General features: G+C 42.2%; 4 protein-coding genes, 3 long non-coding RNA genes, 1 other non-coding gene and 1 pseudogene across 25 annotated transcripts; 3 read left to right on the top strand and 6 right to left on the bottom strand.

Moving 5' to 3' along the window:
• Window positions 1-69,898: 69,898 nt before the first annotated feature.
• Window positions 69,899-73,260, bottom strand: LOC120095651 (uncharacterized). Its single transcript, XR_015633743.1, has 3 exons — window positions 73,211-73,260; window positions 72,762-72,918; window positions 69,899-70,357 (listed from the first exon to the last, which is right to left on the bottom strand). It is a non-coding gene; the product is annotated as an uncharacterized LOC120095651 (long non-coding RNA).
• Window positions 73,261-93,341: 20,081 nt separating this feature from the next.
• LOC108352329 (uncharacterized) lies at window positions 93,342-93,953 on the bottom strand. 2 transcript variants are annotated; one of them, XR_015633044.1, is made up of 2 exons: window positions 93,881-93,953; window positions 93,342-93,631 (listed from the first exon to the last, which is right to left on the bottom strand). It is a non-coding gene; the product is annotated as an uncharacterized LOC108352329 (long non-coding RNA). The 2 variants fall into 2 exon arrangements; XR_015633045.1 differs by lacking the exon at window positions 93,881-93,953 and adding an exon at window positions 93,768-93,875.
• A 17,999-nt stretch (window positions 93,954-111,952) lies between these two features.
• Window positions 111,953-112,054, bottom strand: LOC120095713 (U6 spliceosomal RNA). Its single transcript, XR_015633841.1, has one exon. It is a non-coding gene; the product is annotated as a U6 spliceosomal RNA (small nuclear RNA).
• Window positions 112,055-153,413: 41,359 nt separating this feature from the next.
• Nfkbiz (NFKB inhibitor zeta) lies at window positions 153,414-181,513 on the bottom strand. Of its 4 annotated transcripts, NM_001401430.1 has the most exon segments (14): window positions 153,414-154,787; window positions 156,145-156,312; window positions 156,440-156,550; window positions 157,799-157,968; window positions 158,208-158,271; window positions 158,464-158,610; window positions 158,981-159,086; window positions 159,877-160,703; window positions 160,932-161,035; window positions 161,163-161,193; window positions 161,687-161,826; window positions 163,877-164,224; window positions 179,228-179,298; window positions 181,061-181,456. In NM_001401430.1, coding segments are annotated over 12 exon segments (2,208 nt in total). In that variant the 5' UTR covers window positions 164,163-164,224; window positions 179,228-179,298; window positions 181,061-181,456; the 3' UTR covers window positions 153,414-154,733.
• A 4,917-nt stretch (window positions 181,514-186,430) lies between these two features.
• Nxpe3 (neurexophilin and PC-esterase domain family, member 3) lies at window positions 186,431-237,476 on the bottom strand. Of its 7 annotated transcripts, none has more exon segments than NM_001109435.1 (6): window positions 186,431-187,953; window positions 191,753-191,959; window positions 200,664-200,737; window positions 206,368-207,122; window positions 232,699-232,924; window positions 236,998-237,349. In NM_001109435.1, coding segments are annotated over 5 exon segments (1,680 nt in total). In that variant the 5' UTR covers window positions 232,792-232,924; window positions 236,998-237,349; the 3' UTR covers window positions 186,431-187,402.
• Ap3s1-ps1 (adaptor related protein complex 3 subunit sigma 1, pseudogene 1) lies at window positions 209,989-210,641 on the top strand (annotated as a pseudogene).
• Window positions 237,477-237,547: 71 nt separating the features above from the next.
• On the top strand, window positions 237,548-242,521 carry LOC148002580 (uncharacterized). The gene is made up of 2 exons (XR_015633424.1): window positions 237,548-237,821; window positions 242,204-242,521. It is a non-coding gene; the product is annotated as an uncharacterized LOC148002580 (long non-coding RNA).
• Window positions 242,522-245,881: 3,360 nt separating this feature from the next.
• Window positions 245,882-249,642, top strand: LOC148002579 (uncharacterized). Its single transcript, XM_087577315.1, has 2 exons — window positions 245,882-249,025; window positions 249,197-249,642. The coding sequence occupies exons 1-2, from the start codon at window positions 248,881-248,883 to the stop codon at window positions 249,640-249,642; spliced, it is 591 nt and encodes a 196-aa protein (XP_087433441.1). The 5' UTR covers window positions 245,882-248,880.
• Window positions 249,643-252,653: 3,011 nt separating this feature from the next.
• Cep97 (centrosomal protein 97) lies at window positions 252,654-280,614 on the bottom strand. Of its 8 annotated transcripts, none has more exons than XR_015632778.1 (13): window positions 280,511-280,614; window positions 276,683-276,825; window positions 273,395-273,572; window positions 271,357-271,458; window positions 269,488-269,601; window positions 268,627-268,793; window positions 265,459-265,623; window positions 264,614-264,738; window positions 260,976-261,729; window positions 259,885-260,244; window positions 257,956-258,088; window positions 257,371-257,446; window positions 252,661-253,561 (listed from the first exon to the last, which is right to left on the bottom strand). XR_015632778.1 is itself a non-coding variant. In NM_001107096.1 (11 exon segments), coding segments are annotated over 11 exon segments (2,538 nt in total). In that variant the 5' UTR covers window positions 280,554-280,614; the 3' UTR covers window positions 252,654-252,871.
• Between the last annotated feature and the right edge of the window lie 470 nt (window positions 280,615-281,084).

Below are 281,084 nucleotides of genomic sequence, written 5' to 3'. Positions count from 1 at the left end.
CTCCTTCAAGCTCTTCCAGTTCTTTCTCTGATTCCTTCAACGGGGGTCCCGTTCTAAGTTCAGTGGTTTACTGCTGGCATTCGCCTCTGTATTTGCTGTATTCTGGCTGTGTCTCTCAGGAGCGATCTACATCCGGTTCCTGTCGGCCTGCACTTCTTCGCTTCAGCCATCTTGTCTAATTGGGTGGCTGTATATGCATGGGCCACATGTGGGGCAGGCTCTGAATGGGTGTTCCTTCAGTCTCTGTTTTAATCTTTGCCTCTCTCTTCCTTGCCAAGGGTATTCTTGTTCCCCTTTTAAAGAAGGAGTGAAGCATTCACATTTTGATCATCCGTCTTGAGTTTCATTTGTTCTAGGCATCTAGGGTAATTCAAGCATTTGGGCTAATAGCCACTTATCAATGAGTGCATACCATGTGTGTTTTTCTGTGATTGGGTTACCTCACTCAGGATGATATTTTACAGTTCCAACTATTTGCCTACGAATTTCATAAAGTCATTGTTTTTGATAGCTGAGTAATATTCCATTGTGTAGATGTACCACATTTTCTGTATCCATTCCTCTGTTGAAGGGCATCTGGGTTCTTTCCAGCTTCCGGCTATTATAAATAAGGATGCGATGAAAATAGTGGAGCACGTGTCTTTTTATATGTTGGGGCATCTTTTGGGTATATGCCCAAGAGAGGTATAGCTGGATCCTCAGGCAGTTCAATGTCCAATTTTCTGAGGAACCTCCAGACTGATTTCCAGAATGGTTGTACCAGTCTGCAATCCCACCAACAATGGAGGAGTGTTCCTCTTTCTCTACATCCTTGCCAGCATTTGCTTGTCACCTGAGTTTTTGATCTTAGCCATTCTCACTGGAGTGAGGTGAAATGTCAGGGCTGTTTTGATTTGCATTTCCCTTACGACTAAAGATGTTGAACATTTCTTTAGGTGTTTCTCAGCCATTCGGCATTCCTCAGCTGTGAATTCTTTGTTTAGCTCTGAACCCCATTTTTTAATAGGGTTATTTGTCTCCCTGCAGTCTAACTTCTTGAGTTCTTTGTATATTTTGGATATAAGGCCTCTATCTGTTGTAGGATTGGTAAAGATCTTTTCCCAATCTCTTGGTTGTCATTTTGTCCTAACCACAGTGTCCTTTGCCTTACAGAAGCTTTCCAGTTTTATGAGATCCCATTTGTCGATTCTTGATCTTAGAGCATAAGCCATTGGTGTTTTGTTCAGGAAATTTTTTCCAGTGCCCATGTGTTCCAGATGATTCCCTATATTTTCTTCTATTAGCTTGAGTGTGTCTGGTTTGATGTGGAGGTCCTTGATCCACTTGGACTTAAGCTTTGTACAGGGTGATAAGGATGGATCGATCTGCATTCTTCTACATGTTGACCTCCAGTTGGACCAGCACCATTTGCGGAAAATGGTATCTTTTTTCCATTGGATGGTTTTGGCTCCTTTGTCAAAAATCAAGTGACCATAGGTATGTGGGTTCATTTCTGGGTCTTCAATTCTATTCCATTGGTCTATCTGTCTGTCTCTCTACCAATACCATGCAGTTCTTATCACTATTGCTCTGTAATACTGCTTGAGTTCAGGGATAGTGATTCCCCCTGAAGTCCTTTTATTGTTGAGGATAGTTTTAGCTATCCTGGGTTTTTTGTTATTCCAGATGAATTTGCAAATTGTTCTGTCTAACTCTTTGAAGAATTGGATTGGTATTTTGATGGGGATTGCATTGAATCTGTAGATTGCTTTTGGTAGAATGGCCATTTTTACTATATTAATCCTGCCAATCCATGAGCATGGGAGATCTTTCCATCTTCTGAGGTCTTCTTCAATTTCTTTCTTCAGAGTCTTGAAGTTCTTATTGTACAGATCTTCTACTTGCTTGGTTAAAGTCACACCGAGGTATTTTATATTATTTGGGTCTATTATGAAGGGTGTCGTTTCCCTAATTTCTTTCTCGGCTTGTTTCTCTTTTGTGTAGAGGAAGGCTACTGATTTATTTGAGTTAATTTTATACCCAGCCACTGTGCTGAAGTTGTTTATCAGCTTTAGTAGTTCTCTGGTGGAACTTTTGGGATCATTTAAATATACAATCATATCATCTGCAAATAGTGATATTTTGACTTCTTCTTTTCCGATCTGTATCCCCTTGACCTCCTTTTGTTGTCTGATTGCTCTGGCTAGAACTTCAAGAACTATATTGAATAAGTAGGGAGAGAGTGGGCAGCCTTGTCTAGTCCCTGATTTTAGTGGGATTGCTTCATGTTTCTCTCCATTTAGTTTAATGTTAGCAACTGGTTTGCTGTATATGGCTTTTACTATGTTCAGGTATGGGCCCTGAATTCCTATTCTTTCCAGGACGTTTATCATGAAGGGGTGTTGAATTTTGTCAAATGCTTTCTCAGCATCTAATGAAATGATCATGTGGTTCTGTTCTTTCAGTTTGTTTATATAATGGATCACGTTGATGCTTTTCCGTATATTAAACCATCCCTGCATGCCTGGGATGAAGCCTACTTGATCATGGTGGATGATTGTTTTGATGTGCTCTTGGATTCGGTTTGCCAGAATTTTATTGAGTATTTTTGCGTCGATATTCATAAGGGAAATTGGTCTGAAGTTCTCTTTCTTTGTTGTGTCTTTGTGTGGTTTAGGTATAAGGGTAATTGTGGCTTCATAGAAGGAATTCGGTAGTGTTCCATCTGTTTCAATTTTGTGGAATAGTTGGATAATATTGGTATGAGGTCTTCTATGAAGTTCTGATAGAATTCTGCACTAAACCCGTCTGGACCTGGGCTCTTTTTGTTTCTGTACCTGGGAGACCTTTAATGACTGCTTCTATTTCCTTAGGAGTTATGGGGTTGTTTAGATGGTTTATTTGTTCCTGATTTAACTTCGGTACCTGGTATCTGTCTAGGAAATTGTCCATTTCCTGAAGATTTTCAAGTTTTGTTGAATATAGGCTTTTATAGTAAGATCTGATGTTTTTTGAATTTCCTCTGAATCTGTAGTTATGTCTCCCTTTTCATTTCTGATTTTGTTAATTTGGACACACTCTCTGTGTCGTCTCATTAGTCTGGCTAAGTTGATTTTCTCAAAGAACCACCTTTTGGTTCTGTTGATTCTTTGTATAGTCCTTTTTGTTTCTACTTGGTTGATTTCAGCATTGAGTTTGATTATTTCCTGCCTTCTACTCCTCCTGGGTGTATTTGCTTCTTTTTGTTCTAGAGCTTTTAGGTCTGTTGTCAAGATGGTGACACATGCTCTTTCCTGTTTCTTTCTGCATGCACTCAGCGCTATGACTTTTGCCCTTAGCACAGCTTTCATTGTGTCCCGTAAGTTTGGGTATGTTGTACCTTCATTTTCATTAAATTCCAAGAAGTCTTTAATTTCTTTCTTTATTTCTTCCTTGACCGGGTTATCATTGAGTAGAGCATTGTTCAACTTCCATGTATATGTGGACATTCTTCCCTTATTATTATTGAAGACCAGCTTTAACCCATGGTGGTCTGATAGCACGCATGGGATTATTTCTATCTTTCTGTACCTGTTGAGGCCTGTTTTTTGACCAATTATATGGTCAATTTTGGAGAAAGTACCATGAGGAGCTGAGAAGAAGGTATATCCTTTTGCTTTAGGATAGAATGTTCTATAAATATCTGTTAAGTCCATTTGGCTCATGACTTCTCTTAGTCTGTCTACGTCTCTGTTTAATTTCTATTTCCATGATCTGTCCATTGATAAGAGTGGGGTGTTGAAATCTCCTACTATTATTGTGTGAGGTGCAATGTGTGTTTTGAGCTTTAGTAAGGTTTCTTTTACGTATGTAGGTGCCCTTGTATTTGGGGCATAGATATTTAGGATTGAGAGTTCATCTTGGTGGATTTTTCCTTTGATGAATATGAAGTGTCCTTCCTTTTCTTTTTTGATGACTTTTAGTTGAAAATTGATTTTATTTGATATTAGAATGGCAACTCCAGCTTGCTTCTTCCGACCATTTGCTTGGAAAGTTGTTTTCCAGCCTTTCACTCTGAGGTAGTGTCTGTCTTTGTCTCTGAGGTGTGTTTCCTGTAGGCAGCAGAATGCAGGGTCCTCGTTGCGTATCCAGTTTGTTAATCTATGTCTCTTTATTGGGGAGTTGAGGCCATTGATGTTGAGAGATATTAAGGAATAGTGATTATTGCTTCCTGTCATATTCATATTTGGATGTGAGGTTATGTTTGTGTGCTTTTCTTCTCTTTGTTTTGTTGCCAAGACGATTAGTTTCTTGCTTCCTCTAGGGTATAGCTTGCCTCCTTATGTTGGGCTTTACCATTTATTATCCTTTGTAGTGCTGGATTTGTAGAAAGATATTGTGTAAATTTGGTTTTGTCATGGAATATCTTGGTTTCTCCATCTATGTTAATTGAGAGTTTTGCAGGATACAGTAACCTGGGCTGGCATTTGTGTTCTCTTAGGGTCTGTATGACATCTGTCCAGGATCTTCTGGCCTTCATAGTTTCTGGCGAAAAGTCTGGTGTGATTCTGATAGGTCTGCCTTTATATGTTACTTGACTTTTTCCCTTACTGCTTTTAATATCCTTTCTTTATTTTGTGCATTTGGTGTTTTGACTATTATGTGACGGGAGGTGTTTCTTTTCTGGTCCAATCTATTTGGAGTTCTGTAGGCTTCTTGTATGCTTATGGGTATCTCTTTGTTTAGGTTAGGGAAGTTTTCTTCTATGATTTTGTTGAAGATATTTACTGGTCCTTTGAGCTGGGAGTCTTCACTCTCTTCTATACCTATTATCCTTAGGTTTGATCTTCTCATTGAGTCCTGGATTTCCTGTATGTTTTGGACCAGCAGCTTTTTCCGCTTTACATTATCTTTGACAGTTGAGTCAATGATTTCTATGGAATCTTCTGCCCCTGAGATTCTCTCTTCCATCTCTTGTATTCTGTTGGTGAAGCTCGTATCTACAGCTCCTTGTCTCTTCTTTTGGTTTTCTATATCCAAGGTTCCATGTGTTCTTTCTTGATTGCTTCTATTTCCATTTTTAATTCCTTCAACTGTTTGATTGTGTTTTCCTGGAATTCTTTCAGGGGTTTTTGTGACTCCTCTCTATGGGCTTCTACTTGTTTATTTATGATTTCCTGGAATTCTTTCAGGGATTTTTGCGATTCCTCTCTGTAGGCTTCTACTTGTTCTCTAAGGGAGTTCCTCACGTCTTTCTTGAAGTCCTCCAGCATCATGATCAAATATGATTTTGAAACTAGATCTTGCTTTTCTGGTGTGTTTGGATATTCCGTGTTTGCTTTGGTGGGAGAATTGGGCTCCGATGATGCCATGCAGTCTTGCTTTCTGTTGCTTGGGTTCCTGTGCTTGCCTCTCGCCATCAGATTATCTCTAGTGTTACTTTGTTCTGCTATTTCTGAAAGTGACTAGACTGTCCTATAAGCCTGTGTTTCAGGAGTGCTGTAGACCTGTTTTCCTGTTTCCTTTCAGCCAGTTATGGGGACAGAGTGTTCTGCTTTCGGGCGTGTAGTTTTTCCTATCTACAGGTCTTCAGCTGTTCCTGTGGGCCTGTGTCTTGAGTTCACCAGGCAGGTCACTTGGCAGCAGAAAAGTTTGTCTTACCTGTGGTCCCGAGGCTCAAGTTTGCTCACGGGGTGCTGCCTACCAGCTCTCCGTGGCGGCAGCAACCAGGAAGATCTGCGCCGCCCTTTCTGGGAGCTTCCGTGCACCAGGGTTCCAGATGGCGTTTGGTGTTTTCCTCTGGAGTCAGAGATGTGTGCAGAGTGCAGTCTCTTCTGGTTTCCCAGGCATGTCTGCCTCTCTGAAGGTTTAGCTCTCCCTCCCACGGGATTTAGTTGCAGAGAACTGTTTATCCGGTTAGTCCCTTCATGTTCCGGTGGTGTCTCAGACGCAGTGGACCTGCTGCTCCAAGATTTCTTTTTTATGCACTCATTTGTGCTCTGTAAATCTTCATTGACATGTCAGTTCAACCTTTTCCCCATTTATCATTGGGAATTTTAGGAGCGGTGTGTGTGTGTGTGTGTGTGTGTGTGTGTGTGTGTGTGTGTGTGTGTAAATTTTAAGCATTCCATAAACATTATAATACAAGTTACCATTAGGTGTTACCTGCAAATATTTATGTCAGAGTTGTGGTTTATTTATTCATTACATTAACAGTGTCTTTCAGATTATTAATTTTTAAAATTTATTATTAAAAAATAAATAATAAATTTATAATCAAAAATTAAATATTTTCAATAAAATTTAATTTTTATTCTTTGAAAATTTTATATACCTATTCAATGTATTTTTTTTCTTATCTACCCCTACTACCTCCTTCCTATTCCCCCAGGAATCCACCAACCCATCTGCCTCCTAACTCCATGTCTTCTTTTTAAATTATTAATAATATCTCACTAGTCCAGTTAATACTATACATGTATTAATAAGTATAATGTCATCCACTATGACTTCAGTGACCTCCCAGTGACAAACCCCTAAAGAAAAATGACTCTGCACCCTTCAGCATCTATCAGCCCTGGGAACCCCTTCCCCCTGCACTTTTGGAAAACTGACTAACTTGATACTGTGTATGCAGCCTGCAGACAACCACAGCTGCTATGAGCTGATGTATGCACTAGTCACATTATGTCCAGAAATCAGCTTTTCGCCGTTCTCCTCCCCATCGTCTACCTCCTGCGTTCTTTCTGTACACTTATCCAAGATGTCTCCTGAGACATTCAAGAGGGAAGTTTGATGCCAACCTCTCCACAGGTGAGCTCTCCCATCACTTATTCTCAGCTCTTTTACACTCACAATTCCCCTGTAACTACTACTCATTGTACAAAGAAGCTTTTCTGACCTACACTGAGAGCAACATAAATCTAGAGGTGTAAACATAAATGTTTTAGTTTGACAACATAACCATGTCAAAACACCAGTAGGCTCCTGACTAGGACCTTGTTCATCTGTAAAAGAGGAAGAATGGAGAAGGGATTTTCTCTCCTGGACTGTTTGTGACCTCAGGAATGGACTTTGACCATATTACACTACCAGACATGAAATCCCTCCTATGGAGCAGGCCTCAAATTCAACCTGAAAGTCACTCCAAGAGCCAGAGTACCACTATTGTCCCAGTGGGTATTATCCCAGGTCAGTATTGTAGCTTGTGTATGAATTTCTTCATGTTTAGTTCATCTATTTGGGTGTGTAGCCCATTTTGAATCAACCTTGCACATCAGTGTCAAACACGAACTAAAGTTCTTTATTTTGCTTATGAATATCTAATTATTATAGGACCCTTCAGGACTCTATGTGAGTTTGTGGTATATGCATGGTTCTATTGTGTGAATATAGATGTGCGTGCCAATGTAAGCTCCTGCAGAGACCAGAGGAGGATGTTGGCTTCATCTAACATTCTCCACACTACTCATTGAGATACAATCCCTGAAGCTCAGTGTTTGGCTAGGCTGCTGGTCCATGAGCACTCAGGATCTGTGCTGGGCTACCAGACTCACTTGTATATAAATGGTGGACATCTGGACTCATATCCTCACACTTACACAGCAGGGCTCTACCCACTGAGCCATCACTCCAGCCTTATCTTCTTACTCTCAATCTCATTGTATCTTCATACTGAGGATGCCCGCACATATCTTCTTTCTTACAAAATATCAATGTTTTTTGCCCTTTAATAAGAATGTTTAGCTTATTTGAAATGAATGTTACTATTGATATGATTAAATTTAAACTTATCACCTTAATAACTTTTTCTACTTGCCCTATATATTTTTGTTCCTTTTTGTATTTTCTACCTTTTTCTGAATTAAATTCAGTTTTTATGATTTCATTTTAATCCCTTGCGACTATTTAATAAATGCAACTATTTGTTGTTCTACTGTTAGTACTAGTATTGATACTATATATGCACTATACATAAGGTTCATCCTTCCAACGTAATGGTCTATATACACATAATATTATGTCACTTTATAGATGGCATATGGGCTTATATGCAACATAAAAGTATTTGACAGCATACTTTTAGTTTGTGAGCATGTGGAAGGTCAGAGAACAATTTCCGGGGTCCCTTCTCTCCCTTCTCTATTCGGTTCCCTGGAATTGAACTCACTTCATGGGGCTTGGCAATCATCACATTTAACCCTAGGCCATCTGCCAGACTAGCCAATCAATTTTCTACATGGTTCTCCACACAATTACTATTTACTTAATGCCTTAACACAACACTCCATTATTTCAAATGCTTATGTTGGAGGCATAGGGTGACTGGCTGCCTTTTCTTCCCATGGGATTGAGATGACATTACTAGCTAGCTGTCATTGCATCTGAAGCATGAGATCTTCTGAGCTTCTTTCTGTCAATGACAGAACTCGGTGTCACATGGCTTTAGGACTCACGCCCTTATTTCCTAGTTGACTATTTGCCAAGGGGCATTCCAGCTCCTGGAAGTCATGTCTCGATCTTTGCTTTGAATTCCTTTAACTATGCTCTCAGCTTTTCTGCTTTTCTCTTTTGCTACCAAATGGAGAAGTGCCTCTGCATCTTAAATAGCAAAAAACAAAAGTAATAGTATCTAACTTAAAATGGAGATACACATATATTTTTCAAACAACATAGGTAAAAATGACCACCAAATACATTTTTATTTTTTACTTTTATTGAAAATAGATTCTTCTCTCAAACAATACATCCCAACCACACGCTCCTCTCCCTCCAAACATTTTTTAAATCCTCAGCATCATTACTCACAGAGTAAAATGCCAACTGTTAGCTTTGTGCTGACTGAACAGTTTTGTTCTTTGATACAGGTCCAAACATCCCACATTACCCTCAACCTCTGGATGTAACAAAGGATAATCTGGAACCTGTGATCCTCCTGCCTCTCCCTCCAAAATCCTGAGATTATGCCCAGTTTATGATGGTGCTGGGGACCAAACCAAGAATTTTGTGCACAAAAGGTAAGCAATCTACCAACAAGAGGAAAGACACATGTCCAGGCTGTTGTTGCCTGGTCTCTTCATACTCACAGAGATATGAAGGAAATGGCCTTCAACTTACTGTGGAGCTTGACATCACTTTTGCACTAACAAAGGAACCCTAAACAAGTTCCCTTCTACTTGTAGGAATGAAATAATAATCTGTATGATTCCCATATTTACTTACTGTCTTTAACTACAGAAAACTGTCACAATGGTTTTCAATTTTCCACCAGAGGAACACCCTGAAACACACAGAATTGTTTAGCCTGGAAATTCTAGTGGTTTCAGAGTCAGCAATGCTGCTTAGAATTATTTGCTGTTTGTTTTTTTTCTTTTCAACTACAGTAAAGGATAAATGAGTTCCCCCAGCCCAACCTCTAAACTAACACATAAATGATGAAGTAGTACCCTCAAGTGATTTTTTTTCCTTTGTCCATCCGTCAAAGAGGAAGAATGGAGAAGGGGTTTTCTCTCCTGGACTGTTTGTGACCTCAGAAACTTGAGACTACAATTCTATTATTCTCAAATGAAACTGCTGACAGCTTTCTTTCTGTTCCTATCAACTTCCTTTGTTGTTTCATCATTTCCTCTTTAGAAGGCATGGACTATTCATAGCAAGCCATCTCCCTCATAGTTGTGCTTGTTGAAGGTGGCACCAAATGACCCTGTCAGAAGATCAGTGTCACCTACAGCTGGAAAGTGTGGCAGCTACATAGCAGAGCAGAGTTTCTGTCAGCTCCCATTCACCACCATGTCTTCCTCGAGAACAAAGATTTCTCTGGACAGCGATATCTTAGCAAAATGAATACCAAAGAGGAACGAGTAGGAGGAGAGCAATACAGTCAGGGAATACCCACCTAAGTCTTATTGGGTTCTTCCAAGTGGCACGGGATGATTCTTTCAGAATTTGAGCCAGCAAAAATCCTGGAACTGCTGTAGTAAAATGTCTTCAGCATACACTCTCAAACAATTTCTAAAATCCCCAAAACTGGAATTCCTGCCAATCTCCAGTGTGTCCTCATAGACTTGCCTCCACTTAGAGGGCGAGGGGGTTGTTGATAGCTTTATAAATTGACTTTTTCTCTCTCTGCTTCTTAATGATTTATTACAGCCTACCATTCTATCTATTGCACTATTTACCTCTTGATTAGAGTTTTTGTCTCTTTGAGTCTCTGAGTTGTGTCTTCAAAAATGGTGAGTGACATTTCAGTTTCAGGGGTTAGAGCCCATGACCACGGGAGCAAGGAGAATGGCAGCACAAAAGCAGGCATGAAGCAAGAAGAGTCAGCAGCTGAAGCCTCATACATGAAGACTCAGCCACGAGACGCCTCTATTTTTAGGAATTTTAGATTGAGACATAACATATTAATGGTTTCTCTCAGGGGCCCGTAGGAATAAGTTTTAGCAACGTATGCCAAGCTTGCCGTGCTTGATGACATGAATGACTTTAGAACACTAGAGGTGCTATTATTAAAATTCTCCAGCTTATCATATTACATAGTTTTAAATTCCATGGTAATCTCTGGGTCAACTGAACCAACGCAAGAAAAAGGTTGGTTTTCATGGTTCATTTAGTCTTTAAACAGAAAATGTCAATCATGATGTAAGGTTTTAAAGAAGAAATTAGGTCACTAAGTTATAAAAGTAGACTCTGCAAGGACAGAACAAATTAAATAATAATACTTGTTCTCAATGACTTATGGGGGATGAAATGTAAGTAAAGAATAAGTAACTTGGCACACATTGTGGCTGTTTAGATTTCATCTTCTTGTAATGAGTTTTTCTTATGGAAGAAGCAATTACCACAGAAAGCGAGCGTGAGGCTGTAGATGTCTCCCAATGCCTTAGCATAGTGCTTGGTAACATGTGATAAATCTAAGGCCTGGGAAGGAGAGACCTGAGGTACAGGAGGAAACAGTGTAAGAAAAAGACAAACAAGGAGAGGTAGAGAAAATAAGAAAAATAGTAAAAGAAAAAAATCAAAGAGTAAAAATTAGGATGGCATAAAGGAGTTTTCTTAAACTATTTCAGATCATTTAAATCCCACAGTGTTTATTGAAGTTTAATAATCCAGGGAAATATCCTTTCTGCATCATGCAGAAGGGAGATTTTTGCTGGGAGAATTAGCATGAGCAATCTAAGGCATAAGGCACATCAGAAGGGAAGTTGCAATCTACCAAGCAACTGCAGCCGTTACTGCCCACCCCACTCCAGTGCCACAACCAGGCCTCACCCTCAGGCGGAAGAGTGGATGAAGAGAGAGACAGCCAAGAAAAGAGCGTGTAGACTGAATCTGGGGGCTTACCCAGAAGCTGTTTGCCTCTGAGCATCCTACAGAACATCACTGGAGGATAGGTCCCTCGTAAATTAAAAGAATATCCCAACCTGGTTTTTAGCACTTTGCTCTTAAATCTGAGTGGGAATGAGAATGATCAGTCATCTACTGAAAATGTCATCCTGAAAGAAACTAAAGGAACCAAGCTAGAAACACAGCGATACAGGATCAGAAGCACAGCTGTCTTTCAGGAATGAGTGCAGTCTAAGATATGTGATACTATGCAGACTATCCTGTAAAATGGGACAGCCAGAGAACAAGAAGGGTTCTGGGAAGTTAATCACTTAAAGTAATAATGCAATTCAGTAGAAGAGTCAAATGGCTAAGTGAAGAGCCCTTAGAAGGGCAGAAGGAGAGGAATGGACAGTAAGGAAGGAACTAAGATAATTAGAGGCATACATAAAGAACCCAAATAGCTAAAAGTGATCTAGAACATGAAAACAGAATTTTTTTTCCAGAGGGAAGTATTATCAGTTTAATTTAAGATCTCAAGTAAAAAAGAATATGGAACTATATGTCTTCTGTGACGTATTAATTTCTTTGATTCTCTTAGGGAACATGAACAAAAATGAATAGGCTCACATTTTCTTATAAAAATATAAAACACAATGAAATAAAAGAAACTTAGTGTGAAATTGCACGTCCAGAATGAAATTATCATCCAGAAACTTCTCAGTTTCCTTCAGATCTATTTTCCGGCTCATGGGATGTTTGAAATCTTCACAATGTTAGAATGCAGTGAGCATTCTGATGAGAGCATCAGATTTCTCTTGCAGAATGGATATTCTGCTAGATTGGGCTTTTAATCGTCACTCGGCTTTAGGCAGGCGAATTCAACTACTTGAACCCTCATTCCTTTTCCAGTTCTTCATGGGGCACATGGATAACCACAGGATCAAAATCACGCAGGAGGTCCTGTAGTGCTTGCAACAAATCTTTTTGTTTTCATTTTTGCCTTCATACCTTTTTGGCTTCTATAAACAACTGACATTCTTTTAGGATAGATAAAAAAATCACCAAAAATGTCTTTAAAACATCTATAAACTCTCTGCACCCAAATCCCGGGGGGGGGGGGAGAGCTAAACCTTCAGAGAGGCAGACACGCCTGGGAAACCAGAAGAGACTGCACTCTGCACCCATTACTGATTCCAGAGGAAAACACCAAACGCCATCTGGAACCCTGGTGCACGGAAGCTCCCGGAAAGGGCGGTGCAGATCTTCTTGGTTGCTGCGGCCGTGGAGAGCTCATAAGCAACACCCCATGAGCAAACTTGAGCCTCGGGACCACAGATAAGACAAACTTTCCTACTCCAAGCGACCTGCCTAGTAAACTCAGGACACAGGCCCACAGGAACACCTGAAGGCCTGTAGATAGGAAAAACTACATGCCCGAAAGCAGAACACTCTGTTCCCATAACTGGCTAAAGAAAACAGGAAAACAGGTCTACAGCACCCCTGACACACAGGCTTATAGGACAGTCTAGCCACTGTCAGAAATAGCAGAACAAAGTAACACTAGAGATAATCGGATGGCGAGAGGCAAACGCAGGAATCCAAGCAACAGAAACCAAGACTACATGGCATCATCGGAGCCCAATTCTCCCACCAAAGCAAACACTGAATATCCAAACACACCAGAAAAGCAAGATCTAGTTTCAAAATCATATTTGATCATGATGCTGGAGGACTTCAAGAAAGACGTGAAGAACTCCCTTAGAGAAACACAGGAAAACATAATAATTGTGTTTTCCTGGAATTCTAAGAAAACAGAATTTGATGGAATTGATTACATAGGAACACTCCCTCAAACGGAATATCGGTTGCCATAATGAAGCACCACTTAGAATGAGAAGTAGAAAAGGCACATTCTTGCCTTACAATGGGAAGAAACAGGGTATGTTGGAAAGGATGCCTTTTTTTCTTTACATTTTATTCATTTATATTTCAAATGATATCCCCCCTTCCTGGTTACCCCTCCATCAACCCCCATCACACCCCCCTCTCTCCCCTCCTCTTTGCCTCTATGAGGGTGCTCCTCCACCATTCACCCACTCCTGCCTCACCCCTCTAGCATCCCCCTACACTGGGGCATCAAGCCTCCCTCCTCTCGCATTGATGTCAGATAAGGCCATCCTCTGCTACATATGTATCTGGGGTCCTGGGTCCCTCCATGTATGCTCTTTGGTTGGTTGTTCAGTCCTTGGGAGCTCTAGGTGGCCCACTTAGTTGATATTGTTCTTCTTATGGGGTTGCAATCCACTTCCGCTCCTTCACTCCTTTTAAATCCATCCAAATTTTAAGGATAAAAAATTTTAAAGATGCCAATGAACTAATGCTCAAGAACGAGTCCCTCTGTAACTAGTTAGTCAACCTGAGATTCATTCAGTCTTTTCTAGAAGGATACTATGAATCAAACAACAAAAATAATAGAAAGCAATTGGGGAGGAACTCAACATGACCCTTCTAATATTCTTGTGGAAGAGATAAGTGGCGGCCAAGTAAACAGAATAATTATACTAATTGGAAACAAGTTCCTAACTGAGAAATAACCTTAAAATGAAAATATTCATATCCTTGTTTAATACTTAGATATTAAAATAAGCCTACAATTTATGGACTGTAAGCCAGGGTTCCTTAGAAATGTCACATAAGCCAGAATATAAAATAGAAACATCATACACTGAATCTGGGAAAGAAGACATAAGAGCCACCCTCTACATCTTTGGCCTTGATCTACTTGTCTTTGAGTCTCTTCCTTAACTAAATATTTGAAATAATAAGCAAAATGTGATAGCAGCTATGGTATCTTCTTTATAGTAAGCTTAATTTGACAGAGAAAGTGCTTTGTTTTGGCTCATACTATTAGGAAAGAACAAGAAAACTGCTGTGTACAACAGGCTAGCTGTCCCTAAAGCTTCCAGGAATTCTTCTGACTTTACATCTCATCTTACATAGGAGCAGTGAGATCACAGACATATGTTATCATAACACCGGATGGGTACCCAAGTGGATTCTGGGTATTTCTCACATCTGTTCAGTAAGCCCACCTCCAGTATTGTATTTTCCTTGTGTCATGCTCAAGTAGGATTCATCTCCGAAAAACAAAGTTGACATCATGTATCATACAAAGATTGAACTCAGTATAATAGAGGGAGTTACAGTGTCTCTGACTGAACAATGAAGAAAATGTTTATTACTCAGGAAAAGACAAAATATGAGCAAAATTCAAATGTGCTATTAAGAGAAAGGAACCTTCTGAGCAACCTAGGGATGTGCGGGTGAATATCTACTGCTAATGTTTGCTGACTACTTATTCCTAACACTATCTTTCACTGTCTATGACTCAAACTTCCTTTTTTTTCTTCTTTTAAGACAGGAATAGAGGTGAACACTTGTAATCCCAGCACTTGGGTAGTAGAAACACAAGAATCAAGAATTCAAGGTCACCCTAAACTACAGAATGAATCCCAGGTCAGTCTGGGCTACTTGGGACCCTGTCTCAATAACAACAATAATAAATCTTTTCACTTTTCACTTTTATTTAGTTATATTCTCTAATCAATGTTGAAAAATCCATAAATTAAGTTGATTCTCAAAAGTCACAGCCTGACTTTGTTCTGTGGAATTTTACAAACTCATACCAAAGAGTTTATGGACTAATACAACAAAAAAAAGTTCTTAACAAAAAATAAATAAATATGCAAATGATGTGACAAAAACACACCTTACCATGTGTCAAGGAGTAAAATAATACTAGAGAAAATTGAGAATTATTGTCCTGGACCCAAAATAGGCAAACTGATGTGTGCAATAAACAAGGTTTCAAATCAGACTCACGAACACATAAAACAACACTCTGTAAATGGTAGCTGGACCACTGACCAGCCAAATGGATTTGTTCCCTACTAGGTATGGGAAATAAATGGGTCAGAGGCTTCTCATTTGCCTAGAAATGCCCAACAGTGGATACTGACCAGATAACCACTTCCCTGGATCACCTGACCATCCCTCAGAACACCAGAGGGGAGATAATAAAACCTGTCACATCATTTCATTTTCTAGAGATAGAGCCTGGCATGGCAGTGTATGCCTATAAGCCAGAGCACTCAAAATAACACTGAGATGGGCAGATTGAGGGCATAAGGGCAGCCTGGGAAAATAAAATTCTCTTTCTTTTCAATTTAGAGAACTGGTGAGGAGAACATCACGTCTGAAGTTAAGGACTAATTACTATACTCTGCACCTCCCACCAAAAAGAAACACTTGTACTTGGCTTATCTCAGCAGAAGAGATGGCCTATTCCATACCTAGAACACTGCTTCCATGCATTAACAAGGACACCTGAAGGGCTTCTGCTTCGAGTTGCAGTTCACATATAGGTCCCATGAAGATTTAAACAGAAGTAACTGTCACAGTTACTTTGAACACAATTTGACATATTGACGTGTGTGTGTGTGTGTGTGTGTGTGTGTGTGTGTGTGTGTGTGTGTGTGTGTGTGTGTGTGATGCATGTTTGGTTCACCATCATGAGAAACTGTTTGTTCTGTCTGTACGCTCATATAACAGTACCTCCAGTGCAGGAGTGACTTCTAGCAATAGGATTCAAGAAACAACTACATGCTATGGAATCCAGGATGGCATACATGGTCAAGTTCCTGAGTAAAGGAAGCTTGGAAGTTTAGAGCTAAAAAGAACCTATGTTGGAATCATGTGAACGTACATGTGGACATGGGTCTAATGTCTCAAGGATCCATGCATATGGTCCCTAGCAGAAAATGCATACCACCGAAAAGTCTATATTCAGATTGACATCAGTAAGCTTGTGTCACTTGAAAATTATTTTCATTTTTACTTCATAACTGTAATTTTGCTGCCATTATGCTTCGTAATGTAAATATTTGATATGCAGAATATCTGATGTAGGTTTAAGGGTCTCGTGCCTGCTCCACCACAGGGCTCAGCACTCAGGGAGGCAGGACTCGTGGGAAGTTTGACCGCGTTTGCCCCAAGCCATTGCCTGACAGGTGTTGGTAGGAAAACCACAGGACACTGCTCTGGGCATGAGGAAGCGCAGTCTGAGGCGTGGGACACAGCTGGAACTGGCTCAGGGGCATCACTAGGCCTGCAAGGAGGCCAGGGCCATCTGGTTCTCAGGCTCTAGGGTATCCAGGCGCTGCTGGAAGCCATGGACAAGCTGAGAACCGAGTGGGTGCCTGCGGGCTGGATCTAGCCCGGAACCAAGGAGGAAGTGAGGGGGAGCTCCAGCTGCTCCTGTGAGGAGGGGGGTTTGTGGGGAAGGTGGGTTATGGGGAGGGAATCCTTGGCTTGAGGGTGGCCGGCTGCAGGCAGGTAGTGTCTGTGGCTGGGAACACAGGAAGGCCTTCTACAGGAGATTAGCTGGTGGCTCTGTAGCCAAAGGCTTTCTCTATAGCTCCCCACAGCAGATCCCGATAAAAAGAGACAGTCCATAATTTTAAGACATTTATTGTCATGGAGGGAAGTGGATGAATAAAACTGTACCCCACTTCTGAGGCTGGGCCTGAGATTAAATACCTTTTGCAGGAAGGAGTGTCTGGGAAGGAAGTGTTATTGGCTAAGCCTCCAGGCCTTAAGGTAGCTCATTAAAATGGAGATCTGTCTTGAACCTATGTGACCTGTGGTCACATCTTTTACCTGTGGAGGGACTTGGGTGTTGCCCTTACGTGACTGATGGCCACAAATCTATGGAGGGCTGTGACTAGTGATGGGGCCTGTTTTCCTGGGGAGTCAGATAAACCACCTACCATCCCTTAGGGTCACCAGAGTTTCTAGCCTTTGCTCAACTGAGAATCAGGTTGTCTTTCACCATCCCACAATCTGCTAGGCAACCCTGTGAAAGTGTCATTCAACCCCCCAAAGGGGTCACACCCCGCAGGCTGAGAACCACTGCTTTAGAATATAACTCTTTGGACCATGTATTTTTATACAATACTGGATACTCAAAAGGCCAAAGACACTGGATAAGGAGCAAGAAGTGAAAGCAGACATGGATCTACTTAAATAATTTCTAACCTTTTGTATTAGCCTCCTGTTGAAACCCAAGTGGGTTTTTTTGAGGAGGCTAATTTTTAAGATTCTTTTTGTTAAGAATCTTAGTCTCAAAGCAATAGCAATGTTACAGGAGACAGTTGTGTGGCAGACTTCTCCTGGGGTGGACAAAAGACACACATCTACTCACTCCAAGTAAGGAGCCCATGTCAGAGACCATAGTATGAACATCACCAAATCCAGCTTGATAGACAAGTTTTATTTAAGGAATGTGGATGAGGGGTTACTTACAAAATTTCTCAGAAATTACTCAAAGACTGCTTTATCACCAAAGCTCACCCCAGCACACAAAAGTTGGAAACCTAGGGCTCACTGTACAGCCTACAGACAGCTCAGCAGTTTGGAGTGTCTTTTCCAGGTATCTCAGTTGGCTTAAGTCACCTCCAGGCAGCTCAACTGGTCTCTACTTCTTCCAAACAGTAATATAAGAGTTTTCTTTACTGCTTGGCTAACTTAAAAGTGACTCTCAGCAGTCTTTCTGCTTACTCTTGGGAATGGAGGGAACTATTGAATATAGTCAGTTTCAGGGATTTCCTGAAACTTTTTCCTTTCTGTCTTGAAGAGCTTCCCTGTAAGGATAGAATGTTTCAATCCTTAGGAAACTGTTACAAATAGAGACCCAGGGAAAGTCCTATCAGTCTTTGTGGTACCCCTGCCTCCTATGCTCTTCAGCAATTAATTTCGAGCTCTCAGCAAGTTTGGAGTAACTTTGTGTTTGCCACAGCAGAAGAGATGTGGCTTTTGAGAGATCCCTAAGACAGCTGGCTAGGGAGGGCCAAATGCTGACAGCAAGCTCAGAGGCCAAGGGGAATGTCTCTCCTGTAAGAGAATCACATCAAAGTGTCCCATTTCTAATCACTTCACACTTTATTTGAGTGAACTAGGGAGGACCTTCTGTTCTGTAAGCAGATAACTGTACCAAGCTTGATAAAACTCCTGGAGTTGTTAAAAATAAACCAAAGGGCACTCATTTGGACTTCATTGTGGAAACTGAAAAAACTTGGTGAAATTAAAGCTTTTCAACCAACCAAAAGGCAGAAGAGCCCAGAAACAAACCTAGCCAGACAAAATTTACCACAGATTGACAAAGAAGCACTGTGCATGAGTAGAGAATAGCTACTTTAGTCAATAATGCTGTATTATTGAATTTCTGTTATGCAATGGTTAATTTATGTATCACCCTGAATGAGGTAAGGGATTCCTAAACAGCTGGTGAAACACTGCTGCATGTGTCTCTGAAGGTAACGTTGAATTGGTAGACTGTGTACAGAAGATGGCCATCAACAACGTGAATGGATATCATCCAACTAAAGTCCAAAAAAGGCCACCTGAGGGCTCCTGGCATCCTCAGGCTTTTGAGCTGGAGCTGAGATTTAGATTGTAGCAGCAAGAGACTTTTCCTCACTGGCCTTTCTAGTGCTTACTCTTTACCCTACACCTCTATGTTCTTTTTCCCACAATTGACGAATACTGAGAAAACTGACACCATCAGAGAAAACTCATAACTTCTACCAAGTCAACAAACTCATCTGTATTTATACCCAAGTTCTCCATCTTCTCTTATTAAGTTCTGCTTCTGTCTTACTAAAGATAGAGAGATGATAGATGATAGATAGATAGATAGATTGATAGATAGATAGATAGATAGATAGATAGACAGACATTCAGATGGACAGATGAGAGATAGATAGACAGACAGACAGATGGTCAGATGGACAGATGAGAGAGAGATAGACAGACAGACAGATGGTCAGATAGATAGATGAGAGAGATAGATAGATAGATAGATAGATAGATAGATAGATAGATAGATAGATGATAGAAAGACAGATGGACAGATGGACAGATGATAGATAGATAGATAGATAGATAGATAGATAGATAGATAGATAGATAGATGGATGGATGGATGGATAGATAGATAGATAGATAGATAGATAGATAGATAGGAAGATAGATAGATAGATAGATAGATAGATAGATAGATAGATAGATAGATAGATAGATAGATAGATTTTATCTATGCCAAAGTTGTCGTGTAGCTCCAGCATGAAAATTTCAGTTAACATAGCAGAAAGGTGGGAAGAATTCTGACTTTTTCCATGCTATATGAAATTCCAGTTCATGTGTATGAAACTTCAGTGTTCATGCAACGATTTCTTCACAGGTGAGGTAGGATACAGTTACATTGCACATCTTGTCCACAGCGCCTCAGGCTGTGGTGGCTGCCCTCCTAACCTTACTATTTCTCTTACTCTCTGCTTACACATGCCACTGGCTCTTCCTATGGTCAGCTACTCGTCTGCTCCTAGTGTCTCATTCTCACATTCTCTCTACACTTCCACTCTGCAACATCAATCATGTGCGTTCTGCAGATACAAGCAAACAGATGTGGGATAGCAGTGTGGTCAACAGACAAGAGAAAAAAACAATTAGAAATAATGACATCTCACTACTTGGCAACCAGTCACTTCCCTGAATATACTCAAAACATTTTCAGTTTTTCTCCTGTTGCTATAGGTTCTGATGCAGTAACTGCTGTATGATCCTTTCAAAAAGTATTCCAAGTTTTCAAAAAAATCATATGAAACATGCAAAGTAGATTCATCTTATCAAATAAAATATTTGATTGAATGCTTACAGAAAATAAATACAGTTTTCAAGCTCACAAACTCTTTTTTTTTCTTTTATTTGACTTTTTGTTTACATTTTAAATGTTATCACCAATCCCAGTTTTCCCTCCAGAAATCTGGTATCCCATTTCCCCTCCCCAAGCTCCTATGAGGGTGCTTCCCCACCCACCCACTCATCACACATCCCCAACCTGGCATCCCCTTACACTGAGGCATGGAACCTTGATAGAACCAAGAGCCTCTCCTCCCACTGATACCCAACAAGACCATCCTCTGCTACATAGGCAAATGGGGTCATAGGCCCACCCTGTGTACTCTTTGGATGGTGGTTTAGTCCCTGGGAGCTCTGGAGGTCTGGTTGGTTGATATTGCTGTTCTTCTTATGGGGTTGCAAACATCTTCAGCTATTTCAGTCTTTTCCCTAACTCCTCCATTGAGGAACCCATTCTCAAATCAATGGTTGACTGCAAGCATCCACCTCTGTATTTGTCAGGTTCTGGCAGAGCCTCTCAGGAGACAGCTCTATCAGGCTCCTATCAGCATGCACTTCTTGGCATCCACAATAATGTCTGGGTGTGGTGGCTGTATATGGAATGGATCCCCCAGAAGGGGCAGTCTCTGGATGGCTTTTCCTTCAGTCTCTGTTCCACACTTTGTCTCCATATTTTCTCCTGTGAGTATTTTTGTTATCCCTTTGAAGAAAGTATGAAGCATCCACACTTTGGTCTTTCTTCTTCTTGAGCGTCATGTGGTTTGGAAATTAGATCTTGAGTATTCCAAGCTTTTGAGCTAACATCTATTTATCATTGAGTTCATACCATGTGTGTTCTTCTGTGGTTGGGTTACCTCACTCAGGATGATATTTTCTAGTTCCATCCATTTGCCTATGACTTTCATGAAATCATTGTTTTTAATAGTTGAGTAGTATTCCATTTTGTAAATGTACCACATTTTATGTGTCCATTCCTCTGTTGAAGGACATCTGGCTTCTTTCTAGCTTTTGATTGTTATAAATAAGGCATAGAGGAGCATGTGTCTTTGTTATATATTGGAGCATCATTTGGGTATATGCCTCAGGTAGTACTGTGTCCAGGTTTCTGAGGAGCCACCAGAATGACTTCCACAGTGTACCAGCTTGCAGTTCTGCCACCAGTGGAGGAGAGTTTGCCTTTCTCCACATCCTTGCCAGCATCTATTGTCATCTGACCTTAACCATTATGATTTGTGTGATGTGAAATATCAGAGTTGTTTTGATTTGCATTTCCCTGATGACTAAGGATGTTGAACATTTCTTTAGGTACTCCATGGCCATTCAATATTCCTCAGTTGAGAATTGTTTAGGTCTGTAGCACATTTTTTAAAAAGGTTATTTGATTCTCTGGAGTCTAACTTCTTGAGTTTTTAGTATATATAGAATATTAGCCCTCTATCAAATGGTAGGATTAGTAAAGATCTTTTCCCAATCTGTTGGTTGCCATTTTGTCCTAATAACAGTATCCTTTCCCTTACAGAAGCTTTGCAGTTTTATGAGGTCCTGTTTCTTGATCTTAGAGCATAAGCCATTGGTATTCTGTTCAGGAAATTTTCCCTTGTGCCCATGTGTTCAAGGCTCTTGCCCACTTCCTCTTCTATTAGTTTCAGTGTATCTGGTTTTATGTGGAGGTCCAAGATCCACTTGGACTGGGGCTTTGCACAAGGTGATAAGAATGGATCTATTTGCATTCTCCTACATGCTGACCTCCAGTTGAACCAGCACCATTTGTTAAAAATCCTATCTTTTTTCCACTGGATGGTTTTAGCTTACTTATCAAAGATCAATTGTCCATAGGTGTGTGGGTTCTCTTCTGGGTCTTCAATTCTATTCCAACGATCTACCTGCCTGTCTCTGTACCAATACCATACAGTTTTTATCACTATTGCTCTGTAATACTGCTTGAGGTCAGGGACGGTGATTCCCCCAGAAGTTCTTTAATCGTTGAGGATAGTTTTCAATATCCTGGGTTTTTTATTATCCCAACAGAATTTGTAAATTGCTCTTTCTAACTCTATGAAGAATTCACTTGGGATTCTGATGGGGATTGCATTGAATCTGTAGAGCGCTTTCAACAAGATGGCCATTTTTACTATATTAATCCTTCCAATCCATGAGCATGGGAGATCTTTCCATCTTCTGAGATCTTCAATTCCTTTCACCAGAGACTTGAAGTTCTTGTCATATAGATCTTTCACTTGCTTGATTAGAGTCACCCCAAGGTGTTTTATATTATTTGTGACTATTGTGAAGGGTGTTGTGTCCTTGATTTATCGTTTAGCCTTCTCAGCCTGTTTATCGTTTGAGTAGAGAAAGGCTACTGATTTATTTGAGTTGATAATATACCCAACCACTTTACTAAAGTTGTTTATCAGCTGTCGGAGATTTCTGGTGGAACTTTTGGAGTCACTTAAGTATACTATGATATCATCTGCAAATAGTGATATTTTGACTTCTGCTTTTCCAACTTGTATCTCTTTGATCTCTATTTGTTTTCTAATTGCTCTGGCTAGGATTTCAAGTACTATATTAAATAGGTAGGTAGAGAGTGGGCAGCCTAGTCTAGTTCATAATTTCACTGAAATTGCTTCAACTTTCTCTCCATTTAGTTTGATGTTGGCTACTGGTTTGCTGTATGTTGCTTTTACTATGTTTAAGTATGGGCCTTGAAGTCTTGATCTATCCAAAACTTTTATCATGAAGGGGTGTTGAATTTTGTCAAATGCTTTCTCAGCATCTAATGAGATAATCATGTGGGTTTTTTTCCTTTGAGATTGTTCATATAGTAGATTACATTGATATATACAGGAGTTCCATATATTGCAACCCTGGGATGAAACCTACTTGATCATGATGGATGATCATTTTGATGTGTTCTTGGATTCGGTTTGCAAGAATTTTATTGACCATTTTGGCATCCATATTCATAATGAAAATTGGTCTGAAGTTCTCTTTCTTTTTTGGGTCTTTGTGTGGTTTAGGTATAAGTATAATTGTGGTTTTATAGAATGAATTGGGTAGTGTTCTTTGACATTCTAATAGAATTCTGCACTAAACCCATCTGGACATGGGCTTTTCTTGGTTGGGAGACTTTTAATGACTGCTTCTATTTCTTTAGGGGTTATGGGACTGTTTAGATGGTTTATCTGATACTGATTTAACTTTGGTACCTGGTATCTGTCTAGAAAATTGTCCATCTCATCCAGATTTTTCAGTTCTGTTGAGTATAGGCTTTTGTAGTAGAATCTGATGATTTTTTTAATTGCCTCAGTTTCTGTTGTTATGTCTCTGTTTTCATGTCTGAATTTGTTAATTTGGATACTCTTTCTGTGCCCTCTGGTTAGTCTGGCTAAGGGTTTATCTACCTTGTTGATTTTCTCAGAGAACCAGCTTTTGGTTCTGTTGATTCTTTGCATAGTCCTTTTTGTTTCTACTTGGTTGATTTCAGCTCTGAGTTTGATTATTTCCTGCCTTCTACTCCTTCTGGGTGTGTTTGCTTCTTTTTGTTTTAGAGATTTTAGGTGTGCTGCCAAACTGCTAATGTATGCTTTCTCCAGTTTCTTTTTGGAGGCACTCAGAGCTATGTATTTTCCTCTTAGCACTGCTTTCATTGTGTCCCATAAGTTTGGATTTGTTGCGCCTTCATTTTCATTAAATTATAAAAAGTCTTTCATTTCTTTCTTTATTTCTTCCTTGACCAAGTTATCATTGAGTAGAGTGTTGTTTAGCTTCCATGTGTATTGGGATTTCTGTCATTTTTGTTGTCATTATTGAAGACCAGCCTTAACCTGTGGTGATCTGATTGGGTGCATGGGATTATTTCAAACTTCTTGTATCTGTTGAGGCCTGCTTTGTGACCGATTATATGGTCAATTTTGGAGAAGGTACCATGAGGTGCTGAAGGTATAATATAAGAAAGTATATTATTTTGTTTTAGGATGAAATGTTCTATAAATATCTGTTAAATCCATTTGGTTCATAACTTCTGTTAATTTCTCTATGTTTCTAGTTTCTCTAAACTTCTGTTTAGTTTCTGTTTCCATGATCTGTCCATTGATGAGAGTGGGGTGTTGAAGGCTCCCACTATTATTGTGTGAGGTGCAAAAGCCCTTGCTTTTGGAGCATAGATAATCAGAATTGAGAGTTCATCTTGGTAGATTTTTCTTTTGATAAATATGGAGTGTCCTGCCTTATCCTTTTTTGATAACTTTTGGTTGAAAGGCTATTATATTCAATATTAGAATGGCTACTCCAGCATGTTTCTTGAGACCCTTTGCTTGGAAAATTTTTCCTCAGCCTTTTACTCTGAGGAAGTGTCTGTCTTTGTTACTGAGGTGTGTTTCCTGTATGCAGCAAAATGCTGGGTCCTCTTTACATATCCAGTCCATTAGTCTATGTCTTTCTATTGAAGAATTGATTCCATTGATGTTGAGAGATATTTGAAACCAATGATTGCTGTTTCATGTTGTTTTTGTTGTTAGATGTCAAATTATGTTTGTGTGGCTACCTTCTTTGGGTTAGTTGAAATTAGATTACTTTCTTGCTTTTTCTAAGGTGTAGCTTCCCTCATTGTGTTGGAATTTTCCATCTATTATCCTTTGTAGGTCTGGATTTGAATAAAGGTATTGTATAAATTTGGTTTTGTCATAGAATATCTTGGTTTCTTCATCTATGTTAATTGAGAGTTTTGCTGGATATAGTAGCCTGGTCTGGCATTTGTGTTCTATTAGGATCTGTATGACATCTGCCCAGGATCTTCTAGCTTTCATAGTCTCTGTTGAGAAGTCTGGTACAATTCTGATAGGTCTGCCTTTATATGTTACTTGACCTTTTTCCTTTGCTACTTTTAATATTTTTTCTTTGTTTTGTGCATTTGGTGTTTTGACTATTGTGTGATGGAAGAAATTTCTTTTCTGGTCCAATCTATTTGGAGTTCTATAGGCTTCTCATGTGTTTTTGGGCATGTCTTTCTTTAGGTTACAGAAGTTTTCTTCTCTAATTTTGTTGAAGATATTTACTGACCCTTTAAGTTGGGAATCTTTACTCTCTTCTATACCTATTATCCTGATGTTTTATCTTCTCATTGAGTCCTGGATTTCTTAGATGTTTTGGGTTAGGAGTTTTTTTATGTTTTGAACTTTCTTTGACTGTTGTGTCAATGTTTTCTATGGTATCTTCTGCCCCTAAGATTCTCTCTTCTATCTCTTGTAGTCTGTTAATGATGCTTGCATCTGTGACTCCTGATCTTTTTCCTAGGTTTTTTATCTCCAGGGCTGTCTCCCTTTGTGGTTTCTTTATTGTTTCTATTTCCTTTTTAGATCCTTGATTGTTTTTCAATTCCTTCACCTGTTTGGTTATGTTTTCCTGTAATTCTTTAAGGGATTTTTCTGTTTCCTCTTTAAGGGCATCTACCTGTTTACCTGTTTTATCCTGTATCTATTTAAGGGAGTTATGTATGCCCTCCTTAAAGTCCTTTAGCATCTTCATAAGATGTGAATTTAAATCAGAATCTTGCTTTTCCAGTGCGTTGGAGTATCCAGGACTTGCTGTGGTGGGAAAACTGGAGTCTGATCATGCCAGGGGGCCTTGGTTTCTGTTGCTTATGTTCTTGCACTTGCCTCATGCCATCTGGTTATCTCTGGTGTTAGCTGCTCTTGCTGTCTCTGACCATGTCTTGACTCTCCTGGAAGTCTGTGTGTCAGCACTCCTAGGAGACCAGCTCTCTCCCTGTGGGATCTGGGTACTAATCTGTGGCACAGGGTCAGCTCCAGGTACAGACAGAAACTGGAAGATTCCTGTCACAGACTGCTCTTTGGTTCCTGTGTCCTGAGGGCTCTGGGCGGGTCCCTCTGAGATGTGGTGGTCTCACCTGTGCTTCCTGGTATGTCAGCAGTCCTGGGAGACCAGCTCTCTCCCAGCAGGATCCAGGCACATAGAACTGTGGAACAGGGTCAGCTCCAGGGGCAGATGGAAACCAGAAGGCACAAACTCTTTTTGTTGTTAGTAGATACTTTTTTCTTTCTTTGCCTTAGATGTTCTATTGATAGACTAACTAACAATAGAAAATAAAGGGGAGAAACTCTTAGGGAATTATTGTAAGTATTCTTTGTCCAGGCACTTGCCTGAGCAGAGGTATCTTTGATAATTAGGAAGTAAGTAGCTTCTTGAGAGATAATCAAAGATAGTCTGCCTACACCCTTAAGATCAATAATGTCTCAAGAAATAATTTATTGCAATGGCTAGGTGGCTTCTCTCAATTTTGCCTGCATCCTTGCATTCTAGGCTGAATTATTCATTTAAGAAAAGCAATAACAGGGAGCCAACAAACATAACTCTTTTCTGATATTCATCATCTCCAAAAGAACAAACCTAAAACTGATACTATGGGGTCCCTGTCTTACCTGAGCAGCTATCTCCTGTTCTTATCAACACCTCTCCAACCATATCATAAGGACTCATTACATGGAACTCTCATAATTCCAAGATCATCAACCTTAATCACATTTCAAATCCCCTTTGACTTGTTAATGGATTCCAGGGAGTAGAGCATGAAGCACTTAGATTTTTCCTCAGTCCATCAAAAATGTTTCTCAGTCAACTAGCACCATGCTGTAGTATCAAGCAAATATATTCTTTGCCCCTTAGATCTTTCTCCTCTGCCGTAAATTCTGTGTCAACCATGCTAGCTTCGGGAAAGAAATCCTGCAAAGCTGTCAAAATATCACCCTCATGCCCTTTGCCCTAATAAAACTTAATCTGGAGTTAGTCATGGCTTTCATAAGAATTACCTAACTGTTTCTATCCAGGTGTGTAAAGCTGACACATTTTTCTTTATCAATGAGACAAAAAAAGAAAGAAAGAAAAGAGAAAAGAAAATCACTAACTACATGCATCTACTATACCGAGAACTGAAAATATGTAAATTAGCCCTCCAAAGAAACTCTTTCATTTCATGCTCCATCAAAATGGTTTCTTTCCACAGCTAAAGGTCATTTGTCAGTCTAGTTTTGTTATAAAGATTTGTTTCTCATTAGTTATAGTTACCTTTTTTTCACTTCTACATTATGCTTTTCTGTTTTTGAGTAGTGCAGAATGGGCTGCTAGCACATTTTGTCTGACTTCCATGGTTAGTAGAGACTGATTCTCCAGTCCCCACATTCCTTTGAGTAAGTTCATCTTCCTCCTGAATTTAATCTGGTATATCCAAGTCTTCCTCAGCTTCTTTTCATCCACGGCTCCTGCTCTCATGGGATTGCATTCAGAAAACATTGCATAGCTGTTCCGAGAGCTGTCCACCATCAATATGCCCCCAGTGGATGGCCCCACACCCATGTTCATTTAAACAGCATTAGTTGGACTCAGTAGGTGAGGGAGACATAAAGTTGGAGACTGGAATTGGAAGTGGATTACATATCTCACACGATGAGACAGGACACCTGAGTGAGAAGAAACCAGTTTTAATTTTTCATAGTCTCGAAAGTACTCACTTGAAGAGTACTGGAGTATCCATAGGACAGTGTTAATCCTTCTGAGAGCAATATCCCTAGTGTCCTAATAGCCTTGAATCAAGTCCATCACTTAAGCACATCAGACACCGCTCAGTATCACCACACAGAGGACCACACTATTACATGAACCCAGGAAGACACTCAAACCACAGCATACCCTCAGATGTTCTCTTCCTGACCATGTGATATTTGAACATAGAAATAAAGAAAAAGATCCCATCCATTTCTCCAAATGATGTCCACACATATGCTTACTGCAGCTCAACCATCAGTGAACCCAGTCCTTAAGGAACTGTTGTTTTTAGGGTGAAAGAGAATCACAAATCCAGAAAAAAAAAAAACCATCAAACCACCAGATTAGCAATCCTAATCCTTCAAAATAGTCACCATGATGAAATACTTCAAGTTAGAAATTTCAATTTCCCACACACTGGGTACCATTAAAAATAGGGGACAATTCCACTACCCCGGAGCTTTACTAACAGAGTTGTACTTGAATGTTATCACGTAAGTCAAACACTAAATGATAAATCTGTGTATTGATGCTACAACTTTCTGAGTAACTTAAGTCCATAAACCCACTTTCCATAGCTACAACTGGTAATCCATTCCTCCCCTCAGACAGGTATGTCCTGGAGACTCCTGCTCTCTGCTTCCTGGAATTCAGAGCAAATAATATCTTCAGTCTCTTCCCATGAATGCCTTAGCTTTGTTTTTACTGGAGAGTTGACTCACCCTTTCTATACAGCACCCACTTGTACAGAAAACATTAACTCTCTCCCTCTCTCTAACTCTCTCTCTCTCTCTCTCTCTCTCTCTCTCTCTCTCTCTCTCTCTCTCTCTCTCATTTTGATAGTTCTCTCTCTCCTTCTCCCTTTCTCCCGCCATCTCTTTATCCCTCTTCCTCTCTACCATTCTGACAGTTTCATGCATGTATATAATGAACATTAGCTGTTCTCCCTCCCCATTACTCCTTCCCTCTGACATCCTAGCAAGTTTCCCCCTCCTACTTTCACGTCTCCTTTTGTGTGTGACCCACTGAATGTAATCAGGGTTGCTTGCATTAGCATAGGTGGGAGGTTATTTACTGAAGCAAGGGCAACTTACATACACCTACATTGCTGAAGAAAATAACATCCTACTACCAGTACCTATCAGCTGCCATTAATCTGTCAGGGAGACATTGGGACTTCTGTTTTATGCAGGCAACCAAAATCTGTTCAAGATTATAATGGCTGTGTTATAGCCAGCATTAGTTGGACTCAGTGAGTGAGGGAGACATAAAGTTGGAGACTGGAATTGGAAGTGGGTCTAATCAAAATACATTGTATATATTTTGATTATATATCTCACACGATGAGACAGGACACCTGAACATTTGCTGCACATTCCTCTGGCCTTGTCCTCCTCCTCCTTTTTTTTTAACAGGGTCACAGCTATCCTAGGTTGACCTCCAGCTTCCTATGTATGGAACATAGACTTGAACTTCTCATCTCCTTAGTTCTGGGATCACCAATGTGGACCACCACACCCAGTTTATGCAGAGTTTCTAATGAAAGCCAAGGCTTCATGTATGCATACTAAACAAGCATTCTATCAATCATCAGCCTCCAAAAATAAACCTTTGATGAATACTAATTACACCATAGTTTTTTCCTAACTTCAACACTACCCTGGCAGAAAAGAAAAGGAAAGGAAACTTACTAGACAGCAGTAGGCAAACACAAGTCACCTGCTGAGTCTTACTTTCTTGCTTATCATAATTCTTTACTATGGAGGCTCTCATCACCTATATCTCCTTCACTGTAACCATTGGACAGATTACTTTCTCATAAATCCTTTCAAATAGCCACTGGTTTTTTGTTCCCCACTATTCAACAAACAAATGCTTCTATGGTTTACCTGTGACTTTCTGTCTTGACTGATGACTTTTTTGATCTCTCTCTTTTTCCTATCTCATCTCCCACATTAATGACTATGAATTTATAAGGCTATTACTATAGCATTGCATTATAAACAATGCTAGGCACAGAATCCATCCTGAGAAGCTGAAGAGTATTGCTGCTGCAGATGCTGCTGGTTATACAGAAAGGAAAGCTCTCAGAAAGCTGTTTACTTCTCCACCAGAGCAATGAATAGAGCATCTCCGGGCTCAATCATGTTTAGTCTGACTTGTAACTGCTCTTAATACATAACATATAACATAACATTCTTCAGTATCAGTCACATGAGCAGGTAGGCCTGAGTTTGCATTCCCAGCAAACCCATGTAAAAACCAGGCATATACACCTGCACATGCCTGATGTGTAGTCTACATAGTGTGAAGATGCACAGACATGTGGATCTCTAGAGCATATTTATCCAGCAAGCCTATCCAAATTGATGACCTCCAGATTCAGTAACAGCAACAGCCCTCTCTCTAGAAAAACTGGACATCAACCTCTCTCTCTCTCTCTCTCTCTCTCTCTCTCTCTCTCTCTCTCTCTCTCTCTCTCTCACACACACACACACACACACACAAAACACAAAGAGGGAGGCACATACACATACATACACCACGCACATGCACGAAACATTTGATCTTTCAAAAAGTGAATATGGAAGTGTTTTTATAAGACCACTAGCATATAGATATTAAAAATTTATTAACTAATTGTAATTGTCACTGTCTTTGTCTATCCATTTAAGTATTTCTGGTTAGAAGATGACCTGGAGTTATAATATTTAAGTTGTTTTACTCTTCTATTTATGTGTGTCTGCTATGTGTGTACAAGTGTCCATAGAGGCCAGAATAGGACATGGGACCACCTGGAGCAAGGGTTGCAGGATGTTATGAACCTCCCATAATGCTGAGGACTAGGTCTTCTGGAAGAACAACAAACACTCCTAACCACTAAGTTATCCCTCCAGCAACATAAAGTTAATTTTAAAGATAAAAATCAAACTGTTCCTGTTCACCATTATATAATTTCTAGGAACCATGTGGTTGATAACCTCCAGGATCTATCACTAAGTCTTACACAAAGAGAGGGCTCTTGAAATGATTATTGAACAGATGGATAAGCTGATGAACACATGTCATGGGAAGAAAGCAGTAAAACTTGTTTCCATGTATTGCACTGGAAAGCTCATCCGTGACTTCAGACTCAGAGCAGATATGCTGCTTCTTGAATGAGTGCCCAGCATAGATGACTGGACATAGATCAAGACAAAATCCAACAGCGATGACACAACTCAGTGTTGTTTGGCTTCATTTTTCTTCTGCCTGTCACAACTCTCAGTCTTCCTGTCAGAACACATCCTGCCTTTCTTATCGAAACTATTATTCATAGTCAAAGTATCCACAAGGAAAAACATAAACAACAGGGAAGGCTAGTAGTTCACATTCATTCTTGAAGACAGCCAAGTCAGTCCTCCTGGCTACCCACTTCAGCATGTGTACACCAATCTGCACTCCTCCAATCTGCCTTAGAGAAATTGAGCCACCCTGCCATAGAGAAAATAAATATATCTTAATCTTGAATAGAATACCAAGGGGCAGGGAAAAAATATGACTTCAATTTGTTATAAAATAACAGCTTTCTTTATTTCAGCTTCATAAATCCTGACAACCTTGGACACGCAACACAGTCACAGAAAATAGCCCTGCTCCACAGAGGCAAGTCCAGACACTTCGGCAAAGTCTGAAGTATTATCGTTTTAGGTTCTCAGCCTCAGTCTTAGGAAGAACCCATGTGACAAAGTCACTGAGGAACTTGCATGTGCCCTGAGGGAATGTGGTAGATACATCTGGAACAGAACCAATCCCAGGTTCAAACAAGTAAGTCATACTTTCAATTCAAAACTCCTTGAGATGACAAGAGTCAGGGGTACAGTGAGAGTGAGTGAGAATACCACACTAAAGCTACCTCTTCTTCAAACTGTGTGGAATAGGTTATAGGGCAACATTTTTATAGGGTTTTTTTTTCTTCCGGAGCTGAGGACGGAACCCAGGGCCTTGTGCTTGCTAGGCAAGCATTCTACTACTGAGCTAAATCCCCAACCCCTACAGGGCAACATTTTAATAGCTTTGATTCTACAGCATTTACTGGTTATGTAAGGGTAAGTCTGTCTGCCTGCTTGCTTGCTTTTGTTGTTGTTGTTGTTGTTGTTTTTGGTTTTTTGGGGTTTTTTTGGTTTTTTGGTTTTTTTGTTTTTTGTTTTTTGTTGTTTTTTTTTTTTGTTGTTGTTTGTTTTTTTTTTTTTTTTTTGGTCAACAGCATCCAGTGCATAGTCCATTGCCCTACCCTCCAACTCAACTATGTAGTCTAAAATGCTTCAATCCTCCAATATAGCTATGTACTATAATAATGGTCCAGCTCTCCAACTCAACTATGTACTTGAATGATGTAGGAAAGATACACAGACATCCCCCACAAAAGATCAGTTAAGAAGAAGACACCCTGTTTCTGTTGAGCTATCAGGTCACCATCAGTTCAAGATCATTCAAGAATAAAAAACTAGAATGCTTCTATAGACCATATGCATCAGTAAAACCCTGTATCCCCAGGCTTGCCTGGAAAGACACAACTTACAGATTGCTGGTGGTACTTATATAGCATCTCATTGAACAGTTAAGAGATTATAATGGGAAAAGATGGTCCCATGATTAAAGTGAGATTGTCAGTGTTTGATTTAAATAGGACATGATTATAGATTTGCTACTGGTCCCTTGGTGGGTGTTGAGAGGCCCCATCTATGAAGCACTCTCCAACTCACCTCCATCGCTAAGTACCCTTGCTTGTGGACTGGCCCTTTTGGCCAGGTTCCTTTGTTCTAGAAATGGAACTTCCTGGAAAGTGTGAAAGGAATGACATTTGCCCCAGGATTCCAACTCACAGGCAAGTTGAGAACATCTACATATCCACAGTACTCTAAAGTCAGCATTTTTGTTCCTCCAATCTACTGCAGCCACATACAGCCTTGGCAAGTTTTCTGTCTCTGCCACAGCTGAACTCTCTCAGAGCATGAGATGCTAGTGAGTTATAATTCATGAAAAACAATAAGCCATCTCTGAAGGCAACACTCACAGACTAGCTCCTGAGTAATAGGAATACTAATTACCTAATAAAAGGAGGAAGATAGTACATCTCTTACATCAACATTACTAACTGCCCTGCTAGCAGGTCCTGAAGAAGATCCTGTCATGGTATGGAAGTCATTCCTCACATGTCATGTGGTATATGATAGTCATGAGGAAAAAGGAAAAAGGATACTATTACATGGCTTGTAAGTCGATCCCCTGAAACTTTGTTTGCTTATGATTCCCAGGTCTCTGTGGTCAGTTTATATTTTTTTAATTTTGTGTTTATTTTAAGCAAAACATGATCATTATTTTAATATATTGCATTTCATATTATTTCTAACATATTCAAGATACCTCTACATAGAAATAAGTGTATAAGGTAGACACAAAAAATATTTGAAACTCTTTCTTTCTCCTTTACTTTCTTTCTTTTTCTTTTTTTTCTTTCTTTTTTTGATATTTTTCCCATTAATTTATGTATGAACTCATACTTGAGTATATTTTGTCTTCCATTGGTTTTCTCTGCATAATAGTCTCATGAACACCCCCACCAAAATTAAAAATATTATAACTAACCTAGAACTCAGATTTAGTCAGTTTCAATGAGCACATGCACAGGTCACTTTGCCTGCTACCGTGACCATAAATCTTACAGGAAGCAACTCACAAGAAGGAGATCCTGGTTTGCAGAGATATATACTCTGTATCATGGTGGGAAAGGCCACATGGTGGGAATGGCTTCAACCTGTGGGAGCAGGAACTGACATTATGTGTTTATATCTCCACAGATCAAGAAGCAGAGGAAGAAAACAAGAAGAGGAACCAAGCTATAAACCCACCCACCACAACCACTACACACTACTACCCACCCCTCCACCACCACCCATCACCATCCCCATAACCAACTTCCTTTATCAAGGCTCCACCTACTAAACTTTCCACACCCAAAGGCAGTAGAAAAGATCAAAGAAACAGTTTTTCCCAGATACAAAAATCCCACCACTAGTTGAGGGGATAATGGCATTTATACAAAAATCCCACCACTAGCTGAGGGGATAGTGGCATTTATAGATGCTGAGATAGAGAAAATTAGTTTTCTTTCATGGTGTGACCCATGGTAAGTTGACTTCATACCAGAAAAGAACAAAAAATTTTAAGACCAGCCAAGCAACCCAAACTGGATTCAATGGGGAGAGAAAAAGGAGGAGGAAGCATAAAAGGAGAAGGAGGAGAAAGAGGAGTGAGAGGATAAGGAGGAGGTAATCTCAAAATTGGATGGGCAAAAAGGATAGAGAGAGTGGTAATGGGAGGAGTTGGGAAGTGGGGTATATATATTCAAAATACATTGAAAGAAATGCTCAAAAATTTTAAACAAAATGTTATCAAAAAGAATAAGTTTTCATACCGTGCCAAACTAGCTCCATCACCAGAGACCAAGTACTCTAACACATGAACCGAGGGGAAGAGGGAATCATACGTTAACCCAACTTTTTAAAAAAAATCCTCATGTTACCAGACCTTCTTTTTTTTTTAATGTGTCGACTGCCAAACTACCTAGAATTTTTGAAAAGGAAAACAATAGCTTGTCTGCTTAACCTTGCAAAGAATGAAAAGCCTAAGCCCAAATAGGGACTAAGCATGCAAATCAAAACAAGGAAGATTCTTGTGATGGCTACCACAATAATCACAACATAGCTGCAGATGAGACAAAAGAATTAAGAAGCTAGACCCATGAGGGTCCTGTTTCCCCATTTCTAAGAATGCCTGTTATTTAAATGTGGACAAATAGGATAAGATAGGAGATGGAAACCAGAGAGTTGTAGCCAGAAAGAGTCAAAATAGGCCCAACAAAATATTTCCAGATATCCTAAGCAAAGGTCCTGGCAGAAGCTGCTGGTAACTGGAGGGTGCAAGATCATGTTCTAGTGACCACAAAGAATTTTACTTTTGGTTAAAAGCATTTGACTGGGATAATCTTTTATTCTTCTAAATCTCACCAAAGGAAAGCATCCAAGGTTCATTGAGCAGTTCCATATCAGATATATTATTTTGCTGATATTATTATCCTTGTAGACATTTACTACATGCTTTGTTAACTGAATAATGTTTACATAAACTACTTTTGTTCTCAGCATTGTCTGACAATGGAAGGAAGATGTAGGAAAAAGTATACGTTTGAACTGGGAGCTATGGCCCCTAGTTTCTCGTCTACCCAGAGCCTTCTCTAGTTAGCTATGTAACAACCAAATCATAAATTCTTCACCTCTAATAATCTAAATTTTTGACAGATTTAACGTTTTTCCATCACTTGACACCATTGGTTGAGCTCATGACATAGCACTGTTTGAGATGTACGAGGAACACACACAAATATCTTTTAAAATATTATGGCTTTGCAACATATTAAAATTTTTATTAGTCTGTATTCTAGATCTTGTATAAACATGATGTTCTTAAAGTCTTATGTTGAATCTACTTCATTTGTCTTTCATGGCATGACATCCAGCAGTAGTCAGGTTAAGATCTAAGGAGTATAATGATAGTCATGAAAGAACGTGACACTAGGAGGAAATCCAGACCAGAAGGAGGTCTCCTATTAGAGAAAACAAATATTTGTTTCTTTAAAAAAAACTTCCAAATGTTTATGTAAACATTAAGCATGTACCTTGCGTTGGTATGTTGGCTGGTTTTTGTCAACTTGAGATAAGCCTAAATGTATCTGGAAAAGAGAATCTTAATAAAGAAAACACTTCCATAAGATTGACCTATAAGCAAGTCTGTGGGTTATTTTCTCGATTAATGATTGGCGTGGGAGGACCCTGCCTATTTTCAGTAGTGGCATCCCCGGACAAGTGGTCCTAAATAGCATAAGAAAGCAGCCAGAACAAGCCATGATATATAACCCAATAAGCAGCACTCCTCTATGGCCTCTTCTTCCAGATTCCTGCCTTGACTTCCTTCAATGATGGATTGTGACCTGAAAGTTATAAGATAAAATCAACCCTTTCCTACTCAAATTACTTTTTGGTCCTAGTGTTTGATCACAGCAATAGAACTAAGGAGAGAACACCCAAAGCACAGGTAAAACCCCTGCCCTTCCAGGCCATACCTGGTGGTTAGGAAGAAGAAATAATATACAAGGGAAATGCAGAATATATTAAGTGAGAAATTACAGCTACAGGAAAAGGTAAATCAAAGGAAGGCAATATGCTGGTCAGAAGAAGCCATAGTCTAAAGAACTTGGGGTGCAGAAGAAAATGCAGGATGACCTGCATGGTAACTACCCTACCTGGCACACAGCACTTCTAAATAAGAAGTAAAGCACACCATGCTTCTGATGTCAGAACACTGACTTCCGAGGTAGTGTGAGCAACTGGTAGCTGGCCTGAAGATGAGTCTACACTCTCCACAACTCCTTTAATGTGCCTTTTTGTCAGAGAGCCCCTGGTGATATGCGCTCTCACTAGCCAATATGAGGTAATGTGCTAGCCAATCACGGCTGGTGGGCTTCTACTATATGAGTGAAATAAAGCAGACACTATTCTCTGAAACTGAACTGTTTTCTCTCCAACCCATAGGCATTGCTATCATGCCAGGGGAAGCCCTAGTAATGACGGACTAAAAGAAAGAACCAGTTAGTGCTTGACTCGACACCATGCATATCTTCAGCTCTATCTCCTTTATCTGATTCAAAGTCAGCTTGCTGTAGCATAAACACATTTCTATCCTTCACCTTCCTGCTTCATTCATCATAAGAACAACAGAGAATCAAGTATTTCCCTGAAAATGACACTAGGTCATTGTCTAGGTCTTTGAAGTCAATCCCAATTTTGATGGAGCAATGACACAGCTTGACACAAGAGCTGAGAGATCCGCCTGGGTAACTGCTGCCTTTAGTATGCTCTCTCTCTTCACAGAGCTGCTCTGTCTGTGGAAAACCCAGGATCTCTGTTTTCTTTCCATTTGATTTCATCTGGAAGTCAACACATGGTTTCATAGTAAAATGGAGATGCTACCATAATATCCCGGAAAGAGGGGTGACAAGACATTTTTACATAAGGACAAGAAACATGGAAAGTACAGATGAATATACAAAGGAAGAGAAAACAAAAGAAAGAACTATTCAAAGACAATTTGATACTGTCAATGATGAATACACAGTAGAAGTAAAAGACAAATTATCTAGTGTTCAAATGTTACAAATATAAATCTGGGAGCAAATGGGGGAGGTTTCAAAGGAAGATACGTTCAAGCCTGGGCATCCTGGCTCCTGAATTATGAAGGCATCTAAGGAGACAGCTTTTGGGTCTGGAGAAATGGAGGTGAGGATAATCTACAGAGAAGAGAGAGCTGTTCTTTAGACAAACCCATTGAGACTCCAGTGACAAGATTAAAGAAATATAAGAGTAGAGTACCCGAGCACCTAGAAATCAGCTTTGGGAAATGCAAGGTAAGAGGTGAAGAAGTGGGTGGAGAAGCATGATGCTTGATGCATTGATTCCCACAGAAGTATTCAGCCAAGAATTGAACAACCCCCTCTGGACAGTCACTGAGTATTTAAAGGGGATAGTAATGGAGCCCTGTTTCTGTTTTATTCTTCTATATCTTCATTTGCATCCCTGGGGATCTAGGCAGCCTGTTTAGAGTGTGGGGACCAGGTCACTATAATCTCCTTCTATATGGAGATATCTGGTGACAAATTAACACAAAGTAAATACCAGTACTTATAAATACTTGTAAAGCGATTCTTTGACATCTTCAAGGTTGGGCCTGCTGAGGAGCTGACACTAGCAAAGTTTAGAAACCACCTGAGAACTACTGCTGCAGACAGATGTGAAAACATACTTTCCTCACGCCTAGCTGAAATGGTGAACAATGGCTGACTGAAAACCTCTTGGGTGGGTTATCGTCCTTAGGATCCAGACAGCCTCTCTAGAGGTAAGGATGCTTTAGGAACTTGAATGGGGGAGGAGGTTGATTGGTAGCTAGTCAGATTTTATTTTGTTTTATTTCTTGTTTACAGGGTGTATGGTCATTTAAGTGAGAACTGCCCCCCATGGGGTCAGCTGTTTGAACACTTGACTGCTGAGACCTGCACAGCTTTGGCATTGACCTGACTTGAGCAACTTGGACAGTGGGAAATGAAGAAATGACAGATGTGTACACAGAAAAGTTATAATCAGGTGGGCTGTGCACTCTGATGGAGATGCACCAGCAGCCTGGAAACTCGGTGTGTCTGTTACATACAGCTGAGTGAGGAGGCAGTTTTAGTGTACACAGCTGTATGAGGTCAATTAGCTGATCTCAGGAGGCAGTCAATGTAGGGAAGCCATATCAGGCTACAGTCACCAGGGAGGGAAGAGCCAAGGTTGATACGCTCTACACACACTCTGAGCATCAGTACTTGGACCAGTGGAACATGAGTCTGAGGAACCAGCATCCTTAACAAGGCATTGCTCATCACGTCAGCAATGCACATTAACTTAGGACTTTAATAGCAAACAAAAGCCTCTATATCTTTCTCTGCTTTCTTCTCTGTGTTCATTATATTTCCCATTTCCCTTCCTCGTTGTATTACTTGCTTATCTTGTTGCTGTGACCAAATACCTGGTAAAAATAATTTAAGGAAAAGAAGGTTATTCCAGCTCGCAACTTAGAGATAAAGTTCATCACAACAGGAAGGCCGCAGCATCAAGACCCCGAGGCAGATGGTCTTGTTGCCTCCAGAGTCAGAAAGCAGAGATGAGACTGATGCTCAACTTACTTTCTCCTTCTTATTCAGTCTAGGGGGAGCCCACGGAATGATGTCACCCACATTTAGAATAGGACTTCCCCACTCACCTAACACCCCAAGCTTAATCTAGAAAAACTCCTGTGTGTGCACGCAAAGGCTTGCTTTCATGCTGATTCTAAACCCCAGCAAGTTGGTACTTAAGACTGACATGACACAAACAGGTGGCTTTTTAAAAAGATCATCCATCCTTTCTAATATGATGTCCCCCCCACTTCTGAGGCTCATATGATCCTGTTTGAACTTCCACCCCTGACACTGGTCTGATTTCCATAAGCCTTTGGTTGATTTCTAAATTCTGCTCCTGGCTGACACCTTCCCATGAAGAAATTGAAACCTATTATTATGATTGACAAGCATCTGACTCTTCGTGACTATGCTTAGGCGAAGACTCCTGACAAATTCTTATCTGCATGAGGCTTGGTCTCCTCCAAGCATCGGAGTCACTCCTGCAACATGAAAGCAAGTGGCTACCACATCTAGAAAACTCACACTTGAAAAGGAGTCTACATGGGAACATGTGCTGTCAAAGAAAAACTGAGTCCCCGTCAGACCAGCACCTGAGTCACTAATGTTATTAATGTGACTTATGTCACCTACTGTGTCCCAAAACCCACAGTATTTGTACAATAAATCATCTTATCCAAAGATAAATTTTTCATTATCTTTAATTAAAATTTTAATTTAAAATTATTTTTAATTTATCTTAAATTTTTCTTATCAGACCCATTTATACAATTCTCGATTGTGTGGGTTCTGTTTTTTAAACCTGAGGGCCCTTTAGGTTTTCTCAGCTTAGAGGCTGTGTAGACACACTTTCAATTCTAGTTTTTAGTCTACTTCTGGCTACCAGTACACTCAAGTTATGTCTTAGAAAGTTCATTATTCTCTTCTCTGGGAAAACAATCTTGAACACAGATTCAAGCATTCTACGACCTGTTTATCAAAAACTCGAAATTTTGAATGGCTCTCAAAATACTTCATAAGATAGCTGATGTTTGTCTTAAGTGAACCAAACCCATGCTTTCACATTTCAGATCCAGAATGATGATGCTTCCTGCTCACTCTACTTCTGCCTTCTCGTGAACATAGAGGTCTAGACAAAAGCCACAGCTCTGTGACTGCTTGTGGTTACTTTAGCTTCGCAGCCTGGAGAAAATCTGGTTGCCATACAACCACAAGGTTTAACTTTTGTTCACTAAAAGTGCTGTAATGAACAGTTTCTGTGACAAGAGTTGCAACAACAACAAAAATTTAGATTTAATGTCTTAAGTTATCTCATCACAAATTAACATTTAATTCACAAAATCCAAGTAGAATAGACTATCTTGTCAATTCCTTAGCAAGTTAGATTGCTCAAATTATAACCATGAAATGGAAAAGTCTATTCATGCCCTAGAAGAATAATTACAGATGGCAGAAAGGCTGAGAGGTACACAGCCGGTCCCAGCAAGAATAGTCATCCATTAGATGCCAGATGCTCCAGAGAATGACATTGTCCCCATTCTGGTTTCACCTTCTTGTTAACGCAATTCTAGTCCCATCCCTTGTTTCCTAATGGTCCTCGTATTTTGCTTCATGTTATCTCATTCTCAAATTGAGATCTTAACTAGTCCCCCTGACCCCAGTTTTCCCCATTTCACATCACCCTAATTTTCAATATATCTTTCTAAGTTCAATACACCATCAAACCACTAGGCCTTTGCAGAACCCTTATGGTCCTCAGCCTATGGGGACCATAAGAAACATTTTAAGGACAGGTGTTTGGGATATTCAGATACAGTAGGGCAGAGTACACCTCTCTTCTTGATGCCTATTTCCCTCAGCAGAAACTTTATACCTTTGATCATAGGTGTAATAGAATAGGCTTGTAGTGTGGGAAAATATTAATGACTACTTCTTGTGGTTACACAGATGTGACTTCTTATTTATGAACACAGATATTCATCTGACTTGGAGGGATTTAGATCATTACAGCACTGGTTAACATAGGAAGAGATAAGCAAACTATCTGGTACCTTTTCGTCTATAGAAGCTACAGACACTGATAAATTCTAGATTACATTCATATTTAAAAACATCTGTTCAAATATTAAGTATATCCACCAGAATTATCTAAAGCAATATGCAAAATGGAAAAAAGTATATATCTTATAGTTTTTGTAAATAATTTTGGTAATGGGTCAGACAGAAGAACCACTGTCCTAAGGTTGCAGAGTAACTACATTGTTCTGTGATCGTGAGTTGCTGTACATATTCTGTAAGATTTGATGACAAAGTTCTTCTGATGACTTTACTACAGAACTCTGCGGACCAGCTTGGGCCCCAAATAATAAACATTCCCCTCAACTCTTCTACTCTTCCCCCAAGAAGCAGTAAGCAAAACATTTCCATGTATCTCCCAACCTCTGAAGTACAAGGAGGTAGGAAGGATGGGTGAGGATGGAGAATCAAAAAGGAGGGAAGAAGAGATACTTGTCTACAGAAGGAAGGAAAGAAGATGGCAGCAACAAATCTGATATATCAGGATTCACAAATAATTTGAAAGTACTAAATTTGCCTATGTGGATGTTCAAATTAAGAGTGGGGGATGACAAATCTAGTTCTATGCTGGCTCTAGAACATAAAGAAAATTACAAAACTAGAGATACGAAAATGTATATGGTATTCAAAAGCTAAGGTATGGGAGCAAATGCAGAATGAGATTGCAGGTCAGTTCCTCACAGAAGCAAGAAGGAGCCCTTTGAGGAATTTTATATATACTAAATTTAAGATACATTATGAGCTGGGGTTTAGTTCAATGTTAAAGGACTTGCTTAGCATACACAAAGTTCCAAGTTCAAGCTCTATCATCTCACAAAACAGTAAATAAACCAAGTAAAATGTATCAGCCTAAAACCATAGGAATTCTTAAATACAATGAACTGGTAAACTGGGGAAGACTTTCACACAGTTTCTTACAATGTGGAAATTAAATTGCAGCATAAACAATCCATTTTTATACCTTTTCTTTATACTGTATGAACTATGTGGCTACTGAGAGGAGAGTCACTCATCTCTGGGACTGTGGTAACTGGTAGATTGCTCATGCCCCATTGGAGGCCACACCCCTATGCATATAGGGGCAGCACTAAGTGAACTCATGGGTTATTAATCACACACATACACACACAGAGAGGAAGACAAGAAGTTGGGAAAGTGACTTTAAGTAGAGGGCACTTGGAGGAGATACAGTGAGAGAATGGTAGATAGACATGGTAAAAGTACATTGTACAAGTATGTGAAAATTTTAAAAAATAAATTTAAAATATTATTTTTAAAAAGCTATGTTTAAAAACTTATGTTTTAACTCATGAGATTCCTCAGTGGCCTAAATTTAATCCCAGGGATCCACACTATGGGTAAAAAAAGAGAGCTATCTCCTATTCTGTGGCCATCACATGGCTGTAGCACACGTGTGGATATATTCACACATAAACAAAAAGATAAGTTAGTACATGTAAATTTGCATATTTTAAAAGGAACCCTTAAAAAACATTTTCAACTCAGAACTAGATTCTGCTAGCAGTGTTGGGAGAGCGAAGATTCCCTCCAGAGGCCCTTTCTGAAGTCCCTCCAGCCATCCAGTTGTAAAACTAATCCTGGGTACATCCTAATTAGGATGCTGCCCTATGACTGAGACCTCATAAATTTTATTGCTAAACACATGAATCAAATGGCCCCAATAAGCCTTCCAGAATATCACATGACACCACTCTCCTTTTATAGCTTCTTTTTTTTTAAATTTAGAGAATACTTTATTAGTTTTTGTAATCAAACCCACGTAGATAAGACCTTACATATTTAATACAGTGTGTTACCCCTGTACAAATGGAAAAAACTTAAGTTCAACATTTCTAGACCAATATGGCTGTTAATTTCTGTACAGTGCCAACTCAACACAGTAAACGGGGATACTTTTTTCCAAAGTTGACAGCACAGCTAAAGTTTCAAAAAATTCAAATTATATATCTGTATATATATATTTATATTTATATAAAAAGACCAATAATAGCAGTGTGTTATGCATCAACAGCAGCAACAGCTTTTCCAGGTTCTGCAGTCATCTGAACAAAACTGTAGAGACATCCAGCACACTCCATTAAAAAAAAAAAAGTAAAAAAACAAAACCCGAGAAAACAGCACAGTTCTGTTACTCTTGTGGTACCTGGCACCATTTTTTTTTAATTAGCTTCTCAATCATCATCTGGAAAGAAAACATTCTGAGCAACATCATTAAAAACAGCTCTGATAAAGCACGGTCACTACTACGTATCATAAAGCAGGTACAAGCTATTTTACATCTACAGAGGTATGATACAGTACTGTCCTACACCTATAATACTAGAGGATACAATTTAAAAGGCATTATTTGAGACTTGATTCTACTTTTCCAGCAGAGGGCCCAAAGGATGGTGTGACACAGCTTTGTAAAGAAACATACTCTAGACAGGATTTCCTTTCACTAGTGGCACACTTCTAAGGATTCATTCTCTCCATGAATGTCAGCTAAAACCATTATTAAAAAAATGAAATATCCCTAGAACAAAACCGTATAACCACCGGATTCACATGAAGATGACCTAGTGGAGACAAGCTGGACCTCACCTTACCAACAAGCTATCAAATCTGTTATGTTTAAACAGTGAGACCTCCAAGGAAGGAGATGCCAAGTAATGCTTCAAAGCTTCGGACCACAAACACAGCATCCTTTTCAACAGAAGCAGAAGCTCATCTGAATATGCTCAAGGATGCTGACATCAACATTTAATCATCTCCTCACTCATCCAGGAAGAGGGGGAGATCAGTTACTACTGTACTTTATTGTGTTCAACCAAATCACCATGTTACAAAAATAGCAAGCTGCCATAATAAAAAATAAGGCTCCTCTATCCAGCACCAGATAGCATCATTTTACTTTTAAGCCTAGAAATTGCACACTTGTATATAAACCAACCGAAGATGAGGATTGAGAGTTCATCTTGGTGGATTTTTCCTTTGATGAATATGAAGTGTCCTTCCTTATCTTTTTTGATGACTTTTAATTGAAAATTGATTTTATTTGATATTAGAATTGCTACTCCAGGGGAGGGAGAGCTAAACCTTCAGAGAGGCGGACACGCCTGGGAAACCAGAAGAGACTGCACTCTGTGCACATCCAGACGCCAGAGGAAAACACCAAACGCCATCTGGAACCCTGGTGCACGGAGGCTCCCGGAAAGAGCGGCGCAGATCTTCCCGGTTGCTGCCGCCGCGGAGAGGACTTAGGCAGTACCCCACAAGCAAACTTGAGCCTTGGAACCGCAGGTAGGACCAACTTTTCCCCTGCAAGAAACCTGCCTGGAGAACTCAGGACACACAGAGGCAAAATTCCTCTAGGACCGGGCACTTCCTGTGTTTACCGGAAGTCCCACACCCGCGGATCCCGGCCCGCAGCAGGTCTCTGCTCCCAAACCCCGTGGGAGAGAGACCTCACCGCCTGATCAGGTGGGCACTCCTGAGGCTGCAGAGCAGAGGAGACCACCAACACTGCCCACCCCTGCCCACATCCCTGGCCCAAGAGACAACTGTATAAGGCCTCTGGGTTCCCGTAGGGGAGGGCCCAGGAGCGGCAGGATCCCTGCGCCTGAGACACCGCCGGAACCTGAAGGAAACAGACCGGATAAACAGTTCTCTGCACCCAAATCCCGTGGGAGGGAGAGCTAAACCTTCAGAGAGGCAGACACGCCTGGGAAACCAGAAGAGACTGCACTCTGTGCACATCCAGACGCCAGAGGAAAACACCAAACGCCATCTGGAACCCTGGTGCACGGAGGCTCCCGGAAAGAGCGGCGCAGATCTTCCCAGTTGCTGCCGCCGCGGAGAGGAATTAGGCAGTACCCCACGAGCAAACTTGAGCCTTGGAACCACAGGTAGGACCTTTTCCCCTGCAAGAAACCTGCCTGGTGAACTCAAGACACAGGCCCACAGGAATAGCTGAAGACCTGTAGAGAGGAAAAACTACACGCCCGAAAGCAGAACACTCTGTCCCCATAACTGGCTGAAAGAAAACAGGAAAACAGGTCTACAGCACTCCTGACACACAGGCTTATAGGACAGTCTAGCCACGGTCAGAAATAGCAGAACAAAGTAACACTAGAGATAATCTGATGGCGAGAGGCAAGCGCAGGAACCCAAGCAACAGAAACCAAGACTACATGGCATCATCGGAGCCCAATTCTCCCACCAAAGCAAACACGGAATATCCAAACACACCAGAAAAGCAAGATCTAGTTTCAAAATCATATTTGATCATGATGCTGGAGGACTTCAAGAAAGACATAAAGAGCTCCCTTAGAGAACAAGTAGAAGCCTACAGAGAGGAATCGCAAAAATCCCTGAAAGAATTCCAGGAAAACACAATCAAACAGTTGAAGGAATTAAAAATGGAAATAGAAGCAATCAAGAAAGAACACATGGAAACAACCCTGGACATAGAAAATCAGAAGAAAAGACAAGGAGCTGTAGATACAAGCTTCACCAACAGAATACAAGAGATGGAAGAGAGAATCTCGGGAGCAGAAGATTCCATAGAAATCATTGACTCAACTGTCAAAGATAATGTAAAGCAGAAAAAGCTACTGGTCCAAAACATACAGGAAATCCAGGACTCAATGAGAAGATCAAACCTAAGGATAATAGGTATAGAAGAGAGTGAAGACTCCCAGCTCAAAGGACCAGTAAATATCTTCAACAAAATCATAGAAGAAAACTTCCCTAACCTAAAAAAAGAGATACCCATAGGCATACAAGAAGCCTACAGAACTCCAAATAGATTGGACCAGAAAAGAAACACCTCCCGTCACATAATAGTCAAAACACCAAACGCACAAAATAAAGAAAGAATATTAAAAGCAGTAAGGGAAAAAGGTCAAGTAACATATAAAGGCAGACCTATCAGAATCACACCAGACTTTTCGCCAGAAACTATGAAGGCCAGAAGATCCTGGACAGATGTCATACAGACCCTAAGAGAACACAAATACCAGCCCAGGTTACTGTATCCTGCAAAACTCTCAATTACCATAGATGGAGAAACCAAGATATTCCATGACAAAACTAAATTTACACAATATCTTTCTACAAATCCAGCACTACAAAGGATAATAAAGGGTAAAGCCCAACATAAGGAGGCAAGCTATACCCTAGAAGAAGCAAGAAACTAATCGTCTTGGCAACAAAACAAAGAGAATGAAAGCACACAAACATAACCTCACATCCAAATATGAATATAACAGGAAGCAATAATCACTATTCCTTAATATCTCTCAACATCAATGGCCTCAACTCCCCAATAAAAAGACATAGATTAACAAACTGGATACGCAATGAGGACCCTGCATTCTGCTGCCTACAGGAAACACACCTCAGAGACAAAGACAGACACTACCTCAGAGTGAAAGGCTGGAAAACAACTTTCCAAGCAAATGGTCAAAAGAAGCAAGCTGGAGTAGCCATTCTAATATCAAATAAAATCAATTTTCAATTAAAAGTCATCAAAAAAGATAAGGAAGGACACTTCATATTCATCAAAGGAAAAATCCACCAAGATGAACTCTCAATCCTCATCTTCGATTGGTTTATATACAAGTGTGCAATTTCTAGGCTTGAAAGTAAAATGATGCTATCTGGTGCTGGATAGAGGAGCCTTATTTTTTATTATGGCAGCTTGCTATTTTTGTAACATGGTGATTTGGTTGAACACAATAAAGTACAGTAGTAACTGATCTCCCCCTCTTCCTGGATGAGTGAGGAGATGATTAAATGTTGATGTCAGCATCCATGAGCATATTCAGATGAGCTTCTGCTTCTGTTGAAAAGGATGCTGTGTTTGATTGTGGTCCGAAGCTTTGAAGCACTACTTGGCATCTCCTTCCTTGGAGGTCTCACTGTTTAAATATAACAGATTTGATAGCTTGTTGGTAAGGTGAGGTCCAGCTTGTCTCCACTAGGTCATCTTCATGTGAATCCGGTGGTTATACGGTTTTGTTCTAGGGATATTTCATTTTTTTAATAACGGTTTTAGCTGACATTCATGGAGAGAATGAATCCTTAGAAGTGTGCCACTAGTGAAAGGAAATCCTGTCTAGAGTATGTTTCTTTACAAAGCTGTGTCACACCATCCTTTGGGCCCTCTGCTGGAAAAGTAGAATCAAGTCTCAAATAATGCCTTTTAAATTGTATCCTCTAGTATTATAGATGTAGGACAGTACTGTATCATACCTCTGTGGATGTAAAATAGCTTGTACCTGCTTTATGATACCTAGTAGTGACCGTGCTTTATCAGAGCTGTTTTTAATGATGTTGCTCAGAATGTTTTCTTTCCAGATGATGATTGAGAAGCTAATTAAAAAAAAATGGTGCCAGGTACCACAAGAGTAACAGAACTGTGCTGTTTTCTCGGGTTTTGTTTTTTTTACTTTTTTTTTTTAATGGAGTGTGCTGGATGTCTCTACAGTTTTGTTCAGATGACTGCAGAACCTGGAAAAGCTGTTGCTGCTGTTGATGCATAACACACTGCTATTATTGGTCTTTTTATATAAATATAAATATATATATACAGATATATAATTTGAATTTTTTGAAACTTTAGCTGTGCTGTCAACTTTGGAAAAAAGTATCCCCGTTTACTGTGTTGAGTTGGCACTGTACAGAAATTAACAGCCATATTGGTCTAGAAATGTTGAACTTAAGTTTTTTCCATTTGTACAGGGGTAACACACTGTATTATATATGTAAGGTCTTATCTACGTGGGTTTGATTACAAAAACTAATAAAGTATTCTCTAAATTAAAAAACAAACAAAAATAAAAAAAATAAAAAATATGACTAAATAATAAAGGTAGTTATACAAAGTGAAAAAAAATGTTTACAGAAGGAATCTCTGATACTTCAAAAATTTTAAAAGATTTTATTTTGAAACTTATATAAATTAAATATTTAATATCCTTTTTTTTTTTTATTAACTTGAGTATTTCTTATATACATTTCGAGTGTTATTCCCTTTCCCGGTTTCCGGGCAAACATCCCCCTCCCCCCTCCCCTTCCTTATGGGTGTTCCCCTCCCAACCCTCCCCCCATTGCCGCCCTCCCCCCATAGACTAGTTCACTGTGGGTTCAGTCTTAGCAGGACCCAGGGCTTCCCCTTCCACTGGTGCTCTTACTAGGATATTCATTGCTACCTATGGGGTCAGAGTCCAGGGTCAGTCCATGTATAGTCTTTAGGTAGTGGCTTAGTCCCTGGAAGCTCTGGTTGCTTGGCATTGTTGTACTTTTGGGGTCTCGAGCCCCTTCAAGCTCTTCCAGTTCTTTCTCTGATTCCTTCAATAGGGGACCTATTCTCAGTTCAGTGGTTTGCTGCTGGCATTCGCCTCTATATTTGCTGTATTCTGGCTGTGTCTCTCAGGAGCGATCTACATCCGGCTCCTGTCGGTCTGCACTTCTTTGCTTCATCCATCTTGTCTAATTGGGTGGCTGTATATGTATGGGCCACATGTGGGGCAGGCTCTGAATGGGTGTTCCTTCAGTCTCTGTTTTAATCTTTGCCTCTCCCTTCCCTGCCAACGGTATTCTTTTTCCTCATTTAAAGAAGGAGTGAAGCATTCACATTTTGATCATCCGTCTTGAGTTTCGTTTGTTCTAGGGATCTAGGGTAATTCAAGCATTTGGGCTAATAGCCACTTATCAATGAGTGCATACCATGTATGTCTTTCTGTGATTGGGTTACCTCACTCAGGATGATATTTTCCAGTTCCAACCATTTGCCTACGAATTTCATAAACTCGTTGTTTTTGATAGCTGAGTAATATTCCATTGTGTAGATGTACCACATTTTCTGTATCCATTCCTCTGTTGAAGGGCATCTGGGTTCTTTCCAGCTTCTGGCTATTATAAATAAGGCTGCGATGAACATAGTGGAGCACGTGTCTCTTTTATATGTTGAGGCATCTTTTGGGTATATGCCCAAGAGAGGTATAGCTGGATCATCAGGCAGTTCAATGTCCAATTTTCTGAGGAACCTCCAGACTGATTTCCAGAATGGTTTTACCAGTCTGCAATCCCACCAACAATGGAGGAGTGTTCCTCTTTCTCCACATCCTCGCCAGCATCTGCTGTCACCTGAGTTTTTGATCTTAGCCAATCGCACTGGTGTGAGGTGAAATCTCAGGGTTGTTTTGATTTGCATTTCCCTTATGACTAAAGATGTTGAACATTTCTTTAGGTGTTTCTCAGCCATTCGGCATTCCTCAGCTGTGAATTCTTTGTTTAGCTCTGAACCCCATTTTTTAATAGGGTTATTTGTTTCCCTGCGGTCTAACTTCTTGAGTTCTTTGTATATTTTGGAAATAAGGCCTCTATCTGTTGTAGGATTGGTAAAGATCTTTTCCCAATCTGTTGGTTGCCGTTTTGTCCTAACCACAGTGTCCTTTGCCTTACAGAAGCTTTGCAGTTTTATGAGATCCCATTTGTCGATTCTTGATCTTAGAGCATAAGCCATTGGTGTTTTGTTCAGGAAATTTTTTCCAGTGCCCATGTGTTCCAGATGCTTCCCTAGTTTTTCTTCTATTAGTTTGAGTGTGTCTGGTTTGATGTGGAGGTCCTTGATCCACTTGGACTTAAGCTTTGTACAGGGTGATAAGGATGGATCGATCTGCATTCTTCTACATGTTGCCCTCCAGTTGAACCAGCACCATTTGCTGAAAATACTATCTTTTTTCCATTGGATGGTTTTGGCTCCTTTGTCAAAAATCAAGTGACCATAGGTATGTGGGTTCATTTCTGGGTCTTCAATTCTATTCCATTGGTCTATCTGTCTGTCTCTCTACCAATACCATGCAGTTTTTATCACTATTGCTCTGTAATACTGCTTGAGTTCAGGGATAGTGATTCCCCCTGAAGTCCTTTTATTGTTGAGGATAGCTTTAGCTATCCTGGGTTTTTTGTTATTCCAGATGAATTTGCAAATTGTTCTGTCTAACTCTTTGAAGAATTGGATTGGTATTTTGATGGGGATTGCATTGAATCTGTAGATTGCTTTTGGTAAAATGGCCATTTTTACCATATTAATCCTGCCAATCCATGAGCATGGGAGATCTTTCCATCTTCTGAGGTCTTCTTCAATTTCTTTCCTCAGTGTCTTGAAGTTCTTATTGTACAGATCTTTTACTTGCTTGGTTAAAGTCACACCGAGGTACTTTATATTATTTGGGTCTATTATGAAGGGTGTCGTTTCCCTAATTTCTTTCTCGGCTTGTTTCTCTTTTGTATAGAGGAAGGCAACTGATTTATTTGAGTTAATTTTATACCCAGCCACTTTGCTGAAGTTGTTTATCAGCTTTAGTAGTTCTCTGGTGGAACTTTTGGGATCACTTAAATATACTATCATGTCATCTGCAAATAGTGATATTTTGACCTCTTCTTTTCCGATCTGTATCCCTTTGATCTCCTTTTGTTGTCTGATTGCTCTGGCTAGAACTTCAAGAACTATATTGAATAAGTAGGGAGAGAGTGGGCAGCCTTGTCTAGTCCCTGATTTTAGTGGGATTGCTTCAAGTTTCTCTCCATTTAGTTTAATGTTAGCAACTGGTTTGCTGTATATGGCTTTTACTATGTTTAGGTATGGGCCTTGAATTCCTATTCTTTCCAGGACTTTTATCATGAAGGGGTGTTGAATTTTGTCAAATGCTTTCTCAGCATCTAATGAAATGATCATGTGGTTCTGTTCTTTCAGTTTGTTTATATAATGGATCACGTTGATGGTTTTCCGTATATTAAACCATCCCTGCATGCCTGGGATGAAGCCTACTTGATCATGGTGGATGATTGTTTTGATGTGCTCTTGAATTCGGTTTGCCAGAATTTTATTGAGTATTTTTGCGTCGATATTCATAAGGGAAATTGGTCTGAAGTTCTCTTTCTTTGTTGTGTCTTTGTGTGGTTTAGGTATAAGAGTAATTGTGGCTTCGTAGAAGGAATTCGGTAGGGCTCCATCTGTTTCAATTTTGTGGAATAGTTTGGATAATATTGGTATGAGGTCTTCTATGAAGGTTTGATAGAATTCTGCACTAAACCCGTCTGGACCTGGGCTCTTTTTGGTTGGGAGACCTTTAATGACTGCTTCTATTTCCTTAGGAGTTATGGGGTTGTTTAACTGGTTTATCTGTTCCTGATTTAACTTCGATACCTGGTATCTGTCTAGGAAATTGTCCATTTCCTGAAGATTTTCAAATTTTGTTGAATATAGGTTTTTATAGTAAGATCTGATGATTTTTTGAATTTCCTCCGAATCTGTAGTTATGTCTCCCTTTTCATTTCTGATTTTGTTAATTTGGACACACTCTCTGTGTCCTCTCGTTAGTCTGGCTAAGGGTTTATCTATCTTGTTGATTTTCTCAAAGAACCAACTTTTGGTTCTGTTGATTCTTTCTATGGTCCTTTTTGTTTCTACTTGGTTGATTTCAGCTCTGAGTTTGATTATTTCCTGCCTTCTACTCCTCCTGGGTGTATTTGCTTCTTTTTGTTCTAGAGCTTTTAGGTGTGCTGTCAAGCTGCTGACATATGCTCTTTCCTGTTTCTTTCTGCAGGCACTCAGCGCTATGAGTTTTCCTCTTAGCACAGCTTTCATTGTGTCCCATAAGTTTGAGTATGTTGTATCTTCATTTTCATTAAATTCTAAAAAGTTTTTAATTTCTTTCTTTATTTCTTCCTTGACCAGGTTATCATTGAGTAGAGCATTGTTCAATTTCCACGTATATGTGGGCATTCTTCCCTTATTGTTATTGAAGACCAGTTTTAGGCCGTGGTGGTCCGATAGCACGCATGGGATTATTTCTATCTTTCTGTACCTGTTGAGGCCCGTTTTTTGACCAATTATATGGTCAATTTTGGAGAAAGTACCATGAGGAGCTGAGAAGAAGGTATATCCTTTTGCTTTAGGATAGAATGTTCTATAAATATCCGTTAAGTCCATTTGGCTCATGACTTCTCTTAGTCTGTCTACATCACTGTTTAATTTCTGTTTCCATGATCTGTCCATTGATGAGAGTGGGGTGTTGAAATCTCCCACTATTATTGTGTGAGGTGCAATGTGTGTTTTGAGCTTTAGTAAGGTTTCTTTTACATATGTAGGTGCCCTTGTATTTGGGGCATAGATATTTAGGATTGAGAGTTCATCTTGGTTGATTTTTCCTTTGATGAATATGAAGTGTCCTTCCTTATCTTTTTTGATGACTTTTAGTTGGAAATTGATTTTATTTGATATTAGAATGGCTACTCCAGCTTGCTTCTTCTGACCATTTGCTTGGAAAATTGTTTTCCAGCCTTTCACTCTGAGGTAGTGTCTGTCTTTGTCTCTGAGGTGTGTTTCCTGTAGGCAGCAGAATGCAGGGTCCTCGTTGCGTATCCAGTTTGTTAATCTATGTCTTTTTATTGGGGAGTTGAGGCCATTGATATTGAGAGATATTAAGGAATAGTGATTATTGCTTCCCATTATATTCATATTTGATGTGAGGTTATGTTTGTGTGCTTTCATTCTCTTTGTTTTGTTGCCAAGACGATTAGTTTCTTGCTTCTTCTAGGGTATAGCTTGCCTCCTTATGTTGGGCTTTACCATTTATTATCCTTTGTAGTGCTGGATTTGTAGAAAGATATTGTGTAAATTTGGTTTTGTCATGGAATATCTTGGTTTCTCCATCAATGTTAATTGAGAGTTTTGCTGGATACAGTAATCTGGGCTGGCATTTGTGTTCTCTTAGGGTCTGTATAACATCAGTCCAGGATCTTCTGGCCTTCATAGTTTCTGGCGAGAAGTCTGGTGTGATTCTGATAGGTCTCCCTTTATATGTTACTTGACCTTTTTCCCTTACTGCTTTTAATATTCTTTCTTTATTTTGTGCGTTTGGTGTTTTGACTATTATGTGACGGGAGGTGTTTCTTTTCTGGTCCAATCTATTTGGAGTTCTGTAGGCTTCCTGTATGTCTATGGGTATCTCTTTTTTTAGGTTAGGGAAGTTTTCTTCTATGATTTTGTTGAAGATATTTACTGGTCCTTTGAGCTGGGAGTCTTCACTCTCTTCTATACCTATTATCCTTAGGTTTGATCTTCTCATTGAGTCCTGGATTTCCTGTATGTTTTGGACCAGTAGCTTTTTCCGCTTTACATTATCTTTGACAGTTGAGTCAATCATTTCTATGGAATCTTCTGCTCCTGAGATTCTCTCTTCCATCTCTTGTATTCTGTTGGTGAAGCTTGTATCTACAGCTCCTTGTCTCTTCTTTTGGTTTTCTATATCCAGGGTTGTTTCCATGTGTTCTTTCTTGATTGCTTCTATTTCCATTTTTAATTCCTTCAACTGTTTGATTGTGTTTTCCTGGAATTCTTTCAGGGATTTTTGCGATTCCTCTCTGTAGGCTTTTACTTGTTTATTAATGTTTTCCTGTGCTTCCCTAAGTGTGTTCAGGTCTTTCCTGAAGTCCTCCAGCATCATGATCAAATATGATTTTGAAACTAGATCTTGCTTTTCTGGTGTGTTTGGATATTCCATGTTTGTTTTGGTGGGAGAATTGGGCTCCGATGATGGCATGTAGTCTTGGTTTCTGTTGCTTGGGTTCCTGCGCTTGCCTCTCGCCATCAGATTATCTCTAGTGTTACTTTGTTCTGCTATTTCTGACAGTGGCTAGACTGTCCTATAAGCCTGTGTGTCAGGAGTGCTGTATACCTGTTTTCCTCTCTTTCAGTCAGTTATGGGGACAGAGTGTTCTGCTTTCGGGCGTGTAGTTTTTCCTCTCTACAGGTCTTCAGCTGTTCCTGTGGGCCTGTGTCTTGAGTTCACCAGGCAGCTTTCTTGCAGCAGAAAATTTGGTCTTACCTGTGGTCCTGAGGCTCAGGTTTGCTCGTGGGGTGCTGTCCAGGGGCTCTCTGCAGCGGCAGCAACCAGGAAGACCTGTGCCGCCCCTTCCGGGAGCTTCAGTGCACCAGGGTTCCAGATGGTCTTTGGCTTTTTCCTCTGGCGTCCGAGATGTGTGTGCAGGGAGCAGTCTCTTCTGGTTTCCCAGGCCTGTCTGCCTCTCTGAAGGTTTAGCTCTCCCTCCCACGGGATTTGGGTGCAGAGAACTGTTTATCCGGTCTGTTTCCTTCAGGGTCCGGCGGTGTCTGTGGCAGGGGTCCTGCCGCTCCTGGGCCCTCCCCTACGGGAGCCCAGAGGCCTTATACAGTTTCCTCTTGGGCCAGGGATGTGGGCAGGGGTGAGCAGTGTTGGTGGTCTCTTCCGCTCTGCAGCCTCAGGAGTGCCCACCTGACCAGGCGGTTGGGTCTCTCTCTCACCGGGTCTGGGAGCAGAGAGCTGCTGCGGGCCGGGATCCGCGGGTGTGGGACTTCCGGTAAACACAGAACGTGCCCGGTTCTAGAGAAATTCTGCTTCCGTGTGTCCCAAGCTCACCAGGCAGCTTTCTTGCAGCAGAAAATTTGGTCTTACCTGTGGTCCCGAGGCTCAAGTTCGCTTGTGGGGTGCTGCCCAGGGGCTCTCTGCACAATATTTAATATCCTTAATGTTACATTCATTTTATTTTTTTTAATAATCATATACATCATTAAGCCAAGCATAGTGCATAAGCCTGTAGCTGCAGTATTTGGAAGGCTAAGGTAGGAGGATCAGGCATTGCAGGTGTCAGTCACAAAGTAAGTACAAGACCACCCTGGGCTACAGGAGACCCTGTTCTAAGGGCTTTGTTATTGCTGTTTTTTTTAAAGTATATGATCGAAAGAAACAAATTTCCCCCCAAATACCATGTCTTTAACTCTTTTTAACTTACCCTATGTGTCACAAAAATATTATCTTTATGGCTGTCAGGATGTGGAGGAAAAAAAGGCTGAGAAGCATTGCTTCCTAACCTGAGGCCCTGTGTGAAATGTAGTGGCCATGTGAAATATGGAGACGTAGCTTTCTGTATAAAGGTCAATAGCTTTCAAATCTTAAGAACCAGCTGACTTCAGGAATTTCAAGTCCTCCTATAATTTCACCCTGGAGAGATGGACTCCACTGGCATGATCAGGCCTCTAGTCCCGTAAACGGGAAGAGTGAAGGAGGTGTAAGCAGAAGTGGGATGTTCATTCATATTTTTGGTTCTGTTGAGAATCCTACTTTTGGATTTTCTTTTCCAAATTAATTTACCACTGTCAAATTTAGTGATGCATTCCTATAATCCCAGCACTTGTGAGGGAGAGGAAAGAGAATCAGCAATTCAAGGTTAATCTCTGCTATAGATCCAGTCTGAGGTCAGCCTGGGCACAGGAGACCCAGTCTCAGATACAACATTTGAAACAAATAAGTATAGTCTGGGGTTTTTGGAGCTTCATAGTAGACACCATGTCTCAGATCACTAGAAGATCCAGAAGGAACCTGGATCCCAGAGAACAGGTAACAAATGACACAGTGAAAATAGATTTTTTTTCCTCTATAATCTAAGCCAATTAAAAAAGGAGTTATCTTGGAATCTATAGCCAAAACCTAAAATTTAATTTCATACAAAGAACATTTACCATGACAATCTTCTTTGTTTTTAAGTAACTTTCTATTTTATTAGACTTTTCCTATGTCTATAATTCTTTCCTCAGAGTCTAGAAAAGGTGACTAAATCCATATTACCATTAAATTATACTTCAATTATTTTTGTAAAAAAAATAAAAAATAAAAAATAAAAAATAAAAAAAAAGAATTGCTACTCCAGCTTGCTTCTTCTGACCATTTGCTTGGAAAGTTGTTTTCCAGCCTTTCACTCTGAGGTAGTGTCTGTCTTTGTCTCTGAGGTGTGTTTCCTGTAGGCAGCAGAATGCAGGGTCCTCATTGCGTATCCAGTTTGTTAATCTATGTCTTTTTATTGGGGAGTTGAGGCCATTGATGTTGAGAGATATTAAGGAATAGTGATTATTGCTTCCCGTTATATTCATATTTGGATGTGAGGTTATGTTTGTGTGCTTTTCTTCTCTTTGTTTTGTTGCCAAGATGATTAGTTTCTTGCTTCTTCTAGGGTATAGCTTGCCTCCTTATGTTGGGCTTTACCCTTTATTATCCTTTGTAGTGCTGGATTTGTAGAAAGATATTGTGTAAATTTGGTTTTGTCATGGAATATCTTGGTTTCTCCATCTATGGTAATTGAGAGTTTTGCAGGATACAGTAACCTGGGCTGGCATTTGTGTTCTCTTAGGGTCTGTATGACATCTGTCCAGGATCTTCTGGCCTTCATAGTTTCTGGCGAAAAGTCTGGTGTGATTCTGATAGGTCTGCCTTTATATGTTACTTGACCTTTTTCCCTTACTGCTTTTAATATTCTTTCTTTATTTTGTGCGTTTGGTGTTTTGACTATTATGTGACGGGAGGTGTTTCTTTTCTGGTCCAATCTATTTGGAGTTCTGTAGGCTTCTTGTATGCCTATGGGTATCTCTTTTTTTAGGTTAGGGAAGTTTTCTTCTATGATTTTGTTGAAGATATTTACTGGTCCTTTGAGCTGGGAGTCTTCACTCTCTTCTATACCTATTATCCTTAGGTTTGATCTTCTCATTGAGTCCTGGATTTCCTGTATGTTTTGGACCAGTAGCTTTTTCTGCTTTACATTATCTTTGACAGTTGAGTCAATGATTTCTATGGAATCTTCTGCTCCCGAGATTCTCTCTTCCATCTCTTGTATTCTGTTGGTGAAGCTTGTATCTACAGCTCCTTGTCTTTTCTTCTGATTTTCTATGTCCAGGGTTGTTTCCATGTGTTCTTTCTTGATTGCTTCTATTTCCATTTTTAATTCCTTCAACTGTTTGATTGTGTTTTCCTGGAATTCTTTCAGGGATTTTTGCGATTCCTCTCTGTAGGCTTCTACTTGTTCTCTAAGGGAGCTCTTTATGTCTTTCTTGAAGTCCTCCAGCATCATGATCAAATATGATTTTGAAACTAGATCTTGCTTTTCTGGTGTGTTTGGATATTCCGTGTTTGCTTTGGTGGGAGAATTGGGCTCCGATGATGCCATGTAGTCTTGGTTTCTGTTGCTTGGGTTCCTGCGCTTGCCTCTCGCCATCAGATTATCTCTAGTGTTACTTTGTTCTGCTATTTCTGACCGTGGCTAGACTGTCCTATAAGCCTGTGTGTCAGGAGTGCTGTAGACCTGTTTTCCTGTTTTCTTTCAGCCAGTTATGGGGACAGAGTGTTCTGCTTTCGGGCGTGTAGTTTTTCCTCTCTACAGGTCTTCAGCTGTTCCTGTGGGCCTGTGTCTTGAGTTCACCAGGCAGGTTTCCTGCAGGGGAAAAGTTGGTCCCACCTGTGGTTCCAAGGCTCAAGTTTGCTCGTGGGGTACTGCCTAAGTCCTCTCCGCTGTGGCAGCAACCGGGAAGATCTGCACCGCTCTTTCCGGGAGCCTCCGCACACCAGGGCTCCAGATGACGCCTGGTGTTCTCCTCTGGCGTCTGGACGTGCACAGAGTGCAGCCTCCCCTGGTCTCCCAGGCGTGTCTGCCTCTCTGAAGGTTCAGCTCTCCCTCCCACGGGATCTGGGTGCAGAAACTGTTTATCCGGTCTGTTTCCTTCAGGTTCTGGCGGTGTCTCAGGCGCAGGGGTCCTGCCGCTCCTGGGCCCTCCCCCACGGGAACCCAGAGGCCCCACACAGTTGCCTCTTGGGCCAGGGATGTGGGCAGGGGTGGGCAGCGCCGGTGGTCTCCTCCGCTCTGCAGCCTCAGGAGTGCCCACCTGATCAGGCGGTGAGGTCTCTCTCCCACGGGGCTTGGGAGCAGAGAGCTCCTTTTATAGCTTCTTAATCTACCTTTCAACTTTACCTCATTTAGTTTTAATTTCTTTTTCTTAACCAAGGCTGTTATTAATTCTTCTCCCTACCTTCAGGGAATATACGCAGCATCAACTCTTTTTTGATTACTATTTTTAACCCCTCCCACCCACCCCACTTCACAAGTCTCTCTCTCTCTCTCTCTCTCTCTCTCTCTCTCTCTCTCTCTCTCTCCTAGGAGAAAGAACCAAAAAAACCAACTAAAATCAAAGAGCAGTGAATACAGAGAGAGACAGAGAGGGAGAAGGAGGGAGAGAAATAGGAGAAGGATGTGGAGAGAAAGAAGGGGAGGGAGGGAGGGAGAGAGGGAGGAAAAAACAAAGCATGGATTCTTTGTGTTGTCGAACTATTCCTGTGCATTCGGCCTTTCCTGAAATGTGGTTGGTAGCAATCCCATTCCCAGTATCACTCCATTGAAGAAAACTGGTTGTCCCTCTTCAGCAACTGTCAGTTGCAAGTAGCTTCTTACTTAGAGGTGAGACTTTGTGCCCACTGCCCTCCTCCATGCTGAGGTTTGAGCTTGTGTAGGTCTAGTGCATGGTATCAGTCTGTGTGAAATCATATATGCACCAGCCCTGTTCTGTCTGGAAACTTCTGTGTTCCTGGAGTCGTTCACCACCCCTTGCTCTGACAACTTTCCGCCTCCTCTTCATCCTAGATCCGTAGGGGAGGAGTAGTGCACAGATCTCATATTTAAGTCTAAATGCTCCCTATTCGCTGTTTTGGAATGTACCATTAGCTGCTGACAAGCAGATTGCCAACAACCCTGAATCATGGTTTCTAAACCCCTGTATGAAAACTAACTCATTCTATAAGCGTGCTCCTGCTCAACTATGGAAGAACAGACACCATCACAGAGTTAAAAGTAAGAATGTAAGATTTTTTTTAAGGTATCAAAGAGCTTGGGGATCAGAATTGCAACAAAAAGGAACTTAAAAATCCTTCCAGTTCTGTTTCAGTTCATCCTTTCCTCTGGCATCACCTCTATTTTGGTCCTTGGGGAAAGAGGTCTCATGTGAGAAAACAAATAGAGTGAGACTCACCTAAAAATTGTGCAAAGTGTTGTTTTTCAGGTTTTACTTACCAGAGCTGACTCTCTTACATGTAAAAGAGAAAATTTGTCCAAAGGAATTGTGAAAGAGCACTAGTTTGAGTGTTAAACATCCTGCATTCAGATTATGAGTCTCATTCAATAAATGTGTGACTTCAGATGCAGCCAGAACCTTTTAGAGCCATGGTTCTCCCAGGCAAGAGTGCTATTCTCTAAGACGTAGATGCATTTTCCTCTGCATGCGTTACAAGGCCCCACACAATATCACACACATGCAGGGCCTCAGCAAGTTTTCTTAGACAGGTCTAATCTCATGACCTTTGTGTGATCTCATGGCTAAGCATTTGTCCTGGTGTTATGTTTTGTTTAGTTTGGGTTTTGTCAACTTGATTAAATGGGGCTCATCTGAAAAAGGGGGGCAGGGAATGTGAGTTGAGAAAATGTGTCCATAAGATTGGATTGTAGGCAACCCTGTAGAGAGTTTTCTTGATCGATGGTCCATGTGAAAGGGTCCAGTCCACTGTGGGTGCTGTCATCCACTGGCAGGTCATCCTGGGGTGTATGAGAAGGCAAGCTGGGTAATCCATGAGGAGCAAGCCAGTAAGCAGCATTCCTCCACGGTCTCTACTTCAGTTCCTGCCTTGAGTCCTAACCTGAATGCCTCATGAGGGACCATAAACTGTAAGCAGAAAGAAATCCTTTCTTTCTCAGGCCGCTTTTGGTCATGGCGCTTATCACAGCAATAGAAAGTAAACTAAGACAGATTTCTATGGATATATTTTTAAAGTCAGATGAATTCTTGGTTATATTCCAACTCTATTCCCAGATTGCCCTGGTTTAGAAGTTAAGATTAAACCCAGGGCTAAAGAGTTATCTCTGTGAAGAAAGTGGTTACTGTACAAGCATGAGGAGATGAGTTTGGATCCCCAGCAGATCCCTGGAGACAGAGACAGGAGGATCTCAAATCCTTGCTGGGAAGGCAGTCTGTCAATTGCAGAGCTCCAGACTCGGTGAGAGATCCTGCCTCAAATAACAAAAGAGTAGACCACAATTTTGTCCCTGGAATGGGTCCTTGCTAACCTCTAATTCCGCCATTACTTTGCTCTTTAACTTGAAGCATGTGATTAGTTAACCTCTATGACCTGCTTTTTTACCTCAGTACTAAAACCTTCTTGTTTATTAAGAGAATTAGAAACAGAATGCTCATAACATACACAATGGTAGGTACTCCAAAAGCTTATGAGTTGTTGGTCAGAGAAATCCCGAAGTCCCCAAAAACAGTAGAGGCTCTTCCCATCCTTCCTGGTTCTCTACAAGAACTAGATGACAAGGCCCTGCTGCTAAAGACACCACGTACCTTAAATGCACCATAAAGAGAAATCAAGCTGGAACTGATGTGGGAAACTTGCTCACTAACAACAAGCTTTCTTAGCTCAGGGTTTTATAAGGTGCCAGGTAGGCTGTTGTAAGAGAAAAGGCATCAGTGGTCTTATCCAGCTGTGAACCCTATGGTCCCTGGAACTAATCTGCCAATTAGAATGTGTTCACAGGTAGAGTAGATAGTGGTACTATTGTTATCCAGCTTCCTTCTGATTGGATCTGAGACCCACTCCACAAGAGGGACTACTTTCTTAGTGCTGGAAACCTGCTCAAAAAGACACATCAGTAGAGATTATAGACCCTAGAAGGGCACTGTTTTTTTAGATGAGTTGACATAGTGTCAAGCTGTCTGATAAATAGTGATGTTTCTATTCATAGATAAAAGATATGCTTAGCTTTGATCAAAGGAGTCTTTCAGTGAACAGTGGTGAATATAGGGTCATGGCTGCACAAATGATAAGAATAAGTGACAGATGAATGTTCAGCCCTAAATAAGACATTTCTACCATTCCCTCTAAGACTCAAAGAACACTGTGGAAGAAGGGCCGGAGAGACTGCAAGATTAGGAAGATAGGCAGGAGGGATGTGAGATGTCATTGTCTGGGCAAGACATAGCTGTCAGAATCACAAAGTACAGCAGCTACAAACATACACACTGGGTCTGCATAAGAACAGGTCCCTAAGTCAGGCACAGATGGAAGAGGGGTTCAAGGGCTCCTACACCTCACTGCTGAACTATTTGCTACGGATACATTCAGGATGGACTCCTGGACTTCCTTTGTGTGCTCACGGAGGACCCCCACCAGGTGCCAAAGGATCACGCAAATGCATCGTTCACAGATGGCCCTGGTTAAGCTAAATGAGTCACAAAACTAAAGCAAAAAAGTATTAGTCTGGGAAAGGGATTGGTAGATAGAAGGGACAGGAAGAAGAGGGTGGGGTAAGAAAAGGGGGTAGGGATAGGAAGAAGGGAGATGGAAGTTGATAGTTACGGAAAGGTAATTAAGAGAAGATTTAGAATACATTAAATACATGCATGAAATTGGCCAATAACAAAATCATTCCATTTTAATACCCTATCAATAATATTATTGGGCTGACCTTTACAGCCATAACTATCTTTTCTCTGGTAGGAAGCTCATCAGTGAGTCCCATTTAGCCTTCAACTGTGGCATGTTGCTGAAACAGTATCCAAACTATGTCCTACACTTCCCGGTAAGCTTTCATCATGAAGCCCAAGCCCCAATACGTGCCTGCCTATCATTGTTCTGAAGCACTGTGATAAAGCATCTCTATGCTAACCTTAGAAATTAATGCCAAGTGTAAGCATAAAGTAACAACAAAACAAAAATAATGTTTAATTCCAATTGCTATTTTCTCTTTCAGTCACAGCTTGGATTTCATCCCCTCAGAGAAACTACCCCCCCCCATCTCCTTGTCTTCCTTGCCCCAGGACCCTGAAACTGCTCATCTGACTTTCTTGCCCAGTCCTAAGCATATTCTGCTAGAGCGCTGGCTTTCCATTCTGGCGTCTGCTTCATCTTTAAGACTGTAAGATTTTCCAGGCTTGTCCATCTTTTATCGCCCAAACATCACCATAATACTTAAAACACATTATAAAAAATGCCAAGAACACTAGAACTAAAACCAGTTTCATTTTTGTAGATTGCCACTAAAAAAAAGCTGATGGAAAATTACTCTATCCCACCCTGGAGAAACCTGGATGGACAAGAGCCTCCAAAGGGAAGTGCAGATGTGCTGAAACAGAGAAGGTTCTGGGTTCATAAAGCACAGAACTGAAATTTTGAAAATACACCAGGGATTGATCATGTAGCTGCTTATGGAAAATCAAAGTGGAAAAAAATCCTCCACCAGGACTTGAGAGGTCTGGAGTTAGTCCAGACCCTGTTATTACTGCCTGTGCACCTCCCTATGCCTGGTACTGGAAATAGTGATTCACGGTCCCGTCAAGCTCTTTCCACATAAGCACATCTGGATGCACTGTCATTAGCCGCATTCTGGTTAGGAGGATTGAAACACAGACACCACACCAACTCATGTCATATCCCCACAGCAGCTAGCTGCCTCAGCTTGGGTGGAACACATGCAGGAGGCCTTCCTGTCAGAAGGCTGGCCTACAGAATTAGCCCAGATGAGCAAGAAAACACAGAAAGAATCAGAGCTCTTCTCTTCTCCACCATGAATAGATCACCACACTTAGGAGCAGACAGAGCAGGTCATTAGCATAAACACTGAGCTCCCTGCAAACAGTTTTTCATCAATGTCTATTCGAGATAACTGGAGACAGAAGTTGCTCAAACTCCATCTATGTACTCGATGCTGTCTGGGTCATCATGTGTGTGTAGCCATTGTGACACCATCAAAAGTCTATAGAAACAAGTCCTGAGTTGAGAACTTGATTACCTCTAGGCTTGCACACCCACATCCAAGCGGATTGCTATGAAGCCTTTAAAAAGGTGTAGGTGTTGAGCGTATGCACATATTTTAGCATATGGAAGGCTGTTCAGCCTCTTAGAAGACAAGGTAAGAAGTTAGTGCTGAATTATAATTTAAACATTAAAAGTCTATAATAAAAGAAGTTTCATCTAAGCCAATAGTTTTTTGAGTCTTTAATGAGAAATCTGGAAGGCTATTAAGCTATAAACCTACTTTTAATTCTCTGTTATCCTTTTATTGATATATGATTCCCATATTATAAAGCCTTTTAAAGTGTCCATACAATGCACATTTTCAGTGTAAAGGCACCATTACTCCTACTTGACTTCAGAGCATTGTTAGTCACCCAAGTAATAAACCTCTTATTAGCACTCGCAGCACATTCTTCAGTAAGCCAGCCATTAAGAACTGCGGATCCTCCTTTTCCTTATGGGATCGCCTACTCTGAACACTTTAAACACATACAGTGGTAGGATCTATGACCTTGTGCCTGGTTTCTCTCTGTGTTGGTTTTTGCTCTATGACCTTAGACCACAGGGCCTAATAAGAAAGCTTATCTTAGAGCTATCAGCTTTCTTTTTTCAGAAATGTCTTGCTCTATTAAAATGCTTAAAGCTCAGAGCTGGAGAGATGGCTCAGCAGTTCAGATTGCCTAGTGCTCTTGCAGAGGCTCTGAGTTTCATTTCTAGAACCTTCATGCAGGCACACAAATGCATGTAACTCCAGTTTTAGAGGATCCGATGGTCTCTTTTGACATCTGCAGGCTCATGCAGGTCTGTGATACACCTATGTACACTCAAGCACACACCCATTCACATAAAAAAAAAAAAAAAAACTCTTGGAAGTCTTAAAACTCATGGGCTACGATGGGCTGTGATCTGATCTGACCTATAGACCCTCCAGCCCATGAGCAGGGACATTCTTCAAACTTCTCAGGCTGATTACAGTCTGCCCTAATTCCAAAATCACCCTCCAATTAAGCATGGTCTCACACGAAACACAAGAACCCCAGAATTCCATGAATCCAGCTTTGTGTGTCTGCTCACTGGCCCCAGGGCAACCTCGAGCAGTATTTTTCAACCTCTCTTTTTACTTTTCTTGCCTATACAATGAAAATGACAGCAATACCGTCTTCACAGGGATGTTATGAGGACTAGGAAAAACATGCGCCAAGTACTTAAAGCCTAGCACAGAGCAAAACCTCCAATAAATTTCTCTCACTCCTACTTCAGAACTATTGCTTTCTTATTCCCTTAAGTGCTGCTATTCATCACTGTGTTGAGAAAACCAGGTGAAGAGTTATGTTGATGGTGATTCTTGCTTGCCTCATGGAAGTGGCATCCAGTAGACAATATAAAATAAACACTTTTTTAAGTCTAAAGTTGCGTGCCTCTTTGGTAATTTAATCTGATGATTTGGTTCTAGAAGAGGAATGGAAACAAGTCTGTGCTCCCTGTGTATAGGTCTCCCTACAATGCTGTACTGGGACCTTGTGTCAACTCAGTTCTTCCTTGAAGAAATTGGTTGTGCAAGCAACTAGAAGCTTCTTGAGAGAGATGGCTGTGAAGGATTAAGGTTAGTGGCAGCTGGTATAAGACAGAGACCCTCGGATCACGGTGACAGTTGGATACTGGGGAAAGGACAGAAAAGGGGTGGATGCTAGGGGTGTCTGGTTGAAGTTTAGCTCTAACTTCTGACCCAGGATTTCTGTGGATGAATAAGGATTAGCGGTTAAAGGACATCCCTATCTACACGAAACCATCTGGTTCTACCACCTCTCCCAGTCACTACTGGGAGAAGCCTTTGAAAATAGTACCTGACAGGTAAGTGCAGCCTTCATGGTCTCTGCAGAACAGTATTGCTTATGCTTTATAAGTCTATAAGCTGAATTAATCGATTTTAGCATCCAACAGCAACAAAATGACCCTCTTACTAAATTAAACCCATCACCGACCTCATTATCTGCTTCATTTCACTTTGTACAAACACAGGATGAGGTAACCACCAGAGAATGTGGCCTCAGAAGTAAAGACAAGATGGCAGATAAAGTACATCTGGATGAGATTGTGTAGAGAAAGCTTCAGGAGGCTGGGCAGAAGGGGATGTGTTAATTATGGATGTATACATGCCCAAAGCAAGTCCCCAGAGCGAAAAAGCAGGTCACCATAGTACTCGCCGGGGTGCCGATAACTGGAGAATTCCAGTGGCCAGAGCTATGGGTGAGGCAAGAGGAAGAAATAAATCGCTGATCTGGAGCTAAAGTAAGAGATCTCTGAGCTAAGGACTACAAGTGAAGGAAGACAGGCAAGGGCAGGGTCACTGGCTGGCTCGTTTCAAAACATCATCACGAAGGGCTGTATAGTATACTATTGACAAACACCTGCTATGCAGAGAAGCAATGTTTCAAAGCATTCAGAGAGCCAAGGAACATTTCCAAGTGACTGTAGGGGAAAAGCAACCCCTGCAATCGTGCTCTGTCCTGCCAGGAAGACAAACCCCAAAAGCAATTAAAGCATAAGACGGCGCATTGCGGGTCATGAGACGACAGAGGTGGATGAACCTAAATGTGCACTAGGCTTTAGGGTAGCAGCAACAATAACAAAGTCATTCCCTGTGACTGCTCTAAATCCGGCTAGGGAGACAAACCCCAAAAGCAATTAAAATCATACACAATTCTTTGTGGATCATGGGATGACAGAGGAGAGTTAACTCTCTAAGTCAAGTGATCGTGACTCATCATCACCCTGTGAGAAAGGAAGGAGAATGGAACAACGGCACAAACCAAACAGGGACAGCTCCTGGGCAAACCAGGGGGATTGTCCCCCTCTAAGCCTTGGAGTCTAAGAAATAAAAGTGAGGATAAAAGATCTAGAAGGGGTAGGGCATGTGCTAGCCTGAGGAGGAAAAGGATAAGAGAGACAGGCAGGCAAAAAAATGAGAAAAAGAAGTTGCCCGAAGGGACTTCAGAATGTTGAAGCCGGAAGGACCTCAGAGATAAATCAGCTTAATTTTACTGCAGCAGAAACATGCAAGGCAGGGCGGCAGGAGAAAGCATGTGTCGAGTGTACAGCATATACTATGCTCTTATTTATTCCTACTTAGAACAGTATTTTTATTTATTTCTTTTTAATTTATACTGACAAGGTTCCACTATGTTGCCTGGTCTGCCCTCAAACTCCTGGGCCAGATATCTAAACCAAAAATGTTTGTGTGGTCTCACTCTCTTCTAATGCAAAAAGGCGGTGGTTCTCAGCCGTCCTACTGCTGTGACCCTTTAATACAGTTCTTCATGCTGTGGTGCCCCCCAACCATAAAACTATTTTCCAAAAAATATGAAGTTGCCACTTCACATAACTGTAAATTTGCTACTGTTATGAATCACAGTATAAATGTCTGATATGTGACCCCAGTGAAACGGTCGGTCAACCCCCAAAGAAGTCAGGACCCCCAGTTGAGGACTGCTGTTTTAAAGCAATGGCTCTGTGGTACTCTCTTCCGGCAGCCCTAAAAGATATCATGGAAATATGACACAAATAAGCAATAGAGTAGGAAGGGTGGGGACAGAAGAAAGGTCACAGGAAGGCCAGTGGTAAAGAACAAGACTGATACTCTACAAGAAATAACTGGAGCAAAGGAAAGGCTGAGGTAACCAAAACCCCACACGCCAAAAATAGTTACTTTAGTTCCATGATGACACTTTCTCCGCCTGCTGTTCTCATTGCTTGCCCTTCCTGCTTTGAAGGGTCATCTATGTCCCATGAAAAATTAAAAAGTGACAAAACTCTAAGAAAGAGCCAACATGGGGGAGGGGGGGTCTTTTCTCACCCGAATGAAACCGGCACAGCGGCCAGTGAATGTCACAAAGAACAATGAGTCATAGTTTCAACTTATCAAGTTGACTTCGCTCTGCAAAGATGGATATGTAATCTCCTATCACGGGGACTGTTAAAGAGATGAAAATATCAAACTAGGAAAATGGAATAATGAAAATAATCAAATAAATTTAAAACACACTCTGCAGAAACCCAGAGCCAAACATTAGATGGAGCTCGGGGAGTCTTGGGGAAGAGTAGGGCAAGGACTGAGGGGCCCCGGAGGGGATAGGGACTCCACAAGAAGACCCACAGAGTCGACTAACCTGGACCCTTGGAGGCTCCAGGAGACTAAACCAACCAAAGAGTATACATGGACTGGACCTAGCCTCGCCCCCACATGTATATTAAATGTACAGCTTGGCCTTCATGCGGGTCCCCCAACAACTGAAGTGGTGGCTGTCTCTGACTCTGTTGCCTGTCTGTAGGTCCTGTTCCCCTAACTGGGTTGCCTTGTCTGGTCCAGTGGGAAAGGATTGACCTGGACCTATAGTAACTTGAGGTGCCAAGGTGGGTTTGTACCAAGGGGGAGGGGAGCTTCTCCCTTAACAGAGAAGGGAAGGGAGGTTGGGGGGAGGGGCTATGCAACAGGAGGATGGGGATCTGCAATTTGGATGTTAAAATGAATAAATTAATTAATGTAAAAACTAAGAATCAACCCATCAAAAATTAAATCAATCATAACAAAATATATTTCTTCTATCTAGTTTCAGGGATGAGGTCTTAGAATGCTAGAGATGGAAAACAATATATTTTGCCTCTGTAGACAATAGTAAGGAGTTAATTATTTTGAGACTTAGTCTTTTATTCACACTGTTTGTTAAACAGTTAAAGATATAAAGTAAAACGTATTCTGAATCTATATGTGTTCCTTGAGCTTTTTCTTTGGCTCTGTTTTTTTCTGTTGCTTCATTTATTTGCTTCATCCTATATCAATTTGTTGTTATTTTTCTAAATTTTTAAAGTAACCATTTGTAACCTAATAAGAGAGTGAAAAAGAGGCATGCATTTGGATGAATGGAGAAGGGGAAGGATCTGGAAAAACTTGAGATATAATCAGAATATAAGCATTAAAATTTTATTAAAAATTATTTTTAGTTCAAAATGGTGGATGCGACCAGAATGAGAATATCTTTAGATGACATTTCGAACTGCATATTATTATTTTTTTCTTTTTTTTTTTGATGCTTTTTTATTTCCAGTGTTAGAGGTCAAACCTGGAGTCTTGCATATTTTAGGCAGACACTCTACTGCTAAGCATCATTGCCACCCCCAAATTATAGCCCAGGCTGGCCACAAGCTTACAGTCCTCCTGCCTGATCCTTCTCATCTGACTGACTACTGATACATGCCACTGTAACCCTATGAAACTGAAAAATAAGATAAAAACTCTAAGTCAGAGCACAGCTTGGAACTAGGCCCTGCTCCCTGGATTCAATCCCAAGCACAAAAAAAAAAAAAAAAAAAAGAGGAGGAGGAAAAGGAGGAGGAGGAAGAGAAAAAACAGGAAAAAGAAAGAGGAGAGATCTCTCCTGAGAGACACAGCCAGAATACAGCAAATACATAGGTGAATGCCAGCAGCAAACCACTGAACTGAGAATAGGACCCCTGTTGAAGGAATCAGAGAAAGAACTGGAAGAGCTTGAAGGGGCTCGAGACCCCATATGAACAACAATGCCCACCAACCAGAGCTTCCAGGGACTAAGCCACTACCCAAAGGCTATACATGGACTGACCCTGGGCTCCAACCTCATAGGTAGCAATGAATATCCTAGTAAGAGCACCAGTGGAAGGGGAAGCCCTTGGTCCTGCCAAGACTGAACCCTCAGTGAACGTGATTGTTGGGGGGAGGGTGGTAATGGGGGGAGGATGGGGAGGGGAACACCCATATAGAAGGGGAAGGGGAGGGGTTAGAGAGATGTTGGCTGGGAAACCGGGAAAGGGAATAACAACCGAAATGTAAATAAGAAATACTCAAGTTAATAAAGAAAAAAAGAAAAAAAGAGGAGAGAAAAATGGAAAACAAAATAATTTCATAACTAGTTTAAATTTATTTAAAGTTTTAAATTTATAATTACAGCTTTCACAAACAGAAAACATATATCTTCTATAATTACTTCTACTCTAGGGAGTTTGGGGGGGGGCAATCTCTGTCCTGCTCTTGGGACCCTTCCCTCCTACTGGGTGGCCTTGTCCAGCCTTATTATGAAGGTTTGTACCTAGTCTTATTGTAACTTCCTATGCCATATTCAGTAGATAGCCCTGGGATGCCTGCTTTTTTACTGAAAGAAATGCAGGAGGAGTGGATCTGGAGGAGGGGAGTGAGGGTGGGGGGAAAATGTGGAGGGAGGGGAATCTGGTCAGGATGTAATGTAGAGAGAATAAATAAAAATGAATAAAAAATAAACTCTATGCTTCTATCTGTAAATAAATAACAATTTGTTGTGATTGTATTCTGCGAATTGAGACAACCATGGTATGAAAAGCTGACAAGTTAGAGACAAGAGAACGGCAGGTAGGTGCTGACTCGATGAGCAGAAAACACAAAACCCGCTCTGCCAGATATTCTCAAGCCCTGCTTAAGCACCCAATGAGAACAACCACGTATTGGAAGAACAACAATATCAACCAACCAGCACTCCCAGAGCTCCCAGGGACTAGTCCACCATCCCAAGAGAACACAGGGATAGACCCATGGCTCCAGCTGCATAGGTAGCAGAGGACGGCATTATCTGGCATCAGGGGGAGGGGAGGCCCTTGGTCCTGTGAAGGCTCGATGCCCCAGTGTAGGGGAATGCCAGGGTGGTGAGGTGGGAGTGGGCAGGTGGGTGGGGGAATACCCTCATAGAAGCAGGGGAGTGGGTGGGATGAGGGTTTGCGGAGGGGAAACCATCAAAGGGGATAACATTTAAAATGTAAATAAATCAAATAACCAATAAAAAATTTTTAAAAAATGAATGAGCAAAGCATCATGAGCAAAACAGGGCTATCCCAGGAGAGAAGTCTGAGTTAGCCCCTGCAAATCCAACATCCAGTACACACGTGATGGAGCGAAGACAAATCAGAGTTCCTACTGAAGAGTTCACAAGATGTGCTTACCTGATTAACTAAATACCCATGTGCAACTCAAAATGAAAAAATAACGTAATGTAGTAGAAACTGAGAAAGAAATCTTTGTTTAACAGGGTAAACAAAAAGAGTCAACTCTGCCACTTAATTGTAAGAAAGAAACATCACTTTCAAAATCAGAAATGAGGAAACATATCCCTAGGACCCTCACTTCCGTTCAACATTATGCAGGAAGTTTTCACCAGGGTGATAGGTCAGAGCAGGATACTTTCAGAGTCATTATTCATTGACAGTATATGTGTACGTGTAGAGTACCCAAAATCATGCTGTCCTGGTTTGCTTCTCATTAGTGTGATAAAACACTGACCAAAAGCAGCCCGGAGAGGAAATGGTTCACTTGCCTAACATTTCCACAGCACAGTCCATCGCTAAGGAATGGATGTCAGAGCAGAAACTCAAGCAGGGAGCTAGATTCAGAAACTGAAGCAGAGGCCATGGAGGATTGCAGCTTACTGGCTCAGGTCAGGCCCACGCTCAGCATTTTCTTATACCTCTCAGGACCACCCACACTGTACTGGGCCCTCCCACATCAGTCATTACTAAAGAAAAAGTCCTCACAGGCCAATCTGACAGAGGCCAATCTTCAGTTGGCATTCCTCCTCCCTCATGACCCCAGTTTGCATCAGGTTAACAAAAATTAACCGGAATAAATCACCAGGATAACAGCTAAGTTTAGCAGATATTTTAATCAGCAAATGTTGTTCTTTTATGACATCATGCATGTGTACCAGGTACTTGGGGCCCTCTCCCCACATCCCAGTTCCACTCTTCCTCTACCACCTCCACCCACTCCTTATAACCCTTATACTCTATTTACCAGTGTAGAATTGTTTAGTATCAGCAGAATTCAATCAGGGGCATCTGTATGACCCTAATGCTAGAACTAATGAGCAGAGCCTCATGAGTTTGCCAGTGGATATACAACTGGATACCACACTTGTCTCAGAATCTGTCAGTTGCCAATAGGTCAGCAATCAGTGGAGTGGCCCTGTGATTCTCATTCGCCATTCCCAGCTGACTGTTAGGAGTGCTGAGCCCTCAACCATTCCTTATTCTCAACATCTTCTGCATCCATGGGTCTTCAAAAGGAGAGGCATCTCAGTCTCTGGCTGAGAGTAGCCTTTGTCTATGGGTATAAAGACAGATATTTAGGGGTGGTGTGATTCTCTGTCAGTTCAGCTAAGTACAATTTTTTTAATTCAGGGTTTAGACATCAAAATTAAGTGTCTGTCTATATTCCAGAAAGAATGGAAAATTATACTTTTTTAAAAGTTACTGTTTACAACAGCTACAAAATATAAAGTATCTCCAGTAGGGAAGAGGATAGTGTACTGTCATTCATATATATATATATATATATATATATATATGATAGGAAGAACCCAAGCATCCTCAACAAATATGGTGAAAGAGTGAAGTACTCCCATGCATGGATATTGATCTGGAAAGGGGGACGTTCCAATGCATCCTATAACACAGGTGAAAGACAATAGTCTCCTGGGTGGAATAAGCCAGACACAAAAGAGCAAAGACTGACTCCACTTCCTAGAGAGATCTAGAACATAGGCAAATTCCAGAAACAGAACAGATTATCAGGGACTATAAAAAGCTGAATGATGAGAAATTGCTTAACAGCCACCACATTTCTTCCTTGTTTGGTTTTTTTGTTTGCTTGTTTGTTTTTTACATCTTTAAACCATTTTTTTATTTTTTTGTTATCTCATTTATTACATCCATGCCACAATTTCTCTTCCCTGTCCTCCCCCATCCTGTCCCCCAACACCTCCCTTTTCCCCTAGATGCACTCCCCACCCCTAACCTCTCCTCCTCTCAGAGAAGGACATGCCTCCCAGGGACTTCAAACAAACACAGAATAACAAGCTAAGATAACACCAGGCACATACCATTGCATCAAGGCTGGTCAGGGCAACCCAGTGGGAGGAAAAGGGTCCCACAAGCAGGCCAAAGAGTCAGTGACAGCCCCACTGTTAAAATTTCTTAAGAAAACCATAAGAAGATCTTCATAACATGGATGCAGAAGACCTAGGAAAAGGATCTCTTCAAGTTCCCATGAGTCTCCGTCAGTTGATTCCGTGGACCCCGATCTCCTGCTTGTCCCCAACCTCTCTGGTTTCTGCAATCTTTCCTCCCCCTCTTCTGCAGGACTCCCCAGGCTCTGCCTAATCTCTGGCTGAGAGACTCTGCGTCCATTCACACCAATTGCTGGAAGAAGTCTCTCCAGTCTCTTTGATGATTCTGCTCGTCTCCAGACCCAACACACTGCCAACGGGACAATCTGTACATCAAAGGTTGTCGATTAGATTGGTGTCCCAATCCCTCCACTCGAAGCCTTGCCTGGTTACAGAAGATGGGTTCAGGTCCCATGTCCCCTACTATTAGGAGTCTTTATGATGGTTACTGTCATAAATTCTATGGAGTTTTCATTGCACTGGGTTTACCGTGTTTTCTTTTTCAGTTGAAAGACATCTAGGTTCTTTCCAGTTTCTGACTACTGTGAATAAAGCTGCTATGAACATAGTTGAGTAACTGTACTTGTGATAGAATGGGGCAGCCTTTGGAATTATCCCCAGGAGTGGTAGAGATGAGCCTTGAAGCAGATCGATTGCCAATTTTCTGAGAAACTGCTGTATTTATTTTCAAAGTGGCTAAACAGATTTGCACTCCCACCCAGCAGTGGAGGAGTGCGCCCTTTGCTCCACATTCCAGCATGAGCTGTCACTTGTGCTTTTGATCTTGGCCATTTTGACAGATGTAAAATGGATTCTCAGTCCTTTTGATTTGCGTTTCCCTGATGGCTAAGGATGTTGAATGATTAAATGTTTACTGACTACAAAGTTTCTGTTTACAAAACAAAAGCGGGGGGGGGGGGGGGGAGCTGCAAGAAGACAGTTGAAGTCATTGCACGACTCTGTGACTATGTTCCATGTCTCAGGATCACGTAGTTTAAAGTGGTTAGCACGGTAGATTATGTTAATAGCTTGACGCATATCTTTTGTGTGGTGCTGGAGATGGAGCACAGCCCTGTGTGTGCTAGGCAAGTGCTCTGCCTTACCACAGCATCCACTGCCCTCAAAGCCTATTTATGAGGGCCATTTCTCATTGAAGCAACTCTGGTTGGAGCCCAGGCTAGCCAGGCACACAGAAATCACCTAAAATAATTGATCAGCCAGTACAGTTCTTAGATGATGCGGTCATGGCTTACATCCATGGGAAGGGAAGAACAGAGAAGCAGAAAAACAGCCACTTAGCACCTTCTCTGCCACAAATATTTCCGAAGTCTTTTCATCTTTAAAGGCTCCTATGGCTCAGAAAGAATCTACCCTTATAATCAGAACCCCAGTTAGGCATCCTGGTTTATTCACTTGCTGATTATATTTTCACATTTTATCATCTTCATATTTATCAGGGGTCAACATGAGATGATTTTTCACTAAATATGGGTTGGTTATTCCTCTAGGTAGCTTCTAGTACAAGCTAAACTGTGCCAGCAACCACAGCCATAAGCTTACCTTGAGATCACATGAAAGAGCTTACAGCACTGGACTTCTCCGGATTGTCTGCTCCACTAGCAACCCAAAGGACAAAGGTGATCTTCATTGGCGAAGCACCAAATGATCTCAATAACTTATTTTTGTGTTAAGCTGTCATCCCTGGCCTCTAACTCATCTGTTGAGGTAGAGCATTGGGGGCAGAGACACAGTGAAACAAATGTAATGAGAGGGTAAACCAAGAAGCACTATCAGGAACTGCTGGTACCGTATACATGCCAGGATCACACTGGGAAATGAGAAAGAAAGCATTTGTCTCACGTAACAGAACAAAAGCAAGCAAGCTTTCTTTGGAATAAACAATTCCGATTCTTTAATGTTTACCCGTAGGTCAGCTTTAAATAATAAAAACAAAAGCATTGTCTAGAAGCCAAAGAGACTGGAGGTCAAAGCCTACCTCTACCACTTACCATGACGTGGTCTTGGCAAGTCATGTCATGTCTCTGGATCTCAGTTTCATCGCCTATAAAGGGTTGGCTTGCCAGAGGCTTTGCATCGTGTAGTTCTAGAATCTGCTGCCTAGATACCAGCACTAACTACACCAGCTAGGTGTGGCACCTCCCGACCCCTTCCTTCTCTGTGGATTACTTTCCTCAGTGGAAAATGATAGCATATGATGGCATAGTGTTAACCAAATGTGCTAGTGCTTCCGGCCTCCTTACAACTGTGTTATAACAAATGCTGAAATGTAAATGGGAAATATAAGAGAGTTCAATTTTCTTAAAAAAAGAAAAAATAGTCCCAGACTTTTAAAAAGCACTTCAGAAAACTGATTTTCTAAAGTTTGCGATCAGAGGGGCACTGTTGTTTGCCTTTGATGAATGATTCCACTTAATGTAAAAATTTAGTAGTTTAAAGTTTAAAGTTTCTTAGTAGATACTTTAAAGAGATTATTTCCCATGCAGATAATTATCAAGAAACCCCTTAGGGCATGCATACAGCTAAGTATAACTAAATCATCGTCGTCATCATCATCATCATCACCATCATCATCATCATCGTCAACGTCGTCGTCGTCATCATCATAATTTAAATCCTTTAATACTTTGAAGAGATTTTTTTTTCCAGGCAATTATCAAGCTCCAAAAATGAATCAATACTGCTTCCGGAAAGAGCAGAGAAGCCACGATACCTGTCGACGCACCGTTAAAATAGGATGCTGTCTGAGATAAGGTGGTACAGCCAGGCCCGTTCTACTATCTACATAAAGCCTGGGAGCCAAGGCCATGGGTGTCAGGGACTGAACAATGAAGGAGGTTCAGTCTCCAGTTTTCTTCTCTGTGTGTTGCCCTCCTACTCTACTTTGCTCCTGCCATGGCTTCAGAAACTATATTCTCACTAAAAGCTCAGAAGAAATGAAAGCAAAAGTTCAAATGCTGAGGCAGACAAATCGATTACCCACTCTTCTTTTTGCCTACAGTCATTACTATGTTTATGTCTTCTGCTCATTTGGTAGATGACACATAGAAAGACTGATCCTTCCATTCTCCATAAGAGAGAGCAAGTCATTCGCTTATTGAACACACTTTTTATTTATTTGCTTATGTTAGAAAGTGTGTATTTCATAATATAAAGTTTCTAACAATTGCCGTCAAGTCACATACCTGGAAGTGTTTTAGGAATTGACACATTCTGTGAGGCTCCCATGCCTCAAGCCCAAAGGTTCACAACAAAAAAAAATCCATGCACAGAAGAAAAGGTGTCTGGGAGTTTGATACTACCTAAATCAAATTTTGTTTTATACATTTCTTTTGTTCCCTCCCCTTAAGAACTTTTAACCCACACGCATGGATCAGTTCTAAGGCAAAAACAAAGAGAGGAAAAAAAGAAAAACAAAAACAAAAAAAAACAAAGCAGTGTTAGGTTTAACACGGCAATGGCACCTCACTACTCTATTACCAATTTCACTCAACTATGACCAGAATACATGAAAGAAACAGCAGAAAGGAGGGGAGATTTACTTTATCTCATACCTCAGGCTTGCAGTCCATTGTGGTGAGAAAGCAGCGGCAGCAGATGGATATGGCTGAACACAGCTTGGCAAACCAAGCAGTAAGCCACTAGAACCAGGGTCCAAGCTACAACCTACAGAAGCCTGTCCCTAAGGATTCACTTTTACCAGCCAGACTCTACTTCCAAACATTCTATATCCTTCCAAAACTACAATAGTGTACAAGCAAGAGAATCAATGTTTAAAATGTTTCGAGGGGAGGGGGAAAAGCCATAGCAGGACAATGGAGGCTGACGTAAAGATCTCGCTCTGTGTATTTACAGGTTGTTATCAATGTTCCTAAGGGATGGATGGTACCAGGCTTTGTATGTTTAAGTGGGCAATTATGTCTTATCAGTTGGACATAAGATTATTGTGTTATGTGTTCTTTTATGTGACGGTTTCAGTGTAGCAAAGTTTGCAGCGGCAAGAGACACTGGGCCACCGAGGAGTTGGGATGTGTTTCTGCCAAGATATCTAGCAGATAGACACTGCAGTGTGACCTAGCAGGATAAAAGACCACAATACTTTTTTTATTTTTATATTTTTACAATAACAGATGGCGAACCAATGTGATGGGCAAGAATCCACTAGTAATCCTAAGAGTTGAGAGAAAGTTTTTATTTTCTAAGTAAGAGGAAGCCCGTGCCAGTTAAGGTCATGTGATATCTCAAGGGAAGCAGCCTGGACTGGCAGACTGTAGGTCCCCTGCTGTGTGATAAGTAATGGCAGCTCAGAGAGTTAGAGATTAAAAGCTGCTTTTTAAAGAAAGTTGTTTAGAAAGTCTTTCAGGATACTCATATTCTTTTTAACGTGGGCTCCACGGGAATTTTGGGTTGAAATCCTAGTTAGACAAGCTACTTCTTGTAATTACAGGTATTATTAAAAGATGATTAAGTTTGTTTTTAGAAAGAAGAGAGTAAAGAGATTACCTGAATCAGGTGGGGATTTTCATCCACGGTTCAGAACTCAACCTCCAAGTAGAGAGTTGTGATGAAATGTCTGTAACACCAGGGAGAGTGAATGCAGACATATATTATAGAAGTTATTAAGGTTAAAGAAAAATCTGTGGCTCCAGGTAGAGAGCTTAACAGATGGTTATATTTTGGGTAAAAGTCCTGAGTTTTAAGTTGCTTATTAGTATTAGAATTCATAGAAGGTGTTTAGGTTTGTTTTAAGAAGAGTACAGAGATTACCTGAATCACGTGGGGATTTTCATCCATGGTTCGGAACTTATGGAAAAATTAGTCACTGACTCCAAGTAGAGTATTGTGATATTTACAAATTATTAAGGTTAAGTAAAAATCTGTGGCTCCGGGAAGAGAGCTTAACAGATGGATATATATTTAGGTTATTAAGGTTAAAGAGGGGTTGGGGATTTAGCTCAGTGGTAGAGCGCTTGCCTAGGAAGCGCAAGGCCCTGGGTTCGGTCCCCAGCTCCGAAAAAAAGAACCAAAAAAAAAGAAGGTTAAAGAAAAATCTGTGGCTCCAGGTAGAGAGCTTGACAGATTGAGATAGTTTGGGCTAAAGTCCTGGTTTGATAAGTTGCTTATTGATATTGGAGTTGATGGAAGGTATTTGACTTGTTTTATGAATAACCCCGCTAAAGGCCATATGGCTCGTTGATGCTGGCTAGCGAGGGTTTGTGATTATTTTTTATATGTACCACAACAGGAAGCTCAGATTCTCTTAACATGGGCTCCACAGGAATTTTGGGTTAATTTCCTGATATCACAGAGTACAAAAGCCTATCAGGCTCATTGTTTAGCTTACTTCCTTTTTAAAAAATTGTTTAATCTTCATAATGGGTGTGACTGAGTTTTACGGTTATATTATTACTCTGGGAGAGAGTGCAAGATACAAGCTTTTCTGGTTACAGACTAAGGAACACAGTATTTTGGAAGAAAGATTTTGTCTTTGTGTTTTTAAAAAGTGTGATTAGGCTCTGGAAACCTCATACAGTCATACTGATCAGATTTGATAGAGGTAGACTGCCTGAAAAAATTAATGCAGGAGAATCAAACAAAAAGAGATTTCTATTCTAAACTTTTGTCTTGAGAGTTGTATTTTACAGAGTGTGCCTACTTGGATTCCTGGTCTCAAAGACTTTCACCTGGGTCCAGTCAGGACACATTGGCTACAGCATTTGCTTCATTCTTCCTACCCTCTACCCCCAAGGATATCTCAATGCCCATGTACAGCTTGAAGAAATTATAGAGAAGTCGTCGCCCCAATTCCCTGGACTTTGAGGGGCTGAAAGTGGTTATTCTAAAGTTGTTTTTATGAGAAATCTAGAAACGGTTGTAATATAACAGGGAGGAATCAGATAGATTGAGTTGTACAGTCATAATCTCATTTGGTAACTAAGCTAAAATCATATCTTTGTTTTGGTATAGAATTTATTTGTTAAAAGTTTAAAAGTTAAAAGTTTAAAAGGTTTAGAGCCAGTCCTTCTAATGATGTCATTACAAACTTCTGTGCTGATTACACATGTGAGTTAAGGGCCAAATAGCAAACATATTGCTGACTTTGTGAGACTGCTTCCAAGATATTATTAAGATATGAAGACAACAGTACAGATTGTCTTATATTATAGGTAGATGGTTTTCAAAAACGTCGGAAATCCACAAATTTTGAGATTTAAAGTTATTTATCTTTTGTTGAGACATATCTGCTCCTAACAGTTCCCCTTTGGTGGATTTAACAAAGAATTTGAACATCTCTACCTCCAAGTGAGGCAATACTTTTTTGCCTAGGCAGCCATTAGACAAAACTGCCTGTTTCATCTGCAGACTAATACTGTCCAGAAAAGGACAAATTATGCAGAATAGTTGACTGATAAACTCTGCCAAGACAGGGTGATTAGCCCTTCAAATTCTGCATTTCAAGAGTCTGTCATTTGATATTGGGCCAGAAGGCTGAAGACTTGCGCTCACATATTGCTAACAGGGGACTGTGCTAGTGGAGATTTGTCTCTACAACCTCTCAGTTCTGGAAACCGTGTTAGGCTTCCTTTGTGTATAGATATTTGGTCTTTCTCAGATTTCTGACAGGGTCGAAGACTGATTATAGTCTCATAGCCTATCAGGCTGTTTAACTCTGAATATACTTTATTGAATGATTATCAGATAGTATACAAACTAGCCAGGATATAACAGATTTTAAGCCTTTCTTAAGCTGGAATGGATAACTAAATGTTCTGTTTAACTGATATAATGTTGGACTGGGTGTTAGATATATTTTATGCTTTTAATTACAAAATGATAATAGTTATGCTCAGCTTATATTTGAGAGAAAAGTTTTTTTTTTAATTAGACAAAAAGGGTGAAATGTGGGATGATGTCACAGGTGAGGCAGGTACAAGATAGAAAGAGGCCTGTCATTGGAGGAGAAGGAAGGATGGGCGGGAGAGAAGTTTGAAGGAAGAGGACATGATATTCCATCACTTGCCACCTTCTCAGCTGTGGGAGGGACTTTCCTTTCATAGAGGGGAAAGGCGAATGAGCTCCAGTGAGCACTGTTAATGTAGATGTAGTTAATTTAGATATGGGTAGGTTTCACAGCCCTTGCAGTCTTATAGTCAGAAAGGTAAGAGACCTTGAAACACACATTGTAGATTGGCCCTGGAAGAGGTAACCACTTTAAAGGAACTTTTCATTGTAGGAGTACTCCTCTGTGGCCTTGAACCATCTCAAAAGAGGCTCTACTCCCTGAGTTTGGATTGCTCTAGGGGCAGAAACTCTTATATATTCCCATTGCTGGGCCCTACAGACATATCAACACACTGGATGAACAGGTGACTGACTCACAAGCCAGGTTGGGCTTAATGAAGTGACTCTGACACCATTCACTGAGCAAGGAACTTAGTAAGGAACAGGTGTTATGAAATGGATTGGATCAACAGATGTCAATCTAAAAGAATTCCTGTGCTCTAAGGCCACAGAGGGGGTCAGTCATCTGTGGACCTATGTGTCTCCGAGGATTGAGGGCAGTTCCTGCTTATTCTTGCCATTTCTTGCACCTGGGACACCTGTTTAGTTTCCACTGCTCCCTGGCCCACAAAGGCATACTGGAATGTTTTAAGCAAGATGTCCAGGACCTGGTTCTAGCTTCACCTGCCAAGCCAGAGTAGAATGGTATGAAGTAAGACAGCTTAGGGATGACTGTGCTCTGCTCTCCCTAGCTCGTGTGAGCACATTATCTAGGAGGAATGTTGCTTCGCTTCAGTCAGGAGCCACTCCTACACAACCCCCGACAGGCATTTTAAATGAAGGAAACTGAGGCAGAGGGGAAGGGAAGCTCACAGAGCTCAGAAGCCAGTAACTCTTCCCTCAGGGCTCATTGCCTAAGGAGGTCCGGATAGAAACTGTGCCCAGTGCCAACCACATCCTTCCTGTGAGCATCTCAACTGACATGAATTTTGTTAATCTTTAGCAATAACTTTTTTCTTGTTTAATCTCTAATGGTCACTGTAGTTACAAGAATCAAGGGTAGGGGTAGAATAACTCCAAGCCATTACCTTGTCCTCGGCATGCACACCTATGGAGGGTCTAAGATCCCGATGCAAACAAGGCATGCATGCAAAGAGTAGTGGAGGGAGACAAGGGAAGTTTCAGCTTCTGCACATAGGTGAGGCCCTGGCATACATCACCCCTGCACCTTGCTGCATTACACAATGCCATCCAGACTGAATGTGAGCCTCACAAAGAGGGTGCCATGACTTCTATCTTTGTTGGGAGGAATCCCAACCTGCAAAACTTGGTGCTTGGAGTACAGGTACTCCAAGTCCCTTGTCACTCCTGGAGTAGTCAATACGAGAGGTCCATTCAAATAACAGGCACTTTATAAATAGTGTCCTAAAACTCAGTGGGGGCCAGCACTCTCATCGCAGGGTTAGCCACACAGGACTCACCACACCTGCCCAGATTGCTTCTGTATACATCCACTTCTCTACTGTTAAATTCCAGGGTTCTTCCACGGTTACTCGATAGACAGCTGTGCACTGTTGCTATGGTTCTGTTTTATGCAGAAGCAAGTGAGTACTGAGTCACTCCACTCAACCACCATCAAGTCTTTTCCTCACTTCTCATTCTTGCTGTGCTCCCTCAATGATAAGTCACAAAAATATGACTAGGTTGAAGGATAGCTTCAGAAATGCCTATATGTAGCCAAAAAGCAATATAATTAATAAATCCAGCAATATGGTAGATTAGTCAGCCTAGTTTGAGTATATATACAATTAAAATGTGTAAGAAGTCTAGAAAACACACTACTAGAAAAATAATTTCCAAAGATTATGATTTAGTGGGCTAGATGGTTGGTTTCCCTGCTCCTAAATGAGATGTGTCTCCATACAATGTTAACTTAGAACTGTTTCCAAAGCAGAACATTGAATCCATATCTTGAAACAAGTTCAGAGGCTGGGGAGATGGCTCAGTAATAAAATGCCTACCAAATGAGAATGAGGATCCCCAGAGCCCAAGTGAAAATCAGGCATGATGGTGACTGTAACTATGACACTGGGGAGAGGAAGTCAGGTGCATCCCTAGGGTTTGTTGGTCAGCCACCATCACCCAGTTGATGTGCCTTAGGTTAGCGGTAAGAGACACAGTTCCAAAACCAGCAGCGAACTATCAAGGAAGGCAATCAACATTGACCTCTCGTCTCTACATAGAGGTGCATACTAGTGGATACCCAGGCATACACCCACACAAATATACATACAACATGACAGAAAGGGAGAGAGGAGGAAAGGGAGGAAGAGACAGAATGGGAGGAGAAAGGAGGGGAAGGAGACTGGGGAGTAAAGAGAGTCAAGTACAAAGAAATATAGTTTAGAAGTCTACATTTATCTCTATCTGTTTCTATGTATCTTGTTCTACCCAGCACAACTCAAAGTCCATTTGAGTAGCAGAGCAGAAGAAGAAGAGACAACAAAGCAAGAGACTAGGAGTGGATGACTCATGCACATAAGTGGACATACTTCAGTCTCAATGACATCTCTTCATTGCTGCCACAAAATTAGAAGGAATACTCTTGGCACACAGAAATTTTAAGCTTCTTAAGAAGCCACTTGCTCCTGTGGTTGATGGAGAGAATGATGAGAAGGTCCAGAAGCACACAAATGTTAACTGAGCCCAGTTCACTGACACAATCAACTTGCCGACAACCCACTCAGATGGGGCCAAGAATGTTTAGCAGTTGTATGTATGTATGTATGTATGTATGTATGTATGTATGTATGTATGTATGAGCTAGTAGGACTTGTTTAAAATCCTTTAACTACTTTTAAATCCTGAGTGGACTATAGTTGAGTCTTAAAATATACTACACCTGCCTCCATTATACTCTTAACACCACATTCCCAAGATACTTAGTCTGATTATCCCAGGTAAAATGGTTACATTCTTTTCAAATAATAGCTCATAATATTTCATTAGAACCACTGATATTTCCCTCTTATTTCTTTATTTGATAGTTATGTTCCTTACCTTGAGGGTGGAGCCATGTCTTTTACCTTTTTATACAGATGTCTTACAGATATTAGGTATCAAAACATTGATTAATTTAATGAATTCAATCTTTTGTAACATATCATTGTATTAGGGAGGCGTTTAGTGATTTTAATGCTGAGAAAGGATTGGCAAGAATCTGATTTTCTCTTGACCTTTATGTTTAGTATGCTTGCCTTCCCTACAATTATATTATAACCAGGCTATCAAACATCTTTGATTTTTCAAAACATAGAAGTATCAAAAGGAAAGAGATATAATACCAGAAAAAATGCTGAATGAGGATCCAGAAGAAGCATTTTAACTTTTTTCCCTACTGCCTTGATTTAGTCCCTAGGGAAGACTCAATAATGGAGATTTGAATCTAAATTCTATCCAGAAGTAGCCTCAGTTGGCAACTGTAATGTAAATGGGCAAGGGAAGAAATGTCAAGGAAAAGATGAACCATGGTAGAGAAGTGGTACTGGTCCCAGCAGATACCATGGGGGTTCGAGTAGCCTTCGTGGTTGTTGCAGACTGAGTCAAATGAACCCGGAACATTTGCAAGTCACCTAGTCCTTAGATACAGGGTCCTTCCACATAGAAAGCTTGGGCAAGAATGGCCAAGGACAATCTCTGATGAGGAAACTAAGCCAAACTTTTCAGCAGAAAATGCTCATGGGACTAAAAGTGTGCTTTTTTTCTTTTTCTTGGAAAAATATACATGAATTAAGATACATGAAGTGTCACTAATTGAAATACATACTACATACCATGATTTGAATAAGTGAGTCGTAATTATCTTGTTGAATAATCTGTTCCTCCGATGTAAACACATCTCAGAAACGGTCACTGCCACTGTGGACATTAACGTTAGTTAGTATTCCTGCACCAGAAGACTATTAGTATCACACAAGTGACAAGTACTCTGGTCAAAGGAACTTGATGGTTTACCTCTGAAAGATCACTAGGCAGGAGAACTCTTGAATTTAGTGGCCTTCATAGAAATATCACAAGCAAAACAGCGAAAATTAAGCCAGCCTAAATCTGACTGCCTCAGGAGTATTTTTGAAAATGTTTTTATCATTTTTGTGAATTTCATACAGTATTTTCTGAACACATTTTCAGGAGAATACCATAGGGAGTTAGGCAGAAAAACTTCGAGATTTTCCCACGTGTCTTGACTTTCTGTATTTCACTCAGCTAAGGGCTGGGACCTTTTTTCTTTGAAAGAACAATTCTTTGATTCTTAAGAAAGTGAAAAGATGATCATTTCCCACGTGGTTGAAACATTATCAGTGTATACATGCTGTGTTTCAAAGAGAAAGAGAGAAAAGTACGTGTGTGAGAAAGAGAGAGACAGAGAGACAGAAGCAGAGACAAAGACACAGAAAGAGAGAGACAGAGAGATTTTGGTGCTGTGACTGCTAAAAGGGGTAATTTCCCTTTCCATAAGATCACCAGTCCTTGGGTTGCAGAGGAAATATTGACAGAATCTGAAACATCACCGTTATCAACAGATTCCTCAGATAGCTCAAAGGCTGCTAGGCTGCACTTACGCCCACCAATCCTCCTTAACAACCATCTTGGAAAGAACTGGAATTCACAACTGCATCCTCACAAAGGAAAGGTCACAGGATGCTTGAGTTAAAAGAATCTTGAAGCTATCTAACTCATAACTTCTTAATTCAGGCCTTCATTTTTAGGGATCAAACAAGTGTGAAAACATGAAAGGAGTTTTTAAACGTATCATTGCAGCATTGTTATTGTATTGTTGTAAAGGAGCATGAAGTACAGAGGGTAAATAGAAAATATTTCCTCTTACCCGTTTCTGCTGTGATAGAAATTAAGGGTTTGATTTTGGGGTGTTGTTGCTGTTGTTGTTGTTGTCCCCTATGTTAGAGTTGCAAAGTTCTGCTGCAGTAGACACTCCTTGTTATAAAAAGTCATGGTGGCCCACACTTTAAATCTCAGAACTCAGGAGACAGATACAAACCAATCTCTATGAGATCCAGGCCATGCTGGTCCCCATAGTGAGTTCCAGACCAGCCAGGGCTATGGAGTGAGATCCTTTCTCAAAAAACAAAAACAAAAACAAAAAAAGTAAATAAAAATGCTAGACACACGAACTACACTAAAGGTTAACTCTGAAATGTTACAATTTTGTCATCAAATTAAATTAAATTATTCTATGTTAGGGAGTCCAAGAGTTTATTTTTTTTAAACCTCAAAAATACCAAGTGGTCAGCCCTGAAAAAATGCATATAAGTAACATTATGGAAACTAAACAGGTTATATTTAGGAATATATACATATTCCTAATATGTGTGTGTGTGTGTGCATGCAACAAAAATTAACAAAAAAGAGACCATGAATTTTAAGGAAAACAGTGGCATATAGGAGGCCTTAGAGGAAGGAAAGGGAAGTGGGCAATATTATAATCTCAAAAGTAAAAAGACAATTAAAAGGTTCATGAGTTCAATGTTCAGAGTGTGCAGTTATCTAAGCTCTGTCTTAATGCTAAAGCTCTCTGACCTTGAGCAGAGTTTACAAGGCTGTGTATAAATATTAACGTTATAGAAATAACTGAGTGAGCCAACACAGGGTGTGGCATCCTAAAACCCATGCTTCTAATGGTGGGACACTAAAGGACAGGGTCTCACGCTTAAAAAGAACTCAGAATCATCTAGGAGCTTTTAATATGTACTTAATGAATCCTACAGTCAGAGAAATAAATTTTCATTACCCTCAACTTCATCTTCCTCAATTACAAAACAAATACAGCCTTAACTGACCTAGTCACATCCTGGGACAGACGTGAGGTTTAAAATGAAACAATATGGGTCTGAGGAGATGGCTCAGTGGATAAAAGCACTTCTGTACAACACAAGAATCTCAGCTCTCGGCACACAGTAAAAAGCAGGGTGACTGAAAGTTCCATAATGTCAGCACTGGATGGAGGACAGGGTTGTGTACAGAGTCAGGAGGATAACTGGGGTGTGCTGGCCAGACAGCCTAGCCAGAGGGAGGGGGAGGAAGGAGGAAGGGAGGGGAGGAGAAAGAGAGGGAGATAGAGAGCTTCAGGGTTAATAAGAGGCCTTGTCTTGAAAGAAAAAGCAGAGAGTGGCAGAGTAGACACCCAACATCTCTGGCCTCAGTACATGATAATACTGGTGCATAAAACCACAAGCACACATAACCACACACACACACACACACACACACACACACACCATAAAAACACACTCATGGTCTAGAAATACAGGGAAAAAGGTGACACACGCAAATGTGCCATTATTAAGTTATCTAGACATCAAAGAAAATGTAAGGTGGAAAAGTAACCTTGTGAAGAAAAGTTAGTCTGAATCTGCTGGTTCCTGCTCTCAGCAATGCTTTAGCCAAGTCATGTAAGATCACAGACTCCACTTCACCTTCAAAACTGAGAGAATAATGCACCGTGTTTCCAGCTGTACACGGCTGAAAGTACGATGTGAGGAAGAACAAGGACAGATCACAGGCGGCGGTAAACATTAAAGTGCTGTCACGTGTGCTCTGTGTGGCTGTTACACAGAATGACAGAGGAACGGCAGTGCAGCAAAATACACAGAGGCAGGAGCATGCCCACACCTGTCATCATCCAGCCTGTCTTCCTTCGTATTTCAGGAAGCCTAGGGCCTTGATTTTGGATTGTAGGTCCCTATTCACTTTTCTTTGGAGAAACGTTCGTTACACCCTTTCCACTTTTAATGGGAGTATTTGACTCTTGATTGCTAGTTGTAGGAAGTCTTGCCGTGCTCTGGAAATAAATGTCTTATCTGAGACACTTTGTGAAAAAATGACTTCCCCTTCAGTTGCCCCTCTTCATCACATTCTTGACGGTGTGGTCTGACCCAGCAGAGGCAGTTTCAGCCACACTTCATGTTTTTAACCTTCTGGAGTTTACACTTCTTCTGTCTTTTTTGATTTTGTACTCATTCAAATACATGTGCGGTAGAGAGGAGAGTAAACCTGGTCCAAAGATAGTACTAGACTGTCCGAAGGCCAATTGCATCTTGACTGGACATAACATATAGAGTATGACCATGCCTTAAATAGAGTCAGTAAATTCTTTGCTCTCCCTCCCACCCACATTTTCACTCCATATTTGCACTTGTTTTTTTTTTATCAAAATCCCTTTTGTCAGATATAATGATCTGAATCTGAAATGTTCTGTAAACGTTAATATGTTGAAGGCATCTGGTGCAGAGGTATTCAGAAGTCAGGCCTGTTGGGGTGTGGTTGGAATAGGAGGACTCTGGCATTCTCTGTGGATGAATCCATCACGCAAGTTCCACTTTCTAATAGGCCCTCAATAAGCACTAATTAGTCAAGTGCTGAGGAAGGCAGTGCTCTGACTTCCAGTCACCTCTCAGTAGTGCTGCCACATGGGGACCAATCCTTCAACAAAGGAGCCTTTGGTAGAGTATTTCATATGTGAATCATAACAACATCTAATTTAAGGGAGACTTGCCACACAGTATAGCTGAGCTACAATGTTTTCAAAGCAAATCTCTAGTCACAGAACTCAGTACTGTGATTGGTCCAGAATGATCAAATCATCACCTCTCTCCAGTCAACATAGATATCATTAGCTTAACGTGACTCCTAAAGCAAGAAAAGCAGAGGACACATCTAAGGCAAGAACAGCTGATAAGAAGGTCACTCACTGCCTGCTAGGAAGAACGGGGCCTACCTATTAGAGTACAAGGCATCTTTGCAAGTCCATAGGACTTCACAGTGGTCGTTCTGCAATGAGTGCATTTCATTACAACATGGTGAAGCTGCAAAGAGAGCACTTACTGCAATTCAGAGGACAGGAGTTCAGTTCCCAGCAGCCACATAAGGCAGCTCACGACTGCCTGCAACTCCAGCTCTAGTGGATGTGGGTATGTGCACATGAATGCAGGTGCATAAGAAAACCAGAGGCATGCAAACACACACACACACACACACACACTCATACACACACACACTCATACACACATACTCATACACACACATACTCATACACACATATACACATACTCATACACACACACATACACTCATACACACACACATACACATACAAACACACACACTCATACACACACACACACTCATACACACATACTCATACATACATACTCATACACACATACATATACACACACACTCATACACACACACTCATACACACATACTCATACATACATATTCATACACACATACATATACACACACACTCATACACACATACTCATACACACACTCATACACACACACATACTCATACACACACATACACATACAAACACACACACACTTATACACACATACTCATACACACACATATAGAAAAACACATACAAACACACACACAAGTACAAGCACACCTATATGTAATTAAAAAGCAATAATCTTAAAAATAGACCTTTAAAAAGAAGCCATTGTCATTTAATATGTTGATGTAAAAGGGTAAGGAAGAAAAAAATAATATTTTAATTCATTTTTTTACATTTCTATATATATATATCCATAGCTGCACACATCTCCCATAATTAGTTAAATTTCTGCTGCAACATATGTCATCAAATACTGGTCTACAATGTATGGTAGAACAATGTGTGGTCTATAATGTACTGGTACTACTATGGTTAGACTATGGTTACTTCTATCTCTAAATACATCAAATTCTCATAATACAAATAACCCAGGTCTGAGGAAATTTTGTACTGTGAGCGTATACTACATTTAACTTTTTCAAGTGAACAGTTTCAGATTATAGTTTCAAGGAGGAGCAAGGATCGGTGGTTAAAAACAGGAAGTTCCATGAGTAAACTTGAAACCAGTGAAAATGCAGAAGATAATAAGGGAAATTCAGAAAAATCTGAAATTGTCCACAGATGTGACAGTTATAGACTGTTTCCTCAGTTTTCCCATGTGAGTCTGGACTGAAAAACTTGATTAGAACATCCCACCACCAGACAGGCTGCAGATGAACAGAAAGCAGCAAAAGCTGTCCTCACTTGCCAACTGAAAGTATTTTTTGTCATGGAGTGGATTTAATTAAAAGTTGTTAGTTTTGTTAAAGAGAAACTGGATAAGACCATGAATTTCACGGAATTACTGAAAACCCAATCATACAAAGACTGAGCACGCCCAGAATTTGATGAAAAGTGCAGTCCAAGTGAGCCAAGTTCATGAAGTTTTCCTCAAAGGATTTCAGACACACGCACGCTTAGGAAATGCAGACAATGTGTTACTGGCAAATGGGGTTTTGAACTCTGGGAGAAGGAATGGAGACTAGAACGAGTGACTTGGAGTAAGGAAAGCTTTCCAATCGGAATTTCAAATAGATGATTTTTATAGTCCAAAAAAACACACAAGCTATTGATGTGATTGAAGTTAATCAGGTTTTTTCCCCCCAATCTTGAATTTGAATTAAGAGATCAATACCAATAATTTGGTATTTCTTCATCTCTGTTTGCTATGTTCATTATGGTATGTTTGCTGATAAAATGGTGCGTGGGTACATTTTCCCTGAGTTACATTCATGTGCTTTAATGTAAACACGCACAGCTGTAGGAGTGACAACTATAGACAGACCGTTGCGAAGCCTGAACGTCATTCTGCTTCTTAGAGGCTGCCTTCTGGCTTCCAAAGCACGCAGTAGAGTAGTCAGTGTACTTTGAATACTTCTCATTTTAGAAAAACTCTCGATGAAATCAAATATTTTCAACCTCATAGATTACATATTGTCTTCATGAATAGATGGGATGATTGGGGTTAAGTTGCTAGCTTTCATCTTGAAGAATGTTTTAAAACAGGCTTACTCTTCCCATCCAAAGACCATCAACTCCATCAAAATTCTCCATGTGTGACTTAAGACTGTGTTTCTGGAAGGGTAGAAAGTTCAATTATGATTGAACCCAAGTTGAGTCATGCTAAATTGTCTCAGTGATGATAAATGACCACCAACGTCAATGTCTGCTGGCATGTTTGATCCTGCTCTTAGACCCTTCCTGGAGAATGTGGCATCAAGTAGTTTTGTCATAAACCGTTGTCTACTCACAATCCCCAAACCTTAAACTCCTTCATGAATTAGGCTATCTCCATACCTTACAAAGAAATTGCCTCTGCTCAATGACAACAGGAACTTCAGTACCCCTTCAGCCTGCTTGACAAAACCTGGGACAGGAAGCAGATGGGGCTGTGGTGACTATACCTTGTTGACCCATACCTTGCCTTTCGGTGCCCAGTCTTTTCCTTTCTCTGCTGCATCTCATCCTTCTTACAACGTTTCCTTTATTTTCAAATACAGAGCAATTTGCTATCATATGTTCTGCTGGGGACAGTGGTCCTCATGCTGTGTCAATGGTTAGAACAGAGCTAGAGATAGAGACAGCTCCCAAAAATGACCTTACTCTGTCAGCACAGTCGTAGCTGGTTCTACTCATCTTAGAACAAATAATGCTTTTCTGCTTTTCTAACCCAATCCAAATAATGCTGCATAGCCCAAAAAAACTACTTCTGCCTTCGTCTATTAGCATTATTATTACCATTATTAACAAACAGGAAAGAAATAGGCAAGTATGGGTCATGAAACTAAAAGAGAACCAAGAGATAGAAAGTAGAGGTTCCGCAGGATGGGAGAAAGTAACAGATCCCATATGTCATGACTGCGAAGGTTATTGGGCGTGGAAGGGTACAAGGGTGGTTCAGAGAGATGAGGGAGGAGAAGGGAGGAGAATCAAAACCACAATTAGTAAAAAATACTGTTGAGAAACCTAACGCTCTGTGTGCTAATTTTAAAGATAAACAAACGAAAGCAGAAAAAGATAGTAGGTACAGGCTTAGAGATGCAGCCCAGTGGTAGAGTACTTGCCTACCACATATGAAGCACTTAGTTTGTTCCAACCGTCACACTTTAAATAATATTTAATTGATACATTATCAAATATTGTCTCCAAAATCGTATGGTCTCTTGGAGTAAAGAGTGGGTAAGAATGAACAATTACATAAATAACCACTAAAATTAGTTTTTAGCAAGACAAGGAAGAGGGTACAAAGTTTGTATCCACACAGAGGAGAGAAGTTCCAAGCATTTGGATGATCAGGAGACACGTCTTAGTAGGAACAAACGTCTAAGATGGTTTTTAAGAATGAAACCCAAGTGCCTAGGAGAGGAAGCAGAGTCGTGCTAGCAGCACAGCCTTTCGTCACACTAGAAGCAATGCAGACGTGAGCTGAAGAGGAAGCAGCTTAAGGAAGAAAGAAGAAAGACACAACAGGCGAGGAATACCTACATGCCGGCAACTGCATAAAACCCTTTGGATCAAATAATTCCAGGGAAGGACGGATAAAAAAGTGGAAATGAGAGCCATGACCTGGAGAAAGTAATAGAGATAAACTATGCAGCTCTCATTATGGCCGTACAGGGAATGTTAACTTCCTACTCTACACGTAAGAATACCAAGATTCCACAAGCTGACTTAACTTGCTCAGGACAGAAGGGTCATTAGTAAGCAGCAACCCCCTGATGCTAAAACAGAAACCCTATGTTCTATGGACCATAAAGCCAACATCACTGCAATTCCTTCTGCCTGGAGTATAAGATATGATGAAAAAAATCTTAAAACCACTTAAGACTTTAGAAGATGACTCATTAATAGTGATACCATTGAGAGCACACAGAAGCAACCATGAAGACTGAAGGGGTTTGGTGGTATCCCTGGCTTTTGTTTTACATATGCTGAGTTTGAACTGGTAGTTGCCTAAGGAAGCCCAAATAACAAGTGGAAAATACATTTGTTAAAAATGTATGAATCATCAAGCAGGGGTGGGCGGGCAATTTAGATGAAAAGCAACAGAAGGGATTGGAGCACACAGCAATGAGTGGACCAGAAGTCTTCTGGGGCAAAGGATGGAGAGAAAGAAATATTTCCATTATGGAGCCGGAAGAGAAAGCAGCTATTGGAGGTAGGTGTGTGAAAGGGATGCTCTTGGAAAATTGAAAGGTACACAGAACCTTGAGAAGAGAAGACTCTAAGAGGTCAACTTTTCCCCAGAGATGAAAGAGTATTTAGGACTTTTTCATATCTAGCCTGCATGTGGAATTCCTGTTGGTTTCCACAAAAGGTTGGATAGGGAAATACAAGAAGAAACCATATTGCAATGGATTCAGAGGGCTTTTGTGAAGAAGAACTGAAAGCAGTAGTAGGTACTCTCACAAGTGTGGTGTGAACAACGGAAGAGAGATAAGGTTGAAGCCTGCTCTAGCAGCAGGGTCAAAGGAGGGTTATAGTAGGATAGGTAGGGCCCTGGGCATAGTGTGGGTAGAAGAAAGAATGGAGATAGAATAGAGATAGGGCCAGAAAGATGGCACAAAACTGAAAGGAGGTAAGCAGGAACAGAATCAAGACAAGAGTTCTAGAGAAGGAAGTCCAGTTTACCTTCTTAGGCAAAGGACAAGAGTATCCGGAAGACACTGAGGACAGGAAGTTTGCTCAGCCTCACAAGGACTGGCTACATCCTCAATTAGACATACAATAAAGAGGATCTCCCTGAAGAAAGTGGATCTCTTGAAAAGGGAGAAAGCATGTTTATATAGATTAAGAAATAAAATTTTGATTATGAAAAAATTATCAGACATCAACAATTCTCTTAGATACTTTCTATAGCAGTTATTCTACTTCAAAAACTAAAACTGTTACTCTTGGGCTAGAAGATGGTTTAGTGAGTAATAGCTCTTGCTGCATAAGCCTGATGGCCTGAGGACATGGGTTCAAGTCCCCAGAAACACATAAAAATCCAGGCTGACCACATACACCTGTAATCCCAAAACTGTGGGGCGTATGACAGGAGAATCACTGGGGCTTACTGGTCACCAGCCAAGCTCCAGAGACTTTGCCTCAAAGAAATAAGCCAGAGATAGCACGCATCATCTTCTGTCTTCCACATATGGACACATCCATGTAGATACATCAAATTGCGCACATACACCAAACACATAGATATAAACATGTAAAAGAAAGAAAGAAAGAAGGAAGGAAGGAAGGAAGGAAGGAAGAAAGAAAGAAAGAAAGAAAGAAAGAAAGAAAGAAAGAAAGAAAGAAAGAAAGATAGATAGATAGATAGATAGATAGATAGATAGATAGATAGATAGATAGATAGATAGAAAGATGTCGGGGACAAAGACATGGCTCTGCAGAGTGTGTACTGCTTTTCCATAAAACCGAAGTTTGAGTTTCAACAGCCACTTAGGACAGCTCACAACTTCCTATAACTCCCGTTCCAAGGGATCCTATATCTCTGGGCCCCTCAGGTACCTGTGTTCAGACACAGACACATAATTACAAGTAAAATAAATATTTAAAAGTAAAACTGCATGTTTCTCTCTTAGACTGCATGGTCATTCTACTTTAAATGACAAAGACAGCCTTTAAGTTATCAGAAAAGAGGCCACTCTCTGAATTTTAAATCTGCAGTCTTATGAGAGCTTCAGACAGCCATAACCAGTGCAGTTTACCTGCACAAATTCTGATCTCAGAGCACATCATCAAAGCCTACCAATGATGTAGCTAGACTCGTTTACTTAAAAATAACAGATTATGTGGTTTTTAAGTGTTTTCACATTCTAAAATTCTTTGTGTATACTCATTATAATGGCACTGTATTACATGAGAACAGTACATGCCATATTTAATCAAAACAATATATTACCTGTGGATTAGCAATATATTATCTGCGGATTAAAGTCAAATGGAAGATGTGGGAGATACCTCTCTGGATAAAATGCTTGCTGTACAGCTGTGAGTCTGCGTTCAGATCTCCAGCACCCATAAAAAGGCAGGCATGCCAATTCATGTCCATATCAATTGTGCTGGGGAAAATGGACAGGCAGAGAAAAGTGGGTCCCCGGAGGGCATTGGCTAGCTGAGTTTAGCTGAAATGGTGAGCTCTAGGTACAATGAGAAACTCCATCACAAAAAGTAAGGTGGAGAGAGCTAGAGGAAGATGCCTACCATTAACCTCTGTTCTCCCCACAATCGCATACACAAAGATACACTCCCACACATCACATCACATCCACACACTGAATCAATCAGATAACAAATTAAGGTTAAAAACATCTCTCAGGGACTTATTACTGATGCTTCCTGTTCCCTTTTTTGTCACTAAGTGCTCGCATTTATTGGTACTCAGGGTTGAAGGTGTGAGGTGAATGGATGGTCTCATTTGATCCTCCTAACAGCCGCACGCTGAGGTTTGGCACATCATTATCATCCCAGCCTGAAAATAAACAAATAAGTAATGGATCAAGTGACTTCCCTGGGGTCTCAGAGTAAGAGGAAAACCAGTGTTAGTCTGGCTTTGAATGAAAAGTTGTCTATCAAAACACTAAGGGGAACAACTTGGTTGATTTTGTTAAATACAGGATTTATTTTTGTTCTCTTTCTGGCCTGGTACCTCTCATCCTGACAGTCTTGGAAATCAACCACCCTCAGAGTTCTCTGGAACTTCAAACATACTCAAAAATGTGGAAATAAGTTTGAAATCCTTAACTACATTTATAAAAGACCGATATTTGGAAATGAAGGTATAGCCTAGTATTAGAGTGTTCCCTAGCATGTAGAAGGTCTTGGTGGCTTTGTTTTGATTTCTTTTCATTCTCCACTACAACTTTACTTCTACTCCTCTTCCCAGTTCTCACTACTCATTGGTCTTGGGAGAATATCCAAGCTTGAAGATGTAACTATTATAAGGTAACACTGTAAAATGGCTTTCGTAAAACAAGACTGGAGAGTGGGCATGCCATAAAGATGAACATTCTCACCTCAGTACCAACCCAGGAAGGTCTGAGGCCAGGACATCATCCACACAGAGATGATAATTGGTGCTTCATTCCCAGGCTGCTCTCTGCACACATTCTAGTTGCTTAACCCAATTCCCAGACAAGGGAGGAAGACTGATAGGTGTGAACTGATGCTAAAACAGTGTGGTAAGACCAAAGCACAGGGCGTAAGGATGGCCGGGTAACAACTTGGTACAACATGTGTATTTCAACCCAACTTCCCAATATGGGCTCATTTCCTTTTTGCATCAACACGAAGCCTCAAATGAAACCACAGAGTGTATTTCATTTCAGAATGAAACTCATGACACAGCAAAGCAGTGAGTCATCCTCCGAGTCTGAAATTTCAATCCCAGTGGTATCAAAGCCAACTGGGTCTTTTCCATCATTAAGTCTGTACCGTGAATGCTGAGGGATTTGCGTTTTCACCATTCTTCATTTTCGCTGAACAGTCAGACATCGCACTGTAACTTTCCTGTCAATAAAAGACTGAGTTAGGACAAAAGGGAAAGAGAGTAGGGAAACTGCTCCCCTTCCTGGCCTGGACAATGGAAGAAGTAGAGATTTGATCCCAAGTTTTCCCCACTGATTAGCCTAGAAGCATAACCTACATGACCCGTGTATTTAACTACATTGTTAAATGAAAATGTCCTAAGTTAACAAAAGGCTATATCCTTTTTCTTTGGAATGCAAAGTTAGATGAATAGGCCCCGGGAACTCTTACAGTAATGAGGGCATCCGAGTCACTAACACGTTTCAGAATTCATGATGAGGTCACAAAAGTAGCTTCCTATGTTTTATGGGTGGCGACGTCATAATTGCTTGTCTGTTGCTCATCTTCCTTTTGGAGTGGAAAAAAAAAAAGCCTTGGTGGTTTCTCAGTCAGTGTGAACCAAAACCGTTGGATGTCCTTACTAAATGGGCATCCTGACACAAAACTAGGGCCACAAATTCCAAGAGGAAACTTGAAATCTGGCCCCCATGACAAAGAAACAAATTCATCTTTACGTCAACTTTTATCTCATTTTTGAAAGGCATCCTGGTGTGTCCCAGGGCTCACTGAATCTGTGTCACCCTGTGTCTGTCCTCCATCACAACTCCAGCCTTTGCCGCCATGATTAGCTTTTCTCATGGGAACATGCATTCCCACTCAGGCCTGCCAACCACAGTGACTTACATAAAGAGTGCTCGGAGGAACCAGGAAGTCTAAAACCTTCACAGAGGCTTCATGTTGCATGCGAACTGTATGATTAGAAATTAGAAGACAAGACATTTAGTAGAAGTGGCATTGGAAGATCCCAAGGAAGCACCAATGAGTGAAAAGGAAACAAGACCTCTTTATTCTCCAATGACAACACAACACACTAAGGGAACTGCTTCGATTTCATAACTGCTGAGACTTCGGTTTTGTTCAAGTTCGAGGCCCTTCCTGAACACTTACAATCTAGAAAGGGAGACATCAGGACCTCTTCTGCTCTCAATATTCCTCTAACAACCCTACCAACTTCAGTGTAAACTTAGGTCAAATTCTAGTCTTCTCTTTCTTCCTTCTTTCCTTCCTTATTTCTTGACTTTCTTTATTCTTTATAAAGAGAGTCACATCTTATCCTAGGATGGGGCATGTAAGCCCAAAAAAATGAGGGGAAAAAAATCTCATGTAACTCAAATTACCCTTGAAAGCCCCTGAAGTCTCCCACTGAGTAGTTTTGTGTCTTCTCTGGATGATCTTATCAACACCTCTAATATGTCTTTAACTAACACTCCTCTCTCTCTCTCTCTCTCTCTCTCTCTCTCTCTCTCTCTCTCTCTCTCTCTCTCCCCTCTCTCTCATTTTTATTTTTTGAAACAAGGTGTCCTATAGCCCATCCTGGCTTTAAACTCACTATATGCAGTAAAGGATGACTTTAACCCCATGATCCTCCTCTCCTACCTCAGCCTCCCAGGGGCAGGGATCACAGATATGAACTGCCAAGCCTGGTTTACTTACGTGTTTTAATTTTTTCAATTCCTATATTAAGTGTCAACAATCTTTCCTTCACACATCAAGTCCTTTAAAAACATTTCACCAGTTTATCGTCAGTCAGAAAAACTCTAAAAGCATTCATGAAGGAGTTAGAAGAATGTCTCATCAGTCAAGAGCACATATAGCACTTGCAGGGGACCCAGGTTCTGTTTCCAGCACCCACTTAGCAGCTTACAGACACCTGCAGTGCCAGTTTGAGGGGATCCAATGCCCTTTTCTGACCTCCCTGGATACCCAGCATGCACATGGTGTACATACATATGTGCTGGCAAAACACATATCCATACAATTTTTTAAACTGAAAAAAAAGTAATCATCCATACAATTGTCATATAGGTTTTCCCCTAAGACATTGACTGTTTCAGATTTAATAAGTCTGTTTCTGCTAGTTTAGACAAATATGTACACCACTGATCACCAGCACCTCCCGCCATATTTTTATCATCCCCCTGCATCCCTGACTCTGTCTCAGTCCCCATTTCTTTCTTTGTCCTTTTTTTATTCCACGAAGTTCAGCTCAGCTTCATTAGAACTAGCATTTACTAAGAAGCATGTATAAACCCAGTTTCCCTTCTTTCACAATAACTTTTTTTTTAATTGCTCTCACTTACTCTTTTATGAACTCGGACTTTCTGCACATGCTCAGCTGGCACCAGCTACAGCCCAACCTCCATTCCAGGTGCTGCCAATCCACGTTTACAACAGACCAAGTCCCTGCTTCGAGGAATTTCCTATCCGATAGAATGCACTAGCACCATGCTGTACAATGGAGATTCACCACCACAAATAAGACGTGGCTTGTGCCCTCAGAGGCCATCATGACTGAGATAAGAAAAAACAACTGGCAGGGAGCAGAGCAAAGGCAAAGGCAGACTTTTCTCATGGTCAGAGGAGAGGGTGAAGCTGAAGAGACCCAATGGCCATGTTAGAAACAGAACTGACTGAACTCATCCATTTTACAGTCAAGTGCTTTTTCCTTACCCAAAGCTCAATTGATTCAGGGATTTCCCCCTGTAAAAGCAGAAAGCACTCTAGAACTGCTTAAGTTCACTTAACTTCACTAAGTTGAGTGAAGTTCGGAGGCCGCCTTATTGAGTAATCTGCTTGATTTACCCTGCAAATAAACAGAATAAGGACTGCTGATGAGTTTGGTCAAGGATTTGAGTGTGTGGGCGGGACAGTACCAAAGAAGAGGAACTAATTGCACAGATATGGGATAAAGAATAGAATTGTGTTGTATAGCAACCATGGAGTTAAAAGTGCTAAAGTCCTGGTTAAACAGACATCATTCATTATTCTCATATACTTCCTGGACAGTGCCCTCTGATACCTCAGTGGGAAAAGGCCTGGTTCACGTGTTGGCAGACTTGGAATCCAACTCCCACAAGGCCGCCTTTTCTGAGGACCACGAAGAAGGAAATATAGACCATCTGAATACATTTTAAAAGGAACAGTACGTGCAGGGAGGGAGGAAATACTCTTTAGTTTTTGTTCAGAAGCAAATAAGTAAACCAAGATTAGGCTAAAGACACTATTTCCCTAGACTCGAGCTTCTTAACCATGGATTGTAGCCCTCATGAGGTCAGGAGTTCACTGCAGTCTTGGTTCTGAGCACACAGTATGTATGCTTTGCACTGTGCATACCAGCAGGCCACCCAACAAGCAGCTCAAGTTCAAGGCAATTGTGTCTGGTTGCAATGTGCTTACTATGCCCTCAAAGTTTTCTGCCTGTATAGAAACAAAATGATTTAATCACAGAAAACAAGACTTGTTCATATTTTCCTACCCTAACCCTTGGAGTTAGTATATCTTTGGGTCGTATTGTTTTAGAATGTTTACTTTTAAATATTGCTGTTTGACTTACTCACACGTAAACCACAGAAGAAGGAAATCCATCTGTGAAGAATGAACCTGTCAGTGGGGGGGCCATTGTTGACTTTCCAGAGGACTTAAGACAGAGACAGTTAAAGCTTTAAAATGTTTCTTCCAGCTCGGTCTGGCAGCCATTTTTCAAAGACTCTAAGCCAAGTTCAAGCCCAAGTGAAAAGAGAAGTTACTGAGCAAACCTGGCTCTAGCCAAACAATTTTCTTCACATTTGCAGATAAGCAGTTGTTAATAAATCAACGGCGAGTGGCCAACTGAAAGCCACACTCTGAACTGCCTGTGCAGGAGCATTAATGTTACTATCATTAGTTTTTATTAGTTTGGTTACCTAGCTGCGTAACAAACCAGCTGGGAACGTGCTGGCAAAAGACACGTGTTTTTCATTCTGATGGTTGGAATTTTAACAGGAAATGGAGGTGAGGCTCTGTCTCTGCTCACGGACATCTCAACCTTTAGCTACAAAGTCTCTGGCAGCTGTAGAGTAATTCAAAGGTTATGCCTGTGACACTAGAAATAGGAGATTCCACTTTCAATCTCACCTCTATAGCCACATGACTGACTCCTTTTGAGGATAGAAAGACAAACTCAGCTGGGGCTGGCAGCTAGAGTCCCTAACATACGCTGTGCTGGTTAGCCAACACAACACTGTTAGAGTTCACTGGGGAAAGAGAATCCTACTTGAGGAATTGCTCCATCAGATTGGCCTGTCTATGGGGTATTTTGATTGAGGGTAGATGTGGGATGCTCCAATTTATTGTTGGTAGTGCCAGCCCTAAACAAGTTGTTCTGGATTATATAGGAAAGCAAACTGAGAAAGCCAGTAAGCAACGCTTCTCTGTGTTCTCTGCCTCGGTTGCGGCCTCCAGGTTCCTGTCTTGACTTCCCTCAGTGTTGGGTTGTGATCAGGATCCATAAGCAAAATGAACCCTTCCCCCAGCCCAACTGCTTTTGATTGTGACGGTTTATCACAGCAACAAAAAGTAAAATAATACACGTGCCTTCCTATTTGGTAGGCTCCAAGTAATCAGACTTCTTTTGTGATGGCTGAGGAGCTTAAAGCAAGTGATAACAGTAAAGAAGAAACTGTCCCTTGCTTCTAAGACCCAGCCTGAGAGGTCACCAGTGTCACTTTCACTGAGTGTGTGGTTTGTTCGGTTTTTTTCTTCATCAAAATAGTCACACGCCTAGCAGGATCCAAGGGCAGGAGACACAGAAGCTTTCTACCTCCTAATAAGAATGTCAAATCTAAAACGTAAGTATGAAAATTAGCAATATATAATAGAAACAAATGACGAAATCACAAGTTTTTACTAAAAAAGTAAGATGAAAGCCAGACAGTAGTTGCACATGCCTTTAGTCTCAGCACTCTGGAGGCACAGACAGGTAGATCTCTGTGAGTTCAAGGTCATCTTGGTCTACAGAGTAAGTTCCAGTTTAGTCGGGACTACACCAGTAGGCATTACCTGCGAACCCCTCAGTGACTCCACTCAGAGAAGGAAGACTGACTGCAGATCTTCGACTCTCCCTCCCCTCCTCCAAATCCAATCCCCCAGTCTCATCCTCAACTTTGTAGCAGACCCTAAGCTACACCCTCCCCCTTCCACTATGCCTGCTTCGAATTCAAAGCCCAGTTTCAAATCCTCACCTCTCCCTCCTTTTCTCTATATCTAATCACACCCCACCCCCAGACTTACCTCCAACTCTGTAGCAAACTTCCCATTATGGGATTCTCTCCTTTTTGTCCCATCTCCAGTGGATTATACAAATCTCCAATCTTCCTCTCCACTCATCTTGCTATCCCAGCCTCCAACTCTAGCAGGCATTCTCTGGAACCACCATCCAAAAAAGCCTAAGTAGCAACTAAGGAATCAAAGCAGGCTGGCATCTTCAGCTCTTCCCCCCAACAGTTCACTTATCCTACAATCCAATCCTCCAATCTCATCCCTCTCTCTGTAGTTCCTATCATGGCCTCTCCTCACTCTCTGTCCCAAGGCAACTCATAAGTTAAATCATTTAGTTGGGAGTCTGTTTAAAGTTCCATAGGCTTAGTCCATTATTATCATGGCAGAGAGTATGGAAGCACTCAGGCACGGTGATGGAGAAATAGCTAAGAGCTAACTACATCTTGCTTCTCAAGCAGAGGCGGGGGGGGGGGGGGGGGGGGCTTGCTGGCATGAGCACCCTCAAAGCCTATCCCTAATAACACACTTCCTCCAACAAAGTCACACCTACTCCATCCAACAAGGTCACACCTTCTAATCCTTCTCAAATAGTGCCACTCCCTGATGACTAAGCAGTCAAATATGTGAGCCTGTTGGGGATCATTCTTATTCAAAACCACCATAAGGCTAATGTCCAGAATGTATAAGGAAATCAAAAACCTAGGTTTCAAAAGACCAAATAATCCAAGTTAAAAAAAAAAAAAAAATGACGCGCAGATCTATGCAAATTATTCTCAATAGAGAAAACTCAAATGGCTGAGAAACCCTCAAAAAAATGTTCAACCCTCAAAGAAATGTTCAACACCCTTAGTCAACAGGGAAATGTAAATCAAAACTACTTTGATAGTTCATGTTACACATGTCAGAATGGCTAAGGTCAATAAAGCAAGGGACAGTTCATGCTGGTGGGGATGTGAAGTCAGGGGAACATGCAGCCAATGCTGGTGAGACTACGAACGTCGATAGCCACAAAAACATGTCAGTTCCTCAGGAAGATGTGAATTGAACTACCTCAAGATTCAGCTACACCACTCTTGGGCATCTGCCCAAAGGACGCTTCATCCTACCAGAAACACTTGTTCATTGTTCACTGCTGCTCTATTTATAAAAGCCAGAAATTGGAAACAGCCTGGTTGTCCCATTAATAAATGGACAGACAAAAAAGTACGTTACAATAGTATATTACTCAGCCATTAAAATAAATGAAATCTTGACATTTGCCAGTAACTGGATGAATCATCCTGCATAAGATAACCCATACCCAAGAAGACAAGAATGTATTCATTTATATGAGGATATTAGCCATTATCAGTGATCACCAAGCTACAATCCATAGAACCACAGGGATGGAGTGTAGAGTAAATGACCAAAGGGACAGATAGATCTCCCTTAAGAAAAGCAAATAGAATAGCTAGCTATGGATGGATGGGAAGATGTCACTAGAATTGGAGAATCAAGTGGGGAGGGGGAGAAAAGGGGGAAAAGGGAGGGAATATAGGGAGAGTCTGACAAAACTTACGGCCATATTAGAGGTGGTATGAAAACCTAATGAAGTAGATGCTTCCTAAAATATATACATATATGAAAGAGATCTAAATAAAATTACCAAATAATGGGGAAGACAGATCTTCAACTGGCCATCTCTTGACACTAAACAAAGCTTCCAGTACTAGTACTCGGCTATATCTAATTGAGTTGTTAGACAAAGGGGCCCCATAATAATCCCCAAACAACCCAGGTTGTTGCCAAGGCTGTAGGCTACTCTCCATAAACTAACAACAGTGCCCCATTGCTGAACACAACTTCTACATAATTCACTGAACATGGAGATATTTATCTGGTGTCCACATACAGCCTTCACTCCTACATGTTAGTGCCTTTAGTATAGTAAGGTAGGCACTCTTCGTGCTACCAAAGGAGAAGTGTAAACACCAGCCACAAGCCCTTTGACCTACAATGGAGTCCTGCTTGCAAGATATATTAGGGCAATGGTATCATAAAACTTGTGGGAGTGACCAGTCAATATCTGATTTGACTTAAGGCCCATTCCATGAAACAGAGCCCACATCCAGTACTGCCTAGGTGACTGTCTTAGTTAGGGCTTCATTGCTGTGAAGGGACAACATGACCAAGGCAACTCTTATAAAGGAAGACATTTCATTTGGGCAGGCTACAGTTTCAGAGGTTCAGTCCATTATCATGACAGGAAGCATGGCAGCCAGCGGGTAGACATGATGCTGAAGAAGCCAAGAGTTCTACATCTTGATCTGTAGCCTGTAGAAGGAGACTGTTTTCTGTAGGAAGCCAGGAGACTGGAATTCCACACTGGATGGAGCTCGAGCATAGGAGACCTCAAAACCCACCTCCTCAATGACATACTTCCTGCAACAAGACCACACCCACTCTAATAAGGCTACACTTCTAATAGTACCACTCCTTGTGAGCCAGGCATTGAAATACAGAAGTCTATGGGGGCCAAATCTATTCAAACCACCACAGTGACCAAAAACCAGAGACTGGATAGTCCAGGAACCTAAGATAAACTAAATACTACTGTTCTAAACAAAATGAAACAAAAACTAGTAATAAAATGACTCCTCAGGACATTCTACTCTACTCAAAGATCAGAGTCTTTCTCAGCCACCATCCAAGAAGCTTCTTCCTGCAGTAGATAGGACAAGTAGAGAGACCCACAGACAGACATCATGCAGAGAGTGAAAGACCTTGATACACTAAACTCTAAATGGGATGTCTTCATCAAATCCCTCCCTCTGGGCTCAGGGATCCATCAGAATAGAAGAGAGAAAGAATATAAGAGTCAGAGGGGATGGAAGTCACCAAGAAAGCACAGCTCTATAAATCAACAGGAATTCATGCACAAATGAACTCTCAAAGACTGAGGCAGCATGCACAGGGCCTGCACAGTTCTGTACTAGATCTGGTCCTAAAGTGGAAAGGAGAAAATGACACATGCCCCATTCCTAACCCAGAAGCCATTTCTAATTTTGTAAAAATGAATATGTGGTTTTTTTCCCCCAAGGAAGTCTAACTAGGATGCATGCCCAGCAGTGGATGCCAACAGAAGATGAACTCAGTGGCTTCTCTGGAAATTCCTTATCTTATAACATAATGTCATATCAGGGCTTTTCATTTTGGGGGTTTAGTTGGGTTTTTTGATTTTGGTTTTGGTTCTGCTTTTTTTTAAGTTTGTCTTATTTTTATTTTTATTTTATTAATATTTCCCTCTTCATGCCCTATAGTTCTATTGTATATAAATCATGGCTTCCGGTTTAGTCTTTCTACGGGACTCTTGAGTATGCAAATGAATGGGTCATTGCCTGTGTCTTTTCTTTGGCTCTTTTCTTTCTGTTTGTTTTGACATATTCCCATGTGTTAGTTTTTGTTTTAACTTATTGTATTATTGTATTTTATTTTTGTCTTATAATTGTCTCTTAGAAATATGTGTATCTTCTAATAAGAAGCAGAAAGGAAGTGAATCAGGATGGGAGGAGAGGTGGGAAAGATCTGGGAGGAGCAGAGAAAGAGAGGAAACTCCTATCAGAATACATTATGTGAAAAAAAATACATTATGTGAGAAAAAAATTTTTCATTAAAAAGGGGGAACAAAAAGAAAAATACAAATAATACCATAAACTTAAATTTTTGAAAACTTAAGTGGTATGTACATTTTTATTAGAATATCATTTCTACTAGGGTATAATGGTTCAGGAGGCCAAAGCAAAAAGATCGATGTAAGTCTTACACCAGCAGGGGCTACAAAATGAAATCCCCAAAATACAATAATTTATATTCACAGGTATGGTGGTTTGAATGATAATGACTCCCCACGGGGCCCATAGGAGGTGTGGCCTTGTTAGAGGAAGTGTGTCGCTGGGGATGAGCTTTGAGGTTTCAGATGCCAAGCCAGGCCAAGTGTCAGCTCTCTGCCTGCTGCCTGTTAATTGGGATGTAGAACCCTTTGCTACCTCTCCAGCCCCGTGTCTACCTACATGCCCAACATGCTTCTCAACAAAAAAATAGTGGACTAAACCTCTGAACTATAAGCCACACCCAATTAAATATTTCCTTGTAAGAGTTAGTCTGGTCATGGTGATTCCTCACAGCAATAGAAACCCTAACTAAGACACAGGACTAGAGAAATAGGTCAACTGGTCAGTCGGTAAAATGCTTGCTCTGTAAGCATAAGGAACTGAGTTCAAGCTCCAGTATCATGTAAAAACCAGACATGTCACCCACTTATAACCCCAGCACTGAAGAGGGGGCAATAAACATACTAAAAACCAACCAAGCTATCCCAAAGGTTTGACTGTGTACTTCCTGATCTAGCTCAAGGTTATCGAGTTTTTCAAATCATTAGCTTTATGTTTTTATACATTCCTCTGTTTATAGGAAGTACAAACTCACAAAAACCAATGACTTCCAACACTTGACACTCAGAAACCTTCCCCAGATCTCTGCTCTTCTTCTAAACTCTTTGTAGTTGGTACCATACAACACGTGACTCGACTTACCCACAGAAGGGGGTGGAGCTTGTATTGAGTATTCCGGACCCCACTGCAAACCAACTGAATCAGACTTTTCTGGACACAGGACTCAAAAATACATGACTTTGATGTTTTTGTTGTTTGATATTTAAGGCAAGGTCTCACCCAGACTGGCCTAGCCCTTGCCATATAGCACAGGCTAGCCTTGAACTCATGGCAAGCCTCCTATACAAGTCTTCCAAGTGCTAGGATTACAGGTGTGTGCCACCACACCCAGAAAAAAAATACCTTTTAACAAGTCCTTCAGGCCATATGAAGGCTTGCTTAAGTTTGAAAAGTCCCACTCTATTTAACAGTGCCAACCAACAGAAGACATGAAAACAAAAGGCTGGGACTTGAGACCAGGAGAACTTGAGCCAGACACAACTTTATATCCAAAATCATACCCACTACCTTCCTTTAACTTGTATTGCCCCATGCCGGGTTTTTCTTCTTTGAGAGATCAACCTCACCTGGACCAGGCTTATTTTGCAATAAGGATGGTTAGTTGTCAGTGACTCACACCCACTGCAGTGACTAACATCAGTGCCTCTCACAAGGTAGTTAAATTATTTAGAATATTCTTTCTCTACACTGATCACCATGGAAGCGGGCTCACTTTTCTGGCTCTACATGAAAGGGAAGCATGTTCATTCAGAATTATCCAGAGCAGGGACTCTTCTTGTCTTTAATTCATAGACTGATCGCCCATTTGTGGTTATGCACAAAAGCCACCTCCTACTGCTTAGTGCTGAGCAATCACCTGTCACCTATTTTCACACCTTGTGCACCCATGAGTCTCTGCATTTACCACTCACTGAAAAGCCTAACTCTCTGAGTTAGGCTGAGAGTAGCCTTTGTCTGTAAATTTAAATATAAATATTTTGAAGACAGTTTGATGCTATGTCAATTTAACAAAACAACTGTGCACACACACACACACATACACATACACACACACACACACACACACACACACACACACACACACACACAGACCTATGACCTTCCCCAACATGGATTTTTTTTTTAACCAGGTTAACATCACCAGTTATGGATCCCTGTGGTATGAATCTTAAATCCAGCTGAAGAACAGTAGTTCTGTCACAACAGTAGTGCCACTGTTGTACAAGTAAGAGCATCTTGCCTGGTAGCTTTGTCCCATAGACTGACTATAGGGTTCGAAGCTGGGTAAGATTGTTGATCCTCTTTCTTCCCTAGTAGCTTCAGAAGCATCTTCTGAGACTGTGAAAACTGACCAGCAGGAAGGAAGCCTCCAGCTCAGTCCCAGCTTGACTCTGGTTTGTCTAATACCTGACAGCTTTTCTTTTTTTAAGATATGTCAGGTATTCCCCTTCAACCTTAGTCTCAACCACCAACCTCAAATTTATTTTTATTTTACACGTATGAGTGTTTGCCTCCATGTATGCATGCATGTACACTGTGTGCAATCTGGTGTCAGAGAAAACCAGAAGAGGACATCGGATTCCCTGGATCTGGAGTTACAGAGGGCTGTGAGCTGCCATGTGGGTGCTGGGAGTCAAACTTGGGAGAAAGTCAAATTCAGTTCCTACGCTGGGGCTACTGAAAAACACAATGCCATGTCCTCATTTCAACTAGACCCCCCAAGGAATTTGTCTGCATACTGAAGCTTCAGGTGCACCACCAAACTCCTTTGGGATCATAAGACATTGTCGTGTGTGAGCCATTGTTATTAGACATGAACACCTCAAAATTGTCACAGCCCTGCTTTATAGCTACATCCGAACTCCAATAATTGTGTAGGCTGAGAAAACCCTATTTCCATTTTAAAAGCAATGCCTTTATTCCCAGCACTTGGGAAGCAGAGGCAGGTGGATGTCTGTGAGTTTGAGGATAGTCCGTTCTACATAGTGAGTTCCAGGATAGCCAGGGACTTGGTAGAGAGACTTTGCCTAAAAAAAAAAAAAAAGAAAAAAAATGGCAGCAGTTTCCAGGATATGTTGCTTTGAAGCATTCTCTTTTTGTTTTGTTTTTCAAGTTGGTCTCAATTTTCCAAGTCAATAGACCGCAGTCAATAGACCGCTGCCCCCAACGGCCGAGAAATGAAAACACCATTGGTGAGCTTTATTACTGAGTGTGTTTTTTCAATTAGGTCAGCCCCATTTCCTCGTAAGCCAACAGTGATCTCAGGAAGAATATTCAATAGAGTAACAAAATGTTGAAATGGGGCTAAGGTGATGGCTCTGTCTGTTAAGCACTTACCATGCAAAGATGAATATTTGATCCCCAGAACCAGCACAAGAAGCCAGGCATGGCAACACTTGCTTGTCATCCGGGTACTAGGTCTGGCTGGCCAACCTAGCCTAGCTGGCAAGTTCCAAGCAAATGAGACTCTTCCACAAAGAAAGAGGCCAAGCACTGATACTCAAGGTTGTCTCAAACATGCGCATGTGCATACACGCACAAACGGAATGCATATACAAACATACATCACACACATACAAATGCTGAAGTACAGATTTCAGATTGACAATGGGTTATTGACACAGCGATGTGCCCCATCTTCATCTGGGTCTTCCGTCTCCTGACTTGGCATCTGTCACCTTCTCTGGCGGGCTGTTCAGGGGATCTCCAATCAGCTCTGTTTCAACAAAGCCTCTGCAGTAGTCAGTCCAGGAAGCCACTAATTGTCTGGAAAGAGAGGATGTTGTCATGAATGGAGACTAATCAGACCTTTAACAATTCTCCCCTTAGGAAAAAAAAAGATGCTTTGCCAAATTTTTCCAATGATGGTGTTTATTTAAAATTTAATGTGAGCACAAACCACCCAGAAATTATTTTAAAATACAGTTAGGATTCACTCAGTCCGGGAAAGGAATAAAATGTCTTCTCTCTAAGATGTTCTCAGCTGATTCTGGTAATATTGAGTCCCAGACCACACAATGAATGACAAGTTTCCATCTTACCAGAACTCAGGTAAACAAAACTGTAATATCGGACCCATATCTTCCTCCAACATAACTCACCAACCCAGCAAAGCAAAGCTGATTTAATGATTCTTTAAGAATTTGGAATTCTGAGCTGGAGAGATGGCTCAGTGGTTAACACTGACTGCTCTTCCAGAAGTCCTGAGTTTAATTCCCAGCAACCACATGGTGGCTCACAGCCATCTATAATAAGGTCTGATGCCCTTTTCTGGTGTGTCTGAAGACAGTGACAGTTTCCCCACATACATGAAATAAATAAATAAGTCTAAAAAAATTTTTAAAAAATTTTTGAAATTTTAAATACCCATATTTAATCTATGAAGGTAGCCAATGATGCAGGCCTGTAATCTTAGCTACTCAAGAAGCAGAAACTGGAGGATGATAAATGAGGTAGACCAAGGAAGTTGGAGGCCAGCCTAGGCAAACTAGTGAGACCTCATTGCAAATTAAAAAGTAAAAAGGACAGGGAAACAACTCCTAGAGAGAGCACTTGCATGTTGTGATGGTTTGTATATGCTTGGCCCAGGGAGTGGCACGGTTGGGAGGTGTGGCCTTGTTGGAGTAGGTATGGCCTTGTGGGTATGGACTTTAATATCCTTGTCCAAACTGCCTGGGAGCCAGTATTCTGCTAGCAGCCTTCAGATGAACATGTAGAATTCTCAGCTCCTCTTGCACCATGCCTGCCTAGATGTTGCCATGTTGCTGTCTTGATAATAATGGACTAAACCTCTGAACCTATATGCCCACCCCAATTAATTAAATGTTGTACTTACAAGAGTTGTCTTGGTCATGGTGTCTGTTCATAGCAGTAAAACCCTAACTAAGACACATGTGTATGTTAGTTCAATCTCCAGCACTGAAAGGAAAAAAGAAAGAAAGAAAGAAAGAAAGAAAGAAAGAAAGAAAGAAAGAAAGAAAGAAAGAAGGGAAGGAAGAAACTCTACTAGTACATTATCTTTTATTTCTTCTATTTTTTCTAAAATAAACATCGTTTGGTTTTGTAATATAAAAATAAAAGTAGCTCCTAAAATATATTCTTTAACGAATGATTCTAGGCTCGAAGGATGACAAGCACCTTTAGTAGCAGCACTCAGGAGGCAGAAGCAGGTGGATCTCTGAGTTCAAGGCCAACTTGATCTATGTAGTGAGTTCCAGGACAGTCAGTGCTACACAGAGAGACCTTGTCTCAAAAAACAAAAACAAAATCAAAAATTCTAATCTCATTATAAAGGTAAAAAGGTTTTGAGTTCTTCACAAATGTGTATGAAGATTTTCTCTGCCCTCTCACTGGCAGGTATCACAGAGTCAGCTCTGAGGGGTGCCGAAGGTCAAGTTTGTAATGATACCAGTTGTTTTCTAAAATAAAAAAACTCCATACTAGTCTCTGGCCTTGCCATCTCAGTGGTGAAAACACAGCAGTAGCAGTCTTCATTTATAATAAGAGCTGAAAGAGCCCACTGTGACTTCCTCATCAAAAGACCAGAATATCCCAGAAGCACTTGGTAAACACCTTCTTTGATAAATCCCTGGTTGTCTTAAAGCAATTCAAAGAGGAAGCTGGTGTATTTTTAAACTCAGGTCATTATTAATGATTGAGTCTCACAAGCAAGAACAACACGGCCATGAGAGGTTAGTTGGTCTCTTGGCAACCTTATGCTACAAATAATGATCTTAATATTTCTTAGGGATTTATGCAACACAGTCTGTATTAAACTTGTGGGACAGACTATCTTATTTATAGAACCTATGTTCCCTATGCCATAGATAAGATTACAACATGGAGAGGTTAAACTTACTTTCCTATAGATATGCAGCGAATGAACGCCAAGGCAAGGTGACAATGCAGGCCATATGTGTCCCAGTTATGTTTCTGGGAATCAGGGAGCCTAGAAAAACTGCAACATTAATCAATTCAACTCCACATTATATTCTTAGTACCTGGTCCCAGCTAGTCACTAGATGTTATGAATCCCATGTCTTGTTCTATAGTCACTAATTAACCAAAGCTTGTCCCCTTGAAGGCCTGAGAGCAAGCCTCACCCACTTTATTAAGCTAACTCTATACATGAATGCATATCATTTTCTTACTCTAAAATAAAAGGATAATCAGAATTCTATTATCCCCATCATTCCATATGTTATCTGGGGTTTTTTTTAATATTCTTTCTTTTTTTAACTTTCACATTTTTGTTACCCTTAAGGTTATAAATTCCTTCTTGGTAAGGTCCATGCTTTGTTTTGTTTTGTTTCCTTGAAAACAACACAACTTTAGAATAAAGAGCAAAAAGCAGGGGAGGGAAGGGAATGGAGGGAGGGTGAAAGGGAAAAGAAGCACTCTTATTCTAGGTCAGTGGAATTGTGGGTATGTTTTTTCTCCTAAGTTTTCCATAAACTAGTCACTGAAAAGGCATATCTTTTAATTAACCTTTCTTGTTTTGGACAGCATCTGTCAGTGTATATAAAACACCTCATCAACTGTCAAGCATCTAGGATTGACAGGAACCATACAAATAAAAAACAAGTAATGTTTGTGCATTTACCCAAGTCAAGAGTCATATGTATTGAAGCCTAGCTACTTAGAGGCAGTCACCCGAGCAGAGCAAAAGAAGAAATGTCAGCTGCAGCCCATCTCAGCAACCTCATAGTTGCTTCCCTGAATTCCAATGGTCCAGGCTCACAGCCCCACAGACTGTTTCCTGAGTTCACAGAGTAAAACCTGGGAGCATCCATCAGAAAGAGGGTGGGCTCCCTTGTAAAACCTGACTCACTGGAGTCCTGAAGGCATGGAGCCATGAATGGTCTCCACGGTGCCCTTTGTTCAAAGCTGGTGGTCCTGAAAGTTTAGCCATGGTTTTTAAAGGATAGACAGACAAATTGACTGAGGTCAGCACCGAAAAGAACCCTTTCCTCTCAAGAAAAACACTTGAAAGCTAAAAAGGCAGGCACTTGAATAGACTGGTTTATTGCTGGTAAGACTTTGAGGTGGAAGCCATTGCCATCTGCTTCCTGGTGTCCTTGTTATTGTGCCTTCTGATGTCATCAGCTCACAACTGATGACACAGTGCTGTATTATTTGGGTTCTGTTCATCACCCATACTGCAGAGAACAGGTAGTTGAGAAAATGCCGGAATTTCCTCTTAAACATGAGTCAAACAGGAAAGCAGACTGTCTTCGAGCTCCACTGAGGAAGTGCTAGACATGCCATGGAAGATCCCCAGAAGTCCCTGGCTGAGCAACCCTGAGCCCAGATCAGCCTGGTTGCTTTGCTCCAGGAACTGTGTCACAAAGCAGAATGACAGGTGACACACGATAGGGAGCAGACGGCTTTGAGATGAAACCCTGTACGTGGTACCAAAATTTTCTATGGTGCCTCTGGAAGGTAGGATACAGACAGAACGTGGCAAGCTCATTCTTGACTCCTTGGGAAATACAGATGTCGGGCAGAATCCTAGCAAGATAGCTCAGTGTATCCTTAAAGGATGATGTGGCAGATTCTGAGGACTGGCTGATTGGGTTATATCATACTTCTGACCTACACATGCTGTGTGACTTTTATAATGCTTACTCAACCTCTCTGAGTCTCAGCTTCCTTATTCATGAAATAAATTATTGTACCTAACATAGAAATGCTATAAAAAATTAATGAAGCAATGTTCATAAAGTGCTACATATACATACACGTATATAGTGTGTGGCTTGTAGCAGGCCTGAAAAAAATAGTAATTATTAATTGTGTATCTGTGCATATGTATTTTCTGTGTATTACATTATGTAGGTATAATTGGGGTTCCTAGTAGACCTCTTGACAAAGAAAGATGAAAAGCAGTTTGGTTTTAGAATTATATGTAATTAAAGTATGAGATATTTTATATGATAAGACTCCAATAATGACTCAAAATAACAGGGTGCCATGATAAAGTCATCCTCTATACTAGGCTATTGACTTTTCAAACTCACTGAGGAATCAGATAATTCAAGTTTCCATATGTCAAAAAAGAACAACATCAGGTAGAGTTAAACAAAAAAGCACATGGTCAAAGATTGCTGCTGTAAGTGGCCTTCAGTTAACGCAGGAGCCCACAACTGGTCAAAGGGGAGAGAGTGATGAATATGTGAAGTGCCCAGCCAATCATGAAACCTTCATCATGCCCCTCACCCAAGGCTCAGAGACCATCAAGCAAGCGAGGACAGAAAGATTGCCAGAGAGAAAGGTCAGGGAAGAGGTGGTCTTCTGGGTGCGGCAGGACCACTGTACTTGTAAACTATCAGCAGCCGTGGCTGACTGAACATCATCAAGATTACAGCAAGGAGGGGAGAGGGGCTCAATAATCCCCACCCCAGGGAGGAGTTACTGATAGTTGATGGATTCTGGAGAAGAGGCAGGTGGGTTACTTTATTTGTTTAAGGGCATGAACCTAAAAGAACAAAGATAGGTCAGCCATGAAATGACTTCACACCCATGAGTATGTGAGCAGCACAAACTTGACTTGATGGGTTATAAGAAAGGAGAGAGAGAGAGAGAGAGAGAGAGAGAGAGAGAGAGGACACAGGGTTGAGAGAGGGAGAGGCATGAAGTCAAGTTTGGGAGAAGTTAGGGAAAGGAGTGGAATGAATATGATCAAAAGTATCATTGATGAAATTTATATTATGTGGGAGAGAGAAACAGCTATAGTAGGAGTCAAGTCTAATGTGATAAGAGTGAATTCAATTCTCTTAAAACAAAAGGCAAGGGAGGGGAGTGTGTGTGTGTGTGTGTGTGTGTGTGTGTGTGTGTGTGTGTGTGTTTAAAATATTTCTTTTAATTTTTTTTCTTTTTTTTTCGGAGCTGGGGACCGAACCCAGGACCTTGCACTTGCTAGGCAAGCGCTCTACCACTGAGCCAAATCCCCAACCCATTTCTTTTAATTTTAAGATTATAATAAAATTACACAGTTTCCTCTTCACTTTTCTCCCTCCAAACCCTCCCATACCCCACTCCTTGCTATTTTTCAAATTCATGACTTCCTTTTTCATTAATTGTTATGTTTGTATCGTATGTGTGTACACATGTATACACCTAAATATAACCTGCTCAGTCTATGCAATGTTACTTGTACATAATGTTATCACGGCTGACCATTCAGCATTGGATAACCCTTGGTGTGCTCTTCCCTGGGTAGGTCCATTTCTCCCACTCTCAGCATTCTTAGTTACTTACAGTTCTTTGTGGAGTGTTGAGGCCTCAAGGGCTTTCCCCATCCATGTCAGCACATCTATTGTTGTTCCGCTCATATATAAGCAATAATGATGCAAGTTTGTGGGCATAGTTTCTGATGTTACTAGGAGACACAATCTCACAGCACCTCACAGCAAACTCCCTGATTCTTGGGCTTTTACAGCAGTCTTCACACACACACACACACACACACACACACACACACACACACACACACACTCACTCCACTTCTAAAATGTTCCCTTAGATGCTGGGATTGTTTTGAAGATGTATCCATTGGGAATGAGCTCCACAAGTCTGCCTTCTAACTGACTGTAGTTTTTAGGAATGGCCTCTGTCTATCACAAAGAGAAGTTTCCTTAGTGAGGGAAGAGCACTGTACTTAATGGTGGGTATAAAAGCAAATGCTTAGAAATAGGGATTATGCCGATTTAGTGAAAGCAGCAGGGAACACTTCATGAGTTCACAGGTCATCCTTGTGCAGGGATCACACTAATCTCCTCTGGGTCATCCAGTTTTAGTACATGCTGCTGAAGCAAGCATGGTGAGGGTGTTTTTTTAATACAAAGGGTGAGCAAGTGGATATATATATATATATATAAAGGACACTGGAGAGAGAGCTTTGTCAAAGTAAAATAGTCGTCTGTTTACTGGTGGGTGCTTTCTGAAATTGGGCTCCTCACACATGTACCAAGAGACAGAGACCCCATTTTTTTTGATGGTCACATGGAAGTCCCTCAGCCCATGAAGACAGACATTCATGGCTTACAAAATTTGTCAGATACATGTGTTGAGGAGTAATTTTCTGAAATAAGGAGGGGAGATCAGAAGCCAGAAGTCAAAAAGAAGCCTACCTAAATTTTAGACGTGCAAAAAGCAAGCCTAGCACCACTGCAAAGCAGTGTCCTGGTCACCAAATATGTGAGTCAGCTTTTCATCACCGTAAGGAAATACAGTCAACTTTAAAGGGGAAAGGTCAATTCTGACATTTCATCACTATAAGGAAATACCTGTGGTAATCAACTTTAAAGGGGAAAGGTCGACTCTGACTTTTTGTTTCAAACATTTCAATCTTTGATAACTTAACTAGTCTTTTGGGTCTCTAGTGGCACGGTATATGAGGGCAGGATCTCCTTCACCTAATGGTGGTCAGGAAAAGACAGGAAGGGACTGGATCCCAATATCCCCTGAAGGGCATGTGCTGTTTAGTGTTAATTATCAACTTGACAGGATCTAGAATCACCTAAGAGTCAGGTCCCTGATTGGTGTGCCTGTGAGAGATTTCCTTTTATTTATTTTTTTATTATCGTAATTGATGTAACCCAATTATAAATGCAGCTGGGACCATTCCTAGGCAAGAAGGTGATCCTAGACGGTACAAAAAAATGGATGAAGTAAGGTGAGTCCCAGAAATCATGCACCTATGCTCTGTTTCTCTTTGTGGGCCTGAGTGAGCAATGGCTCTCTCTCCTGCCATCCTAGCCCCCCTGCCACAATGTTTTGACCTGTGAGCTAAAATCAGTCCTTTGTCCTTAAGGGGCGTTTGTCAGGATGTTTCTTCACAAGAAAAGAGGCTAAGGCATCACACAGCCTCCTCTCAAAGGCTCCGGCACCTCCCAACCACACCACATGCTGAAGACCACACCTTTGACACGTGGACTTTGACGGACACTTAGGCTTTAAACTACAGCAGTGCCTCTGTACTAATGGACCAAGGAAGGGGCACACCCATCTGTGACAAAAACCTGCTACACCAGGCACCGTCCGACAAAACGCTTCTCACTCCTCTTTTCCATAGAGGGACCATTATTTTGCGTGCTCACTTGAAAAATCGAATTTCAAAATTATAAACTTAAAGACGATGTTAAAATGTCAACCAACCAGATCCCCCCCAGAGCTCCCAGGGACTAAACCATCAACCAAAGAGCACACATGGGGGGACCCATGACTCCAGATACATCTGTAGCAGAGGATGGCCTTGTCTGGCATCGATAGGAGAAGAAGCCCTTCGTCCTGTGAAGGCTCGTTTTCCTGGTGTAGGGGAATGCCAGGGTGTTGAGGTGGGAGTGGGTGGGTGGGAGGGGAGCATCATAGAAGCAGGGGGAGGGGTGATGGGAGAGGGGGGAAGCGGGGAAGGGGATAACATTTGAAACATAAACTATCCAATAAAAAAAATAAAAAAATTAATAATGTTAAACCAAAGCAAGAAAATCAAGACAAGTTCTTCTTCTCACTTATGTTTGCCTCAGTTGCATCCCGAAAGTATAAAGAATATTCAGGGCAGAGAAAAGGGCTCCGCTGCTCAGTGTGTCCCTCAAGAGCCTTCTTGTTTTGTTGTTTTGTTTTGTTTTGTTTTCTGAAACAAAGCTCTTTCAGGAGGGGGAGTTTCTCCTTCTCCAGATAACACCTCAGGTGTTTCTATATTCCAACTCCCACAGATAATGCCTCTGTGCACCTATGGCCCAGTTAAACGGATTGAATCAGGGCAAACCGCACGTTAGTGTGTGTACCACTGACGTATACATGTTAGCTGTTATTTGTGGGGAAGGAGACACAACCCTAATTGTACGGGAACTCTGGCCATGGCAGGGTAGAAGAGAACCTTAGTCATAGCTGCTTCGTCAGCTGCTACAAAGGAGTCCACTACATTTCTGTATGGGAAGATGTAATCACTGTGTTCTTTATAAAGACAAAATTAAAATAAATAAATGTTTTCTCTAGAGACAGACTTCCCCAAGAATCCTGGTCTCTCTCCACTCTATCAAGCCCACACAGATACACACAAGACCTGAAAGTGGAAGATTCCTGGCTCCACTGGTCCTCTTCAGATGCTTCTTGTAGGCAACACATCAGTATAAAATTTAATTAATTAATTAATTAATTGAAAATAAAAAAGACAGGAGAAAGTGGTCCGAAATAGCATAAGAAAGCAACCAGAGCAAGGCACGAGATATAAGCCAATAAGCAGCACTCCTATTAACTTGTGTCAGCGACCTCAAAAAGAGCAAGCCGTTCATTTCCTCAGGCTCAGACACAGCAGCCACAGTTGTTCCTCCTGGGAAAAACCACCAACATGTACAATTCCCTTCAGAGCTGTTTTCATAAGGTTCATCCCCGCTAAACTGACCCAGCAGCAGCAGGGTCACCGGTGGGCGCTCTTAAAGGAGCAGAACGCTCTAAAGATAAGTCTTTTATGCCTAACCTAAATCTTTCACTTCCTCTCACAAGAGAAAAGCAGATGTAGGGGACAGAATGGCGGAGATGAAGGAAGTAAAATAAGTTGTGGTCCCACTTACTCTTTAAAAGATTAGCCGTTGGGGTTGGGGATTTAGCTCAGTGGTAGAGCGCTTGCCTAGGAAGCACAAGGCCCTGGGTTCGGTCCCCAGCTCAGGAAAAAAAAAAAAAAAGAACCAAAAAAAAAAAAAGAAGAAGAAGATTAGCCCTCTCTCATTCTCTCTTCCACATGGGCTTAGAGTTTCAGCCCACAACAACATTTCTATCCTCACCTGCAGGTGAGTTCCTACTCTGGAGGCCCAAATAAAATTTAAAAAAAAAATGTTTTTAAAGCATGGTCAGTAATGCAGGAGCCATCTTCTCAACCAATGAGGTCGGCTCTAGGAGACTCATACGAGGGATGAAGATTCATCCAAACCCTTACCTTACGCCACACACACAAGTTACCTCAAAATGAATCAGAGCTTTCTTCTACGTACAAAAAATCACTACGCCCTTTGGTTCAGCTAGAATTTTTCAGTTAAAATGCAATCTATAATCATCATCATCAACAACAAAAAGATTCGTGAGCTGTGCCGAATCAAAATGTTAAAGTCTAAAAGAGAAAAGAGAAAGGTACGAGGCAAACGCGGAGACGCACTTGCAAATCATGCATCTGCTGGGAGAGTTACATTCCGATTCCATGAGGGCCGCCCACAGCAGAGGTAAGAAAGACCCAACTTTATAACATGCAAGGGATTTTTTTTTTTTAAAACACTGAGGGAGCTATGTAAAGGGCCAGCAAATTCAAGAAAAGATGCTTATCAACACTCGTAACTACAGAAATTCAAACGAAGTGAAAAGGAGATTCACTAAAAGGAGTACAACTCCAAGGACAGATAATGGCAAGTTTTAGCAAGGACATAAACGGTCAGGACCCCACCCCTGAAGTGACAACCGCTCATGTAAATGTACATTTACAGTACAGCTCCTTTGGAAAAGCAGGCATGTTTTGTTTGTGGTGTTTGTTTTTCATATACATATATTATTATTATTATTATTATTATTATTATTATTAAATCTTTTTCTACAGTGCAGTCATTATCCCCCTTCCAGTCTACCCTCTGACCATTCCTCATTCTATACCTCCTCCCCCATCTCCAAGAAGATGTCCCTACCCCACCCCACCCCAGCCATCCCTCTAGACCTTCCCACTCCCTGGAGTTGTTTTTCAAGGTAATATTTGTATTGATTTTTGGGAATTTTACATCATGCACCCCAATCGCACCACCGCCCCCTAGGCCTTCCATATCCACCTCCCACTCCTATGACCTCCCCGCTAAAATATAGAAAATTAAAATAAAAAATAGAAAGCATGTATCGTTATCTATATACTCACTGGAGCATGGTCAAACCCTCAGAGACCAGTCCCTTAAAGAGAACCGAGTCCCTCATCTCCCTCACCCCAGTCAGAAGTCGTTAGTTGTGGAGAGCCGCACTTCAGCATCCTTATCACGGAGTTCTCTTAGATCGTTTCCTGTTTAGTCTGTTCCTTTTCTTTGGGGCTAGAGGTTGGGGTAGGGGATAAGGGATGTCACAGAAGTCTTTCACGTCCCTCTTTCTGCACTCATCAATATCCCTGCTAAAGTAGCTTCGCTGCTTTTACCAATCACCAGGAGGACCAATCGTGGGCTTCCACATGTTTTCTGGTGACAGGACTCGACTCCAGGCTGCAGTAGGACCATGGACCAGACATGGCCCTAGGAGCCTTAGACAGGGGAAGAGGGAGAGGGAGTGAGCAGGAGGGAGGGGGCGGCGGAGAAGGGGGACAGGGAAGGGGGCAGAGGAGAGGACCATGGACATCAATAAGGCCTCAGATGGCAGCACAGGCCAACTACATCAAAATGACCCACAAAGCCCAAAGACATTAAATGGTTTCAGGTCATTTAATCAGCAGCACAGAACATGGACCTCCTCAGGGCCTTTGGTGGCAACACAGGCCACAGACATAAACGCAGACCCCAACTGCAGTAGGACCTCAAACCCAGACAAAGCCTTTAGCAACAGCATGGACCTGAGCATCACCATTGCTTCAGGTGCAGCGCGGGCCACTCAGAGCAGTAAGGCCTCAGTGGAAGCACAGACCACTGACATCAACACGGGTTCACATTGCAGCACAAACCACAGACATCCGCCCCTGCGTGCACATGTGCACAAGTGCCCCATAAGGACCACCAACCCACTCATGGGCCTCAACGTGGCCTCAGGTGGCAACACAGGCCACTCATGTCAACGTGATGCAGCATGCCCTCAGACCAGTGGCACCGACAGAGTACAGCCACATAATTCTCTGACTTCATCATGGCCTTAGGTAGCAGCATGGACCACAGACCCCAACATGGTCTCCGGTGGCTTCAAGTACCACGGTGGCCCTTTGAGGAAGTCCAATCCGGAAATTGAACCTCATCTTGGGCCTCCATTGTCACCCAGAGCCAGGGTGATCCCGAGGTCCGGGAGCTGAGTCTGCATCTGCTTAAGCTCCAGGTGGCTGTATATCACCCCATTGACCCACTGGGCAATGACATGTGGGACTCAGCACTCCTCTTCTATGTGGCACCATCACTGCACTTCCAGCTCCCCTCTCTCCACAGCGTACATTCAGCCCCATTTTTCTAAGTGTCCCACCTCGCCATCAGAATCCGTTCATCTTAGTGGTGCCCACTGCCTGTGCTGCAAGGTGGGGTAACCTCGAAGGTTTCGTTTTTTAAATGAACGTAAATTGACAGTAAGATTCCTCAATTCTACTTTGACTCGACAGAAATAGGGAGCTGGGGATTCAGCCTGGTGAACAGAGTGCTTGCCTAGCATGTTAAAGACCTGGATTCACTCCCAGTAACCAGGTGAGTTGGATGTAATGGCACAATCTTAAACTCCTAACTCCAGAGATGGAGACAAGACAATCAGACATTCAAGGTCATTCTCAGGGGTTAGGGATTTAGCTCAGTGACAGAATGATTGACTTAGGTTTGGTCCTCGTTTGGGGTGGGGGGGTGGGGAGGTTGGTGAGCAAAATTACAAAAAAAAAAGAAAAGAAAAGAAAAAGAAAAGTACAAGGTCATCCTCAGCTAAATGGCAAGTTCAAAGCCAGCCTGGGCTACATGACCCTGTATCAAAAAGACAGAAAGAGGGGGCTGGAGAGATGGCTCAGAGGTTAAGAGCACTGTCTGCTCTTCCAGAGGTCCTGAGTTCAATCCCCAGCAACCACATGGTGGCTCACAACCGTCTGTAATGGGATTTAATGCTCTGTTCTGGTGTGTCAGTGACAGGATGTTCATATACATTAAATAAATAAATCTCAAAAAAAAAAAAAAGACAGAAAGAAGACTCAGGAAATGGCCCAGCAATTAAATATAGAACCTACAAAAAAAAATCCCTTATGTGTGATGGCCTGCTTATATTTCAGCGTCAAAAGGCAGAGACAAGAGATCCTCAGAGCAAGCTAAAGCAAACTAGCTACAACCAGTTGGTGGGGGTGGACACTCAGGAAACAGAGGCAGGGATCTCTGAATTCAAGGCCAGCCTGGTACACAGAGCGAGTTCCGGGACAGCTCAGGGTTATACAGACAAATCCTGTTTGGGGCAGGGAGGGGAGTAAGTAAATAAACAAAACAAACAAGTAAGCTGACTACAAATCTAGCTACATCAGCCAGCTCTGGGCTAGATTGGGAGACCCTGCCCCAATGAATAATGTCACTGATGGAGGATGAGTACTGACATCAATATCAGACCTCCACGCAGGTGTGTGCACACCCAGGTACACAAACACACCGCATACATCCGTGTAGACCGCACACACTCAAAACTGGAAAAAATAATAAAAGAACAAGAAAAGGAGACGTAAGATGTGTGTCAACATCAACTTGTATTCATAGAAGCATTGCTGATCAATAACGTCCAACACTGGAAAACAATCCAGCTGCCTGTCAAAGGTAACTACACACTCGTCTACCCATGTGACGTGTGTTAGACATCCCTTGTCAGACACCGGACTCAATGAAATAAGCCAATCAAAACAAGCACCGTGCTGGAGGAAATAACCCAAATAGGGCAGATCTAGAGACAGAGTAAAGTAGGAGAGACTGAGACGTGAGAAGGGAGGGTTCTTTGGAGCATGGTGAAAAGAACGTGAAAGAGAATTGTGATGATAGCAGCCAATCTCTTCATAGTTACTAAAACATCACAGGATCTAACAGCATAGATGGCTGGGTTTGGGAGTCATAAACCACACTTCAGTCCCTGAGATCCTAAACTGCAAGTGTGCTTAGGTGCCCAGCAGAGCTAGTAGCTCTAATTGAACATGTCCAGACTTGATACTGAGCTATCACTCCTGACGGAAACCAGTCATCCATGCAAGACTACATCTTTACTAAAAAGAAATAGCAGGTGCCTTCTTATATGTCAAGAGTCACAGCATCTAACCAGGCCTGAAAACACAGGTCTGTAGTATCACTTCCTTGGGAAGGTGAGGGAGGAGAACGGCCAAGTCAAGGGCTGCCTGGACATCTTAGTAAGACCCTGGCTCAAAACAAAAGGTAAAAAGTGGGGGAGAGACAGCTCATAGTAGAGTACTTGCCCTGGTTGCAATCCCTAGTACTAAAAGGAAGAGTAGGAGCAAAGGAGTTACCCAAAACCACTGGAGTGCAATCCTGTGTTAAAATTAAGGGAGTAACTGGGCAATATTCACCCTCATTTAAAGTTGGAATTGATCCCCAGGGAGCCCTCTGTTTCCCAGCAGGCTATGTATTCACTGACAGAAAGCTAGCAAAGGAAGCAAGAAAAAGCAAGAAAGAAGCAAGAAAGCAAGCAAGCAAGCAAGCAAGCAAGCAAGCAAGGAAGAAAGGAAGGAAGGAAGAAAGAAAGAAAGAAAGAAAGAAAGAAAGAAAGAAAGAAAGAAAGAAAGAAAGAGAGAAAGAAAGAAAGAAAATAAGTAAACAATAAAGTCTTCACAAGATCTGGTAATGTTGCTCAAAATGTACGCTGAAACAATTTTATTCTTTCTCTCAACCACAACAAAACCTGATTCAAAATGGGAAAAGGACTTTCACAGACATTTCCCCCAAAGAAAATATACTAACGGCCTATAAGCACATGAAAAAAAAATGTTTAGCATCACCAAATATTAAGCATGCAAATCATAACCGCAGTTATCCTACAGGCCCAGCTACCATGACAACTTGCTTTAAAACACAGAAAATAACAAGGGTTGGCATGGAGGTGGAGAAATCGGGATCTTCTTGCAGTCAGAGGGGTGAGAGACCACCCAGCTGCCGTGGGACAGAGTTGTGCAGTTCCTTCCCAGCGGGGGCTTGAGCAGAGAGCCGTGCGTCTGTCCATAGAGACACATGGTTCATAGCAGACAGAAGGTGGGAAGCACCTGCACACGCCCAACAGCCGGATGCAGGATGAGCAGAGGTTGGCACACCTGCGCACACAGCCTAGGGTAACTCACACCCCCACACACAGGTTAGTGTGACTCAGCACTTTACAAGAAAGGATTTCTGGGACACGCTCCAACTTGGAGAGACTTTAAAGAAATTATGCCAAGGGAAATAAGATAATCAAAAGAAGGGAAAATTCTGTAGAATTCAAATTCTGAAAGGTACTTAAGAGTCATCAAATTAAAACACACACATAGAATGGTGGTTTCCAGAAGCTAGGAATGGAGCAAGAGGGGAGCTATTTCACCGTGGGGCTTCACACACACACACACACACACACACACACACACACACACACTCACAATTCATACACACGAAGAATCATCTGAACACAGATGAACTGCACACTCTTAAGTGTGCGGGTAATAAGTTTTGTGCGTATCTTCCCATGCACATTTTTTTAATTTTTTTTTTCTTTTTCTTTTTTTTTTTTTTCGGAGGTGGAGACCGAACCCAGGGCCTTGCTAGGGCCTTGCTCCTGCTAGGCAAGCGCTCTACCACTGAGCTAAATCCCCAACCCCCATTTTTTTAATTTTTAAAAATTTTTATATCATGCTATAATTTTACATTGTGCACTATTCTCGATGACTCCAAAAGAAAATCATCCTGAGGCTGGAGAGATGACTCAGTGATTAAGTGTACTCACGGGCTGCCCTTCCAATGGACCCGGGTTCAATTTTGGCACCCACATGGTGACCCACAACCATCTGTAACTCCAGTTCCAGGGGATATGATATTCCCTTCCGGCCTTCACGAGCACAAGGTATGTACATGGTTCACAGACTTCAATGCAGGCAAAACACCCATACACATAAACTAAAAATAGTAAGAATTTTTTTTTAAGTCAACTTGCCAAATTAGTGTAATCCAAGCTACTCTGAGGCAGGAGGATGCAAAGTTCAAGGCCTACCTGAGCTAAAAAGAAAGTTAAAAGCCATTCTAGATAAGTTAACCAGACCCTATCTCAAAATGGAAAGTTTAAAGGGCACAAGGGAAGAGGGGAATGGTGGGTGGAAGTCCTTGGTGGAATATGAGTTCAAGACTGCCCGATTCTAACTGGATATTGAACACACACACATATATATATATATTTTTTTAACTTATCTCTCAGGGCCTTCACCAAAATTTCCCAGGCTTGAGTTTTGAGAAATAAATACAGAAACAGTAATACGAGGATGTAAGGTCACTAGCCTGGGGAAGACAGTAAATGCTTCTGCATTTAATATTTTTCAACACCCTCAGTCAAGCAGCTAGCCTCTGGGAGTAGAGGACCCTCTGGTTAGGTGGAAGTGCACTGGCTAATTATTGAACTTTCAGTGTTGGTAATATAGAATTAAAAAAAAAAAAGCTTATGGTCAGTGGTGGCCATATTCTGACATAAGGAAAGAAAAAAAGTATATACCTCATTCATGTTTGCCTCGGCTAACTTGAAGTCCTGCTGCGACTGATGTCAACACTGCTTCAGTCACCTTTCTGTGGTCAGTAGAGACCGGTTTACAATCTGACTGTATTGCTCTACTCTAAATGCAGACCTCCTTTTCTAGGGCTCTTGACACAGTCACCCTCCTCTGCCTGCTCTGGATTGATTTTCCCCCTTCCTGAGACCTGGAGCCCTCCTCAGACTTGGACACCCACTCTCGATTCCTCTCACCGGTTGAGGGTAAGGCGACTGGGAGAAGGGGCACATTACCTCTTTTTCTCTGGACCCAAGATGCAGCATCTTGCTGATACTTATTAAGTGCTAAGTTGGTGGACTTGGGTACAACAACTTTCCTAGCTTCTCATTAAACTCAACAGGGAGTTTTAAACTCAATGGAAATCGTTCTGATTTCACTGACCATGGATGAAGTTCAGAGGTTGTATTTCGTAAAAGTTTCCCTCCTCAGTTTAGGGACTCATAGATGGATAACCTTGTTACTTCCCGCGACGGGAAAGTTGCAAAAGACGTAATTATCATCCTCAAATTTAGCTCTTTAGTTAGATTTTTAAGTAGAGCATTTGGATTCTGAGACAGCAACTTTAAAAGTCTCCTTAAAAGTTTGCATTAGGAAAATAAATTATTTAAAATTGACTCATTCACATTCGGAGCTGCAGTGCCAGGAGATTCTTCTAAAAGCCTCTTGCAGTCAGGAGCCCAAACATGAATAAATGGTCCCGATGGCTGTGGAGGTGAGATTGTTCTTCCTCTCCCTTCTAAGTTTGCCAGAGTTCTTGGGAGTGCCCCTGCCCCGCCCTCCTTTAGCTTCCAAGAACTTACAGGCCTTAGCCCAGACTTGCTGGCCTTCTTTTTCCGGTCCTTGTGAACCTGCCTCACTGGAGAATTCTGTTGATGGGGTGGTGTCTCTCATGGAGATAGCGTGACCAGAGAGGCATATTCACACTCAGGCAGTTTTATTTGTTTCGTGCCCTTAATTATTTAACTGTGGTTGTGGTTTTGGGGGGGTGGGGTTGAGGGTAAAGAGGTGGGAAGGAGTTGGTTAAGAGAAGGCTACTGGAGTAGAAGCAAAACAACCAGAAAAGGTTATGATACTCAACCACACAAAAAACAACTCCATTCCCCCAGCCCACCTCTTCCTTCGGCTTCGCTCCACAACCACCTGGCGCTCATGCCAGAGGAAGAGGAAGAGAGGTCACAAAGAGAAGCAATGCTTCAAAAACTGCATCTTGAGTCATGACTAATCTGTGTTGTTTTAAGATAATTTAAATAGTCCCATTAGTAGAAAGGAAATTAAGACCCAAAGATCCAAAAGAGGTTGTGGGAAAATCTAGGAATCTTGTTGCTGGGAAACAGGAACTCCGGATGTTCTATCTCTACAACATCCTCATCGAAGCTGTGTCTCACTGGAGCGGGGAGGAGTATGCCTTCCGCTGTTAACGTGACGCTCAGAGCAACCGAAGCATTTGTGATACATATTGGGAATGGCTTCAGAACCCAACACGCTGAGTAAAGCATTTGTCATGGAAGCAAGCGGGCTTGAGTTCAGATCCCCGGAACCCACACAAAACTGGATACAGTGATACTGGACACAGTAGTAAGAAGGGTATTAGAGACACGAAAGTCCCAAGAGTCCATGGGCCAGCTGGCCTAGTGTACAAGTACTGAACAAGAGACTGTCTCAGACAAACTGGAAGGCAAGATCGGACACCAAAGATTGTCCTGTGACCTCTCTGTGTACACAATGAGAAACATGCAACCATACACACACACACACACACACACACACACACACGCACTTACATAAAGATTTTCAAAATAATAAAACTACGTAATCATATTTATGTTAATGCTGGTAAGATGAGATTCTATAAATTTGATATTCTGGATAAATGGACTCAAAGAATGGACAGCCAGGGAAAGTGGGAGTGGAGGAAGAGTAGCTCACTTGCCAAGGAAATAAAGTCAAAAAGTGATTACTGTAAAACATGGTGGTGGCCCTAGTTTTGCACCAGACAACAATGGCTGTGGTTATGGTTTCTACCCCAGAGTTTGTCTCCTTTCGCTACTAAAGGTCAAGGTTGTTTCTGGGTAAGCAGGTAGAATTATGGGTAGAGAACAAGCACCATCGGAAGCAGTTCTCACGGTGCGGCTCACAGTCACAGCAGGGTAAGATTGCAGGGGAGGATCAAGTCAGAGGCATTGGGTCCAGGGACTCAGTGAGTGCAACAAGCCAGATTTTTGAAACTGCCTTTTGATCCCTAGTGGTCAATATAACTGCATCTGACTCTGTGTCCTCATTTCTGCATAGTTCATGGGCAAGTGCTCAGGATTGATTAAGTTCACAGCACAGACACAGAAGCAAGAAGAGAGTTTTATTAGAGAGGAAACTAAAAAAAAACAGGATTATCTAGTCAGGAAGGAAAACAGAAAGCTCAGAAACTCCCAGAATCCCTGGGAATCCTTTGCTCCCTAATAATGGCAATTGGGGTCCTCCTCTCCCTCCTCCTTCCACTCCTCCTCCCCTTCTCTGTAAAGAACCTGACCGCTCCAGGGTTCTGCCTGGATGCTCCCTGGATTGACTCATTTTCACTCAAGGGTTGGGTGGTAAAATCAGAGTGAGTTACTTGCTGGGTCTCAGCCACACTTATAAACCTAGCCTAGCCCAGGCTCCCTGTGGGTTTTATTGCCAGCTGCCTCTCCTTGGTGATTAATGCTCACAGGAACTTTCTGTTCTCTCTTCCCCCTCCTACCAGCCAGGGCAAGAGGCAAGGGTTCCCAGGCTGGAGGTTAAAGGAATGGTAAAGTATGGCAAAATAATTAAGCCTGGTGCCTTGGTTAGACTTAGAACCCCAAGTAAAGGACTCTCAAACCTGGGCAGTATTCTGGGCAAAGACCCATAACAGATCTGTGTGATCTTGCTAAGGTAACAGCAGATGGAAATCAAGCCCCTCCCATGCTTGCTGTGGACCACAGACTAACTGTAGACATGGCTTCAGGACATCAAAGACTGAAACCCAATCCTGGGTCGTACTTGACTGAGTTATTTCTAGAGACCCTACTCTTCCATATCCTAACATTCTAAACAACAAAGAAGCCCTTCAGTAGCTGCCCTGAAGCCAGACATAGTCATGGACACTGAAGTCTTCCACTTAAAAGCAAGAGGCAGGAGGATTAGGGATTCATCTTCTGCTAAGTAAGTTGAAGGCCAACTCTGACTATATGACATGACATCTCAAAACGACGACGACGACGACGACGACGAAGAAGAAGAAGAAGAAGAAGAAGAAGAAGGAGGAGGAGGAGGAGGAGGAGGAGGGGGGGGGGAAGGGGGAGGGAGAAGGAGAGGAGGAGAGGGTAGGGGGAGGGAGAAGGGGGCAGGGAGGAAAGGGAGGAGGAAGGGGAGGGGAGATGGGGGAGGGGAGAATGGGAGGAGGAGGGGGAAGGAAGTGGGAGGGGGAAGGTGGAGGCGGAGGGGAGGCAGAGGGGAAGCAGAAGGAGAGGCAGAGGAAGAAGAGGAAAATCTCCAGACCTGGCCTCTCCCTCTAGACATATCCTAACATTTCTGATCTCAATTCTGTTTTCTATGTGTGCTTTTGTTCATGACTTTCCCTCCTTCTGATGTTGGACAGGCTGCTAGATGAACTCAAACTATCTGAAGATCTGGTCAACCCTCAGTTTTTCCTGAGTTAGAGCAAATGAAGGCCATTGATTCCCTGGGGCATGATGTAACTGAAGCCATGAGGAACAGGCAAGGTTTCTTCCTCAATCTGACTTGCCATGTGCAATCAACTTAACTAGACTCTTCCAGATCTCACTTTTTGTGAAAAGCAAACAAGCAGTAACCTTTTAGGATCAACCCTCGATACCAAAAAGGAGATGACAGAGGAAGATGAGCTGATGCTCTTCCCTGCTTATCTTCTGAGAAGATCCCATGAAGCAAAGGTTCATACACTAATGGCAGAACGGAAGACTTGGGTCTGAGATCCTACCTACCATTACCCACCTCCTCCCAATCTCTCTCCACATGCCTTTCCATTTCCATTAACTTTTGTGTTTTCTGGTCAGTGGACTCGTATATTAATTATTTATCAGCTGCTAAGGGAAGATGATTAAAGCGTTTAGATGTTAAGGAAAGGACATTCCACAGCCATCAGACATCATGGACAGAGAAGGTGCTGGGATAACCTACAGACTGCTTGGTCCCAGAGACTAGGCAATAATCAGAACACAACAGTAATACCGAAGTCTAAGATAAGAGTGGTGAAGCTGTGAACACCCCCTAGTAAGAGAAGGGGAGAGAGGATCACAGGGCCCTCACCTGGGAGCACAAGCAATACTCCCTCCTAACCACCAGAGGCACAGTCTTAAGGGATGTCTGGGGTGCAGGAGGCAGAAAGTTGAATAAGCTGGGATACCAGTAGTGCAGCTTTGGAGAGAATGTCACTCGTGTTATGATAGGACTTATGCTCCGATCACACTGACTAATCCATATTTCTGTAAGCATGTCCAGTAAACTCATTCATCCACCAAGTTACACTTGGGTAGAATCATTACTTTGGCCTGCCAGCAAAGCCTTATCCAGGGTTAAGAAGGATTTGTTCACACCTCTCCAAGAAAAGTAACTCGGGAAGCAATAAGGAACTAACTCAAAGGATTATTTCTTCAACTATTTCCCTTGAAAAATCACATTCGAGTTTGGATATGGAATGCTTTTCAAGGGATTTTTGTACAGTGGTTTGGCCCCTAAATAGCCGTGACGAAAGGAGGGACCTTTGGAGGGTGAATGAGTCACACAGCTCATGATGAGCCATTGAGCAGTGGTAGAAACTCAGGAAGTAAGGTAGAGTTGACATGAGTGGGTCTTTGCTCCATGGCCACCACGAGGTAAGCAACTTTGCTCTATTCCATCCTGCCCCCACCCCCCACCACGACTTTCTGCCTTGCTATGGTGTTACACCGTGCCATAGGCCCACAGTGATAGGCCCACGAACCCAAGAATGGAATCCTCTGAAAGCCTGATACAAAATCAGTCTTTTCTCATTCTAAGTTGATTTCCTTGAGCATTTCATCCTCACATTTGCAGGGTGTGTATTTTATCATACAGGTAACCAGAAACCTGGTTAACATGAAGAGTTCTAATAGCACATTAGATATACTTTCTCTTTCTAATTTTTTAAAATTTATTCTCCTATATGTTACATCCTGACCACAGTTTCCCTTCCCTCTTCTCTTCCCAGCCTCTTCCTCCTACTTCCCCTCTCCAACTGATCCACTCCTCCATTTTCCTCCAGAAAAGGGCAGGCCTCCCATGGATGTCAACCAAACATGGAATACATATGCTCTCATTGACACAGCCAGAATATGACAAACACAGAGGCGGATGCCAGCAGCAAACCACTGAACTGAGAACGGGACCCCCGTTGAAGGAATCAGAGAAAGGACTGGAAGAGCTTGAAGGGGCTCGAGACCCCATAGGTACAACAATGCCAAGCAACCAGAGCTTCCAGGGACTAAGCCACTACCTAAAGACTATACATGGACTGACCCTGGGCTCTGACCTCATTGGTAGCAATGAATATTCTAGTAAGAGCACCAGTGGAAGGGAAAGCCCTGAGTCCTGCTAAGACTGAACCCCCAGTGAACTAGATTGTTGGGGGGAGGGCGGCAATGGGGGGAGGATGGGGAGGGGAACACCCATAGAGAAGGGGAGGGGGAGAGATTAGGGGGATGTTGGCCTGGAAATCAGGAAAGGGAATAAAAATTGAAATGTAAATAAGAAATACCCAATTTAATAAAGATGAAAAAAATAAAAATAAAAATAAAAAAAATATGCTCTCATTGGGGTATATACTTACATATTACATATTATATTATAAATAGTAAAATATTGTATTCTATATACTTATATATTATATTACATGATAATATTTACATATTATATATATTTACATACACATTTTATAATACAAATCTCAGAGTTAAATATTTGGTAAGTCCTCACCTTTACACAGTAAGTAATTTTATCATTGAACTTAGAGGATCACACCCGATCCTTGCATCTGTACAAAGGCCTGGCTTTAAATTCTATCTTTTCTGTCTCTTAAATGTGTCTGATACAAACAACTCACCCTCTAGTCTTTGCTTCTACCCTGGCTCAGCCCATCATCACCCTTCTCTTGAGCTTTTGAATCTGTATGCTAACCAGATTGCCAGCATCCTGTTTGCACTGCCCTCCTGCACGCTCTCTATTCTCTATTGCTCTGTTGCTTTCTAGATTTCAGATCAAACCTGTCACCTGTATGATCTAATTACTTTGGTGGTTCCCCTTGCCAGTACACACAAGGTCCAGACTCCTTTACATAGTACATTAAGCTCTCCAAAAGCTGCCCGGTGGCTGCCTGTAATCAAGTTTTTACAATTAACTATAGACACATACTTTATGTCTTATGACTTTGTATATCTCTCCAGTTCTGAAACACCTCACTGACCTTTGTCCCCTTGATGATGTCTGTTCACCTTTTGAGACACACATCTAATGTCTCCCACTCTGTGGACTATCCCCCATTACTCAAGGCAGGGCTGAAACATCTCTCCTCTTGTCACAATGCAACTCTATGATTATTTATAAGAGCACATTTATTGAGAAGTTTTTCAATAATCTATTATACATAATTTTTCTACTTAAGTATGAACTCCGTGAAGAAAAATATATAGTATCTTTTTTCCACCTTTATTAAATTGGATATTTCTTATTTACATTTCAAATGTTATTCCCATTCCTGGGAATTCCCTAGCCTCTCCACCTCTCCTTCTATATGGGTGTTCCCCTCTCCATCCTCCCCCTATTACTGCCCTCCCCCCAAGAATCGCGATCACAGGGAGTTCCAGCCTTGGCAGGACCAAGGGCTTCCCCTTCCACTGGTGATCTTACTAGGATATTCATTGCTACCTATGGGGTCAGAGTCCAGGGTCAGTCCATGTATAGCCTTTGGGTAGTGGCTTAGTCCCTGGATGCTCTGGTTGGTTGGCATTGTTGTTCATATGGGGTCTCAAGCCCCTTCAGCTCTTTCAGTCCTTTCTCTGATTTTTTAAACAGGGGTCCCGTTCTCAGTTCAGTGGTTTGCTGCTGGCATTCGCCTCTGTATTTGCTGTATTCTGGCTGTGTCTCTCAGGAGCGATCTACATCCGGCTCCTGTCGGTCTGCACTTCTTTGCTTCATCCATCTTGTCTAATTGGGTGGCTATATATGTATGGGCCACATGTGGGGCAGACTCTGAATGGGCATTACTTCAGCCTCTATTCTAAACTATGCCTCCTAAAGGTATTCTTGTTCCCCTTTTAAAGAAGGAGTGAAGCATCCGCATTTTGGTCATCTGTCTTGAGTTTCATGTGTTCTGTGCATCTAGGGTAATTCGAGCAATTGGGCCAATATCCGAATATCAATGAGTGCATACCATGTGTGTTTTTCTGTGATTGGTTACCTCACTCAGGATGATATTTCCAGTTCCATCCATTCGTCTATGAATTTTATAAAGACATTGTTTTAATAGCTGAGTAATATTCCATTGTGTAGAGGTACCACATTTTCTATATCCATTCCTCTGTTCAAGGGCATATGGGTTCTTTCCAACTTCTGGCTATTATAAATAAGGCTGCTACGAACATAGTGGAGCATGTGTCTTTGTTATATGTTGAGGCATCTTTTGGGTATATGCCCAAGAGAGGTATAGCTGAGTCCTCAGGTGGTGCAATGTCCAATTTTCTGAGGAACCTCCAGACTCATTTCCAGAGTGGTTGTACCAGTCTGCAATCCCACCAAAAATGGAGGAGTGTTCCTCTTTCTCCACATCCTCGCCAGCATCTGCTGTCACCTAAGTTTTTTAATCTTAGCCATTCTGACTGGTGTGAGGTAGAATCTCAGGGTTGTTTTGATTTGCATTTCCCTTATGACTAAAGATGTTGAACATTTCTTTAGGTGTTTCTCAGCCATTCGGCATTCCTCAGCTCTGAATTCTTTGTTTAGCTCTGAACCCCATTTTTTAACATGGTTATTTGTCTCCCTGCAGTCTAACTTAGTGAGTTCTTCGTATATTTTGGATATAAGCCCCCTATCAGTTGTAGGATTGGTAAAGATCTTTTCCCACTCTGTTGGTTGCCATTTTGTCCAAACAACAGTGTTCTTTGCCTTACAGAAGCTTTGTAGTTTTATGAGATCCCATTTGTAGATTCTTGATATTAGAGCATGAGCCAATGGTATTCTCCAGTGCCCATGTGTTCAAGATTCTTCCCCACTTTTTCTTCTAATAGTTTGAGTGTATCTGGTTTGATGTGGAGGTCTTTGATCCACTTGGACTTAAGCTTTAAACAGGATGATAAGAAAGGATCGATTTGCATTCTTCTACATGCTGACCTCCGGTTGAACCAGCACCGTTTGCTGAAAATGCTCTTTTTTTCCATTGGGCAGTTTTGGCTCTTTGTCAAAAAAACAAGTGACCATAGGTGTGTGGGTTCATTTCTGGGTATTAAATTTTATTCCACTGGTCTATCTGCCTGTCTCTGTACCAGTACCATACAGTTTTTATCACTATTGCTCTGCTTGAGTTCAAGGATAGTGATTCCCCTAGAAGTCCATTTCTTGTTGAGGATAGTTTTAGCTATCCTGGGTTTTTTGTTATTCCACATGAATTTGCAAATTGTTCTGTCTAACTCTATGAAGATTTGGGTTGGAATTTTGACGGGGATTGCATTGAATCTGTAGATCGCTTTTGGTAAAATGGCCATTTTTACTATGTTAATCCTGCCAATCCATGAGCATGGGAGATCTTTCCATCTTCTGAGATCTTTTTCAATTTCTTTCTTCAGAGGCTTGAAGTTCTTATCATACAGATCTTTCAGTTGCTTGGTTAAAGTCACACCGAGGTATTTTATATTATTTGGCACTATTATGAAGGGTGTCGTTTCCATAGTATCTTTCTCGGCTTGTTTCTCTTTTGTGTAGAGGAAGGCTACTGATTTATTTCAGCTAATTTTATACCCAGCCACTTTGCTGAAGGTGTTTATCAGGTTTAGTAGTTCTCTGGTGGAACTTTTGGGATCAATTGTATATACTATCATATCATCTGCAAATAGTGATATTTTGACTTCTTCTTTTCCGATCTGTATCCCTTTGATGTCCTTTTGTTGTCTGAGTGCTCTGGCTAGGACTTCAAGAACTATATTGAATAAGTAGGGAGAGAGTCAGCAGCCTTGTTTAGTCCCTGATTTTAGTGGGATTGCTCCAAGTTTCTCTCCATTTAGTTTAATGTTAGCGACTGGTTTGCTGTATATGGCTTTTACTATGTTTAGGTATGGGCCTTGAATTCCTGTTCTTTCCAGGACTTTTATCATGAAGGGGTGTTGAATTTTGTCAAATGCTTTCTCAGCATCTAATGAAATGATCATGCGGTTTTTATCTTTCAGTTTGTTTATATAATGGATTATGTTGATGGTTTTCCGTATACTAAACCATCCCTGCATAACTGGGATGAGGCCTACTTGATCATGATGGATGATTGTTTTGATGTGTTCTTGGATTCAGTTTGCAAGAATTTTATTGAGTATTTTTGCATCGATATTCATAAGGGAAATTGTTCTGCAGTTCTCTTTCTTTGTTGGGTCTTTGTGTGGTTTAGGTATAAGAGTACTTGTGGCTTCATAAAAGGAATTCAGTAGAGCTCCATCTGTTTCAATTTTGTGGAATAGTTTGGATAATATTGGTATGAGGTCTTCTATGAAGGTTTGATAGAATTCTGCACTAAACCCGTCTGGACCTGGGCTCTTTTTGGTTGGGAGACCTTTAATGACTGCTTCTATTTCCTTAGGAGTTATGGGGTTATTTAACTGGTTTATCTGTTCCTGATTTAACTTCGATACCTGGTATCTGTCTAGGAAATTGTTCATTTCCTGCAGATTTTCAAGTTTTGTTGAATATAGGCTTTTGTCGTAGGATCTGATGATTTTTTGAATTTCCTCTGAATCTGTTGTTATGTCTCCCTTTTCATTTCTGATTTTGTTAATTTGGACACACTCTCTGTGTCCTCTCCTTAGTCTGGCTAAGGGTTTATCTATCTTGTTGATTTTCTCAAAGAACCAGCTTTTGGCTCTGTTGATTCTTTGTATAGTCCTTTTTGTTTCTACTTGGTTGATTTCAGCTCTGAGTTTGATTATTTCCTGCCTTCTACTCCTCCTGGGAATATTTGCTTCTTTTTGTTCTAGAGCTTTTAGTTGTGCTGTCAAGCTTCTGATATATGCTCTCTCCTGCTTCTTTCTGCAGACACTCAGAGCTATGAGTTTTCCTCTTAGCACAGCTTTCATTGTGTCCCATAAGTTTGGGTATGTTGTACCTTCATTTTCATTAAATTCCAAGAAGTCTTTAATCTCTTTCTTCATTTCTTCCTTGACCAGGTTATCATTTAGTAGAGCATTGTTCAACTTCCATGTATATGTGGATGTTCTTTCCTTATTGTTATTGAAGACCAGCTTTAGCCCATGGTGGTCTGACAGGATGCATGGGATTATTTCTATCTTTCTGTATCTCTTGAAGCCTGTTTTGTGCCCAATTATATGGTCAATTTTGGAGAAAGTACCATGAGGTGATGAGAAGAAGGTATATCCTTTTGTTTTAGGGTAAAATGTTCTATAAATATCTATTAAGTCCATTTGGTTCATGACTTCTCTTAGTCTGTCTACGTCTCTGTTTAATTTCTGTTTCCATGATCTGTCCATTGATGAGAGTGGGGTGTTGAAATCTCCCACTATTATTGTGTGAGGTGCAATGTGTGTTTTGAGCTTTAGTAAGGTTTCTTTTATGTATGTAGGTGCCCTTGTATTTGGGGCATAGATATTTAGGATTGAGAGTTCATCTTGGTGGATTTTTTCTTTAAGGAAGTGTCCTTCCTTATCCTTTTTGATGACTTTTGGTTGAAAATCAATTTTATTTGATATTAGAATGGCTGCTCCAGCTTGCTTCTTCAGACCATTTGCTTGGAGAGTTGTTTTCCAGTCTTTTATTCTGAGGTAGTGTCTGTCTTTGTCTCTGAGGTGTATTTCCTATAGACAGCAAAATACTGGGTCCTCAATACATATCCAGTTTGTTAATGGGTCTTTTTATTGGGGAATTGATGTTGAGAGATATTAAGGAATAGTGATTGTTGCTTCCTGTTATATTCGTACTTGGAGGTGAGATTATGTTTGTGTGCTTCTCTTCTCTTTGTTTTGTTGCAAAACAATTACTTTCTTGCTTTTTCTAGAGTATAACTTGCCTCCTTGTGTTGGACTTTACCATTTATTATCCTTTGCAGGGCTGGATTTGTTCAAAGATATTGTGTAAATTTGGTTTTGTCATGGAATATCTTCGTTTCTCCATCTATGTTAATTGAGAGTTTTGCTGGATACAGTAACCTGAGCTGGCATTTATGTTCTCTTAGGGTCTGTATGACATCTGTCCAGGATCTTCTGGCTTTTATAGTCTCTGGTGCGAAGTCTGGTATAATGCTGATAGCTCTGCCTTTATATGTTACTTGATGTTTTTCCCTTACCGCTTTTAATATTTTTTCTTTGTTTTGTGCATTTAGTGTTTTGACTATTATGTGACAGGAGGAGTTTCTTTTCTGGTCCAATCTATTTGGAGTTCTGTAGGCTTCTTGTATGTTTATGGGCATCTCTTTCTTTAGGTCAGGGAAGTTTTCTATGGTTTTGTTGAAAATATTTACTGGTCCTTTGAGTTGGGAGTCTTCATTCTCTTCAATACATATTATCCTTAGGTTTGATCTTCTCATTGAGTCCTGGATTTCCTGTTTGTTTTGAGCCAGTAGCTTTTTCCATTTTACATTATCTTTGACAGTTGTGTCGATGTTTTCTATGGAATCTTCTGCCACTGAGATTCTCTCTTCTATCTCTTGTATTGTGTTCGTGATGCTTGTATCTACGGCTCCTTGTCTCTTCCTTTGGTTTTCTATATCCAGGGTTGTCTCCCTTTGTGCTTTCTTTATTGTTTCTATTTCCATTTTCAATTCCTTCATCTGTTTGATTGTGTTTTCCTGTAATTCTTTCAGGGACTTTAGTCCTTTCTAAGGGCTTCTACTTGTTTACTTGTGTTTTCCTGCATTTCTCTAAGGGAGTTCTTTATATCTTTCTTAAAGTCCTCCATCATCATGATCAAATGTGATTTTTAAATCTAGATCTTGCTTTTTTGGTGTGTTTGGATATTCAGTGTTTGCTTTGGTGGGAGAATTGGGCTCTGATGATGCCGTGTAGTCTTGGTTTCTGTTGCTTGGGTTCCTGCGTTTGCCTCTCACCATCAGGTTGTCTCTGATATTACCTTGTTTTCTATTTCTGACAGTGGCTTAACCGTCCTATAGGCCTGTGTGTCAGGAGTGCTGTAGACCTGTTTTCCTGTTTTCTTTCAGCCAGTTATGGGAACAGAGTGTTCTGCTTTCAGGCGTGTAGTTGTTCCTGTCCACTGGTTTTCAGGTGTCCCTGTGGGTGGGAACCAGAAGGGCCTGCCTCTCCTTCTCCTGGGTCCCTGTGCACAGGGGGCCCAGATTGCACTAGGTGTTTTCCTCTAGAGTCAGAAATGTGGTCAGAGAGTAGTCTCCTCTGGTTTCCCAGGTGTGTCTGCCCCTCTGAAGGTCTAACTCTCCCTCCCACAGGATTTGGGTGCAGGGAGCTGTTTGACCGGGTCTGTTCAGATCTGGGCTCAGTCTGGACCACAGGGCTACTGCAGCTTGACTACCCCTATCTTCCTGTGCCCAGAGGCCCTATACAGCTTCCTCTTGGGCCAGGGATGTGGGCAAAGGTGGACAGAAGTGGAGGTCTCTCCTGCCCTGCAGTCTCAGGATTGCCCACACGTCTGGGTGATCAGTTCCCTCTCCCATGGGGTTTGGGAGCAAGGAGCTGTCCAAATATAGTATTTTTATCTTCTGACTCCTTACATAGTTTGTTGCAATTAATCTATAAATTTTGTTAAATAAGTGTAAGAATGAATGAATGAATGAATAGAAAAGAAAGGGTAGCATAAACTTAGTAATTCCAATCAGATTTAAAGGCAAAATGAACCAGATTTGTGGCAACAACCCCCTTGCTCAGATTTACCCAGTAATAAGTTGCAGAAATAAATCTCAAACCAATATCTTCTCATGCCAGACCCAGATGTCTCTCCTTTCAACTACTGACTTTCAGCCAAATGCACACAGTAATAGCACAACTGAGATCAACCTGAGCTCTATCCTAGGCATGTCTTATCTCTGAAGCAAGGGCAAGAAGATAATAAATAAATTAAAACTCTGTGCTCTGTACTTTACACACTTAGTTATGGTTGTATAATCCAAAATGAGTGATTTAAAAGAAGCATCATACAAGGTGCTCAAATGTAGTTTGAGCCTGCTTAGTAGAAACAGCCATCACTGCTCCATGGTACATCAAGGCAAGCCATCTGAAGATCCACTTTCACATTGGCACACTTGTGGTTCTAGATGCCAATTAGGAAGTTAGCCAGGACCGGGTGTCGGTACCTCGATTCCTCTTAATGTGGTTATTTTCAGAGTCAGTCGAGCCTCTGAACAGAAACAATATCTCAAGATTCCCAGGCATCTCAAGGAAACTGCATCATGTAGCATCACTTCTGTATCTAGATCCTAAAATCCAACCTCCTGAAGGAAGGATTTCCAAAGTCATATTGTAAGAAGGGATAGTGAATAAGCAATATGCCACTACATGGTGTCTAAAATCATGGCACATTTTAAATTTTATTTAGCTTTATATGCGTGGATGTTCTGCCCGCATGTATGTCTGTGTGCCATGCATATGCCTGCAAAGGCCAGAAGAGACTGTTAAAAGCCCTAAGACTCCTCTAAGTTATCTAACTTTGTTAACCACCACCATGTGAGATCTGGGAATGAAATCCAGGTCCTCTGGAAGAACAGCCAGTGCTTTAACCACTGAGACAAGTCTTTGGACCCCTAAAATTTTATTTTAAAAAAAAACAGAGTATATAATGAGTACACCCAGTGAATACCATCTTTGAAGTACCTTGAAAGCTTTTTTCATGTCTCAAAATTACCTTTGTAAGTGCATTTGAAGTCATCTTTTTGGTCATTAAAACAATATTGAATATCATGTACAAGTTGCCAATAGACAGTATTTCTACGAAGTCAAAGGCATGAAACCAAAAACTTAGAATCCAGCACCAATATGACCATCAGAGGGAATGACAGAACACTATGGAGGATTGATAGCAATTAAGTTACAATCAGGAAGATGTTTTTGGAACTCTGTGCGAATGTGTAAAAGTTCATTGATATTCATCATAAATGAATAAAAATTTTCTAGAAGAAAATAAAGAAATAATAAATGCAAACGTTTGAGAACAGGGCAAACCTGCCCCTGAGAAATGACAGGGACAAAGGTGTGTCCTTGATAAACAGCAACAGTGGAGGTGACTGAGACAGGTAACCAAAGGTAACAGCAGAAACGGACAGTCTGATACTGGGCCACACTTTGCAAAAAAGAGGCACTAGAATCAGAAGGTGTCTAGACTCGATTGGTAATGTCTACTCTGGAAGCCTGTCAGAACAGAGCTCATAACAAGAGCGCCAAGAGCGGAGTCTCCTCCTTCAACAAGTTTTATTCCAGTTTGAGCTACTCAGTCATCAACTCATTCAGCGTCAAATGGTGTTCAGTCCAAAAGTCAAAGCCACTCAAAGAAGCATTTTTTTTAAAAGTTCCCTAATCCTTTCAAATACAGTCTAGAAACCTGGCATTCTGTTGAACGCAGGCTGTATTTGGAGATATGGAAGTTCAGGTGTGTTTGTCGAAGGGAAAAATCATTACTGAAAGTTGGCAGTGGGGAGGTTTAAAATGGGTATGAAAGTGTGAAAAGGCATAATGTGTCGAGGACAGATAAAAGAGTAGAAGCCCAGTGTGTTGTAGTTTCTTATACTTCAAAGAAGAGTGTCTGCAGTGATGAGCAGGGTGTGGTATCACCTGCCTTCAATCTCACCACTCAGGAGACAGGGGCAAATGGATCTCTGTGAGTTCAAGGCCAGCCTGATCGACCAAGTGAGCCCCAGGACACCAAAGCTACTACATAGAGAAACCCTGTCTCAAAAAAACAGAAAAACAAAAACAAGCGAACAAACAAAAGAATGTCTACCATTACATCACCAACCAATACAAAGGCAAACTAATCCTGAAGCACTTTAGAATTTGCCTTTTTCCTCTCTGCTTCTTTAGCTCAGTTTGATTAATATAAGGAATGAGTTTCTGGGCCACATGTGGCCCATACATAACAGCCACCAAAACTAGATAAGATTGATGAAGCTAAAAAATGCATGCTGAAAGGGACCAGATAAAGATCTCTCCTGAGAGACACATCCAGAGCGTGTCTAATACAGAGGTCAATGCTAGCAGCAAACCACTGAACTGAGAATAGGACCCCCTTGGGGGGAATTAGAGGAAGGATTGAAAGAGCTGAAGGGGCTTGCAACCCCATAAGAACAACAATGCCAACCAACAGAGCTTCCAGGGACTAAGCCACTACCCTGGGTTCCAAATCCATAGGTAGTGATGAATAGGCTTGTTGGGGCACCAGTGGAAGGGGAAGCCCTTGGTCCTGCCAAGACTGAACCCTCAGTGTAGGGGATTGTTGGAGGGTGGCGATAATGGGGGGGTGGACGGGGAAGGGAACACCCATATAGAAGGAGAGGAAGAGGGGTTAGGGGGTCGATGGCCTGGAAACCGGGAAAGGGAATAACATTTGAAATGTAAATAAGAAATACCCAATTTAACAAAAATGGGGGAAAAAGATTATTAATAACATTATATCTTGCCTGCAATGACATAAAAGAAAAAATTTTACTAACCTCTAGAAGACACTCTAAAATTTAAATAAATTTGAGATTAAAATTACAGCCCCATAGATGCAACCAAAATGCTCATGTTCCTCCTTTAAGATTATGCACAGTCAGCTGTAGAAAACTGCCCCCCTATGCTTTAAATAACCCTTTTGATCATAAAATTCATCTCAAAACCACAACAGGGAACTGGCAGAAGGATCTGGGTTTTTTTCCATCCATTTTTATCTCACTGGTTGCTGAATAAGGTTCTAAAATAGCGTTCAGAAAAGTCTCTCCGTAGAAAGAATGCAGACACACATAGGTTATAAACTCAGAATTATTCAAATTAACATTTTACGTTAGTAACACCAATGTCCTTTCTTTTCGTGTTAAATAATGGCTTTCCCGCTCCTTTTTTATCATCAGCAGTTTAGCTACCATGACAACTTCCCTTTCTACTCTCCTAACACAGACGCTCATAGATTCAAGGATCTCCGTAGAGTACTACACTCAAGCACAGTGCTAAGATTCACAGTGTTTCTGAGTGGGGATTCTTCTCTGGAACGAGGAATGCGTTGTGAGACAGAGGCAGTAGACGATTAGTTAAATATAGACTGAGCAGTGCCATTTGCTTTGACACTTCTCTCAACATTGACTTCTTCACTCCTCAGAGTAAGGACGGCTACCACATGAAGCTGTTAGAAGGAGCAAACCAAGTCAGGCCTCAGAATCGAAGTACAGAGGCTTTCCTCAGTACTACTCTTGGCATTACGATGGCAAGATGGATGCCCTTCTCAATCAAACCGGCAAGGGGTGGGAGCCTAGAAATGAGGGAGAGCCAGGGAAGCACTTTCCGATTTGTGGAAAGGACTTGGGGGAGTTTGGGGGCTAGGGGGAGGCAAGGAAGGGTAAAACATAGGTTGGCCAAAGTGTCAAGGAGGCAGTGAGTTAGAGCAGCACGACATCACGGGAATGAGATGGAAGAAGTAAACGTACCCAGTACGAACCAGTTTGCACAAACACAACGATTAACACGTCTTAAAGGGCTTTCCAGTTGAGAGTGTTTGCCACAGATGCAAACATTGTTGGAGCCCATTCTTCTTTCATGCTTTCGGTCTAGGTCTCGTAATGAAAAGCCTACTCTAGAAGAATACCATCAGCAAGGGAGAATAATTTTAAAATCATAAAATGTAGGGGAGGGGGGAGGGGGATGTTTGCCCGGAAACCGGGAAAGGGAATAACACTCGAAATGTATATAAGAAATACTCAAGTTAATAAAAAAATAAATAAATAAATAAAAAGATAGTAATATGTATAGAATTTGTTTTAAAATATCCAGTAAGAGACAACATTGTTTATAAGTTAATATTTATTAAAAATAGGTGATTAACTCATACAAGGATTTTTTTACTTTTAAAAATGTTGGGAAATTGCCATTATATATTTTTAGAACAAATATATTGGTCATATAAATTAAAAAAAAATCATAAAATGTTATTTGGCCCTAGAAATGTATGTAATTCTGTATTTGTTTTATACCAATCATTTTACACTTAAATTACTGTTCAGTCTCCAGGTGGTGGTGGCACATGCCTTTAATCCAAGCACGTGGAAGATAGGGGCAAGCAGATAGATATCTGTGAGTTTAAGGCCACAATTCCAGGATAGCAAAGACTACACAAAGAAACCTTGTTTCAAAGAAACAAAAAAAAATGTATTTTTCAGCCTCTGTAAGTTATAGGTGGTAACACCGTAGAGATAAAAACCTTAACAGAGGGGTTGGGGATTTAGCTCAGTGGTAGAGCGCTTGCCTAGGAAGCGCAAGGCCCTGGGTTCGGTCCCCAGCTCCGGAAAAAAAAAAAAGAAAAAAGAAAAAAAGAGAAAAAACCTTAACAGATGGGATGACATGACCACAGTCATACAAACATGCAGGGCTCGCTCTGTCTTAGGGCCAAAGAAAGTTTCTCCTGCAAGAAAAACTACATCGGACTTTATGTTCTACCTATCGGAGAGCTTGTCCAAAAGTTTGAATTACACTTTCTGAGTTTGGGAACAGCTGGTTCAGGAGCACTCCATTCCACAGTGACATGGATAGATCAACCAGCCTTTGCCAGTCCCTGTCAATTTCAATGACATCAAGGGACAATAGCCTTGGCTAATATTGTCCTGCCATCAGGAAGCCACTCCACTGCTTGGCTTACAGGGATAACAGTAATTCCAGGGAACTGACCCCAATATCCCTAAGGTCCCTTCCCTCCTCTAGCGCATGTTCTATTTGTTAGCACCATTTTCTAGTGTTCTAACTCTGAAGTCAAGTATACCTTAAATGGGTCAGTGGGCTCTCCTTTGCTGTAACAAAATGCCTCAGAAAATTAAATTAAAAGAAGAAGAACTCATTTGAGTCACAGTGGCCTCCATGCTCACTTGGCCTTTCGGATTTTGGGATTCTGGCAAGGACAAACATCAAAGTCAGAAGTTTGCTCAACTCAAAGGTCAGAAGAAAGGGAAAGAGACCAAGAAAGACAGACTCCTCTATACAATCCTCGAGGATGTGCCCACTGAGACCCACCTCCTCCAACTCCCAGAAAGGTCACAATTAATTGGCCAAGCCTTTAGCAACACTTAGGCCTTCAGGAGACATTTAGATCCAGATCCTAATATCAAGAATGTACAACTTCTAGTTCCCTCAGACCTACAACTAGGACAATATAGACAGAAAATTGTTCTTTACAGTCTCTTGGAAGCTGTGCTTCAAGAGAGCACCACAGACAGGGCCTGTCCTTGTGCACGTATATCATTTATATCTCTGAAATGTGTGGAAGTGCTTCTGGAGTCTGGTGATGTTTCGGTGTGCTCCTCACCTCAAATCCCCCAAGATCAAAGTAACATTTGTGAAACAGCTTAAGGCTTTCTCTAAAAATGTCCTGTGGCTCATGAATGTCACATAACTCACTATGCTATGAAACTTATGCAGAATCCCCTCTGCCCCTCCTTTAACCAGCTCTAATTCCAGACCTTAATAGCAGAAAGCTGCTACCGTGAAACTAAGCCTACCTCCTGGAGACTTGAGCCAACTTTTCAAGTCATAGCTGAAGACTATGAAGGTTAAGAGATGGAACGTGTCGCCCATCCTTCGACAGCTGGACATCCTATGCCCCTCCTCCCTATTCCCACCTGTACTACCATGTCAAATATGCCCACATCTTCCTCCTCACGGCTATATAGCAGGAGGCCTAGTAATGCAAAGTCTGATGATTCTGCAATGCTAAGAGAAACCTCAGTACCTTTACATTCTGCTGGCGTAAGTATTCCATTGACCAAGACTCCAGCCCTTCACTCTCAGCTGGGCGTGGCCCATGTCTGCAATGCCTCAGCTCAAGAAGCAGAAGCAGGAAGACAACACATTTGAGGCTAGACTGTGTTGTAAATCCTAAAATTAAAAAAAAAAAAGACCAAATGTCCACTTTGAACTTCTGGGTGTTTTCCACAAAATCATTTTAAATTCCAGACACTAAAGGAAGATGAGGTTTGAGGGAGAAAGTCCCAGCATGTTTAGTTTATCTTTGCTTTGTTTTATGTAGTGAAATGACGCGCTTGGCTACGATGCTGTGAAGACACTCAATTCTATTCCTTTCTCTAAAATAATAAAACACTAAACCTCCACTTCCACAGCAAATATCTTAACATCTTCAACCTAAAACCTTGCAACCAAGACCCAAGGGACGAGAATTCATAAAGTAAACAAAGCTCTGAACAGCATACAGCAGCTCCAGCATAGAGGAAGTTCAAAGCCAGTGGGACACCATGGGACACTCATGTTCACTTTCGACATCCCCTGCTTTTCCCTTTTTCATTTCCATAGTTGCAAGCTGAGTTTCTTTACGCAAGCAAATAGCTGTGAGTTAGCCAAGTTGAAATAATGCCAAATGGCGACGCCACACGTAGCTGCGTGCTGTCTGACAGAGGGCTGGAAAAAATGTCAAAACAGAAAACAGCTCAGTTCATGAACTAGCCCTGCAAGCGTGAGGACCTGAGTTCAATCCTCCAGAGCCCGTGTCAAAAGCCAGGAAGAGTGACAAGTGTTTGCTATCTCTATGCTGGGCAGGTGGGAATATGAAGATCACTGGGACTTGCTGGTCAGCTCATGTGGCCAAATCAGTAAGATCAAGAATCAGTGAGAGATCCTGTCTTAAAAAAAAAAAAAAAAAAAGGTGGAGAGTGACTGAGGAAGACACCTAGTGTCAAATTCTGGCCTCCACATATATGAATACACACCAGCACAGGGTACACATACACACGTGCCTGTGCATGCACACAAGATCATTAATGTCTAAGACATTAAAACCAGATACATTGTAAGTACATTTATAAAACCTATTGAAGTGCTCAGTGGGCAGTATGATAGCTTTATTCATTGGTACATCAACGGTGCACCTCAAATGTTTGTTGAGCACACAGCATGGCAACCTAAACAAAAGCCAAAAAATTCCCAACACTAGTGGATGTCCAACATAGGTGGGGAAATCTCACAGACCCTACCCCTAGAAGAAGAACGACAAGCAATTAGCAACTGCTGAGAAGGGAGAATTAATCTTCCCCACATATATAGTAACAACAATAGTTAAAGAATAAGAGGCCATGTATTTGGGAGGAAGTTGGAGTTGGGAGTTGGCAGACATGGGAGGGGAAGGAGAAGGAAAGGAAGGGGAAATGTGGTCATTATATTTTAATCAATTCATAAGAATGTTTGTTGAGCACCTATCAAGGCAGGTGCTATTCTAGACACTGGCATTGAAAGAAACAAGAGACAGACAGCTCAAAGAGTACTTCTACTGGGTGAAAGCTAAGCATGTGATCGAGAGGTGCTATTATGACTGTGGAGACAAAAGAAAGAATTGTCATGTTGTATAAAATAATTAAAAAACCCTGGTGTAGGGTTCCTTCCTGCCAATGATCATTTATGTTCCCAGATGAAAAACACACACAGCCTCTGTATTCAAACATGCCTTATGCAACACACTAGCTGGGCACACTAGCTGCCTACCCTCCGAGCTGTTAGAATCTACTTTCCCAACGATAACCCCAAATTACTTACTGTTTACTATGTGCCACCTTGGCTGCTCTTAATCCAATTGGGCAGCCCCCTGGGACACGTTCTTTTGGCCCAAAGGCCTGGTGACTCTTCTTGCTTCTCTATCCTACGGCCCTTCTCTCTCTTTTCCTTCTCCTTATGGTCCCAAGCCAGGGTAAACCCCAACTGTGTCTCTTCTCCTCAGGTATTGGCAGCCAGCATCTTTATTTACCAATCAGAATTACCTGGGGTCAGGTCCCAAAGGCTACTTGCAGACTCCAAATCTTGGAGGCCAGCTCTTAGCATCACAATAAACAATAAAAGACAAAACCTCAACACTCATGTGCTCTTTAGAAAGCAAGTAAGAGGTGTCACATGTGTTGTCTTTAATGATGACTAGGTGTTTCTTGGCAGATAACATGAGAAAAGGCCTTCAGGACAGCTGAACAAACATAGGACACCTTTAGAAATGTCAACTAGTTTGGGAGCAATGGAACATCATACGATGAAGTAAACAACACTCAATAAAGATGATTTAAAGATGATTCAGAAGTAAGCAAGAAGTGGGACTTGTGAAGAAGTGGGACTGTTGTACAAAGAGCTGAGGTTCAGTCGTGTATCCATGATGTGTTTTTGGGGGGTCTTAAGGCCTTAGATGCTCCAGTGGATGTGGAATGCAAAGACTGCACACCAGGAAAACATCAGAAACATGGAAACCAATATGGAGGCCATTGCAATGGCCTACACAAGACTCTGGCGTGAGTTCAGACACAGAGAGGAAAACAGGTGTGCTCAGCTGCTAGAGCTCACGGAAGAGTAGACTGACTGCCAACAAAACCCATTGGTCCCACGTCCCTCTTCTTCCTCGTGGTCAAGTCATTGTTGTAAATGATTCCATGTGAATCGTAACATGGTAATTAATGAATTACCATTTACTAAAGCATTTACTAAAGTGGGAATGCAAGCAAGCATTAGACACCTACAGAACAGAGAAACCAAAATGGGAAATGAGAAAATCCCAGGCTAAATGACCTCTCTCAGTGACTGCTGTTAAGGAAAGGCTGGGAATGTAGAGTTTAACCAGAAACAGTTAACAAGAGAGAATTTTTGGTGGGAAGATAAAAAACTATTCTGTGTCATGATTGTGGTAGTGGTTATCTAATTTATATGCTTTTGTTAAAAATAAATTTCACTGTATGTGATTTTTTAATAGAAAATTAAAAGAGGAAATCATGGGTGTCACAGTGAGTTTATAGGAAGCAGAGAAGGGTGAGAACCAGCTATTCATCCACTTAGCAAATGCTTACTACATACTGCATCCCAGAAATGGTGTCTACCTGCTGGGCTGGATGGAGCTTGTGGTCTATAAGGAAAGTCATCTAGTGAGTAAATAGTTATATTAGTCTGGTTATAAGTATGATTAAAAAGATAAAGAGCGACCTAATAGGAAAGCATGTAACAAGTTTCCCTGTGGTGATGCTAGTGAAGCAAAGCTCTGAGGCATATGCTCATCAACTGAAGGTTAAGTGTTTGTGACAAATAAAATTACATCTGAAAATAGCCCCAAGGTAGGAGCTCCCACATGCCCACGGGTTCTCATGTACCCCAAAGGTCTACCTTCCATTCGTACATTCACGTGTGTTGTGTTTCTAAAACCTTTTAAGCGTGCCCAACACTTTTAGAATGGACGCTGGCAAAGGCTTTCCACAGGCTTCCTTATCTGCCACCTACCAGATAGGCCACCATAAGAATGTTACTTCATCTACTTGTACTTCAACTTCATACGTAAATAGATTAGTAATTACGAGTAAATGTTTGAGTGTTGACAAGTAGTTAGCTCTCAATTAGCTGGAAATAAATTAGATAATATTATGAAGAATATGTTATTACAGTTAATTGAAATAAAATTTAAAACAGCACCTAAAACATTCACTACTCAAAAACAGTAAGTTATTCTTATGAATGATATATTAGACTACTTCTTTTAGCTTCTTAGAGAAGCTGGCTACATAGTTTTAAGAAAAACAAAGAAACTACATTCTACCATAGAATAGAGCCGGTGTTGTGGGACATTGTACAGAACTAGTGACATTAAAATTTCTTTTTTCAGTTCAAGAAGAAGTTTGGAATCCATCCTCGTTAACATCTGTTCCTGTTTATGAGATCCAGTATCTGATTATGAAATCTAATATGCATAGGATTGAAGCCAGGCTTTTCTCACGCTAAGCTCATAGCACATCTCAAGGTCCTGTGATTTAATCTCTAAAAGCATACATTTCAAACTTTTACTTCCAGATGTAATGGAGTAACTAGTATTGGACTAGCCCTGCAACTCTAAACAATACACTTAGAGATAGAGCATGAGGATTAAGCATTGGACAACAGGAAATTCAACCCTAAGAAAGCAAAAATTCACAGGGTGAGCCCAAGGGTTGCCCTGGATGTAGGGCACAATGCTAGGCACAATTTTCCAAATATGCCACAGGAGGGTGAAATTCAAACCAAACATCATTATCCTACTGAACCGAGGAAATCAGTGCAGTACATACACAACACTGAGAAGTAAGGATGCTATATAAAAGTGGGAAGAAGAGAATGTCCCAAAAGTGGTATGGAAGCTTCCTTACATATTCTTGGCTTGGGTCTACGATAAGCATGGCCATGGCAAGACGTCATGAGGCTTGTCATAACCACAAAGAACAGAAAGAAAGAACAAGAACATCAAACAGTGATTCTGGACTTGAGTGACCAGATCTTGTGATCAGTTCCTTAATGCACCAAGCCCTGGACTGAGATAAAGAAAAGATGCGAACCCTAATCTAGAGTAAGGAGTAAGGTCCACTCTAGTCCACCATAGCAAAACTGCAAGCCAAGCCTTCAAGAAGTCAACAAAGAAAACAGAATTTGGGGGTAGAATTCTTGCAAAACAGGGGGACTTGTAAAACACTGAGTTTTTCAAAGAGCAGGAAAGCAAGCATATAGAACCGCCAGGGAGCCAACCAGTAACTGGGCTACCTAGCAGAGAAAGTTAATGCTTTTCAAAAGATTACTAAATTCTAGAGCCTAGAGTCTACACAATACATAAACTATTAAAGTCTACATCTACACAGTTAAACACTTGCTGGGCGTGAAACAACAATCCCAGAAGAAAGGGGAAGCAAGGATAGTCATTCCTGAGATCCTGAATTTAGCTACTATAAATATGACTGGAGGAATGGCCTGTATTGGGAGAACTAAGGGAAGTGTGGACCCCGTGAGTGAAAAGAGGAAATCTCAGTAGAGAAATTTAAACTCTTTTTAAAACCATGAAATTCCTGAGGCTGAACAGTTCAATGACAATAATAATAGATAAGTCATGGTGAACCAAAAAGGGTAGTAGGACTCTCAGACATATGAGGACAACTGGAAATTCTATAATTATTTAAAGTTGCAGAAGAGAAAGAATGTGAGAATGGGTCAAAGTACCTTCCCAAGGAAGGATGGAAAGGCAAGTCACAGACTGGAAGATACTTTTGTAATAAATTGTCAATAGAAATATCCAGAATACATATGTATTTGAAACACTTAAAACTCAGTAGTAATAATAATTATTATACAATTTTAAGACAAAGTCTCACTGTATAGGCCAGGCTGGCCTCAAACTCACCATCTAAGCAGGCTAACCTCTAACCTGTGATCCTCCCCCATCAGACTCTGAATGCTAAGATTAGAGGTAAGTGCCACCTCCATCTAGTTGATGGTCTATTTTGTAAAGGTAACAGGGTTTTCATGAAGAAAGGCCTATCGGGGACAAGGGATGTAGTTGGTACAGTAGAGTACTTGCCCAGCATGCTTGAAGCCTTGGGTTCAAGCCTATCACCACACAAAGCAAGCATTGTAGTGCAGGCCTATAATCGCCATACTTAGGCCATAAAGGATGATCAGAGGTTCAAAGTCATCCTCGGCTACATTTGAAGCCAGCCTAAGGAACAAAACCCCTGGGGTCTTTTGGGTTTTTTGGTTTTAAAGATATAGGATTGGTCAATAAACAAATGATAATCAATTCCCTTAGCCATTAAGGGAAACTGAAAATTAAAACAATACAGTAATACTAGAAATCCCTTTAGATGAGCTAAGACTGAAAGGCCTGGCAGTGCTAACTCAAACAGATGAACAAAAATAGACCTCTGAGATGGTACTAGAAAGTGACAAATGGCAAAGAGGTTTGCAAAAACAGCTCAGCAGTTTCTGGTAAGACTAAACATCCACGGATATAAGCTCCACACCTGGGTGTTAACCAGCATGAAATGAGAACATACATCCACACAAAGGCTATCTGTAGCAATTTTATTAATGAAAGTCAAAACTGAAAAGAGAAAGAAACCCCAAAGGCCTTTATGGTGGCTTATGGGCCATAAACCCATAGAGAGTGGCACTATTAGGAGGTGTGGCCTTGCTGGAGTGGGTGTGGCCTTGTTGGAGAAAGTGTGTCACTGGGGGTGGATCCAGATGTAGAACTCTCAGCTACCTCTCCAGCACCATGTCTGCCTACAGGCCACCATGCTTCTTGCCATGATGATAACGGAATAAACCTCTCAACTGTAAGCCAGCCCCAATTAAATGTTTTCCTTTATAAGAGTTGCTGTGGTCACGGTATCTCCTTGCAGCAATAAAACCCTACCTAAGACAGCCACCAAAAGCTAAGTGACTAACAGACTGCTCTTTACACACCAGTCAACAACAGAAAAATACCTCAATAAATGCATCAATGCTTGATGACACTCAAGAACAGGAGGGTGGGTGAGAGATGCTGAGCAGAAAGAGTGAACATACTGTGCGCTGTCCTTTCCATGAAAGGCTAATAGAGGCAAAGCTAACTTGTAGTAACAGATTAATAATCACCTTGAATAGTGTATGGAGGGGCTGATGGTAAAGGCAGGGTGGGGTGACTTTTTGGGGAGATGGAAATGTTTTCCATCTTGACTTGGGTGGTGATTACACGGGTTTACACATTATTGAACTGAACACTTAAGATGCATCCATTTTACTGCACATGAATCACACCTCACAAAGCTGATTTTGTTTAATCATAAGACCATTTTGTGATAAAGATAAGCATATGTATATATGTGCAAAAACAATATATGCACATATTCATTTCCAAGTAACGATTATAGATGACAAGATCATGAATGTGAGAGGGAGGGCATGGGACTGAGTGACTATCAAAGGGTAGAACAGGAGATTATAATCACGCAACTACAGTCCTTACATTTGAATTCCCCTCCAAATATTTCTATTTTTAAAAAGTTGATTTTTAAAGGGCATTCACCCTCTTTAAGCCAGAAGCCTTATCTTCATCATGAGTCTATGATGAATCACTCAGAAGTAAATTCTATAAGGAAAAAGCTCTTTATGAATTATACCCAAGTGCTCCACATGGATGTCTAGCCATTTGCATTATATATTCATACCTGGAGAGACAATCATTATTTCTGATTTTAGGTGACAAGAAGGCTATAACTGAAGTTCTCATCTTTCTAAGAACTCTGAGTACCATCCTTTTGAAAGACCCGTTCCTGGGGTGTGTATCTGTATTATTTCACAACATCCGACGTCTCAGTTGCTGGAGAGGTTAAGGTCCACTCTCTACCTGCCCCTTCCTGATAACACTAATAAATGGTGAGAGTCAGACCAGTGGGCTGATACTGATGGCCACATATGCTGTCCTATCACCTTCCCCTGCTCAAAGAAGCGCTTGCACACTGGGTGTTAGAAACTGGCAATACTCAGACCTCCCTTTCCTTTGAGTTATTCATATCTGCCATGGGAAGCTGATGGACAACAATGAAGAATCACTAGCAAAGCCTGCCATTCTGTGCGATGAGGCCACCTATTGGGAAATCTCTCTTGCTGATTCAGAGTCTGAGAATAGCAGGACTATACAAACCCGCACCTCAAGCTCAAACGCTGCATTACCTGTTTGGGGTGTCTGTGTTTCTTTTGAATACCATTCTTCCGAATTTGGCAGCTTAAAACGCCAATTGTGTTTAACTTGAAGTTCAGCAGATCGGAATTCTGGATGGGCTTGGCTACATTATCTGCCTGGAATGTTAAAGTGAAACTCCCAGTGTTACTTGGGCTGTGAAAGAGGATTTGCTTCCCAGATTATTCAGTTCTTGACAGAGTTTGGTTCCCTGTGTGTAGAAGACTGAGACCCTAGTTGCTTTCTGGATTTAGAGGAACTACTATGTTCCATGACACATGCCCTTCTTTCATCCTCCAAGCCACTCACTGAGGGTTGAATCCCTCTCAGGCTTAAAATCACTCTGACATCCTCTTTCTGCTACAACCAGAGGGAACTCAGGAACTCTTGTCTTTATGGATAAATTGGAAAGCAATCAAGGGAAATGTCAACTTGTACACACCACACACATACATTTATACTTACTTAGCTCACATACAAAAAAAAGGATAAAATAAGCAAAAAAATTATTGTGGCAATTCAGAAAACATACAAAAGTCTTGGTATGTAGTAATGACAACAAAAAATAGAAACAAAAATTAATTCAACAGATAATGTGTCTTTTGTAGTAGATTCTATGTAACTTTGTTAAAAGAGAAATAAAACTGCCTATTGATATATCTTGGGAAATGGAAGATAACATAAAAGATAAACTTGTCAACTATTTAAACCCTTGTATTTAACATGCTACATTTTATTCTCTGTGTGGCTAGAATATATAGGAAAAGTAATAGTATGCGTACTTAAATTTCTCTGTATAGATTTCACTGTATCACATGAATGAACCCAACAGTACCCATAAAGTTTAAGGAGCCTGTTTGAAAAGCAGTCTGTCTTAATATACAGCTTTATTGGATCTATACAAAAAAATCGGTTTGTGGGTCCCTAAAGAGGTCTGCTTGCCTTTAAAGCAGGACATATATGGTATATTGTATTTTATTTGAAGTTGTTGCTAAGTCAAGTTCAGATTTTTATCTTTTGAAAAATTGTTTCCAGATAAATTTTATTTAAAAAAAATAATAACAACCCAGTTATGAAAGTCCACTCTCCAAGAACAAGGTCCTCGGTAATGAATGAGTGCTGGAAGAGAAAAAGTCAGGGGCACTGATGGAGACCATCCCTGAGGTCCCACACTGAGACAAGCACTGGGAACTAAAGCTGTGTAGGAGAGGCACTGGCAGCAAATGGAAGACAGGCCAAGAGCCTGATTAATGAGCTGATTAAAAGCAATGCTGTCAGACTTGAGCCTTGAATCAGTTATTCTAGTTAATCTAGTATTGTTTCCCAATTGGCATGTGTCTCTACTGTCAAACCCACTTAGGCCTAAGCTGCTGTTCCAACAGGAAACGCATGCTAGATCCTTCTAAACAGCTCCCAAAGCTGATGAAGTCTTGATTTGCAGAACATTAGCCAGAAGCCTGTCACTCAATGAAAACAGCATACATCCACTGGAGTGTGAGCGGTGTGGACTCAGTACCAGTGGCCTAACACATCACATTCCAACATTTGCAACCGCCATTGAGCACCCAACTTGCAGTTATCTTTACAAAGTCAAGCGCTCCAAGCAAAAAAATAGTGTTTAATTTTGTGATCATATTGCTTTCCCCGTGAACAACTTTAGATACTGTGATCCAACATAAAAAAAACAAACCTCTTTTAGTCATTATAATCACTGGGCTATTCTCATGCTTTAAGTCTATTGGCATGTGAGATATATATGTGTGTGTGTGTGTGTGTGTGTGTGTGTGTGTGTGTGTGTGTGTGTGTCTGTGTGTGTGTATGAAAGCATGAGTATGTGCCAAAGATAAAATACACTTTAAAGTATACACTGTGTCAAGGGTGGGGGGGATACATTGAAAAGCCACAAGGGTCAACTAAAAACCATGAGACTCTCTACTGTGTGTCTGATACTGTCCTAAATAAGCTCAAACTTGGGTTGGGGATTTAACTCAGTGGTAGAGCACTTGCCTAGCAAGCACAAGGCCCTGGGTTCGGTCCCCAGCTCTGAGAAAAAAAAAAGAAAAAGAAAAAAAAAAAAAGCTCAAACTTGATACGCTGACCTCGGAACTTTGCCAGGGCCTGAAGTTGATTTCTCCTTGAGGTCACTTTCAATATAAAGTAACTAATAATAATACTGTATTCAATAATAGTTAACTAATGCTATCAGAAAATGGAAACCATTGATTCTATGTATAAGTTGGTATGGGGGGAGGGTGGTGCTGGAGATACAGTTAAGAGCACTAACTGCTCTTCCAGAAGACCTGGGTTCAGTTCCCAGCACCTGCATGGCAGTTTATGACTGTCCTAAACTCCAGTTCCAGGGGATCTTACGCCTTCACACAGACACGCATACAAGCAAAACATCAATGCACATAAAATAAAAATGAGTAAAAAATTTAAAAAGAGGCTAGAAGAGTTTTAGAAAATTTTCCACCCCTGACATTAAATGCTACTAATTTGGCTAACAAAGCTGGAAACGTTGGTGTCTGACTTGTGGGCACTCTGTACTCCTATACCCAAACTACTGTGGTTTGTGAAGAGGGACATACTGACACACAAAATAATTTTTAAGAGCCCAACAAGGCTCCTTATCCTTACCTATGATTGATACAAACTTACATAATTAAATACACTAGACATTAATCTATTAATAGTGAACTCTTGTTCACAGTGCTCCCTCCTCCCATAGAACCAGTGGTTCTAAACACAACTGGCATGTGCGTGTTAGCTCACTTAACTAGTACTTCATGATCCCCTCCCATTGGCTACATGCTAAGCAATGAGCAGGTCTGGGCCTCTGTGGGACTACCTTCCATCCTCTTGCAGCAGAGTCCACCACCGTACTTCCTCCCTGCTAAGCTCCTAGGAAGCCTGTGGATATTTCTCAGTGTGATATTAGAGTATTACCAGTCACATGTAGAACACAAGTAGAAATACTTGGCTATCTTAGTTTCTAACCAAACCACACAGAAATCACCACCTGGGTTTCAGTTTTCTATTTCTTCCACTTTCCTCCTCCCTTTCTGAGCATCTGGATCAACTCTTTTATATCTAGCCCAAATACCCTACCTTGAATCCTCCCAGATGCAAAGTCCTTTTTTGAATCTCTCTCAATCGTACTTCAACTAGTCTATCCAATAAAGTACATGGCATATCTCTCTTTTGTTTGGTTGTGTATGTTTTTTCAAGACAGGGTCTCACTATGTAGCCCTAGCTGTCCTGGAACTCACTATATAGACAAGAGTGGCCTCAAACACAGAGATCCAACTGGCTTTGCTTCCCCGGTGTTGGGATTAAAGATGCACACCATTACGACCAGCTGCATACCATGCCTCTTCTATCTTTGCCATATATAATCCCCTATACATGTGCAACACACACACACACACACTCACACACACACACACACACACACACACATGCACACACCCCTTTCGTAAACACTAGTTCAGGTGATTGTGAAAGAACTGATTGCTGAGAACACTAATTAGGGGACACTCACTCCTCATTAAGGAGCACTCACTCTGTAGGTATGTTCAGTAGTGTGTTCTGTTCCTGCTTTCAAGGCCATCCATCCAGATGCAATTTATGCTCAAGACATAATCTAAAAGGGAAACTGTAAAACAGAGCCATGACCTGTGACTCATGCTCTTCTGGCGCTATGATACTGCACATATGCGGTCTTGAGAGTTTTCACTCGAGGCAGGGACAACCACCACCGAAGTTCCCCTCTGGGGATCCGACAAGTGAATCAATCAGGTATACAGAGACTGACGGAAGCATTGGTGAACCCAAATCAGTCACATCAGAAAGTATATGCCCAGTATGGATCGCCTATAGCTGCACAAATGGAACCCTCCCCTTCCCAAGACCCTGCAATTAGAGCAGAAAAGACAACTAGTTGAGAGGTATGGTTGGCTATTCAGGTTGAGAGTCCATTAACACTCACTCCTACTGCCTCCTTCTGAGGGGAGGTCAATAGTCAATGAGCTCAGCTGGGACAGTCTTTCACCATGAATGGCCATAGCTGAGCTCATGAAGATGGTGACAGTTTAGTCACTCCTGTACGGCATATACTCAGATACATTTTCCAAGAAGAGAATCCATGGCTTTCATCAGGTGCTCGAGAGAACTCTAAGAACCAGGACACATGTGTAGCAATTCTAATAGTGGGAAAAGGGAAAACCCTACTTGGTACTGTTCTGAGATTGGCGTCCCTCTCAGGATGACTTGGATAATGCCTATCATGTTTCCTTTGTCCACAGCTGTGTCAGTCTTTTTATCATATAAACTTCTGAGTTCAACAGACAGCATCTACTACTAAACTTTGTGTTTTCAGAATTTAAATTTCTCATGAATGTAGCAAGCCATTTTTGGATGTTAAAAAAAAGGCATATAATTTCAGGAAACGTTTTCAAAAACAACAAAAAAAATGCAAAAATTAGTAACCTAAAGATATTAGTGGGGGCTGGAGAGATGGCTCAGTGGTTAAAAGCACAAACTGCTCTTCCAGAGGTCCTGAGTTCAATTCCCAACAACCACATATGGTTCACAACCATCTATGGGATCTGGTGTGTCTGAAGACAGCTATAGTGTACTTGTATACATAAATTAAATAAATAAATCTTTTTAAAAAAAGATACTAGTGTTTGTCATTACTATTTTTTCTAGGCTAGGACTAGAGCTCAGTGGTTAAAGAGCTTGCCTGACATGCACAAGACCTTAGAGTCAATTTTCAGGAGTGGGAAAAATAGTACTCTTCAAACTACCCACACAAATAAGGCACTAGAAAAGAAAACGCATATTCTAAGACAACATGAGTTTATTAATGTTCATTTAAAACTATGCATGAGTTTGTCAGTATGTGGATTGGGTTCATTCCACCTCAGAGATGACAAATGACTGTCCAAAAAATACACTAACTTAAACAACATGATCAACATAAACAACATAATCAATCCAATCCAAAGGGCATCTTTTAAAAAAGAACATGAGTACTTAGTTCTAAAAGGTAAGTTAGTCCATTAAAAGGCATCATTTTTAATGGGTCATATTTGTCACAAAGAATCATTGTATAATCCAAGCTAAATATATCCTTGCCAGGCATATCAAATTTAAGCAAAATGTCAAAAGAACTAACATTGCACTAAAAAGTAAAACATCTTCATGAATTGTATAAACATCACAGCACATTATTACTATTTGACAACAGAAAACGACGCTTCAATGTTGAACTTTTATAATTTCTAGTAAGGAGAAACAGAAACTTCAACAACTTATGTAAATCATATAAATCTAACAGGTGATTCATTAAAATAAAGCCTCTTCAAGCATATGCAGAGACCTACAAATGTGTCTGTTTCCAATGCAAGAGACGCCCATTTGCAACCAGAGCAACTTTGGGACCCACTTCCCCATTTGCTTTATCTGTGAAAACTTGAGTTGGCCGATTATACAATAAAAGTTGCTTTGAGGGTGCCTAATCTTTAAAGTGGTAACAATTCACTAGCTATTTTATTGATCTACACACTTCAAACGTCCGTGTTTAACAATCAAGTATGTACAACATTTTAAAAGGTAAAAATTATTATATACAGCTTCAAAGATCACATCCTAACAAGAGGCCTCCCTCACCTAGTGAAACAGTGAGAGCATTAACCACCAGGTCGTGCATCAGACCAAAGAACCATCGACGGTACATCCAAATTTTTGTCCCCTTTCAAATGCTTTCATTTTTCATTTCACGTTTCAAGCCCACCTAATTTGAATCACTGGCGATCACTCCGTGAGCAATGCTTTATGCCACAAATCAAGTCTTTTCCCACGAGTCTTTTTCCTACCCAGAAAGCTACTGTTTATTGAAGGCAATTTTACCATTCGAGATCAAATTCAGATATATAGATTCCCAGATACCTGGGTATGAAATATGCAAATCTGCCAAGAAAATTAGATATCTGTCTTCTTTTCTTTTAATATAATCCACTATATAATAGTGAACTAAATGGGTTTGTTTCATAGAAACAACTTACATTTGCCAATACAGGGCAAATGGTCTATGTACAGATACATCAGGACTGCCTAACTGACAGTGAGTGTCGCTGAACCAGGCTCCGTGCCAATGAAGCTAGTATGGTGGTACTCGCTGCTGAATGGACTTCCCCTTCAGGATACGTCGGATCTGGAAGAGAAAGGGATCGTGAGACACATTTCCAATGATCGAAGTGGTATACGTATGTCTTCCAGAATTTCACTCCTCTCATAAACCCTCCACAGCACTCCTAACTTGTAAACGCAGCCAAGTCAACTCACCAGCCCCAAGAGTTCGAAAATGACAACTTTTACAGCGTTATTTTCAAGTTTCTTGTAATGACTGTTGGGTGCAAACATCACCATTAAAACCGAAAATCGGCAACCGAAACAGGTGTGTATTCCTCTGCTAATCTCAACCACTGGAACTGGTGAGAAGACCTATGTGTGGCAGCGGCTGTGGCATAGAAGTCTATCTCACCCATCGTGAAGCCGAACTCCAGTAACGAGAAGGCAAAACCCCCATGACACAAGACTCCGTGCATCTTAATGACTTCCGGGTCAAAGCGGTGGCCAGGAGAGCCAAATGTTAAAGCTACTGTGTGTAACTCTACGGGTCCCGGGAAAGGCCCTACACTCATCGAGAGGCACTGATTTTTGTATTCCAATCAGATAAATTGTGGTATCGGCCTTATAGCCCACAAGAGATTAGAAGCAATTAGAGGGAAAGACGAGGTGGCTGTGAGAGCTGCTGAAATGAAACCTGTCCAATGGCCACAGCCGACTGAGGAAGGTTCTTCCTTCTGTACCATGTGTACGCTCCACGACAGCACACACAATACAGAAGGAAGAACCTTCAGGGACAAGCCTCATACTCCAGCAATGCCTCAGTGCGCTGGGCGTGTGACAACATACCACAATGAAGCAGCAAACTGGGCTTGAGACTACCATTTACCAGTCAATCATGCTTCCTTCCTGTCCTTTCCAAATACTAATTCTTCTCTCAGTGAAACCTTACTAAAAAGTTTTTGTAACTTTTAAGGGATATACGCGAAAACTGCCATTAACTTCCTAAGAGCTCCATGGGCAAGGTACTAGACCATTTATTTTGGTTCTGATGACAGCTTGGAATCAAAGAGAAAGCTAACCTTCATAAATTAACGTATGAGTAATAGCGTATATAATCGTCTATCCAATCCTATCAATTGCCCTGATTCCCTTGGAAAAAAGAAGTCCACCAAAAATAATTTCTTAAAAGATTAAGTTCTTATGGAGAAAAGCTTACTCATGTATAATTATTCAACCCCCAATGGTCCCACTTAATAAGAACAGGATGGTTTTAATGTACTGTAGGTTCTTTTCCATCTCTTATGGAGTAGACAGAATTATAAAAACTAATATTCACTAAGCATTTATTTTCATGTGCCTGAACTACTGCATTCTACGCCGAACAGCCTACCTGCAGAGCGTCAGCTAAAGGAACTTCCACTCCCTCCCATGACCCTCACCTGTTCTCCCACAGGGCCATCGGGGACCAAATGCACCGGCTGTTCATTCTCCAAGTTCCGAGTACTGGGGTCGGCTCCCTTCCTCATCAACAGACGGACTGCATCCAACTGTGTCACCCGATACTGCAGGCTGGCAGCAACATGGAGGGCGGTGTTTCCATTGTAAGCCTGAAAACCGAGCAACAGAACCACGCATGCGTGTCATGAAGAGGGAAATGCCGGGAAAGGACCTCAAAAGACGTGGAGGTGGTAAGGTCAGTCTGACACTGGCAGCCCTGAGGTTTTCTAAAATTACCTTTGCATTCACGAAAGACAGGCAACTCGGCAACTCCAAAAAGAGGCGAATGAGTTCCAGATTTGCTTCCTCCGCTGCCAAATGCAGGGCCGTGCGGCCACTTTTACGATCCTTGGGAATGCAAGAAAGGCGAAGAGTGAAAATCCAGATGCCGTGCCGCAGAGCAGCGGTCCTCACACTTCCTAATGCTGCAACCCAGCAACACAGCTCCTCGCGGTGTGCTCACCCCACAACCAAAAGTTATTCTCTTTGCTACTTCATAACTGCAATTTTGCTACTGTTATGAATCATAACGCAAATATCTGTTATGCAGGATATCTGATATGTAAACCCTGAGAAAAGGGTGGTTTGACACTCCCCCAACCCCCAAAGCGGTCGTGACCTACAAGTTGAGAACTGCTGCTTTAGCCCTCTCTCGAAAGTCTAAAGCGGTTGTAGAGCTGACTTCAGATGCTTCTTCCTGCAGTCTCCCTGAAGCCCAGGTTACATGGACTCTCTATTCCTCCTGTGTTCCAAACTAACCTTCCTACCTGACTCTTATCGCGTCCCACTCATACACAGAGCAGCCATGTATATAAAACATTTCTTTATATTTTATATTAAATGTTTCTTTCTTATGTTATATCAAAGTCCACTGATTAGGTATTATGTTTGCAGACCTGGCAGCCGCCGTGTACTGCTATAGCGGGAGAAGACGGCAGGTGCTACAGGGACCCACACGGGCATCTGTGTCCCCAACGTATTTAACAAAGTGTTTCAGGACACAGAAGATAATCAGTAAATAATCCCCAGATTTTAAAAAAAAAGAATATTTTCCAGTTTAACAGGGGGCTAGAGAAATGGCTCGGGGGATAACCAATCCTACCAATCCTAACTAGCTGAGCTGAGGGTCAGGGTTCACAGTGGGAGGAAAGAACCAACTCCTGTGAGTTATCCTCTGACCTCCACATGGACCCATACAAACATCTAATTATAAAAAAAATATTTTTAAAAAAAATCAAAATTTAAAACGTCAAATCCCAGGTCCCACAAAGAAAAAACCTCATTCCATTAAGCGCCATCTTTATGTTGTCAGCCCATGGAAAGCCAAAGTAAGACTGGTTTCCAGCTTCTTTTGGGCAAAGATAAATTTATTTCATAGATAAGAGATTTTTTATTTGTTTGGATAACCCACAGATTGAAAAGCAATCAAGAGAGCGGGTGAAAAGGTCTTTTCAAAGGTAAGCTTCTGAAATACACACATATAAAGCCCCCTCACTCCACCAATATAAAAACAGGGGAGGGGGAGGAGCTAATCTGTGCTTGCAGGCCAGGCCTCGGCCACACCCACCCCATCTCTGAGGTCTACTGTGCAGTTACCTTCGCCTCCACGGCCGCTCCCATCTGAATCAGACACTTAATGGTGTCAACCAAGCTCTTATTCTTCAGTAAGAGATCCTGCACCTCGGGCGAATGAGGCTGCTGGCTTCTCTGCAGGTCGTGCACCACCGAATTGTGAGCCAGGACCGCACAGTGGAGGGGAGTCAGGCCTAAGAAGAAGGGCACAATGGAAGTCAGGCATCTGGTCAAGTCTTTTGGTCACGATAATTATCCTTAGAATGGTCTCCATAAAACCGAGTAAGATAGTCTGCATATACTTAGGTAGTTTAAATGCCAATTTCACCTGTAAAACAATTAGCTTTATTTACTCTCTTAATTACCCTTAGAATTCATGGACCCCACTACTTCCCGTGTGGTTCTTTAACTGACAAAAGTATCAGCCACTTACCATCATAGTTCGTTGCCTCCAGATCCACAAACTGATTGCTCCTCACTGCTCCCTTCTGGATTGCCTGCAAAGTTTCAAAATGCACGCCTGTTATCCAAAGGTAAGGGCACACAACTAGTCATCTAAACTGTTCTGCTGGGAAATGCATAAACCGACCCAAAGCATGATCTCAACAACTGCCTACACGAAGCTTCTCGTACCCAAGCCCCATGTCTTTGATGCTTGGAAAATGGAAACCTGCTTTCTGACTTCTTACCTGGAGCACCTGGGAGTGGCCCTTCTCTGCACAGACATGCAGAGGTGTCCTTCCCCAGCAGTCTGTGGTGTTCACCTGGGCACCAAGGTTCACCAGGTCTTGCACAATGAGGTGCTGATTGGCAGCGACAGCCACCTGAAAGGCACTCTGTGAACATTAAGAGAAGATGATGTTTTTTAAACCCATAACGCTATCATAACAAGGAATATGAAACTAAACTGTGGCTGAGAGGAATGTCCACAGAGAGAAAATAAACCCCGTTAATAAGCAACCGAACAGAGCCAAGACAAGGAAACTAAAATAAGCTTAGGGTGCGGCTTAATTATACGCAATCTTTGGCCAAACAACTACAAAGTTAACATTAATAACTTCAAGGTTAATGGTGGCAAAAAGTCAATATCTCAAAGTTAATATTAACTGAAGTCTCTTGATCTGAGGCTCTTTAGACAATCTGCACCGGAGACTGGCTACCACTCGCTCTAGCACAAGCCCATCTTGGCCAAGGCAGCACCCTCACCTGTCCGTTGTGCTCCTTAACGTCCAGCATGTGGAGAGCATTCATTTTTCTTGCAAGAACATAGGAGAGTGCCCGTCTTCCTTGGGCAACAGCAATATGGAGAAACCTGGTGAAGAGGCAAGGAGAAGAGAGGAATTGTTTCTGACTTCATTAGGTTGATCAGAGATAAATTTCCTTCGCCCTATTTGCAAGCTGATACACTCAAAATGAAACATAGCAGAGAAGGGAATTTGGCTTTTCTGACATGTTGGTAGTCTACCTGGACTGCAATGGAATCAGGATAAGAAGAGTGTTCAGGAGAGATGGCTCAGTGGTTAAGAGCACTAACTGTTCTTCCAGAGTTCCTGAGTTCAATTCCCAGCAACCACATGGTGGCTCATAACTATCTGTAATGAGATCTGATGCCCTCTTCTGGTGTGTCTGAAGACAGCAACAGTGTACTCATATATAATAAATGACTCTTCAAAAAAAAAAAAAAAGAGTGTTGAACACCAGGCTGGGCATTTAAAACCTAATTTCTTTTAATACTGATAAAAATTCTATGGCTGAAAACATTATTGTTTTGTATCAAGAAACAGAAGCATGGAGATTTTAAGTAACTTGTCCAGAGCTATAAAGACATTAATTAGTACTGAATAGGATCTAGCCTACTGGTTAATTCCTTATTGATGCCTAGTCATGGCCTAACTGTTTCTGCTCTAAAGATATAATCTACATTAGTCTTCAAAGCAGGTTAGTTGCAGAAAGTACGTATTTTTAATTTAAAACAAAAAGTAATTTCTTTCGAGGGGAAAAAAAAGATAAAAGGAACATCCTTCCTTGAAATATAAATTATCATCCTCATGCCCACCAATAAGGTTCAAGTGTGAAAGCGCACGAGACAAAAAGATACTCACGTGTCACCATCTCCATCCCTAGAGAGGAACTGTTCCTGGGAAATATTTGCCAGTTTGCTTTCTTCCTGCTCCACCTGCCACTGGAAAAATGACTTCCCTAGCTGTGTGGTGTTCATCGGGCCTCCCATGATGTTCTGGAGTGACAGGGAACCACCTAAAGAGTGGGAGCCAGCATCGTGCGCCCCGACGGCCTCGCAGGCACTGCTTGGCATCAGGCTGAAGTTCTGCAGCTGAGTCTCATTTTGTGGTGGAACGCTGTGGGAAGCCTGGACGGGAACGGCCATGGTCTCCGATTCCCCTTGGCCAGTCAGTAGAGACACAAAACTCTGGCTTGTGCAGAACTGTGAGTCTTGATTATCAAAGAGGTTTGAATCATACTTGGGGGACTGGGATATTCTGGAATAAGGACTAAACTGCAGGGGTGGGTTGTGGGGATAATTCTGTTGCTGCTGCTGCTGCTGCTGCTGCTGCTGCTGCTGCTGCGGTGGCAGTGGCTGTGGCTGCTGCATGTTCTGCCCTTGTGGTGAATACTGGAACATAGAAGCCTGCTCCATCATCTGTGGAGAGCCACCGACTTGGAACGGTTGGTATTTCTGAGGTGGAGAGAAGGACTGGCCTCCATGGAAATCCTGGCGTTGGTCTCTTGGGGAGTTCTGGGGAACCACGGGGCTCATCCAGCTAACCTGGACAGTGTTTAATGAGACCGGGTTGCACTCGTTCTTGATGTTTATAATATTCTGGAGCAGAGCAGCACTGCTCTCCAGTTTGGATTCACTGTGGCGAGCATCTTCCATGCTCTCCCCACGTGGAGATGTTTGTGGTGATGTCTGGAAAGGAGGAAAAAGCAACTGTCATAATCACTTCCTTTAAAAGAACTGCGAGGGCTGGGGGTAGACTCCATGCTAGGTATATGACTAGGCTTCAATCCTAAGGAGCAAAAATGTTTTGTTTTTTCTTTTGTGTGTGTGTGTGTGTGTGTGTGTGTGTGTTTAATAGCAACAATATCCCAGAAACAGTTCCACAGAGTGTTCAGAGGAAAACAGCGAGATGCTTACCACAAAGTGAGTGGGCAACAGAGCTGGCCTCTTGCAAACTGGTCCATCGGCCAGAGGGTCAGGTCCCTTTCTTTTCCCCACTGCAGACACTGCACTCTTCAGGTCTGTTCCCAAGGAAAGAATATGCCATCGGTCATCATTCCAACTTGACAAATTCCATCTCTATCCCCACGGAGTCATTTTACTCTAAAAGGACCGGTGAGATTGTGAACGGACAGACGGCACTCTTACCTGTCAGTTGCTCAATGTTCACACTCTGGGTCTGCAAGGGAAAAGTTCCAACTTAGTACATGCAAAATGGTTTCTCACTTGGTGAAGACCTGTCTCTCCCACCCTCTACAGTACACCATAAGCCTCTGGGAAAATAAATCCTGACAGAACCAGCTACCTCCATTCTTCCTTTCTTCCTCTTTCCCCCCAACCCCCGCCATCTCCTTCTGCTTCTACTTCTAGCCTATTCAATCCTGGTCAGGATGAAATAAGTAAGACCATCTGATTCATCCCTCTCCAGTCAAAATGGTTTCTTTGTACTGAACCCTACAAATCCCCTTGTCCTCAAACTGCTTTGTTTGCTCATTAAATTTCTCGTACACACTTGGCACTGAGCCAAGGGCAAGGAGTACAGCACAAATATATCCTGTCCTAGGAACTTGGTCATCTATAAAAAATTGCAAGTGACTTACTGGACCTAGGTTAGCAAACAACATTAGCAGACAGACTCCCACCCACTCAGAACAGGGAACAGATGCCACTACCTTAAACTCGTCCACCGCTTGGCCGGAAGTCTTCTGTTTATTACTTCGGATGTGCAGCAGCAGCTCTTTCACCGAGTTCTTCACTCGAACACCTTGAAAGGGGCCTCTCTGCTGCCTGCCCACCCCCATATGGGGCTCAACTGTTCAGAAGAAAAGGAAAAGTCTCAACGACATCGCTTTGCAGACGCAAATCCCAGCCAATCCTTTCCAATGCTCAAAGCCTTCCCAACACCCTTGGTCCATGGATTCCCATTAGCAGTGTCCAGTACTTTTCAAGGGGTCTGTGTTGACTGACCCTTCAACCAGGCACCCTCACGAATTAAAGTGCTATCAAATGTGATGAAGGATCCTTGAGGCCAGCGAATAATGCCTCTCTGTCTCTAAGTACTATTTACTCATGAAATAGGATCCGAGGTTCTGCCAAGATCGCAGACTTATATATAATTGTTCTTGACTTTGAGAAATCCTTGGAGCAGAGTATAAACGAGGCATTTGTAGTTGTTAAAACAAGGTCTTTTATGTTCATATAGAAATCATAAAGTACCTTTATGCTATTCACCTAACAAGGAACAAACTTCCTTTAAAGATCTCAAAAGCCAACAATTAAAAAGCCAGCCAATAGGGACTTAAGATTTCTTAGTATTTCCTTAATTAATTTGTGCCAAGAAAGCAGCTTAAATTCACTTAGCACATTTCCACACATACACACACACTCACGCACAGGATTTCCCCCTCACTTACTCTTAGAATTACGTACATGGGCGTTCTAAGTAAAAAGGAAACAGGCGTGTTCACCTTAAAACTTCAGAAGGCAGTTTAGCATTTACTATGAGTACAGTATTCCACTCCTAGCCACAGCTATGTAACAAGCTCTCGCACATGAATTGAACACATTTGGGAGAGTAACAGGAAAACAAAATGGAGAACAGAGCATAATTTGGCTATCTATGCCACAAGTGTGACTTAGAGACAGTCATGGGAGAAAATAAAATGGTCAAATACCCTTTGGCTTTAAGTTCAGGGATTTCCATAAACACACAAACGGCCAGAATTTAACAGCACTCCTCTGGAGTGACAGGAGTTAAAACTTCCATATCCACGTCATAGGGAGAAGAAAACACAGTTTCAGGAATCCCCTATGGCTTGTGTGGTAAACCAAGAACTAGAGATTCAGCCATTTTTGTCGTAGGTCAATGGGCCGATGGACTTCAGAAAGGGCTGCCAACGCACGCACGCAGGCACACCTCACTTCTCAGGTAAGCTGTAGACAACAGTGCGACTTAAGGCACATCTTTTTAAATTAAAAATAAACTTAAAAAAGAAAAAGACAACCAAATCTTGAGTGGCCACCAGTAGGAAACTGCAAGGAGTCATTCTTTAAAATAATTGCGATGAGAAGTTCCAACAACTGAAATAATTTAGGCAGTGTTTAAATCTACCCACAGCTGCATCCTGTTTTCCCCCAAATTATGCAACTCGGTTCGTGAAGAAAGGAAACCATGAAATCCGCAGCTAAAGGAAGGGCTTCGCTAGATGTAACTTTTCCATTCTCAAGCACACAGAGGAAACAAGACGGCAGAATTCTGAGCAGGCCTCTGAAACGCCATCATAAACTAAACTAAACGCAGAACACTAAGTCACTTTTCCTAACCCAGCTTTCCTCTATGTCCTGTTTCCTCTACGTTTCTTTTTCTTTATTCATCCCCACAAATATATTAGGTATAAGCGTGGCTTTAAATCCAGTTCCCAACGCTTTATCCTCTGCCACTGCTTCTCACTCAAGAGTTACAAGAAGAAAACTACTTCTCCATCAGCCCCCCAACCTCATAGTAGTATAATTATTTCTCAGAGGTTCTTGAGTTCAGGGGCGGGGGAGAAGTGAAGAGGGAAAGGATTATGAGATGGGAGGAAAGAGAATCCGAGACTCTCAAGTTCTTTCCCCCAGGAAGCCAGCGCCCTAGCCAGCAGGGGTCCTAGAAGCTGGAACCCATGGGCCCTGGGCTCCACAGTCAAGAACAACCTAACAGAATCAGGACGCCAATCTAGTCACTCATGACTACTTCGTGTCTGTCCCGCCGCTAAGGAAGTCGCAGGGGCCGCCTAACGTCTCGACTATCGGGGGGAGTCCCGCCCCATCCTCCCAGCGTGTGAACCCCGAATAGAGGGGCGCGGAGTCCCGCGGGTGGGTACCTTGCGGGCGCTCGGCGCGGGCGCCACCTCTCGGACGGGACTCCACGGCCCCGCAGGAGGACACGGAGGAAGTGGAGGAGAAATCGGAAGAGTCGGAGCCGGGCGAGCCGGGCGCGGAGGGAACCGCGGACAGGTAACCGGTGTCGCCGGCGCCGGGGGCGGAGGGAGGCGAGGCTCCGTAGAAGTAAGCGAGGTTGAGCGGGCTGGTCATGAGGCCGCAGTCGCCGGCCGCGTCCAGCAGCCCCTCTCCGCCGCGGCTGTCGTCCAGCAGCTTGTCCACGATCATGCTCCCAGGCTAGGCGCTCGGGGTCCCCAGACACCTGCGCCACCGGCTGGCTACGCGGTTGGCTGCGGCAGAGCCACTAGTACGTGCGCGCCCCGAGGCGGCCGCGCTATTTAACCGGCCGACCTCCTTTCCGCGCCCCGCCCGGCCATTGGCGGCGCCTGGGCTGCCTCCCGCCCCGCCTCCGGATGCGTCTAGTTTCCAGTAAAATGCCCGGGATGAGGCAATGTGCCCTCCGCCCTCGCCCCGCCCCGCCCGGGCCGACCGGTTGTTTTCCGGCGGCTCACCTGGAAACCCCGGCTAGCACCCGCGCCCCAAACCCCAGCTGGTGCCAGCTCCAAGCTTTCCCGGGTTGGCCTGCGCTTGGTGCACCGCAACCCAGGGGATCGGGGTCGGCGATGAGTCGCCTGTGCAGGGTCTGCGATCCCCGCGGGACGGCGGGAGCCCCGGGCCGGTTCGCGGAGCGGGAAGCCAGAGCCGTGCGTGCAGAGTTCAGTCTCCTCCGGTGCCTCCCAGCACTTAACCCGCCCCCAAACCTGGACGCGGTTGCCCACGGACTTTTCAGGCCTGGTCTCAATTTCAGAGCGCTTGCAGTTTTTCTAACTTCCTATCTGGGCCATAAGTATTTTTTTAATATACAGTATTGGAATAAACAGCAATGACCACCCTTTCGTATCCTTCAACACTACAGTCTTCTAGCAAAATGAATACACATACGTGCGTGTATATTTTTGTATGTTTTATATTATTTTTACGTACCATGTCATGTTTTATTCTGCGCAACTTGACCTTATGTCTGATAAGCACAGGGATTTTGATGTTTCTATCTTGAACACTTTTTTCAATGTTTATACTATGGCCGCAAATCCAACTAGCAAACCGTCAAGGGAAGTTTAAGGGTGAGAAAGAATGAATAAGTAAGTCTAAACTTTAAAGTAAAACATTTTATCCCGTAGGAATAAGGTATGCACGCACATATTAAAAGAAACTGACTATGGTTAAGCATCCTGAGAGGTACAACTTTCAGAGAACAGCCTAAAAACAGAGAGACTTTCTTGTGGAGAGGTGAGGGAGGTCAAGGAGGAAGGGGGAAGTCTTCTCAAAGGTGGCTTAGAGACGAGCCCTTAAGGATGGCCCTAAAGCCTTTGCAGGAAAATCACCAGCCAAGAATTATGGCCAGGAGTCAGGGAAGAATTCACAGCGCCTTTTAGAGTGCCAAAGGGAAGACAGCGTAAATGTAAAAGGTAACCTTCAGTGGAACACCTCCAGGGGCCAGCGAAGATACTAGAATTTTGATGCTCACTGAAGGAATGTGAAGGAATCTGAAGCAGGCAAAATCGAATCTGGAAACCGTTTTAGAGGTGATGAGACTGAGGGGAGTCCTAGTGGCCAGTCAGAATGAACTGCCATAGCCTAAGAAAAATAACCTAGCCTAGAAGAAGAAACAGTTGCAAAGCGGAAGGTGGAAATTTACATAAGTAAATTGCTCTGCTGGGCAGAATCCACAGATCCAGCATGGCCCATGAGGGGGTTGGGGGGAGGTACGCAGGCAGCCCACAGCACTACAGGGCTTGAGGCAGGTACTGAGCGTGATTAAAAGCACAGCTAAAATTAATATCAATAAAGTCTTACAGTTCGCACACCCGCTTGTTTTCTGGAAATAAACAAATATGGGGAAGTGAGGGGATTTGATTCCCTAACTGTTGGCTGTTTAGGCTCAGGTGCTGTGCTCAGGCAGCCTTGAGAAAAGAACGTCGGACATCTAACACTCCACACAGCCACCCGGCAGCTGCAGCCATGTGCTTCTAAAACACAGCTTCTCAGGGTGCAGCCTCTAGCCAGAACTGTCTCAAACAGACAGCCTGCACCAGACCTCCCCTCGGAACCTTTCCCACTCAGGCCAGGTTGAAGGCATGTCCCCTGCTAGTGGTCTCTGAGAGAGACTGCTGTGACTGCTGCAGAAGGGACAATGTTGTGATCGGTGTGACTACAACCCCTCCTTTGCAGGAAGGTCATAGGTGACTAGTGCAAACACTCCTTTTCTGGCTTATACAAGGAGCAGGCTGCCCCGCCCACAAGGGCTGCGACACCCAGTGGTTCTTCCTTCACACTGTTTCAATTAAAGGCCCTTGAGTGATGTTGCCTCCGGTTTTTGTGATTAAATTTTAAGTTCGCATACAAAAACAATGGGTGCCATTGTGGCACTTTTCTCTGTCATACTCTGTTCCAAGTCACCTCCTTCCCCCACTATCTGCCCCCTGTCCCCACTAGTTAGATAACCTTCTCCTAGAATGTTGGTTTTAACCCTCTGATCCATCACCACCTCTCTACCCTCCTTTCAGATCTTTTCTAGTTCTATTACACACACACACACACACACACACACACACACACACACACACACACGAATTGTCACAGTGATTAAAATCCTCATTCGTCTAACGTGGGTCTGACGCTGTTTTAAAGATGAAGATGAGAAGACCGGTCACCTTTAGGCTCAGATGCACTATCTGCATCTAAGGACAAAGGAAAAGACGAAAATAATGTATCATAAAGCTCTGTGACTCGTGGAGAGGAGAAACCTCTTCCAAAGTGACCTGAGGACACCCTGGCGGTGCAGACGTTAATAATTTACTTTCTTGTGTTTCATACAACAGAACAGTTCGAACTGTTTTTATGGTACCGGTGATGTTGTAACACCATCATCAGACCAGTAATCCAGAGTTCTAAAAATGGAACCGAATTTTGTGAGTGTAAGTGTAATGAACTTCCTTAATACTGTAAATAGTTTAGAACAGCATTTCGTATTTGAAATGGAGACGCCGGTGTCTAAGAGGGTGAGCTATTGTACTGTATTGGCAGAAGTGAGCGGGCAAGAAGGCAGTAATGTCTGCTCATTGATTTGCTGACAGAAAGGGGAGGGAGTCAGGGGAGAAAAAAAAGACAATACCGCCACTTGCAAATGGCATGGCAGCTCAGCAAACAGCAAACAGCTCTTGTGGAGAATTCTGCTTCTGCCTGAGAAAGTTCTACAGACTGTTCCTGCCATTCGGTCGAACTCACCTGATATTAGCCCAGTATCTCACATGAATGTCTGACTACAGATGCAACCGGTGTTGAGACATCTGAAATGTACACTCGCTTTTTGAATCTCAACTTAATGCTAGGGGTAAAAAAAAACCTTATGTTTCACTTAAGGAAGTCCTAGAGAGAATCATGGTTCTACAACAATACCAACCAACCAGAGCTCCCAGGGACTAAACCACTACTCAAAGTGGACACATGGACAGACCCATGGCTCCAGCTGCATATGTAGCAGAGGATGGCCTTATTGGGCACCAAAGGAAGGAGAAGCCCTTGGTCCTGGCAAGGCTGGAGCCCCCAGTGTAGGGGAATGTCAAAGGGGGTGGAAAGGGGGGTGTTTGGGGAAGGGAACACCCTCATAGAAGAAGGGGAGAGGGATGGGATAGGGGGCATATGGACAGGAAATCGGGGAAGGGAATAACATTTGAAATGTAAATAAAAAATATCCAATAAAAAAAAAGAATCATGGTTCTTTTGAAATGTTATTCATACTGATCCCTGAAATATGGGCCACATGAATTTTCTGTGTGGCAAAGGAAGAGACATACAAAGGTGTTTGTGGTACCTTGAGGTACTGTGATTGCCTTTAAGTGGTGAACAGTATGGCTTGCCATTGGTGCTAATCAAACACTGGGCTGTAAGTCATTGTCACAAAAATACCAACTTCATGTGAATGCCAAACCGGATATTCTGATTTCTTTTTAATTTCAAAGTAGATCTGCTCTATCAAGAAGAATATTTGATGACAAAGACAGAATTTAAGGTTTTTAATGAAAAAGTAGAATTTGAAGCGATCTCTGCAGATCTCCTGAGTTGGAGAGCCTCCCAATACTTAAAAACTTCTTTGATGAGGCCAGTGTGATGTTATTCACAAATATACATATGTGTGCGTATCGTTATACCCATGATAAAGCATTAGAAAATCTACACTCGATTAACTCTATGTTCCAGATGAACAATGCAAGACATTACCAAAACTCAACTACGGGTAAAAGAGCTATTCCGTACAAGCCAGACCAATGGATTTAATGAATCAAAACAAAAGTTAGCTGGGATCTAGGAATGTAGCTAGCTCAGTGGGAGAGCACTTGCCCAGTGTGAAAAAGGCCTTTGGCTTCAGTTCCCAAAAACACTCACACAAAAAGTCCTGAAAGCGAAGTGATACATACTTGAAATACCAGTGCTCCTAGGAGGCAGAGGTGGGAAGACCTAGAGTCCAAGACTACATAGCCTGGACTACATAGTGAGATCTTGGCTAGCCTTAGGTACATAGTAATGTCTCAAAAAAGAAAAAAAAAAAGTTGATTGGAATGACTTAAATATCAATCAATTTTTCAACACCTTTACATTCGAGGACTCAAACTAAGTAAGATTCCTGGGTTAAAAGTGCTTGCTCTTCTTACAGAGGGTCCAGATTCAGTTCCCAGAACCCACAACTCACAATGCACGACTACCTGTTACTCCAATTCCAAGGGACTGAACATGCTCTTCTGGACTCCAAGGGCACCAGGCACACATGGTATACATACACACACACACACACACACACACACACACACACACACACACACAAAACACTCATAAGTGTAAAATAAAAATAAATATTAAAAAAACAAATTGCACATTCAAAGACTCCTTTTGTGAAGTTGGGATGGTGTACACAGTCTCACTCCATAACAGAGACTGCCCTGGAAGTCACTCTATACCCTGAGATAAGTCCAAACTGGCTGCAGTTCTAGTGTCTCTGCCTCCCAACTACTCGGTTTAGAAGGATGGGCCACGTTTAACCTCACTTCCTTTCAGATACAGATAATGTGTATCTCTCAGCCGAGCCTTATATAAAGACATGAATACCCGTGCGCCAGAATTTTAATTCTAAAAGGCTTCTAAGGATATCCTTTAATGTACCACCCTTAATTCAGCATCTAAAACTTGAAGGTTTTGGTTGGGGGGAGGGGTTTGTTGCTGTCCTTGCTTTTAATAGAGACTCACTCTGAATTTCTACAAATAAGGAAGTTGTGTGTGCCACATTAAAAACAGCAATTCCAGAAATGTTTGGGAACCAAAAAAGAAGCCAGTATAGGTCATGTACAAAATAGACGTCGCCAAAGAAAGAATTAAAAATGATAGCCACAAAATATAATCTATACTTTCATACTGATACTGTCCGTGGTGGTTGTGATCCCTCCTGGAAGTCCATACACACTGAATACTGTGTTAGGTTATTTACATTCTATCTAGTGTACATAAGGATGGGAAAAATGGTCAAAGACAGAAGTGACGTCAATAAAGTCAACGGTCAAAGACTAAAATGGCGGCTAACAAGGTCTTGCCAACCACAGCCTGTGCTAGCAGATAAAATACAAGCATTCTTAGCCATGGTCGGAAAGAACGTAACCCTGATGTCAACAACAAAATCTGAGCTTTCTGTTATCAGAGATATGTGGGTTTAATACAGACTTAATCACGATCAGCGGAACAATCACCTCCCCTCCCCCAAAACCGCGTCTGTTTACATTTTCAGTATACCATGAGTCAGAAACTGGAGACCACAGGCTCTAAGCTAAACCCAACCCTTTGTGCAAAATGCTACCTAAAAATAGTTTTTACACTTTTCTAATCATTCGTTTTAAGTGCCTGTTTAAGTACTTACATAATATCCTCCATCTTCTCTCTTGGCCCTTAAAACCTCGAATCTTTCTATTTGACCTACTGTGGAAAAAAAAATTCCACCCTCTGATTTAAGCAGAGGCGCTTAGAGGTTCTGTGCTATGACTATAAAACATGCAAACCCAATTCTAGCAATTTCCAGTGATATGACCTTGGGCAACTCCCTTCATCTTTGAGTATTTCGGTTTATGCTCCTAAAAATTGAGAAAAAATAGAATTTAAACCAAATTTTAAATGTCATATGAGATCATATCAAGTGCAGGTAATATACTGGACATATTCTAGAAACTGAACAAATATTAATTCTCGTGTCATTTCTATACTTATTGTGAGTTAAGAGTAAACCTCTGTATCTCTGTGTCTGAAGCTAGAGAAGGAGGAATAGATTACACACAGAATGACCTGTCAGTCATAACTTGTCTCTGCATAGCACACACATGCAAACACTTTCACATTTGTGTCACTAAACTGGCACTGAGAAGGAGCGGGATGCCATTTAAAATATTGTACTGTTGAATTAATACATTAAAAAACTTAGAATGAACGATTCCTGAAGATGTACCAATCAGTGATGAGTCAGCAAATCAGCAATGAGTCAGCAAATCAGCGATGAGTCAGCAAATCAGCGATGAGTCAGCAAATCAGCGCTTCTCTCAACATTCTTCCATCTTTCCTGTATCCCAACATCACATCAAATTCCAGCTCCTGAATCTCATTCTAGATTTTACAGGCCTGTCCCATTACCTGCAGTGCAACCTCTTTGTCCACCTACATCAACCAATAAAGTACAGAGTTCCAGAGAAACCCAACAAACAGAGTAGAGTCTGGGGTGGCCGGGAAAAGAAGGGATAACAAAAAAAAAAAAAAAAAGGAAGGATGAAAGCAAGGTTTTGGGTTTTGGTTTGGTTTTGTTGGGCTTTTGGATTTTGTTTAGTTTCATATGTCCAAAGTCTCAGAATCCTTGATCAATGACTCTTGGCCATTTCCCCAAGTTTCCAGACTTGTATGACTCTTACCAACGGGTGCTCTGTGTCTCATACCCTCTTCACACTGGTCTGGGGCTCCTAGAATAATTCCCCAGTTGATTTCAATAGTTCCCCCTCCCCCACAAAAAGGAATTCCCCATCTGTTGAAGCACCCTCATTTAAATTCCCTCATCCAATAATTCTAGTGTCATTTATACCATTCAGACTGCTGAGAGAGGAGGACTGTCATAACAAGAGAACTCAAAAGTAGACTTAGATGTACCTTGTGCGGTTCCTTAGCAGAGACTGGAGTTGTTTTAAATGCCTGGCCAACCTACGGTTGTATTTTAGGACAACTCCATGGCCCCAATCCATAGCAGCAGCATTACTGAAGGAAACGTGTGGACAAGGGTGGCAGGCATACTTGTTATTTGTAAATGGGACTCTGGCTCCCACACAGCTACAATGAGGTAAGAGTCTAAGTCAAGTGTATCGAATAAAGGCGAGCTAACAGAATCCCGAAACTGACAGCTAACAACAACGTACACATAAACAGATAATCAGAGTAACCAGACTGCAGAAATGCCCTAATTTTTAGACAGAGTCACATCTAGTTTCTTAGAAGGAAACGCAGTAGCCGAGGAGGACACCCGTGATCTTTAGTCAAGGGGAAGAAGGCATCCGTCGGGGAAATGCAAGCAGAAACAAGACCAATGCTTCAAGCTGAGTCTTTTTGATTTGTGCCAGTGTTCATTTATCAAACAGCATTTGTTTTAAAAACAAAACAAAACAAACAAAAGCCTTCTGCAGGAAACAAAAAGACAGCATCTGGACTATAACCAACTGAAACCAATCTAAATTCTATCGGTCACAAAAGCTCACGTAGTCATCGATTCACGCAGTAAGTGCTTAAGGAGCAGGCACAGCCATCGCGACACTCTTCCGGGTGGCGTGCTGGGCAGTGCTGGACAGAAATGCAGTCTGTGTGCTTGCATTCACGGCTTTACATTCACGGCCGAGACGGAGAACAACCAAACTGCTGCATAGCAACGAAGGGCAAGTGGTCCGACGTGCATCCGGTAAGGTGAAGAAAGCCAGAAGGGCCGCTTCAGGTGGGCAGGGAAGCCTTCCTACTGACTCCCACACAAAGCATGTTGACCCCTGAGACTTCTGGTTTGGTCTGGTTTTGTTGCTGTTGTTGTTGTTGTTGTTGTTGTTGTTTTTTAAATCTCACTCTTCCTGAACTTTAAACATCACCCACAAGCTCCTCTCTGACCTGAGTCAAGCCTCCAGGTGCTGAGGCTGATCTTCCCTCCAACTCCCAATCCCGTGCTGCCACAAGTGTGACTGACAGCTGTCTAACCTATGGGAGACAGCTCAAGTGGTATAGACAGGAAGAACTTAGTCCACTCTCTAGAACATATGTAAGGAAATGTCAAGTGCGGTAGCACACATACGTGTGCACACATACACGAATGCATGTACAGACCACACACAGAGAGACACACAAAGATGGACAGCACCAAGTAGAATAACCCAAGCCTGTGCTCAAGCTTCCATATGCACACACATGCATACCTCACACATATGTGCATGCACACACAAATATGTACATATAGGCATACAAAAGAAAGAAGGAAGGAAGGAAAGAAGAAAGAAAAAAAAGATGATCCAACTCATTTTTCCTCTTTGCACCAATATACCCATCAAACGACCATCTTCATGATCTATGGAGATGGCCTCGTTTTGATTTTTTTTTTTTTTTTTTTTTTTTTTTTTTTGCAAGTACAAAACCCTGAGTGCAAATCCGTAGCACTTAAGCCCTGGCATTGGGAGGTTAAGACGGCGCATGTTGAAAGCTGTCAATAGCCAGCCCAGCAGAAATGGCAAGTTCTGATTCACTGAGAAACCCTGACTCAAGGCTGAATGAACGGCAGACATCAAAAGGAATATACCTAAAGTCCTACTCTGGCCTCTGCGTGTGCCTGCACGCACCTGCTCGTCCAAAATGCATTCACCGTACACACCCTACCTTTCCAGAAATTTCTAAACAACTTAAAGGCATGATGCTTTCTCTCCCTCGTTTCACCATAAGAAAGTTTTAATAGTTCCTTCTCCAAAGTGGCCCCTATCCACCCCTTTGTACTCGTTCAGCTGGACGACTCAGGAAATGGCTCAAAGGGCAAAAAGGCACTTACTGTCAAGCCCAAAGACATGAGTTCAGTCTCGGGACCCACATATAAAAGGAAAGAGCAGACCCTCAAAAGCTGTCTTCTGACCTTTACACATACACCATAGCACACACATGCCAACACTCTTACACACACATGCATACACACAATAAATAAAAATAAATAATTTAAAATTATTAATAATAATAGCAACTAGAGAGGATGTGGAGATGGGTGAGTGGTTAAATTGATTCCTGTGCAAGCATAAGGTTCTGAGTTCAGGTACCAGGCACACATGTAAAGCATCAGTGTATGGCATACAGGTCTAGGATCCCAGCATAGGAGGCAAAGACTCCTGGGGCTCTCTGACTAGCCAATCTAGCTGAATTGGTGTGCTCCAGGGTGAGTGAGTGAGCCCCACTGAACCGTCAATATATAAGGTAGAGAAGTGATTGATGAAGACACCCGTCCTCACAAATAAATGAGTAGACAGACAAAAGGAGCTGGAAGTTTTGGAAGGCAGATCTGCTCAGCTGCTGGACCCATTGCTAGATGAAACCAATCATCCCTAAGCCTGATTCCGCATCCTCAGAAAGGTGGGGCTATCAAACCAGCCATCGATTCTATGACAATCTGAACTGCCTACCATCCCAGCACCAGAGCATTCCTGTGTTGATGTCATATGCTCCAGGACTTCAAAAATAAGATGATAGTTGGAGACAGGCCTTTACAGATAAGATAAGGAAAAGTAAGGTCTAAAGGAGCTGTATTCCAATTAGCATCCAATTAGCGTAAACAGCGTCTTAAAAGGCACCAGTGATGTGCACAAAGAAAGGCCCTGTGCAGGAGCCATGTGCACAAATATGGAGAAGGATCCATGGCAAAGTGAGCGAAGAAGCCTCAGGACAAGTCAAACTTGCTGGGCCTAACTCTGGACTTCCTGTTCCCAGAACAGTGTGGGAATAATATGGGGTTTGGTTGGTTGGTTGGTTGTGTGTGTGTGTGTGTGTGTGTGTGTGTGTGTGTGTCTGTGTCTGTGTCTGTGTGTGTGTACATGTATGAGTGGACCTATACATGCAGGTATGAGTGGAGGCCAGAGTATCCGTTTTGAGTGTCATATCTCAGACACCATACACCTGGGTTTGTGTTGTGTTGTGTTGTGTCGTGTTGTGCTGTGTTCTGTTGTACCGTGTTGAGAAAGGATCTTTCTTTGGCCTACAGCTCATAGAGTGGGCTAGGCTGGGCTGGCCATTAAGCCCCAGGGATCACTGTCCCTGCCTCCTCATGACAGGATTACATGACCCCCATGCCCAGCATTTTTTTAAACATGGATTCTGGAGATGAAACTCGGGTTATATAGCAAGCATTTTACCAACTGACCTTCTCTGGAACACTAAATTTCTGTTTGTTTGTTTGTTTGTTTGTTTGTTTGTTTGTTTGTTTGAACAGCTTAATCAGGGAATGCTTCACTGTAACTTTGGCAGCTAATTCTCAATTCCAGTATATTTCTCTCCTCATAACACACATTAGACAACAGCACATTGATTCTTGCTACAAGCTTTTATCCAAGCTAACATTCTCCCCTGTAATAGTTTTCAACCTTTGCCTGAAATCATAGGGTTTTCAAGAAAAGCAGACTTTGGTCCAAATCCCATCCAAAAACTTAATAACTACCTACTATTACTTGTGCCCCCTGGACAACTTTTCTCATCCTTAAAATATGTATTTAACTATTTTTGGTCGGTGTATTGGTTAAATGAGGTAGTATATATGATATGTTTAGCACACCGACGATGGTAGTTGTCATTATTATTATTTTTCAAATCTGTGTTTGATACTTGATAGTTAAATATTCTGACATCTCTGGCTCGCCAGCCCAACTTGAAGGAAACCTACGAAAAAGGGGACAAGCTTGAAGTCAGGCTCAGAGCTTTGGCTCCATGGAAACGGTGGGAAGTTGGTGCGATGGGACATGGGGAAGCCATTCGGGACTTCTGAGCAAAGCGAGAGCATTAGAGGCAGCAGCTGTGTGCGTGTAGGCAAGTGGGACACTGTAGCAGTCAGAGTCGTGGCCTGGAGTGGGACCCACAGAGTTGGAAAGAAGATGCTCTACGGGGAAATGAATCACAAGTGCAATCCACAGGGCTGACAATGGACTGAACATCACAGCAGGGACAAGTAGGGCCACGGCAAGGCTGACAGTGTAGGGTACATCATGGGCAGAAATAAGGAAGGCAGGTGGAGAACAGGGGAGTGTGTTCCGCCTCTAGCCTGCATCTCACCTGTCCCCTGCCAAGGATCAGAGCAGTCACTGCCCCACCAATTTCAAGAAGGCATCTCACACCTACGCAGGATCCTTCACAAAAGGCTACTTACATTTTTAAAGAGAACCCGAATCCATAACTGGACCAGTAGGTATGATGGGGCCATACCTTAGAGGATGTGAAAGCAGGCTTTGGAACTGCTTTAATCCGGATTCTATCAGTCGGTCCAGCAGTTGAGCAGGAGAAATGTTTTCCAAAACTTTCAGTTCATATTTTGTCTCTCTAATCATTTATTTGTGTGGAGGGGGGGTCTTCTTCAATCACTTCCCTTATATACACACAGTTTGGGCTACCATAAACCTTGGAGCTTAGACAAACAAATGCAGCATATTGAAAGTGTCCCATGAATGTTGCCACCACATGGTACCTCCTGGGTTACAAGCCAACTGTAATCTGTCACCGTGCCCTAGATATTTAATTAGCCTTGCGTGTAAGAATCTCTCTTATCTTAACGCTGGGTTCTGTTCAACACCACAAGTAAACAAACAAAAATGTTCTCCTTGGTTGTTCAAGAACTATCAAACTTTGGCACAGCGATGACAAGGTTGGAAGACCCTGGTCCATCTGCCTCTGCGATCAAGTTTGATCTGACATGACACTAACGATTTCAAGAGTCAGTTCATCAGCCTGGCACAAAATTGGATCTTCAGATTCCTCTAACCCTTGTCTCCCACCTCATATTGAACCTTCTCTGCCCTTAGCAGTGGTCAAAAGCAAAAGGCCATTATAGCTTTCCCAAGAGCTCGCTGTTGACAGCTATTCCAACTAGATAGTGAGCCATTTTCAGTGTTTCTCACACTGTGGTGTCTGAGAAAGAAGAACTCATGGAGCACCTCTGTATTGTGAATGTGCAGGTGAGGAAATGGGGGTTAAAGAAAGGAGGTGGGGTGAAGTCAGAGACACCCAATTCCTACCCTCTGGGTTCTCTCCATTCACCTCCACACATAGGCCTAGCACTGCATCCATGAGTTGCCCTGTAGCTCTGACCCCGTTAAATCTCTGGGAAACCTCCCAGGATTTCTTTTGAAGTTGGTATTCTGGTGGCAAGGGGTCCAAATGTTTTAAAGGATCCCGGTGTATATGGAATCCAGCACATTACCCCAGTGGTTTTCATTGGTACAGTTGTTTCAAAAGTGTAGGGAGATGTTAAGGAAGCTTTTGGTCTCCGATCACTGTGGTGCTGAATGCAGACTCACTCAGTGCTATTCTCACTCACTCTATTCCCAACTCAGTTATCAATTGTTGACTTGCATTCACGATGCACATAACTATTTATTCACTCTCCCCAGCCAAACACTGCAAAATGAGTTATGAAGAAATAGGCAGGGCTGGCAAGATGGCTCTGTGAGCAAATGTGTTTGCCACCAAGCCTAATGACATTAGTTGGAGCCCCAGAACCCACATGGTAGGAGACCCCAGAGCCTACAGGGTGTACTCAGACACACACACACACACACACACACACACACACACTATATATATATATATAGTATATACCTACAACCATATGTGTGTATGTTATAAAAATTTAAATTAATAAATTAAATTTAATAAATATTTAATAAAATTAAATAAATAAAATTAAATAGATAAAAGAATAAAATGATCACGGCATAGGCACTTTGAAAACTAATATGTCAGAGCTTCAAAAAGTTATACACAGGCCCAGCAAAATGGCCCTGTAGGTAAATCACTTGCTTCAGTGAGTTCAAATGCCCAAAACTCACAGTGAAAGGGGAGAGAACTGTTCTCTGAAAGTGGTCATCTGGCTTCCACAGTAGCATGCACACACCCAGACAATAATAAACATTTAAATCAGCTTCAAAAGTTATATACGAAATTGCCGTATGATCTGGCAATTTGGTTTCTGGGTATCCAGCCAAAAGTACTTAAAGCAAGGACTTAAACAGATACTTGTCTACACAGGCTCATGGCATAAAGCTCACAACTCTGATGTCACGTATAATTTTAACTTAGTTTTTGAAGTATTTTGAAATATTTAAAGGTATACTGCAAGAAAACTTCTCTTGTGGAGGGAAAAATAGAGGTGACTCCTTCCTTGATGGCCAACACTTTTAAAATACTTGACAAAGTTGGAGACAGAAGATTGTGACAAAGAGACAAGCAACCAGAGAAAAGTTGTGAATGTCGCTTGAGTGAGCGCACAGACCATTTACAGTGGGGTATCCTGCTGTTGTTTTTGCACTTTTGCATACCCTATCGAGGGTTTCTAACACATTCCTTTCCTAAGCACCCCCTCATTTAACACTGCAGATGTTCTGCACGGGCATCCAAATGTCACGGCTGCTTGCAGGGCTCGTGGAGGCTGTGCATTGTAATAGCTTAAGATTTCTCCCTCAAAAAGGCCAAAAAGGTCACAAAAAGAAATGAGATTTGCCCTTTCGGAGTGATGTTACCACTTGGAAAAATGCACAAATTAAAGCACTGAACCCCTCTCCAGGGGTGCAAATTCAAGAAACCAAATTTAACCAAAATAATCAGAGGGATGGAGGAGAGTGGTTGTAAATTACTCCATACACTGTGTTTTGGCTATCCAAGTAGACTCGTTCATTTCCCCCCACTAAGTGACACCACTGAGCCTGTAGAAAACGCAGGCTAGAAAGAGTCTACAAGACGAGACGTTTCTGGAAAGTCTAAGAGACATTTCTACAAAAGGCCCGGAGAGCAGATATGTACATGTTCTTATACATTGCCTCATGGAGGCTACCCATGAAAACAGATCACCCAGTCTATTAGCTCACTCTGAAACATCAGAGATGGTGCAGACAGGCGAGTGGGTTTACCCGAGGCTCCCTCATAGACAGCAGCAGTGGGTGCTGTACTAGAGGGAAACGAAATGTTCTCCCAACGGTTATCTTTCCAACATGGAGGAAAAGGTCCTGAGAGGGGCAAAAGGAGATTGGTGACAGGATACCTCTTCCTATAATCTCTGTTACTGTTTCCAAAAAAGGACATAGAAAGTAAACGGCCAGCTCTTATCAAATCCTGAGGCTCCACTCTGAGGTATAAAGCACTTCCCTGTGGTCGCCTTCACATGTGAATTATCATGCCGGTTAGCAAGCAGAACTACATCAGTTAACTACGAGCGGAGAGTAGGTGGTAGCCACGACTCAACCAAGAAGTAGAAGAGTCCTTGGGAAAAAGCTGCCCGGTCCCATTGGCACATTTATGTAAATGGCCTCTCCCACTGGCACATTCGTGTGACTGGCCTGGTGGCAAATCTAGGTTCTACCATTTAATTCTATCTGGGGGACTCTGAACCGCTCAGTTCTCCTGGGTCCATGAAATCTGAGTACACCGTCCTCCAAATGGTAATAGGAGGGAAAGCTGGGCTCTTGCAAGTTCAGTTCCCTAAGACAAGTGTTTATGAATGTTAATTTCAAGTCCAGTATTTGCTGCATGACATACTTGGGGGCCTCACAGCTCCAAACGGAAGGAACAGAAAGTGCTTTGATCAGAAACCACAGATGTGAGCTCAAATGAGTTTCTTCACCCATTCAGACATGATGCTCTCTGAGCCGGTGAAAGATTTCATAATCCTGAAACTGTCAGTCAGCTGAGGGCTGGAATCCCCTCTTAGATGTGTTCGTGGCCTCCTCTCATGAAAACAATGGAAATTCAATATATTTATTTTGTAAAAAACCCCAACCCACCAAAAATTTTAGTTCATAAATCACAATTATCTGCTTGTAAGTAAACTCCAAAATTCAGTTAAATTAAGAGCTATGCAAACCTTAGAATTCTCTGAATAAAACACCCATTTCCCATACTGATGATACCACCCAAGACAGAAGTAATGCTTGGATGCCACTAAGAAACATTCCCCCGCTCACCCTCTGGACTTCAGCATCAAGCCACAATCAAACGTGAAGTTCAGCATGGGCCTCAGGATCTTCTTGGTAAGCTGAAGGCAAGAGACCAAGAGGCCACAGATCAGTGTCAGTCAGTAACCAAAAGGAAACAGTCTTCGGGAGTGATTTGTAGGTGATCTCTGAACAATCAGAGAGCCTTCCTGGAGATCATCTTCCAAGGAGACTGAAGCTCTTAGGAAAGTTACTTTCTGGGTTCTGAGAACGGGATCTTTTTCAGGACAAAGAAAAAAGGGGCAGGTTTGTCCCCCCTTCCTTCCTTCATAAGCCAAAATGGTCAGTATCTTAATAGCAGTTATGCTGGCCCTGGCCCTACCTGTAACCTAGGCAGAACGTCACCAAGTACACAATCACAGTCTGTGTTGTGCACTGACTTCCTACAGGGACTCATCTTAGATTGACTTCTGTCCCTTCACCTGTACCCTGCCCAGCTGTGTCTTTAAACTGAAAAGCGTTAGAGAGATGCTGGAGGGAATAGAAATCACATTGTATTATTCTCAAGCCAAATTAAAAAAAAGTTTATGTGACATGCTGCTTAAGCTTTCTGTACCAGGGATAACTACAGTAGTGAATGGGCCTGGGATGCTTTTCCTTTTTGTTATCCAAACAATCTATTGTCCAACAGTGGTTCTCAACTCTCCCAATGCTGTGACCCTTTAATACCCTTCCTCATGTGTGATCACCCTGAACTATAAAATTGCTTCTGTTGCTACTCCATAACTGTAATTTTGTCACTGTTATGAATCATAATGTAAATATCTGATATGCTAGATATCTGATATGTGACCCCTGTGATAGGGTCGTCCAACCTCTCCAAAGGAGTTGCCACCCACAGGTTGGGAACCATTGAATTAAGAGAAACAAACAAACAAACAACAACAACAACAAAAAATTCCACCCAACTAGGTACTTATTTTTTAGAGACCAGATTCAAATTAAGAGTATATTGCCAAGTGTTTAAAATTTACATAGTAAATGCCACATCCTCTTTGGGCCAGCCCCTTTGCCTGATACAGTCAGTTCACTAAGGCCTGCATAGAGATCTTCTAATCCATCTAGAAACATGCTTTCACGTGGACAAATCTTTTAAACATTTCAGGTTATGAACCTGTAGGTTCTGTCAAGCCATCAGACCAACAGTTTCCCTCATTCATAAAATGGCCATTCATAAATTTTAGTTTTATAGAGGTAATGTGAGAATTATCTAGGGTATGCTACAAAACATATCAGTCTACTCAAGATATATTTCCCCATAAAGATGCCGTTTCATAAAGCCAAGTGTGGCCACACATGCCTTTAATTCCAGCACTCAGGAGGCAGAAGCAGGAGGGTATATGAGTTCAGAGCCAGCCTGATCTACAGAGTGAGTTCCAGGACAGCCAAGGTTACATAGAGAAACCTTGACTCACAAAAAAAAAAAAAAAACAACAACAACAACAAAACACACACACACACACACACACACACACACACACACACACACACACACCACAAAACAAAAAATATAGTTGCCTGTTTACCTTTATGAGAAAGTATACCTTTAAACCCACCCACCAAACGTCCTGGGAAATTACCTTAGGGTACCACCATTTTCATCACCAGCTTAAGATAAATTCATACATTAGATATTCAAAGTCACCACTGTCCCCACAATATTTTGCCACAAAGCAAACGTTACTACTTTATAAACAGCAGACATCTAGCTCCCAAGGAAGGAACAGGTGAAAGGAACCGGTTGAGGACAGCTTAGTTCTTTAGATAGCTTTTCATATTGAATATCAAATAATAAAAGTATACCTTTGTATTTGAAGATTCAAGTCACACAAATACGTAAAAGCAAATCAACTGTTTCCAGCTGTAAGCAGCGATAATGCCCCCAAGTACGTGAGAGCATCAGAAGACTGATGGGTTTCCTTTTGAGGTTACATGATAAAGAACAGTTAAGCAGCCTTTCTCTAGAGCTCGCCGTCTGACCTCGTGGCAAGAGGAGGCCAGTCCTTGGCCCTGGCCTCCTTTATAGTGCTGGCTTTCTTCTTGCCAGCTAAGTGGGCAGAGGGGGGCGGGGAAGCCCAGCACGCCTAAAATACACCCTATGCTCATCCTCGGGTTCGATCGGGGGGTGCGTGGGCACCGAGAAGGGCCGGAGGAGGCGAGGCGGGCAGTGAGGACTAAGTTTGTGGACTTTTTCCACACGCTGGAAATTCCCAGGCCAAAAAGATACCGACCGGAGTCCCGGACATTCCCCGCGAGGGCGATCCCCAAGACCCGGACTGGAACCGCACGGAGGACTGAAGCCCCACAAAGCTGTTTTTAGGACGCCTGCCCCAGTGTCCCGGGAATCTAGGGGATTAGGCTTCCTGGTTAGAGTCGCCTCCACGAATTTTGTGTTTTCACTGTGGCTTCCTAGACGTGCAAACGGAACGGTCTGGAGGATTACTTCCCCCAGTTGAGTTTGGCGAGCATGGCAGTCAGAAAGCGGCATCTCTGTTGTGTGTTCCTAATTTGTACCATAAATGATGCAGGGCTCATTAGCTGGATGTCCGCTGGCACAGGTGATGGGGAAGCGGTCCTAACTGCTGGCGAGCCATTGCACAACACTGAAGGGGTTTCTCCTGACAGCATCCAGTTTCGCTGCTCAGTTTTGGAACCCTCATTACAGTGATTTCAAAACCGTTTTCTTCTTTTCTTTCATCATCTCCAGGCATTCGTTGTTACAGTCTAGTTTTGTGATTACGTAGGAAACATCCCCCCTGTCCTATTGGGGCAGCAAGAATGTTAAGTTCGTCTACATCATCAGTTCAGATCCCTAAAGCTCAAGAGACCTGACTACCCCTCGTTTGATTAAAAATAAATAATAAAAAGAAAATTCTGTATGGGTGTAATGCATCTCGGTTAGCATATTTTAAAAGGTAAAATGAGCTTCTGCCAGTTCTTTCTCAGAGAAGCCCACAAAAATCCGTATTTAAAATGCCATTTTGGCAGTGGCAGTGGGTGGGGGGCACTTTTAATCTTCATTGTGTGAGGAATGACAAGAATAATAAATTCATATGTTGAACCAAAATTTCCTTTATACAAAGTACTAAAATACAATTGCATTTCTCAAATGAAGGGATCAGTATACAGTTGTAGTCATTAAGTAACCTAAGTTAAATGCTATACATTAAAGAGAAACATCAATGAGGCAAATGTATGAATGAAGACACTCCTGAACTCCCCCATTTCCTCGAGCATCAAAAACCACCAATCTTTTAGTCCTTTTCTTGTACATTATTCTGTATCCACATTCTCTGCATCTGATTGGATCTCCGGATTTTATTTCATTTTCGGTGCTTTGGTGGTTGAGCATCTTTCTGGGTGTCCATTGTTAGTGCCTCCGCAGCTCAAAGTAGCGTCCCTTCTCTGAGAACGCAAAAGCGCCTTCCTTCTGCTAAAATGCCATTTAAGAAAAAATATTATAAAATTGTAAAGGTAAGTGCATTTGAAAGAATGGGTTAAAAACTCAACTGATGATGCACATTTTTGGCTCCCCTAGTTTCTATGTCTTAAACTTCTACCTCAACCGCTCTCTGGTCCTCCACCACCGGCCATCTACCCCAGGATTCCCAGGTGCCCCCAGCACTCGGGTACTACCCACCTGCTTTGAAAGAAACAGCAATCCAAAACCGTGTTTATTGCCCGCCCATGTCGCAGCTGTCCTGAGTGCACTAAACCTGAACTGTAGAATAGCCCTAAATCTTCCCCAGCTGTGGAGGAGACCGGTCCCTCGCGGGTCTCTTTCCCTGTCCCTCTCTGTGAGTGTCATTCTCTTCATCTGAGTCCAGAAACACAGGACTCACTTCGTTTTGTTTTTGACAGAAGCAATTTCCCCTCCCTCCTCTCCTCCTCGGCCCCTCACCCTCACCCCACCCACTCCTCCTCAATTTCTCTTCAGAAAAGGGCAGGTCCCGCATGGATTTCAACCAGTCATGGCTTCTCAAGCTGCAGTAACACTGGGCACCTCTCCTACTGACGCTGGAGGGGGCAACCCAGTAGGAGGAAAGGGCCCCAAAAGCAGGTAACAGAGTCACAGACAGCTCTTGCACCCACTGCTAGGGGTCCCACATGAAGGCCAAGCTACACAACTGTAACATATATGCAGAGAATTAGTGCCATGCAGGCTCCCAGGTTGTCGGTTCAATCCAGGAGACTCACTTTTTCTTGTATCACATGAACATGTAAAGGCTTACCATATTTGTTCTTGCCAAGGACTCTGATTTCTCAATCTGAAACTTATCTCTAGTCAGGAAAATCTGTCAAGTGGCGCATACACACACACACACACACACACACACACATATATTCATTCGTATATATATAAAATCATATATATGTATATATATGATCGTATATATGGCATTTTTTTCTGAATGTTAAATGGATCACATACATTGGAAACATGAAGTCTGTTCTATATATGCTAAATTATTTTTAAGTTCATGTATACATGTGAAGTGTATGTGCAAGTGAGTGCTGGTGTCCACAGAGGCCAGTGGAGAGGGACTAGACATCCTGGAGCTGGAACCACAGGCATCTGTGAGGCTCCTGGCAGCAATGCTGAGAACTACACGTTGGACCCTCTCCAAGAGCAGCACACACTCTTAACTGCTAAGCCGTTTCTCCAACTCCCAGAAAGGTTGTTTTTAATAGGATAACATGTAGGGAGTATAATTCCCACAGAATGTTCTTATTATGGGCTTTTCCTGTCACAATGCAATAGGAAATCAATCATTGCAGCTCAGTAACATATACATTATTATATATTATAATAATATATATATAATGTGTCATGTCGTGCTGAGAATTGAACCCCTCTGCAAGAGCAGCAACTTCTCCTAACTGCTGTCCCATTTCTCCAGCCCTACACATTCATATTTCATTTCAACAAAAATGTGTATAAGCCAATTTTAATATTTTGCTGCAAGCCCAAACATCCAACCATAATGAACAATTGATATAGTAAAAATGTTACTAGATATACAATTTTAGGCAGACCATTATAATTACTAAGGCTATTTAACATATAAAAATATTTAGACTGTAAGTTAAATTTTTTAAAGGCCCAAATTGCATGTCCTCTGTGATTCTAACCCCATCAATTTGGGTGCTAGGACTAATTATATTAGAATCTGTGGGTGCTCAACTCCATTATAGAAAAATGGCATATTATTTGTGTATAATAAGCAACCCTCCCATATACCTTAAATCATTTCTAAGCTACTTACCATACTTGATAATATGGAAATGTTAGTAACTAGATGTTACACTTTATTATTACATAGAGAGTGACATAAAACGTCTGTACACGTTTAGTACAGATGCGATATTTTCCCAAATGTTTTTTATCTGAAGTTGGCTGAAGCCAGTGATATGGAACCTAGAGATAAAAAGGATTGATTGTATATGGTTAAAAGAAAACCAGAAAGAAAGCCTATCAAAATTCTACTGTTCATTGTACTTGGCTACTTAAACCTGTGTAGCTTTTTAAAATTATGACTCCCTTTTATTATGAGAAATATGTATTTAAACATTTTTATCTGACATGCTGACATTCACAAGTATATGGGACTACTAACTCACCTACATTTTTCATAAGGTTGAGAGGTCCTTATCTGAAGTTCATGAGATCAGAACTGTTAAATTTTAATTATTTTAGATTTGGGAATACTTGTGTGTATATAAATATAAATAAATATATATGGTGTGTATATGTATTCACATACACATATTATGTATATCTCATTAATACATAACAAGCCTAAGTAAGGAAATGTATACCTTACATATATAACCTGAAGAAAATTCTATATAGCATTTAGTATGTCTGGCTTCTAAAATTATTTTTATGATTTTTTTTATCCTTATTGTATGCATTTGGGTGTTTTGCTTTGTTTTGGAGACAGTGTCTCACCAAGTAACTCTTGGTTAGTATAGAACTACATAAACAAGGCTGGCCTTAAGTCCTCAGAGATCTGCCTGCCTCTAACTCCCAAGTCCCGGGATTAAAAGCATATGCTACACCTGACTTTTTATTCTGTGTGTGTGTGTGTGTGTGTGTGTGTGTGTGTGTGTGTGTGTGTGTGTGTGTGTGTGTGTGCATGTGTGTGTGAGCGTGAGTGAATGCCACATGAGAGCAGGTACATTGTATGGATTCATCTGGAGTGTTAGTTACTGGTGGTTTGTAAGTCACTTGGCTTAGGGACTGGGACTCAGACTTAGTCCTCTGTAAAGTCGGCAAGCACTCTGAACTCTGAGCCATCTCCTGACCTCACAGCTGTCGTTTGAGCTCATCATCAGGTGAAACTTTTCTACTTCTGATGTCAAGTATTCAAAAAGCTTTAGATTTGGGAGGATTTTGTGTTGCAGTAAATCTGCAACCCAAATATGCCCATGCAATGAAAACACAACTCAATTAATATGAATACAAGCTGCGCTCCTACATTGGGCAGATCTACCACTGCACTACTCCCCAGCTATGAGGTCCCTCATAACTTGCCCTTTCTCCAGGCCTCATGATTCTGTTTTCCTTTTCGTGTCCCATTTTCCTTCCACCTCCTCCTCCCCTTCAGTCTTCCTTTCTCTCCTTCCTCTCCTCATCTCCCCCTCCTCCTTTTTCTTCCTCTTTCTCTAAAACTTTTAGCTCCACCTTTCCTTTCCATTGCCCAATCACTGGCTCTAGCCTTTATTTTATAAGTTAAAATGGGTAGGGAAGGAATAACTTAAGTCCTTTGCATTAAGAAACCAAATCATCCATTTCTGAAGGATGCCTATTTTTTCTTGCTTTAGCATCTGTCTTCCTTTCCCAAGCCAGCCCAGTATTTATACAGGTCTGTTCAGGGACAGCAAAAGTATATTATAACCTCTCATAAAGTAAAAAAATATTTATTAAATGATCTTATATTTAATTTAAAAACATTTGATATTAATAAGACAAAGTCCAATAAAATGACCTATCCTGTTCTTTTTGAGTATCCAGAAATAAGCTAGAAATGTAACGCTGGTAGAGCCACTTCCCAGCATGCACAAGGCTTGACCCACAGTTCAAAAAGTCAGAAGGAATAGCAGATAGCTAAATAGTGACTTCTTACATGCCAGCACGAAACAATGTGTATATATACTTTGTGCTCAAATCAAGAAATACTTGTCAAAGGTTTTAATATCTAATTTTATTAACTTCTGATCTGGTTTCATGTGTGATTTCAGCATATATTTCATGACAGCCAAAAGCAAAGAGAATCATTTGGAATTGCTGAGAGGAGAAACCCTACAATTTTATGAGAGTCAGCAGCATTCTTTACATAAAAGTCAGTTCTCAAAACCCACAAGCTTCAGAACATAAAAATAAACTTCTATGTACATATTTGTTTCCAAAAGTGGCAATTCTAGTATAAGAATTTATCACATAAAATTCAGCTGAATCAAGTAAGAAATATTTCTCCAGTGCCAACACCAATCCAAAGTGGAGATTGTACGCCCTTTCATTTTGCTTCTTTCCAGATAAAAGCAGGAAATTGTTAATATCCTCATACAAAACTCTGACCACACACATCGGCCTTTACAAGTAATTGAGAAAAAAATAAATAAGTCAATAGAAACTCCTGAGATACGGCGGTCTTCACTGTGGAAGGGAACCTCTAGCAATAATCCCTCTCTTTTCGTGAGGGAACTTGGTGCCTCTCATGAAGACGTACGTGTTCAATGTCCTTTACTGGGTAAGTGGCAAACAAAGCCAACGAAATTGACCCCTCCTGTTTACATCAAAACACTCTCATAGGCATCAGCAGAGCCATCTCCATCCCAGGAGAAGCTAGTTCTTACCCACTCGTTAGCATCTTTGGTTACAAGGGCGATACAGTGTGTAGATGTGGTAGGTTAGAGCTCTACAATGTCTAAGTCGAGACGGAAGAATCCTATAGGTAGGTAGATACAAATGCAGCCTACACTGCCTACGTTCATCACAAGTCACTATGCAAAGTACAGCTCTAAAATGTCAAGACAAGTTGACAGTTTCCTTCTCACAAGGGACTCAATCACAAATCGTCGATGCTGCAGATCAAGTGGAAAGGTCACTGGACGCGATTGCTCTGGCGCACTTGAGGGTAGCTATGTCTCCGAGGGGCATACATAAGATAAGAACATGTCCAGCTGGTTCTTCACAATCACTTCCTCTGGATGCAGCTTGTGGGGCAGATGATGAGCCAAGGTCATCTCCCAGGCATCCACAAGGTAGACTCCAACCCCTGAAAACATCCTGCGAAGCACAGTGTCCAGTTGAAAGTTGTACCAGTCGCTGTTGTAAAGGCTCACCTCAGGCCCCAGCTCTTGGGCATTGCCTGTCCGGACAACAATCACAGTCTTAGGACTTCGATCCAGGAGTTGGACCACTGCCCGTCTGATGTTCCTGAGCCTCCGGATATAGACTTCCAAGGGGAATGTACTAAAGTGAGACCATACTGCTATGGCCACCACTGTGTTCTTCCCTCCCACGATCCTGTTCAGTTCATTCGCCACATAATGGAGGTCATTACTGAAGACGCTCGTGAAGCGGATGGGTGGACCATGACAGCGGTATTTGAGCAAGATGTCGTGTTTCTGATCCACTGCAAGGAAGGGACCAACGTTCTTGGGACTACCCAAATTAAACTCCACTAAATCTGAAACAAAGGGAAAAAAAAAATCAAATTCATGAAAACATTCCATCTAAATATTCAAGTGGCTTTGCAAACAGTTTTAAAAACAGAAGCACAAGAAAGAGGTCAGCGTATGTTTAACAGGAATTCCTATTGTCTGGGTCCCATTTTGAATCAATGGACCTTCAGTCCAGTGCCATAATTATTCAAATCACACCCAGAAAACATCACATAATAAGCAATATCATCAGTGACAGTCTGCACATGTCTAAGATGATTACCTCCATTAAGCCAAGAAATCTTGCTACCGGCATGGATGACCGAATATTCAAGAGTGTGGTTGACATTCGTATTTTTCCCTTCTAGTAGGAGAGTCGTTTATCTTTTAAGACAAGGTCTGTAACTTCCGTTTTATGAGCACATTCCGGTAACCACACGTTATCTTTTTGAAAACGATGCCATTTGCAACAACATGAACAGTCAGTCCGGGGAGGAAGCCACGCTAAGTGGAATAAGTCCAGCACAGAAGGAAAGGTCACCCACAGCCTCCCCTATGTGTAGTAAGTATAAGAGTTTCATACTCAGAGAGTAGAAACTCACCAGAAGCTGGGAGCTCGGGGAGCAATGAGCAGTTAATTAAGGACACCTAGTCTGGTGAGGAAGAGTCGGTTGTGAGACGTAGCATTCTGAGGTACACCGTGAGGTACAGCACAGTGGCCATGGTTGACAATAACATTCTCTGGAAGCTCCCAAAGAGATTTCAAAGATTGCCACTGCCAATAAACAGGTTTATGAAGTAACAAGTATGTTAGTTAGCTTGGTAAGATCATTCTATCAGCAGGTCCCGATGTACCTTCTAAATACATGCATGTATTTATCAATTAAAACACATCTTTAAGCCAAGAATGATAGCATATGTTTGTAATACCAGCACTTAGGAGGCTAAGGCAGGGGGATTACTGAGTTTAAAGCTTCCCGGGGCAACAGAGAAATCTTGCCTCAAAATAAGTAAATCAATAATTTTTTTAGGAAGTAAAATAATCTAAGTTATACTTCTGAATTTAAAAACAAGGGGCTGGGGATTTAGCTCAGTGGTAGAGCGCTTGCCTAGGAAGCGCAAGGCCCTGGGTTCGGTCCCCAGCTCCGAAAAAAAGAACCAAAAAAAAAAAAAAAAAAAAGAAAGAAAAAACCAAACAAAAACAAGAAAGCAAGTTCCTTGTTTTTCCAATGAGCAAAAGAAAAAAATGGTTCTGTTTCTTTTGTGACTTTTAAATTTACTCCCATAATAATAATAATCTGTGACTTTTAAATTTATTCCCGTAGTGAAAACCTCACAAGAAAACTTGTCTAACATGAGAAATAACAAACTTAAGTGGGGCCTGGTGGCACACACCTTGATCCTAGCACTAGGAAGGCAGAGGCAGATGGCTCTCTAGGATCATGAGGCCAGCCTGGTCTACATAGTGAATTCTGGGCTGGCCAGATAGTGATAGCATGTCTCAGACAAAAGAAAAAGAAAGAAAAGTGTGTGTACAAGGCACGCAGGGAAGGAGGGGGGGTGTCAGCAGCACAAATTTCACTCCCTCCTCTTAAGTTGTGTTTCATGGCCCAGTTCCTACAAAATAAATGCATGCATGCATGCATACATACATATATGCATACATACATATATACATGCATAGATACATAAATATATGCATGCATACATACATCATACAAACATACATGTATGCATACATACAAACATACACACATACATACAAACATACACACATACATACTAAATGTTGACAATGCAATTCTATTCACACTCCCTTGGCAACTCTCCAGTGCCCACTTCCACGGGTCCCGTAAATCAGCCACAGCAGATATCAGAGGCTTGCCTCACAGGTCATAGTCAATTCAGATTGGCCTGGTCCTATGCTCCCTTTAAGGGTTGAGGCAGGTTTCGCTCGCTCGTTCCTCTCTGGCATGCCTAGCCTCTCCCTTAGACCCTCCTGATGGACTCGTTATTATTTTGCCTCCAGAGTTAAAGTGGATAAAAGTTCACATTATCATTTACTTTTGATAAAGATCAGGCACCCACACAGGGCTTTAGTTTATCAGGTGAAAATCTGTCTGTAAAGGGTCTTGTGGAAAATGATCAAAACAGTCCATGTGATCATGGCTATTAAAGGAAATACCAAGCTTCGTCATCAGAAACTATGAAGAGGCAACTGCAGGGGCCTTGAAGGCCTGTGGGGTCAGCACCAAGGCCTACCCAGCATTGCGCCACACTACTTCCTCCACCAGATCTTGATTTCGGCTTCACCAACTAGAACTCGACCATAGCTGCTTCAGTGGGAGCTATGGTTAAGAGCACTGACTGCTCTTCCAGAGGTCCTGAGTTCAAATCCCAGCAAGCACATGGTGGCTCACGACCATCTGTAATGAGATCCGATGCCCTCTTCTGGTGTGTCTGAGGAAAGCTACAGTGTACTCATATCTAATAAATAAATAAAGCTTAAAAGAAAAGAAAAGGGGTTGGGGATTTAGCTCAGTGGTAGAATGCTTGCCTAGCAAGCGCAAGGCCCTGGGTTCGGTCCCCAGCTCCGGAAAAAAAAACAAACCAGAGTTGACTTTCTACTTTTTGGGGTAAAATTTGCTTCCTTTTCTTTTAAAAAGTAAATTAGAGATGATGAAAAAAGCACCATAAGCAACTCATACACAAAACAATGAGAATTTATATTAGAATGAATGAATGAATGAATGAATAAAATAAAAATCTCTGGAGAGATGGCTCAATGATTAAGAACATTCACTGCTGTTCCAAAGATCCTGAGTTCAATTCCCAGTATCTGCATGGCAACCCATGACTATCTGATGCTGTTTTCTGGTGTGTGGAGGTACATGCAAAGTACACATACGTGTACATAAATAAATACATCTTTAAAAAGAAACCCTCCATTTACAACCATAAAAATAATAGTCCCCATGAAGGTTGAGGAGAAGGCTCGATCAGTGCTTTGATTGGCCCCCCGTCCAAGCACAGGGACCTGAGGCAAATTGGGGAGGCAGTGACAGCCAGGCCAGAGACTCAGTCTCACAAAACAAGCTGGACAGAGCCTGACACCCAAGTGACCTCTGCCTCCATACTCATTCTTCACACACGCCCACTCACACCCACACACACACACAAACACACAAACGGTTCCCACAGCACCATCTGCTCCCTAACAGATAAGGACACACACTTAGAGAAAGAAGGCAGTGTCTCCTGTGGCTAAGCGGCAGGTCCACAACCAGTACAGCCTTATTCTGGATCTGGAGTAGTCTCAGAGCTAGGCTAAGAATGCTGGGCTATCTCTTTCTCAGTGAGAGGCCAATGGATGCCTTTGCTACAGGGATACGCTTGGCTGCTTCCTTCCCATAAAATCCTGTACAGACCTAGAATTGAGCCGTATGGAACTGGAAGAGAGACAACCGGGCCGTGGCCAAGTTTCATGTTCCAGAACGTTGACGGTAAGGGACACCTGGGAGGCGGCATGGTGCAGCTGCCTAACCTGCCTCAGGGAATGAAGCCCTAGCAAGTGCATGACTCACCCAAGGTCACAGAGAGTCCAGGGCGTGAGCCTCGTGAGAACCTGGTGCCCCCACCAAAGGAAGACCCTGCAGGCAACCAGAGGCTGTGTCACGTGTCTCCCAGGGAGATAGATGCTTCTCTATGGAGACATCACCTCCTCAACTGACTCCTCTCTTTGGGCTCAAAAGTTGGGTCTGCTCGTCTCAAATATGATTTCACACATACTGGGAACAGCCCTGAAACCAAAAGCAAAACACCAACCTGGAACAAACGTGGTGAGGTACTCGAACCACTGCCTGGCTGTCGAGTCACCGAACAAATACACCATTTTTCTTTGCAAGCACTCTGTAATGTTGTCAGGGTCATTGAAATGGCGCATCTTAAACCTCCTGGGCCTCCACTGGTCTTTGTAGAAATATCCAGAAGGAAAAGTTCCTGAGTCTTGAGATACTTCTGGGTCATCAGTTTCTACAAAGAAAAAAGGGGGGTTGGGGGGAGATCTATCATAAGATTCTGAAATTCATCTCCAAAAACAGATACAAAAATGTTTCCGGAAAAGAAAAAAAAGAGAACTATACCCACATATTTGCTAGCCTGGAAGCTTAAAGGCAGCACTTCCTGTTGTCATAGCTTGCAGAAATCCCAGGCTTCCCCCCAACCCACCCACGCGCTAAAATGGGAAGATGAGAAGCAGGGGTGGGGGTAGGAGCGGTATTGGAGGTCACCGGGGGCAAAGAACGCTTCAGGCATTCCCTCTGTGTATGTGTGTGTGCAGCGAAGTTCAAAATAAAGGAAGACAAAACCTAAGGAAAGGCAAGCATCTACCCAGTGATATTTCAGAATGGAAGCAGTTTTTATCCCAATGCTGGAAACCAAACGATAATCTCACATTAAATTATATATATGAGACACATAACACACATGTATACAAATTTTAATATAGCAATCTTAATATGATGCCTCCGGTCCATTAAACATTCTAAATTCAAATTTTAATTCGGAAAACCACCATCGTCAAATACAGCGAAGAAGCCAGTGCCGTGTGATGGATCATGTCCACAGATGGTTCCGGTCTTCAGGAATCAGAGGCAGCAACCTGTACTCCCATTGTAGCCCAGCCACACATTGTAACAGCAGCACTAGAACACCTCAGAGAGAGTCACTATCTCTCTGCCTTTTCACCTCCCTTGGGAGATGCCACGGTGGAAGCAACAAACTGTAAGGCTTCGAAACATGTGGTAAGAGCTAGCATGACTTACAAGTTAACTCTGTTCTGGGCTCTGTTTGAGGCACTCACATGTTCTCTCATAGAGGTTCACGTAACCTCCTCCAAGCTCCTATCAGTGCGCCTGCTGTTCGGAGCAGGCAGCTTGAGCAAGGGCCCTGAGCTGAGCTCCTGGAGAGACCCTGTCAGAACCAGAACCAAGCAGGTGAGCCTCCACCCCCAGCTTCTCAATCACCACTTCAGGGCATGGGAAAAACATGTGCTCAGAAAGGCCAGCCATTTCTTTAGCTTTTCCCTGAGGATATGAACTTATTCCTTTTTTTAATAACTCAAATGTGGCTGGGGATTTAGCTCAGTGGTAGAGCGCTTACCTAGGAACCGCAAGGCCCTGGGTTCGGTCCCCAGCTCCGAAAAAAAGAACCAAAAAAAAATAAATAAATAAATAACTCAAATGTGTAATCTCCAAATAACACAATCATTTCATGCCACTTCCTCACACGCCCCGGGGTTCGGCACCGATCACAACCCAATCACTTCAGCCACGATTGGAATGCGAATGCTGATGACCCAGACATTTAAATGTAAGTCAGCCTATTCGAGATGGTTTTCAAGTTATTTAACTCCTTAACACTGTCCCTGTTACGCAATCCAGATGATTTTGCGTTTCCAAATCTCTCTTTTAAAACGCATATTTTCTAGCTTGTTTATGTAAAGAAAAAGCAGAAATATAATCTGTTATCTCCAAAAACAGATGAAGACCATTCCCATTAATACAACCATGCCTACGTATTTGCCGGTCTGCCAGCTTTTGGATGGCATTTCCTGTTGTCACACAGAGTAACACTGCAGGATTTCCCGACAGTGCCTATTTAATTTTTCCCCCTTACGCATCTTTATTGATTCAGTGACTAGGTAGAAAAGTAACTGGTATTTTGCTAAAGTTTTAATTTGGCAAACATGATTAGAAAGGGAAATAATAAACATTTATGAGATATATTCAAGAGTAATTTCCCTGTTCAGAAATAGCAGGGTACAGCTCCACTACTCAGGAGGCTGAGGCAGGAGAATCACTTGAGCTAGGAAGTTCAAGAGCAACTTTGGCACACAACATGACTCCATCTCAGAAGGAGGCCAAAGAATCACAGTGAGAAGCCAAAATATCAAATGCTATCAAGTGTCGCTTCACCTCCCTATTATCACGTTGCATGTGTGCGCTTGTGCGCATGCGTGCCAGAGAGCGAGAGAGCGAGAGAGCGAGAGAGCGAGAGAGCGAGAGAGCGAGAGAGCGAGAGAGCGAGAGAGCGAGAGAGCGAGAGAGCGAGAGAGCGAGAGAGCGAGAGAGCGAGAGAGCGAGAGCGAGAGCGAGAGAGAGAGAGAGAGCGCACACACACACTCGCTTGTGTGTAAGTCAGAGGACAGCTTATAGGAGTAGGCTCTCTCCTTCTGCTGTGCGGAAGCCAGGGACTGCCATCCGGGTTTTACTACGTGAGCTGACTCCCCTGCCCTCCTTGATTTAATGTATCAAAGCTGCATAGCCAGAGACCTGCAGAGAACACACCTGGGGCACAAAGAAAATATTTACTGGATGAGAATTAAAAGTGATTTTGAAGTTACAATTTTACCCCTGGTAATTTGGCAGATTCAGTTATTTTGTGTCAAATACATGTTAAAAAGAAAAGTATATATCACACAGGAAGCAATTACCATTTCCACGAGAATGTTAATTATATTTACTACCAGAGTTTAGTCAGGCAAAGCAAATCAATTACTGAACCTGACATTCATTCTTTAAATGCAGGCTGCTGTTTGGGAGCGAAACGCACGTGCCTATAGTGCCCCCTCGTGGTCAACTTGTACAAAAGTGTTTCCTGCCTGACTTCCAATAATGGGAAGTTGCTTAAAAAGTGTTTCTTAAAAAAAATAAAAAATAGGGGTTGGGGATTTAGCTCAGTGGTAGAGCGCTTGCCTAGCAAGCGCAAGGCCCTAGGTTCGGTCCCCAGCTCTGAAAAAAAGAAAAAAGAAAAAAAAGAAAGAAAAAGAAAAGAAGAAGAAAAAAGAAAAAAATAAAAATAAAAAATAAATTAAAAAAATTTTTTAGGGCTGGAGAGATGGCTCAGAGGTTAAGAGCGCTGTCTGCTCTTCCAGAGGTCCTGAGTTCAATTCCCAGCAACCACATGGTGGCTCACAACCACTTATAATCAGGTCTGGTGCCCTCTTCTGGCCTGCAGGAATACACGCAGGCAGAAAGCTGTATGATGTATACATAATAAATAAATAAATTTATAAAAAAAAATTTTTTTAAAGTGTTTCTTAGATTTTTGGATTTCCCATGTACTATGGGTATTTCCTCCATAGGAGGCACTAATCAATATCTATCCCCCACCCACAACTGTCCCAAAGGCAAACCAAAGTTTGGTTCTACCAAAGTTCACCCACCCTGGACTTACCAAGTTTACTGGATTTACAGAGTGTGGATGGGGACTGTGGGAGGAACAGTGGAATGGCTTCACCCAGCAACAGGAATTAGTTTCCCAGTAGCAACTGATGAAGTCCTGTTCTCACAGTCTTCCCCAGCTTACATACTCTAGCCCCACCAGGTCCCAAAGGCTACTTGCAGCTAAAGCAAATGGCTGAGAGAACTAGCTGGTGGCTCAGGTGAGTACCAGTGACAATCCCCCCATTGAGAGAATGCCAACAGCCAACAGACCCGGCTGCACTGCTGGTCTTACAACGATGATAATTATTCTGCTGGGGGAAACAGTACTATACAACCCCTCACCAACCATCAGCCTAATGAGGGTAATCTGGACCAAAAACAGAATAAGAATGAGGGGGGAAAGGCTGAGAAGGTTTCCTCAACCTATACAGATGAAAGAGATACCATGAGAATTAAGGGCAGAAATCTGGGTACCATCTCAGCAAGATAAGCAAGGTCCCCCATAAGGAACGAGTTCAAATTTCCAACCAGAGCGGAATCCATCAAACTCCCTGAGTCATTTAGCTGTGAGTGTGTAGGGACCACAGTACAGATACTAGTAAAAGTTCATCAGTCATCCTAATCCTGGGCAAGTCCGTCCTCCACCGGACACTTGCCTTTGATGAGCAGGTCTACTACAACTAAAGGCAATTTCTTGCTTTTGACTGAAATGACAGCATTGAGTGTTGGTAGCAAGGCAATCTCAAGCAATCCACTGCACTCTAAATATACATCTTATGGGAAAATGAAGTAGCTTATATATAAGCAGCAAAACTTGTAGGAAAGCTTCAAAATAAAGTCATAGAAAAATAAGAAAGGAGTAAAGGTTATGAATTCTTCCATATCAATTTAAAAATCTTTCCTGACAATGTAATTCAGAGTCTGGCACAAAGTGATTTATGTGTCACCATTACCCATTTGGAGGGGTGTGTGTGTGTGTGGTGTGTGGTGTGTGTGTGTGTGTGGTGTGTGGTGTGTTTGTGTGGTGTGTGGTGTGTGGTGTGTGGTGTGTGTGTGTGGTGTGTGTGTGTGCTGTGTGGTGTGTGTGTGTGGTGTGTGGTGTGTGTGTGTGTGTGTGGTGTGTGGTGTGTTTGTGTGGTGTGTGGTGTGTGGTGTGTGTGTGTGGTGTGTGTGTGTGGTGTGTGGTGTGTGTGTGTGTGGTGTGTGGTGTGTGTGTGTGTGGTGTGTGTGTGGTGTTTGTGTGTGTGTGTGTGGTGTGTGTGTGTGTGTCTGTGTGTGTGTGTGTGGTGTGTGTGTGGTGTTTGTGTGGTGTGTGTGTGGTGTGTGTGTGTGTGTGTGGTGTGTGTGTGTGTGGTGTGTGGTGTGTGTGTGTGGTGTGTGGTGTGTGGTGTGTGTGTGTGGTGTGTGTGTGTGGTGTGTGGTGTGTGTGTGTGGTGTGTGGTGTGTGTGTGTGTGGTGTGTGTGTGGTGTTTGTGTGTGTGTGTGTGGTGTGTGTGTGGTGTGTGTGTGTGTGTCTGTGTGTGTGTGTGGTGTATGTGTGTGTGTGGTGTGGGGTGTGTGTGTGTGTGTGTGTGTGTGTGTGTGTTACAGAATCCAAACCGGAAAAGTTTTCAATGGTCAAATTTGTAACAATTTCTGGCACAAACACACACACATACTCACAGAAATGCTGACTGAGTAGCTGAACATGGTGATGCACACCTTTGGCCTCAGCATTTTCTGTGAGTTCGAGTCGACCCTGTTCTACATATCTAGTTCCACAAAAGCCAGGGCTACATAATGAAACCCTGTCTCAAAAAAAGGAAGGGAGGGAGGAAGGGGAGGGGAGGAAGGAAGGAAGCCAATTAAATTAGAAGAAGCCAGGGTATAGTGATGTGGACATGAAAAAGGACAACCCTTCCTCACACTAGTATTCCAATTAATACATCTTGAAAGGAATGTCATAGAAATCATTGCTACAGTTGAATCCAACGGAAGCTGAAGTTAGTAGGTGGAATGGTTTGTACATGCTTGGCCCAGGGAGTGGCACTATTAGAAGGTGTGGCCTTGCTGGGTAGGTGTGGCCTTGTTAGAGGAAGTGTGTCACTGTGGAGGTGGGCTTGGGGACTGTCTTAGTTTGGGTTTTACTGCTATGAAGAGACACCATGACCAGGGCAACTCTTATAAGGATGACATTTAATCGAGGTTACAGGTTCAGAGGTTCAGTCCATTATCATCATGGCACGAACATGGCAGGGTCCAGCCAGGCATGGTGTAGCAGGAGCTGAGAGTTCTACATCTTCATCCAAAGGCAAACAGAAAGACTGGCTTCCAGACTGCCAGGAAGAGGGTCTTAAAGCCCACGCCCACAGTGACACACCTACTGCAAGGCCACACCTCCAAATAGTGACACTCATATTCAAACCCCAACAGAGACCCTCCACCCAGCTTCCTGGAAGCCAGTCTGCTCCTGGCTTCCTTTAGATGAAGATGTAGCACTCTCAGTTCCTGCTGTGCCTGCCTGGATGCTGCCATATTCCCACCTTGATGATAATGGACTGGATCTCTGAACCTATAAGCCAGCCCCAATGGAATGTCCTTTAAAAGAGCTGCCTTGGACATGGTGTCTCTTAACAGCAATAGAAACCCTGACTAAGGCAGTAGGGAGAAGTTTAATTAGATACAGAATGTTTGCATAGAAGGAAAAACAGAGAACCTCACTAGGGTCTTAAAGTGCCACCTCTGAAAGTTGGGAAGGTCTCTCACTCTGAGCTCCTTGGATATACAAAGCAAATTTTTCCTAATTACATACCCCAACAGTATGATTTTCTTACACAAAGCCAGAGTATTCTATACCTAATAACTCTGAGTTACTTTCTTCCATCAAAAATAAAGTCCCCTGCTAACTTAATCTGTCTACTCTCTACCCAAAATAGTACATCACAAACCTATACCGCTTTCTGGCTGACTTGGGACCTGCTGATTAGAGGTAAACTATAAAGCCTCTGCCTAATTAGCTTCAGAATAATGTAAGTGGGACACGTGCATGGATATAAAACAGTGCAGCCATGAGTCCCTCAGCACTGAAGCTGACTATAACGGGGTCCTGAAATCTTTGTGTGTGTTCTGTCCACACTGGGTAAGAAATTTCCCATTATTAAAATATTGAAGAATGGTGGGGGGAGGGGAGAGATCTGGAGAGAGAGCTCAGTGGTTAAGAGCACTGGCTGCTCTTCCAGAAGTCCTTAAGTTCCATTCCTGGTAACCACCCGGTGGCTCACGGCCATCTAGAATGGGATCCAATGCCCTCTTCTGGCTTGCAGGTGTACATGCAAACAAAGCATCCATATACATAAAACAAATAAGTAAATCTATAAAACAAACAAAAGTATTTTTGAAGTGTGGGCCTGGGTAGTAGTGGTCAATGCCTTAAAGCCCATCACTCACGGGGGCAAAAGACAGGTGGCTCTCTGAGTTCGAAGACAGCCTGGTCTACACAGAGGCCTATCTCACACCACCACCACCACCCCAATTTTTTTTTTTTCTGAAGAACAAAAAGCTCCTCCTATAACCACTCTACAGGACACCTGGGAACATCACACACTGGCAAGCATGACGGAGTGGAAGGAAAGAAGGGTGGGTCGTTAGTAGGTAAATGTTTAAAGAGCAGTGCTACTGAGAAACACCGCGTGTACTTCACACGCATGTCCCTACAATTGGCAAGTCATCTGGTTCAAACAGAAAGCAAATACAGACCTTCACCAGGAGACTGAGACTTCTCCCCTCTAACAGTGGAAGTCAGAATCTATATCTGGCCTACAGATTTTATTTTTATCATATAATTTTTTACGAATTTCGAACTAGAAAACCAGTGTTTTAAAACATGTAACTATCACATTTTAAAACTCTGATTATTTGATGGGGGGGGGCTGACAAAAACAAAACAAACAAACAAAACCTGAAGATTTCTGGTTTGATGCAGTGAAGAAAATCTACAGGTCTGGGTCACAGTGGGTTTGTCTGGCAGGACAGGGAGGACCACACTGCCCCCTAGAGGTAGTCCTGGCTCTTAGATTCATTCTGCACAGCTTACACAAAGCAGCCATGTATCTAATAGCCTTCCCCTTCGGTGCATGTGCATTATATACCCAGTGCCTGTGCAAACGGGGTGGCAGCTTACGCAGTGTGGGTTGACAACTGCTCCCAATAACCACAAAGCTCTCTCTCCCACCTACATGTCGCCTCGCTCCCTAAATCAGTAAATTTCGCAAAGCAAAGGCACCACACTCCTCAGAGGTTCGCTCTGTTTTCTCTCTGTAGCCAAGGCTAGCCTGGAAGTCAGTATGCTTGTAGGGCAGGCTAGCCTTGAACTCACAGCCGTTCCCCCTCCCTTGTCCTCCCAAGATGACAGGTAGATGTAAGCCGATGCTCCCAGCTTCTCTTCATTATCAATACCTTCGCCAGTAGATCGGAATTGCAGCAACTTGTGATTTCTTTGTGCTTGTATGTCAGCGCTCACTACAGACTGAGTCCAGGGCCACAGGCATGCTAAAAATGGGTACTGTCCTACGGAGTCAGAAGTCCACACTCAAGTGTTCAACGCTTTCCAAGACAATTTACACACATGTTGTGATGATCTATAGAGCGACACCCTCCAACAGAACTTTTTATATACTGCCGAGTATGATGATGTTGCTGAGTGTGTGGTTCTAAAGACTGAGGTGGTTGGGTTTTTGTTTTTGTTTTTATTTTTTTAATTTCAAGTCATTTCTGTTTTAATAGCCACAAAAGGCTAGGAGCTTCCACACTGGAGTACACAGCTCTAGAGCGGTGGACCTCAACCTTCCTAATGCTGTGACCCTTTAATACGGTTCCTCGTGCTCTGGTGAGCTCGAACCACACGATTATTTCACTGCTACTTCACAACTGTTATTTCGCTACTTTATGAATCATAGTGTAAATATCTGTGTTTTTCAATGGTCTTGAACAACCCTTGTGAAAGTCATTTGACTCCCCCCCAAAGGGGTTGCGACCCACAGGTTGAGAACCCCTCTTCTAGAGGCTCTTGAAGAGACAAATATTGAGTGTACAATGGGAGAGAGAAAAAAAAAAGGACAGCTTTCACGCTAGCAGGCATAGCAAAACCCAGAATTAAGTACCCGAGATCTAGCTGATTTTTTTTAATTAAGCTTTTAATAATTTTAGATTATAATCAGAAGTAACCATGGCATATGAATGATATGAATGGGTTAAATTTTTTTTTATCCCCTTAACAAAAATACAACCTGTCCATTGGGCTGGAGAGATGACTCAGCAATTAAGAGCCCTAGGAAGGGCTCCTGCAGAGGACCTAGGCAGGGTTCCTAGCAGCCACATGGCTGACACCAACTCCAGGGGATCTGACGTGCTTACCTGCCTCCTGAGGGAACTGCATGCCGGTAGTACACAACAGAGGTGCAGGGGAAACACTCCCAAAATGAGCACTTTTTCTTACAGAACAGGAAAACATCATCAAGTTCTTTTGTCCTCACCCTTTATTCTCCTGGAGATCACAGTCACCCAATCAGGTCCACTGGAGTTGATTGGCATCTTGATATTCACACCACTTTAGAAGGAATTAAAAAAAGCACAAGCTTAGATGGGCATTAGTCTGCAGTTGTGTATCTTTGCCTGTAAGTGGAAAACTACATATGCTTTCACAGAGCATTATGGTGAAGCAGAAGATAACCAACGTGATTAATAGTTAAGAAACTAGGGCTCTTGAGAGAAGGCTATATAACCTGAAGATGGGTTTACTGAGTGTGCTGCCACTTCTATAGACACACACGTGTATAAATAATTAATATAGAGATATATAGATACAGATATCCCTGAAATGACTAACTGCAGGTTGAATAACTCCTTTGGGGATCAGAGAATGTCTACTTGGTACCACCTGTTTTTGAGGCCACAAGTCCACACTGAACTAAGTCACATGGATACACTTCTTACACATGCCCAGAACTGAGAGAAGTGCCGTGGAGATGCTCGCCCCGCCCGAAACAGTATTCCAACAGTACTGTCTTCAACTGTAGACTCCTTGGTGTCTGTTCCCCTTACTGTCACATAGATTCCTCAGGGTATGTATGGGTGGGGCTTCTCTAAATCACTTTATACCTTTAGACCATGGACTAGAGTCTATGCTCAGTAGATTCAATTAAGGAACAACACAGAAAACTAAGGGAGAATGAAAGTCAGCAGCAAAGAACGGGACTCCGCAAACACTATTCCAGAGCCACCGTCAGGACTCTTCAACTCATCCAAAACAAGTTTTAAAAATGGAGACCGCTCGACCTCCTGACGCAGGAATGAACCTCAGGAAATTTTCACTGCCTCATCAGTTGCACAAAAATATGTGCTCATTCTGTAGAAAATTAGTAAGCTTCTCTTCTATTCTGGGCACCATTCTAATCCTGGCTTATGTGGCAAAACTCCCAGATCTCCTCCCTTATTGGAACTGACTTTCTACAGAAGGAGACAGAAAACCAAGTCGTGAGGGATCTATTCCAGGCTAGCCACACTGGAGGATAACAGAATTTCATATCTTACATAGCGACTTTGGATGACCTTCAAGAGGGCACATATAAACCACTCTTATGAACTTAGAGTTTATTACACAAAAATAGATACCTTTCATATAAAAAGTGCCTGAAGGATAGTTTTCCCCATGATTTTCCTTCAAAAACACTTAACCTCAATTTAGTGATATGATGACAAAGCAAATCTAACGTAAAAGACATTTTACACAATATCAGTATTGAAATTGTCCATATCATGAAAAGCTAAAGAGATGAAGAGCCTCCCTAGATTTAAAAGGGAACACAGTATTGCAGTGGTTTGAATAGGAATAACCCACTCCCACCCCTCCTCATAGACTCCTGAGTTTGAATGCTTGGCCCACAGAAAGTGGTATGATTAGAAGGTGTGGCCTTTTTTGGAGTAGGTATGGCCTTGTTGTAAGTTGTTGTAGTAAGTGGGGTCTCATAGGCTCAAGTTACCCAGTCTCCTGGGCCTGTGGATCAAGATGTAGAACTCTCAGCTCCTTCTCTAACATCACATCTGCCTGCACCATTCCATGCTTCCCACCTTGATGATAATGGACTAAACCTCTGACACCGTAAGCCAGACTCAATTAAATGTTTTCCCTATAAGTGTTGCTGTGGTCATGGAGTTGCTTCATAGGAATAAAACCCTAACTTAGATGGTATAGAATATGGTCACAGGTTAAATTAACAGAGGGTACTTACTGGGGAAATGTAAACATGAACTAGGGTCACTGGGTATCTTAGCCAGGGTCTTATTGCTGTGAACAGACACCATGACCAATGTAAGTCTTATAAAGGACAACATGCAATTGGGGCTGGCTTACAGGTTCAGAGGTTCAGTCCATTATCACAAGGCCGGATTATGGCAGCATCCAGGCAGGTATGGTACAGAAGGAGCTGAGTTCTATATCTTCACCCGAGGGAAGCCAAGAACAGCCTCAACATCCTAGGAAGAACTAGGAGGAGGGTCTCCAAGACCACCCCACAGTGACAGGCTTCCTCCAACAAGGCCACACCTTCTAATAGTGCCGCTCCCTGAGCCAAGCATATGCAAACCATCACACTGTACTTAGTGCTGTATCAATGACAAATGTCCCAACTGTGATAACTGTCTTAAGAGTACATGCTGGACAAAATCCATGCTCTAGAGAAAAACAAATATGGAAGATACTAACAACAGAGAATCTAAAAAGAAGGTGGGTAGGTGGTGGTAACATCAAAGTATTCCCAAAGCAGTTGGGAGAAGGTATTGACTGCCTACTTTTTGATTGGTTGGTTTGGTTGGTTGTGTTTATGTGTTTATGTATGACTGCAGGTATGCACGCATACATGTATGGCAGGAAAGCCAGAGAACAGCTTCTGATAGGATTTCTCACCATCCTGGAGCTTACCAGGTAGACTAGACTGGCTGGCTTGAGAGCCCCAGAGCTTGTCTGTGCCATCCCCACACTGGGATTGCACACTCTCACCACCACACTCAGATATCTGGTGCGTTCTAGAGACCTAACCTGGATCCTCATGTGTGCCAGCAATCACTCTACAGACTGAGCTATCCGCCCCTCCCCTTTCTCTGTTGTGTGTTATCCTATCCTGTTTGAGGCCAGGCTACCCTTGAACTCCCAACCTCTTGCCCTGGCCTCCTGGGTTTGGGTTACAGTATGAGCCGTGATGCCTAGAGGGAAAAAACATAGATCATGTTAAAATAAAAAGAGAAGTTCTCAGTGAGAATGTCATTTTGAAATTCCCGCCCATATAATAGAATCTTTAAGGGAGAGTCCTTCCCAAGACCACCATTTTCTCTCTCCTAAGGGCAAAGAACAAAGATTCTTCCTCCTCCTCTTTCTCTCCCTTCTTCTTCATAGGAGATTCATAAGACAGACTGACGACAAAACTCCAGAAAGAGGCAACTAGATAACCTCCACATATAAGTTCATAGAAATTAAACAGTCTGCTCTTACTCATTAAAAAATAGCAGGCTGGGCTGGAGAGATGGCTCAGAGGTTAAGAGCACCCGACTGCTCTTCCAGAGGTCCTGAGTTCAATTCCCAGCAACCACATGGTGGCTCATAACTATCTGTATTGAGATCTGATGCCCTCTTCTGGTGTGTCTGAAGACAGCTACAGTGTACTTATATAATAAATGAATAAATCTTAAAAAAAAAATAGCAGCTTTGGGTCTACACACAAGATTTAAAATATGTAAATACAGTACACATATATAGTTTTTAATAAATTTAATTTAAAAATTAAAAGAAATAAACCTAAACCCTTGGAGCTTGGCATGTCACACGCCTGTAATTTTCATCATTTGCTAGGCTATGTTGGCAAGATGGATTTTCTTGCCAGTCTAGGTTTATATAGTGCGTCTTAAAAATAAATAAGTAAATATGAATAAACATTTAGATTTATGATAGTTTTTTTTCTTTAGTTTCAGTTTCAGTTTTTATTCAGTGATAACAAAATACTGATCTTCTAGAGAACTATCCAGTAACTGCATTGAATGGGCTCCCTCTGCTGGGCCGATGAATCAATGCATGGCATGAGTTCACAGCATAAAGACTTGTGAAGAGGGCTGGAGAGATGGCTCAGCGGTTAAGAGCACCCGACTGCTCTTCCAGAGGTCCTGAGTTCAATTCCCAGCAACCACATGGTGGCTCACAACCATCTGTAAAGAGATTTGATGCCCTCTTCTGGTGTATCTGAAGACAGCTACAGTGTACTCATATATAATAAATGAACATTTGTTTAAAAAAAAAAAAAAAAGACTTGTGGAGAGAGGAAAACCAGTTTGGGAAATTTAAGAAGCTCCAACGATGCTACAAAATAACATTTCTTCTACCAAAATGAGAGACCATAAAATTAACACTTCAGGATTTCTAACTTTACTCAACAAAAATAGTTCTCCACCACAGTTTTTACAAGTAAAAATATTTCTAGGGGAAGATCCAGAAAGGAGTGGGGAAGAAGAAAGAATATCATCAAAATATTTTGGTTTGAAATTTAAATTTTCAATTTAAAAATGAAAATACTTATAAAGGCTGGAGAGAGGCTCTGTGGTTAAGAACACTTGCTGCTCTTGCAGGGGACCTGGGTTTGACTCCCGGCACCCACATGGTGGCTCACAATCATCTGAGAACTGTGTTCAGGGATCTGTCGCCCTCTTCTGACCTCTGCAGACACCCAGCATGTACCTGGTGCACACGCATGCATGCAGGCAAAATGCCATTCACAGAAAGCAGGTCTTTAAAAACATTTTAAATACACATTTATATTTAAATGTATATTTTCAAAATAATTGTGCTTTTTTGACCAGGTAGTTTTGTAATGTCATTTCTTCTTTGATTTTTTTTAGGGGGGTTACTAAGTAATTATAAACATCTACAAGGCACAACAAGAAATTGACTTATCGTTGAAAATATACCACTTGTTCATGATGGAAACATTCAAAGTCCACTCTAGTATTTTTTTTTTTACATCTTCAATTAGCTATTGTCAGCCATAGTTATCCCACTACAATATAACAGTAGAAATAATTTCTTCTATCCAGCATGTTTCCCCACTTTTTATCCCTAAAGTGAAGAAAACACAAACTTCAACTCAGACTGACTCTATACCGTCATTCTGCCCATTGCCCATATACTGACGTTGTGCTGAAAATGTCCTGTGTTTATGTTCAAAATAGATATCTCAGCAACAATATAGTAACAATATAGTAATGCTTTCAACAGCTGTTAAAATAGAGGGTTTGCTCTGGGACAGCTTGGTTCTCCTGCTTCCTAAGTGAACAGTAATACTGTCATATCCATAGGCTTACTATAGATTAACATTTTTGGTATTTAAAAGCTGATCTGCTCTCTCTTCAAAAGCTTAGCTTCACAGGACCCTCAAGCACCAATGACTAGACTTCAAGACCTCATTTCTGGAGTGGGAGGCAGGGCGTTGGATACATAGATGGCATGGAGAGGAGGGGGGTTGTCTGGAGTCAGAGAACTACTTTTGAGTTGGTCTTTGCCCTCTACCCTGTGAAGGCGGGGCCTCTCATTTTGGCCATGCTGCATACTCCAAGTGTGCTGGTCTTCAAGCTTCTAGATTGTTCTCATATTTCTGCCTCCCATCTTGCCATAGGAGTACTGGGGTTACAGATTTGTGCTGCAGCAGGCTTTTTATGTGGATGCAAGGACTGAACTCGAGTGTCAGACTTGCAGCTCAGCCATTTCCTGCTATTCTTGGACTTTTTTTTTTTTTACCTTTTGTGTGCATAGGTAGCTTGCCTATGTAGCAATAAACATGGTAGTATTTCTAACATAAAACAAAGCTGAGTAAGAACAAAAATTGAAAGGGTAAAAAGGAGGGTTGAGGAGGGGTTGGGGATTTAGCTCAGTGGTAGAGCGCTTGCCTAGTAAGCACAAGGCCCTGGGTTCAGTCCCCAGCTCTGAAAAAAAGAAAAAAAAAATTAAGTTGAACAAGCACTAAATTTCACTTTTAAAACACTAGACAAAAGTACACATCTGTCTGTTTTCTTACTCAATACCGTTTCTGATCAGGGCCAGATTCAGACAGACAAGAAATGAATACTTACAAGAGGCTCCTGGATGCGGCAAAGACGGTGGGAAGGATCATTACCCGCTAGAAAGAAGCAAGAAGGCCATACCTCTGAAAGAAAGCACTTTCGGCAGCAGTGAGAAGGCCCTTCGTGTATCCGCCCTTGAAGTGGTTGATTCTGCTGCTGCAGGGGAGTTTCTTTGGTTTGAAGCAGAACCAGGGCTCTCCGGTGTAACGGTCTGTAAAGTTGCACAGGGGAAGGCTTCCAGGAAGACACACATTGCACTTCATTGTTTCAGAGATCCTTCCCGATCGGAAGAGACTCTTGAAATAGACCCTGTCTGGTTTCTCTTCCTGCAGGCGCTGAAGAACTCTGATCCCTTCACTGGGGTGAACCAGAGATATGGACACTCTAACCCTGCCTGGCCAGAGCAAAGTAAAAAACACCTTGTAAAATCCATTCTGGTAGTCTACCACTCGGCCCACGGCCCCAGCCTGCAGCTCAGGCGAGTGTATTCTGGCCTGCAGGTAGTCTCCTCCATACTTCTTGGGCTTCCCTCGAAAATCTTGCACATGAACCAGCACCTCCAGCTGGCTTCCCACCCTGAAGAAGGCTGCAGAATTCAAGATGACAAAGTAGCTGGAGGAGGGGTCGGTGCTCTTCACAAACGGGACCAGATCCACATCCGGCACCTTCCACTTTGAGGCAGCAAGTAAGGCATCCTCCTCTAAGCGTTCCTGACTGGACAGCGTCTGGTGCTCATAGCCACAGTATGCATTCCGACTGAAGCCTGTCGCCTGCGAGGAAATATACTGTCCGCTGCTGTCGATGAATGTCTCTGATATCGTCTCATGGTCCAAGTACTAAAGAGAAAGACAACAGAAACCATTGCTACAATGCTCTGAATATTAGGCAAACGAATCTCTGTTTCCGTTTAAACTTGTATAAAATCAACACGGATCGCCAACCACAGTCTGCAAGTCTCACAGTGATGGTAAAAGAATAAGATTAACAGAAAATTCATAAAGAGGTTACCTCTAGCAGCTGTATGTGGGTTTCTACCGTAAATTATCAGAGAAAAACCTCCTTGAGCTTCTACCATGGAATGGAGAAAGGAATCGTTTAAAAAAAATAAATAAGTCGGTTAGAATTCATCAGATAAGAAACTACTCTTCCAAACTCTAAACCTACCTGGGAAAGGTGAAACCCCCACCTCCATCTGTTCCAGCCATAAGAACCAACAAGTACTAAAGAAGCCCACATCAGGGGCGTTGTGCTCACCCAAGGGCTCAGGTAAACACAACGTCCTTGGCTCTTCCCACACACAAATGCTACCGATTGTCCTGCTAGGACACAGAGCACGGCTCCTGTCCCCAAGCTCAGCGTGTCTACAATTCAGCAACTGCAACACAAGTTAAATTTTTTTTAATTAAAAGAAAAAGAAAGAAAGAAAGAAAGAAAAGAAAAAAATCAGAGAAAGAAAAAAAAAAGAAAAAATAGGATTTTGAAGAGAAGCAGCACCAAACACAACAAGAACGCTAGACCTCTCACACTGGAGATTTAAGCAAGAGTTCATGCAGCTCAGTGGGCGCAGCGCTTGCCTCGAAATGCCCGAGGTCCCCACTTCAATGCTTAACACCACAAAAGCCTAAAACAATAAAATAAAATTTTAAATTAAACAACTAAGTCTCCATGCCCCTGATGGCCGCTCTGACCTGTGGACACGCACACATGTGGGCTGTGGGGAAGCTTTGGGGACCTGCACAGTGGGTAAAGTGTGTCAGCACCTGAGGCTCTGACCAACACTGCCTGCCGCTGCTGTAAAATGAGATTATGAAAGTGGTTTGTGCTCCCTTGCTCCCTCCCAATGCCCAAAGCTGCTTTTGCACAGAGGCAAGCAAGGCTAGTGGTCGGAACTCACAGAAGACGGCGGGACTGGTGTGGATGCAGAGGAATGTCGTGAGAGCTACACATTATGACAATTTATGATATTGGGATTGAGGGCAACCCACGACACTATGGCATTAGCTTGTGGCCACTAAAATACCAAAAGACGTTACCCTGGCCACTGGGAAGCATCGCGGGGTAAGGGTGTTGCCAACAAGCCTGATGAACTGAGTTCGATCCTCAGAACCTACATGGTAGAAGAAGAAACCCAATTCCTGCAAATTGCACATAGCAGCCAGCACACACACACACAGATACATGAAATTAAGACACTTTTTTAGTGCGGTGCTAATCATATCATAATCTCCAGGAAGCTAAAGATCATACTGAGGACGCACAGAGCTCTTGTTTGCTAACACTGGCAACACCAGGTTCCAAGGCTGATCATCCCATTGGGTAACACTGGAAAAGCACAAGTTACTACCACAGGTTTGAGAGCAAATCCCAGTATCAGAAGAACAGTATCCCTTCCCAAGCCTATTCGCATGTGGCACGGGGTTTCACAAGAGGGCTTTCTAGGATGAAAACATGGGGTGTGATAGGGCCATCCAGGACACCTACACCTGAAGCTTGCTCCTAGGAGATCACTTCCTGCCTTCCTTAGGCATCCCCAGGATTATTTAAAGAAACTCCAGGGAGTTGATTTTCATGTGCTCCATCTGCCTTTATGCATCCATGCCATTATCTCTGTCTATGTAATTGTGAAAGAACATTATCTGTTACTGTTACTACATACCGTGGTATTAAGAAAGAAAGTAAATGGCCAATAAGGGGGAGAGCAAGTAAGATAGGGGGAGAATAAAAATAAAAAATTTTTTTAATAAAGGAGCATCTGTATATAAAGACTAAGGTGGCTGGGTGTTTTCAAAATGGGAAAGAAAACTGGGAATTGTATATAAGTTATGGAGGTCTGAGCGAGTTACACAGGCATGTAAATGACAACACCTGGAGAGGATATCTGTATGATATAAAACATTTCTAAGATCAAAATTCAATACATTGGTATCAGTCCTCTCTTAAATCAGAGCATCTGCCCTTAGTTATCAGTCACGGGAACCGACTTAAAGAACACAAATGTATGTCTCATCAGGATCATCTGAAGGGGCTCGGTTTTTACCCAAACATTACATAGCAGTTAAAAGGACCAGACTGGTGTGACTGACACGGTCCCAGGGTACTGAGGGACAGCTCTCAAAATATCCTGTATCCATGCCAGGTCACCTGTCCTCTTCCTTGATGAAGCCATAGAGACCTCACTGGGTGGATTCTAGTCAGTGTCGAGTCAACACTGAAGAGGGTCAACATACAGATTTAAAGAACGCCCTCGATGCTTCCAAATGACCCATGGTCAAGCGGGGTCTTTGATTCATTCTCGAAACAACTGAGCAAAGGAAGGCTTGAGGAAGGGTGACTGACCCCTTATGGTCCAGATCCTCAATGGGCTCGACAGTTAAAAAAGAATGAGGTTAATTTTAGCGCTTCCATTGTCATAAACACCCCAATAGGACACTATAGCCAGAGGTTAAAATGATTTGTATGTCTCTCTAATAGCCCAAAGGACCACAGTCCTCAAACAGTAGACTTAAATCAATTTGAGATGTTATTTGGACAACTACTTCTCACTAATGGTTTCCTTTTTATGAGAAAAATGCTACAGGATTTTATCCTGTACAGAGAGACACAGGACACCCATGTCCTTGGCTCAGCTTCAACGCCGCAGTGTCTTTCTGCAGCCAAGGGAGACAGACTCGCTATTGTTTTGACCTAAAAATCAAGGGGCAGATGGGGAGTGAAGCAGGGGAGACAAGCTCAATCCTCACTGGGCCAGAGGTAAGGCTTGCATGCCCGCCTCCATCCCAACCCCAGCCCACGGTCACCCTGGCCCCATCGGCAGTCGGCTGCCCTGCCCAGTATAGCCAAGATCAAGGTCATCCTCATCTTCAACACCAAGGGGAAGCTGTGGACTTCCAAGTTCTGCCAGCCCTAGAGTGAGGATTCTCAGCAGCACATCAAGGGGGACTTTCCACTCGGTGTCTAAACCACAGCAAATGTTCGTAATTCCCCGAGAGAACTTTCAGCTGGAGGATCTGACAAACTGGTTTATAGACATTGTGCTACACTAGATTTTGTCTTCTATGTGGGCTCCTCAGAAAGTGAACCTGGTGTTTTTAGATCTAATTCAAATACTAGATACTACACAAATGTTTTGAAAATGCCTGCAAACTGGATTTGATATTCCATGTACACAAGATTCCCAATATTCTTGGAGAATTAGCGATGGGGGAATGGGGTTGGAGTTGGAGACCAATATGAATGAGGTTGTTATGCAAATTGATGCACAAAATAAGTCGGACCAATATGAGGCTGAGTTAGTAAACACTCCAGCCCATGATGTGTCAGCTGTAAAGAATATGAATTTTGTAATGGAATATTAATCAGCCATTAAAAAAATGACATCATGAAATTTGTAAGCAAATGGATGGAACTAGAAAAAAAAATCATCCTGAGCGAGGTAACCCAGACCCAGAAAGATATGTGGGGTTGGTATTCATTTATATACAGATATTAGGTATTAAATAAACGACAACCAAGCTACAGTCCATACACCAGTAGAAGTTAGGTATACAGAATGGGAGTAGGAAGAACACATGGATCCCCCTCAGAGGGGAAAATAGAACAGATTTTATAAGTGGCCTGGGAGTTAAAGGGAGGTGTTGTTTTTAACAAAATCTCAATCGCTTGATTTTACCAATGAAAACTCAGGAGCCAGATGCTAGGGTGAAAACCTGTTAGTTCAGTGAGGCAGAGAAACCAACCAGCTGACCTTCCTCCACAGCCAATGCTGCCCCACCCCCAAAAGGGGAGTTCGCCTTCTCCGTACTGTCTCAAAACCCCTCAAACTAAATGCCCCTCCCTCATACTTCCCGTGTGTCTCTCTATCTGTCCTCCTGACTTCCTCTTACTCTCTATGGTTTTTTCCACTCCCTGTCAACTGGTTGCTTTCTCCACCTCTTGACCTATCATTGATTTGATTTAATTATGTGTACAATAAACAGAAAGTTCTTGGATTAAAGGTGTGTGCTAGAGCTGAGCCATACGACTCACTAAATAACACGGTCACAGGGTTCACGGTGCCATCGAATATTCTGCAATAGGGAGGGAACAAAAGGACCAAGTAGGGAGGAGGGCAGATGGAGTTGAGGAAGAGAACACGGGGAAAGACAGCTAAGAGGGGCATTGAAGGTTAGTTATGGAAAAATCTAATGAAGCGAAATAAAGATTATCCTAATGAAGTCTCCAAATAATAAAGGGAACAGAGTCCCAACTGGACATATCTCATCACTAAACAAAGTTTCCATTAATAGAACTGGGTTACATTCAATTTAACTGTTGGCCAAAGGGATTCCTGGAAATCCCCAAACAACCCAGGCTTTTACCAAGATAATAGGTTGCTCTCCAAAAACTGACAAGGTCCCATTGTTTAAGACAACACCCACACAAGTCACTGAACTTGGAGAAATTGAGCTGGTACCTACATGGAACTTTCAGGCCTATGATCTAGTATCTTTGCTATAGTAAGGGTCTCTAAAGGCTACCGTCCCCACCCCCCCAAAAAAAGTAAACACCAACCCAGTTACAGAACCTGTGGTGATTTGAATATGCTTGGCTCATGGGAAGCGGCACTATTAGGAAGTGTGGTCTTGATGGCATAGGTGTGGCCTTGTAGGTGGAAGTCCATCGCTGTGGGGGTGGGTTTTGAAATTCTGCCCACTGTGTGAGATGCAGTCTTCTCCTAACTGCCTTAGCATCAAGATGCAGAACTCTTGGCTCCTTCTCCAGCACCATGCCTGCCTAGATGCTGCCATGCTTCCTTCCATGATGATAATAGACTGAACCTCTAACCTGTAAGCCAGTCCCAATTAAATGTTGTCCTTTATAAGAGTCATCTTGGTCATGGTGTCTCTTCACAGCCCTACTAAGACAGAGCCTTTGAGCTACAATGCTGTCCTGATTGCAAGATATGCTAGGACAATGGTGGCAGAAAGCTTATGCAAGTAAGCAACTCATGTCTGACTTGACTTAAGGTCCACTCCATGAGTTAAAACCAGTTCTTGGGTGATCAAAATCCAGAGACAAGATAGCCCAGAGACCTAGGGTAAAGTAAATACTACAGGTCAAAAGGGCAGAGGGGGTGAGGGGAGAGAAGTAGTGATAAAATGATTCCTAATGACATTCTGCTATACTCACATATCACCTTATTCAGCCATCATCAAAGAGGTTTTCTCCTGCAAAATTTGGGAACAAATACAAAGACCCACCCAGACATCATGCAGAGAGACAGAGACCTTGGAACACAGAGCTCTAAATAAGCTGTCTCTATCGAGTCCCTCCCATCAGAGCTCAGGGAACTCAAAGAAAGAGGCAGAAAGAGTGTAAGAGCAAAAAAGATGGAGGACTTCTAAAATATATACTTATGAAGTTGGGGATTTAGCTCAGTGGTAGAGCGCTTGCCTAGGAAGCGCAAGGCTCTGGGTTTGGTCCCCAGCTCCGAAAAAAAGAATTAAAAAAATATATATATATATATATATACTTATATGAAGGTTATCTAAATGAAATTGCCAAATAATACAGGAGACAGAACCCCAACTGGCCATTTCTTGTCACCAAATGCAGCTTCTAATACTGGGATTTGGCTACCTCTAATTGAGTTGTTGGTCAAAGAGGCCCCACAGAAACCTCCAAACAATTCAGGCTATTGCCAAGACCATAAGTTGCTCTTCAACAAACAAACAAAAACGAAACAGAAAGGCCCCACTGTTGAAGATAACACCTGCACAACTCACTGAAGGTTGAAATGTTGAGCTGGTAGCTACATAGAGTCTTCACCCTTATGTTCCAGCGTCTGTGATACAAGATCATACTCTGCATACTCTCAAAAGAGAACACTTTGCCCTCCATAAACCCTCTGATCTACAATTGTGTCCTACCTGCAAGATATGTTAGAGCAATGGTGGCCAAAGCTTGTGGGAGTAACCAACCAAAGTCTGATTTGACTTACAACCCACACCACAAGATGAAGCCCAAGAACACGAGAGTAGAGAGTTCGGTGACCTAAAGCAAAACCAAATAATATTGGTCTGAAGGGGAGGAGGGGTAGAGATAAAATTACTCCTGATAGTTGTAGACTGTTGTCTTTATGCAGGTGAGGGCCTGCACAGGATGGTGCAGGGCCTGTGATTGGACAGTGAGAAAGGGGGCAGGGAGGGAGTTTTGGTAAGGGGAGAGAGAGGAGAAAGGGAGAAGAACTAAGATGAAGGCAGAGAAGGACGACCCAGATCCGTGTGGCCTTAAGTGGCCACAGGTAGTTAGTTATATTCCTTAAGGGATGGATTTTCATAGGTCAATTTATCTTATCTAGGTGGGCAGTTTATATCATTATCAATTGGTTGTGAGTTCATTGTGTGGACGTTTTGTGGAATAAGAATCTAAGTTATAAATCTGATTGCTAAATTACAAACATCTGGAGTTTTGATTTTAAAAGGTTGCTGGGAGTTGATACTATAACCATTAGGGGGCGGTTGCTGGGAATGTGAGCAGAGTCTGCAGTAAGAGAGCCGCGAGATAGGTGGTCTCTGGTTGAAACTGGTGTGGCAGCAACCTGCCTAGGGAGCTATATGGATGGAGAGGTTGCTGCCAGGCTCAGACTGTAGCTGGCAGCAGTGTGGGATAGAGATTGGGAGCTTAGCAGGTGAGACACTTTGCTGACTGAGATGAAAATACCCTGACTACGATGCCAGCTAGTGAGGGTTTGTGGATATTTTTAATACTTACTGCAAAAGGTGGCGCCCAAAGTGTGGCAAGGATCCACTAAAAATTTAGATTATCAGTCTGAGAGTTAGAGTTGAGTTTTATTTTCTAAGTGAGAGAGGGCTGGCGCCAGGATTAGTCACATGATGGCCCAAAAGCAGGAACCTTAAAAGAAACACCACGGGGGGGGGGGGGGGGGGGGGGGGTGTTCCTGCTCGAAGGTCACAACTAGTACAGGGAAAAATAGAAGTCTGTAGCGACAGACAGAGTGCACACAAACGTATATTTTCCCTGGGTTTGTGGGTATTTTTAATATTCACTGCAACAGATAGTATTTTGCTATACTCATGGATCAGTCCCTTGCTCATCCATCATCAGAGAAGCTTCTTCCTGCAGCAAACAGGAACAAATACAGAGACCATAGCGAGACATAACAACACATAGAGACTGAAAAAAACAGCTCTACGTGAGATGTCTCCATCAAATCCCTCCCCTCAGAGCTCAGGAAACACCCCATGGAAAAGGAGGCAGAAAGAGTATGAGAGCCAAAGGAGATGGAGGCCACCAAGAAAACAAGGCCCTCTAAATCAACATAGCAAAGCTCATATGAACTCACAGAGACTGAAGTACCAAGCACAAGGCTCACACAGGTCTGCACCAGGTCCTCTGTGTAGGTCTCCAATTCCTGTGCCTTCTCTTGGGCACTTTTTCTTCTGTTGTTTTGTCTTGTCCAACTTTAATGTGATAGTTTCTGTTCTACCTTACTATTTATGTTGTTATATCTTATTTTTTAAGAAAAAGAATGGATAAATGGATGGATGGATAGATGAATGGACAGATGGACAGACAGATGGATGGACAGACGGATGGGTGGATGGATGGATGAAAACCTACCCATTAGGGTAAAGGTCAACAACTGAACTATCACTTAAACCTGCTGGGAGAGAAAAACGTCTGTTTTTTCCAATGTGGTAACACTGGGTATATCAACCCCTCCAGGACTGACCTCAAGTTCACTAGTAGTTGACTACCATATGATAGACTCCAGAGATTTTTGCATGCATACATGTGTGCTTTTCTTTGGTTACAATTTAGTGGTGTTTGGGGACTTTTTTTTTTTTTTTTTTTTTTGATGGTGGTGGTGGTGTTTTTCCACTTTGAGTGTGGTTTTCCTTTTTTGCTTTTGGTGGGGTTGTTATTGTATTGGGTTTTGTTTGTTGTTTTGTTAAGAAAGAACTTGAAATTGGGTGAGTAGGGAAGGGGGAGGATCTGGAAGGATTTCATAGTAGGGAAAATATTATCAAAATATATTTAAATTTTAAAATTGTTTGAAATAATAAAAATATAGTTAAAAAAGAAGCGTCGTGGGGAAAACCAAAACTGGCCCTGAAAAATTCCCCTCGCTACAGAATACCTTTGAGGAACTGTCTCTGCCTCGCTTTTCCTTTTCAGTTGGTGAGACACTAAGATCCAAACCATGCATGATATATACCCTATTCTTCCTTTCCCTCTACTCTCTTCCTCTCTTGGTGTCTCTACTGTCCCACATGTAGCCACAACAACTAGCTAAGATCAGCTCACAGGCCTGCCAACCAAGTATAGGAATTACTAAGTGCTAAGCCATCTAGCTTTTTTTTTTTTTTTTTTTTTTTTGGCAAATGTAGAGAAGGAAAAAAGGTTAACTTGCAACCCAGCTGTACAGTTTTGTATACCTACAATCCCAGCACTTGGATGGCTAGCATAGGAGTGTGGCCAGTTTGAGGTCACCATGAGCAAACCAGCAAGACCCTGTCTTAAAAATAAAAGTAAAGGAAGAAATAAGCAGTTTGCTTTCTTTTAACAGGTGGCAGCTCTCTCCCAGTACCTTCAGATCCGTCGTCTTTATACTCAGGACCAAGCAGAGGCTGTTTCTTCAGTCCATCAATAAGTTATGGGTTAGTGAAAACACTGGGTAACTGCTCACAGCTATCTGACTCCTTGTCTGCTGGATAACGGCAAAGCTGTTCACTGGTATGTTCACACTCAGTGGATCTGACTGATGCAGGGATATTTATGTCCAGCGATGAGCATGACGATAGGAGGACACTGCTGGAGTCTAGACATGCTGTCTGGACATGTATAAGGAAGCACCATACCATCATTTAAATAGTCCTTGTGCCTATCTACCCATGAAGGGGGGGGGGTGCCATGCATAAAAGCTAACACCCAAAAGAAAGCCAAGCTAAACAAGAGAAGGAGCTTGAACCCAACTGAACTATGTCCAACCTATCTACAAACTTCCAGGTGAATAATATCCCTTAATATTATAGCTGCTTTAAATCAAATGTCTTGACTTGCAGTCAAAAGCCACAGTATACTAGTATTGTACCACATAGAGCCAAAGCAGCCTAACACAGAAAGAACTCTACTGGAGGACCACAACACCTAACCTCAAAAAACACTACCAAGTGACAGTGACAAAATCAGGCATGTAGACCAGTGCAATAAGATAGAGGACCCAGAACAAACCTACATTGCTATGACTTTTTTTTGGACAAAGGCATCAAGAACAGACACTTGGGGGAAGGGCAGCCTGTTCAATAAGTGGTGCCAGCAAAGCTGAATGGATATGCACTCGCAGAAGAATGAACTTAGACCTACATATCTCTCCTGTACAAAACGATCAATTCAAAATAATCAAAGATCATCCTTTAAAATGGGAATCACTGAAAGTCAAGGTAATAATACATTTGAGGTTATTGATAAAGGCACGAGAGCTTAGAAACCAGTCCCAAGAATCAACAAATGGAATCACAATGAATGTAAAAGTTCATGCACAACAAAGGAAACTTTTAGCAGAGTAACGGACAGCGTCCATGAGATGGGAGAAAAATCTCTGATATCTATACTTCAGAGAGCTGAGGTGTAGAATAGATAAAGACCTGCGAAACCTGAACTCCAAAAGCACAAAGCTAATGAAATTTATTAAGAAGAGGAATAAAAATAAAAGAAGAAACACATATAGCCAGTTTGGGGTTTTTGTGGGGCTTGTTGTTGTTGTTGTTATTGTCATTATCGTTATGTTGGGTTGGTTTTGGTTTGGTTTGGTTTTGGTTTTTGTGTTTTTAAATGCTCAACATCCTTCACTATTGGGTATTAAAACTACTTTGAGATTCTAACTCACTCCGGTCAGAAAGGCTATAATGAAAAAACAAATGATGAGAAACACTGTAAGGATGTGGAGGGACAGGAGCCCTACCACTGCCAGTGAGTGGAACGTAAGTTAATACGAGTGCTACGGAAATTGGTGTGGATATTCCTCTACACTAAAAAGAAGAGAGAGAATTATCAAATGCCTCTGCTACCCCACTCTGCCCCATGATCAAAGGAGAACTTTATAGCATACCATGTCTATTGCTACATTATCATGATAGCAAGGAACTGGAGCTAGTTAGATGTCCCTACTGCCCGTCAACTGATGAACTGATATGAAAAATATAACAAATGCATGCAACTGAAGTTTACTCGGGTTTTAAGAGAAATGAAATTGGAGCGGAAAAAGTTAAAAGGATCCAAGTTCAATTCTTAGAAGAACCCACATTGGGCAGCTCACAACATCCTGTAATTCTAGCTTCAGAGGCATCCAATACCTCCTGGACTCACACGTACAAATACCCAGACACACACGTACACACTTAATTTTAAAAGAAGTAAAATCTCTCGAAAAAAAACGCAAGTGGAATACACTATATCGAGCAAGACAACCCAGTCTCAGAAAAGCAAAACTCACATATTCTCTCTCATATGCAGGTGCTAAAGTTTTTAGTATTTGTATGTATGCAAAAAAAAGGGGTTGTGAAAGTGGATCTAGACACCAGAGAGCAAGAGGCTCCGGGGACGTGAAAGCAGATGGAAGCCCAGTGGGGAAATGAAGGACCAACGGAGAGTGTGGGGATGGAGAAATGGGAGAAAAATAACAGCTGAATCAATACCATTTAGAAAATGCCATAATAAAATCTAATGCTTTGTAAGCAAATAAGAAACTAAAAAACTAAAGCCATATGGTTGATATTGTAAAACTATATAAAATATCTATAAATAGGCCATACTCAAATGAGTTTACCAGAGAAATAAGTCTCCCTGCACTTTGGGGGACAGGGGGTTTGGTTTTTCAAGACAGGGTTCCTCTGTGTAGCTTTGGCTGACTTGGAACTCACTATGCTTGAGGCTGGCCTCAAACTCAGAGACCTGCCAACCACCGCCTCCCAAGTGCTGGGATCAAAGGTGTGCACCACTACCAGCCAACTTCCGTGCAGTCTTTCCTCAGGGACCCTGTCTATACCACCTCGCATTACTTTTTAATTAAAATTGAGTCTGCACATTTTATATAGTTATTAAATATGCTAACTGCATGAAGATCATAGGGTCAGAAACACAGAATGGAAAAGGGATTAAGGGTTGGAAGACTGCCAGACTTCAGAGCCTTTGCCATCTCACCCCACACTCATCAGGAGAGACAGAAGCGTTTAAAATTCACAGCAATTCTCGTCTGGGACCCTGGGACCTCTTCCTTCAAAAGGAAATAATTTACCAGACTCCAGCAAATGCTCCCTTATTGTTTCCAGCATGGGAACTGTCTTTCATCACCACTTACGGGCACCTCCTTTCTTCATTAACATTCAGAGCTAGTTACTCAGATAATTAGAGCTTCTAACTAGCACTCAGCCCAGAAGTTTCCAAGAATGCAAGACTTTCCTAACACTTATTCCTGCCTATAAAGGGACTTTCCTAACACTTTTTCCTGCCTACAATAACCTTATCAATCTGCTTACCTGGCTGTCTCTCTCCTTCTCTCTCTCTCTCTCTCTCTCTCTCTCTCTCTCTCTCTCTCCTCTCTTCCTCATCTCTCCAGGACCATGCATTTCTCTATTATTTTGTTCATGCTGTTTGATGTAGTTAAAACTCGCACAGGCGCAAGCACACCTACACGAAAGTGTTGAAATCTGTTCCTCTCTGTAGTCCTGCAGGATGGGCTCCATCCCACAATCTCATCTTTCAGTCTTCTAAACACTAACCTTCTGGATCCCATCCTCCATCCACCTTGGCACCCTCTACTGTTCAGTAAGCAAGAACTCCCGAGTACCCGACTCTTCAGGGGCACAGACCTCTGCATTACCACATCCATGACAGAAAGGCATATGGCTCCCACTATATCACTAGTGAGCAAATAACAAGAACACCCACAAGAGACAGGCACCCATCCCTCCCTGGGTTGTACTCCATCTGTGTTCTATGCTGCTCTTGCCTCTTCTTCTCCAGTCTTATTTCTTCCCTCCTCTGATTCAAGTTTCTCGGACTTCTGTCTCCAAACTATTAGAAACAGTTAACAGACTGAGCTTCCCATCTGAAGCAACTTTAAACAACAGAGCCCAGATACAATAAATTATGGCTTTCCTGGGCATCGAATATAGGACTGTAAAGAAGTAGCGTGATCCTCGCTTTTTGTTTACTGCTTGAGAGGTTCCAGGCTGTCACAGGAGGAGGAGGAATAGGGTGAAAATGCCTAAGTCAAAGAGATGGGATTGAAGATGTGAGATGTGGAGACGATGGAGTGATAGTAACTGGGAACTCACCATGGTGAGATGGAACGGGAGAAAGAAAAAATCTTCCACAAGCTCGTCAGCCAGCTACCCAGGCGTAGAGAGAGGGACAGAAGCAGGGGAGACCCTACCTTGAAACAAAGTAGAAAACGGGCTCCCAAAAGTTGTTCACCAACCCCATACACACATGCAAATGCACACGCATGTACACACACACACACACACACACACACACACACACACACACACAACTTGAGGCCAGATGACCAGAATTTCTAAAACAAAGTAATAGTTTCAGAAAGACAAACATGCCATCCAAAGACAGGAGTATCCAGCAGAGTACTAAAGATCACATATAAGAAACTGCAATGCCACTGGACAGTGGTGGTGCATGAATTTAGTCCCAACACTCAGGAGGCAGAGGCAGGAGGATCTCTAAGTTTGAGGCCAGCCTGATCTACACAGAAAGTTCCAGGACAACCAGGGCTACACAGAGAAACTCTGTCTGGAAAACAAGAAAGGAAGAAAGGAAGGGAGGGAGGGAGGAAAGGAAGGAAAGAAGGAAAGAAAAAAGGAAAGAAAGAAAGAAGGAAAGAAAGGAAGAACGAAAGAACGAAAGAACGAAAGAACGAAAGAAAGAAAGAAAGAAAGAAAGAAAGACAGACAGACAGACAGACAAACAGACCAACCGATCAGGGCTGCACAAAGAAGCACATAAAGGCATGGTGGAGACTACTAACCTGAGCTCACATAGGACCAGAAACAAAGCTTGCTCCCACCAGCTAGACTAGTAAACCTCATATTCACAGCTATGGGGTAGACTGAACAGAAGTCATTTTATTTTATTTTATTTTATTTTATTTTATTTTATTTTATTTATATAAGTACACTGTCACTGTCTTCAGACACACCAGAAGAGGGTATCAGATCCCATTAGAGATGGTTGTGAGCCACAGTGTGGTTGCTGGGAATTGAACTCAGGACCTCTGGAAGAGCAGTCAGTGCTCTTAACCGCTGAGCCATCTTTCCAGCCCCACAGAAGTCTTAATAGACATGTCATCTTAACACTGGGCAGAGGACTAGAACAAAAACCATTCACAGTAATAACTATGCTCTTACCAGGTTGACCACAGAAGGTCTCATTGAAATCAGGAATGTGCTACTGGTCAACAAGTTACCCATTGCCCCATGTAATGTCACTGATCTGGGCCCAGGAAGGACTCTACTTTTGTGAGCTGCAGTAACAAAATGACACAGACTCAATAGGCACCTATCTCCCTAAAGCTCTGGAAGTTTACGTTGAGATCAGAGGATAGGCATTTCTGGGAATTTTCCTCTTCCCAATTTATAGAGGGGTGCAGTTTATAGGCTCACCCACTCCATAACTATTCTCTTTTCCTTTTTCAAAAGAGCGTTACCTTTCTTCTCAGTGTCCCGCCCCAAATGTCATCACATGGGAGGTCAGGGCATCAATATAATACTGGGATTGGGGAGGCCAAAGAAGACCTTGATTTCTGGTCTAGCCATTACCACGAAATCTTCAGAGGTACTACTGAAATTCCAACAAAGCTACAACGGATCAAGACTGGGAAGAAAGTAGAAACCAACAAAGCCCACAAGACCAAGCATATCTCCCGTTTCATCTTCAGGCTGACATTCCATCAGGTGTATGGTAAGGACAGCATCTACAACATAACAACACAACATAACATAACATGACACAACACAGCACAACACAACATAACATAACACAACACAACATAACATAACATTACATAACATAACACGACACAACCCAACACAACATAACATAACACAATACAACATAACATAACATTACATTACATTACATAACAACATAACACAACACAACATAACATAACACAACATAACATAACACAACACAACATAACATAACACAACACAACATAACATAACACAACATAACATTACATTACATAACATAACACGACATAACATGAGTGTAGGCACAGTTCTGCCACAGTATGTCAACATACTATGACATCAGTGCCCTATTTGATCATTAAGAAGGACAAGCTCTCCTGGGCTACAGTTAAGTCCTGTCTTTAAAAAAAAGAAGAGGAAGAAGAGGAGAAGCAAGAAGAGAAGAGGGAGGAGGAGAGTCTCTCTACCCTGTGTGGACAGAAAAAAGGTGGCCCACTGCAAGTTAGAAAGGGGGCCCTCATCTGGCCCTGAATTGGCTGATAACTTGAGTATGAACTTCTGGCTCCTAAAACCATGAGAAACAAACACTTGTTGCTTTAGAAAAACGAAACAAAAGAAATCTCATTTCATTTTGCCATCAGAAATAATGCAAGCAAAAAGACGGTAGAATAACCACTTTAAAGTATTTAAAGGAAGAAAAGAATCTGAAAGGCTGCACGTTGCATTATTCCAATCTCGTGACATCCTGGAAAAGGAATATTAGGAAGGCAACAAAGGACCAGTCGTCTAGTGCTCAAGAGAGAGAGGACAGAATAAAATACAAACCACTGAGCATGTTTAGGTCAGTAAAACTCTTTACCATACTCTGAATGATGAACCCACCACTTGCCAGAACCGATAGGGTTATATAACAGAGAGTACAGCCTAGGCTGAAAAGACGGCTCAACAATCAAGGGCATTGGCTGCTATTCCAGAGGACTCAGGTCCAATTCTCAGTACCCGAACTGTGGCCCACCGCCATCTATTACCCCAGTCCCTAGGGATCCATCACCCTCTTCTGGCTTCCAAGAGCACACACAATACAAACATATATACAAGCAAAACTCCCATACAAATAAAATTTAAAAATAAAATGAAATTTGAAAAAAGACATATATAATCTGACAGGAAAAAAATGGACATTGGCTAATAATGTGTGTACACTGCTCATCATTGTTAACAAACACATCACATGAACTCCAGCAGAAGTCCTCTGCTCTACCAGAGGCTGCCAGCCACCAAAACACCAGTCCCCAAACTCCAGAGGAGGATGCCTGGCTGGACCAGAGACCACTCCAGTCACTAGAAATATGGCCACCAACTCAGGTGAAGACCCACTACTCAACCACAGGTCACTCTGGCCAGAAAACCAAACAGGAAATAGAAACCAAAGAACAAAGTACCCATCCAATGAAGAGGAACTCAGAAGTCAGTACCTAGACCTATAATTACTTCAAACCCAGATGGCTAGATGGCAGTATAAGAACAGACTCAACAACATCCAGGCGGTACCACCAGAATCCAGACATTCTACTACAGCAAACCCTGAATATTCCAACACAGCTGAAGCACAAGAAAATGACCTTAAAACCAACTTTACGAAAATAACAGAGGTCCTTAAAGAAGTGAAAAATCCTTTGTAGGCACAATGTTTTGTATGCTGCATAAAGTCTACCCTTGGGTTACTCAAATGCTGATTTCTCTGCCCTCCTACCTTGTTTCAATCCAGGCATGGCATTGCTTATACCAAGAATCTCCTGTCTCGAGTTTGTGTAAATAGTTCTTATCATTTATTCCCTGCCTTGTCAATAAATGCTGGTTAGCCAATGGCTGGGCACAATGGAGGATAAGGTAGGATGTCCACTAGTCAGAGGGGGAGAGAAGTGCAAAGTGCCTGGAGGATGGAGGAATTGGAGCCACGAAAGGGGGGCGGGGGTCTGAAGAGCCAGATCGATAATAATATGCAAGTATCGTGGGATGAGGCTGGGGGGTAGCCAGATTAGCATAAAGGTAAGGACAGATCATTGCATTGCTCAGCTATTGAGATGCAGTTTTAAAGAAATCTCGGTTTCTCTGGGCAGTTATTGGAGACTATCATAAGGTAAAAAGAAAAAAATACAGACACCAGATTAATTCATTGTTCACATTCATATTAGGAATAATTCATTATCAATTCCTTAAAGAAATGGAGGGAAAGACAAATAAAAAAAAATTGGAGGAATTGAATAAATCCCCTAAAGGAAGCCAAGAAAAAAACAAAGATAGGAAGGGAATGAATCAAGCTGCTCAAGACCTGAAAATGGAAACAGAATCGATAAAGAAAAAACAAAATTAAAGGAACTCCAGAAATGGAGGAAATCTAGGTTAGTGAACAGGAACCACCAACACGGTATCACCAACAGAATACCAAAGACAGAAAAGAGAATCTCAGGTGTTGAAGCCACAATGCGATGACATTGGTTAAAGAAAATGTTGAATCTAAAAACTGCCTGACACAAAACATCCAGGAAAGCAGGGCCGCTATGAAAAGACCAAACCTAAGAATAATAGGAACAGAAAAAGGAGAAGAACCCATCTCAAAGGCCAAGAAAATATTTGCAATAAAATCGTAGAAAAAAGTTCCTAATCTAAACAAGGTGATGCCTAAAAGAAAACTACAAGAAGCTTACAGAATACTGAATAAACTGGACCAAAAAAAGAAAATCCCCTCCACTACATAATGTTCGAAACACTAAACATTCAGAACAAAGAAAGAATACTAAAAGCTGAAAGGCCAAGTAACATATATAAGGCAGACCTATGAGACTTCTCAACTTCTCAGAAGCCCTAAGGACCTGGACAGATATCCTGAGGATTCTAAGGGACAACAGATACCAGAACAGGTATCTCCAGCAAAATGCTCAGTCACCATGGATGGAGAAAACAGGATATTCCATGACAAAGTCAAATTTAAACAATGTCTATCTGTAAATCCAGCCCTACAGAAGGTATTAGAAGGAAAACTCCAACCGAAGAAGGTTACACATAAAAACACAGAAAATAGATAATCTCACCCAAGCAAAGCCAAAAGAGAAACACACACACACACACACACACACACACACACACACAGCCTTATATTTAATATATCTTAGCAGTGGTTGGACCACTTCAATTCTACACATGGCTAGCACGCTCTCCCCTCTGATATTCCTGAATTACTAATTACTAAAACCTATATGCTATCGTGGCTGCCCCAGACCCAGGTCTGCAACCCTCCTGGGCCACCGTCTCTGACTCATACATGCTGGCAGTCTATCTGACTCATACATGCTGGCAGTCTATCTATCTGTCTTACACTTCTCAGGCCTTCTCCTTCCATGGCTTGGTCTCTCTCTCTCTCTCTCTCTCTCTCTCTCTCTCTCTCTCTCTCTCTCTCTCTCTCTCTCTCTCTCTCTCTCTCTCTCTCTCTCTCTCTCCTGTGTTCCTTCCCTGGAAATCCTAAAAGTCTCGCCTCTGTCTTCCTGCCCAGTCACTGGCTGCCAGCAACTTTATTTACCAATCAAACCAGCTCGGGGCATGGGCCCTCAGCATCTGATTGTAGACGCACAAATTCCATGTAATTTTGGAGACCGAATCAACATAAGTAACACTAGACCTAATCCAAAATTCAAAAAGGAGACAGGGAAAGACACATCACACTCATCAAAAAAGAAAAAAAGTCTACCAAGATGATGTTTCAGTTCCTAACATATATGCAAGGGCTCCTGTGTTCATAAAGGAAACATTAAAGCTTAAATCGCACATCGACCCTCACACATTGATAGTAGACAACTTCAATGACTCACTCTCACCAAAGGACAGGTCATGCAGACAAAAACGAAACAAAGAAATATTGGAGCTAACAGATGTGAGAAACCGAATGGACCTAACAGATTACCAGCAGAATTATTTCACCCAGATACAAAAGAAAATAATACCTTCTTCTCAGCACCTCAGCAAACATTCTCTAAAATCGATCACATACTAAGTCACAAAGTAAATCTCAGCAGATACAAAAAATTTAAATAACCCCCTGCATCCTATCAGATCACCTCAGATTAAAGCTAGATTTCAACAACAAAAAGCCTCATAGAAACGGGACAACTCCTACTGCGAGATTCCTCGAGACTTCATCCCAGGATCTCTGGTGACTCATCCATCTCTTTTGCCTTCGATGTCTGTCCAATTCTCCACGCCTATTTTCCAGTGCTCTTTCCTTTCTTCAGCTGTCTGTTTTCTACAATGTGTTCAGTGTGTAAGAGCCCACTTTGTGATGTCATTCCCCAGCCCCACCCCATACCCAGGTTACAGGCAAGAAGTATGGTGAACTTTTAATGATTGTTTAAGTAATGGGGATGCTGCCATTCTGCCAGAGAGTCACCCTGACTTTCTCTCATCATCCACTCAGTCTAAACCCCTTCCCTTCTACTCTCCCCTTTATTTCCCAGGATTCCTCATTCTTGGCTTCCATTTTGGTACCTGTCTTTAAGCTGTTCCTCTTCTCTTATATTTTGCCATGTTCTTCTGAAGTTTGATTCTTGACTCCTAACCAGGGACTCCCCAGCACGTTCTACTCGGGTTCTTACGAATTACGAGGGCAGAAGGTTCCACAGGTGTTGGGACTAAAGATTCTCCCCTGTTTCAGGTTCCCAGTAAAAGGAAATAGTCTGAGGACCTATTTGTTTATCCATAAGATTCGCTCTTACCTCCCTCCCACCATGGAAGAGGATTAGAAATTCTCTTTAAGGGTCTAGAGAGATGAATCAGAGATTAAAAGTACTGCCTGATTTTTCAGAGGACCCAGATTTGCTTCCCAGCACTCAAGTGGTGGCTCAAAACTCTGTAACTCCAGTTCCAAGGGAGCACACACCCTCTTCTGGCCCCTATGGGCACTATCCACACACATGGTGCACAAACACACACATGCAGGCAAAACATCCACATAGGCATAAAATAAAAATAAATCTAAAATTATGTGTCTCTGTTTTTTTTTCAAGACTTATTTATTTATATGAGTATACTATAGCTGTCTTCAGACAGATGCCCAGAACAGGGCATCAGATTCCATTACACATGGTTGTGAGCCACCATGTGGTTGCTGGGAATTGAACTCAGGTCCTCTGGAAGAGCAGTCAGTTCTGTTAACCACTGAACCATCTCTCTAATCTGTGTGTCTCCATTTTAATGCTATTTCTGTCAGTGATGTCTAATCCTGGTGGTCACCTTAACTACCGTGAGAATCGATTAAAACCCAGTGAGCTGGGGTTGGGGATTTAGCTCAGTGGTAGAGCGCTTGCCTAGGAAGCGCAAGGCCCTGGGTCCGGAAAAAAAAGAACCAAAAAAAAAAAAAAAAAAGAAGTGGAGAAAGCCCAGTGAGCTGAGCACTCGTGTGAGAGGCATGTTCTTAATTAGATCACTTGAGGTGGGAAGACCCACCCTAAATTTGGACCATTTAATGTCAGGAGACCCATACGAAAAGTGGGTCATACTTTCTGGTAGCAGCCTACATAAAAGAACTTAGAATAAGGAAGCTTTTGACTTTTGCCTGTTTGCTCCTGATCTCCTGCTACTGAGGTGTTCCTTTGCTGGTATTGGAATGTGCTTTAGGGTTCCAATGTAGGCTGAAAGGAGTTGAGACATCCAGTCTCATGAACTGAAAAACTACTGCTTGGGCTCTTGGCCTTTCTGTTGGGAGATAGCCATTGTAAGACTAGACAGACCACAGCCTACAAAACACTCTAATACATCTCCATTTATGTATGCATGCATGTGTGAGTGAGTGTGTGTGTGTGTGTGTGTGTGTGTGTGTGTGTGTGTGTGTGCCACAGTGAGCATGTGGAAGTCAGAGGACAACTTGTGGAAGCCAATTCTCTTCTTCCACAGTGTGGACTGAGGGAACTAAACTCGGGCCATACATAGCATACATGTCCATATTTACACATATAGGGCTTGGGGATTTAGCTCAGTGGTTAGAGCGCTGGCCTAGGAAGTGCAAGGCCCTGGGTTCGGTCCCCAGCTCCGAAAAAAAAAAAACAAAACAAAAAGAAAAACCAATACACATATAATATGTACCCATTCATTCTATCACTTCTGTTCCGCTAGGGAATCCTGACCACTACACTGTCCTTGGAAATAACGATGGCACAGTTCTGCAAAGAAGCAAACTAGAGCGGTGAGGCTGATGCCAAAGAGCCAATGCGGTTCAGAAAGTGTTCAGGGAAAATAAAATACAAAGTAGCATTAAAAAATCTCACTGCTGTCAAATTTTAGTAACAGAAAACGGAAATAAGGGAGGGCAACATAAAAACTCTATTTCTGGGCTGGAAAGATGGCTCAGTGGTTAGGAGCACTGACTGCTCTCCCAGAGGTCCTGAGTTCAATTCCCAGCAACTACTTGGTGGCTCACAACCATCTGTAATGGGATCTGATGCCCTCTTCTATGTGTCTGAGGACAGGGACAGTGTACTATAGATAAAGAGATAGATCTTTAAAAAAAATTTTAAAGGCTATATAGAATATTTTTTCCAAATCTACCAAAAGTGAACACATTTATCACCAAGAAACCTAAGCCACAAGAAATGTCAAAGGCAATCTAAAAGAAACTATTATAAGACTGAAATACAGATCTCTCAATATGAAACGAAGCATAAAAAGGAAGAGGATAAGATGAACAACAAAATGGTGTAACCATAATCTTCTCAAGAAATACATTAACTATAAAGAGTCCAAACATCGAAACTAAAAAGCAGAGGTTAAAGGAGCATGGTGGTCTACACCTGTAATCCCAACATTTGAGAGCCTGCACCACAAAGATTGCCAGGAGCTTGAAGCCATGTTGGCTGTATAGTGAGTGTCATGAAAGTTGGGACTGTATAATGAGATTCTATTCAGGAATGGAAATTATGATCCATGCTACAATGTAGATGAATCTTGAAGACCTTATGGTAACAGAAACAAACCAAACACAAAATATCCTATGAGTCCATTGTGTGTATGCAGCAAAATTCAATAGAGGCAGAAAATTGATAATTACATGACAGAGGCTGAGGGAGAAGAAGGAGTGGATAACTGTTTAACGGATCCAGAACTCCAGTCTGGGAAGACAAAAATGAAGTTCCAGAGACAGACAGTAGAATAGCTCCACAGTGTGATGTGCTTTGCCCCACTGAAGTATGCACTTTGACTGACTGGGGCGGGGTGTATATGGCTCTTGCCTGACAAAGTTGAGAACCTAAATTTGCATCCCCCAACCCCGAAGGAAGCCGCTTGAATAGCAGGTGTCTGTAATCCCAGCAATCCTACAGGGAGATGGGAGGTCAGCACACATGCTGTGGTAAGCAGTATTCACATTCAACACAAACACAGGGGGGAGGAGAGGGGGAGGGGAGGGGAGGGGAGGGAGGAGAGGGAGAGGGGGGGGAGGAGAAGGGCGAAGGGGAGGGAGGAGGGGAGAGGGGAGGGGAGGGGAGGGGAGGGGAGGGGAGGGGAGAGAGAGAGAGAGAGAGAGAGAGAGAGAGAGAGAGAGAGAGAGAGATTTAGAATAAAAAGGTGTTGCGAGCTCCACAATACCTAGTTGTAGAGGCTGTTTGAGGTGGAAGGCACTGTCAATACAGGGCTAACAAGGCCTTTTCTACAGCAACACATGAGAACAGTGTAAGCAAACAAAAGGAATCAATTCCTAGACATTATGCTCTAATCTTCAACAGAATCACTCCGTGCACTTACAAAAAAAAAAAAAAAAAAACTGAAGGACTCTGTGTCCATTTCTTAGAATGTCCATTTCTTAGTAAGAGTAGGTGTCCTGCTACATAACACAAAGCAATTTCCAGCTTTAGTAAGGAAAAAGCCTACGGCTTAGCCTCTAGAAATTCTTGTGCTAATGACCCGAGTAAGCAAAGAAATGCCTTGGCATTGTAAAAAGCACCACATCTTTTCTGTAGAAACTGCTCGTAGATTTGATGGTGTGCGTGTCCAGCAGAGGGAGTTGGAAAGAGGGGGACTCTTAGTGTCTCTCAGGCACTAGAGGAATCAGGAAGGCATGTTCTCTGCCCAGCAGTCATACACAGGTAATTCAAAACAGACTAGCCAACTTCCTCCCCTGCAACTGTCCTTCAGCCTGTGGCCAGGCCACAGGGTCCCCTCCTTCAGGAAGCCAATCCTCCGTACCCTAAAGCAAGCCATAAAGTACCCACTCTCCTTGCTCCCCATGGAAAAAAGAAGTGTTTCTGATGATTTGGCCTCTGTCCTGATACCCCACCAACCAACACCAACCCAGTGTCAGGTCCAAAGGTGGGTTAGAGCAGTTCCCTGTGACCGTGGCCTTAGAAATTCCATGGTATGGAATGCAAAAGCTGGAGTTAATGTGGTCAAACTAGCCAGGCTCTGCCTAGCTAGAGGGAGGAAGTTTCGGTTGTGGCTAAGTGGGTGGGGGGAGGGGAGACCTCCCGCTGCCTTTCTTTTCAGCACATTCACAAGCTATATCTGTCATTATTACTAGTCATGCAAGTATGATTATTATTTATGACTGTAAAGAACATTTTTCTTTTCTTTTTTTGCTTTTTTTTTTTTTTTTTTTTGGTTTTGCTTTTATTAAAAACAGGCTGGATAGTGGTTAAGCACACCTTTAACCCCAGCACTGGGGAGACAGAAGCAGGTGAATCCCTGTAAGTTTGAGGCCAGGCTAGTCTACACAGTGAGTTCCAGGACAGCCTCAGAGAAACCCTGTCTCAGAAAAACAAACAAAAAACAGATGAAAAAAAATTTTTTGCATACAATATATTCTGATTAGTTTCCTGCCCAGGGTCAAGCCGGAGGAACAACAAAGGGTTTTAGAACTCATGGAATGTGGCACAGCCAGGACCAGGTGTGTCTCAGATTAGCACAGCCCAAGGCCCAGGGACTGTCTGACCTGAGGACTTCCCTTTATAGAGTTCTGCTCTGCTTGCTGCTCTCACAGCCCTCTTAATCTAAGAGTTCTAAGGAAACCCTAAGGGGCTTCCAGCCTTCACTGGACAGTGTCCCTGGCACTCACAGTAATAATGTGAGTCTCTTTCAGGCACTGCTGCTGGAGCACATTAATGACTCAATCTCCACCCTAGAGAAGAACTTAGAAATGTAGATCGTTAGCAATGTCCACCACCCTTACAGGAAAAAATAAAATTGCTAGTGAAACTAAGTTGAGATGTTTTTGCTACTGGCTCTGATGTAGAAAATCTTAGGGAACAATTTGAAGTTCAGAAAGGCACACTCTTATTAATTAAGCTTCGGATCTTTTATGGTCAGGGAACAAGAACAATGGCAGCACTGGCTGACGTGACTCTCACTGAGGCCGGGCTGCTGCTGATTGTTTTTTGTTTTTAGGTTTATTTATTTATTTTATGTATATGAGCACACTGTCCCTGTCTTCAGACACACCAGAAGAGGGCATTAAATCCCACTAGAGATGGTTGTGAGCCACTATGTGGTTGCTGGGATTTGAACTCAGGCCCTGAGTAAGGAAAAGCAGTCAGTGCTCTTAACCGATGATTGATTTCTTGTACCCATTTTTGCCCTCAGCTTCCCCATATGATTTACTAAGAATTCTGCTCTGGCTCTTGATCTTCCCCTCTTCCCCTGTGTCCCTTCTCTCCCCATTCCCCTTCCCACTTCCCTCCACGTGCTCATGGTGGCCTCTCCTCCTCTCCTCTTCGACTCTTCCTCTCTCAGTAAACCTTTCCACATGGAAAGAAAGAGTTGCTAAAGAGTAAGTGGATTTAAAGTTCTGAGGATTTAAAGTACACATGACTGACGGTTTTCATATCTAAGCTTAGATTTGTGATCCTTTTAAGACTCTTATAACTTTTAAAGATAAATAATGAAATAACGAATCCTTTCTTTGTAACTTCAAATTGCTGCCTGCCAGTAAGAGAAACTGGCTGAGAAAACTCACACTTTGTTAAGCTATATGAATGTACACAGCTTCCTGGGAACAATTTGTTTTCTTTATCTGTATTCTGTAATGGTTTCCCATGCAAAGGTCCTGGGGAACATACTGTTGTTTTATAGTTGACCAGGAAAAGAAAAATAGAACGTAATTAATTACACTGTAATTCTATACTGCTTGAAAGATTTTGCTGGGGCTATGGAAGCTATGGAAGAAAAAAGAAAATGTGTGTTGGAGATCGCTGCTCTCACCAACTGTGTACAGCTCCATCCATCCAGTGTGGGAATGTGAGCCACTTCAATTTTGTTTCTGATTGGTTTTAAATGTATAAATATGCTCTACACGCCTTGGTTATGTACTATTGGCTTTTAAGTTACTAGATATGGTTAAAAAGGTGTAACATTGGTAACAGAAAGTTGGCTTAAAATTGTAATTTAGATGAAGTCATTCTAGATAACTGTGACATGGGCCTGGTTGCCTTGTCACTCTTTGGCCTTAGCCTTAGATTGTAGGATCAAAAGCCTCTCCCTGGGCTGGAGAGATGGCTCAGCGGTTAAGAGCACCCGACTGCTCTTCCAGAGGTTATGAGTTCAATTCCCAGCAACCACATGGTGGCTCACATCCATCTGTAAAGAGATCCGATGCCCTCTTCTGGTGTATCTGAAGACAGCTACAGTGTGTACTTATATATAATAAATAAATAAATCTTTAAAAAAAAAAAAAAAGCCTCTCCCTGTAATTTACGGCACAAGAAGTTTACATTCATGGAATGTTTTCAGCCGCAACAAGACCCTTCTGGGTCTCCAACAAGGTTTGACCCCTAATGAGCCCTGCCCTTGCAAGGGGAAGCTTTTTGTTCCCAACTGGCAGTCTGGCCAGGTACTTCTCACCTGAGTCAGAATTAGGCTGGCCTTCCTGGTTATTTCCCTAATTTATTCAGGCCACGTAATCTGTCCTTTGTTACCGAAGTCTCAGCCAGGGTTCCCCACTGTGCTTCGCAGATACCTGCTAAGTGCTGTACTTTAGATATATAGTTTGGTCCATAAAGAAACCAGAGGCTCTCTTCCTCTTCTGGCTTGACACGAATAACCTGTGTATGTGTGTTCTTTCATCCCACAGGCTTTCGCCCGATTCTCGGTACCGTGTCGGTGCAGGCGCCGACAAATGTGTGTACGTGTCTGTCTGTCTGTATGTATTTGTATGAGTGAGGTTACTGAAGCCTGCTTTTTTCATCCGCTCAGTGTGTATGTGTGTGTGTGTGTGTGTGTGTGTGTGTGCGTGCGTGTGTGCGTGTGATTTTTCTTTCCTTTTCTTTCTCTCCAGCCCCCAATGAAACAAGTTTTGTTCCCTCAGAGAAAAGTCTGCTGCAAAAAAAAAAAAAAAAAAAAAAAAAGGGCTCTAACTGCTGCCTGCAAATCTCCAGACTCGAGCACTCACCTCCACCTGAGTGACATTGAAGACCAACACCACCACCATTAGCACCACAAACAGATAGCAGAAGACTCGTAGTTTGAAGAAATTGGTCCACATTGTCCGGCTGTGTCTTGCTGACCCATGGCCGACACCACGCTCCTTTCACCTTCAAAGCTCCATGTCTTTGTTGTGAGCTCTAGACCAGCATTCAGTTCAATTCGCTTCTATTCTGCCCGCCATCTGAAGAGCTCTGGAGAGGAGAGACTGCATCGACTCAAGAGGCATGTTTTCTACAATCAACAAAAGAAACGAAATTCTCAGCAACTGCGACAGAAAGAGAAGTCCATTGCCCTTCATCGGCCTTATCCAAGGTCCAGTCACAAAAACAAAGGACAGGGCTTAGGCACAGTAATCTTTTATCTCCTGGGGACATTAATATAGTATCTCCTGGGAACACTAATATCTTATGTCTAGAAAATTACTTCAGTTTCCTTTTCCAACCCCAAGTTTCTATGCAGAGATGGTAATAATTACCTTATGACCATGTAGCTTATAACTTTTAATAGAAAAAAGTTTTCAAACTCAGAAATTGTGAAATCAAAGTAAACATGAAATTTCTAGAGTTTTTTTAATTGACCCTTTGTGAATTTTACACCATGCACCCCAATGATTTTATTTTTATTTCACGTACATTGGTGCTTTGCCATCATGTGAGGGTGTCAGATGACCTAGAACTGGAGTTACAGACAGTTGTGAGCTACCATATGGGTGCTGGGAATTGAACCTGGGTTCTCCGGATGAGCAGCCAGTGGTCTTAATCACTGAGCCATCTCTCCAGACCCAAATTTCTTGAGTTTAACTAAGGAAAATCACCTCACTTTCCTTATAGCTTAAGTTATATAACATTACCATATCTGTTATATGTAGAAAGTATTAGGAGGAAACCTCATGTTTTTAGAAAGAGTTCCATCCAGAACACTGTGCAAACTACTCTGACCCACAGGAAAGCCAGACTACCACAGTCTCCCCAGCAAGACATAAACCAGCCTTTGGTTCACAGTTCCCCAACAGTTGGTCGTGTTCTCCCTCAGCAGAGACAAGACAGAGGAAGACATTCGCCCTGAGGATGTGGGGGTGACGTCAGCTTGAAGAGTTTGTAAGAGATCCTCGCTCTTTTATCACGGACGTTTATCGGCGAAGGACTAGAGTACCATAGCAAAATCAAAAGTTCTCTCCGGTCGCTGGCTTTATGTTGTTCCTGCTGTTGGGTTTAGGGAGTGGGGTATTTCAAATCAGTAATGATTTCAACTATTTCCTCACTCTGATAATATCATTTTTATAACCTTTGTGAGATTGCAGTATTCTTGTCTTCTAGCAGGAAATAAGATAGGTGCACATCTTATTTTTGTAGAAAAGTAGACAGAATAATACACAAGTTCCAAAAGGAAAAAAATGAAAAAACATTTGATTTGATCTCTTTCCTTCTAAAACAATTCACTAGAAAATATAGTAATTTCAGTAGAGAACCTTTTTTTTTTCTTTACTTGTAAACCATGGGAATTCCTGGTTCAGGAATGGATTAGTTTTTTTGTATTAATGTAAGAGCATTTTGTTACTTTCTGTAAAACAAAAATTAAAGCATACACACTGATGATAATGTATACGGCTTTAAACTCCATATATATAGGAACTGGAAGCATGTCAAGCAATTTACTGTTATTAAACTTTTCCGGAAAAGGTCTTTTGTTCTCACTTGTTTTTGAACTCTTTTTTTTTCTTTTCTTTTTTTCGGAGTTGAGGACCAAACCCAGGGCCTTGAGCTTGCTAGGCAAGTGCTCTACCGCCCCTCCGGAAAAGGTCTTAAAGGACAGCAAGAGTTCTCTCATCTCTAGTCATATAGTCATATTCATATTCTCTCTCTCTCTCTCTCTCTCTCTCTCTCTCTCTCTCTCTCTCTCTCTCTCTCTCTCTCCCCCCTGTACATTTCCACCAAAGGAAGTAACTGTTTCTGTCTCCAAGACGGAGACGAGAAGGTGTGCTATGGGGTGAAGCTTCCAGTTAAGGACAACCTCGAATTATATTCCAGCTTGTGTCTGGCTTCTGCCTTTGCTCTCTGCAAATGAAGATTCTTTATACCTTAGTAAGCCAACTCCTCTTTAGTATGTCTGCAACTCAGGTTTGAACACTTTAGCATTGCTGGCTTTGAACCCCTTGTTAATGATTGGAGTCGCTTGAATATGCATGGCACGGGGAGTGGCACGGGTATGTCCCTGTCGGGGTGGGCTCTGAGACCCTCCTCCTAGCCACATGGGAGTCAGCTCTCTCCTGTCTTTGGATCAAGATGTAGAACTGTCAGCTCCTCCTGCACCATGCCTGCCTGGACGCTGCCATGCTCCCCCCTTGATGATAATGGACTGAACCTCTGAACCCGTAAGGCAGTCCCAGTTAAATGTTGTCCTTTATCAGAGTTGCCTTGGTCACGGTGTCTGTTCACAGCAATGAAAGCACTAAAACAATATTTCTGTATACATTTTTATCTTCATTTCTTATATCCTATTGCACTGAAATGCAGACGGGTTGACACCGTCTTCTGAATTATAAGAGGCAGGTAATCCTGAATCATCTACATTAGCAAATATTATTTAAATTTTTAAATTATTTTTATAATTTACGTGCGGTGTGTGTCCATGTATAGCGAGTGCACACACATGCGGATGTCAGAGGATAACTTACCATAGTTAGTTCTTTTCTACCAATGGGGGTCCTGGAAACTGAACTTAGAACACTGATCTTCAAGGCAAGACTCTTTCCCTGCCAGCCACCTCCAACCTCCATCTGTTACCTATTGGATATTTTCAACACCAGTTACTGTTACTGTTCCTTTCATTCCTCGGTTATTTTGATGTTGCCCTGGAAAGTCTGATCAGATTTACTCTCTTTATTGTTTAAAGATGGATCGGGAAAAAAAACTCCATTTTTACAACTCCAGTTTCTGTTGCCTCTAAGCTGTTCCCTCACAAGCTCCAGCTGAAAGGTTCAGCTCTACACAGACACCGAGAGAGGTTCCAGTCTGTGTGCCGGTGCTGATAAGGTTTCTTTAAAGTACCTACTTCTCCAGTAGCCTTTGGCTGGAAATCAGACATACACTATTGTAGACCTGAGTGGGAGATGGAGGGGTATACATGTAGAAACAGATAAGACATTGTTTGGTGTAAGCCAAGGGTTGTTGCTACCTTAAAAAGGCAGACTCCTCATCTATTAGAAATGAATATTCTGTAAAAATGGGCCAGCGAGGTGACACAGCAGGTAAAGGTGCTTTCTGACAAGCCTGACAGACAGACAGACCGAGTATGATCCCCAGGGGTCACAAGGTAGAATCACATTCTGGCTTATGCTTGGCCTTCGCTCTCTGCAAATGAATTTTTTTTTTTTTACTGGATATTTTTTATTTACATTTCAAGTGTCATTCCCTTTCCGGGTTTCCCTGCCATCAGCATGAATTTTCTTCTTACCTTGGTGAGTTAACAACTTACTGCTGGTGCTGCTTTAGTATGTCCACAGTGGTACTAAAATTAATTTTGAATTGTGCCTTGTCATGGTCTCTCGGGACAACTGAATTCTGGAGCACTAGGGACAACCGCTACTCTTCAGTGACCTATCCCTTCAGCTCCTTTCTCAGTAACTGATTACTTGGTCAACCCAGAGGAAATTATGAAAATATCATACATGGAAAGAAGACAGTCAACCCAGTCAAAAGGGGGCAGACCCCCACACTGCTGGGCTAAAGTATGGTGTGCCCTCCCCTGAGAGGAATCAGTCATGAGGAAATCAGTCCTGCTAGCTTCAAAGACACCCTAATATTCCAAATGACAAATAATGCCTACAGGAAGGCAGGGTCCCCAGAGCAGTGTGATTCTTTACCCACTGGAAACAAGGCAATGATCTTTGGTTGATGAAAAGCAAGGGGGAAAATAGAATTTCATATACGTTTCTGCAAAATCCTACCTCACAACCTCTCTTAGCACCACTGCCCTTCTGAACTTGAGTCAGGCAGAGATAGAACACAAGCCAAGAGCTCAACATCACACAGAGTACTGTCATACACTCATTTCTCCCTGCATGACTACTTTGATGTCTCCAAAACTGCAGCTCTGTAAGGCCTGGATAGTCCAAAGTAAGACGAGACAACAAGGAGCGCCCCAGGAGCGATGAGACTGGCGATAGGGACTAAGAGCAGTATCGCCAAGCTCCAGGCACTGGGTGTAGAAGTACGGGGGGGGGGGGGGGTACAGGGGACTGGCTGCGCTCTCGGGTGCAGGTCACCTGAGGTGCCCGCTACCAGGCGCAGTGTCGCTGCAGCAAGTGGAGAAACTGAGGATGGAGATGCCCAGCCTCGCCCCGCATCCTCTCTGCAGCAGCTCGGATCCTCCGGACCTTGGCAGCCGCAGCCCAGGGCTGAAGCTCTGCCTTCTATCTTCGGTTGGGGCCTCAGTTCCCGGGCTCTGGCATGCAGTTGGGACTCCCGGGGCTGTAGTCCCTACACCGGGCCGGGGACGTTAGGGACGCAGGGTCTGCGCGGCACACACAGGGCTCTGCAGCTGCCAGGCGCTCGAGGCACGCCGCACCCGGCGTTCCCGGGACAGGCTCCGCCCCGCCCCGCGCACAGTCGCACCTCGCACTCACCAGGTCTCCGGTCTCGCTAACCGCTCGCCCTCCTATGGGATGTGGACGCTCGGATCGCTGGCCTCCGCGCCAGGCCGTTCTTTCCCTGCTTCCTGACCGCGCTACGGCGCCTCACCCCCGACCCCCGGCTACGATTGGTCCGACTACAGGCGGGGCGGGGCGGGGCGGGGATGGTGACTGACAGCCGCGCAAGCTGGGTGCTGTGCCCAGTGGCGAGGACAAGGAGTTGGCACTGCCTGTGCTACCCGCCGCCCTAGGGAGCTTGTGTTCTGATGACTGTGTACCTCCGGAGATACACTCTAGCTTGAGGGCTGGACGGTTCTGGAGACACAAATACAGATGACCCTCAGACATCAGCATTTCCCTGGAGCGTCCCTCAACTGGTTCTCTGCCTGAGAACTAACCACAACGCTGGCCCAGCAGTAGCAGAGTTGCTGCTACCAGAGAAACACTGCTTGCCAAATGTGAGCATGGAGATAGCAGGGTCTTGAAGCTTCTCGCTTTGAAGTTAGTCTCTTGGCAAAAGTGCCAGAATATTCCACCCAAACCACCCTCAATGCTGGATTATTCTAGTTTGGACATTTTATGTCAAAATCAGTTTGGCAAATCTGAGATGCTGAGAGGGGTTCCTAAGGGATATAGTAGGGCCTGTGTGGGACAAAAGACATTTGCCCTGTTTCTTGAAAGGTCATAGAGTGGGGGCTGGGGATTTAGCTCAGTGGTAGAGCGCTTACCTAGGAAGCGCAAGGCCCTGGGTTCAGTCCCCAGCTCCGAAAAAAAAAGAACCAAAAAAAAAAAAAAAAAAAAAAAAAAAAAAAGGTCATAGAGCACAGTGGGGTTAGTCTTTTTTTTTTTTTTTATTAACTTGAGTATTTCTTATATACATTTCGAGTGTTATTCCCTTTCCCGGTTTCCGGGCAAACATCCCCCTCCCCCCTCCCCTTCCTTATGGGTGTTCCCCTCCCAACCCTCCCCCCATTGCCGCCCTCCCCCCAACAGTCTAGTTCACTGGGGGTTCAGTCTTAGCAGGACCCAGGGCTTCCCCTTCCACTGGTGCTCTTACTAGGATATTCATTGCTACCTATGAGGTCAGAGTCCAGGGTCAGTCCATGTATAGTCTTTAGGTAGTGGCTTAGTCCCTGGAAGCTCTGGTTGCTTGGCATTGTTGTACTTTTGGGGTCTCGAGCCCCTTCAAGCTCTTCCAGTTCTTTCTCTGATTCCTTCAACAGGGGACCTATTCTCAGTTCAGTGGTTTGCTGCTGGCATTCGCCTCTGTATTTGCTGTATTCTGGCTGTGTCTCTCAGGAGCGATCTACATCCGGCTCCTGTCGGTCTGCACTTCTTTGCTTCATCCATCTTGTCTAATTGGGTGGCTGTATATGTATGGGCCACATGTGGGGCAGGCTCTGAATGGGTGTTCCTTCAGTCTCTGTTTTAATCTTTGCCTCTCCCTTCCCTGCCAAGGGTATTCTTTTTCCTCATTTAAAGAAGGAGTGAAGCATTCACATTTTGATCATCCGTCTTGAGTTTCGTTTGTTCTAGGGATCTAGGGTAATTCAAGCATTTGGGCTAATAGCCACTTATCAATGAGTGTATACCACGTATGTCTTTCTGTGATTGGGTTAGCTCACTCAGGATGATATTTTCCAGTTCCAACCATTTGCCTACGAATTTCATAAACTCGTTGTTTTTGATAGCTGAGTAATATTCCATTGTGTAGATGTACCACATTTTCTGTATCCATTCCTCTGTTGAAGGGCATCTGGGTTCTTTCCAGCTTCTGGCTATTATAAATAAGGCTGCGATGAACATAGTGGAGCACGTGTCTCTTTTATATGTTGAGGCATCTTTTGGGTATATGCCCAAGAGAGGTATAGCTGGATCCATAGGCGGTTCAATGTCCAATTTTCTGAGGAACCTCCAGACTGATTTCCAGAATGGTTTTACCAGTCTGCAATCCCACCAACAATGGAGGAGTGTTCCTCTTTCTCCACATCCTCGCCAGCATCTGCTGTCACCTGAGTTTTTGATCTTAGCCATTCTCACTGGTGTGAGGTGAAATCTCAGGGTTGTTTTGATTTGCATTTCCCTTATGACTAAAGATGTTGAACATTTCTTTAGGTGTTTCTCAGCCATTCGGCATTCCTCAGCTGTGAATTGTTTGTTTAGCTCTGAACCCCATTTTTTAATAGGGTTATTTGTTTCCCTGCGGTCTAACTTCTTGAGTTCTTTGTATATTTTGGATATAAGGCCTCTATCTGTTGTAGGATTGGTAAAGATCTTTTCCCAATCTGTTGGTTGCCGTTTTGTCCTAACCACAGTGTCCTTTGCCTTACAGAAGCTTTGCAGTTTTATGAGATCCCATTTGTCGATTCTTGATCTTAGAGCATAAGCCATTGGTGTTTTGTTCAGGAAATTTTTTCCAGTGCCTATGTGTTCCAGATGCTTCCCTAGTTTTTCTTCTATTAGTTTGAGTGTGTCTGGTTTGATGTGGAGGTCCTTGATCCACTTGGACTTAAGCTTTGTACAGGGTGATAAGCATGGATCGATCTGCATTCTTCTACATGTTGCCCTCCAGTTGAACCAGCACCATTTGCTGAAAATGCTATCTTTTTTCCATTGGATGGTTTTGGCTCCTTTGTCAAAAATCAAGTGACCATAGGTGTGTGGGTTCATTTCTGGGTCTTCAATTCTATTCCATTGGTCTATCTGTCTGTCTCTGTACCAATACCATGCAGTTTTTATCACTATTGCTCTGTAATACTGCTTGAGTTCAGGGATAGTGATTCCCCCTGAAGTCCTTTTATTGTTGAGGATAGCTTTAGCTATCCTGGGTTTTTTGTTATTCCAGATGAATTTGCAAATTGTTCTGTCTAACTCTTTGAAGAATTGGATTGGTATTTTGATGGGGATTGCATTGAATCTGTAGATTGCTTTTGGTAAAATGGCCATTTTTACTAAATTAATCCTGCCAATCCATGAGCATGGGAGATCTTTCCATCTTCTGAGGTCTTCTTCAATTTCTTTCCTCAGTGTCTTGAAGTTCTTATCGTACAGATCTTTTACTTGCTTGGTTAAAGTCACACCGAGGTACTTTATATTATTTGGGTCTATTATGAAGGGTGTCGTTTCCCTAATTTCTTTCTCGGCTTGTTTCTCTTTTGTATAGAGGAAGGCAACTGATTTATTTGAGTTAATTTTATACCCAGCCACTTTGTTGAAGTTGTTTATCAGCTTTAGTAGTTCTCTGGTGGAACTTTTGGGATCACTTAAATATACTATCATGTCATCTGCAAATAGTGATATTTTGACCTCTTCTTTTCCGATCTGTATCCCCTTGATCTCCTTTTGTTGTCTGATTGCTCTGGCTAGAACTTCAAGAACTATATTGAATAAGTAGGGAGAGAGTGGGCAGCCTTGTCTAGTCCCTGATTTTAGTGGGATTGCTTCAAGTTTCTCTCCATTTAGTTTAATGTTAGCAACTGGTTTGCTGTATATGGCTTTTACTATGTTTAGGTATGGGCCTTGAATTCCTATTCTTTCCAGGACTTTTATCATGAAGGGGTGTTGAATTTTGTCAAATGCTTTCTCAGCATCTAATGAAATGATCATGTGGTTTTGTTCTTTCAGTTTGTTTATATAATGGATCACGTTGATGGTTTTCCGTATATTAAACCATCCCTGCATGCCTGGGATGAAGCCTACTTGATCATGGTGGATGATTGTTTTGATGTGCTCTTGAATTCGGTTTGCCAGAATTTTATTGAGTATTTTTGCGTCGATATTCATAAGGGAAATTGGTCTGAAGTTCTCTTTCTTTGTTGTGTCTTTGTGTGGTTTAGGTATAAGAGTAATTGTGTCTTCGTAGAAGGAATTCGGTAGTGCTCCATCTGTTTCAATTTTGTGGAATAGTTTGGATAATATTGGTATGAGGTCTTCTATGAAGGTTTGATAGAATTCTGCACTAAACCCGTCTGGACCTGGGCTCTTTTTGGTTGGGAGACCTTTAATGACTGCTTCTATTTCCTTAGGAGTTATGGGGTTGTTTAACTGGTTTATCTGTTCCTGATTTAACTTCGGTACCTGGTATCTGTCTAGGAAATTGTCCATTTCCTGAAGATTTTCAAATTTTGTTGAATATAGGTTTTTATAGTAAGATCTGATGATTTTTTTAATTTTCTCTGAATCTGTAGTTATGTCTCCCTTTTCATTTCTGATTTTGTTAATTTGGACGCACTCTCTGTGTCCTCTCATTAGTCTGGCTAAGGGTTTATCTATCTTGTTGATTTTCTCAAAGAACCAACTTTTGGTTCTGTTGATTCTTTCTATGGTCCTTTTTGTTTCTACTTGGTTGATTTCAGCTCTGAGTTTGATTATTTCCTGCCTTCTACTCCTCCTGGGTGTATTTGCTTCTTTTTGTTCTAGAGCTTTTAGGTGTGCTGTCAAGCTGCTGACATATGCTCTTTCCTGTTTCTTTCTGCAGGCACTCAGCGCTATGAGTTTTCCTCTTAGCACAGCTTTCATTGTGTCCCATAAGTTTGGGTATGTTGTATCTTCATTTTCATTAAATTCTAAAAAGTTTTTAATTTCTTTCTTTATTTCTTCCTTGACCAGGTTATCATTGAGTAGAGCATTGTTCAATTTCCACGTATATGTGGGCATTCTTCCCTTATTGTTATTGAAGACCAGTTTTAGGCCGTGGTGGTCCGATAGCACGCATGGGATTGGGGTTAGTCTTTTAATCTGAGAAAAAAAAAAGTCTGCCCTCAGACTTAGTCCCCAAATTGAAGAAGAATCAATATGAATTAAAACTGTCATTAATTATCTTTATATTTATTGACCATAGAACTATAAGAGCCCGAGATCAGGAAGGACTGAAGCAAAACAACTGTCTTCAGGACACTGCCTTCATGGACTCAGAGCACCTGTGGTTAGGTTGTTGTACAAGACCTGAACAAAACCAAACCCACTGACATTCTAACATGGTGAGACCAAGGGTTCATGTGTACCTCTGTTAACTGAAGGCCCGATGATGGCTTCTGCGAGAAGGAGATACTGTTTTCTTTCCCGGTATGGACTCTGGTAGGTCAACTACTCTCCAGTGAATGACTCCATGTCTGTTAAGTGTTTGAGTAGTACGAATTGTATGTACTAAGTGGTTTTATTGTGTGTTTGTTTTTAATTAAGAGAACACAAAGTTAGTGAAGGGAGTTGGCGGCAAATCACGGGAGGAGTAGAGAGTGGAAATGATTAAAATACATTGCATGAAGTTCTAAAAGGATTACTAAATTTATATTAAAAACTTACAGATTGTGCCAGGCAGTGGTAGCACACACCTTTAGTCCTCGAGCTGAGGAAGCAGAGGCAGACAGATCTCTTGAGTTTGAGGCCAATCTAGTCAGCAGCTGAGTTCCAGGACAGCCATGGCTACACAGAGAAACCCTGACTTAGACTAAGTACTAAGTGAGTAGTGGACCCTTGTCTGGTATGTACAAGGTTCTGGGCTTGATCTCCCCCACCCCCCACCTCATTCCCACCTCTGTTACCACCAGCTGACTAAATATGCTTCCATTTCTTCAGCCCATGCACTGAGCAGCAGTGAGTGACAGCAAGTGGCACACTCTATTGTCAGTCTGTGTCTATGCCTTGAGGATCAGACCCCTACTAGTGTTACAGTCCCTGTTCAGGTCTTGATCAGGACCCTCAAACCCTTGACAAGCAGACTGTACTACAACCCTCAGCCTGGAGTCTGAGACCTTCAGGCCTGAGAATTTGCTAGATTTCTGGTTCTAGGGATGAGGGCTAGCCACGTTCTCTTTTTCTGTGTTTTTGGTTTTTGGTTTTGTCTTTTACAGCCAGGTTTCAGTTCTTCTGGTTTCTCTATTTGCATTTCTCTTCTTCCTGCCCTGGAAATGCTTCCCCTAGTCAGCTGCTTCTTCAGATGTTCAGATGAGCCATTGCCTAGGGCTTTTCCACAACTTGATAGCTGTTGCTGGCCAGATAGCTGAGGTAAGACTACCTTCTGGGACCAGGCCACCCACCACAGCTGGCATAGTGGGGTGCACTTTCAGGCCCAGCAGAAGCAAATGGATGTCTGTGGTTTTTGAAGCCAGACTGGTTTACATATCTGAGTTCCAGAACAGACAGAGGTACACAGTAAGACCCTATCTCAAAAACAAACAAAAAAAGAAAAAAAAAAAGAAGAGGAGAAAAGGAAGAGGGGAAGGGGAGGGGAAGGGGAGGGGAAGGGGGGAGAGGAGGGGAAGGGGGAGAGGAGGGGAAGGAGGGAGAGGAGGGGAAGGGGGGAGAGGATGGGGAAGGGGGAGGAGGGGGAGGGAGGAAGAGAGGAGAGGAGAGGACAGGAGAGGAGAGGACAGGAGAGGAGAGGAGAGGAGAGGGGAAGGGAGGGGAGGGGAGGGAAGAGGGGGGAGGGAGGAAGAGAGGAGAGGAGAGGAGAGGAGAGGAGAGGAGAGGAGAGGGGAGGGGAGGGGAGGGGAGGAGAGGAGAGGAGAGGAGAGGAGAGGAGAGGAGAGGAGAGGAGAGGAGAGGAGAGGAGAGGAGAGGAGAGACATACTGAGCGCCATGCAGTGTGGGCAGGTGGAAGACACCAAGAGGCCCACAGGCCTTGTGTCCCAGCCCTGGTGAGACCACTACAGTGTCCAAGTATGTGATGGAGAGATGAGAAAAACAAGTGAAATGGTTTGTGCACTCTCAAGAGAGGCAGATCTGGAGACATGAGGAATGAAGGTGGTGAGGACAGCCTGATGTGAATAATCTGAGATGTTACCTGAGGCCATGGTGACGTTCCAATCCATGCTGCCAAGAGGGCCAGGGGTCTGCGTCCATGTCTGTAGCCCATTTTACTACCAGAGCCCACATACACATTCCTAGTCTGGGCTGACCCTTGAGACCATATTGATGCCTGGGCAGAGAGGGGAGCGGGCCCTGTTGGTGTGGGCACAGGAGTACTGGTGGGTAGACAAACTCAGCTACCACTGAGGCCCCCACATCCAGAGCTTTGAGCTGGTCCATCTCCCCAAACTATGAACTGCTGGAGTGTGTGAATCGTCCTGCAGATCCAAAGCTGCAGGATCTCCACTACTCAAGACAACAAGAAGATACCTGAAAGGAATCCCAGTAAGGTTCAGTATTGATAGTGTAGTAGAAACTAGAGGCCTCAAAACCAGACCAATGACTCATTACAATGAACATTTGCAAGGAAAGATGTTTGGACACACTGAAGCTACCACACACAGAGAAATGATTTCCATTTGTTTTTCTTTCTTTTATTTTCTGTTTGTCTGTTTTCTCTTTTGGGAGGAGGTTGTTGAAGAGCAGATAAAAGGGACAGGGAGATGAGTGGGATTGGGGTCCATGATGTGAAATTCACAAAGAATCAATAAAAAGTTAAAGAAAAAAAAGAGAAAAGGAAAGGGAAGGGAAGGGGAAAAGGGAAGGGAAGGGGAGAGGGGAGAGGGGAGGGGGAGGGGGAGGTAGGGGGGAGGGGGAGGGAAGGGAAGGGAAGGGAAGGGAAGGGAAGGGAAGGGAAGGGAAGGGAAGGGAAGGGAAGGGAAGGGAAGGGAAGGGAAGGGAAGGATAGTATGGAGTGCCAGGCATAGCCTGTCATGATCATGTAAATGTAGGCATCATGTGCCGGGTGCAGAAAGGATCATGGATCGCCAGCCAAAGGACACCTGTTTGTGAGTACGAAAGGCACGACCTTCAGAGGCAAAGGCCTGAGTTAATACACCTTCAACATACCCATGCCTTTATTCTCAGCTAAAACTTTTTGGTTGGGGGCTGGCAAGATAGCTTGGTGGTTACCAGCACTTGCTATAGCAGCGTACCTGGGGTGAGTTTCCAGCACACCCACACACAGTGTTTCACACTATTTGTAACTCCAATACCCTCTTCTGGCCTCCATCAGCACACACATGTGATGCACAGACACACATGCAAACTAAACACCTATACACAAGTAAAAATAAATCTTTAAAAAAGCGAACACTAAAACCATCATTCAAAAATTATTTATCAAACATTATAGTGCGGGCTGACCATGCACAGAGGCATTTCTGTCCATCATTTTAACATGACCTAGAGCTAAGCACACCTAAAATAATCCTTCCTTTTAAATTATAACTTTAAACTGATAGTGTTCAAGAATGTACTTCTTCCTGTTTGTTTTGTTTTGGAGACAGGGTTTCTCTGTGTAGCCCTGGCTGTCCTGGAACTCACTCTGTAGGCCAGGCTGGCCCTGAACTCAGAGATCCTCCTGCCTCTGCCTCCCTCGTGCTGGGATTAAAGGCATACATCACCACCACCAGGCAGGAATCTACTTCTTAACTGAGCATGATTCTAAATGACCTTACCCTCAGTGAATATGCAGAGGTCCCCTGGATAAAATCCCCATGCTTCCTTTGTGGAGAAAGGACAATGCTTTGGAAAGGAGTTTCATGCTTTCTGTATACAAAGTCGACACTGAATTTTCTTTTTTTTTTTTTCTTTTCTTTTTTTTCGGAGCTGGGGACCGAACCCAGGACCTTGCGCTTGCTACTAGCAAGCGCTCTACCACTGAGCTAAATCCCCAACCTCGACACTGAATTTTCTGAAGTAACATTGTTCTGAACTTTACCTACCAATTAACTGTGCGCACAATGAGTGATAACCATGGCTGATCACTGAAATAACCAGATAGCACACCTAAATGTATAAAGTTTTTATTTAAAATTAGACAGACTCAAATACAAATGAAGAGTACAATACAAAATAGTAAGCCTTCATAAAACAGACTTCAGCCACCTTAGGTCTTATTCTGTTTATACTAACATTCTTTAAAAAAAAATCGAGAAATAGTGCAAAATCAAATTATTTTTAAACTCTTATTGCCAACATTAATGATATTCTGGAACAGAGGGCTGCAATGTAGCTAAGTGGTGCAGTGCTTGTCTAGCATGCCAGCACCACACACACATACAAATTATTACAAAACATCCAAAGAAATGTATTGACGAGGCCACTCTAAGGAGTAATTCCTTCTATCCACTAAAATTAATAAAAGAATTAAAATTCAGTGTAATTTCTCCCCATTCACAATAAGAAGCACCTCATCCTAAAAAGATGGGTTGTCAATTTCTCTCCAAGGCTACGAGGACCACCTTGTGTACTTGATTTTTAATTGTAATATGGCACAATAGGCTTTATCAATAAAATTTTCAATTTAAATGGAGGCTGAGGCAAGAGGATCCTTTGAGGCCAGGAATTCAAGACTAGCCCTAGGCAACATAATGAGACCCTCACCTCAATAAAAGAAAAAATTTAAAATGTTCCTTACAAACACTTCTGCTTCACTTCAAGAATAAGGGCACCATGGCTGGGCATGGTGATAGATGCCTTTAATCCCAGCACTTGGGACACAGAGGCAAACAATCTCTGTGAATTCCAAGCCAGCCTGGTGTACATAGTGAGTTCCAGGACAACAGGGCTTTTTAGAGAGACCCTGTCTCAAAAACATATAGATAGTATGTATTTAAAGTTAAAATGTAACTACAATAAACTCCCTTTAACACAGATGTGGCAAAATAAGAATATACATTAAACAACCATGTAACTGAGCCTCTTTTTTCCTTTATGAATGAGAACTAACCCAAAGACTGTATTTCCCCTTCCTACTTCAGGAAAAAAATATATTATTGTTATAAATACAATCTTAATATTTTACATGAAAAAATTACTAGGAGAGATAGTATAATGTTTAAAGCTGTATATTCCTGAAAGCATTTATGAAAAGTAATAAACTTGCCCTAAATAGACAACAGAAAAATATGCTAAGGAAAACATACACTCAAGGACAGCACCTGTATATAATTAAAGAACAAAGTTATTTACAAATAACTACGTGGCCGAACATTTTTCTAAATGTGCATACTATAGGGTCCTATATAGTTAGACATATAAGAGCAAACTATATTATCAGCTGTCATGATAATATACTTCTCACACTGGAAGAGTAAAATTCTTACCATCTGTTGCTCTATAGAAAGCAACATGAAACAGCAAATTCAGTATTTCTTGAAAAAATTTTGTCTACTTTGGCAATCCATAATCAAATAAATGATTAAGATACAGTGAATCTTTCCTAAAGTTTTAACTTTAGTATTGCTATTAGTAGCCCAGGTTAGCCTGAATCTCCCTATGTAGCTAAAGGTGGCCTTGAACTCCCAGACCCTCCTGCCTTGACATCCCAAGTACTGTGATTACAAGTGTATATCCCTGCTGGACTGTGGTGCTGCATGTCTTTAATTCCAGCACTTGGGAGGCAGAGGCAGGCAGATGTCCAAGGTGGAGGCTAACCTGGTCTACAGAGCCATGTCTCAAAAAACAAACAAAAGCCAAAAAAAACCAAAAAAACAAAAATGCAAGTGTTCACTGCCACTCCCTATGCTATTATTGCTCTATACAAACAATTCTAAGAAAGTCCTGAAAGAGCCAGAGGTGGGGTCAATCTGAGGCCAGTGGGAAATCCCACCACAGACCTCCAAGCACAGAGACCCCTCCCTTACAGGGAGGGCAGGGCTAGTTTAGTTCCTGGAGCAACTGCAAGCCAAACTGTCAAAGTCACCTGTGATTCCAAACTGACCCCCCTCTTAACTCCCAACCATCCCCCCTTGGAAAGTCCAGAGCAGTCCACTGACCACAAGTCAGTTTGAAGGTCGCTTCACCCCATCAATAGTACCCTGCCTGGTTACTATTGTATGAATTCTGCCCCAACTGTTTGCAAGGTATATAACTCCCCATTAGAGTCTGCTCAGGGTCATCGCCCCTTAAAGTGGGATGACCCCAATATGTTGGAATGATTAAATTCCTCTTGCTTTTGCATCGATCGCTGCCTCTGTGAGTCTCATTCAAGAGGTCCTGGAAGAAGTTCATTATGGACTTCACAGCCCTACTTTTTTGGAGTTCATTCAAGTTTCTGAAAGATTTAGCTGTTTGCCCAACTCTTGCCACTAAAGGACCTCTCTTAAAACCTGTTTTCCCTTGTTCCACACACTGATATTAAAGCTGTGTGCCACCACTGCCTGTCTATATGGTATGAGTTTATGCTTCTGCAGTAATTCAAATATTCCATAATAAAAGAATTTATTTGAGTCAAAAGAGAACAAAGTCTCTCCTACCAAAAAAAGCCAAGTTCAAAGTTTAACTGCCCAGACTAATAAATAATCCAGAGTCATGTAAATTACTATTCCTTAGTTATATGTTACCTTTAAATTATATAAACCAATAAAAGTACATTAAGTCTCTGCCTTAGTTTTCCTACATTCTGACATATTGCATTTTCACCTACATTCAAGTTCTCTGCAGCTCAAAGCAGGCCACTTCACATTCCCATACTTCTAAAACCTAGCAAAAATAAGAGAGGTAATTATCATATCCTGCCAAGTTTTTCACAAAAATGTTGAATGCCATTTTCAGACTAGAAAAACAGACAAAAGAACAATAAATTCTGCTGACAATGCCTATCAGATGAAATGGCTGTGTCTCCCATTACGGAAGAAGAGGGTAGCCAACATGCCTAAGTCTTATGGGGACTACTGTGATACATATCTTACCCAAGATTCTCTGTCTGTGAGGAAGACACACTGCAGTGGTCGGAAACACAAGGAGAATGGAAAGACTATTATCAGAAATGGATGGGGGGGGGGGGGGGGCTGGAGACATGGCTCAGCGGTTAAGAGCACTGACTGCTCTTCCAGAGGTCCTGAGTTCAAATCCCAGCAACCGCATGGTGGCTCACAACCATCTGAAATGGGATCTGACATACATAAAATAAATAAATCATTTAAAAAAAAAAAGAAGAAATGGATGGAAGAGCAGGTCCAAAACCTGGATGGCAAAATGACTGCCTTTCAACAAGGAAAGATCCCTCCAGCTCTATTCTCTGCTCCTCTGCCTGCAGGTGCCATGATCCCACCTCCCCCAAGTCTCCTGGATCCTCCTCAGCCTGGCATGATGCCTGCACCCCACATGGGAGACCTTCCCATGATGCCAAAGATGGGCCCTTCTCCTCCTCTTCCTCCTCCTCCTCTTCTTCCTCTTCCCCTTCCTCCTCCTCCTCTTCCTCTTCTTCCTCCTCCTCCTCCTGGGATGCCTGTGGGACCAGCTCCTGGGATGAGGTCACCCATGGGAGGCCACCTGCCCATGATGCCTGGGCCTCCAATGATGAGACCTCCCGCCCGCCCTATGATGGTGCCCACACAGCCTGGCATGACCCCGCCAGACAGATAAGAGCAGAAGCGCTCCTTATCATTTTGTATTTCTTGTTTCACCAGGAGACCTTGGTGCTGAGCCTGAGTGTTTACTAGATGCATGACAAGGAACTTCCCTTCCCAACAGAGAGAATGCTTCTGGAGGGAGAAGTGATACAAAAAAGTACGGTTTTCACTTATATTGTGAAATGTGAAAATAAAACCGTCAGTTCTTAAGAAAGAGAGGGGGGGGGGAGGAAAGAGAAGCAGCAGCTACCAGAACCAGACCGGGGAAGCTCAACCGTGGCGTTGCGGCCACTTTTCTAAAGTTAATGTGCCATGAAACAGCTCTGGTGTTACCACAGTGAGATGCTTTTCTTCAACTGTGGGCAGTAAATGAGATACTCAACTGTCAAAACAGAAAAATAAGAAATGTCCTTATCTCATACTGAAAAAGGAATGAAAGATAGGGTTGAAGGACGACTCACAAACACCTGTAATTCCAGGTTTAAGGGACCTGACATCCATTTCTGACTTTCTCCAGCAGACTTCCTCCACACACACATACATATTCTCCCTTGCACATGTACATGCAAATTCTCACACATACAAACACATACTCTCTTACATATAAACATACACACACAAACACAAGCTCTCTCACACACACAAGCTTCCGCACATACACATGCAAGCTCTTACACATAGACACACATTCTCTTACACATATTTACTCTCACACATACACACAAACTCTCACACATACATACACATACTCTCCCACACTTACACACTCTGTCTCACACACACACATATTCTCACATACACACAAACACACATACAAATTAAATATTTTAAAAGAAATGCAAAATTATAAAAGATAATTATTATTCAGAGTTAAATTATCAGTTTTTATCCATCAAGCATTTAATATTACACATCTATACTAGAGAAAATAGTTTAAAGTCAAGACTGTTGTTCTGTTTATAAAACACAGAAAACTTATCCTTTTCAAAGGATTTTGGATTTCTGAGAATGAAATTCAAGCCTTCACAACCTGAGTGCTACTTATTTATGAACTAAGCAAGTACAGCTCACCATAACGTAGAAATGATCCTCTCAGCAAGTACCACGTGGTCCTCAAATTTATTTTGGAAGGACCAGAACTTTTGTTTTATATACTTTCAATTAAAGGGCTCTAATGGCTTTAACAGAATAATGGATGATGTTAGCACCTACATTTAGAGAACAGAAGTACTGTCAGAATTTTAAACAGTTGCTTGACCACAGTTGGAACAGTCAGATCTGTGCTGTGCTATTTAATGTTAGCAGAACATTCTAAAAGATAAAATGCCAAACCCATAAATGTCACCTTTGATTGACAGATAGACCTTCACACTCAAACACAGTATTACTATTCCTGAAAATACTTTTTATTCTTTTCTATCGCTGCTGCTGCTGCTGCTTTTACTGTTTGGTTGGGTTTTTGTTGTTGTGAGGCAGGGTTTCACATATAGCCTGACTGACCTAGAACTCACTAATAAACCAGGTTAAGCTTGGACTCACAGGGAGTCACCTGCCTCTGCTTCCCCAGTACCTGGATGACAGGTATACGCCACCAGGCCCTGGTTTATTTCTTCTTAGTCACCATTAAATTGTCCTTCAAATGTGGCACTTTTCAGAGATTAGATTAGATTAGATTAGATTAGTCTATCAGGATTTTAAATGTTCTGCACTATGGGACAAAGGTCAGTGAGTGAACTAAGGACTGAGACACAGCTACATGGTGCAGAATTTACCTAGCATGTGCAGGGCTGTAGATCCGGCACACACACACACACACACACACACACACCACACACACGCAGTGAAATGTAGCTTTGGCTATTCAGATGAAGTATATATAGAAATAAAAGCAAGAACATAATGATGGGTACACACTGATTTCTTACAATCTATGTGTTCCCCAAATATTGGCACATAAATGTCAATAGCCTAAAAACATACACAATAAAAAGAGACATTTGAAAAAAAATAAAGAAAAAGAGACATTTGAGCAGCATTATTGCAAGTGAATAAGTCTCATGTCTCCTTTCTCCATATCAAGGAGAAATAACCTTGCCCAAGTAAGCCTAATTTTAATCCTACATGGAATACTTTACTTCAAAACTGACCCACAAATTAGCTAAAGCTTGTCATGAGGCAATTTAATCACCTCGCTTCAAAGTTTTATAATCCAGGAGTTAGGTGAGTTGTCCAGTGGCAGAGCACGTGCATCCTCAGAGGCTCAGGGTTTAACTGCCAGCACATACACACACACACACACACACACACACACACACACACACACACCACACACATACACACATACACAAGACACACACACAACACACAGACACACACATACATACACACAAGACACACACACAACACACAGACACACACAACATACAACACAACACATACACACACAGACACACACACACAACACACACAACACACACACACAACACACACACAAGACACACACACACATACACACAACACACACACAACACACACACACAACACACACACACAACACACACAACACACAGACACACACACACAACACACAGACACACACAACATAAAACACAACACACACACACAGAGACACACACACAAACACACACACACAAACACACACACACAAGACACACACACAACATACACACACAACACACATACACACAAGACACACACACACCACACACACACATACACATACACACAAGACACACACACACACACACACACACACACACACACACACACACACACACACACACACAGGCTTTCCTTAACTCAGAGGGTGAAAAAACCATGGTTTTAGTCCAAGGAGACTGCCCAGTTGTCCATAGCCCTCATCTTAGTCATGTCTTACGTATTATATCCCTTACTATGTAGTTAGGAAGAACTAAGTTCTCCTATTCAAATAACCAAGCTACTTCAAGAAACGGCTTCTGAAAGGCAGTACAGATGTAAAGGAAACATTATTAGTGTAACTATTGAGAGATAAAGTGCATATTCCTTTTAATATTTTGTTTAGTACAGTAGTACAACAAAAATGAATACGTAGTTCAACAGCTAATATCTAAAAACTGTGGGACAAGAATACAAGTTGTAGCTAAAGAATAACAAAATGGGGTACAGGGTTGCTCCCCTGCAAAAAGAAAGTGAAAACAGAAAATCAAAGGGAATTTCTGCTTCCCAGTTAATCAGACAGGCTACACAGTGACACCCACTTGCAGCACCTGAAATGCAGTGTCACATTCTGGAGGCTGCCCTTGGACTTCCTCGTTTAACTTACAATTCTCTGGTGTCTGGCTAATTTCCTCCTGTAAAGTAGGAGATGCTCTATGAGCCTCACTGTCAGAGGCACCCAACCTTTCCGGAGAACAAGCTAGGAGACGCTTATTGTCTCCCGCCATATCGTCGGGACCTGCCCTGTCATCCGCGTCATCCAGCTGCTGGACTGAAGCTAAATACTGCTGCAGCAGGGTGTTATCCTGCTCACTGGTGGAGCTTTCCTTACTGCAGTCACTGTGCTCCTCAGCTGTGGCCTCTGAGTCTGGGTCTTTGACGTATTTCACTGTGTCAGCGGAATTCCCCAACGCGGAGTTTTCGCTGCTTTCTACCGAACTTTTTTCAAAATCCAAAGAATCCTGCAAACAGTGAACTTGTTCTGTCAGGGAGGAGTGAAAACCAGAGTCGGGAAAGTCCGGCACTGATTTCTCTTGAGGAGCGTCATCCTCAATAACGAGCCAATCCGAATTCTGATCGGAAGAGGGGTCCTGATGTTGTGGAAGTAACGGAGGCTTGGGTGACACCAGAGTACTTGATATAGGAGGCACATCAGAATGCCAGGAAACTAGACGCTGTTCCACTGTCTGCTGCCAAGCCTGTAGAGCCCTTACCTGTAAACCAGGAGACACAGTTTTACTATAAAGTACACATCCCGTCTCTCTTAAACGTCCGGACCTTCCCCCGCAGAAGCCACGCAGTTGCCTGCATTCATTACTCCCCTAACCTCTTCTCAGGGCAGAGTTTTGTGTCTTTGGTAGCAAAGGGCAATCCACGGCACAAAGAAGGCCACAGCGTTCTCCTGCTTCACTGGAGAAGCAAGACAGCATCTTTCTCACTAAGGGCTCGATGATGTGCAAAATATAGACCGACATCTAAGATGGTAAGGGTCAATTAGCGCCTCTGAATCTAAGTGGATCTTCTAAAAATCAATCTATTTTAGAAACAGATGCAGACATAGAATTTCCAATTATTTTAAAATGTGCTATTTATAACTTTCTTTTTTTTTTTTTTCCGGAGCTGAGGACCGAACCCAGGGCCTTGCGCTTGCTAGGCAAGCACTCTACCACTGAGCTAAATCCCCAACCCCTATTTATAACTTTCTAAAATGACTAAAAGTATCCCAAGTTCTTGACAATATGACCCTTCATATCTTATAAAAATAATTTCCAATTTTTACTATAAGAATTGCAAGTTGAGCGGTGGTGGTGCATGCTTTAATCCCATCACTTGGGAGGCAGAAGCAGGCAGATATTTGTGAGGTCCAGGACAGCCACGGCTACACAGAAACCCTGTCTCACAGAACAAACAAAACAAGCAACAATAACAACAACAACAACAACAACAACAACAACAACAACAGGAAAAAAAAACAGCCAAAAAAAAAAAAAAAAAAAAAAAAAGGCATGCAAGGGTGGAAAAAGACTCAGTAGTTAAGAACACAAGCTATTCTGGACCAGCGTGCAGATCCTGACATCCATGCAGCAGATCAGAACCTCCAGGTCCAAGGTTTCCACACCCACTTCTGGCCCCAAGGGCACTGTACACATACAGGTCACATATATACACAAGGCAAAACACCCACACACATAAATCCTTTTTTTAATCCCAAGCAAGAAAGTAATACAGAGCTAGGGTGTAGCTCTGGTGGCATAGTGCTTGTCTAGCTGCATGGGCTCCTGGTTTTGAGCCCCAGCACTACAGAAATCAGTTGTAATGGGGCACAGCTGTAACCTCACCACTTTCGAGACACAGGCAGGAGGATCAGGAGTTCAAGGTCATCCTTAGCTAGAGTGAGTTTCTAGCGAGCCTGCACCACGGGAGAACTTATCTGAAAATCAGATGGGATGGAAGGGAAGGGAAGGGAAGGGAAGGGAAGGGAATAGGACAGCTGGGGAGGGGAGAAAACCAAATACAGGAGTTTTGGTTTTGCTCTGACCACTCTCCAAGGTGATCTCCTGTCTGTTCTTTGAGGTGGGTCCTCACTACACAGTCCTGTGCCATCAAGGTACTTCCTGATAGTTTAAAGTGTATCTTTTCAGAATTTTTCTATATATTCTCAAATACGTATCGTTTTCATATATATTTTCAACTTTTAATTTCTTTTTAAAAAAAAAAAGATTTATTTATTTATTATATATAAGTACACTGTAGCTGTTCAGACACACCAGAAGAGGGCATCAGATCTCATTACAGATGGTTGTGAGCCACCATGTGGTTGCTGGGATTTGAACTCAGGACCTTTGGAAGAGCAGTCACTGAACCATCTCTCCAGCCCCTTTAATTTCCCCCTATTTATGGAGGGGCACATACAAGTGGCAGGAATTGGTTCTTGCCTTTTAGCACCTGGTCTCAGGGTCCAAACCCAGGTTGTCGAGTTTGACAGCATGCAGCTTCATCCAGTGAACTAGCTCACTGGCCCTCAGAGAGCTCTGAAACAGTGCTTCTCAACCTTCCTACTGCTGTGACCCCTTAATACAACTGTTCATGTTGTGGTGACCCACGACCATAACATTATTTCCGTTGCTAATCCGTAATAGTAATTTTGCTACTGTTTAATGTAAATGTCTTATTCAGAGTTTCTCTTCCTGCATAAATGTCATGACCAAGAAGCAAGTTGGCAAGGAAGGGGTTTGTTTATTCAGCTCACACTTCCACACTGCTGCTCATCACCAAAGGGAGTCAGGACAGGAACTCACACAGGCCAGGAAGCAGGAGCTGATGCAGAGACCATGGAGGGATGTACTTACTGGCTTGCTCCCCTGGCGTGCTCTGCTTGCTTTGTTTTTTTTTTTTTTTTTTTTTTTCTTTTCCCTTTCTTTCTTCCTTCCTTTTTTTATTGGTTATTTTATTTATTTATATTTCAAATGTTATTCCCCTTCATGGTTTCCCCTCTGAAATCCCCTATCCTATCCTCCTTTCCCCTGCTTCTATGAGGGTGCCTCCCCCACCCACTTACTCTGCCTCACCGCCCTAAGCTTGTTTTCTTACAGAACACAGGACTGCCAGCCCAGGGATGGCACCACCCACGATGGGCTGGGTCCTCCCACCCTTGATCACTAATTAAGAAAATGTCTTACAGCTGGGTCTCAACGAGGCATTTCCTCTAGGGAGGCTCCTTTCTCTTGTGTCAAGTTGACTCACAAAACCAGCCAATACAGAAAATGTCTGATATGCAGGATATCTTATTTGTAACCTGTGATCAGGTTATCTAATCCCCCAGGGGACTGAGGCCCACAGGTTGAGAACCACTGTTTTAAAACCAAGTGGATGCTAATTCCTATCTCCTGCAGTTATTATTGAGCATTACTCTGAAGATCTCTCCAGTCCATACACTACTTCACCCACTGTAACTGCCCATAGTATTCTGTAGTCCTGTTATTTTTATAATTTAATCAGCTTCCTACTAATGGTAAATAAAAAAATCTTTAAAATTCTCTTTTAATTTTATGAGTTGTATATAACTATAAAAACGTATTTGTTAAGATATGTCCAAGAAATTATTAGGAAGTTTTTGATATCGCATTTCAGTATTAGTGATACTGTAATATTTTAAAAGTTTTGAAGTACTAATAGAACCAAAGGCTTAAAATGACTTAAAACTCTGCCCCTCATAGACTGTAGCACTCAGGAGAGCAGCCCCTGCAGCACAGTAGAGTGGGCCCTGGTGGAGGAGGCACAGGCGACTCACTCCACCCCAAAGGAAGGGTGCAGGAGAGCTGGCCCAGCCCCTCACTGGCTGCAGCCCTTGGGAGGGTGTGCCCTGTGTCTTGACTGGGCAGCTCAGTGGAGCTGGCTCTGGAGGCATGAGTAGCAGTGAGCCAGCCAGAAGGCATGAGAATAGGAGCGCTGACCCTGCATCTGCCGATGGAGCCCTTGGATGGCCTTGATGAGGCAGTGCTGGAGAATCACCTGGTGATGTAGCTAAAAGAGAGCCAGGCTGCTGAGCAGCTCGGCCACCACAGGCCCAGACCCACACACAGGCCCAGACCCACACACAGGCCCAGATCCACACACAGGCCCAGACCCACACACAGGCCCAGACCCACACACAGGCCCAGACCCACACACAGGCCCAGATCCAAAATCTCCATCATCTGAGAACAGTTGGGGGACATTAAAGGGCCAGTCCTATTAATCTAAAGCTTCAGGATCCTCATGACACAGGGTGACAACAGATACTCCAAGAGGAGTCCCAGTGAGGAAACAATATTGATGGTGTCCCAGAAACCAGAGACCTTACACCAGATTAATGATGCATTGCAATGAACATCTGCAAGTGAGGATGTTTGGGCTGAAGAATGAAATGAAACTAACAAAAAAAATCAATAAAAAGTTAAGAAAAAATAACTCTGGTCTCACTGACTAGAAATTTTCTCTGTTCACAGATACTAGCCCTCTAGTATCTGAAGTAGGAGTTTACCTCGTTCCAAAGGACCCTGACAGCCTCCTCTTGCACAAAATTCTTCACACGTTCTTCATCTCTTTCTTTTCTTAACCTACAGTGATTCAAAAGATCATGTTGACATAAGAACACTTTGATTTAAACTTCAGTTAAAACTACTGAACAAATGCATTAGAAAGAGATTAATATAATAATAACAGCCATTTCCACTTTTAGAATAGCTAAGCTCAAACCTTATTTAAAACTGTGCTTCAGAACAGAAGCCAAATACTCACATATTCGTTCTGTAAAGTATTGCCGACAGGGGAAAGGTTTGTGTGAGTGAGAGTGTACATATGCTATGTACTAAACATCCCTTTATCTGCCCTTCAATTCCCAGCCAAACACAAGGAAATAGGAGCATAGGAAAGGCTGGCTAGTCAAATCGTCCCAACGCTTAATGATTACACTTCAGTACTCAGGATCACAGATTAACAGTGTTCTCCTAAGAACTCTCCAGCAGAGCTAACCCCATCAGCCATCACTTCCCATTTGCCTCATTCCTGCTGCTCTGGTATCACAGACTTTTCCTCTCTATGCCTTGCTCTCAGACCTCAGTCTTACCTCTGAAATCACTGATGCCCTCTCCATTCTTAGGCCTACTCCAAAGCACAGGTTTCCTTTATTGCCCATTACCATTCGAATATCCGGGCTACTTTGTTCTCAAGTTTGTGTTTGCTTTTTAATTTTCACAGCACTGGAAATAGAAACCAGGGTCTTGGACCTGCTCGACAGAGACTCTACCCCTGAGGTATACCTCATCCCTTCTCAGAACTTCCAACACGATTATATACTTTCTCTAGACTCTCCAACACATTGTACTGTGCCATCTGACAGCCCTGAATCGTAAGCAGCAGACTCCCTTATAGACTACCTTTCTTTGAATTTCCTTAGCCAAAACAGACCTATTTGTACAAACATTGTAGCTCTCGAGCAGAAGTCTTTCTCCTTCTTTTATACATCAGGCTCATTCAACTGCTCCTCTTTGCTACTTTCAAGTGACTCTTTAGCTAACTTCTTGTACTGGTTGAGTTCTTTTGCAACTTGATGCAAACCCGGAAATATCCGGGAAATTTCAATTAAAATAATGGCTCTATAGGAGTGGCCTATAGGCGAGTCTACAGGGCTTTTTTTTTTTTTTTTTTTTTTTTTTTTTTTGGTTAATGATTACTATGGGAAAGCCCAGCCCACTGTGGTGATGTCAACTCTGGGAAGATGGTTCTGAGTTGTATAAGGAAGCAGGCTGGTGCACGATACACTAGTGCAATAGTCGCACAAATGTAGGCATGAGCATCCTCTCTGACTGGATTTAAGGTCCATCCCATGAGAGAGGAGATGTGGTAGGGGAAACCAGGATCAAAATATATTGTATGAAAGAAATTGCTTTCAATCAAAAAGGAAGGAAGGAAGGAAGGAAGGAAGGAAGGAAGGAGGGAGGGAGGGAGGGAGGGAGGGAGGGAGGGAGGGAGGGAAGGAAGGAAGGAAGGAAGGTAGCAGACAGGCAGGCTGAGGAAGCTCGGCAAGTTCTAAGGAGCCAGCCAATAAGTAGTGCTCTTCCACAGCTTCTGTTTCAGTTCCTGACTCCAGGTTCCTGCTTTGGGTTCCTGCACTGATTTCCCTCAGTGATCTAGTGTGACCAGAGAGTTTTAAGCTGTGATCAACCTTTTTCTCCCCAAGTTGCTTGTAGTCATGATGCTTTAGCATAGCAACAGGAACCCTAAGATGCTCCTCTAAGGCTGCCTCTTTATCTTGGTAAATTTTCCCACTCCCCATGTTAATCACTGAGGTCTCAGCACCAGTCTTTCTCTCTCCTGTTGTTTTGGTTCTGAGGACTCAGTATTCAAATAGATGTTGTACCTAAGAATAACTTACCCATGAATCTACTGTCATAATCTTACCCTATTCCCCAACATTTTAACTTCAACTTATTCTGAGGCTCTCTCTCTTTGCCCCTTTTCTTTCTCTGCCCCCTTTCACTCTCTCCCTTTCCCCCTCCCCCCTCTCCTCACGTGTTCCTGGCTCTCCTCTCCTCTCTGTCTCTGTCTCTCTCTCCCTCTCTCTCCCCTTCTCTGCCCTTCTCTTTCCCTGCCCCTACTCCCTTCTCGATACCCCCTCCCATGCCCATAAATAAACTCTATTCTAAATTTAAAAATAAAAAACTTATTCTGAGGATTGGAAAGATGCCTCAGTGAGAAAAGACAAGACTGAAGACACAAGTTCAATTCCCGGAACCCACACACTAGGAGACAACCTTTACCTATGAATTCCCTACCAGCAACTACCTACTCTCTCTTCTTCATTAAACATTAACCAATCCATCCCAACCTGGCTTTCATCCCCACACCACTAAAGCCACTCCTGGAAAGCTTACTGTGCAGTGAGATCAGAACTGGAATGTAGGATGTCTGTGCCCTGCATGTTCTGAGTACAGGACAGGGAATATGGCAACCTCCAAGCCCTTGAAATATTTACCAGAAGAAACTCTTTGTATACCTGAGGTACTGAGTTGCACCAGAGCTAACCATGTGATGCCTAGTGAACACCCATTTCGCTCCCCTGGGGCCCTCAGACACTAGTTTACTTGTAGGGAACAAGAAATCTGAAAAAAATCAGCCACATGAATATGAGATTACTAAGTTACTAATGAGGCTTTAGCATAGTAATAGGAACTCTGAAATGCTCTGTTAAGGATACATAAAGCCATGGCTGAAATGCTCAGGAAACCTCTGGTTGGTGTCATCACACATCACAGTGATGGGAAGAAAGTAAGCAAGGAGGTAACTGGAAGAGGGCACCAGGAAGCCTGCGCCAGCCTCCTCCATGATTTCCCCTCATTTAAACTGCATGCATCTCCTAAAATAAACAAACAGTAACTGTGAACAGAGCAATTCCTAAGTTCTGTAAATTCATTTAGCAAATTGTGGAACCTGAGGACAGTCTTGAGGATCACAGCCATCGAGAACAACCACAGGCTAAATCTAGCATCGCTTTCTCTGCACTGCATAAAGCATCTCTCACTTCTCCTGAAATATTTTGCCCCACTGCAATTGAATATAATATACTCTCTTGGCTGCTCCTTCTCAGGCTCCTTTGCTGCTTTCTCCTAAGCTGCCTACAATATTAATAAACATTAATGCAGTATTAGTGGACTCTTAATTGTCACAGGTTAGTAGTGAGACAGTCACATATGTCCTGGAACTAAGGAATAATTCCTGCCTTAGTCCAGAATTTCAGTCCCTGTGGATGCCTGATATTTTTCTTTAGCTCTTATGTCAGTGACTTGGTTCCATGTGGATTCCCTCTTGCCCCTTGTCCAGTTTTTCTACAGTATCTGCTTCTGTTTTGAGAATCACAGATGTAGTCACTCAATATCTTTTGTGAAACTACACCTGTATGCTTTTGCTATATACTAATTGCTATGCTGGGAAGGGAGATGGATATGACAATCTGTACTCTCAAAATGCTTTCAGTGCATCATGGGAGATGAGGTATAGCAACAGTGGCCTGCAGCCTGCAGCACAGCTCTAAAACAACCTGAGAACCTGGCACCCCAGGCCAACAGAACAGCACAGCTTCCAGCCTACCTCCGCACTTCATCTGTCAGGCAGACAATGTGCTCCTGCATTCTGCGTAGCCGGATTTCATAGCGTACCCCTTTGGCTTGTGGGTTGTAGTTCCTGGTATAAAAGCCTCGCCAACAGGCCTGAAGCTTAGTGGCAGCTGCATTCAGTTTCTGAAGGGTGACTTTATCTTGTCCCAAAGCAACAGGTCTCTGGGTAAAAATCCTGCAGGGAAATTTCTCTGAAGTGGTGGGAGACATGACTTCTTCTCTGTTTGGTTCTGTGTGGGACACACTGTGTCCACCTGATGTAAGACTGTGGTTATCCTCCTTCAAGAGAGCAGTGATGATCGATGACTTGGGACAAGGTAGCAGCCCAGCTTCCTCATTTCCTTCTGTGCTGATCTTACGTTTCAGCATTTGAACATCTGAATCCCATAAAGACTTCTCCCTGTCCTTATCCAAGTCCTGGTGTTCCAGTCCTTTCGTGAATTCATCTGTACCATCATCATCCTCAAGGCCCAAGTTAATGCCCTGTAGCCTCAGCTCCACAGTGGGAGACACTGGAGAAAGCCCCGATGCAACTGGCATAAAAGTGGACTCTGAAGAGAGCAGACTACAGTTTAGCTTGTCCTCGTCTGTCTGTATGTCTTCAAGGTGAAGGTCATTCCGAGAGTATCTTGTAGCATGTGTAGTGGCTAGGAAGTTATTCTTAACAGCATATAACTGATCATCATTACTGCTGCTCCCAACCCAAGAATTGATTTGGAGAACAGGTTCTAGAAGATTCAAGGGAGCATCATTTAAATCACCAAGTATTTGAAGAGCCTTCTGAATTGTATACTTAAAACATTTTATCCACTGAGCCATCTCCCTAATCCCTTAGTTGTAGACTTTTAGTGACATTTAATCTCTAAAATATAGTAAAATACAATAAAAAGTTCCCTCAAACATGACTAAAATGTCAAACCAAACATTTTTAAGAAAATTAATTTCTTGCTGCTGGAGAGATGGCTCGGTGGTTAAGTGGACTGGCTGTTCTTACAGAGGACCTGGGTTCAATTCCCAGCACCCACATGGTGGCTCACAACTCAGTGTAACTTCAGCTCCAGGGGCTCTGAGTCTCTCTTCTGGCTTCAGCAGGCTCAAGAGATGCTTATGCACAGGGGCAGACAAGCAGACAAAACACACACACAGGTAAAGGAGTTCAAAGATTAAGTTAAAAAATAGTAATTACAGATTAAAGGGTGGGAAGGGGCGTGCCTTTAATCCCAGCACCTGGGAGACAGAAGCAGTGGATCTCTAAGTTTGAGGCCAGCCTGATCTACAAAGCAAGTTCCAGGACAGCTAGGGCTACACAGAGAAACCCAGTCTTGAAAATACGAGGGTGGGGGTGGGGGGGATAGTAACAGGAAAATAATTTATTACAGTAGGAGTGGTGGCAGTTCATCCAACAATTCCAGCACTTGGGAGGCTGAAACAAGAGGACTTCCCTAAAGTCAAGGACAGCATTACTATGTCTGTATAAAGAAAACTGTCGGGGCTGGGGATTTAGCTCAGTGGTAGAGCGCTTACCTAGGAAGCGCAAGGCCCTGGGTTCGGTCCCCAGCTCCGGAAAAAAGAACCAAAAAAAAAAAAAAAACTGTCCACAAAGTGGGTTTTTTCTTTTTCATTCTTTTTAAGTGGTGTGGGGGGGGGGGGGGGGTAGGATATCAGGTTTTTTTTATAACCAGAATTACAGTTGGCTGTGAGACACCTGACATAGGTGCTGAACTTTGGTCCTTTGGAAGACCAGAAGGCACTCTTATTTTTTTTTTTTTAATTAAAAACTCTTATTGATTCTTCATGAATTTCACATTCTGTACCCAATCCCACTCAGCTCCCCATCCCTCCAATCGACCCTCCATCCTTAGAACCTTCCCCTAAAAGAAAACAAAAAATCAAAAACTAAACAAAAACCAAAACATCTCAGTGTATCACAGTATGTCACATAATATAACCTTTGCCCAAATAGCTTTACTCGCTAATCTTCACTGCAATGAGGCACTGGTGTGATTCCGGGCCTCCGGCTTCTGCTATACTATCAATCCTGGGTGCCCCCAGGAACTCCTCTCAGACATCCCCATTGCTATCTTGTGTCTGGAGATCCCGAAGCTTCAGATCTACAGACTGGTCCCTTTGTGCCTCCAGAGAGATGGAGTAGATGCTGGCCCTGAGTTGCTCAGCCTACACACACACCAGTAGGACCAGTTCTCCCACTTTGTCCAGACAAGGAGTGGCGTCAGCTCTTCCTCTCTCATTTCCTCAGGCCGGCTCTCCCACACCCACACCTCCAGGGTCAGCTCTACTGTGCTGCCCAGAAAGGACTCTTAACCACTGAGTCCTAGAGTCCTATATCCAGCCCTACAAAGAAATAGTTTTAAAAATTAGACATATGAGTATACACACACACACACACACACACACACACACACACACAGAGATATGAGGCTGGGGTTATGATTCAAGCATAGAACACTTGTCTAACATGCCTAAGGTCCTAGGTTCAATCCCCAGTAACACATACACCATCACAAATTAGAGTATGGGGGCCAGCGAGAGGCTCGGTGGCTGACAGTACCTGCTGCACAAGCCTGGAGACCTGCACTCAATCACCTAAGCCTAAGTAAAGGTACAAAAAGAAAACCACTCCACTGAGATATCCTATCTTCATGGCACGCTCTTCACGGCACACATGCACACCACATACACAATAATAATTGTTTTAAGTGATTGTAGTGGAGCTGGAGAGATGACTCAATGGTTAAGAGTACTGGCTCCTCTTCCAGAGACTCTGAGTTCAAGTCCCAGCAACCACATGGCGGCTCTGTCTATGATTTGATGCCATCTTTTGCTGTGCAGACATAAATGTAGATTAAACATCCATATACATAAATTACATAAATAAATAATTTTTTAAAAAATTTAATTAGAATTATAATATCCATATATACATATCTTTATGTACATATATTAAACATGTATACATATATAAAATATATATGTACTCAAACATACAAATATATGTTATCTACAAATCTGTATCAAATGATCACTAAAGTTAAAGTGATAAAATATTACAAAAATACATCCTTTTCAGCTAGGATTAGTGGCACCTGTCCCCTATATCTCAGCATTCAAGAGGAAGAAGGGGCGGAGACAGTTCAGTGGTTAAGAGCACTTGCTGCTCGTGCAGAGGGCCCAGGGTTCAGATCCAAGTACCCACACGACAGTTCACAACTGACTGTGACTACAGCTCCAGGGGATCTGATGTCCTCTTCTGACTCCTGTATGCATGTGATACACATACAAACACTCTCACACATACATAAAATAAATACTAAAAAGGAAGGAAGGAAGGAAGGAAAGAAGGAAGGAAGGAAAGAAGTAAAGAAGGAAGGAAGGAAAGAAGGAAGGAAGGAAGGAATCAGGTCTGGTGGATTTGATGCAAGTCTGAGTCGAGCTTGGAACTATATGGTGAGCTTCAGACCAGTCATGGCTACATACAGAGACCTTGCCAGAAACGAACTGTTTTATGACCCAGCAAGTCAAATGAATTGAAGAAATGTAGTGAAGCAAGCTGCTCTTAGGCATTGGGTATAAATGACCTCCTGACCTCCTTACCGCTTTCCTGGAAATCTTGCACAGGGCTTGAACACTCAGGTGTACGGGGCACCCTTGTTTCAACAGCAGCAATAGGAGACAACTCTTCATTCTGGCTCTGGTTCATCAGCTGCCTCTGGTGAAACCTAAAAAACCAATAATAAATATTGCTGACATTTAGCACAAACTAAGTCTTTTTCCTGCTACTAAGTTAACAATGGTAACAGAAACATAAGTTTACAAAGGGGCATATTTAGCCATTGGCGAACAATAGTCCCTTTGAACACTTTGTGGAAAAAAGGTTAATTTTTTTTTAATTATTAGACAAAAATGGGGATGGCAACACATTCCTACAAACCCAGCACTGTGGAGGGGCAGGCAGCAGAATCAGCCCTTCACAGTCACCTTCTCCTACATATAAGTTGGAGGCCAATCTAGATTACATGAAAAGACTCTATCTTAATCTATACATTTAATTGCTGACCCACCTTATATGAACACAATTTCATATGTAAAAACATTGAAAGATGGGATCTCCAACAAGGGAAGTGATTGCTGAACACTTGGCCATGCTTGTTACTATTAGCACTTAGCACGCTACATGAGGCACCTACATTAAAAGGCCAAGGACTTTTCTTCAAGTGTTGAGGCTCAAACCTAGGGCCTCATACATGCAAGGCAAATCAAATAACCCATCCTTCCATTATTGTTCGGTAAAGCAACTGCCAAGGAACAAGCCACACTTTGTAACTTAGCTTCTCTGCAGTGACACAAGGCCAGCATCCAGATGTGTGTCCTCCACCACAGGTAAGTCTGAGGTATCTTCGCCTCCAAAGTCCTCAGCTGCCACAAATAAATGGGCTTACCTCTGTTTGCTCAGAATCTTCTCCAGTTTGGCATCCTCTGCAGTCTGAAGACCCAGGGCAGAAATAAGAGGACAAACTGTAGCCAGGTACTGGACAAGCTGGACATGCTGGCCAGGTCGATACGATCTCCCCTTGCCTTGACTATAGAGCCATTCAGCCTTCAGACTGAGGAGGAGGGGACAGCACAGGGGTCAAACACATTGCTAAGGAAGTGATCTTTCTTTTGAATTTACTTACTAAAAACCAATGGATTTTTTTTCATTTAAAAAACAAAACAAAAGGGTTGGGGATTTAGCTCAGTGGTAGAGCGCTTGCCTAGCAAGCGCAAGGCCCTGGGTTCGGTCCCCAGCTCCGAAAAAAAACAAAACAAAACAAAACAAAAACAAAAACTTGGGGCTAGAGAGATGGCTCAGTAGTTAAGAGCACTGACTGCTTTTCCAGAGTTCCTGAGTTCAAATCCCAGCAACCACATGGTGGCTCACAACCATCTGTAATGGGATCTGACGCCCTCTTCTGCTGTGTTTAAAGACAGCAACAGTGTACTCGCATTTGTAAAATAAATAAATAAAAATAAATCTTTTAAAAAAAGACCCTCAAGTTTTACTTATTTTTAGTTAATTTTGAGGGATGGGTGGGTGTGTGTGTGCGCACGCGCGTGAACACTCTTGTGTATGTACAGTAGAGGCCAGAGGCTGAGGTTGGGTATCTTCTTCTGTTGCTACACACTACACACTTTATTTTTTGAGACCAGGTCTCTCTCTCTTGGGGCTCACCTTTTGGCTGGGCTGGAGGCCAGCAAGCTCCAGCAGTCTGCCCATCTCACCTCCTCAGTAGGAGCATTACAAACATGGCACAGTCCCTGCTTTCTGATCTATATTCCTAACTCACTTCCCTTGGTCTCTTGTTTTCATTTTTTTTTTCACAATTAGAGGTACTCTGTTCATACTAATGAGCCCAAATATCTTTTAATTATTTTCAAAGAAGCAATGAGCATTCTCTCCATTTATACTTTGTTCATCAAACAGAAGCAATCTATAAGCTCATAATTGAAGGTTTTAGAAATATCTAATTGGTCACTTTTTTTTTCTTTTCTTTTTTTTCTTTTTTTCGGAGCTGGGGACCGTAATTGGTCACTTTTTAAAAACTGTTGGGTATCGGGAATTAACTATTGCTAATACTGGGCTGGAGAGATGGCTCAGTGGTTAAGAGCACTGACTGCTCTTCCAGAGATCCTGAGTTCAATTCCCAGCAACCACATGGTGGCTCACAACAATCTGTAATGGGATCTGATGCCCTCTTCTGGTGTGTCTGAAGACAGCTAGTATACTCATAAATAAATAAGTAATAAATAAGTAAATATTGCTAATACTTTATTTCCTATACAAAATTTATCACTAGGTGCTTATTTCTCATAAGTAATATAACTAGTAACAGGGACAGAATCTCATCATTTTGTAATTCTTAATGACTTAATGGTTTGGGTCATGGACCGTTTATAGTTACTAATAAGAAGATAGACATTCCAGACACTGAGTCCAATCTAATACCTTCTACAAAGTAGCCTTCCCTTTAAAACACCAAAACTATCTGGGCACAAGCCTTTCGTCCCAGTACCTGGGAGGCAAAGGAAAGCAGATCTCTGAGTTCCAGGCCAGCAGGACTATGTAGAGAGATCTTGTCTCAATACATACTTACATACATACATACATACATACATACATACATACATACATACATACATCCTCAAAACTGAATCTGATCACATCTCCATATCCAACCACCAATGTAAGCATTGATAAAAGGGAGAAAAAGATGTCAAGCACACAGTCAGCATGGCCAACCTATAGGGTATACAAATGGAACAGACCAGTGTTTTTGTTTAATTTTTTTGTTGCTTTTGAAAACAAAGTCTCAAGTAGCCAGGACTGGCCTTGAACTCGCTATATAGCTAAAACTAGCCTTCCCTGCCTTCACCTTGCCAGTGTTGTGACACCAACTTGCTTGATATTTTAAGATGCTAAAAAGCATCCTCCAGTACTGGAGTTATGGCTGGTTGTGAGCTACCAAGAGAATGCAGAAACTAGAACCCAGTAAAAACAGCCAGTGCTCATATCTGCTGAGCCAACTCTCCATCCCCCTTTCCACCCCCCTTTTTCCATACCCAGTTGAAACACTATATATGTAGTTGAGCATGGTTTTGAATTTCTGATCTTCATGGTTTCATTTCTCTGATACTGGAATCATAGGCATGAACCACCATGGCCAGTTTTATGAAACAATGGGGCTTAAAAATATAATCACAGTAAAATAGAAGCTTGCTATTTGCTGGCTAGCCAATGATCCACACATTTCTGTCACCCTGTTCCCCATGCTGGGGTTACAGTATGAGAAGCTATACTTGGCTTTTTATGTGGGTTCATTTTTAATGAATGATATTTTGGTATATCCAGTTTTTATGTGGATTCAAACTCAGGTCCTCATGCTTGCAGAGCAAGAGCCTCAAACATGGTAAGCAAGCATTCTACAAATGAGTTGTATTCCCTAGCCCTAAAACTAATCTCATGTAGCACAGGCTACTCTAGAACCAACAGTGTATCCTAGAATGGCAATGACCACCTAACTCTTCTGCCTCTATGTCTCAAGTACTGGGATGACTGGCATGCACCACACACCGGCTCCCAGCTCTGATACTCATTTCCTATCCTTCCTAGGAAAGGAGGGGTAATCCTAAATACCCAACAAACACTCTGGGCTACAATTACACCAGCATTTTCAATTTTTAAAGATACACTTTAATTAATTGATTAGCCAGATGGTGGTGGTACACACCTTTAATTCCAGCATTGGGAGACAGAGGCAGGCAGACCTCTAAGTTGAAGGGCAGCCTGGTCTGATCAACAGAGCAAGTTCCAGGACAGCCAGGGCTACACAGAGACCCTGTCTCAAAGGGGAAAAAAAACAAAAAACAAAAAACCAACAATCTGGGGTTGGGGATTTAGCTCAGTGGTAGAGCGCTTGCCTAGCAAGCGCAAGGCCCTGGGTTCCGTCCTTGGCTCCGGAAAAAAAAAAAAAAAAAAAAAACCAACAATCTGTGGCAAACTAGAAACTTTAGAACTGATCTTCCCCAAACTCCCATGATTGGTGCCATGGTAAACAGATAATGCCTACCTCTCCTTCTGAGAAATCACATATCCGTCCAGCACTCTGAGATTCAGACACCAGCTGACAATGTACGGTCGATAGTCAAACCCTGGAATGGACGGGGTAGCCATCACACAAGGGTTGTTCATGATTGATAACTGTTCCAGTTCACTTAAAGAGGCCAAAAATGAGATCTGCAACAAAAGACACCCTTGTTGAGCAAAATGAATGTCCAGTGTCAAGCTCAGGGTTCCGATGACCACATAACTTTGGCAGCATTTGAGAATGTCACAATTTCCCTCTTGTTTTAAAGAGCATCAAGCAATATTCTACTATTAGTCACTGACTTCTACAGCTCTAAGAACCTGGCCATGTGTCCTTCCTGAACAACAGGAAAGTATCATCATTGTTTCCTAGTTAAGAAAACCATAGCCCTTCTTTTGTGACATGATATCATTTAGCCCAAGCTGACCTTTAGCTTCTAATCTTCCTGCCTCTGTGATCAAGTGCTAATGTTACCGACATGCAAGACGGTGCCTGGCTTGAGAAAACCCTATCTGAGAATATAGCAGCAGCAGGGAAAGGTGGACAGGTAGCCTCATTGGCCCTTTAAAGCAGATGTCTCTTTGCTGCCAATCACCAGCGCATTGCAGTATTACAACTGAAATTCAGCCTGGTGACCTGCCAGGGTAAGGAAAAGGTAGAAAGAGAAACAGTGACACTGTAGAGCCAAGTGTATCACCATAGCAGCGTGTTCTCCCACGATGGCCCCAGTCTAAAAGGGAGCTCGAGAACCTTTCCTATCTCTCCTGGCCTTTCCCTGTCCTAGATCCCACAGACTCCTGGACTTCTCCTTCCAGGATCCCACAGAAGAGCTTCACAGTTTACCTCATTTAAGTCTCGGATTTCATTTTCTGCCAAAGACAGTATCGAAAGATTCCTGGGTAGATAAGCAGGTGCCATTCTGAGAGAAGTGATGATATTTCCATGTAAAAGCAAGGTCTTGAAAGAAAAAAATACAAATCAACAAAGTACAAATAAATTAACTTGATAATGCCAAAATGGGACATGCAAAAATAAAGAGGTTTATTTTGTTAAACTTCTCAGCACACATAAATCAAAGATTAGCACTTACAAGGCACCTAAGTGGTCTCTGGCCAACAAGACCTATGACTTACCCAAGAACATGTGGTTGATGTAGTATTGAGGTCTGCTACGATGCACTACAGTTTATGCAATTTAAGTTAATATGCAAAGCAATTTCCAACATAGCTATTCCTTTCCTTTTAAAATGTCAGAGTAAAGGCTGGCATGGTGGCACATGCCTTTAGTCCCAGAACTCGTGGGGCACAGGCAAGCTGATCTCTGAGTCCAAGCCAGCCTTATCTATGGAGCAAGTTCCAAAATGGCCAGGCTACACAGAGAAACCTTGTCTCGAAAAGCCAAAAGTAAAAGAGAAGAAAAACAAATAAACAAATAAACAAATAAACAAAAACACTTATCAAAATAAAATAAACAAATAAATGAAAGATGGATGAGTGGGTAGGTGGGTGGCTGAGTGGGTGGGTGAATGGGTGGGTGGGTGGCTGGGTGAATGGATGGATGGGTGGATGGATGGATGGATGGATGGATGGATGGATGGATGGAGTTAGTCCGGAGGGATAGCCCAGTGGATAAGAGTGTTTACAACCATGAGGATCTATTATCAAATCCCAAGCACCCATGTAAAAAGCTGGGCATGCTGGCTCATGCCTGTACTTGGGGCAAAAATAAGTGGATTTCTGGCCAGTCAATAGCTAAAAGAAGTGAGCTTCCAGTTCAGTGAGAGTCTATTTCAGAGCAATAAGGTACAGAGGGATAGAGGAAGACACCCAGCATCCTGTTCCACTCAGGTGTCTCCATCCAAACCCATCACCATGTACCACACATACACATCTACCACACATATGCGCACACACACACACACACACACACACACACACCACATACACATGTACACATCCATCACGCACATGCACACATGCACACATGCACACCATTGGGGAGGAATTGGGGGAGGTATAATAAAAGGAAAAATGCACAAAATATCCAACCATTTTTTTTTTATTCTTTTTTCGGAGCTGGGGACCAAACCCAGAGCCTTGCGCTTGCTAGGCAAGTGCTCTACCGCTGAACTAAATCCCCAACCCCCCCAACCATTTTTTTGAATTCTCTTAGCATTTATTGGGATAGCTGGATATGTCAAATTGTTTGGAATTATTGTTGCTATGAAATGATAGAGAAAACATGGAGCTTCACATTCCATTTCTAAAGCTTAAAGAGTCTATCTGATGCTAATAATATTCAATTAAGCAAAATACAGGAAAAAGCTCTATATCATGATTTTTAGTTTAGATTTAATGATTTATGTATGTAGGTGTTTTGCCTATATGTATGTCATGTACCATGTGTGTGCCTGGTGCCTGTGGAGGCCAGAAGAGGACATTATAGGCCTGGAACCAGGATTACAGATAGTTGTTAGCCACGATGTGGTTCTGGAATCAAACCAGTGCTCTTAACCTTTGAGCCATTTCTCCATCTTCCATGTATCAAGTGAAATCAACTTTGTTAATTAAGTTATACTTAGTACTGAAAACAGCATCTTTGAGAATAGAAAAAATAAACACATAAACCTACATACACACAAAATGAAACAATATTTTTAGTCATTTTTTTAGATCTATGTTTTTTTTAAGAAGTTACAGAAAACCCACCTACCTTCAGAGCTGTCAGTTTCGATACATCACCTATCTGGGGTATGTTGTTGTCTGATAAATCAAGGTGCTGCAGAGCTGAACAGCTATTGATTTGCTCCATGGTCTGTCACAAGAAAAGCATCATGTCATTCCCTGCACTTCAAATCAACAGACGAAGTGTTCCCTAACTCTCTCAGCTGAGCCCCGCTTCCTCTTGTCACTAGAAGCACAACAGCAGAGCTGAGCCAGAGAAGGGAGGGAGAGCAACGTTTGGAAAATAGCCATGAAACGAGCTAAAGGGTTTGCAACTCCACAGGAAGAACAACAGTATCAGCCAACCAGACCCCCGCCCCCCAGAGCTCCCACGGACTAAACCACCAACCAAAGAGTACACACGGAGGAACCCATGGCTCCAGCTGCATGTGTAGCAGAGGATGGCATTATCTGGCATCAATGGGAGGAGAGGCCCTTGGTCCTGTGATGACTCATTTCCCCAGTTTAGGAGAATTCGAGGGTGTTGAAGTTGGAGTGGGAGGGTGGGAGTGGAAACATCTTCATAGAAGCAGGGGGAAGGGGAGGGGAGATGGAAGAGGGGGCGAAGGGGATAACATTTGAAATGTAAATACATAAAATATCCAATAAAAATATGAATTAAAAATAAATAAATAAATAAAAAGAAAGAAAGAAAGAAAGAAGGAAAGAAAGAAAGAAAGAAAGAAAGAAAGAAAGAAAGAAGCCATGTTGCAAGCTTTCAAGGCTACCAAGCAATTCCTAACATCGCAAATATCTACATCCCAAAGAAAGTTCAGTGACATCTGTGTCTAGAGAAGAGAATTTACAAAATCAGAATGAAGTCAAACAGCCTATGTTAAATCCTGGCTTTGTGGTTGGGGAGGATCAAAGCAAAGCAGCATCTTCTAGGCATGACAGGACCTTTGCACCCATGAACACACACACAGCAGCTGTGGTTATCTTATAAGACCCACACAAGAGCAAGCCAGTTAACACTTAGCATAGAGGGAAGAAGAGGTTCTAAGTCCCACCCCTGAGGACCTACAGACAATGGCTTCTAAGAAAGGGATAGTTTTCCTTAAGAGCATGACCCCTAGTGAGTCACCCACGATCCAGACACCACACCCAGGAACATGCGCAGTATAAATTAGACTCAGTTGGTTCGTTTTAAAATGAAAAAGACAACATCAAGTTGGGTAAGGAGTTGAGGACAGAAGTGAAAAGATTTAGGGAAAGAATGGTAGATAAATATGATCAAAATATGCTCTAAATCATATGAAATTCTCTAAGAATGATTTTTTTTTTTAAATTTTGGGCTCTACAACTTCTTAGATGTATGAGCTGGGATAGGTTATTAATTTCTCTGGCCTCAGTTCCCCTTCCTGTATAATAAGCATAGTAACTATACCTACTTCACTGGCTGGCATGAGCTCACTACAGATGAGGTGATTAGAAAAGTTCATAGCACAAGGCAGGTGCTCAGTAAAGGCAACTATTATTATAACTCCCTCTAGTCCCCTTCCCAGAAAATAAGATATAGCAATGGTTATTAACATCCAAAATTACAGGGCTGGAGTGATGACTCCGTGGTTAAGAGCACTGACTGCTCTTCCAGGAGACCTGAGTTCAATTCCCAGCAACCATGTGGTGGCTCATAACCATCTGTAATGGGATCCTATGCCCTCTTCTGGTGTGTCTGAGAACAGCTACAGTGTACTCATATAAATTAAAATAAATAAATAAATGTCAAAAAAAGAAACAAAATTACACAGTTCCTGGGTGGCAGACCTTTTTCCCATTCATCATTAAAAATGTACTTAAAAGTTTGGCTGGGGTGGCGGGTAACTCCTTCCCCATCATTCTAGTATTTAATTTACTTTTTCGAGTACGATATAGATTCTTTTGAAGGTGTGTGTTGATACCAATTATAGAAGTAGACACTTTCACTTTTTAGTTTACTTATTTCTATACTTGCCAAGTTTCTTTTTCCCAGAGAACATGTACAGAAAACGACAACAGCAACAACAAAAATCTCAAAAGATAATTACCAAGAAGAAAGCCATTCACCTTCAGATTATTGCCCGCTAAATTCAGCCACTCCAAATGGACGAGGTCCTTCAGCCCTTCCATGCAGCCAATACTATTATGAGGTAAATTTAACACTCGGAGTTGAGTCAGCTTGGCCACACCCATCATCCGAACCAAGCGATTATTAGCCACTGACAACTGTGAAAGGAGAACATTATTATTCCTAGAAACAAAATCTATATCTCCACACATCCTGGTAGATGGTCAAACATTCCCAAATACACAAACCTAACTTATAGTTTACACATAGTATACATATCTATCACCTACAGCTTAACTACTGGAGTCTATTGTTCTAATCAACAAAAGTATAGATAAATTTATATCTGTTGTTATATGGGGTAACCAACTAATGCCTGACCACAAGAAATTCATGTGTGGTCATATAAACCCAGTCAAAAGCCCATGGCAGGGGATGGCATAGCCCTAGAAGCTACTGATGGCTTTTGCTAATGGACAGAATGTACCTATCAATCAGACTCCTAACTGACTGCATAAACACCCACAGAACAATGCGGCCGTCAGCTGTTTTCAGAGAAGCTTCTTTTGCAATAGTTGGTGGTGTCTGCAGAGACTCATAACTGGTCTCAGTGCTGGAAACAAATATCTGTTAAAATGCACAGCCATAAACGGGACATCTATAACATTGAGGAGGGCAGTGGAAGGTTAGAAAGAATGTAAGGGCAGGAGGAAAGCGGGGAACAGATAGTGCTTTCTGAGTATCACATGGCTGCTGTACTCTGGAACTCAAAGCAGCACGTAAGACTGAGCTCCTCAACAAGCTGGAGGTGTGGAGAGGAGCCTGGAAGGCCATGCCTTCCAAGGATTAATCACTGAGGAATAACAGACAGTGGCTGACAGAGAAGGGAAAGACACTTTCTTCAAGGGGTGTAGCCATGGTGAGGTGTCTACGTTCCCGTAAATGGATTCTCACTCATGTTCCTCATGAAATTCACTTGGTCACAAAAAGAGAGGTGGGAGAGAAGGAGAAGAAAGAGGAGGAGAAAAAGAAGACACGGAAAAACAAGAGAGAAGAGAAGAGAAATGGGATTAGAAGGAGTGGAAGAAATCAAGAGAGGGTAATGTGATGAAAATGATAAAAATATATGTATATACATATCCAGACAAATGAAACGCAGTATCATACACAATCAATGTATGCTTATATATTTCAAAAATACAGATAAAGCTTAATAAGTCTGTTGCCAATTTTTAATGATACTTGTGTGTGGATGGTGTATGTTGGGGTCATTGCATGCGTGTGTGTATATGTTTATGTGTTGCATTCTTGTGTATGGGGGGTGCACATGCCCATCTATATACATACACAGGCTAGAGCAGGACTTTGGGTATCTTCCTCTGTCCCTCTCCACCTTATTGCTTTGAGACAGACTCTCTACTGAACTGCAGGCTCATCATTTTGGCTAAATTGGCTGGCCAGCCAGCTCTGAGGATCTGCCTGCCTCTCCCCTCCAATGACCAGGTTAAATGTATACTACATGCATCGGTGCCCAGCTTTTAGTGTGGGTGCTGGGGATCCAAATTCAAGGCTGTGTGTTTGCAGAGCCAGTGTTCTTACCCACTGAGCTGTCTCCTAAAGATACTCTTTATCTTATCTTTTATTCAACTCGAAAATATTAGCTCTATGAATACTATCGTCATACCATTTCAGTCACAAACAAGGACTATGATAGGTATACTAAAAGGAACCAAATAAGCACTCCCTTTTCCTTTGTTCTGTTTAGGTGTAGTTTAGGGCTTTGAGTATGCTAAGCCTTGGCCTTCAAGTATATCCTCAAGCCCAACATTCCTGGATGAATAAACTCTTTACCCCAATATGACGTTAAAATTAGGTTAACACAGTATTTTGTTTGTTTGTTTCTTTCTTTCTTTCTTTCTTTCTTTTTTTTTTTTTTTGGAGCTGGAGACCGAACCCAGGGCCTTGCGGTTGCTAGGTAAGCACTCTACCACTGAGCTAAATTCCCAACCCCTTAACACAGTATTTTATCAACATATAATGTGCCTTTTAAAAATATGTATTTATGGGGCTGGAGAGATGGCTCAGCAGTTAAGATCACTGACTGCTCTTCCAGAGGTCCTGAGTTCAATTCCCAACAACCATATGGTGGCTCACAGCCATCTGTAATGAAATCTGATGCCCTCTTCTGGTGTCTGAATACAGCTACAGTGTACTCATATACATAAAATAAATAAATATTAAAAAATATGTATTTATTTATGGGAATAGAAGAATGGCTCAGCAGTTAAGAACATAAGTGTGGGGCTGGAGAGATGGCTCAGTGGTTAAGAGCACTGCCTGCTCTTCCAGAGGTCCTGAGTTCAAATGCCAGCAACCACACGGTTTCTACAACCATCTGTAGAAAATGAGATCTGATGCCCTCTTCTGGTGTGTCTGAAGACAGTTATAGTGTACTTATATATAATAAATAAATGAATAAATCAATAAAAAAACAAACATAAATGCTGCTCTTCCAGAATATCAGTTTAGTTCTTAGCACCAAGTCAGGTGCCTCACAACCATCTGTAGTTAACTCCAACTCCAAAGAATCTGATCTCCTCTTCTGGCCTCTGCATGTACTCATACTCATGTTGCATATATTCATACAGATATACAGAAAGATACATCTATAAAGAGTGAAATAAATAAGAAATTTAAAATATGTGTACAGAGAGCAAGAGCATGCAGACGCATGCATGCACAGACATTTGCAAGAGCACACATGCAAACATCACAGGCATCGTCTCAAAAGTCGGTCAGTTCTCTCCTACCTGTGGCAGGGAGCAAACCTAGGTCTTCAGACCTTTACATAAGCACTCCTACCTGCTGAGGTGTCTTTTTTTTTTTTTTAAGATTTATTTATTTATTATATATAAGTACACTGTAGCTGTCTTCAGACACACCAGAAGAGGGCATCAGGTCTCATTACAGATGGCTGTGAGCCACCATGTGGTTGTTGGGAATTGAACTCAGGACCTCTGGAAGAGCAGTCAGTACTCTTAACCACTAAGCCATCTCTCCAGCCCCCCTGCTGAGCTGTCTTGCCAGCCCTGTTTTCATTTTTTAATAATGCTTCTCTTTCTAGTCCATTGTAAGTGTAACACATGTATTCACCTTCAGAAGCTAGCATACAAAACTTGAAGGCGACACTTACTGCTTTCCAGGCATGTAGAGTGTGACTTTTTGGATTTGTTTAGAAATAAATGAGTCTTATATAACCCATACTCACCTGTATTAACTGTTTGCATTTCTCCAGATTTTCCAGTTTTATAATCTGATTTTTATCCAGAATCAATGTGTGAACATCAGCATCACAGGGCAAGTTGGCCCCTAATTTCTGCAGTCCCTGCCCTGACCAGTTTACCACTGATCCTTGAAAAGAGAAAACATCTTGTTAGAAAGCAAATCTGAGGACTGAGCTTAGCATTTCACACTGAGGGGAAAAACATGTAAACACATTTAAAACTACACCACAGCACAAGAAGTATCAAAAGTTTAAACGTACAATAATCCAGAGCTCTAATGCCACATTTTTTTTTCAAATTTATGAATTACTGGGAACCTTTGCATGCAAGCCCTAAGTGCACTCTAGTATTTAATAATAAGCATTCAGAAAACAGGATTGATGTTTCTTTTGAGGTATTTGGTGTTTTGATTTCTGGGTTTTTTTCTGGGATTTATTTTAATTTTCTGAGACAGGGTTTCTAGGAGTTTCACTGTTTGTCCTGGAACTCGTTCTGTAGACCAGGCTGGCCTCAAACTTAGAGATCTGCCAGCTCTCTCCCTAGTGCTGGGACTAAAGTGAAGAGACAAACGGCAGCTCACTCTTGCCTCTGCACTGAGTTCCCAGCACCGACTTAAACAACCAGCACAATCCCCTGGTGCAGATGTCTCCTGTCTTTGAAGGAGGCAGAAAATTAATGCCCTTAAAGTGATAAGACCTCCACTCTTAATCTATGGGAAAGACAACCAAGGGCTCCCAGACAAGCTGTAGCCAGCATGTAAAAATACACTGGTCACTGATAATGAAATGAATCATTTCTTCCCACGTCAGAAAAGTCCTTTTCCAGATGTATGGTCCCTTCTTGCTGTCTGAACAAACGTTATCAGTTTGAAAGGATAGCATTCCTTTAGCCCTCACCCTCTTGAAAGCCCCAGCCTATGCATTTCCCATATATAAACCCCAAACCTGGGCGTCCCATTCCTAACCTGCCAAGCAGGGAAGGTTGCATCCCAATTTTGAACTCTTGTGTGTTTACATGGGTGGTGTCCTGATCTCTGGCGGTCTCCTGGGGTTCTCAAGAACTGGGCATAACAAAAGCGGGTGCCACCACCTCAAGGCTTATTTCCCCCTTTTTTTAATCTTTCAATCTTTTGTTTTGGATTGGTTTTGGTTGTTGTTGTTTGGGGTTTTTGTTTTGTTTTGTTTTATCTTTTGCTGTTGTTTTCAGACAAGGTCTGATGCTGGCGAGGCTAGCATAAACTCTCTATGTATCCAAGGCTAAATTTGAACTCCTGATCTTCTTTCCCTCAACTCCCAAATACTGGAATTAAAGCTATCATCGCACCAGGTCCTAAAACTTTTTTTTTTATAGAAATCAAAATGTTTATAACCTAACTATATTTTCAAGAGCCCAACACTGTGTATATGGGGACTGGGGTCAGTGCATGTCACACATGCCCAGGGAAGCCAGAGGAGAATGCTGGGTGTCCTGTTCTGTAAATCTTTCTTTACACACTCTCTCACTGAACCTGAAAGCCTAGTGCTAGACTGGAAGTCAGCAAGCCTCCAAAGTACTAGGTGCTGGGGCTTTTCCCATGGATTCTGGGGGTTTGAACTCCAGTCTGAATGCTGTCCCTGTAACCGCTCTTACCCACTGAGCCGTCTCTACAGCCCTCACTTTGTTTTTTGAGGCAGGGTCTCTCACTGACCTGGAGCTCATAAGTAGAGTAGGCTGGTTGGCCAACAAGTCCCAAGAATCTGCCTATACTCACCTTCCCAGCACTTGAGATTATAAGCTCCTGCCACCACGTTGGGTCTTTTACCTGGGTTTGAGGATTGAACTTGGTTCCTCGTGCTTGTACAGCGAGCACTGTGCCAACTAAACTATCTCCCCGCCACTTTGAAGTACTTTTGAAAATCACAGTATAGTTAATTGATGGAATAAAATGATTTTGATTTCACAAGGTTGCAGGCAGCGCTCAATAAAACACCTATAGCACAAATTCAGACTATAGCTCCCCTGGCTAACCACTATGGACAAGTTTCCTTCTCTTTTTCTCATTTATTTCTCATAGTCCGAAAGTCCCCCAAATTAAGGGGTTGGCAGGTTTGGTAACTGAGACCCCTCTCCTAAAGGCTGACTGCCTCCCCGATGTGTCCACCCACGTCTTTCCTCTAAGTCACTCTCTTAGCCTCAATGGTCACTCTCTTAGCCTCTCCCCCTCCATTTCCTCTGGGGTAACTTTTCTACTCCACTAGACATAGATGACAGTCAGGTGATGTTTAAAGCACCAGCACATCTTCAATTTCGAGGCCAGCTTCATGTATATAGTGAATTCTGGGGAAACCAGAGCTATAGATTGATACCCTGTCTCAAAACAAAACAGCTATGCAGTGGTGGCAAGCGCCTTTAATTCTAGCACTTGGGAGGCCACTTGAGAGACAAAAGCATCTCTGTGAGTTGGAGGCCAGACTAGTTTATTGAATGAGTTCCAGGACAGCCAGGGCTACACAGAGAAACTCTGTCTTGAAAAACGACCAAAAAAAAAAAAAAAAAAAAAAGTGAATGAGCCACGTGTACACCTCACACCTTTAATCAGAGCATTGAGGAGGCAAAAGCAAAAGGATTTCTTGCTTTTAGACCAGTTTTAGACCAGTCACAGCTACATAATGAGACCCTGTCTAAAAAAAGGGGGGGGGGGAATATAATATAAACATTGTTCTACATAAAAATACATGAGATAATGGGAGAAAAGCACCCAAAATATCATCTGGCTCTTTGAGCGTAGGGGGGATGGCTCTGTAAATGCTAACTGCTGCTGTTGTGGGTTGTCTTGGTGAGCTAGGAAGGTTTAGGAAAGGGGGCGTGGCCTGAGTAACTGCTAATTTCAAATTTTCGATTAGATTGGGACCACCTTGGGATGTAATTTTTTGGGGACTGCTTTCCTAGAGGGTGTCAATGCTTTTCGGTCTTCTTATCACGTGAGGCGTCGTGAGCCCCTTCTTCAAGATGAAAACTATACTGTTCTGGAAAAGCGCACCTAGCGTTCGCACACAATTCTTAAGTGTCAACACATCTTTTAGCCGAACTCCTCCCCATTAGAATTCAGGGTCGCCAGCTTATGAGCCTCAACTCTACCTACCCTGGTCTGCCCCAATTCAGTCAGCTGCCACCACGCCTCAGAGTGTTACCAAAACAAAAGCTCTGAGGTCGGCGCCCCACGGAGGCATCTCCCAGGCACAGGCGCACCCCCAACCTAAGCTCTGCCAAACAAAGACCAAACTCGACTCCAGGACCCGGCCTGCAGAATGACGGGGGTACAACGCATGTCTGGGTCATTCTCAGATTCTATCACGGCTACTGGCCACTTCCAAAGAAGAGTTCAAGCATACTATGATGCGGTTTCAGATAAGATGCTTCCTGAATGTTCTCCGAACCGACGAGAAGGAGAGGTACGGGAAATAAAAAGACTCTGCTAATTTCCCGTGGGCACTCGGAACTCAAAGTAAACGTCCCAGAAAGGTCACCGCAGTCTGAAGCCCACTGCCCAGTCAGGCTAAGGAGAGCGCGGGACGGAGGCGCCGGGCACCGCAAAGGGTCCTGGGGACTGAAGTCCCTCATCCAGCCTTCACTGCAATGTTACCGGACTGGACCAGAGAGCGAGACTACAACTCCCAGTAGGGAGTGCGCCTCCGTGTTGCCTACAGCCCCTCATCAAAAGAACTGGTCCAAAACTGCACCTCTAAACCCAGGCTTCTTCTTTACACCAAGCAACTATTTAATATGTCTTAGTGAAGTAAACTTTGGAATTTAGGAGCGGGGAATCATCGTACCTTCTCCCGGAGCCAAAGCCCCGTCGACTCGCGCCACCGCCATACTTGCCGCTTGCTAATGACACCCGGCAACCGTCCTCAGCCGTTCTGTAGAGCATGTAGTCAGCATTGGGGCGCTGCAAACTACAACTCCCAGGATGCACAGCACTCTGCTGGTCCAATTGGCTCCCTGGTAGGACTCTCTGGCTACAAAGTGAAAGGTAAAGAGCTTAGAGACCCGGGTTGATACCTAGAGTTGGTCGGTGAGCATTGTTAGATAGACCATTTCACTCCGGGTCCAGGTGTTTCAGAAATTCGACACTTTTACCACCTGGCACATTATAAGGACGTTATTTAAAGCAAACTGGTTTTGAGAACTCATTGCTAGAGCAGCTACCCATTTTGACAATTCTGAATTAAGTGTAAAAGGTTTTAGCTTCTCTATAGGAATGACAGATATTATGAGATAGTCACAATGGATACATAAAATTTACAGTTTACCTAAATTTACATAATTAAATAGACTTAAATCCTCAAAAACAGGTATTTTTATTTTAAATGGTGGCTCTTACACATTGAACAGAACTTTTGATCA

The sequence above is a fragment of the Rattus norvegicus genome, chromosome 11, assembly GCF_021556685.1.
Source record: "Rattus norvegicus strain SHRSP/BbbUtx chromosome 11, alternate assembly SHRSP_T2T, whole genome shotgun sequence".
In the NCBI taxonomy this organism is placed as follows: Eukaryota; Metazoa; Chordata; class Mammalia; order Rodentia; family Muridae; genus Rattus; species Rattus norvegicus.
This window is presented reverse-complemented; position numbering and strand designations above follow the sequence as displayed.

Excerpts from the sequence above, each read along its gene's own strand:
- Nfkbiz (XM_087576308.1), bottom strand. The coding sequence starts at position 161,815 with ATGGGGGTGGGCAGGCAGCAGAGAGGCCCCTTTCAAGGTGTTCGAGTG. Across the intron at positions 158,272-158,463 it reads GCCACTCCCAGGTGCTCCAG|GCAATCCAGAAGGGAGCAGT; the intron begins GTAAGAAGTCAG and ends GAAACTTTGCAG. Across the intron at positions 157,969-158,207 it reads GGAGGCAACGAACTATGATG|GCCTGACTCCCCTCCACTGT; the intron begins GTAAGTGGCTGA and ends CCTTCTTCTTAG.
- Nxpe3 (XM_087576886.1), bottom strand. The coding sequence starts at position 232,791 with ATGTGGACCAATTTCTTCAAACTACGAGTCTTCTGCTATCTGTTTGTG. Across the intron at positions 200,738-206,367 it reads GAAAGTGCTTTCTTTCAGAG|TGGTGTGAATATCAAGATGC; the intron begins GTATGGCCTTCT and ends TTCCTTCTAAAG. Across the intron at positions 187,954-191,752 it reads CCTCACCACGTTTGTTCCAG|ATTTAGTGGAGTTTAATTTG; the intron begins GTTGGTGTTTTG and ends CCTTTGTTTCAG.
- LOC148002579 (XM_087577315.1), top strand. The coding sequence starts at position 248,881 with ATGAAATGGCTGTGTCTCCCATTACGGAAGAAGAGGGTAGCCAACATG. Across the intron at positions 249,026-249,196 it reads TCGGAAACACAAGGAGAATG|TTAAAAAAAAAAAGAAGAAA; the intron begins GAAAGACTATTA and ends TAAATAAATCAT.
- Cep97 (XM_087576309.1), bottom strand. Across the intron at positions 268,794-269,487 it reads AAATCCGAGACTTAAATGAG|ATCTCATTTTTGGCCTCTTT; the intron begins GTAAACTGTGAA and ends CTTTTGTTGCAG. Across the intron at positions 265,624-268,626 it reads GTGATTTCTCAGAAGGAGAG|TCTGAAGGCTGAATGGCTCT; the intron begins GTAGGCATTATC and ends CCTCCTCCTCAG.